Consider the following 288,358-nt stretch of genomic DNA (forward strand, 5'->3'; position numbering starts at 1 on the left):
CCAAATTTTTTCATTAGCAAATATTTGAAAATTTGTGAGCTAATTCAGTTAGCAGACAGGGATGAGGCAAGATGAATAAATTTGATGTAATCTGGGTTATTTACAAGGTTTACATACAAGGGCAAATGCCTTGCAGCAGAAAAGAAAATGGAGGTGACGGTCCACTTGTAGTCAGATGTTTTTGCAGTCAATATCTCCTTCTGATCAGCTCTCTGTCATGTCAAATTTGTCCCCAGGTGATTAAATGCCAGCACATCTATGCAGATCTATTTTCTGGTACATCAATGTCCTGTCTGCTGTGGTTTGTTGCTGAGACCCCTGTAGTCCCACCAGCATGTGTTTTTGATGTTTGCTTCTTCAGATTCAGGCATTCATAGTTGTACCAGAGCACTCTGCATTTTCTTTCTGATCAGAGGACTCCTATTCATTAGCCGGCCTTCAGCAAAAAGCTAGGAAAGTCTTTTTTCTCCTATGCTATTTGGGAATTCATTTTCTCCTAACTTTTCCATCCTTACATTTTAGATCTGTATTTCAGATGCTGGAGGCATCCTGGCTAAACACCTATGCCCAATAGTTGTGAAGACTGTTAGGAGAGTAACTTTGACTTTGCTTGGAAACTCAGGGTATATCATGTATCACATTCTTCTTTAAAACATTATTCACATCTGACTTTTAGTGCCTGCCAAAGGCAGCCTGCTACCAGTTCACTGCAGCCAGAGAGCTGGGCCTTGCTGTCACCACAGGCCAGAAGCTGCCTGCAGAGCCAACTTCTCTGCACACTTCCCAGGCATTCCCCACACAGGGCTGCCTTCAGCACAGCCCGCTCAGCCCCTTTGGCTTCCAGGGGCTCCAGCATGTCGCATCCATGGTGCAATGCCATTGGCAGCACACACGCTTTTACAAGTTGTTCTTCAGAGAGACTCAGTGTCCTCTCTGAACGTCTTCTCTAGATTGTAGGCTAGTCAGTAACATCAGCTGCATCGCATTGAATTTCGAGCCACTTTGCAGGTTTTCTTGATAGCTTGGCAGCCTACAGTGGTGCAGGTGCTGTGGGTGTTCTGAAGCAGTGCCTACTTCACTGTTCTGGGCAGCACAAGGTGCCCCTGCTCCCGCAGCCATGCAGAGCTGTGGCTGTCACTGTGACCCTGAGCAGAGGAGTACCAGCACTTAAGGCAATGGCTGTGTGTGGACACTGGGTTTCCTTCGCCTGTGCTCAGCTTACTCTCATCAGTATGTTCCGTGTGCCTGCATCCTTCTGCCCCCAGGGGCTGCTGTAGGAACTCTTCTGCTCATAGATGCTTGTCATAGCTGCAGTCTCCAGTCACTGAGCTGTGACCTGCAGCCCCCATGTTTCTCCAGAGATCTGGCAGGGATGGAGATCACTCACTGCTCTTCTAGGTCTGCTCTGAACAATAAATGGCTCTGAACTTGCTTCTGTTCCTAATGCCTTTTTCATGTGACTGTTCAGAACTTCCCAGGTGAACCTGTGTTTATGTACGAGGTGAAAGGACATTTCTCCTTCTCTGCCTGCCTCTATCTGTGAGTGGGCATTCTTTATTTTCCTTTCCAGTGCTCAGTTCAGCAAGCAGGTGAAGCACCAGCTGCCTGGTGCTGAAGATATTGGACTCAGTGATCTGAAAAACTTCTTGAGCCATGTTCGCTGCACCTAGGGATGCAGAAGTCAGTACAGAGACCTTCCTGTGGGCTGGGGATTGCAGCTGCTGCAGTGGGAAGTCATGGAGTGCATACTGGAGGTGCGAAGCAGGGCAGCCTCACATAACGCTGTGATCTGCTTCTGCTCTAGGGCATTTCCTTCTTCATCTTGCACCCAGAGCCAGGGCCCCACATCTGCTTTAACCTTTCTGCTTCAGAAATTGCCTGGAAGAGAAGGGCAGATGAGGCCCCTACTGAAGGCATCTCCTCACCTTACTTTGTGTGGCTGTGCAGGAGATCAACTCGCTGAGTGCAGCAAGAGGGCTGACTCTGTGTGGGCGAGCTGCTGGGTGTTCAGGCCTCACAGTGTTAGCGAACACAAATGCAGTGTGCCACACACCCACACTGGCACTGCCAGAACTAAATGCTACCGGAGGCACGGGTGCCAGAGCCCCTCTGTGACCTTAGAGCGGCCTGGCTGTAAGTGCTGCACTGCACGAGAGTGATGCTGGGTATTTTGCTCACTGGCCATCTGCTCAGTTTAGCACTGGCGCCTGAACTGTACTTGGCGTGTGGATGCTGGCTTTCCAGGCATAGCTACTCTCATGTGTATTGAGTACTGTTCCCTCCTGCTAACTTATTTTCCTGTAACCTATGGTGCTATGGATTCTGCAATGATTCATTGCTGTAAGCACTTTCATGCTCAGCCAGTGCAGGAAAGCAGCTGGTGCTGATTTTCCTATCTCCTGGACACCACCGTGTGATGCATGGTGGGCTGTGCAGCCCATTCTCCCTCTGGCACCTGGCCCAGGCTTCATCCCCTGGCTCTACTTTGTGCCTTATTCTGCTGCCAGGACTGACATTTGGAAGGAATTGCACAATTTTTCTTGCAAAGTGCTGCACCTCCACATGTAATTTCCTGCAGGTTTGTCTTAGTATCAGCTGGGATGGAATTGTTTTCTTCAAATGCCTGGTTGATGCTGTGTTTTTGGCTCTAGGAGAAAACCAATCCTGGTAACACACCAAAGTTTACAGCTGTTGCTGAGCAGTGCTGCACAGAGCCAAGGCCATTTGCAGCAAAGAGCCCAAGGAGCTGGGAGGGAACAGGGTGAGGACAGCCGACTTCCACTGGCCAAAGGGATATTCCATGCCATATGACATCGTGTGGAAGGGATTTTGAAGGGAGTGCGAGTTCATTTATCTTCTGTTGCTCAAAGGCTAGCTGGGCATCAGATGGGGGGTGGTGAGCAATTGCTTATGCATCACTTGTTACATATATTCATATCTATTTATTGTCATAACTATTTTCCTTTTCTCTGTCTTAGTTGATAGTTTCATCTCAACTCTCAAGTTCTACTGTTCTTTCTTCTGATTCTCTCCCCCATCCCACTGGAAAGGGGCAGTGAGCAAATAGCTGCATGGTGCTCAGCCACCTGCCAGCTTAAATCACAGCAGTCATGTCTTGATGCACAGTGTGGGACTAAATGGGTTGTTCAGCAGATCTGACCAGACTGTTAACTAACACAGGATATTGTGCTAGTTTGATACTTGCTGGTCACATTGTCAGTTTCTTTCCCTATTTGTGGAACTCTCTGAGATTTTTCTCATAGGTCCCTATTGTGTAGCACCTTGTTTGGAATTTATTTTCCCTGCTGCGGCTTTTGTCATCTCCGGGGATTGGATTAAGGTTTTATTTTGCTCTGCTGTGTGGCCTTGTATTATAATCACGATAAAACCAGCAGCTGAGAAACTGCTGTTGTATGTGTATTCAGCTTTGCAGTCATCTTTGGGCTATGGAAGCCATATTTTTGGCAAAAATAATAATGGCACTCTTTGCTTTCTCTCCTTGGGGAGAGAAATAAAGGAATGAAGGAAATAAAGCTATGAAGGAAATAAAAGAGGACACTTTCAGCTATTCCTCAGCCTCCCTCTCACTTTTTTTCTTTATAAATTGTATTTATTTTTCAATTCAAGCTTCCAAAGAATACACTGGCCTTATCTGAAATCTGTCACTTGTATGAATAATTTGTACAGATAAAAAAATGATGTTAACTCATCCTTGGTTTCCAGATTGCCTCACTTGTTGCAATGGAAACTGAACAAAAAGTAGTTAGGGGAAAACTGGTAGGGCTTTCAGTCGGGGTTGTTAGTTGTAGGAATGCATAAACTCAGAATTCCACTGAGGAGCAGCACTTTGTCACTGAAAATGTAGTTGTGTGCAGGTGATAACCCTGAGTGCCGGGTAGAAGGAAGATGGCTGAAGCCTGGTGGTAATTAATGAAATGAGTTGTTCTTGGGCTAAATTGCAGCCAAATCATAAAACACATGAAATTGAGTCTATACTTCAACCTCCCATGGAATTTGCAAAAGGAGAACTTGTGTTGACGTTTTTTTCTGACATTGTTTGAAAAACTGCAAAAGATTCAGTTAAAATTGTGATTCCCAGTGGGTTCCAATCTCAGTGCTCTTCACTGATTTTTGTAAGCAGCTCCCAGTGCGCTGCTTTCTCCACTGGCAATAAAGGTAAGTGCCTCACACATAGGAAATAATTTATTTTCAAAGGTAAAACAGGCAGCAACCTCAAAGGCAATAGGAACCTTTATTTTGATTATTTCCAACATACTGGCAATGTACTTCTTATGAAAACTTAACTGTAAAACACTCTTGAGATACTGCATAGAAAATAAACATAGAAAAAACATATATACACTTCCATAAAAATAGAATACATCTTGGCAAAATTACCTGTGTACAGTGTATTGACATTATTGAAGCAAACTTACTATGTATTTTGGAAGAAAGCTTTGCAAAAACAAACAAACAAAAAAATTTAACTGATTTGGAAGTACTGAAATGGACATTTTGAGCTAAACAAATGGCTATACCAGAATGTCAGGTAAAAAAAAAAAAAAAAAAAAAAGAAAGAAAAAGAAAAGTTATAGAATACCTGCTTATAAAATAGAAGAAACCATGTCGTTTGTTTTTTCTTCCAAGCCACACTGACATCCCTAAAATTGCACAGAGAACAATTTACCTGTTCCAAATTCTATGGTAGATTCTTCAGCTGAAAAGAAACTACTATCGTGTTTCAGCACTGGCACCATGATAGTGGTATTTGTTTTTCTTCTGAGCACGTGACATATGTACAGTCCTAATTCTATCAGGTATTTGATACAAAAAAATCTAATACATCTAAAACAGTAACACATTTAGCAACTTTTAAGATACACAGAACACTCGAAACTAGTATTTCTTCTAGTTAGCATTTCTTCAGTTGCTTTTAACTGAGGCTGAAAATTGCTTTTGACTATACTTTCATCAGCTCATACTTTACTTTGTTCGGCTGTGGAAAATGACTGCTCTGGTGTAATAAATACAGGAAGTAGTAGCAGATCCTCAAAGCCACAGATTTTCCTCTAGAATTGGAATAATAGAACTGTATGAGTAGCCCCAGGGAAGGAAAAAAAAAAAACATAGCACCATTTTCAAGATACATGGTTCACAACCATAGGCAGACAGTAGGATCTGTCTGAAGTGGTAAAACCCATCAACATGTATGAATGTGGTTAAAATACTGCGATTACTCTGAAGTAGCTTGTGTGTTTAATAAGGATAGGCTGACACTGCTATATAAACAATGAAAGTTGTCTGATACTCGATGTTTCCATCAACACCATAGGATAGGGCTCTGATTCTCACACGGTAAGTCTTCGGCTCTTGCAGTGGTCTGGTAGTAAACACAACTCCTTTCAAGTTCTCATCTCGCAGGGCAAATGGGATTGTTGGCTCCTCATCTGCCATTAAGAAAGTTGTCCTTGGATGCATGACTTGATCTTGTGTAAAGGCAACCAGCCGGATTAAGTCCTGACCAGAAGCTATGCCAAAAGGGAGGGAGACAAATTTGTATTCCAAGGCATAGGTACTCAGGGCACACTCCAAATCATTGGCTGGGCAGTTTTTGAGACAGAACCTGGGAAAAAACAGAGCACGTCAAGTTGTGTTTCCATACTTGCTGAAGTTGTTCCCTATTTATCATGCTGCAGTACGCAAATTTGGGCTTCTCAAAAGAGCTAATCCAGTGCAGTCTTTATTGATCCTTTACAGAAGTAAACTGGAGAACAGATGTAAAATTAGTCCCCACAGCTTAGAAAGGAATTATGCTGAATCAACAGAAAGGATCAAAGCCTGCTGGGGCTCATTCAAAAGAAGCCATTCTGGAGCTATTTCCATTTGAATTAATAAAAAGATTCCACCCAGACCCACCAGACCCGCCTGTTTTGTTTCGTTAGGAAGCACAAAATATGACTGCTCTCTGTAAACCAATTATAATCATCCATTTTAATGCTTTACTTTTTTTGCAAGAATAAGTGTAACTGATATCACTTAGACTTAGATAAAGTTCCTTGTTATGATGCTAAGCATGTGAGCTTGGGGTGTGCGGGAAAACAAGACCAAAAGGGCTGAAAAATCAGCATACCCAGAAAGAGGCTCCTGCTGGTAGTTTGGTGGGCAAGGTGTCTCTATGCACTGGTAGCTCCCTCTCGTGTTGAAGCACATCTGGCTTGCTCCACAGTCAGTGTCCTGTTCGAGGCACTCATCAATGTCTGGGGGAAAGAAAACAGGTACATGATCAGTAGCTGGCTCTGGGTGGAATTTAAGAAAGATAAGAAGTGGCTGGATCAGCAAAATGAGTAGATGGCAGAGGGAGTGCGGGTACCTCTACACACAGATGAGAACAGAACCCTTCAGAGCCCTGCCTGACTCCTGGAGGCAATGAAGCTACTAGTTGCAATGACTTGCATTTATTGGCTTGGGTAATTCATTTCTGTGTAGGACAGTGTATTGTGCTAGCTGCCCTATAACCACTACACAACATCAAATACAGTTGTCTTTCCAACAGAGGAAAATTAGTAGATGTTTTTGGTACATCAAAAGTCTAACTTTATCTATCTATCTATCTATCTATCTATCTATCTATCTATCTATCTATCTATCTATCTATTTGTTTGTTTATTTATTTATTTACCAGAACAGATAGAGTTGGTTTTGACTACAGAGCTGTTGTGTGCTTATATGGAGTTAAAGGTGCTTGTGAGGAAACATCAGAGAATAATAAGTTGCAGTTGTCTAATTTGTTGATGTTTTATTAAGTGTTGAAGTGTAAGATATAAAAACATGACATATTGAACACTGTAACTTAGAAAAGAAGTTCAGCAAGTGCTTAATACAAACACCAAACATGATTTCTAACTCGTTTGCTTACAAATACATTTGTGCACTCTCAAAGAGATTTCTGTACCTTGGCAAGTTTTGCCGTTGGGCATAAGATGATAACCAGAAGGACAAGCACACTGGTAACTTCCCAGGGTGTTCCTGCACTCGTGCTGGCAAGTATCTCTGGCATCACATTCATCAATGTCTGTCAGAAAGAAACACGAAAACATAAACGGGATTGCTGATGTTCTATCTCTGTACAAAAGCATGTGAGAAGAGGCGGTGCAACTCATGGGAATCTTTTTTTTTTGCTTTTGGTAATGATCACCTAATAAATGTTGTCCAGGTGGACAGATACACTTGAAGCTGCCGGGGGTGTTGGTGCACCAAAATGCACAGGGCTTAGGCACTTGTTCACATTCATTAATGTCTGCTCACGTGCCATGATCCAGAGCAACAAACCATGTGGGAAGGAAAAAAACAAGATAAAACAACACATGACAATATGTGTGTGTATATACATACATACATATATATATATATATATATACATATACATATATACATATATACATATACATATATATATATATACATACATAATATCTCAGTCTGTGGAGCAAAAGTGAGATCCTGAAGGCAGTAAAATACAAAAGAACACAAATGCCAAGTAGGCAAGTTTTCTATCTTGTCCATGAACACAACTTCATTCTTCCTATACTGCTATCTGTGACATAAAACAGGTCACACAGGACATAAAAATCCAATGAGGGCCTTGCCTTATGTGCTCTGAAGGTAACATGTGACTGCAGGGAAAGGAGCCAGATCAGTTCCCTTGCTACTGCAGCAGCAGAGCTGTGTGACATCCTGACTGCTGCTGACTGCAGAGAGAAATACCCATTGGGTACCAGAGATGTACTCTAAGAAGCAAGTGACCCCTTGGTCCCAAGCTGCTCAGTGTTTAAATATTAAGGGTTTGCAACTACTACAGAACTACTTTTGTTCTTAGGCTGAGTGGGAGAAGCTCCTTATTCAAAGGAGGACACTTAACACAAGGCCGTCCTGAGAAGCACAAACTCCCAGGTCATTCAGACTGGGATTGAGAAGCTCCAGATGCACTGCTGGGGTTGTGGTCCTGCTCGGGAAAAGCACGGCCTGGAGGGCACACTGCAGGGCTGCCTAGGGAGCAGCTGGCTGCATGCTAACTGCCACGCTGCTGCTGCTCCTTCCAGCTGTGAGTCTGGAGAATTAGAATGTATTAAGGTACTTACAAATTTCATACCATTCAAAAAACAGAGTTATTTCTCTTTCTCTTGGGAATCATTTATCCCTGTTCAGTTCAGTTTCATGCTGTAACCCAAAATAAGGTGACCACCCTGAGCAGTAAATCTCCAAAACCAAAGCAGGAACATGCAACTCCACAGTGATCAGAAATAATCCGATATGAGGATACATGTCTATTAATTAGCATGTATTTTTTTTAACTAGAATTTAAAGCTTATTTTAACAGTCACTCAGTAACAGTTCAACTATCTCATATTACTGGAAATTGCCTACGTCTAAATTATTGCTGCAGAAACATCATTAAACTAGCATTATCATTTCATATGCTCTCTGAGCATATTTTGAGCACTGCTTGTAAACCACGTGCTAACAGTATTTTAAAAGTAATGCTGTTTAGAAACATAGGAGAATATTAGAATGCATTTTTATTAAGTGTTTATATATTTAATTTTTTTTTAATATTAACAACTAATAACTTTGAGAATCAGAAATTCGGCGTAACCACTGCAGAGCATTGCAGTATTACCCAACGTCATTAACTCATAACTGGAACATTATATATCTGTTACATTGTCAGTGGTATAATAGTCAAGTAAAGAAAAAAGCTTCATTTTTAATAAGACAACAACTAATAGGTAAAAAAAACCCAACTAGAGCAATTTATTTTGTAGGAGCAACCTATGCAATATCAACAAAACTGAATGCAGCCAGCCATCTGAATTCACTGCACCACCATCCTTGTGAAAAGAGATCGCTTACGGACTGGTAAGCCAAAGCTTCCTGGGACAGGATCCCTCTGATCGTGCATCATAAATACCAGATATTTACAAGAACAAGTGAAATATGGTTTTGAAACTAACAGCTAAATTCTCTAGCTTTCTTTATGAGTATTATTTGATTTTCAATTCTGGATAGTCCTGCATGTCCTGTATGCATAACAGCTTTTGATGATGTCCTTCCATCTACAATACAGGTACAATACAGTTCACAGAACTGTTACAGTGTGGATAATTGGGCGCATTCTGCATCTCTGTGTGTGTTTTCCCCATTCAACTGTGATCAGTTGCACAAATGACTCTATGTACAGCAGAAATGGAACAGGAAGGAGTCACGTGCAAATCACCTGTTTCAATCTGGGACTTTCCAGCTCCTCTGTGTGTTCTGTGTGCTGGAAGCATTACAATAAAACCTGCTTTTCATTAACACGTGAACTAATATTTTCACATACATATTTCAAACATACTTTAAACAGATAAAGAAATAAATCAAAGGAGCATAAACATATTTAATTTAATTTAAGAGAGAGCTTTCAGTGGTTGCTGCTTAGAAGAAGGCTTTAGGACAGCTGTTGGAGTTTTGTGAAAACCTGTAACCTAAACCTTATGCAACTTATTACTGTAAGAAATTTAAATACTTTTAATATACATTAAAGAGTTTGGGATTGATTTTTATTTTAGTAGAGACAACTGTCTGGTCTGCAGCCAAACAGTTTCCGTCTGCAATTTAATCTTTAAAAAAAGCCTGGCTTTTGGTGGTCCAAAATCTTAGGCACTTAAAAAGAAAAAAAAATCCCAGCTTCCAGACCAGCTGTTTATCACTTATGAAAACTAATCCCAAAGAAGTCATTACAAAGGAACGTTTCTCTGATATGATATGGGAGACCAACGGAACTGACTCCACCAAGCATCACATATCTCATTTATAAATCATTACAGTCAGACAGGATCAGCTATTGAATTTTAAATATTCTGAAACATATATTATAAATTGAAATGCTCTTAAGAGTTGTGCTAGGGTTTGTGAAATGCCAGAGGAAGTGTTTTGCGCACTTGCACTGACATCACAGGTCAGACTCTCCTGCTGTTCACATTAGATTTATGGCAGTATCTGTGAAACTGTGTTTGTGTGGGTGCACATTTTAATGCCAGGGTTCTACACAGATAGTGTAGGGGAGTAGTGACATGGTCAGCATTCCTGTGCCTGTGGGGATCCCTCCTTCTCTTGGGAGATCCACCCAAGTCAGACAGGGAGTGTGATGAGAGATAAATGAGTATCAGCCTCCTCTGCTCTGTCCATACGGGAAAATCTAATTCCTGGAGTCAGACAGGGTATTGTGATGGCTATTTGCAGAGGGAAGCTCTGGGTATGTCATGCGTCTTGCAACAGACTTCCTCTGAGTGTTCTCCACATCGTCCCCTGCTCAACTGGCTCCAGGTGTGAATCAATGCAGTCAGTGTACAGCCAACCACATTTCTCTGATCAACTAACAAACCTGCTCTGATTTTTATAAATTAAGCCTACTATAGAGCACTGGCTTGCCAGATCCATCCATCTGTCAGTGCCTTTGAGACCCACAGCCCTTGTACACTTTGTTTTGAAAGCACGGATATGTGGCAATCTCAGTTTGGAATCACCTAGTTTTGACTATTTAATGGGGACACTTCATTTTAGATAGCAAGTTCAAAGTCCAAAGCACAATTATCTTTGTAGCAGTCTTCAAGTGGCATAGTACTGTTGGATGCTACAGCCAAAAGTATCAGCAACAAACAGGTGACGACAACATGGCTGAGCAGCTTACCCATGCAAGGCCTTCCAGCTCCCTGTGACCGATACCCTCTTGGACATACACAGCGGTAACTCCCTCGCATGTTCTCACAGATCTGGTTGTAGTGGCACTGATGGATTCCGTCACGGCACTCATTGATGTCTGCAAGCAACAGTGCAGCAGATATTTTCTTGACAGTTCCTACAGCTTTAAATTCCTTAATGTGTAATGAATGCAGCTAAACCACAGGCAGTTTGGCTCTCTAGATAGATCTGGCCTCTGAACAGCCTTTTCTCACTTGGTACCATGATCAGCAATTACTCTGTAACAGCACGCTACAGATCTGTGAAACAATCTGCATTCCACAATTGAAAGCAGATTTTGAGCAAATGTGCAAATTTTTCAACTGTATAGTGTTTACTTTTTCCATTAATTTTCAAAACTTTTAATTTAGTTTTCCAATTCTTGTAGCTGTTCTGTCCAAATAAATATAATCTAGAAAGTTTGGAAGTGGTAAGGATATGTCTATTTCTCTAGTCATCAGTTAATATAAAGAAAATTTAAATGCCTATGTCCCCACAAATCAAAAGGTCAGTGCCTTAACATGTGCAAATTCTAGTAATTGGCAATGGACTACAAAGACTTCTTTCAGAAACCATCCGTTGTTGTCCCTGTGCTTACCAACACCATACAGTACACTAGGTTTCTACTCACCGATACAAGTTCCGTTTTCTGCTTTGGTCATTCCATTTGGACACAGCTCAATGCACTTATAGCCACCACGGGTGTTTTTGCAAAGCTGATGAGGCCTGCATACATTCTGCCTGCATTCATTTATATCTTATTTAAAAAATAAAAGTGAAGAAAGCAGGAATGGAAATAAACTCCTTATGCTCAATTCCTAAAGAACAGCATAATCTAGTTGTGATCATACTACAGCCATGCATTTGGAAGCATTTCATGCACATTTATCAGTCAGCTCAGTTCCCTCTTCCTCTAGATTTCAGTGCTGCTTTACTAATTCAAGAATACATACTAAAAATGTCATTCTGAGTTTGAGTTACATTTACAAAGGGTTTGGATAAAGTTGCATATAGGAACAAGTAAGTGTTTAACTATTTCCATTGAGAAGAGGGAAAGAAATTTCAAAACTGATTCATACCTATGCATTTTCTGCCCTTTAGCTGGTATCCTGGATCACAACCACAGTGGAAACTTCCTATGGTATTGAAGCAATGCTGATGACAGGAGTTGGACTCTTGACACTCATTAATATCTGTTGGAAAGACATACTATTAATGTCATCATTGTGAGTCTCCTTATCATCATTTAGATAAACTGGGTTTTGGTTCAGCTTTCAGCTTAGTTACTATGCTACATTCAGAAGTGAATTCTTGTGTCGTGTCATCATAGAAGGTGCACATTGGACACACAAGCAAGATCTTAATTTATTCCTAAAATACGTTGCTAATACTGAAGATTTACTGAAGACGCCTCAGTGGGAGATCTGTCTTTCAAAAAGTTACTTTTAGTTACATGAAAGATTCAGTTCACTTCAGCTGACAAAAAAGTCAAGGCTCTGCCATACCCTGGCAGCTGAGCCCATCCACTGCCCTCCGGAAGCCGGTCTTGCAGCGCAGCACGCAGCGGTATGAGCCAGCGCTGTTCTCACAGTCCTGGTTGGTGTGGCAGCTGTGCCTACCCAGGGCACACTCATCAACATCTGCAGGTAAAGAAAAGCTGTAAACCTCACTGTAGCACAATGACACACAGACGGTGCAACGTTTTGAACTTGAGCGACTGGGAAATATGTGACTGCAAATCTATTCATAAGTCAAATAATCAGAACACCAATCATACAATGACCAAATGGTCCAGCCTGAAGAAAACATCTCTCCATGCTTGACATGCTGTGAGGCTTTTTGTATCCTGCCTGCCCATGGCAGCTCCCCTTACCCTGGCACATTCTTCCATCTGCAGCAATGGTGAGGCCTTTTGGACAGGAGCAGTGGTAGGATCCCATGGCGTTGTGGCAGGTGTGGGAACAGGGATTTCGCACAGCACATTCATCTTCATCTGCAGGAAGGAAACATTTGAAAAAATGTTTACAAGAACAAGACATAACACCAGTCACATTCAGAGGAGCTGTCTCTATGTCTGTGTGTCCCAGGCTAGAGCTAGCACTTAGGTAGCTTCACAAACAGCTCAGCATCATATTCTCCTCTATACTAGGCTGTCCTCAGCACCTTGCCACTACCACTCTGTTCCTGCACTGTGAGAGCAACATGGGAATGCTTTTGCAGCATGCCCACATTACAGCTTACGAACATCCTTTGCTTGCATGGCCAGAGTTCCAGTAGTCAGCAGAGCTACACTATTTAGCTGCCGGCACACACATCAGGAAACCATGCTGTCATCCCTGGGCACTTTGAGAAAGTGAGCAAGGTCTGAACCTGGGAATAAGAGTATGAAAGTGCTATGATAGAATTTCCACTTATAATCACAACAACCAACCCCTTGAAGCCTCCATTATTACATCTCACTACTATACATTAGAGGGACTAGAATTCACACACAGTAGAGCCTTCATATCTAATTTAAGATTTTGCTTCTTGCTTTTATCACATGGCACACAATAGGCTTCTCGGGATCCTGCTTGCAGTCGATCTGCAGGATGGGTCACTGCTGTGGTAATGAAGGTTTGACACAGTTTCTTTCATACAATCTCTTTGCAACAGAACAGATGGAACTCAGTGCTCGATTTAGACTTCTTTAACAGACTTGCCAAGATTGTTACATTTTCTGTATTACAAGTTTTGAACACATACTTTTTTACTGAAAATATTGAAATTCCAAAATAGTTTAGCAGCTGTATTTTCAGCTTTCCTGATTTTAAAATTTCCATCAGGAAATTTTCCTTATTAATTCCATTAATTTTTAAACTTTTGAGGGGCAATGAATTAAGTCCGCAAAACCGTATCAAATACTGCTCCCTGAAGCAAACATGACCAGTCACCAGTCACCAACAGGAGATGGCTAAAAAGCTCATAACTTTCTTTTCACATTTGCTACCCAAGCAACAGCTGGTTTTCAGTGGGCTGCTCTCTAGGCTGTCAGCACTCATCCCTCTCCTCACAGAGTGCTCCATTGCACAGCTGCTCAGCAGTCCCACTTTGCATCACAATGCCGATGGAAGGCTGCCTGGGAACTGCTTCTGAGCTCTGGGCCCACACCTGTCTGTTGGTGGCAGCTTCCACTTCCTGGAATGTGCACTGAACGCACAGGAGCTCTAAATAAAAGGAAAGAAGATGCTGCTGCCTGATTACATATTAAACTTGTCACATCATTACCTGTACAGTGAGGCCCAGATGAGTCCAACTCAAATCCAGCAGGACACTGGTTGCTATGATCTCCTATATGGTAAAAGAAGCACATGTTACTTGTGGATGAAAATAAAGCTGTATTATGAAGAAAATCCTTTAATATTAGGAATTGCAGCCCAGCTGTTACGAATAAAGGATCCTCAGACCTTCAGGATAGCTTGTTCTTCTTGGACATTAAAATTCACTGTGAAGGAACACAAGTACATACTCTTATCAACAGGAAAAATCTTACCAATGGAAAATTCTCATAGAGCCTGCTGGAAATCCACACGTGTTTTACTCTACACTTGTACCTTGAAAAAATGATCCAATAAAGATGACATTCTTTAAAATGCAGCATATTAATTGTTGGAGAAAATAAATACAATGTCAGTTTCTAAAAGCATGACCAGATTTAGACATAGACATAACTTGCTTTGGAGACCTCCTTTTATCAGGCCTATTTGTTTTTAATGGAAAAGAAAATCTCATTTGACTTTCAAACTCCTCAGTGAATTCATAGCCAGGCAACAGGGAAAAAACCTTATTTTACTGTGTTTGAAAGACTGAAACAGGCAGTCCCACTGCCTTGTTTACTTTCAAACAAGGCAGTTATTTCATTTGAAAAATACTGGGCTGAAATAAAAAACATGCTTAAGTACTGTACAAGAAGAACATGGGTCACTCTACTGACTAATGACTTCTCTAAGGAAGACTCACCCACATGAATATGCTCTGTTCCTTCAAATCTTGTAGGTAAAAGGCCAGCGGAAGCCAGCAGCTAATGGTGGGCAGCAACAAGGCTTAGTGCCTCAAGCCAAGGAGCCACGAGTTCACTACCTCTCAGGCAGCAGCAGGGTTAGTAAATTATGTAAGCAGTGTCCACCCAGCACTGCATAACCGCACACCAGGCACAGTATCTCATCCACCTTTAAGAACTTTCACAGAGTATCAAGAAAATTTTCAAGCTGAGCTCAGCATCGTGTTTTCTGTATGTTTTAAATACTTCTCTAGAAGAACAATCTTCAGACTTGCAAAACTCCACACTAAAGGGGTTAAAATATCCCATGTTCTTCTGCCTCTGTAGCCTTGTTACCAAATTACATCCGTGTGGGCTTTGGAGCAAGAAGAAAATCCTCTGGAACAACTATGCAAAGTAAAACCCTATCAACACCATCCTCTACTCAAAAGGGAAATGAGAGGGACATTCTGGGGAAGGAAAGGTACACACATGGAAACAGAGAATATTGGAGGCTGCCTGTTTGAAGCTACTGCTCATGCCAGGAGTTAACATCAGCAATGGCAAACTGAGATCATCCATGGGAACTGCAGAGGAACAGAAAGTGCAAAATGCAGGAGCTTTTACATGTTAATCTATAGGCTTATTAATGAGACATACAGGTCCCAGAATCTACAGTAAAGTTAACTGAGTGAGCAGTTCCTCTTTCAAAGCCATAACCAGCTTTGAGAATAAAGGCACGGAATGCTAGTAAATCAGTATGTTATTGCTGTTTTTTTGTAACAGACTTGAACAATACCTTTTGAAATGGAAGCGTGGATTTTAAAAGCCAAAGTTTCTTCCAGTGGATTGTACTCTGTTGTGATAGAGGAAGCCTGGAGCGTTTCCACCAAAAAAGGCATTTTTCCTTTAGTATGATCATAGGTAATAGTGTGGTTCCATGTGTAGGGAACACTAACTCCATCCACAGCAAAGAGGCGAGTGGAATGGGCATACAGCTGCCCGGGGCCGATCTGAATGTAGTCTTCTGTGTAATCCTGAAACAGCCAATATCAGCCACTGAGTGCAGCTAACAACATTGTGCTCTTCATATTTTGAAGGAGTATATGATACATTCCGAAAATTGTTTTTCTCTTAACAGCTGAAAAAATGTATTGCACAGAACATGTCTTTTTTTTTTTTTTTAACCCTTAATTTGCCTGCTGAATCTTACCAGCACCTGTTATTTTTCCTTTGATAAGAGACAGGCTGATGACCCTGATGATGGAAGTTACAGTAGAGAACATACTACAAAAAACTAAATAGATCAGTCAAAGAATCTTTTGAAGTCTAAATATTTTTGTATTCTAAATCAGATTATGAAAACATGCTAAATAAACAGCTCCTTACAGCAATGTATGAAAATATGGAAAACTTGATATATATTTTTTGCACTGTGGGATATGTTACCTACCAACAAAGTACCAATTATATAAAAACAACTTTAAAGAATAATCTTTCTTTCCCAGTAAAATCAGTTATCAAGCCCTTGATTCTAATTCAAAATTTTCATAGCATGCATAATAGCAAGCAAAATGTTCTTTATGCCTTATACTGAATGAACAAGGTAGAAAACCAATCCCTTTGTATTAGGAGTACAGGTCAGTGACAGAAGCTTTCTTACTATTAGAAATACCTTACTATTAGAATACCTTTTAGAAATGAGAGGTAGAACAACTCAGGAGTGAGACTGTCATGCAAACCATCCTCTCCCATCATTCCTGAGGAAGTTTGAGGATGTTCCTTTTTTAAAGCCAATTTTGAATATTCTGCCTCTTTCAGAGGAATTGTGTGAGAGTATTGTTTTGCATAAAATAGATCAGCACAAGATAAAGTTTTGATGCTATGGCAGAGAGGAGAGCATGTTGTTACCAACCAGCACCACAACAGCACGCAAGATAAGGGTACACAAAATGCCCTATGATGTAATTTTATCAGCCACAGAAGCATTCTGACAGACTATGTACAACTGCAACTGCAAACAAATAACACTCTGAAGCTTTTGCAGGGTGCCATGGCATAAAAGAGCTGATGTCATCATCCAGAAAAGCCATAAAATCAGGCAGGCATTAGACGCACACCTCTATTAAAAAACACACTCTCTTAGCTCTACTAAAAGCCTCACTCAACATGCCTAGCTGTGGTATGTGGCCCCAAAGACAGTTCCATGCCTCCCCTTCTAACACCTAAAAATCTTGAGTGACCATTCCTACTTTTGTGATGGCATCTTTTAGCTTCTGAGGGCAATGTTAGCACCTGTCAACTAAACTAGGTATTAAGTAAGTTATGCAGTAGAGCAGTTGTCAGAACTTAATGCCTACCTCTTTAATACAGATGAGAGAGGAAGTGTGCAACAATGAAAGAGAAAAGGCTGGTATCTGAGAGTGGCTTTACCTTCATGTTAACATTAGCTAGTGGCTGCAGCTGCAGAACATGGCCATTCACTACAACATCCAGCAGTAAGGCTCCGTCTGAATCCAAACCCCGGGCAATGTGAGTTATTCGCAGAACCTCTCCTGTGAATTTTAAAAGCATGCAGATTTATAAAGCATCCTAACTAGGGACTCCTGTAAGCCAAGGACTATCTGAATTGGATCGCTTGACCACTTATCTCATGCTAATATTTTTATAAAGCATACCATGCCTGTAACATAAGCATTATGTGCTCTCAATTAAAACTCTGTACTGCTGTATTTAAAACTCTGAAAGCCACAGGCATTCAGAAAATAGCAGCATAAGCATTTAGAATCAAAATTCAGCACTAGTGATGAGATTCTTTTAAAGGGATGCCGTATCTATCACGTTTGCTGGAAAGAGATAGTGCATCACAGGTAACAACCTGTTGCAAATTCCACTTGGGTTTCTCTCTTGAATATCGCACCAGTGAGCGTAAATCCATTCATTGCTTCTCCAATTTCTTTTGCAGTTGTCCAATAGACTGGGCTCAGAATAGAAACAAGCTTTCTTAGTGCTGGACCTGAAAGAAATCCAATGTAATATCTGAGGGCTTTTTCCCAAGGCTAAGTGTCCCCCCCATCAGCAAGAGCTGACTATGAAGCCAAAATAAGAATATAATCTAAAATGTGAGTAACTCATAAAATTAAAACTATGAAAAATTCAGAGGATGTACAGATATTCTTAGAATATTAATATTAATAAGTACTGAAGATTCCTTTTTCCTCTCTTGGTCTGAAAAGTTAGATCAGTTTCTCCAGTGACCCCTGATAAAATGAAGTAGTGAAAACTAGCACTGCACAGAATTCAACCTGGTTCTAGAAAAAATGAAAGTGATAAAAAGTAGTAAAAAGCCTACCAAGACTCCGAGGGATGCTTGTAATCTTTGCTTGTATTACTCTAGATTCAGAGTTCAGGCTGTCTGTTACTGTGGCATTCATGAAAGCAATTCCAAACTCAATATTGTTAATGTTTCCAATGATGCTGCCTTGGGCACGTGAAGGCCCACCTGTGCAGGAGAGGAAAGGAATGAAGGAAAAAAAAAGCACCATGGCTGATATTATGGGAGAGAGAAAAGCCAGAAACATTGCCCATGTGGGTGTTTCTGCTTATACATTAATTGCAACAGTCAAGCTTGCAACCTGCAGGTAACATTGTGGTGTTCATATATGATCTGAGATACATGCACAGTAATATAGGAACTGCCTTATATCCACATCTTTGAAAAGCAGCAATTATTTAAGAGCATACACCAGTGCTGCAAAACAGGTTGCAACAACAACAAATTTATTCAGTGGCAGTTGCAGAGGAGACGTAAGTCAAGAAAATGAGCCAGTTTAATTAGGAGTGCAGCAGTCTTTCACAGCACTCCCATTACACATAGGCAGAAAATGAACTCACCAGGACATGCTTGACTATTACACCTGGATATCTGGGAGGAGTCTCCAGGACAAGGATGGCCATGATATAGAGGGGCAGGATTCCTGCACAGGCGTGTTCGGGTCTGCTCTCCTCCGCCACAAGAAGCAGAGCACTGGCTCCATGTCTGCCATGGCCCCCAGTTTCCATTCACTAAAGAAAGAGAAAATGAGGAAAGTTCACTTAAAATATTTTAGGCTGCATCAGTAATGCTTTTGTGACAAAGAAAAGAAATAGTATTATACAAAGGGACATATAATCACCCACTTCCCAACTTCTGCCAGCTGCCCTCTGCAAGAGTTTCTGTAAAGGATTCCTTTTGCCAGCCTCTCTGTATCTGCCCCTGAGAATATCAGGCTACACAGAACTGGTGGTGAATGAAGTGAAATCCAGCTAGCAACTGGTCACAAGTGGTGTTCCCTGGGGGTCTGTACTGGGGCCTGTCCTGTTTAATATCTTTATTGGTGATCTGGATGGGGGGATTGAGTGCACCCTCAGTAAGTTTGCAGATGACACCAAGCTGGGACAAAGTGTTGATCTGCCTGAGGGTAGGAAGGCCATACAGAGTGATCTGGACAAGCTGGATAGCTGGGCTGAGGCCAATGGGATGAAGTTCAACAAGACCAAGTGCCAGGTCCTGCACATTGGCCACAATAACCCCAGGCATCACTACAGGCTTAAGGCAGAGTGGCTGCAGGACTGTGTGTAGGAAATTGATCTTAGAGTGTTGGTCAGCACTCAGCTGAACATGAGCCAGCAGTGTTTCCAGGTGGCCACAAAGGCCAATGGCAACCTGGCTGGTATCAGCAAAGCGCAGCCAGCAGAAGCAGGCAAGTGACCGTCCCTATGTAGTGAGGTCACACCTTCGAGTGCTGCATTCAGTTTTGGGCCCCTCGCTACAAGAATGACTTTGACAGTGTGGAGCATGTGCAGAGAAGGGCAATTAAGCTGGTGAGAAGTCTGGAGCACAAGTCTTACATGGAGCGGCTGAGGGAACTGGGATTATTTAGGCTGGAGAACAAGAGGGTCAGGGGAGACCTCATTGCTCTCTACAACTGCCTGAAAGGAGGTTGTGGCGAAGTGGGGGTCAGGCTCTTCTCCCATATAACTAGTAATAGGAACAGAGGAACGGCCTCAAGTTGTGCCAGGGGAGGTTCAGGTTGAATGTAAAGAAAAATCTGTTCTCCGAAAGAGCAGTCAGGTGCTGAAGTTGGCTGCTCAGGTAGGCTGTGGAGTCATTGTCCCTGGAGGTGTTTAAGAAACACTTAAATGTTGTACTAAAGGACATGGTTTTGTAGAGAAATACTGTAGGTGGATGTAACCATCCACTGGATGATCTTGGAGGTCTTTACCACCCTTGGCGATTCTATGATTTCAAGATTAAGAAGCACAGTCAAATGTATGCAGATCCATCAAAAACCAGTTCACACAGAAGAGCTGTCAATATTCAGATTCCCCTATTGTCCTTTCTGCTTGTCTCGCTAGAGGAACAACCCAACTGCTCAGAGCTTTGGGAGCACCATTCTTTAAAAAGAATTATCTGAAACTGCCTGGGTATAAAACTGATGGAAGATTAGAACAAACCAAACAAACCACAAATCTCAAAAATAAAGAAAACATGTTCTGTTAATCCAAGCGCTCACAAGAGATCAGTTAGATTTGGCCATATTACATAGGGAGGGAAGAAGCCTTCAAAGCACAGCCTCAATAACAATGGCTGACATGCTGAGAATGTGACCGTACACATCATGAACAGAACATCTGGAGATGGAGATCTGGACTTATCAGTTGGTGCTGACAGTTGCTCAGAACTGACAAGGAGAAGGTAACAATGAACAGTTTCACATAATTGTCAGCCAAATTAAATATTAACCAGGGAAATACCAGGAAACTTTTGAGTAAAGTGGAATCAGTTTGAAAAGTAGTATTGGATTTACATGGAAAGGTTTTGGTAGCAGGGGAGGCTGCCCTATATCAGAGCAGAGCCAGCTCCAGCTGTAGAGCAGGTCGTCCCCTGCAACCCATGGAAGAGCCCACGGTGCAGCAAGCGGATGTGGCCTGAAGGAGGAGCCCCAGGCCGGAGTTGCAGCCGTGGAGAGAGCTGGGCGAGCAGCGGTGGGACAGAAGGGCTGGGCGAGCTGCCGCCTGTGCGGCTGTGCTGGAGCAGCGCCCGAAGGGTGGGCCCAGTGTACAGACATGATCTGGAACAGTTTGGGAAGGACTACATCCCAAGGTACGGACCCAAGCTGGAGCAGTGCTTGAAGAGCCGCAGCCTGTGGGAAGCCCATGGGATCAGTACGGAAAGAATGGCATCCATGAGTGGGACCCCATGTGCAGCAGAGGCAGACCACAGAGGAGCAGCAGAGATGGAGAATTACAGACTGACTGTAGAACCCCATTCCCTGCTCCTCTGTGCTATCTGGAGGGAGGAGGTAGAAGGTGGATGGAGCTAAGATGTTTTTAGCTGGATTTAGTTTTCAATGCTCTAGTTTGCTATTACATAATTGGCAACCAACTATATTGATCTCTCTATGCCAAGTCTGTTTGCCCACGACAGTAATTGGTGCGTGATCTTCCTACTCTTACCTCAACCCACAGGACCCACAAGATTTTTTTTCCATCTTATTTTGTCCCTGTCTCCTTCTGAGGTGGGACAGCGTGATGGTGAGTGCTGAGCTCCTACTGGTCCTAAGTCACCAGAGAAGTAAAAATACGCATGAAGATCTGTGGCTGTGGAGAAACCCAGGTAAGATGAGGATAAACAGCCAAAGCAGACTAAGCTCGGTGCTGTCAGAAGTTGTCCCACTGGTCTCATCACCTCCCGGTGGAGTGTTATTCCCCTGCACACTGTGAGTAGCATGCAGCAAGCCAGAAGAGTGACTGCAGGATGCAGCAAGCCCCCGCACACCACAACCTGGGGGTGAAGTGTGGCCTGGTCAGGGGCTTTCTTACCGCAGTGGCAGTCAGCACGGTGTTGAAGTGGCACACCTACACACAAAGCTACTGCATTACCTCCATGATGAAGGTATGGGGGTATGCACAGAGGAGGGATTTAATGATTTATTATATTAAAAATATTAGTAATTTAATTAAAACCCTTTTCTAGGGTGAATTATGGAAGGAAGCTTAGACATTTGTGGGTGTTTAGTAAGTATCTAGCATAATGGTTTATATCCTATATTGCCAGCACTGATCCTGAATGTGTAAGGTCACTGATTCTTGTGTTAATAAATCAGTTAACTGCTTTGATCATAATTTGATTTAAACCACGTGGACTTAGCATCCTTCCCTGCTCCTGGAATAAATTATGGAAGTTTGCTGGGAGCCTCAAAAACTGTATTTACCATAAAGCAAAAGCAAGATTATTAGGTTTACGAGAGATTTTCATATACTTTTTCCTGTTAAGGATTATTCTAACTCATTTTGGTAAAATCTAGCATGTGAAAGAGGAAATCATGGTAAGTGATGGTCATTTAAAAAAATGAGAGTGGATTTCTACATTGTATGAAATTGCAAATAACGAAAGGAATGTTCCCCATTCCTCTTACAGCGCAACCATCCCACATCCATCCTGTGTGACGTGTAGCACTATGGAGGCACTCACCAGGGCACAAGTCAGTGCCACACCGCTGGATCTGCATGTCAGCCCCTGCGCAGGCCCTGCCACCACTGCTGGGGCGAGGGCTGTCACAGCCCCGGTACCGCCTTGCCTGCCCGCCGTTGCACGAGCGGCTGCACGCTCCCCAGCTGCCCCAAGGGCCCCAGCTGCCATGAACTGTGAAAATAAACGTCAGATTTTATGCAACTTTCCCTTAACAGTACATAATAAAAACAGACATTCAAGGTAGGAAAATATTCCTATATTCCTATAACCTATTTTCTTTTCGTAAACAAAAAGCAAAAGCCAGACTTAAGATCAAGTTATCTTGTCCAGCATTCGGTGATTTCTTGGTGTGTAATAACCAACTCCAGAACACTACAGCTCATTAGGTGACTAATGCAGAAAACATGCAGTACATCTCACTAACAGAGCAAGTCACCAGATCATGGTGGTGAGTTGCAGAGTTCAGATTTGTAGTACTTTGTGCCTGAACAGCTGTGACTTTACAGAAGTGCACAACCAGGCCAGCTTGATGACTGATGACCTTCCAGGCCTTTTCCAGACTATGTGATTCTGAGTTTCTGAGACCTCTGACAGTCTTGCAGGAGCTTATACACCAGCTGCTGCTGGTTTGTGTTCCCAAGAAGTGTTTAAAATGCCTCAGTCTTACTTAGAGATGGAGAGATTATCTTGCCATCTGTCTCTTCCCTGATTTTTCTGCATATATTGGGAGTACAAATGTGATTTGTGGAGGTCTTCCTTCCTCTCATCCATCCCTACAAATCCATCAAGTGGACAAGCAGCTTAACTGAAAGCACTCACCAGGACAAGGATCACTGTTACAAAAATCAACTTGTATGTCATTTCCTTCACATCTGTGACCTCCAAACTGTGGGGCTGGGTCTGAGCATTGGCGTGTTCTCTGACTGCTGCCTCCACCACAGGACACAGTGCAGGCGCTCCAGCTGCCCCACGGGGCCCACTTTCCGTCCACTGATGAGAAAGGCACAGCAAGGAACAGTTACAGCCTCTGATGTTGGAGATAAAGTGAGTCAGATTTACATCAGGGTGCCACTGATTGCTGTACATTACTGACCCTCCCTGTAGAACATATCAGATACACAGGGGTTTCTACATATGGATTTTCAGGAGTGAAAGCTGGAGAACAGCACGATCTGTAGATAAGTTGTGGTCCTGCTACATACATGGTCAGGGATCACTGAGTCCTCATGCTCAGCCATTCCGTTATCTATAGATATTCATGCATAAAGTAGACCCTGAAATCACCGCATTGGGCAGACTGTAATGTAACAGCCAAGGATTCAGGATGCTGCGTAATGGAGGAGATGCAAGGACTGGAGAAGAAATCCCACGTGTTAGGTCTACAAAGGAATGCTGAAGATTGGGAGGGACCTCTGAAAATAGAAGGCTTGAATGGAATTTTTTCAGGGATTACAGTTTTAGAACTGAAAAGCATTAGATATAACTTAAGCAGAATTTGGAAACTGCCATTTCGCCTCTTTCTATCTGACATATCTTACCTGGGCAGTGCCTCTTGCTGCAGACCTGCCTTTGCACATCAGGCCCGTGACAGTGGGACCCACCATGTGAGGGAGGGGTGCTGCTGCAGAACCGCAGCCGCGTCTGGGTGCCTTTCCCACAGCTCTCACTGCATGGGCCCCATGGAAGCCAGGAGCTCCACTCACCATCAACTGCAAAGTCAGCACAGCCACACTACTGTTTAAACCATACAGCTGCTTTAACTTGACATTACAGCTACACAGCCGACGACAAAATAAATAAAAACAAACAAAAGCAAAACAAAAAATCCACTACCTTTTAAAATATCAATAAATAAAGTACTCTGCATAAACCCTTAAAAAACCTTTGCTTCAAGCAACAGCTGAACCAGATGAGAAGTTTCCAAAAGAGAGATCCTTTCCATTTCCTGAATGTATCTCCTCACTTGATTAGAACCCTTGAACAGCAGAACAGAATAATTTGATCACATCTGGTGTTAAATGGATGTGATTGCCCTGTGTTAGGCCAAAGGTCTCAGCCTGGGAAGGGCATGCTAGCAAAAGCCTGGCACACTGCCTTTGGTGGGTACCAGCAAGCAGAGGTCAGAATGACTCTGTTACCAAGATCTACAGAAATGAATCTCAGGCTGTGGATGGACGCTTAACTTCGTGGTGGCAGCAAAGCCAGGAGAATGGGAAAAATCCATATAATGAAAACTCTGCAGAAGGAAACATGCCAGCAGTGACAGGCTATGAATAAACTATATCCTGTCAAATGCAGTAAGTAGTACCAAGACAGGAAAGAAACCATAACATGCAGCTAGCTAGGAGAAACACATGTGACTGAAAATTTTAAAAGCAGAAGTACCACTAATTTCTTAAATTCTAATTAGTGTGCTTTATGTGTCCTTTATTTTTTCCATTTTAATAGGTTTTGTGGGGTAGATTTAGAGTAGCAAATACTACTCTGTGAGCAGATGGGCCACATCAAAAAACAAAACCAGCATTTTTATTGAGTGGGGAAAAGAAAGAAATTGTTGAAAAAAAGCCCCTTACACAGCCCATTCTACAATAACGTTCTCTTACCTGGACAAGGCCCAACTTTGCACATGATGAAATCCACAGCACTGCCATTGCATGGCTTCCCGCCGTGCTGGGCTGGTGGGTTACTGCAGGTTCTGGTTCTGGTCCTGTTCCCTTCTCCACAGCTCTTTGAACACTCCTCCCAAAGCCCCCATTCGGACCAGTTGCCATCAACTAAGAAACAGAAATTTTCAGCTTTAATTAAAATACTTTAAAACAAACAAACAAACAGAAAACTGTGTGTGCATACATTTCCTTTCTACAAAAGGGGCCTGTCCTCTTCAATATCTTTATTGATGACCTCGATGAGGGCATCGAGTGCACCCTCAGTAAATTCGCAGATGACACCAAATTGGCTGGAAGTGTGGATCTGCCTGGGGGTAGTGAGGCCCTACAGAGGGATCTGGACAGGCTGGAGAGCTGGGCTGAAGCCAATGGGATGAGTTTCAACAAGACCAAATGCCGGGTCCTGCACTTCAGCCACAACAACCCCAGGCGACGCTACAGGCTTGGGGCGGTGTGGCTGGAGGACTGCGTAGAGGAAATGGACCTGGGGGTATTGATTGATGCTCGGCTGAACATGAGCCAACAGTGTGCCCAGGTGGCCAAGAAGGCCAATGGCATCCTGGCTTGCATCAGAAACAGTGTTGCAAGCAGGAGCAGAGAGGTGATTGTTCCCCTATATTCAGCACTAGTGAGGCCGCACCTCGAGTACTGTGTCCAGTTTTGGGCCCCTCACTGCAAGAAAGATATTGAGGCCCTGGAACGTGTTCAAAGGAGGGCAACAAAGCTGGTGAGGGGTCTGGAACACAGGCCATATGAGGAGAGGCTGAAGGAGCTGGGAATGTTCAGCCTGGAGAAGAGGAGGCTCAGGGGAAACCTCATTGCTCTCTATAACTTCCTGAAGGGAGGTTGTAGTGAGCTGGGGGTCGGCCTCTTCTCTCGTGTCATTAGAGATAGGACCAGGGGGAATGGTTTCAAGCTACGGCAGGGGAGATTCAGGCTGGACATCAGGAAGTATTACTTTTCAGAAAGGGTGGTCAGGCACTGGAATGGACTGCCCAGGGAGGTAGTGGAATCACCGACCCTGGGGGTGTTCAAGGAAAGACTGGATGTTGTGTTGAGGGACATGGTTTAGTAGGAGCTATTGGGAATAGGTGAATGGTTGGACTGGGTGATCTTTTAGGTCTTTTCCAACCTTGGTGATTCTATGATTCTATTCTATGATTCTAAAACTCAAGATGAATTTCAACCTGTCAGAAAAATCCATCTGTCATGAAGGTCCATGGTGAAAATGGTATATTACTGAGATACCTGACATAAGGCAAATTAAAAATATCAGTCTATTAAATACCTGGACATGGCTTGTTGTGGCAGCTGCGCACATCTGTGTCAGGCCCCTCACATGGTCTCCCATCATTTGCTGGGAGGGGGTTGTTGCATCTACGAGCGCGCTCCTGCACACCCTGACCACATGTTACACTGCAAGGTTGCCATTCAAGCCAATCCGAAAATCCACCGTGCACTGCAGTGGGAAAAATGTGCTCTGTTGGGAACATGTACTTATGATGACAGCTCTTAGACTGAGAGAGGAAAGAACAAAATGTACATCAGAGGCCATGCTTGGAAATCCAACCTGCTTCATGCCTTCACTACTGCAGAAATTTATTAATTCAGAGATCACCCCAGATGCTCTGAAATAGTTTATGTTCCTAAATGCTTTTCTTCAGAGACATGATTATATACATTCTGAGGATGGCATCAAGTTCAGGATCTTTCATTATTATTTATGTACAGCTAGATGAGTGCAATCAGAGGAACACAACAACATGAAGCACAAACCCACTAAGACATTTCAGAACAGGTCTAACATACACCTAATTCATACATGGAAGGGATAAGTCTTGTTGTTACTGTCAATTAATGCTGGAATCTACTAGTTTGAAAGTTATTGCCCTGTATTTTGTGCACCTACCCTGGACAGTCAGTGGAACTCTAACAAGCACAGATCCCATTAGATTCCTCGCTACACATTCATATTCAGATGTATCTTCCTTCTGTGCTGCAGTGATATGCAGGGAGCCATTAGGCAAGACGGTCACCCTGTCATCGCTCACAAGTGGATGACCTTGGCGGGACCATCTGATGGCTGGAGGGGGTTCTCCACTGGCCTGGCAGTTCAGCATTGCTGTACCACCAGCTTCAACAGTGGTCCATGCAGGCTCAATGGTGATGACTGGAGGACCTGAAAGAGAAAGGCTTTAGGCAACAGCACATGGGTACGTTCTTCCATTATAGTATTAGAAGTCTGGTCAGAAAGGGCAAAACAACCTAGTCTCTTTATTTTGACAGATTATTATCATTGATCTTCTACTGTCAAATGATAGAACACACAAGTTAAAACAACACTGATAAGACTGTTTTTAATGTGTAGCAAACTGAGGGCCAAAGTTGGGACTGGGACAGAGTCTTCCTATACTACATTTTAAAAAATCTGCTGAAAGATGTTACTAACCATGGCCTGAAGGCAACTGAGATATAATGCACACATCCAGGTTGCTTGAGTCTACTACCTCAACCATCAGAGAAAAAATTCTATAACCAGTAGAAAAAAAAAATCCAAAATATTATTTCTGTAAAACATAAAATATTGGCATTATTCTCATGTAACTTTTTCAGTTTAAAGGCCCGGTCTAGTTTAATCCAGTTGTACATACAACTGAGAGAAATGGACCGTTTTCAGAAGGTGATTCATCCCCAGCTCATCCCCATGAATAAGCTACATCATCGTCCATGTGCTTTCCTTCCTTGATCTCAGTTGTCAGCTTCATTACTAACAGTGAAAGATGAGATTAATCAACCTAAAGAATAGTGAGGTGCTCAACCTTCAAAACCAATGGGAGCTGCAAATACTGCAGATTATTGCAGTAAGGGAGATTACTGCTCTGATTTAATGGCATGAAGCTTATCAGTTAGCGCCTTACTCTGAAGGGTGAGTGTTAGACTGCGTTCCACCACACCAGCATCATTGGTTGCCACACACTTGTAGTCACCAGCATCTTCGTTCTAAAGAACAAAAGGCAATTAGGCATGTACCCACATGGATATAACAAGGGTTTCAGTTTACCTCATGCAAGTGAATCTGCAGTACAACATGCACACACTGAATTCAAAGAGGCACACTGTTAGATTCTACAGTATGCAAGCATATTGCCTTTATTAATAGATGATACTGTAAATTATCTTTACTGCAATTATTCCATTTTTTTTCTTTAATTCAGACCAGATCTCTTTTTTTTCCTAAATAGCTCCAAAGAAGCTATTGTTTCTAACTCTACTCTAAAATACAGACATGGATTTACAGCCATGGGGCATGGGGAAAGGGTCTTGTCATTTCTATTAGGAATTCGGATGTTACAAGGCTTTGTGAGAATCCTTCTTTGTTTTTTGGCTCAAAGCTTGCTTCCTGAGGTATTTCTTGTGATAAGACTCTGATTGATTTGTTGAGGAGGCAACTAATGGGTGCTAACTGTGTGACAATGGATATCGCTTTGGGAACATTTGAAAGCCCCTTCCTCCAGAGCTGCTTGCTCTGTAGAAGAGCAGATGAGAGTGCTCAGGAGTGTTTATTGCTTACTAGCGCAAGATCGGGCCTGTGACTAAACAGCTCCAGCTAGTTGTGGGAAAACTGGGGAATGATACCATCGTGTTCTGTGAGAAACGAGGCAGATGGGCATCCCTGCACCCTCTTATCTGCTGGCAAGGCCCGGAAGATGGGAACAAAGGAGTGTCTGCTGAGATCCCAGAGCCAGAAGCTGCCACTCAAAGGAGAGCTGACTCAACCACTTTGGATTTGAGCTGTCACTCCAAAGACAGCTGACTCGACCACTCTGAAACTATTGAAAAGGAGCCATCATCACCATGGTCGTCTCTCGTCGTGCTTCTCGTCATCGTTGTCAACAGAACAACTCTGCCTGATGACCCACCACTACTGAAGATCAAAGACTGAACTACGAACCATGCTGGATCCATGGTGGTGACTATGTCCCTCCTGCTTCCTATAAAGACTCCTTGCCTCTTCTTTCCTATCCTTTCTATTGCCCTCCTTCCCTTTCCCATTACCCTAATTCATAATAGTGTCCGTCCTCCCCTTCCCCATTTCCCTAATTAAGATTTGTAATAAACTGGTCGGACCAACATTTGAACCGTTGCTTCTTAATCTCACGTCGGGTATACAGATAATAAAAGAACCTCCTCTCCCTCCTATAAATTGGAGCGAGACAGGCTTGCAATTGCTTTTCAGCTGATCTGAATGGGCAGAACCCAAGGTCTTTTAAAGGTTCAAAACAAAATTTCCTTTTAATTGGGTATCATCAAGATCTCATACACCAAATAATGGTATGTAGAAACAGTCTTTCTAACAATTAAAGGAAATGACAGTATCCTTATTTTTGTTTTTGTTACAGTAATTTGAGTATGATTCTAGAGGGAATTATATGAATATTTGTTAAAGGTAAAGCAAACTGGATTAAATATCCAGTCTCACTCTTTCAAAACAGTATGATCTGGAATCATTAACTGCAATACAAAAACACATCACAACAGACCAGTGACTCACAACAGTGCCGTAGATAGCAAGAGAACCATTGTTAAGCTGTCGGATCCTCTTGCTAATTTGAATGCCCACTCCTTCTTTGCTCCACTGGATGGTTGGAGGTGGATCCCCTCTGACTTCACAGTTCAGCACAGCATTACCACCCAAGGGCTCAATTCGGCTAGGGTAGTAATCCCCTCCGAAGACCGGAGGCTCTAAAAAAACAGTTGGTAGCATACAAATAGTAGAGTCAAAATAAAATACCCTGAATGGAATGGTTCAAAGGAATTGTTTGTCCCTAACTTTAAGACAAAACGTGAATTTCAATCCGTTTCTATTTTGTTCCCATTCATCCAATAACCAGGTACCAAATAGTATGTGACAAATGCACAGACTGAGAGAAGAAGAGCACCCATGTGGAAAAAGAGTTTGGCATTCTGGTGGACAAATAGCTTGATGCAAATGAGCAGTGTGTGCTTGCAGCCCACAGTTGTATTTCAAAATTCTTTACTGAGAGGGTAGTGAGGCACTGCCACAAGCTGCCTAGAGAAGTTATGGATGCCCCATCCCAGGAGGTGCTGAAGGCCAGACTGGATGGGCCTCTGCACAGTCTAATCTGCTGGGTGGCAACAAACCCATGGCAGGGGGTTGGAATTACATAATCTTTGTGGTCCCTCTCAACCCAAATCAAATTCTATGATTCTGTGATTCTCTGTTAATATGAACACGGCTGCAGGAAACTCTGACAGTGATCACAACTGCTATTATTCATACATACCTTTGACATAAACAAAACCAATAGCTCTGATGGAGCCAACTTCATTTTCTGCTGTGCATGCATAGGTACCAGAGTCATCTTTAGATACTCTTCCAATAACAAGTTCACTGTGTCCACTTACATCATCATACTGTGCTGAAGGGAGAACACACAGTAAAGGATTACTTTGATGATTTTAAACATATGCATTTCAATAGCTAATATCTCTTAAGCTGATATTTCTTAAGACTGTTTGAACTAGTGAGGGGTCTGGAGCACAAGAATTATGAGGAGCAGATGAGGGAGCTGGGATTGTTCAGTCTGGAGGAGAGAAGGCTCAGAGGAGACCTCATTGCTCTCTACAACTTCCTGCAAGGAGGTTGTGATGAGGAGGGGTTTGGCCTCTTCTCTCAGGCAATGAACAGGACCCAAGGAAATGGCAAGTTGTACCAGAGGAGGTTTAGGTTGGACATAAGGAAGAACTTTTTCTCTCAGAGAGTGGTCAGGCAGTGGAATGGCTGCCCAGGGAGGTGGTGGAGTTGCTGTCCCTGGCAGTGTTCAAGAGACATTCGGATGAGGAGCTGTGTGATGTGGTTTAGTGCTTGTGGTAGCAGTGGTGATGGGAGGATGGTTGGACTCACTGATCTTGCAGGTTGTTTCTAACCTTGCAATTCTATGATTCTATAATTCTATGAATTAAAGTGCTATTCAGCAGAAATGGCATCGTGCCATTTCATTTCTAAGACTCAGAATTGCACAGAAAAGTCACAGTTATAATTTCCCCTTGTGCACATATTCACAAAAGTTGTCCTTCAATTTCAAGCTTCGTGCATCTGTATTCTTTGCACTGCTGAGACTTTCTTCATACTTGAGAGAAATAGTTTTAGTTGTTGGATGTTGAGTAAATGTAATCAAATACTGTGTTTTTTAATGTGTTACATTATTGGCTATAGAATAGGGACAATTTCTTAATTATCCTTCTTGCAGCTGTGTCTCAGGAGCAGTTTAATTACACTATTGCATAATACTTAAGATATTTATTCCACTCTCAATCACCGCCTAACAAGTTTATTAGCTCTAAGTTTTTTCTTTTCTTTATGCTAAATCAATTGCAGTGCTGCGAAAGGAAAAATCTAGAGCAGAATGACCAATAACTGTTTCCCACCTGGAATGATGTTATTATTAAAAGTCCAAGTTATTTTGGGCACAGGTATCCCAGTTGCTTTGCAAGTTAATCTAAGTTGTTCTCCTTTAGTCAAAGTTACATCTCCAGGCAGTTCAGTAAAAGCTGGGAGTACATGAACAGCCAGTGTGACAGAATGTGTGTCTTCTCCAGCAGCATTCTTGGCAGTACAGGTATAAGTGCCAGAATCTTCAGGCTGAAAGAAAAAGTGTTGGGGAAATTTCAGTTGTGCTGTATCTTACACAATCTTACAGCCTGTAATGGCAGTGGAAAACATTATCAACATTATATAAAAACATTTGGAAACAGCATTTGGTAGAAAAGTTCATCTCAACTCTTGCTTCCTCTGTTTTTGAAAGATGACCTTACACTTTTTTTTGTCCATTCTGAGAAATTATGACTACAAGTTTTTCGCAGATATTTTACTAAACAATGGAAAATGAAACATTTACAAAGACTTTAAAATATTAACAAGAAAACAAAATAAGAGACTAACCCATAAACTGGTGAAAATGAAGAGAAGTAGTGTTGCATCACATCCAAGCTAGTCAAGTCACATCTTAAATTTAGTGAACTTACAACAACATTGTCCAAAATGAGGTCTCCACCTGGCACAGTCTTGTATTTTCCCACTATCTCTGTTAACAGTGCATTGTCCTTCTTCCAGTTTATTACTGGTGTTGGAATTCCATCTGCCACACAGGCCAGAACAGCACGGGAATCCTCCATGACCGTGTAATGTGCTTCCCTATTGTGAATCTTGGGTGGAGCTGTAAAAAGAATACGTATGCATTTCAATAAACCTTTTAAAGTTCCTTCTTCTGTAAAAACATACCATACTGGATTGAAGAAATCTGGATCTTCTGTATTGTTTCTTGTATCTACCAATGACTATCTATTAAGCATGCCACAGTGTGTGAAATACATGCAATAAAAAAGAAACTGACTTAAAGGAATGTAATGCTCATCCTGAGTTTGAGAAACTGGCTGAATACTACAAAACAATAAAATTCACAGATCAAATAGCACCATTTTCCTGAACCTCTCCCTTCCATCCCAGCTCCTCACCCTCCATAGGTCCATGCTGTTATAGTACACCTTGTTTCCACACAGCCACACTCACTCTGCACAACAAGTTCCATGCTGGAACTGCTGGACCCTGCCACATTTGCAGCTATGCATGTGTAACGGCCCGTGTCACCAGGCTGCACAAGCACAATCTGCAGCGCCCCAGTGCTAAGGATTCTTCTTCTCATGGATTCCGTTACTTGCTGGCCATCTTTATGCCAACTGATCTCTGGCCCAGGGTTGCCTTCAGACTCGCACTGTAGAGTGACAGATTGATCAACAGGAACAACATACTCCTTTGGCTGGGACTTGATGACAGGAGGGACTGAAAAAGGATTATGAAAATTTAGAAAAGATTGAGATGATGTAAGAAACATGGAATTCTCAGTGAAAACAAGCCTAAAAGCATACGTTGATTCTGAAGCAGACAACCAGAAGGGAATAAGAGTAGAGCCTCCTGGGCTCTACTTCATGTCACATCCCATAGGAAAGCATTAGGACCTGTTGTGTTGCTTCTATTTAGTTTTTGCAAACAGAAAACATGCATGAATTTCTTGTCTATAAATCACTACAAGAGCTTAGAATTTTATTTACCATGAACTTTCAGTTTGATTTTCCCCAAAGCAGTGCCAGCTGGATTTTGAGCAACACATGTATAAGTGCCAGCATCTTCAACAGTTGATTCTGTAATCTGTAAGCTGCCATTGGGAAGAACCATATAACTGTTTCCTGAAACAAATGTAAGCAAAGTATGGTAGTTTCTTTTTTCTTTTTAAAAAGAATGAATTTGGACATTCACAAAACAGAGAGAAAGTTTCTGAATTCCAGCAAATAGAGTTGAATTACAGATTGTAAGAGGATACCTGTTGTCATTATATTGATACCCTCCTTTTGCCATGTTATTACGGGTTGAGGTGTTCCCATTGCTTTGCATGGTAACAGAATGGGATTGTTCACAATGACATCCAGCATCCCTGGCTGAATTTGGATGATGGGTGGTTCTGTAGAACAAAATGAAAGGCAAAATGCCAACTGGTAAACTTTCAAGGCTAGAAAATACAGAAGACATTTAAATTACGTAACTGAAAGCCTAAGAAGGCTGAATTAACAACAGCTAGCTGGATTCTGTCATCTTTATGAAGAGCTCAGTGGAAGTGCTCTTCTATTGACAGTCCAATCTGTGCTCATCTTTACCCTGTGGCACAGCCATGTATTATGCAGGCAACGTTTTCTGACATAATATGTTTTCTTTTCACACCTTACCATGAACATGAAGAGTGGCATGCCTATGAGCAGAGCCAGCCGTGTTCCGGGCCACACAGGTGTACCGACCTGCATGTGCCAACTGAACAGCAGGAATTTCAACAGCACCTACAGGAGAGAGAGAGCGCATTACAGCACCCAGCAGTACCCGGCATCCACAGAGCAGCACTCTTCCTAAGAGGTCTATATTTTTATTCTAAATAAAGTATTTCCTTCTTTTAAGGAGTTGTTTGTATCTAATTAATTACTTCTAGATGTGCATAATCAGTCCCCTTCGCTACTGTTTTCTGTATCTGGACTCCAGCCATGCACAGTACCTGAAGGGAGAATTCTGTAGCCATCTCCTCTGGAAAGCAACTTTACGCCATTTTTGGTCCAATGAACCGAGGGAACAGGAACCCCCGAGACAGTGCAGGAAATTACTACTGGAGACAGCTTTGTTACCAAGAGATCTGTGGCTTCATCTGCTATGGATGGGGGCACTAAAAACAAATACCAGTGTTGTTAGTCCATTTTCATTTGTTATGAATTCTAGAAAGATACTTTCTTAGCAATACCAAAGACTTAAGGATATCATAAAATAAACAAAAGTCTCATCCTAGCATTGGTATATCCCAAAGAAGTTCTAGGTGCCATACACCTGTAAAGTGATATCCCCTTTACCTTGAACAGTGAGCTCAACTGCTCTTTGATCTTCTCCTGCATCATTTGACACAGAGCACTCATAGACAGCAGTATCATCCACAGTGGGGGAAATGATTACTAAGGAACCTGAAGACAGAAGTCTGAACAAAGAAAAGAGAAGAAAGTAAAAGCCAGTAAAATACTTCCTTTTCTTCTCAAGTAATCAGACAACAAATTTTGTTGGCTATATAAAATTACATTTATGTATGGATAGTTTTTAAAGTGCCAAGGTAATCCTCATAAATTTTAAACCCACAGAAAAGAAAACATCCCTCACCTGTAAGTATTCTGGTTCTGGTCAAGAGTAAGCAGATGCCTATTCTTCTTCCAGCTAACTGCTGGCCTGGGAATTCCAGTGGCTTCGCAGGGCAATGTGGTTTGCACATTTACAGTAACTGTAATATTGGTACGTCCAGAAGCTATAGTTGGAGGCACTAAAAACAAACAAAGCCTAATTACTCAAAATAATTGCACGCATGCACACATACCTATATACAGAGCTGCGCTGCCTGAACACATTTACTTACTTATTATAAATAATTTGGTGGTAATTAACCTACTAAACATGAAGCATTGGATGTGTCCAGTCTTTCTATTTCCAGGTGTTGTGCACACGACAGGTAACAAGGAAAAAAAATGTTTTCTTTTTGTAAACTTTTGGGTTGTAAATTCCCATTTAAAAACAAAACAAAACAAAACAAAACAGAGTAACTGAAAAAGAGCATAACTTCCAAGTGTATCAATCTGAACAGGAAAAATGATACAAGCGTACTTTAGACTTGTGAAAACATGTATGATTATCTAAAACCAAAACTTTTACCAAGGACTTGCAGATCAATTTGTTTGCGCTCTGTGCCGGCTGCATTAGTTGCCATACAGACGTATCTTCCTGTGTCAGCAACACGTGCTGAGTGGATTTGTAGAGATCCATCCTCTAATATGGAATATCTGAAACAAAGCCACATAGTTCTTCCCCCACCACCCAATCAACAGAACCATTAGCTATCCTGACAAGGCAGAAGACACAGATGACATAGGCTGCACAACAGTAGTCTCAAGACACGGTGTCTAACTTGGGCACCTAGAGTTTTCTCATTTATTACACTTATCATGGCTACTGTCTCCCAGCACATCCATTTTTCACAGAAGTTATAAAATCAAATTGACACCGTGCTTCTACATACATGATGACAGATTTGCAGATGTCCAGAACATTTTATTTATATACATTCATTTAATAAAAAAAAAGTATGTAATTGTATATTTTATTTTTGCTTTGAAATATTATTGAATTCTTAAGCATTTGCTCAGTTCTAGAAAATGTCTAGCTACTTTCCCCCCAAAATAGTCAGAAGACAGAAACCATTTACTATAATAAATGTTGATGTTAGACCATATGTATAAAGTTTTACCCATATCAGAAATTAGAAAGAATATTCAAGGAGCTTTTGGTCTGCATGACATTGCTTAGCTTCATCATAAAAACTTCAATATAAAAAAATGTATTGTTCGAAATCTTTTTTTTTTTTTTTGTCCTTTTTAATTTTTTACAATAAAAGGTTGAAATCCTCTGTACTGCTACTTTTGTATACAACAGCTTCTCCAAACCACTATTTCTACCACTGCATTTTTCATATTTGGGTCTATTTGAAATGAAAGTATGAACAGCAATTCTGAGCTGTGAAACCAAAATTCATTTAAGTCCTGGATGTCTAAGCTTTATGTACCTGGTGTATTCTTAAAAAACTGGGAAGAATACTTATTTTGACTATGGGACAATACCTTGTATTGTTTCCATTAAAAACAGCCCCATCTTTCCTCCATGTGATTCTGGGGGTTGGTATTCCTTCTGCACTACACTCCAGAACAGCAGATGCGTTTAAATGGACAACAGCAGTCTGAGAGCTACTTCGAATTGTTGGAGCCACTGTTAAGGGAAAATCCCAGATGGTATCAGAAAAAGAACTCTTAGGCTGCACTACTTGAAACTGGACACACGTAAACAGATGTAACAGTGGGAATGATTGTAACAACAGCAATAAATTTCTCTAAATAAGTTACACTGTGTGTAGTACAAGCTATTTGCTGTGATTCAGTATGGAAAAAAAACAAAGTCTGTCTTCAAAGCACTTTAAACATCATTTTAGGTAGTTACTGCAAGGATTATCATATAGCTAAATTGCAGAAGAGCTTATGACATTTAATTCAACAGAATAAGACTGAAATTATATCCCAGTTGTAATTAAATTAAGGAGAAACAAAGAATTTTAAATGTACAGTAAATCACAGCCCTGGAGGGACTCTGTGTAATGGAAGCATATATGACTGAGTTGTTAACAGAACAGATATAGGGAAAAAGTTTCTTATCTTTAGTGTGAGAATAGAATTGCTTCTCATCAGTCTACAGTTGAGAAAACAGATAGGTTTACAATGAAATTCAAGAAGTACCAACAGGCTTATTTCAATACAGGTCAGGCATTGGGATGCACAGGGCCCTCCAAACCCTGCACTCCTACCATCGCCCACCTGTAGCTTTAGAGAAGCCGCAGTTTTCAAGTAACTTGAAAAACTGGTGATGAAACCAGCAAGTCCCCCAGGATACCAGTGAAATGCTTTAACAATTTGTCTAAATTTGTCAAGGAGCACCTCTCAGTCTTGGATCTGCATTTTTAGCCTGAACATATCCTGCCTCTCAACCAGGATCACAGAATCACAGAATTGCAGGGCTTGGAAGGGACCTCAAGAGATCATTGAGCCCAACGCTCCTGCTAAAACAGGATGAAGGCAGGACATGTAGCAGGAACATAGCTAGCCAGAGAAGGAGCTGTGAAGGGTCCCCAGCTGCTCCCCCAGTGAGGGGGACATCTGTGGATTGGGATGAGGTTACACATGAGGTAACACACCTGGTCCCTTAGTTCAGATACAGCCTAAGTGGCCAGTGCTTGGTTAAAAAAGACTTCTAATGCTTTCTTCCTGTTTGAACCCCAGCAGAAATATCATGCAAAGAGCAGAACACACAAGAATGGATCCATGACTTTACCATGTACTGCTAGCATGAACTCCCTGGTCATTTTTCCTGCAACATTACTTGCCACACATGTATAGTTTGCTGTATCACCGAGGTCAGCATTATTGATTTGCATATATCGCCCACTGGATAGGATTCGAATTCGAGGAGTTCCCTAAAGAGAAAGAGAGATGGATTTAATTTTACCATTGTTCTTTTTCTAAAGATTGAGCATTTTTTTTGGTGCAGAGTAAGAACAGCTATGAAAGAAGACTGAGGTTAATTCAGGGGACTGCTAGCTTAACTGCTTCAGAGGACTGCATGGCTGGTTCACTGCCATGAAGATAATAGGATAAAACAAATTCTAAGAAGTTATCATTGCTTAGTGGTTATAACTTGAAAACCTTACTGGGATTTGTGCCTCAATAAGATGTCTTTTAGGGTTACTATGCTAAAGGGCTTGGAGGCTTTTATAGAAAAGGGGCAATGAATAGCACATGATTCTTATTTTTTCCTCAAAATCTATGCACAGTACAAGCAGAAAAAATACCAGTTTCTCTACACTGTTCTTCAAATTTTTCAGCCTTGACTAGACAGGATACAGCATAAAGTTTGCCTTCTAAGTTTACTAGACAGGATTTGTAGATTGGAGAGCATGACACTTTTGAGTGCTACAATGACTCTAGAGCAGCTGCTCAGCAGCCCTTCGAAGTCAAAGCCTTTTTTTTAAATATAACTAGAGTGGATTGGAATGGAATGAACAACTGACAGCATTACCAAATACAAGTGCTCCAAAACCTGACTGAATAAAAAAAAAAAGTTTAAAAAAGAAAATGAAGAAAGAAACAAAGAACAAACACGAACTTTGGATAACATTCAAAGCTGACATTCCCATCTGCTCTTTTGACTAGGAGATCTGTAGACAGAAACCACCGCATACAAGTAAAATATCTCCAGTTCTGCACTGCTTTGCACTACCATCCAAGTGCTCTGGTCTCACACCAGGCATCAGCACAGATGTAGCGTAACCAGCAGTGTTGGCCTCTCAAAGGTGAAATGATACAAATACAAATTCAGCAATTCTTGTAGTGTCCAGATAAAGATAGATTAGGTCAAGACACTCCTACCTACTTATTTTGATAACACTCTGCGTATGTTTCCAAATCAATGAAGAGTACAAGGACTGTGACCACCAAAGCTGTCCCAAACTAAACCTTTCTAGAGTTCTGTTAGAGCAGGTGGTGGTGCTGCACAATTACTTTATTGAACACAGCAAGATCTAGTGTTGACTTCAAACACAGTGGAAGACCAGAAAAACAAACAAACAAACCAACAAAAAGAAAACAAAAACAAAAACAAAAACAAAAACAAAAAACAGAAGGAAAGACACCCATTAAGGGCTGTTTCAAAAAGCAGAGATAGCTTAAATTGAGGAAACACTGCAGTCTGGAATCTTGACCTCCAGTCACCTTTTGTCACTGTGAAACCTCAGTGTTTCCAAGGTGAGGGGAATCAAATGCCGTATAAGCATCCACAGAGCACCTGTCTTTTCATAGCCAGAGAGAATTCTTTCCCAGACGCTCACAAATAGTAGCTTATTATACTTTTTTGAGGTTGAGAAAACAGTCAGGCATTTAGGAGGACACTAATGCTTTCCTGATATTTGGAGCACACATATATATAAGCTGAGCTGAAGGATGGAATGGATGGTAGTGAACAAAATAAAACTACATCTGCTTCGTAAAGTACAACTGATAAATTAGGAGGCCCACATCTGGACAAAATTTATAACAGCATTATTTTCAAGATTACTGTCAGAGAAGAGCTCAGTGTACAGAATGTCCTTACACTGTTATAAAACAAAAGGGGGGAAATTAGTCAAACTGCATAACCAAGATGCTTCAGTCCTCAAGAACAAACACAAATCTCTGAAGCAAAAAATCTAATATTACATAAGTCAAACCTGAGGTGTTCAGCTGAGTATCTAGGCCCATAATAGTGTTGCTCCACTGCTTCATTTCTGTTAAGTATTTCTAAAAGTGGCTTCTTTTCATGGTTTAAATTAGTGAAGATGTAGAATTAAAAAAAAATAAAATTCAAGTACTGCTTAAAACCCTAGCTTTTTAAGAAAGACTGAGGTAGAAGTATTCATGTATAACTTCCAGACCTTGCTCCAACTTACATTCATAAAAAAAAAGTCTGCACCCGGAAATCAAGGGAAGAGCACTTCTCTTACATTTCTTTCTGTCTAGTTTTTGTATGATATGCAAGGTAGTATTATTCCCCAGCAGCACTTAGTAATATATGATTGCTCACCTAATTCTTGCCACTTCCACATATATTTTATTCTTCTAAGTTTACAGCAGTGGAAGAGACTGAGCAATGGGCTCTCACAGGTACTGCACAGTAGCAGGCCTTTGAATGAAGACAACTGATAGACTACAACTATGGGAGACATATGAGTTATGTTTTATGAATTAAGAAGAATTTGTTTTCTCTTTATTAATAAATTAAGATCAATAGAGGGAAAATTAAGTTGAATTAATAACTGAATTTAAATTGATCTGTCAGAAAGAATCTGATTTCTAAGTGATCCTAAGAAAGATGATAAATTAAAAAAAAGAAACAAAAAAAACCACCACCATTCTACTAAAGCTGTCCTAATCTTGCTAGTTTTCTTTCAGCCACCAGGGACTCTATACCCTATACAACACTACTTGGAACTATCAGTGAAAGGGATGCATTTGATACAAAACTGTGTTGGTTAGCAACACATTTTGTTTTTTTTGTTGTTTGTTTGTTTTCCTTTTTTTTTTTTTTTTCCCCAACATAAAAAATTGTAATTCCTTCCTAAATGCGACTAGAGTACGAGGATGCATAATATACCCAAAGGAAGCATACAGTGTAGTCTTTTCTCAGCTACCTTTCCTGGGAAGCCATTCAGGAAGTATACCAAAGGCTTCTAGGATTGTTCAGAGGATCCAGGAGGAGCAAGGGATCCCCCTAAAGGAAAAAAGAACAAATAACAGCGGGATGGCCACTTCACATGCTTACTAGCTTCAGGTACTCATGGAGGACTAACTGTATTAGTACTGGGGCAACTCAGCTTGAATTTGAGGCACTGTAACTTGACTGCAGTGGAGGGGAAAGTGAGCAGAGTAAGAAAAGTCCAGCACTGTGTAAAAAATAAAAGGTCCAACAGACTAACACGAATAATGTATTTGCTAATACCTCTACAAGTTCTCCATTTTTAAACCACGAGATTGTAGGAGGTGGTACAGCATCTGACTTGCATTCCAATATAACTTGTTTGTTCTGCAACACAGTGAGGTCCTGCAGACCACTGGTACCAGCAATATTAGGAGGAACTGTTACAAAAATTTAGAAAAATAAACAACACAGTTATGAACTACCATTAAAACCATACTTTAAAAAAAGCATTTTACTTCTTGATATTTAAGACAAAGGCAAAACTACAGTGCCACAATTTAGTACTACTTTACAATATCTGTGTTAAATACACCATGTGAAACTGTTTTCTAAGTCACATACTGGAAACTACTGCGACAGAAATTAAATTAAATTCAATTCTCAGCAAGGGCACTAGCATCAAAGCCAGACAGAGCAGAGACCACAGAAGTTCAATAAACTCTTCATCATGAAACATGACAGTTACAACCCTCAAGAAGAAACCTGAAGCACACTGTAGAACTGCAGAAATTCTATTTATACTGCCTTTACTGACATTACATTCAATGTATCCTAAATATATATATACATGTACTTTTCTAATGAAAAACTAAGATCTTAGGTATCAGTATACTTTATACTTTTTTGTAAGTAGAATAAATTCAGTTCAGCTGAACAAAGATGCAGAATACAAATATCTATAGCCTATTTATAACAGAAGGCATGAATTGTATCAGATGAAACTTTCCCTCTTTAATGCATGTCAAAGGAGTTAACCTTACTGAGAAATGTTAATTATCATAAAGCATAATATCATTTTCTCAAAACACATATTTCTTTTTTAATAATAAGTAACCTGTTACATGTTGTACACACCTTCATAGTTTACAGCTTAATTTAGGAAAGAAATATTCCTCAAACCTACCATGAACTCTTACAAAATATTCCTTATCATCATCCCCTGCTGGGCTAAATGCCAAACACGTGTATCTTCCTGCATCCTCCACCTGGAAACACATGGGCAACTTCAGTAAAAGTTGCAGCATATGGGAACAATTCAGAAAAGCACTAAAATATAAACATTGACAGCAACAGTTAAAGACAACAGATAAGGAAAGCCTGAGAATAAATGAAAAAAGTTCTTAGAATCACAAAACCGATACTCCGGGTTTGGTTTGGTAGGGACCTTAAAGGCCATTCAGTTCCAACCCCCTGCTGTGGGCTAGAGCCTTTCTTCTCTAGTCCTGGGAAACTTGCATCTCTTATGACCATGGTATTACGCAGGCGTAACTTAGGAATGGAAAGATTATAATCTCTGAGGATAATGCACTTCCAGCCAGTACATCTTTTCTTCGTGATACCTTCTGCAACAGGCAATCCTGAACATGGAAGCTGCTATCCATCTATGCAAATTCTGGGCAGATAAAGAAGCCTTTTTATGCACACATTCATAGTCTGAATGTTATAACATAATGTTATGCCTTCTCTTTTCTGTAAGTTTCTCATTATAGAGACAAGAAGTGTTTACTTGGCAAACAAAGCCAGCAGCAGTTTGTCCGTCTTCCTGAGCCACGTCCCCCTCATGTTTGGTGACATCCAGTCTGGCTGACTATAGCAGTTCTGTACATGTTATTTTTCCATGAACTCTTTTACTGTCTGAATTAATCCAAAAGCTTTTGTATTGTCTTTAGTTATTTTTAACTTTCACACAGATTACACCAAAGGCAGTTTTTTTCTCTTCAATCTATGGCCAATGCATGTGAGAAGCAAATGGGTATCAGGCAAATCTGAGGTAGCAGAAAGAGGAGAAACGCTGAGTAGGAACTATAAAATAACAACAGAAAAGCAAGTGATAGTAACAAGGGTCAGGTAGACAGGAAATTAACATAAACAGGGTATAGATGCAGATTATAATACATATGTAACTAGATTTCTACAGATATGTAAAATATAATTATATAACAGATAATATATTACGTAATCTTATAACAGCTTATAGATAAAACCACAAATGAACACAAAAAAGGCACAAGTCCCTAGCCTTGATTGTTCAACTTTCTATGAAGAAGGATGAACAAATAAAGAAGGTTTAGAACTCTAAGATGAACCTGAATAATGCTCAGAAGATGCAGAAATGCTAGGTCACTCTTAAACCATAATACTACAATTTTTTCTGAATAAAAAATCAAGGCAAGGCTTAAAAAGCACATCCTCCAACTGCACGTGCAGGAGGAGAACTTTATATAGAGTTTTAGGACCTGTCAGGTTGGTCCTAACAGCAGGCAATTCTCTATGCTTCTCCAGAGTTTCCAATTTGAGACAACTTTGAAACAGTTGTTTCACCTGAGTACTGGTTATTCGAAGCCCTTCTCTTACAACATGAACATTGTCATTTTGCAGAAGCGGGCGCCCATCCTTCATCCATGAGATTTTGGGGATTGGAATGCCAGTAGAGATGCAAAGAAGTTCAAGGGGGTTGTTGACAATCACAGAGAGCTCTTCTGGTTGACCTGAACCGTTGATTTGAGGTGGTTCTATGGAAAGAAAAACACTCCCACTGTGTATTGAATCAGTATATAAAATCTAACCCATAGACTTGTAGTTGGTTTGTAGAATTAGTCTGTACTAGTGCTATTTCTGGCTGTACAACTGGGTATCTCATGGGATTTCCATCTGTCTCTTTCTAGTAATCTGCATATTTTTTGAAATTAAATTAGAAGTTAGAAATTACTTTAATAATCTCAGGTAAAAAACTTAATTACATAGTATCAGTGAGGATTTTTATTAGCTCTTTAGCTGTTACACATTCAGTTACACCTTTAGCTGTGCTATGAACCTGTAAAGTAGAATTTCTACCAGCCAAAGTGTATTTCAGTATTCATGAAATCTTAGGTAAAAATACATATTATTTTACATGCACATCTTTAGTTATCTTCCATTTCCTTACTTGACTTATTTCACACAAAAAATGTTTCTTGAAAATACTTTTTTATCCCTAGAGATTTTTAAATTATTCCCCACATCTGCTACCCAGCACTTGAACCAACTGGTAAACACTTACCCAACACTTTTAGGGAAAAGTGCTTGCTGACATTTCCTGCTTTATTAGATGCTACACAAGTGTATTTGCCTACGTCACCAATTTCTGCTTTTACAAAATGAAGAACCATTCCTTGGTCACTTAAAGTCTGGTGAGCTCCAAGGCTTAATGGGTGTCCATTTTTAAACCAAGACATAGCAGGGACAGGAGTGCCATCAGTAAAACACTTCAGTGAAGCTGAACTGCCTCTTGTTACAATCACTTCCTCTGTTCCTCTTGCATTATCCAGACTTGGTGGTACTGCAGAGAAACAAAGATCTGATTTACACAGAGTACACGCAGAACAGTACACACACAGAAGTTAGTTCTGAATATAAAATAACCAGTATGCAGCTACCCTTCTGCATCTCATCACACCCCATAAGCTTATGTTAAGTAACTAAGTTAAAATTCACTTCAAGATTATACATAATCAGTCATTCAAAAAAAACCACCAAAAACATATAATGCATGGCAATTCAAATAAGGACTCTTCCAGGGTTAAAACAATTTCAATTAAAAACATGCATATACATTAAAAAGTAAATGTTTTTCTATTTGAGTCTGATACACTTTCGTGGATGTCTACAACTTTGTGTTAGTGTGAAAGAAAACTGAAGACTAAGTTTAAGAAATGAATTGAAGAATAGATCTTTACATTGAGCATTTCAGAGAAACTCACCAAAAATTTGAAGGTTATAATGCTTGTTGTCTACTCCAGCTCTGCTAGATGCTACACAAGTGTACACACCAGCATCAGATATTTGCACTCTGACAAGTCTAAGGAGAAAATCAATTTAATTCAGCTGTAAATAGAATACACTATTACACTGTTATTACAGCATGGCTTGAATCAAATTGCACTCTTGCTTCCAACAGTGCCCAGCAGGACTGTGCTGATACAGCAAAAGACCCAGGAAGCTTAGTTAAAATAAATGAAAACCAACCTGAGAATTTGCCCCGCGGACAGTAACCTGATCCGGGAGGAGACAGACAGAGGAAGGCCATTCTTCAGCCAGTTTATCTGTGGAGACGGCATTCCAGTAGCAGTACATCCAATATTTATGGAGGTGTCCAAAAGGGCAGTGAGTTCTTCTGGTTCACTTTTACTGTTGGTTATTGTTGGAGGAACTACAGTTTGTAAATGTTGAAAAGGAGGGTGTTAAGACCGGCTTTTAAACTCATTCCACATATGTATTCTTGCTATACTTGAAAGTCTAGGAAATGCTGCACTTAATATCCCATAGGCATTCCAATCAGAAGAGGCTGTCTTATCTTTTTATACAATAAAACCTCTAACAATAATAATAAGCACTAATAAATAGTAATTTACATAATTAAAACCAGATGCATAATAGAATGATAATAGCACTCCCTCTTATTTATTTGTTCAGGCTATAGCAAAGGAGAGCTTTGGTTTCAGAACCCAAAGCTCAAGAGGAAAGAAAGAAATGTTAGGAGGTAGCAAGTGGTCAAGCATTAGAGAGAATCCCCATCTCTTAAGAGCCAGATGCAAGTTTACAGTTTGCTGCTTAAGATATTTACTTCAATAAACCTTTAATACAGTGAAAGATAGAATTGTGTAGGAAGAAAGATAACTTATTAACTTAAGGGTATATAGGATGATAGTTTTCAAATACAGAAAGCTTTAAAGTGACTGGCTAAATAGTCTAGAAGATAATTCTAACATAATACCAGTTTTGGCTGTTTCTTTGCTTGGTTTTGTGGTGTGAAAGCCTTTTGGTCTTGGGAGCAAGAAGGGACTCACTATACAAAGGCTTAGGCATATGAAGCTCCATGTTCTGGCTATCTTAGGTCCCACCATACACCATAACAGTTATAAAGACGGAAGACAACTTCAGCTAACTATTGCTTGAGCCTCAGCCAATATCCACACAACCCAAGGGTAAAGAATAACTGTGTTGTTGTCTGTATATCTTTTTGTGTATGAAGAATTTAATCCCAAACTACATCATATTTCTTTAAAACTCTAAATAAGTAATTTCTCAGGATAGAGGAGAGCTTAAGCAATTCATTTCCTGCCATATTACTCATGTTTTACTAATGTACTTTGACAAGAATTATATATAATATATATAATGTAGTATAATATATAATACTGCAGATTAACTAAAAAACAAAAAAGCAGTATGAGGATAAATCAGTCCCGAGTGTGTCTCTACAAGAAAAAAATCACTGTAAGCAGAATTCCTCTATTATGAAATACACCAAAGGAACCAATTTCTGTTAGTCTCAAAACACATTTAACAGTAATATCAATCATTTCATCATTTACATAATATCCTGCGTAATATACTGTGCTATCTACAGTACATGAAATTGGAAACATACGCCTGTAGTATTACAGTGAAGATAGGCATTCATTTCTTGGCCATTTCTTGTGAGTGCTTACAAAGATTATGTACCAAATTTCAGTTTCGTATCTGTGAAAACTCACCATATACACTCAAGCTGAAAATTTGGTCCTCTTCTCCTGCCGGATTAGTAGCCACACAAGTGTATTTTCCTCTATCAGAAGTGAGAGCTTTGAAGATTTTTAATGTGCTGCCATCTGGAGCTACTCTACAAGGAAGGTAATACAGCACCATGAGTTTGTTTATGTATTACTGTGACTTGGCAAATAAGCAGTCAAGTTCATACATTTAAGTCAAATCTCTTGATCTTGTGAATTTCACTAGAAAACCACTATTTTCTGCAAATTATTATTATTAGAGATAGGTAAGAAGTTTATCTTAGATACATCCTATTCAACCATCCAAAATATAATTCCAAATGGGCTTTTGAAGAACCTGTAATGAAAAACATCAAGGTCTTTCCCCTCTAAAGGAACTTAATGAAACTTACAGATCTTTACAAAAATTTATTAATCTGATGAACTTATGGGAACTTAGTAACTGAAAAAGATATAGCTATTGTATATTTCTTAGTACCAAAAGAATTTTAAAAAGTAGTAACAAAGTATACTAGAATGACAAACTAAACAGGGAGATAATGTTCTTAATATGGCTAACTCGTGACTTAAGCTCTCTTCACACTTTCTTTTTAGAATGTAAAATGAGTAATATATTAGTAAAAAAACCTAAAACTCTTTCACACTTCCTTTACAGTCTTCAAGTTTTAAATTATACAAAAAGAGAATTCAGTGCCGACTGATTTTTTTACTTGCCTTATTCTTTGTAGGTTGTCACTAGCAACTGTTTTTCCATCTTTAAGCCATTGTACAACAGGTGCTGGCACTCCTGTGGCATTGCATACCAGCTGGATGCCTTCTCCCAAGAGGACACCGACCTCACTAGACATTTCAGAGCCGACAATACTAGGAGGAACTAGGAATGGAAGAGAAGGGTCATCAGCAAGAGACATAATCTAAGCCACAAAAAGTTGCGCTGCAGTAGCTTGGGAGTACTAGAATTTATTGTTTTTCTAACACAAACTATAATATTTTCTAGAGAAGGTTTTGCAAAAATAAATTTAAAGCCACTTTCATAATTCCTGAAAGTCACTGATTTACAATATTAAAAAAAAACAAGTATAATTGTCATTATATTTAATATCTAGCTACCTGCTCAATGATAGCTAACGTGCAATAATGTAAGGACAAAATTCCAGTTCACTACATATCACAATGCCTCTAGCAATTAAATGCCTATTTAACACTTGAGCATATGCTTAGTACACAGTCAAATGCTCTACTGCATGAGGAATGCTTCACTGCCCTTAACAGCCACATACTTACTCCATCCTAAACAGCAAAACTAAAAACCATTTTAGTCAGTTCTCCTACAGAACAAGACAGGCAGTCATGTTATCCATCAAGTCAAGACTAGTCCCACTAGTAAGTTTTGAGCATTAAAATCAACTTAAGTTAAATTTGATCAAACAAGCAACTTAATATTCCTGGAGACAAATGGGCAAGCAAGCCAGGACACACAAAAACCAACATCCCCAGATAATGACTGCATCGCTGATTTACTTCTGTTTGGCCTGCTGATGGTGAGCAGTCTTATTTGCACCTGCTGGCAAACTCAGCTCATGGTTCCTGCTCTGCTTCCTCAAACAGCGACTGCTAGCAAGGGAAGGGACCATGGCAGAAAGCTGCAGATGCTGTACAAGAAGTGTCTTACTGAACACTGGGAAGCTAGTCAAATGAGTGGGAAGAAAGCAAAGGTGGTTGCAGTGTAAGAGTGAAGCGCAGGGAGTCAAGAAATAGAGAATTTAGGGTTTCTTATTTGATTGGGAAAATAATCATCTAAATAAGAAAATTCTGTCAAGATTTCTTTCCTATCTCCTACCAGTGATGGAGGAAAAGAGGCAACAGGATTACTGCTTCTGAAACCATAGCATAGTTTCAGCACTCAGCAGGTGGAAGGATTTGATCAGCAGCTAACACACACAGCCTTCCCAACGGTTTTCAAGTTCTTCTACTATAAGAGGTAAAGAGTATTTTTTTTCATGCATGTTTCTGATTAACAATATAATCTTCTAACAATTTTTCCCACTGCTTGCAAACAACAGAAATATTGATACAGACTTTCCAATTCTCATTTACAGGGTCACACTCAGAAATTACTTGATAATTCTCATTGCACTCATATGTCTTACCTTGAATGGAAAGCACAAAACTTTTCTGAGCTTTTCCCTCGACATTTGAGGCAATACACGTATAGTTCCCACTGTCTAGAAGCTGAGAGCGAGCAATCTGAAGCTTACTTCCACCAGATAAAATATGAACTTCAAGAGAATTGGAGTTCTCTGAAAATATACAAACAAGTAGTCATTCCAAAGAGGCCACAGAGAGTAAATACTTCCTGAGAATTTTTTTCATCAGAATTTCAAAACAAAGAAAAAAAATCCAATCAGTTAACATAAGAGTCTGTCTCGAGACAGATGAGAAGAAACAAGAAAATAGACTGCAAACAGCACAGCAGTACCCCAAAAGTGAGGAAGGGGGGCAAAAGAGCAGAAAAGAGCATGACAGAATGTTACCCAGTGGTTTTCCATTCTTAAGCCAGACCAGTGTTGGTGGAGGAATTCCAGTAGCATCACACATGAAGGCAACAGGATTACTGACTGTTTCACTGATCAACTCTTCTTCAGGGCCTTCTATATTTGGTGGCACTAGAAGTTGAATGGAAGCAGTAAGAGTAGTTTGCTTAGGAAATATTTTTGTGAACTGATTTTGAATTTTGTACTCTACAATGTCTATGACATTACAATACATAAATGCTGCAGAAAACGTGGAGTGTGCTCACCATAAACGTTAAGATGGAAATTTTTATCATCTCGCCCAGCAATATTTATGGCTTTGCACACATATTGGCCAGTGTCAGAAACCTAGAATAAAAATAATTAAAAATATATATATCTTACTATGTAGATCTTATTTTAATGCTATAATATAGAGATATTAACAGCTTTTGCCAAATCAAAATTCTTTTCAAAGAATGAAAGGCCTCCAACAAATATATCTCCTACAGTCAATTAGTAGGATACACCCATAAAGAACAAAATATTCACCTGACAGTAGTGGCAGAAGCAGCATTCCACAAGCCTACCTACCTCAGCACCCTTGATTTGCAGTGTTTGCCCATCTGCTAAGATCTCCATATTTGCAGACTCTGAAATTATACGCCTGTTCTTGTACCAGGTGATGACTGGTGGTGGGATAGCACTGGCTTCACACTCTAACATCACTGGGGTGCCAACTCTCACGTTCAACACTGTCATTGAGGTTCCACTCTGGTCTTTGATGCTTGGGGGAACTGTAAAAAAAAAAAAAAAAACAGTTATTTCTGCCTTAGTTCTGTGAAGGCAAAAAAAAATTGCCTAAAAAAGCCCCAAATACTGCATTTATCTTAGGAAAACAATTAAAACAAAAGAAAAACATACAAACCAAGGACAGTTAGGAAGCTCTTTTTCCGACTTTCTCCAGCTTGGTTTCTTGCAATACAAGTATATTCACCATCATCTGAAAGTTTGGCTTGGGGAATCTGCAGAGTCCGAGCACCTGAAGTAAAAGCAGAAGTTCTGAGATTTATTCTGTGGGTATGGTATCAGTTTCAAATGTTTTCTTAGAATTGTGTCCCCAACAGATTGAGGACAGGCATTACATTCTAACTTTGGATTTAAAAACACACCACATTGTCATTGCTTTTTGGGATTCATAAATCCACTAAAAAAGTCAAAGAATAAAATTTTAGGACAGATTTCACTGATGTTTTTATATCTGATGCTCCTTTTATATCTGTTTATTTTGTAGCTGCTAAACCTTCTTTGCTAACTTAACTACGCTCCTTTTTTCTACTTCTGTTACTCCCCCAGCCTTTGTCCCCTAGCCTTTACTGCCTCAACTCACGAAGCTACTGTCTGTGCCTACATTACTAATTTGCAGTGTCTCTACTGCCATTAAGCAGATTTCACACCTGCACTTCATACGCTATAATTTATGCTATAATGCAGACCCCCAGCCACATAACAGCTGCAGTACAGGACTGAGCACCCCAACAAGTGATATGCATGAGATATCCTGGGCAGAAGATATCCAGCAGGAGCAAAAATGACACAGATACCATGAAATCTCACTGTGTGAGCAGCTTTGAATGGGTAAGGAGGTCTCAGAATGCAAGGATTTCCTCTTGAGAGTTCAGTTAACCCCATTTCCCACAGAAGTCAATGAGAGAGTTGCTAAGTCTTTCTCAGCTAGGCCAGCAGAATTCATCCTAGCCTGCATCACTACTTCTGACTGTTTCTCTGAAAGGTGAGTCAGTGACTCAACTTCAATCAGTATCTCAGAGAACTTGTGTTATATGACTTGCCTGCTAGTCTTTTTCAGTGCTTTCAGTCTGAGCCGCTTTTCTTTAGAAGTGTGCCCATCCAACAGCCAAGGCATCAGTAAATGCTTTAAAAACACAGCAGGTCAAGTGTCTTGTCTGCTCAGTGGAGCAATATTAAAAATATACTGGCTATATAAATGGCTGTCACCCATATCAACACAAAACAGACTGAGTTGAGTCTAAAGGCTATAGAAATAGTTGAAATTCCTCACCAGGCACAATAAACGTGTTACTATTCAAGCTGATAGATTTTCCATTCTTGAGCCAGCTGAGATCAGGAGGCGGAAAGCCAGTGACCTCACAAGTCAGAGAGATGAAATTATTCACCACGACAGTCAAATTCTCAGGATTAGCACCAACAACACTTGGAGGAACTGTGGAGAGAAATGCATTACTTGTATTTATCACTGGATCAGCAAACTATTCTCTAATTTCTTCAATTACCAATATAAAGCTGAATTGCTGAGCTTTGACAATGGGCCATATTGCAAAAAATCTTACACAACCCACAAATGGATCCTCTACTTCTTAAATGAATCTGGAAACCATTTCATCTGTAAACCTCTGCTTGGGATTTACAAAGGCTAAGTGACCAGTAAGAGACTGTACAATTTCTCATTGAAGTATTATCAATTTTGAAAGTCTTCTCTCACAATACATTTGCTTCATAGGGCAGGACAGATTAAATTTTATCTTGCCAAGATATACAGAAGGACTAACTACCATTTCTTGTTGAGACTGTATTGTTACTATTCTTTCTGAAATACTCTAATTTCACATTATAATAGAGATCCAAAAATGCTTCCTTCTGATATAGTCCAGAGTTCTTTTGTTAACAAGAAAAACCTGTTGTGCAATAGTGAGCTAAACAGTTTAAAATTTTTGCACATACACATTGTTCAAATGGGTGCATTTTTAAGCTTCCAAGTCCCAATACTTTTAAAGACAAGAATACTTTGACATCTGACCTTTCTACAAGAACTATTTAAAAGTAAATAATTGTCAATCTCATCCTTTTAATAAGTCCCAGGTTTTAGTTTCCATGTTTTTGCAGTATGCATAATATAAAACACTTAAGAGCAAAGCAAAAGCATGTTCTGGGCTCTATTGGGTGGAAAAATCATTCCAAAGAACAGATGGAATCCTCTTCTTCAAAGACAGATATTTTAATGCATTTTGGACCATATTCACCAGAGATATTCCAGATGCTCTCTGGCACTGGAATGAAACAAAGCAGTCATTAAGCCAAGTTTATGGCTCCTCTGTGACACAACAGAAACAAGAGGAGTCAATGTAAAGAATTCAGTCCACATTTTTCAGCTTGGACTAACGGAGGGCTATTTCTCTGATCATCGGTATGAAATGTTTCACTGGAATAAATACTGAATTCTGATCTGATGACATTTGATAGATATTTATATTTATTTACTTGTAAAGATACTTTCCCACAGATGTGATTATTGGCAGTGTGATTATATATACATATACACAGGGCCAAATGCAAACTAACTTTTCATTAACTTTGCTTAAACTATGGAAGTGGTACTTTTCAAATCCTGCAAGCTTCTGCCACATGTGCAGAGCACTCACAAAAGTGTCCCAGGTAGTCAGCATACATAGACCTATTTGTATGTGCACAAACAATAGGCTCAGTACACAGGAAAAGCTATCTATTATCCTATATTAGAGACAGACTTTACAACCAGATGCTTATTTTCAGTGTTTTGGAAGGCTTTATTTTAGTTTTATTTATTTAGCCTTTAAGAAAATAAACAAATTTATCAACTTATTAAGGAACATTCTTAATACTTCACTTAATTTTATAAAAGTAGTTATATTTGAAATATACAGAAGTGCTTCACCTTGGGTGGTCCTTTCCTGACAGTATTAATCTGATTTTTCAACTGAAACTCCATTCAAAAATTAATAGTCCTAAGTAAGTAATATTGCTGAGCTGAAATCTGAAGCATCATACAAATATTTATTTTAAAATAACACCATTAGGCTATCACAATTACAAACAAATGAAAACAAGTTTGAATTCAAATACGAATGTCAAGAAAATATTTTAGTTTAAAAGCAAAGGTCAAACATCAGGAAATTCAGGAAATTAATGAAAGCAAAGAACCTCTCAGAAATGACTTAAGGGCAAATTCTTTCCATGACACTATTTTTTGGCTAAACGTATCACTGTGTAGAGAAAAGCATTGTACATTTGTTTCATTGCCTTCTTATGAAATATTTATTTCTTCTGTATATGATAACCTAAATAATCAAATTCCTTGGACTTTGCGACCACATTCAAATGTGAGAAAGAAGACAGCACTTATCTTCTGTCTAGTATGTAATCAGGAGATGAATTAGCTAGCAAGGATGTGAAAAATTATCCAAGGATAACATGTAGAAGACTCTAGGGGACAGACTAGACAATCTTCAACCCAGATCATTCCATGACTTAATGTCTATGAAAACAGATAAAAACTTAGCTGCCAGTTTTCCTTGGTAGGTTTTAAAATGTAACTGTGCTGATGATTCTGTGGGAGTAGTGCTTATGTGATTTTCAGTTCAGAATGGAAAGTTAAAAGTGGTGTGAAGAATTAGAATGAACCTTGATAGAGAGTCTTTTTTTACAAATATGGAAAATGTTTAAATTTCTTGACTGTATTTGTTTTAGACTTACGGCACCAAATGCTAAAATTTATCTTAACCATGCCTAAGAGCAACATCATCAACAACAAAAGAACAGATGGGAACTTTAGAAAAGGAAACAAAATGCAAGTTTTTACAATGGCCATATCTTTGTGTAATATTTCTAACTGTAATTTTCTCTCTCTCTTTTTTTTTTCCATAAAGAAATCAAAACAGGCTGTAATCCAAACTGGTTATCATTCATGATTACAATGCTTAGCAACCTACACAGGGTACACGCACTATAATATCTACCTATATGCAGTACACATAAAGAGCTGAAGATGCCATGGTACATCAAACTTGTATTTGATTTCTAGTACAGGAGAATTTCCCGTATGCTCAATAAGTTGACTTGTACTCTGCTAAAATTCACACATTAAAACTGAAATAACATTTTAAAAAACAAAAAAAAACAAACACAAAAACCAAAAAAACTCAATCAGCAAGTTACAGGCTATTATACTTACCATGAACATTTAGGTTAAAATACTTCTTGGCCCTTCCAGCTATGTTTTCCACAACACAGACATACCTGCCAGTATCTGTTATTTGGGAATTCAAAATCTAAGAAAAAGAAACAAGACTACTCTTGAGAAAATATGTATAAGACAACTTATTGTGAACACATAAAATTGTAGGAACTCTCCGGAGACCCCCTTGACGCATTTGGGGCTTACAAGGTTTACTTCATCTGTTTTTTTTTAATTTTAAGTTTTTTGTTTGTTTTGTTTCGTTCTCCTAAGACCCTTGCAGTATTTAGAAGTCTATCTGAGAACTGATGCAACTTCCACTGATACTACTGCTTTCAGGATCTCTTCTCTAAGTCTGTGCATCTCAAACCTCCAAAAAAGACAATGTTCTATCTTTCACATGAAGTACACTGAAAATTAATAACAAAACTACTATTTATGAGATATTTGAAATAAAAATATATATTCTATATTGTTTTTATTTTTTCTTGTATATTATAGCCCTATGTCATGCTATGAAAACAGAGAGAATTTTGTTCTTTTTTTTTGTCCTTATCGGTGATTTTCATTTGTAATGCTAAACATCACTTGTAGATTCACTTAGAGATACCTGCAATCTTCTTCCATTGGACAAAAAGCTATGTTTGTCATCTTGTGCTAGGAGATGGCCATCCTTCTGCCAGGTGATGCTTGGAGATGGAGTGCCACTCGTGACACAGTCCATCACCGCGACCTTGTTCACAAACACATTCACTTCTTCAGGCAGATCACCATCTGCTCCACTGATGAATGGTGGCACTACAAAAGAGCAACACACTGTAAGAATGCTGTGACTCAGCATATCCCTGTGGAATTCTTTCTAAGATATCAGAGCCTGTGTTTGCAGAAGGAAATAGTAAAACTCTCAGTGAATATACTGAAAGATATTAAAATCCCAAGAATAATTCAACTAGAATGAGCCAAGAGACCGCAGGAGAAGTATGTTTATTCACAGCAGTCATAAAGAAGAGGGGAAAACTTATCTTCCAGCCGGTCAGTCAAGTTTTTTGAGCCCAGAATAAAGGAGTATTTACAAGGAGAATCCTCCTAACAGTAACTCAGTGCTCTCAGTGACTGCTATAGAAAAAAAGGTAAAGAAACAAGCATTTCTTAAGGCAAAAACCTCAATTATATCAACAGACAGTGCAAGCAACTTAAAAAAGCTTTCTGTGCAATATTTCTAAATAGAGCAAAATAGATCATACAGAGAAGACTTTGCGGACATTCAGTTTATCAGAATCATCAACTCCCTTCTGACTGAGTTCTGACTGAGAGTTTTGCAGATATTTTAGAAAATCATGATGAAAATCAGGGAAAAGTCTAGTATAAGTCAGATTTTTTAACTTGAAACTGGGTAGGGAACAAAAGAAATCAAGATAAAAACAGGGCCTTGATATACACTTCTCTTCACAGTCAAGTGTGATAGTACTATTGCAATTCAGTTCTTACCACAATAACCCAGAAACATACAAAAATAGCAACATTACCACCATTTTCATGTCACTCTATTTCTACAAAATTAATATCTTACATAAATACATCAGAATAAGAAAAGCAGGAAAGCTCACAGAGCACGTGGACATCGTAATGAAAGGAATCCTCTCCAGCTTCATTTACTGCCACACACATGTATCTCCCAGCATCTTCAGCCTGTGCCCGTGGAATCTGTAACACGCGACCTCCTGGAAGGACAATGCATTCAAGATTTACATTTAAAATCATGCAGTTTCCATCATTTCTATAAGATGTTACTAGCAACCTGAGCAAGCAAATTTATGAATGGTCAGCATTTGTCGTGAAATAGAAGTAGTTAAGGACTTTTACAGTTTGCTTAAGACTGAGCACTGAAAAGAAGATTCTCCAATCAATAAAGTCTAAAAGAACATTAACACAATGTGATGAATGGAAAAAGTTATTACCATGTAATTGCTAGTACTAACACCATTTCTTGAGGTTTTGGTGTGACATACTTAAATACTCACCTGGCAATATCAGTATTTTATCGCTAGAGCTCAGAGGATAGCCATCTTTATACCATGTAAGAACTGGAGGAGGAACAGCATCAGTCTCACAGTACAGTGAAAGGGAATTGTTGACAATCACATCTTTATTTTCTCCACCTCTTCCTGTATCTAACACATTACCAGCTTCCCATCCTCTGTAAGGCTTTTGGAAACTAGGAGGAACTTTGATCAAGGATGGAAAAAGTCAGAATTTTACAGCAGAAATTACTAGTTAGGAATTCAAGAGATGAAAAACAGTCAGTTGTTAAATAGCAGTAATAAAAATTAATTGTATTAGATTAACCTCCCCCATCTGGATATCCCAAGAAATTTATAGTTCTTTTCATCAGAATGAAAAATTGAGCAATCCACTGAAATCTTTCTGAAGGCTAATAAATAACAATGTAAAAGGATCTGATAACAATAAACAGAGGGTATTAATCAACATTAGTTAACTATTATTTAGTAAACTATTTGGTTTCAACTTAGTTCTAATTTTGTCTGAATTTTGAGAAAGGACTAATGATTGTCTTCTTGTATTTACATGCTGTGTAAGTACATGGGATGCTTATGTCTTGGACCTGTAAGTACTCAATACAGGTAATAAAATATGACATCTTATTGTAAGCTAGTCTTTTTTATGTAATTGAGAGGAAGATCAGTTACGATGTCATTCCACTAATTTCGGAGGAACTGTATATGTCACAACTCCTGAAAGAATCAAATCTCCCATTTCTTATAGCTGAACAAAATGTATGTGTAAAAAAATCACACAGAACACAAGGATTGAATCAGACAAGGAAGGTCTAAATACAAAATTATAAATAATTTCAGTATCCTAGGACAGTAAAAAAAAAATTCTCAGACTACCAAAAAAAAAAAAAAAAAAAAGCATTTTATTAGCTAAACTCTGTTTACCTTGTATATGTATATCAAATTCTACTTCATCCTCTCCAACAATATTGGATGCCAGGCAAATGTACCGTCCTGTATCTGAAACCTGAGTCTCTGTAATCTGCAGAGTATGGCCATTGGCTCGGATAATGACATGACCATCTGGTTTAAGAGGCTGTAATGTAATTTTACACATATATTATTACCGTGCAAATTATAAATTAGAAGTAGTCATACTTGTGGAAATAGTATGACATTACCTCTCTTGGTCAAATTCAGATTGTTTCAAAATCCTTCCTAAGGCATTATGCTGGCAGTAAGAACATCATTTTTGTTATTCCCTCTGCTTTGGCAACACCAAAATCAGAACATCTTTCAATTCCTTAATGCTGCCAGCAAGGTCCACTTTCAATAAGTACAAAGGAAGAAGCTGCTTAGGACATCACTTAGGGCATGGTCTCAAGCCAGATGTTCTTGGGATGACATCCTTGGCCACAGATAGTGCATGGCAAGGAATGCTTTCCTCTGCCTGACAGCAGCAAACCCAGTTTTTCTCTCATCTGTCCCTCCTACATCATGACAGAAAACAGGTTTCTGCAAGCTGTACAGCCTGACCTAGCTTGTCCTACAATGATGTGACTACAAAGGCCTGCTGCCTAGGGAGGACATGGCACGAACATAAAACTCAAAGATATGCACAGGATTAGTGGTCCTGTCCCTACAAGTTCCATCCCACATGACAGCAGGGATGACAGCACACAGTCTGCATCTCTCAGCAATGAAAATGGAATGTGCTAGGGAGTCAGCTCACAATACGTTCCCTGCCAGGACAATTCAGACCACGGATGTGAATGAAAGCCCTTTCCCAGGGTGGCCGTAGAAAGAAGCTGCTGGAGGATCCATTGCTTTGGCGGCAGCAGCAAGCTGCTTAAGGCCTCTGTCCTTTTTGAGGCCTGCACAGTTATCATTGGCAACAGAAATAGCACACCCAGAGGAACTGAGAATTCCAGCAGATGATCAGACTAGGCAGAGTACAGAAGTAGCCTCCCCTGTGACACCAGGTTGTTTCTTCTGCACACTCAATAAATTCAGAGAGCTGTTCCCACTGCAGAGATGCATCTGTCTGCCACACAAGGGCCTGCCAAAAGTCAAGGAAGAGCTGCTCTGTTCTCTTTTCTTGGCACTGTTTTTGTGGCACTGTTTTTGTGGCACTGTTTTTGTTAATTACAGCCAATTTATAGCATGTCCTAAAACTGCTTGTTCAGGGTGAGATTGCTGAGAAGGCTGTGTGTGGCAGGAGCTTAAGGAGCCCTGCCAACACCCAGTGGGAGGCTGTCTGCAAACTTGTGCAAGGGCAGCACTGTGAGGAACCAAATGCAGGGCTGCTCTGCAACAAGGCTTTGGGGAACCCAAGCAAGAGCAAAGCCACATGTGGAAACACTACGGGGTGCTGCTTTTGGGCAGGGTGCTCTCTCCTCAATACACAGGCGACAGTGGGCCCTAGAAAAGCCAGCTCTGCTGTTTTCATTGCGCTATCAAGCACCCCAAAACAGAAATGACCATTTGGCACTGTTGGCAGAGATCCGGCCAACAGCAAACGAGATGTGAGGTGTGATTCCACCAGCAGGAGCAGAGCAGAGATGAATTCCCGCTGACTACAGTAGTGAAGGTAAGCCTTATTTTAAAGGCTCACTAAAGGTGATAATAAAACTGTGGTTTTTCTGAAGGAAAGCCACCCACTAGAAGTAAATAAGGTTGTGACTTGCCCGTCCATCCTTGTACCAGCTGATGGCAGCAGCAGGAACGGCATGTGCTTCACACTCCAGAGTAAGACTGTGGTTGATTTTGATCTTCATCTCCTTAGGGGAGAAACCCATCCCTGGGACACTCCTTCTGTTAATGGTGGGTGGAACTGTATAGAACAGGGTGGGGAGAGAGACTTTCTTAAGGGACTGTCTTATGCAGCACTTCAAAATTAACTGGGCAAAGGGAAAATCCAGACAATAACTTGAGGAAAGCAAGTGCATACCCCTTGTAATCTGCCTCTTCCCCACGGTTGAGCAAAGGCAATTCAGCTGCCTTCAACATTTTCCAACATGGAAAGTTACCAGAGCCTTACCTAGCCATAGTACTTTGTTACATGTTTGGCTTGAGTTCTACAAAGCTCAGTGTGCTGCAGGCATTATAAAGCACTTCAGTGGAAACTAATGTTCTCAGAAACATATGTTTAAACTACAGTCCATGCTTAGGTGGTTAAAACTCAACATTTCCATTCCACTGGAACCTCAATGCTGCAAAATCTTGTTTCTTTCTGAATCAGAATGAACACAGAGCATTTCAAAATTTTTAACCAATCCCATACCCTGGTCTCAGAATATCTTTTAATTTACTATAAATGTTGTCAAAGCATTTTCCATTCTTTTTTTCAGTGGGAAATTTTAAATTCTCCCTAACGCAGACAGTACTGTAATAACTGACAGTTGGAATGGCATTGGTAGGGAGCTGGGTGAGGATGTTATATTGCTATATTGTTGGATTTCAATTATGAACTCTCTTCTCATTATTCCAAGTCCAGGGGGGCCTTATTAAGAACTTCATGTAATTAAAATAACAGTAGAGTTGGTGTAAGGGCGCAAATCAAGCTCCAACTCAAACTGTAGAGTTAGCAAATTCAAAGAGAGAGAGAGATGAGAAGCCATGCTTGACTGAGTCTATAATGAAAAGCTTGAACATTAAAACATAATATTAAGCACAGATGCCCAGATTACAGAGTGCTGTCAGGAAGGCTTGAATGGGAGAACTTTTGTGCATATACTAAAATCTCCTGCTTTACTTTACTCAAGGAAGTTTTCCATTAGAATCTAGGGGTCCCCTCTCCATCTGTTTTTCTAAAACACTTTCAGCTTTCAGAATCTCTGCTCAGTCTCTGCTCAAATGTGCTGCATTTGTCTGATTAACCATGACCCCAATCATAACCAAAAACATTTCAACAGAAACTGAAGTGCATCATTTCTTAAATGTCTTCCCCTGGATGGTACACAGATTTTTGGCCCAAGAACAGCACTTGTAAAGGATACAACAGCTACATTTTTTAGTGCCTGTCCTACAGCAGTATCACGAGCAAATGCAGTTGCTTCCTAAAATAACTAAGATAAATCCTTTTGTACACCAGGACAGGTAACACAGTGAAAAGAATGCAAAAAGCAATTAACACTGAAAGCATTTCCTTACGGTAGACTTTCACTTCATAGTGTTTCAAAGTTTCTCCAGCCTCGTTTGTGGCTATGCAGGTATATCTCGCAGCACTGTCCTTCTGAGCACTTAGAATCTGCAGGGTTCGACCACCTGCCAAAAAAGATCACTCCTTAATGGCACCTAAGTTACATTTGTGCTGGCCTATTATTTAAATGATTTTGCAGCATATTTCCAATCCCCTGGATTAATCCCCTGCAATAAATTATGAGTGCATAATCTCCAGGAGAATTTTGGATCAAAAATCCTGTTGCTCACAGGCTTTTGGAAAAGCTGTTAAAATTGATTTTTCAAAAAAAAAACTTCTTGAAGATGTTTAGACAGAAAGGAGTGACTTAGGATTCTGCACTTCATTCACAGGAAAAGGAAAGCTGGCATTAGCACTGAGACAAAAAAGGGCAGACTGTTCAACAGAAAGTGTCTCTGAACTGCATTTCTGTTTGTAGCCACGCATTCTGGTGTAGCATTTCATACAACAGAGATCCATAACTTCCTCCAGAGAATAGACAAAAGCAACAGCTGCAATGCAACAGAGTGTTAAAATGAACAATCAGTCAGATATAAGACTTCAGGTGACTTCTACAACACTGACACCATCATCTGCCTTTCCATAGATTTTGTCTGTTTATGATTTAGATTGCCTGAATTCTCAGTGATGAATCACTATTTAATTTTGCTGCAGCTCTTTTCACACTGCAATCCTAGTAATTGTCGCCCCTTTTCTCACTATCAATACCAGCACCACTCCTTCCCTGAATGGCTGCAGTTAATAATGCTGAAGTACTTGTTCATCTACATTACTTCCATATTTCAAGTCAAGATCTTTCCTTTCCTCCACATCCTAGGTGCACGAGGTAACAATTACTCCACAAATTAGAAATGGCAAACTGCTAACTACATGGAAAAAAATGCCACTTCATTATTTTTCACTAGCTTAGTTGTTTTACTCTCACTCCATCTAGTTTATTTCCATTATTTACATTCATTACTAACTGCAATTAACTTATTTGCCATCATTTATCTCCACAGAACAACAGGATGAATACCTGAATTAAAACAAAATACAAGTAATGAGTCAGTTAATTGTGAAGCACTTAAAGAATGGAGTTGGAAGTGTAAAAACACTAAAACATTGCACATTATAGAAATACAGCCTTTGATTTATCAAAAAAAGTTATGTGACAGTCAGTAAGCAATAGAATTATGTTATTTATCAACAAAAACAAACAATAATTACCTGGCAAAATGTGGATATTTCTGTTTGATTCTAAAAGATTACCATCTTTCATCCAGGTTATTGTAGCTGGAGGATACGAATAAGCCTCACAAACAAGAGATGTTGGACTGCTGAGGATAACAGTGACCTCTTCTGCACTTCCACGGCTATCTGCACCCACAATGGTAGGAGGCGCTAGGAGCAACAAAATCATTAACCAGAGGAAGGATCCTCTCAAAAGCCATTTTTCTGTTCAGTCTAGAGATCTGGTTTCTGCCTCAGGTAGCTGGGAGGCATTTCTAGCAGGTGCAGTGAGACCCACGACCAGGCAACATTCATCCGGTCTCACATTTTGTCCTAAAGTCAATGGTCAGTCCATGTCAGTGAAATTCATACACCCCTAGCTCTTGTCAAACACAAGTCACCAGGAAGCCAGCCACTTCTTGTACAGTAGCTGGCAGTCACTGCCTGATGATCCTCTGAACAGCAGAACTGGGAGGTATGTGCTCAGGAAATGAGGATAAGGAAAACAAACTCGCTATTGTTTGCATTTGGTTATGCAAGAATCATCATGAAAGAAAGCAAACTGCAGATGGTTGGAGTTTTTACAAAAAGAAAACAATTGAGAAGTACTCTTCATATACTCCTTCCTTGAATCACAATAAGCCCACGAACAGTCCTGTTCATTCCACACAGATCACATCCTTTTACAGCTCTGCATGTTCAAGCTCTATACTGGTTAAAGAACAGAATGCTGTTTCTACTGACCTATCACAATTTATCACTTATTCAGACAACTACTTTAATTAAAAGACTAAACAATCCCAAGGTGATTATTTTTTGAAATTTTTTTTTCCTGAAAATAATATTCTGCAAGATCCTGTCTATCTGTCTTACCAAGTACATTAAGACTGTAACTTCTGCTCTTCTCTCCAGCTGTATTGGATGCAACACAAGTATATCTCCCTGTGTCTGAAACTTGAGCAGTGGTGATTTGCAGTAAACGTCCATTGGACAGAAACTTGTGATCTTTGTCCTCCATTAAAGGCTGCCCATTCTTTATCCAGGTGATCTGTGGTACAGGATTCCCTGAAGTAAAAAAAAAAAAAAAAATTGCAAATATTAGCTGCTGCATAGCTCCAAGGATATTCCAAGGTTTCTTAAAAAGAGAAATATACAGCTTTGAATGTGTTTTTAAAATATATTCTTCAGGGAGATGTTCTGGAATACATATTGTACAGTCCTTGAACCTCCTGAAGAAATATATATCTCCTCTTAAATTCTACAGGCCTTTAGAGAAGAAATGTACATCATCTCTTGTTTTCATTTGTTGCAACCTTCACAACAAGATGTACCTATTCCTGCCACACACAGGAAGGCTGAACCTGAAATTTAGACATTCCACTCAAGTGAAAATTGTACTCAGAACAGATTTCACTTGTGAAAACTGAGACCACAGGATGAGTGAAAGTAAGTAATATTGTATACTTTTACCTATCACTTCACATGTTAATGTAACATTGTTCTTCTCTTTCACTTTCACATCTTCCAGCTTATTTTCATCCACAATCCCTGGAGGCACTGGAATCAGATAAGGAGACAACACCAGCAAGTATTATTTACAAACAATTTAAACACAGCAAAGGTTTATTCATGCTCTATGTGTCAGCATATACTTCTGTTAAGGACATAAACCAGCAAATGGCCCATATCTACCAGAAACAAGACCAGATGCGAGACAGAATAGAGTTGGCCTGCTAGGACAACAACTATACTATATAACAACTATATATATCTCTGTTCTGCACCCCTTAACATACTGGTCCATCAGTAGGACAAGAGAGGACTACAGACCTTGAATGGACTCACTTAACCACCTCCTGCCTTGAGAGCTAGAGAGAGATTCAGGGTGCCATTCATGTGTTTCTGAGTATGGTCAGTAGGGCAGTGGTGATAAACATTTGTATGTGAGGCTAGGTTTAATTTTATGCTGGTAAACTGGTAGGTTTCATATGTTTGTAAGCAAATTCTTTCACTCACATTAAGCAGCAAGTGATTCATTTGCTCAAAACAATGTGCTTAAGTTTAAGAGTTGTTGGTTTCCCAATATTAATTGAAAGCATTCATCTAGAACTCTAGGGAAATAATTGACTAAAAAAAATTTGGACAGAAAAAGTTTGTCTGCTCACACACAACGTATTTTTTACTTACCAACACACTCAAAGCAATACAACAGATTACCAACAAGTGGATGAATAAAGGCATAAATGTTTGAATCAAATACAGCTGCCATACAGTCAGCTGAACACACTACATGATTCTAAAGGCATTCTGCTGCAGTATAAATCACGTGTCTCTGAGAAAATAAAAGATAAAACCACATAATGAAAATACTTTTCCACATCCCAAACAGCTGTGTAAAAGAAACCTCTTATTGTGTGACTGACCACTTGGTGACATGCTTCCAAAGAATCCTGGTCACTAGGACTATGTGGACTAACGGTTACTGGACAACAGGGGCCAGATTGTCAGTGTGCTGGCAAGGAGTCTCTCAGACATACAAACCTTCAGATCAATCATTTATTTCAAAGTAGAGGCATTTGTAGATTCAAGACAAAGTAAGATGGCAACAAAAATGAAGTAGACATGAAGTGCTATGCAATGAAAAGGAGGTCTGTAATTCTAAGAAAGCAACCCAATCTCCAAGAGATTTTGGAAATCTTTATAACAAACCTGCTGGACTACACATACAGACAGTACTCCTAAATAACCCTAGAAAAAGCAAACTTTTAGCCTAGATAGAAGGCCCATTAAGAGAGGAAGTAAAATGCATTCAATGCATCATGACCTACCAGTAGCCTGGAAGTAAAGGTTTTGATAAACAAGAATCACTATAACATGCAAATTCATTCTCGATAGTGAAAACTAAAATGCTACATTCGAATCTTCCACTCAAATACAAGCCAGAGTGAAGAAGAAAAAATAAGAGATGCTTAGAATTTCACTTGATGATTGGGATGGCAAAGGTGCTACTTCAGATGGGTTGGTGAGAGCAGCAGTAGCAGAACATTGCATGCAGGAAGATGTGGCCAGTACTGGCACTCTTATCAACTTCTGATGCAGTTCTGACCAAATTCCCTGCTGTGACAACATAAGCAATGCAATACAGACTTGGATAAATATTCTAGTGCTCAAACACAACAAGACAAAGATACATCAATGGGTGGTGGAATTAGATGGGAGAAAAAGATAATCTAAGATCATAAAGGTCAGGATATATGTCTGTCGAGAAGTTATTGATCATAAATAAACAGAGCAACTCATCACTTCAGCCCCACAATAATGCAGGAGGTTGTCAGCATATTAATTTCAGATTAAGACAAGGTCACAGCAAATGTACTGCAAATACAGAAGTACTAGGATAATTAGAGCATGCTCGCCTGAAAACTGTCTTGTCTGTTGCACTTCCTACCCTAATTCAGACAACATTGTGATATCTCTATATGGCTCTTATTTACAAGGAGCTGGTGAATATTCTGTGTCACCATCAGGCCACATTCCTGTAACTTTCCTCTAGAAAGACAAATAAATTTTGGGGGGAGAGAGGGAGGGGAGAGGGGAGGAGATTGAACAATGGAATTTTTCACTTAGCCCACTTGAAATCACATTCACATAGCATTTTTCTTCAAGGCAAACAAGGCCTATACAAAATCCATGTAAGAGAAATTCCTAGAACCCTCATGAACACCCTGCTACTAAAACACTCCAAAGAAAACAGTACAACAATGAATGCTTTTCAGTGTTTATCCATTTCTTCCATGCTACCAGACTTACATTTCCATAAGCTCATCCAATAAAGATGAATTAACATGAATGTAAATTATCATATACAGAAGGCAAGAGAAACTGGTAACACTCAGCACCTTTCAGACAAAAAACAACTTTAGGCAAATTATGTATGATAACGCTGCAAGACTCTTTCTGTCAGTCCTGGCACTTATTGATAGAAATAATAAATTGCTACTAAACCAAAGAGCAGTCTTTTCTGTGGGGGAAAAAAAAATAAAAAAAATAAATAATGTGATGCAATTAGACATTAAAGGTTCTGAACAGCCATGTAAAAAGCCCACTGAGCTTCCATAACAGGTGAGGATCAGATATCACACTTATGTGCTTTACAATACCAATCAGAGATCTGTTTTCCAAGATTCCAGCTCTAGCATTTAATTTCTATGTAAGTCTTGGATTTTCCTTCAAATCTTTGTTGCAACAGATTACTGCCATCACACAACTCAGCTGCACACTTTATACCCAGTGCTGCGTAATAGCGCTGGTCTTAATTCATGAGTATTATCACATGTGGTTGCATCCTTCTGCTTTCAAGCATGAGGTACAGGAAATTCACAGATTTAGTTCAATGTGGCTATCTTGGGCTTTTGACTTTAAACCTGTTTAAGGTTTAGATTGGATGTAAGGGGAAAGTTCTTTACTATGAGAGTGGTGAGGTGCTGGAACAGCTGCCCAGGGAGGCTGTGGATGCCATCCCAGGAGGTGTTCAAAGTCAGGTTGGATGGGGTCCTGGGCAACCTAATCTAGTACCAAATCTGGAGGTTGATTACCCTGCCTGTGGGGAGGTTGGAGCTTGATGATCCTTGGGGTCCCTCCCAACCTAAGCCATTCTGTGTCTCTATGATTCATGTCATGTCCTTTCAGTAGAGGGGTGAACCAGCAGGGAACTGACCTGGCTGAGAACAAACCTGGCCAGGAAGAAAAACAGAAAACTCACTTTTCCTATAATGCAATTCACTTTGTTTATTCCATCCAAGGGATAGTGAAGCTACGAGCAACAAGAACTTGAAGAGAAGGTGGAAATCTGGCTGCCAGTATCCCCCAAACTTTGATGAGACTGAAATAGCAACCTAACTGAAGCCAGAGATACACTAACGTAGCACCTGAAGAAGCAACAAACCACCAAAACATACACAGTTCCAGTCATTCTTAGATATGTCTGAAGAATCCTAAATTGTAAGAACTTCTTAAAATTTTTAAAAATACAGCAAATCCACACATGGAAGCATCTTAACTTTATAACCACATTTTCTAATCATGTTATTAGATGCACTTCTTTCCCCCTAAGGGTATATGTTTTGGCATACACATTTTTAAAACACCAGCAAAGTATACAGGACATTTCTTTACTTTTTCTTCTTCTACTGTAGCAAAACTATCACATTCTTACCTAGAACAGAAAGGTAAAAATCCTTCCTCACTTCTCCTGCAGTGTTGGTCACCACACACATATAGTGCCCTCCATCTGATACAGTCGTATGTACGAAACGAAGTGTTCTACCCCCTGAGGCCAAAAATGCACAATTATTAGAGCCCTGAAATACACTTCCCAATACATTCTCCAACTGCATGTACTAGTTCTAATTCTGTATGTTTCGTTAAAATTTACAGGCATATTCTCTTCTTCGTTAATGTGCTTAGTCTTGTTGAACAAACAGTAAAAGAAACTGACAGACCTTACTCCTGCTCCTTTCATTTTTGTCTCTCTGCTTCAATCCTTAGTACTTATAGATTTGTATTTAACATTCATAACACTATTTTTTCTATTCAGTAACTTCCAAATTACCTTGACGTATCCCTTCCTTTTTTTCCTTTTTTTTTTTAATGTGCAAGTGAACTTTGATGCATTCACACATCTGTCAAGAATTTATGCAGGAAGAAGTCAGTTAGAAGTTAGAAGTTAGAAGACCAACTTGAAATCGCTGAAAACCTTGAGATCCATTTACAGAGAGCATGCAGAGAAAATCCAACCTGCTATAGACAGGTCCCTCAAACTGCACATAAATTTGTCAGGGGTATACATAAAACTCTTCAGATTGGTGCACACGCTTTGGATACAGAAGGGAGGATTTGTGCTCATACTTCTATATAGAAAGCTGTCACAAAATCCAGTGTCTAAGTAAGCAGGACTTTCACTTATGTGAATATTTTACTGTACTGAGAATCCAGGTGACTACAGAGAAAAAATAATTAAGAGGGTAAGCACAAAAATAAAGCTATTTTATAAACAAATGCATATAATTTTTAAGTATGCTTGATCAGAGGACCAAAAACATTTGAGTCTTTGATTCTTTTTTAGCAGAGGAACAGCAAAACAAGCATCAATGAGCATTTAAGTGTAAAAGCAAATGTGGCCAACCTTCAGCTTTTTCCAGTCTCTCATCAGCTGTTCTCATATTAGCAATCATTACCACACAGGACATCACATCTGAACTGTGCATCTCCCATCTGCAGACTTCTACAGGATCTCATAATCAGGATGTATCCCAGAAATTTACATTCCTGGCCTTGTGCTTTGAAGGAAAAAACTGCTTAACCTGGTTGGTGGATGTGCCTCCACTCAAGAAATCACACCTGCTGGAGGGAGTACTGTGCAACCGAGGAATGATTTCTCTTGCACTCTCATTTCACACTGATCCCTTTTCCCATGCACACCCTAACCAAAGCCATGTAAGATGCAAAACAAAGAAGAAAAAAGCTACCTGCTTTTTCATACACTTGCACACCCAGAGCTCCAGTGCCGAGGCAGGATACGATTCTCCACATTTGGCTACAATTTAATAAAAGTGTCTCTCCTTCCTAAAGCTAGCTCTGCAAGAATTGCAGATGTGGTGGCATAGTTAAACTTTTTCTTTTTTTTCCACAAGGGACTACATGAAGCATCTTCAAAAGCAAACACCAGCATAGTATCTCAATTATCAGACTAACAGTTGACAGCAGTGTGTCCACACATTCAAATCATCTGCAACGCCAAGTATTTTTTCAATCAACAGAAATGAAATCTTACTTTGGCAGAGTAATGCTTTACCTCTCAGCATTAGTCAAAGAGGGTTTTTTGTTTTTCTTTACAGGCACAAACAAAGTCTCAAATGCCATGTTGGTCCCAGATCACTACCACAAGGTGTAGTTTTCTGAAGAACTATACAAAAGCACAAAGTTTGCAGGAAAACAAAGCACCAAGTTCTGGTCTGTTTCCCGGTGTAGCTAACATTCAGAGGCAATAACATTTTTTTGTGTCTCATTCTTCCTGACTCTGGAGTGGTGGTTGATACTAGTGTGGATGTAGAAAACAACAGGCAGAACAGGGACATTGAAGCCCAGAAGACATGATTTTTGTTGATGGCAACTGTGCACCAAAAGGAATGAGTACCAACTCAAATGGCCAGGATTGTACAAACATTACCCACCCCTTTCTCCACAATTAAAAAAGTAGGAAATAAGACTACTTGCCATGTCAAAAGCTACAGTGATGGAAAAAATGCTGACAAATTCCAGCTTGAAATTCAATCTTAGTTGAGCTTCAATGTACCTTTTAGTTTCTTTATCTTTCTGACAGTTTTCTCATATTCTATATAGGATAGTTTGGTAGCTACAGTGGAGTATTGGAATATGAGATTTCTAGCTGTGAATGGTACATCCAAAATCAAAGAATCATTTCAGTTGTCCATACATCTCAGTTGTAGACAAATACTTAATTACTTCTATAGAGTCCATAAGGCTGAGCCCCAGACATAAGATGTCAGTGTAAAATGTATTGCCTGCTTGGTACACATCTTCCATTTTGTAATCTCAAGTGCTGCTAACTCCATTTCCTACGTGTAAAGATAAAGCTCTAACAAAACTGCAGCTGCCAGTCAAGTACTCTCATTTCCTTACAGTACTGCCAGAAATGATGGTTAACAGGAACAGGTACTGAGCCCTTCCTGTTTCAGATATTTCTTGTCAAATGCTACTTGTCATAAAAGACATCCATACTAGTTCTCAGTAGGTGAAGCTGGCTTAAAAAACTAGGTCCCTATAAATCGTATCTGTTTTCCCCATCGCAAATGAAAAGATGTCATTATCTGATGCATTCCTGGATATACATAATGGACTGACATACAGTAACAGCCAGAAATATGGCTTAATTCCATGCCACAGACCGAACAGTTACCACACTTCCAACTCACACATGTAGCATTTGGTAACAACTTTCCCAGTGTACATGAGCTATTTACCAGGTGCTGCAACCAATTTGGGTTACTAAGTCAAACTTTTTGTGTGTGTGCAATGCTCGCACTGTGGAAGGGCCTTCGCTGCACTCCCTTTTTAAAAAAATAGCTACAGCTTTAAATGTGTGCTGTACCTGAGAGGATTCGCACCGAGGTGTTTGAAGTGACAGGCCATCCATTCTTGAGCCACATTATTGATGGCAAGGGAATTCCTGAGGCTTCACAAACTAGAGAGATGGGATTCTTCTCCACAGTACTGATGTTCTCAGGCAATTGAAGGTCACCAGCAATACTTGGGGGAACTATGGAAAAAGAAGAAAGAAAAGTCACACTGCAAAACAAATGAAAGTTAATTTTCAATTATACAAATTTCAATTTCAAGCTCTCAAAATATTTTGTCAACCAGGTAAAGATAAGCTTGGCAAGTGAGGAGTTACAAAACTGCCCTGAAAAAAACTGAAAAAAAATTCTTAAATTGATAAGTATTTTTTTCTGTGCAACAATGTGGAAAAAAAAAATTAATTCTATGAGTACTGCTACATTCATTTATGGCTTAAAATCCCTAGCAAATACCAGTTTGTAGTAGTTCTATCCATTACACATTAAGTACAATTTCCAGTATTGAATGAAACACTAGGGAAAATGTTAAGAATGACAGAATTCTTTTGCTAATGGAAAGAACAGTTTCTCTACTAAAATAACTACCTCGAATCTATTTTTAGATTTTCTTTACTAGGAGTAAAAGTAATTTCAATTCTGTAGATCATTCTTTAAAACAACAACCAAAAAAAACCCCTAGGCTTAAGAATTGAACATCTTCCAGACTAAGCAGCCTGAGATCTAAAGTTTCTTTTTACTATCCAGAACTTTGTCAATACAGTACAGCAAACAAAGTAAAATTATTTGGTAATTCATTTTGGCTTCTCATTGTCACTAATGACAATTCATATATTTACTTTAATCCTACACTGTGTTTTTTTCTCTCCCAAACCATTCCTGATTGCTGTACAAGTTTTCCCACTTCAGTGCAAGATGTAAGGCATAAAAGACATACTTTACAGAGACAACTGGAAGTCTCTGTGAGACAGTGGGATTTGCAGAAAAAATCGCAGCTAAATTCCTGTAAATTGCTGTCCTAGTTTAGTGGCACAGTAACTCCTGAATGCCTCTTTCTCTCTGGGCTTTACCCTTTGAATATTTACAAATATTCAATGTTCAATGAAGCACTAAAAATCATATTCAAATGAAGTGCCATTCTGACTTAGAATGGCTCTAATGTAGCGTGATGTTCTAATCAATCCCATTAAGTCAAATTACCAAAACGAATTATAGTTGGAGGTACCATCTTAAATTCTTCTGATAGCACAAAATAAGAAAATCTGATGATCAGAAACTTGAGATATGGGCTATGCTCACGTAACTGTCCTCTGGCAGGGGTCACGGGTGTGGTGTTCTTGGTTAAACCTTAAACTCTGCCTCCTACAACAGAATCCCAAAGAACACTTCCTTATCACGGAACTGGACCTAACATCACACAAAACTGTACTACATACTGATTTTCTGTTCTTGGGAGAGAGCAGCTGGGGGGATGGATTGGTATTAACAGACACAGATAGAATTTAAAAATGTTCAGGAACAACAAAATTGGATATGAACTTTTGCGATACATTTGCAGATGAAAAGGTGCTATGTATAAAGCTTGCAGTAAATTTGGTCACCATGTCTAAATACACAAGTACTTATTGGATATCCTTGAGTGAACTTTGTTTCTCGGCCTGCTTTGTTTCTGTTATACATGCCCCATTTTTTGCACACTCACCATGAACATTTAAATCATATTTTCTGTCAGACAGCCCTGCCACATTGGCAGCAACACAGACATAGCGACCCGTGTCCAACACCTGGATATTTCTCAGTTGAAGAAAGTGCCCATCATGAAGTATTGCTACGTCCTTTCCACTGACCAGCGGACTGCCATCCTTCATCCATGTTACTGCTGGCTCTGGAATACCCTGAGCCTTGCACTCTAGGGAAACTTCACTTCCCTGGGTGACAACAACTTCTGATGGGTGGCCACTACTGTCCAGTATTGTTGGGCGAACTACAAAAGGAAAAGAAACACACTTCAGGATCTTCACCTGCTTCCCAACAGAAAAATAATCAAGCCTGCTAGATCAGTGTTTTACTTGAGACAGTTATTGTGGGTCACTGATGGCAACTCCATTAAGAACACTCTGCAAATACGTAACAATTTCCCCAGGGCCGAGAAAACAGAGCCAACTTTCCCTTTCCCCACCCACAAAGAAAATATGTTTTTAAAAATGTAACTTACAGGCAATTTTAAAAATACAATCAAATGTATTTTGATCAAATGTTCAAAATTCTGTCAACTCGTACAGATTTTTGAAGATTTTCTTTTTCATGGGATTTGAAAGGTTTAAAAATAGTTCACTTTAATCCTGAACAAAATACTGAATTAGCAGTAAAACTGGAAAATTTCAACTTATTCAAATTAATTGTCATCACTACTACAGCTCAGTGACAGGAAACACTGCATTACCCAGTGTGCTGTATCCTGTAGTTAACCCGTGGCCAGATGCCCTTTCAAGACATACAGGCAGTTTCTTGGTAAGTCCAAACTGACAAAATTGCAATCACAAATATCCTCCAAGTACCCTGGAATCATCCTGGATTAGACATTCTGCATCTTAACCCCATATGCAGACAACGCTTACATAATACGCTCATTCAGAACACAATACTTCATGGTAACTTACTGTACACTTGCAAGCTGTATTCTTTCTTTGCACTTCCTGCTACATTTGAAGCAATACAAATATAAAACGCGGCATCAGACATTTCAGCAATTGAAATCTGCAGCTGTCTGCCTCCAGATAATATCCGTACCCTTCCTGACCGGTCGACTACAAGTGGTGAGCCTGAAAGAGACATTCTTTCAGATAAAAACACAGAGAATGGCAACAAGCTCGCTCAGTGGTGTGAATTCCAATGGCTTATTTAACGGCCACTGAGCTGCACAATTTCCATTTTAAAATTGTTATATCAGAGTTTTCCCAGACTTTGTGCAAGCAGATTCTGAGGACTTCTCATACTACTTGCTGACTTAATGTAGAACAATTTTAGCTACAACAAAGCAATTCTCTTCATGCTCACATACATCCAAAACATGTTGGAAATTTCCACAAATTCATTATTTTCAATAAAACCTGACTTCCTGCACATATACCATGCATGATCATCTCAGCCAGGCCATTCAATATACTACACGTATACCTGCATACCTGGCCATCTGCATTCTGTGTGTCACGTGGCATGCATGCACATACTTCTGCTCAGGAAATGCTGAGCAGAAGTGGAATGGTTACAGTTCAGCAAAATTATGAGACTTTCTCTGAGCAGACTTTTAAATCTTTGAGAACTCAGGCTTGGTAACTATTATCATCTTTGTAAACTGCAGGGAAATTTTTGTGACAGAAAGAGTACATCTCCCACGATTACTCATAAAAACTGAATTTTCATTTCCTACTATTTCCCTATGAAAATGTGCAAAGGTCTGATTCCTGAGTAATATCCAAAATTGCACTACATTCTAGACTTTCAAACAGGTTCAAATTTGCTTTCAACCATTTAAGAGTACATCCTTCAGCACTGCAGCACATTGTTCAATCATTTCATAGTGTGCTTCACAGGCTGCCAAGAGGCAGGGTGAGGCAAGGTACAGAAGAGGCTGATGCATCTCATTTTCTCCGAAAAACTTCGGCAGAAAAAAAATTAAAATCTGCTCTTTCTACAAGATGTGATTAATAAAGGAGAGTGCACACAACACTAAACTATGTCTTCAGACAGATAGGTAAAGCTGATAAATAACAAAAAAAATTACCATGCTGGAAGAATTCAACACCTTATTTTATCTAATACTCTGTCTCCAGTAGTGTCCATGCTTAAAAAAAGGTGCCAAAAATGCCTATTATTGTCTACTGCTTCGTAAAAACACTTTGCCAATGATTTGTTCTAACCCTACAGCAAAAAGGTGTGCAAACTACTCTTAGATATTAAGATGAGATGAGAGAAAGGTTCAGTAAACCCTCAAAGCAACTACCACACTGACTGCATTTTCATCACTTGGCAGTGTGCCACAGCTGCAAATTTCAAGAGAGATTTTGAGGATAAGTTTACGTTACACAGCAAATCACAAGTTCAGCTCTACCCCTCAGTACTGCACTGTGACGCACAGCCAGGTCTGCTGGGATACATAAGTCAGACTTGATGCTTTCTCATTGCACTATACAGTACCTGGGTGTACTGAGAGAGTGCTTCATCAGTGCATATGAACTGTCCAGTTTTAAGTCAGCCAAGACATCTTTGCACTGCGCCCTCCTTGCACAACTTTAGGAATAATGACACCTAAGCCAAGCTGAGGTGATTAGAGAGCATGGCAGAGTCTACCGCAGTAGTTTTCTACTCAATACCAGAGTAAAAAATGAAAATATTTACAGGATAAAGAAGAACTGGCAAATCAAAATTATTATATTTTCTTTATTACAAAAGACAGCAGATGGTCACTCACCACTCTTTGTCCAGGTAAGACTAGGTGGTGGAATGCCTGTAGACTCACATGTCAAGCTTATCGGGTTCCCTTCGATTACTATCAGCTGAGAGATGTCATCTGGACCATAAATACTTGGTGGAACTAAAAAGAAATGCCAAATATCATTTGAAACCAAATGGTATCAGCCAACAGTATAACCAAACTGATCTTCACACAAACGTGTCCCATTATACTCTGGAGGAATTACAAGGGTTGCTTTCTCTGGTTTGCAATGCAAACCAGACCCCGGCCAGGGAATAATATATTTAACAATAACTACAACAATTATTCCTTCTCAAGCTCTAGTGAAGAAACAGGATCTATTTCTGGCTAGCTTTAAATAACTTTCAAAATTTAGACATAGTTTTTCCCTCACATTTCTCCTGCAGCAACATGAAGGACCCACTACAGCAGAGGGCCAACTTTGTTAACAGCTCTGTGCCTGTAAGCCAACTGCAGACAAAATGGACTACTGTTCTCAAGGTGATTCTCAGAGTTTTAAAGAACCTTGGAGCAATCAGTAGGGAAGGGATAGCTGCCTTCTTGAAATGGGGAAATTATTTTCTTTAGATGAAAATAACGTAGGTAATACTTGAAAAGAGACCAAAAAAAGCAGATGAGAATGTAGGCTGAAAATGGAGTGAGTAACTAATCCAGCATATTTAAAATGCACACAATAACAGGCAGCTTCTCTTTCTGACACTTCAGACATGTTTAGCAGCAAGCAGATATATTGGCTTCAGAATGAATGGCTGCAAGGAGCCTTACTGGACTGGACTGGCTTCAATCTTTCATTTGTTCTGCTTCCAGTCAGAAGTTTAGTGCCACTCTCTTAGGTGTCACAGCTTACACTTTATAGAATCATAGAATCCTTAGAGTTGGAAGAGACCTTTAAAAGTCATTCAGTCCAAATCCCCTGCAACACACAGGGACATCTACAGCTCAATCAGGTGCTCAGAGCCTAGTCCAGCCTGGCCTTGAAAGTCTTCAGGCACTGAGCTTCCACCACATCTCTGGGCAACCTGTGCCAGTGCCTCACCATTCTTACTAAAAAAGACTTTTCCCTTATATCAAACCTAAATCTCTTCTCTTCTAGTTTGAAACCATTTCCCCTTGTCCTTTCACCACAGACCCTGCTAAAGATTCTGTTCCCTTCTTTCGTTACTATCCCTTTTATGTACTGAAATTTAACATGTGGGCTGATTCTTCTAGTTTCTGAAACCAGAGTTAGACCTCAGGATCTCACCAGTCCTCAGATGGACACATTTCCTTGATCTAAAACTGAAAAATATGGCAGGCAAGACTTTCAGTCTCTGAGTGTAAACAAAGACTACAATTCTAAACAGTTACCCACAGACAACTTTCACGGGCAACTTTTGCTTTCTATTAAGCTTAGTCCATCAAAGCTGTTAACAAGCAAGTAGTTATCCCTTCTCTCCAAACTCTCCTGAAATGGTCTCACTGAACAAAAGAACAATCCTTATTCCTCCTGCATCAAAGGTCTTTTGCAACAGTGCAAATCCTAGAAATCTGGGAAAGGAAGAGATCACAGATGATGATGACATGCATGGTGAAGGGACATATATGCTGCATTCAACAAGACCTGGTCAGGCAGGAAAGCTGGGCAGAAAGTAACCTGATAAGGTTCAGCAAGTGCAAGTGCAGGGTCCTGCACCCGGAGAGTAATAACAGCATGTATCAGTACAGGCTGGGGGCTGTCCCACTGGAGAGGAGCTCTGAAGAGAAGGACCTGGGAGTCCTGCTGGACAACAGGTTGGCCAGGAACCAGCAGTGTGCTCTGGTGGCCAAGTAGGCCAGTGCTACAGTGCATTAAGAAAAGTGTGGCTAGCAGGTTGAGAGAGGTGATCCTCCCCCTCTGCTCTCCTCTGGTGAGACTACATTTAGACTACTGTGTTCAGTTCTGGGCTCCCCAGCTCAAGAAAGATAGGGATCACCAATGAGTCCAGTGGAGGGCCACAAAGATGATTAGGAATCTGATGCATCTCCTTCATGAGAAAAGGCTGAGAGACCTGGGACTCTTCAGTCTGGAGAAGAAAAGGCTGAGAGGGGTTCTCATCAGTGTTTATAAACATCTAAAGTGCAAGAGTCAAGTCAATGGGAGCAGACTCTTTTCAGTGGAAAGCAACAGTAGAACAACTGACAACGAGCAGAAACTGGAACACAGGGATTCCATAGTAATGCAATGAAGAATTTCTTCACTGTCAGAGTGACAGAGCACTGCCCAGTGAAGGTGTGAAGTCTTTTTCTATGGAGATATTCAAGAACTGTCTGGGCGCCTAACTGTGCAACCTACAGCATGGAAACTGCTTTTGCCGGGGTTGGACTCGATCTCTAGAGGTCCCTTTTAACCCCTACAATTCTGCAATTGTATTTTTTTTGTGTGTGCTTAACGTGGGAATAGCTCATGGTCTCATATGATATGGAAATATCCATTCCCAAATTTAAACATCAATGTTTCTTTTAAATACATAATAACATTATTCTGTAATAAACATTATTGTTTAATCATTAACCCTTTTATCTAATTGTAGTTTTGTGAATTCAAAGCATTTCAATTGGTATATAGGGAGAAAGCAATATGGCAGGAAAAGCTATCCAAAAATCAACGTCTCAAAGAAACACTGCGCCACATGTATCATCTAACCATAGAAACATTTTACTAATGCTATTACTACAATTTAGTGCCGGTAACTTTGTAGAGCACACAAAGCTAGGAAAAACAGGTTGGTTTTTTTTTAACCTGAATTTCCATGCTTCAGTATTTCAGTATTTTAAAATTTAAACAAAAAACTTTAAGAAAGTTACTCTAAATGACATTAGAGTGCATAAATAGGAGCCAGACACAAAGCCAGTTAGTTAGAGCTCTGAACTACTATCATGCATGGAAACCCAAACTGAAAAAAGCCTACAAAGTATCTGGTATTAATTTAGAACCAAATCAAAGAAATTTGGAGAACATGTACACCTTCTTGAAATTGTTGAACTCAAGAATATAAGAAAAAGTCACCCTGCTTGAACCTCAGGATTTATGAGTTTTTGAACCACAGAGGATTTCAGTGTCTCACATCATAACTTCACTCTGAACTCCATTCCCATTCCTGAAATAAGCTTAACAAACCTTACCCCAGATATTGACGTTATAGTTCTTTTTAGTTTTCCCAGCAACATTTGTTGCTTCGCAAGTGTAACGGCCAGTGTCCTGTACTTGAGCTTCTTCAATCTAGGAAGAAAAGGAAAACCTGGATTTTTTCTTACACTGTTATATAGGAAGGTTACAGGGTGAAGCTGCTCAGGTTTTAATTTTTATGCTTATACCTGTCTCCCTAATATTAGTAACAGTACAACTCCTGCAAAATCTGTAAGTAAACATTTAAATGCCTGTTGTCTCACAGTCTTCATGCAATGCTATTCAGGTTCCAAGGCACACCCAGCACCCTCCTGATGGGTACACTCCCAAGGAAGTTCCTGATGCATCCTGACCCAGCTTACCTTCAGCACACTTCCATCTTCAGAAATGCTAAGACCTGGTTTCTTCAGCAAGGGTCGCCCATCTTTGAGCCACGTAAGCATAGGCAGGGGAACAGCATTGCTCTGACAGAGCAGCTCCATTGCCTGGCTGATGAGCACAGAGACATTTTGTTCCTCTCCCATGATGTTTGGTGGAACTACAGCAATATATCAGAAAAAGAGGCCTTTGGGTATTGCAGACTTCCCATAGCAAGACATACTGTAGAGTTAACAAGTCTTTGTTTAACAAAAATAATATGGCAGTTACTACCTTTTTGACATCCAATTTATGTCTCCTTTAGATCTCAATAAGCACCAGAAATTGTGTTGTCTACAGAATATTCTCTACACAACATAAATAGTAGTAGAAGATCAGTCACAGAGAAGTTGCATAGATAAGCCAGGGCTAGGAGAAAAATACTCAAAATACATTTAGAAGGGAAATTCACTATTACTAAAGATTGGAGAAATATATGTCCCTGATAAAAGGACAGAAGAGTTAATGAGTGTAAAGATTCACAAGACAATCAAGCTTGGCCTAAAATGTCATAAACTGTTTCAGACAGTGCCAGCATGTATACTTGGCTTTAAGAACTCTGACTTTAAGAAGAATTTTGTCCAGACATTGCCAAATATAAAAGATAGAACGAGAATTTAGATGGTTCCAGCCAAGTAAATAGGTTAATGAATGAATCACAGTAAGACGTGATTTGCCATCACATTATTGTCCATTCTGTGGTGTTTCTAGCTAATTACTGCCATTGTTGGCACTGAGCATTCTATTTAAGTTTGCACAACAGCTGCAGCAAGAGCCTCATTATCACACATTTCCAAATTGCAGGAGAGAAAAATCAGGTTTTGGAGGAGAAAAAGTCTATGTAGAAGACAAAAATGCTTCTGGGCACATTTAAATTGCAGCCTATTAGCTGTTCTTGATTGGTATTCAAAAAAAATAATAAAATCAATGCATACTTTTTCCCTATTTTTAACTTCAGCCGTTTTTCTGAAAACAAAGCAATTGAGAAACAATTGAGTACTAAACTTTGAAAATCAGCAAGTGAGCAATTTTTTATTGGGAAAGTGTTCGCAGCTGACGTTGAAAAGAACTCCCCAAATTAAGGAGGAAACATTACACTGAGAAGATGACATTAAAAGATTAATGACTGAGAACTTCTTGTTGTCCATGACTTTATATCGTTATTCACAGCTGAGCTCAGTGTCTTTTAGTAAGAGCAGGCTGGATCACAGTCAGATGAGATTTTCAGACTGCCGAAGCAGCTTTGAGTTGTTAATAAAACAGTGACACTTCATGAGTTTTGAAGTTATTTCAGCCAAGACACAAACAGCCTTGGAAAATAGTGAGATTTGTGTAGCATGCCATCACACTGCACCGCTGCAGCTTACCATCAGTTCTCTACTGGAAATTCCCTTTTGAAACAGAACTCGGGAACCCTCATCATAAACTTAGTTTATCTCATTTAGTCAACAACAGCAAACTAGAGAGCAAAAATACTTTTACTGGGGTGCTCAAGCATGATCCAGAGGGCAACTCTTGTTAGTACTCCTAATGTTCTTAAATCCTTAAAGCATTTGATAGGGATTCACCTTCGTTTCTTTCAATTTAAAACCAGAAGGCATACTCACTGCAAACTTAACATCAAGGCAACTTTAGGTCTGCAATTAAATACATGCAAAATCAAAACTCTTGTAGCAAGAAATTACTTCATCTTGTAACATATATTCAGTGAGCTTTTTAATACTTTTTGAGTACCAAGACTGTTCACTCAATAAAATGTTGACCAAGGCCAAATAGAAAAGCTTTTATTGCTGCATTTCCCTCTTTTTCTAGCTTAGAAGTCTATTAGTTCAGAAAATGCATGTCTGGTTGCCCAAAACATATGAGTAAGAAAGGAAGCAGTAGGACAATTCATGAGAAATACTCTTGGCTTCACTTGGAACAAAAAGATATTGAATTAATTATCACAAAGGAGATTACAGAAAATCCCAAAGTTGTACTCAGCAGACCATCAATACAGTTCTCAAGATGTCCTGAAAAATAACACTAACAGTAAAGCTTTGTTTTTCTTGCACAGGAAGTATTCATCAAAGTAGCTGATTTCACAGTTTGGAAATAATTTAGGGAAAATTCTGATCTCTGTGGATAAGATATAAAGTAACTGAAAACAAACCTGTTTATCTTTCTTTGTAGAACTCACAAAAGCCCAGATTCTTTATGAGTATTATGGAACTGAACACTGGAATCTGATCCACTACTGCAGAAGGTAAATCTATTTCCAAAACTTTTCCACCAACTACATTTTCCCCCAGCTAAATGAACTGAAATGCATGTAAAAGAAAACTGAGTTCATGAAACGTGGAAAGACAGACACTAGATCATTTGTTTCTGAAGAAATAAGATTTAAAATTAATCTAATTATGCTCATGGTAACTACATGCTCATGGTAAATATATGCTCATGGTAAATATATTTTAAGCCAGGTTGTTTCAACTCTTAGACTAGCTTAGTGCATTTTATATTTCCAACCACCTCAGATCCAACTGCATTCCAAATTATTTTCCTCCTGGGACTTCTTAGACTATTCATACCAGGGTAAGTCCTAACAGAGAAATTACTTTCTGTAACAACTTCACTCAAGATTGCCCTGCAGAAGCTCAATAACAGTAAAATTACAACAGTAACATTACATACACAACTTTTAACTGTTTCTTTTCATTTCTTCTAGCTAAAAGGGACAGAAATTCCCAAACCAAAGGAACAGTAAGTAGATCCATACTATTTTTGCACTTATTTGTACAATTACAGTTGTCCTCAAACTCCAAAAGGTACCTTGATATTCCTTGTTGTAGATACAAAATGTTATATCCCAATTTAAACCTGAGTTTGCTGTGCCAGAATCCCAACTTTCTCAACTGCCTCTTGCAGATGCAAAAAGTAGCCACGACTCAAGTCACAAGTGAGTATCCTAACCACAGTGCCTTTACAAGATTAATCTGAAAGCCAAACATGAAAGCAAATAACCTAAACAACTGCCTCTATTAGCCTAAGAAAACATGCAATCTTCTAACTTGTAACATTTCCAGAGTTCTGCTTACAGTTGTCATACACTTAGAGATTGGTAGAGCAAAAACATTTTTCTCCCAACTAATCTGAAAGCAAAAACAAAACATCAAGGGTTCTTCGATTCCAAAACCTTCTCTCCACATGAAGTACTGTAAGATTTCTAAAATAGTAGATCACTGTTCACCCTCATTTCACTGGTGTACAGAACATTCAACTGTCCAGGGAAACTTTAAACTTGCTACAGCTAAACTCCACGGCTTTCCTCCTGACAGCATATTTATGCTCTTTGGTATCTGTACATCACTAGTGATCTGTAAGAACAAAATATAAAAAACCATCTTATACAAGCTGCTAGAAATCAGGAGGAAGCCAAACAAGCTACAAAAAATAAGGAAGACAGATAAATTTACATGTTAAAAAGAATATAGAATTAACTGCTTGACACAATTCCAAAAACTGGCAAAACAATATACAATAGCTAAAGTGATATCCTGCTTCTCAGAAGAGACAAAGTTGTCTCACTGGGCTCAGTATAGTGTCACAATTAGCACTAAAAAAGACACCGCAATTTTGGCAAATGGTGACTTCCAAGCAAGGGCTTGAAAATGGAAAGGTTTCAGAGAGATGTGGCAAATTCACATTAACTCATTAATGTTCATTAAAGACCACTGAGCTCTCACCCCCATAACAGCTTTTGTAAAAGGGATCAATGTGTAACTCACGCAAAGACAAATACATATTTTCTCCTACCATTTATGAACGAGCCTTTGCGTACACAACTTACAAATTCGTTGTTGCAGCTACATTTCTTCAACGATAAACAGAGCATATGTACTTCAATACGTCTGTGTGCATATATATATTATTATCTTAGTTTTTTACTTACATACATGTACACACAAACACACATCCTGATCTCTTTGGCTTTCATTATGGCTTGGAACAGCTTTGCTTCAATGCTACTAAACATCCGGACCACTAAAGCCCCATGAACAGTTTTCCTCATTCATTGTCAGAAAATCTGTTAGAAAATCTCACCATAAACTCTGAGATCTGTATCTCTTTGGCTCTCTCCTGCAGCACTCACTGCAACACAGGTATATTTTCCCGTGTCACTTAACTGAGCACTAGTCAACACCAGGACTCGGCCCCCAGACAGAACCTGCAAAAGAAACACAACATATTCAGTACACATGCTTTGATGTAAAGCAGAAACATGAGAATGATTAGATTTTCTTCCAAAACAAAATGCTTGTTTTGCCACTGATTTCCACCATCTATATTTTACCTACACTCTTTCCTGCACTCCATTGTTCTTCATCAAGACTTGAAAAAGCGAAAGTCTGGCTTTACACAAATCATAGGAAATTCTGGAACTTAGAAGTCTCTGATAGATAAGGACATTCCCCTCTCACTAGTTTCAAACATTGTCACATTTTCTGTCTGCGCCCAAAGTAATCCACATACTTACATAAATTTCACCTCTCATCTGTCACATCATAAGCAACAATGTCGTATTATTTTGATTCATAACCTTCTCCTTACAGCAGGGACTTGTTTTTCCCCAAGCTGTTATTTTTTGTAATGAGATATTATGCAATCTTAAACTCCAAGAATCTCTTCAGTGTAGAGAAGTTTAGTCTTCTTGCCAGTCAGTGAGAAACTTGCTTATGGAAACTTTTACTCAGTATGACATCAGTTGAAAAGACCAACTTATTTCAATATACCTATAATGAGCACATTTTGCACAATAATTACTGTAAGCTTGCAACAATATCCCGGAGCAAAAAGCCTTATACTCTTACACCAAAACCTCCAATTTTTTCTGTATCATTAAATTGCACAGGCTTTAAAGGCTCATGCGAAAGCAGGAAATTACACAGATGGCAGGATATGAACCCAATACCTGAAGACCATTGCTAAAGCTGGAAACAGGACTGCCATCTTTTAGCCATGTCAGGATGGGTGCAGGGATGCCTCTGGCTTCACACTCCAGTCGCACCAGATTATTGACCACTGCTGTCACCATGTCACTGCTGTCAGAGATTGATGGTGGGACTGAAAAAAGAAAATAAAGCTGGAGCAGCTATGTAAGAGTTCGGATATATCACAGTGAAATTAAATGGGATGCTTAGTTTTTTTGCTTCTCTTCCTGCAAGGCACTATACTTAGAAGATTTCTAATGCTAACACTACTGCCATTTGTTTGCTCTGTGCCAAATGCTTCTCTTACTTACATAAGCAGTCTGATAACTTCAATGAAACTACTGTGAGCAAGGTAAGTAGGATTGAGTCTCAGCCCAGAGAACAGCTGTGACACCCACAACCAGAACATCATACCTGAAAATATTCCCTCAGACTTTTATAACATTCCATTTAGACCTTATGAAAGGCATTAACAGTGGTGGAGATTAATTAGAGATGTTTACATGATAAACTGAATAAACTTGCAGAACATACACTTACCAGTTCAGTATGTACAATATCTGCCTGTCTGATGAAAAAAATAATCTTAATGGGATATATAAAAACAATTACTTTCAGTGTAAGGCCTAGTACATTTTGTAGAGCTATGTTTAAAAGGGAGACAGGAACATACGTTGGCTCTAAATATTTCCTGTGAATTCATCACTGGGTGAGGTTAATTACCCTTGACCATGCCTTGAGCCCTCATTTTCTCCCATGATAGTCATTAATCTAACAGAAATGTATGGCCCAACTCCACATTTGTTAATTAACATTAATAGGAACTACTGACTAAGCATGCATATCAGTCAGGAACACTGTGCCACATTTGGGCTGCAGTTCTGCATTGAAAACTCCCTCTGAAAACCAGTTACATGCATATGCATGCATCAGATACAGGAGTTTGGATTAGGATCCAAAATCCACTTGAAATGAGTGGAAGAGTTCCAATTTGGCTTTTGATCAGGTGTCTCATTTCTGCAAACACCTACACTTCAACTTCACCTCTTTAAATACAGTACATTTTTCTTTAAGATTCTTGCATTATGGAAGAACATTTGACTTGTGTTCTTTCTTTATCTGTTGCAGACTTTGAAGTCATCTACAGTGAAACAGAGCTATTTCAAGTCTTTCTGAATCGTTTAAATGATAATATAAATATCTTTTCTACAAATCTGGTGTCTCTGCTCATTCTCCCTAAAAATCAAATTCCCTTATGATATCTTCCTAATACTAAAAACATGTATCCTAATATCACTAAGGGAAAAAAACAACAAACAACTACAAAAAGTGAATGTGCTCCCTTGAGCCCTACAATATCTCTTCCAAGATGACGAATGACAGAAAGACTTCTAAGCAGATTTAAAAGAGCAAATGTGCAGGTAGCAGTTTCTCACAAGTTTTTAATACTTACCATGAACCTGAAGACTGTAGGACAACTCGGCTGTGCCTGCAGTGTTGACAGCCACACACTTGTAAACACCAGTGTCAGAGATCTGAGCACCCTCAATCTCCAGAACCTGACCCTTATTCAGAAAAGTGACACTTGCAGCACTGGTGAGTGGACGACTGTCTTTGTACCAGGTGAGAGCTGTAAAATTAAATGGAAAAATTGCCAGAAGTATTCACCCTGATAAACAGGTCCAAATATACTTCAGATTTTCCCTGTGAATTGTGAGAGACATAAAACCAACATTTAAAAAACAATATGTATTCATTAGAATTAATAACAGTAGAATGTAGCCAGGAAATGAGAAAATCAGTAACATCTGTGCAAAATAGTGACTATGCCTACAGGATTAAATAGCGAATTTGAAGCTACTGTACATGCACACCACGTGCTTATGAAATAATGTTCTGCAGTTAAGAAAGTGTAACATAAAGTATCTGTTTTGATGATGTCTAGTCATCTAATACCAAGGTTGAAAAATACTCAAATACACAATAGAAATCATTTTTCACCTTTTACCCTGAAGTATTGCTATGTTAAACTTAAAGACCTGAGAAGTTCAGACACAAAATGCAAGCAGACTTCATCTCAAAGGCTGAAAAATGGGAAATGAAAACTGGAAAACTGATATTATTCCAAAACAAAATGACTTCTTTTTTTTTTTTTTTTTTTTTTTAACAGAACAAAAAAAAAATCAACAAAAATGAGGACAGTTTTGCATCTCCAAAAGATTATCAAAAGATGGTACTCTTCTTCAAGAGAGCACTGGTGCAAATTAACGCTTTACTGGTATCACTTCACTCTTTAGCTTGATGAGAACAAACAGATGCAAGCAGCTTGGTTTTCAAACTTTAGAATATCATGAGAACCCAGAAAATCATTAGTATAATCTCTGTTATTCGGGAAAGCCACAGAAGCCACGGTACACACAGAGAAAACATTTGCATTTACACATGCCAGCGGCCTGAATCAAATAGGGAGAATCCTATGGTTTTCAAGAGACTTTAGGCAAGGTCCTAGATATGTCCCCATTTGATGGGCACACTCAATACTGAAGGTATTGTTCAAGTCTGCCCTATCCCATAAAATATTGACCTGATGGGGAAAAGATGTGTTTAAAGCTGGTTTACAGCTGATTTCATAAAACTCTAACAGTATCATTGCCTACGGACAAGACATTGCTGTATGCATAGGGGTATAGATTATCCATGTGTTTTTCATTTGTTTAATTAGAAACAGAAGAAATCACTGAATTTCCAATTCTTATTTCACATCACTCAATATACTGACACTCTCTATCATAAATAATGTTTAATAGTTTATAGCTAGTTTAAATACCACAAAATTAACTTCATGCTAATAAATATCCATTATTTTCAAAAGGTGTAGAAAAGTCACAGCCCATTACCAGACATTCTTCAAATCCTGAAAGATGCATGTGAATACCTGGCACAGGGTTCCCCGATGCTCTGCATTCAAGATGGATTGGATTATTCACAACCACTGTTTCATTTAGCATTCTTCCTGCATCCTCCAGGCTGGGTGGTTCTTTTAAAGGCAAAAGCATCGGTTTTCATTATTTCAGCTGCTCAGTTGGAAAAAATTCCAATCACAAAGCATTTTGCTCTCTGAGAAACTTAGGGCAATGAATTGCCAAAGCTTTCACTAACTACTGGATAACGGAGAAATTTCTCTAGGAACTTCATCTGTGGAGTCAGACTACACTGGCAAAATCCCGGGAAAGGCAGATGTGTTTCTGCACTGCTTTCTGCAGTGGGACAAAGAACGAAAACTGAAAGATGGATGTGCAGAGGTAAAAAAAATGCCAACAAGCTCAAAAGAGAAAGGGACACAGATATAAAAAAAAGCTGCCTTAAAATCACTATTTTCAGCTTCTAACTAGAGGCAGAAATATCATTACCGTGCACATGAAGCTGAATATGCTGTTGGACTTCTCCTGCAGCATTTGTTGCCACACAAGTATATCTGCCAGCATCTTCGAGCATGGCCTCAACAACTTGCAGAACATGGCCTGAAGACTCCAGCTGTACCGAAACAGAGAGTGGGGAACCACATTAGACAGCAATTCCAGATAGAGTCGCTAAGCATAAAGGCACACTAGAAATGTACAATGAATACAGCTGGTCTCATCTTTCCTCTCATCCAGGGCCAAAAGTCATGCAACAGGTGTCATGGTTGTTCGAAGATATCAGTACTGCCAGGATATCTGGATTGCTAGCCTTACAGCTGTGAGGAGACCTAGATGGCAGAGGGACAGACAAGCCCTCTGGTGAAGGGAGGGCTGCAAGCTCTAGCAAGATGTCAAAAACTGCTCCATCTCGAATCAAAGTCACCACAGATGCTTGATCCCATAGGGCATGCAAGCACTGGGAAGGGCTGTTCACTGAAAGTCAGAATCTCACAATGGAAGGGAATGTACAGGCAGCTGCTTCACTGGCAGTGCTTATAGAAAAACTCAACTAATCCTGCCTCACAATGACAAGTGGGCAACACTACCTCCCAGCTGACAAATGGCCATACCTTGAACGGTATAACACAAATGAAAGGAGCCAGATGCTGAATCTACAGTCACGGACTCATACCTCCTCTGGTATGGAGGTATCTAATGAGATTCAGTCTGCTGAACATTATTACTCAATATGATGTACAATCTATTCAGGTAAAAAGCCCATTGTTTTCCAGGATAAATCTTTAACATCTTTGTATCACAGCATGAGGGAAGCAAAAGGAAAAAAAAAAAATGCATTAACACATTTAACTTATAGTAACTATGTTTCACACTTTGGATTCCACAGAAGAGTATTGCTTACTCTAGTATTTCCCCTGGCTGTGTTTACTGGTTGACCATCTTTCAGCCAAGTTATGGAAGGGCTAGGAATGCCATTGGCTATGCACTGAAGTGTCACAGCTTTGTATAGCACAACAGCTCTCTCAGAAGTGGCAGCTGATTTAATAGTTGGAGGAACTGCAAGAAACAAAAATGAAATATCATTTGAACATATATATTTACATATATAGAAGGACTATGACACCAGTAAGAATAGCTCTACTTCTATTTCATCTACTCTTCTCTCTTATTTTTCAATTCACTAATGCTAAAAATATTTACTTAAAATTTCAGTATCTTCTTGCCAGCAATCCACAATAAAGCCAGTCCCCTTTTTCCCCTTGAGTAACTTACCATGCACAGTAACAACAAATTCCCTTTCATGTTCTCCTGCCATATTCACAGCCACGCATTTATAATGGCCTGTATCTGATACTTGAACTTGAGAGATGAGAAATTTTTGTCCATTTAACAAGATCTTACGTCCGGTTCCCTCTTCAATTGGCTGGCCATCTTTTAACCACCTACCAAAAAGAAAGCATAATCTCAGATCTCTATTGGAGTAAGATAAACAACAGTCCTAATACACACACATTTATATTACACAGAACATGTCAGAAACTCTGTTTTCTCTATGGAGATCTGGAGATGTCAGGTAGCATTTTGCTTCTGAATGCCTATGGACTATAATAGTTCACTGGGAGAAGGGAACATATGTGAACAGGCACTAAAGAAGTCATCAGAAAAGGTGAAAGCTAGTGTAAATAGTAAACATCATCAAAAGAGGCAGACAGAAGTCTCCAAAGCAAAGGCAATAATGGCAGATGACAAATACAGAGCTGCATTAGCAAGGGAAGAAGGATTTGGTCAGCGCTTGTTATCCATCCGAATTCCCAGAATTCTTCTGGCACATATCTTCTGGCACAATCTACTGAACAAAACAAATTGCAGTGAAATCATAACACTGTGCCATGTGGGTACCTGCCACTTTACTGGAGACAAGAGTCTGTTCTCCAGACAATAGCTATCACTAAATTAACATGGACTACTTTCAAGATCCTCCAATCAAATGGCAGATTTTTTGTTTTATTGCCATACCAATCCCCTTACGTGATTGTTGGTGAAGGTGTCCCTGTTGCTGAACAATCCAACTCCAATGGGCTATGGAGAACCACAGTGTAGTCCAAGAACTCATCCCCACCTTCCACAAATGGTGGGACTGCAGGAGAGATGAAGCCATCAGCAAAAATATTTAAGCATCAGTAATGTAACAAAAGTCTATTAGAAGTAGCAGTGTTAAAAAAAAAAAAAATTATATCCATCTCACCAAGAGACACAGATAGATTTGGAATTCATTAGGAATCATTGTTCCTTTTTGAAACAAAACAGGTAGACAATGACGTTTTCTGAGTTCAAATGCTTCTTATCTCTCTCTTTTTAAAATTATCCTTTTTTTTCTTCCCCAGATTCAGTCTGAGATCCCTTGTGAAAGGCTGTGTTGGAGTGGGGAACCTTTCAAGACCCTCTGTAGCAAACAGAGAAAGCAAAGGCCCCTCTCCACACTCTCTGTAGGAGTGAGTGAGCAGGGGAGGAAGCACTGCCACATGTCTTCTCCTGGCTCCTTTACTGGCCAGAAAGATCAGTAAGACAGACATGAGAATGGACACTCTACATGTGCATTCAAAAGCATGGCAGCATTCCTCCAGAAGGTGCTGCAAAGCCTAATAGTGTTTTGAGAGGAAAAAAATCAAGCCTTTCTGAAGGCTCCATTTATCTAGAGAGTCAGAGGGGACTGCTGCAATTCAGATCATGGTAATGGGTTGAAGCTATTTTGTAATTCTGGAAAGAAAAACGCGGTGCCCAGCTTTAACAAATAAACAGCTTGACTAACTGATCTTTTATATAATTCTACCAACAAAGACAAAAGCATTCGCTTTATTGCAAATCTGATATAGCAGTAGTTGTTTTGCTCACATACCTAGGATTTCAACTCCATACTTGATTTCTTGTTCTCCAGCTATACTTGTGGCCACACACAAATACTGGCCCCGATCAGCCTCAACAGCACTGAGGATCTCCAGCTTCTTCCCACCAGACACAATGCGGAGGTTGTCATTTGCTTTCACAGGCACACCATCCTTTAACCAGGTAAGGAGTGGAGAAGGGTTGCCAGCAGCTTTACAATCTAAAGTCAGTGAATTGCCAGCAACCACCTGCCTGCTCTGTGCTGTTTCGGCATCACCCTCTATTACTGGAGGAACTGTAGAAAGGAAAAAATGTATTGCAAGTGATTAATTCTGCAGCCAGAAAATGTATTAAGAGCAAATGGGCTAGTTCCTCTCCACCCACTTTTGTGGTACACAACATTATGTCACATACACACATGTGAGAATTTACTGCCAGGGCAAGCCAAGCCCTGTAGTTCAATAAAAACCATTTGTACAAAAGAGGATATGCAAGGTTTCAAGATGGAAAAACCAAATTTGAAAGTCTCAAAAAAGTACATTTGGGATCCTGACCACAGTGGTTATTTCACCTAAACACTGTTCAGCATGCACATATGAGAAAGGATGCCTAGAGAAGAAATATCTGTCACACTTCACTAAAACAAGGTGTCAATGTCTCTGAAGTTGAGAGGTTTTTAGGAGTTACCTAATGCATAGGGTGTAAAGCTTCTTCTACACAGTCATGCTGACACAGGCCAGCCTTTAAATGTAATCACTGATTGCTGTTCAACCTTGACAGGTTTGCAAAGGTTGATCACACTAGGAGAGCAGAAGGCTTTCAGTATGCACATCCTGTAACATGGCAAATAATCAAGTTTGATTATTTTCACTTACCATAGACATCCACCTCATATATTTTTTCAGCAGCTCCAGCAGCATTGGACACGTGGCAAGTGTACTTTGCAGAATCTGACACTTGGGCATGAGGTATTTGCAGGAACTGCCCTTTGTCCACATATAGAGCTTGAGGGCTGGAAATAATAGGGCGTCCTTCTTTGTACCAGGTAATGGTAGGAACAGGGATTCCCTTGGTTTCACAATCCAAATTTATAAGATTGTTAAGAAGTGCTGATATCTCTGTGGTAATATTGCCTCCTTTAATACTAGGAGGAACTATTTCAAAAGAAAAAACAACAGCATAAAAGCCTTAGTATACAAGCCTGTGCAGTTCTAAATTATTTTAACATTAAAATGCTCTAAAATTAAACGATTTTAGGTAAATTAGACTTCCAATCTTTCCTGATGCTTTTGAGATGTTTTTTTCCATGTCTGAAGAATTCTCTGTAGCATCCTGAGCTGGAAGGATGAAAAGAGCACAACACAAACACCAATGGAATCTAATGTCAAAGAACACCTTATACTTACTTAATCAACAAGCAACACACCAAAGGACAATGGAAAGCACTGCTGCCTCACTAGAACAATTAATGTTCAAGGCTCCAATATAGGCCAAGTTAAGTCAGCTGCTCCTCCATGCCTCCAGCAAAGCATTTAGGCACAGTGCTGACTATTCCCTCTCTCTGAGTAAAGGGCAAACCTTGGATGTCTTGGGAGCTGCATCCTCCCAGTGAGGAACAACAACCTGCTATTTAAAATACTAAAGATATCCAAGAACCTCTATGACTGGAATGGGAAATGCTTGATACTCAGAATTTCTAAAGATTAAGTCACTTACTTTGAGACTAAATATGAGCTTAACAGCTCAGCTTTATGCTTGAAGTTTTTGGCTCACAGTCATTTCCCTCATTCACTAGGCAGCAGTACTCAGTTTTTTTCTAGCTGACTTCCACAGTGATCATTCAAAATGCCAGCACAGAAATGTAAAGAAATGTGTCAGTGAACCTATGTGTCAGACCTACACTTATGAGACGGATCTTGCTGGTCATCAAACCATGATGAAATACTTTCCTTATTCTGTGCGCAAACATATGCAAATCTATAACATACGCTGAAACATATTCCGTTCAAAGACAAATGCATTTCTTCATAAAAAATGCTTTCATCCACAGAGATAAAACTAGAACTAAAGAGGTAAAGCAAAGTACGAACTAGTGGGAAACAGCATCTAGGCTCCTCACTTTGTAGGCTTCTGTTTGTCTGGCCAAGATTAATTCACCTCTCTTCTCTGAAGAATCTGAAGTAAGGTCTACTCATCTAGGCGGATCTGAGTGTTTTTTATTCCCCTTATCTTATGACATCAATGACCCTGATAACCAGAGAGTTCTCACACCATTTTCTTTGTTCCCAGAAGACTCCACTGTGACTGGTATACAGGAACATTTCTGTGCATGTCATTTCTCCATGCTTCGAAAATGTCCCAAATGAGAAAAATAATGTATCACAAGTTCACTGTGGTCAGAACAGAAGACACAAATCCTTCAGAATCGAAACTATAGCAAATGAGGACTCATTAGCTTTAGTGCTCATGGATGCAAAATTCACACTCTGGGCCCAGCAGTTTCATCCTATATATAGATTTCAGCATGTTTCCCCCATCATTTCTGCTAGCACCAGGACTGGTTGGGGTGTCACATGTTCTTTTTCTTTCAAATGAAAAACTCCTTCTCTTGTCTCTTTTAAAGTCTTATTTCAAAAGCACATTCCTGTTTCCATGAATCTTTCCCTTCCTTTTTTTCCCAACTCTTCTTTTTTATCTCCTCTAATACTAACCACAGGAATTAATTGCATGGATTTTTTTCCCAGGTATTTTGCTCAGACTGAACTGCTTGTAAAAACACAAAAATTATACTCTATACTACATAAAATGAGAATGTTAACATAGTTATATCATGCTAGTGCTTCTTCTCTCCTTTTAAATGACCACAGACTACACCAACTTGAGAGAGACGACGTACCACTCTACCTGAAGATCTTCTGGAATGCTACTTGTACCTGATTCTTTTTACACTCTACTTTGTATTTTTGCATTCAATTTAATTTATTCCTAAGTAATTTATGTTTCCCTGAGCATCTCAGGCTCATTTAAAAATCCTGTGCACAAAACCGAAGGATTTTCTTGGATCATCACTGTATAAACTTACCATGGATGATCAGCTTGACCTCCTTAATTTGTTTGCCAGCAGTGTTAGTGGCACTGCACTGGTAATGACCTTTGTCAACCCTTCGAGCAGACTTTATATGGAGAACTTGACCTTTTTCCAGAAGCTCAAAATTGGGATCACCCAAGAAAAGGGGCCTGAAATAGAGATTATTTCACCACACAGCACTCTGACCCCATCCTTTTGGCATTAATTTAAACTGACAATTACAACAAGGGTTCATTTAATGGCAGCAATTGCATTAAAGAGTATCGTTTAAACCAGAGAAACAGCATCCATCCAAAGAATCACAATAAAGCAACAAACTATTATAACTATATTGATTCCTGGTTTTCAGAAGAAACCAAACACAAAGGTACTTTGCGCAGGTCGTCCAGAATGCCAGCAGCAGGGCCTGAGTCCTACTCCTGATCTCAGTTCCCTTTTCTAATTACTAGGTCATGATAATCCTTTGCTGATAACAAAAAATCTGTATATACTAGACAAAAGTATAAACATATTAACTTCGTGTCATATTGGAACATCTGTGAGTTCAATATAGACACTAGCTAAACCATTAAATACCAATGCTGTTTAAAACTATTTATTGCTAATATTTAAGCTGCCAAGAATTATATTTTTTGCATGCTTTCCAGGAAGATGAGATGAAGAATTGCAACATGCAGGCTACAACTGTTCTTAAACCTTTAGGGTGTGTGTACATTTATATATATACGTATACATATTTATATATATATATGTATATATATATGCAGAACTATACAATGCAATTCACCACCTAGAAAAGAGGGTTAATACTAATTTAAAAATCATGCCAACCAAACACCCATATTACAACAAAACCTGTATTTCGAGATAAAGCCCAAAGAAAGGATTGCATCTGTCGTGGCTCATATATTGCCTAGCTTCAAATATTGTAAATATACCCTGCAAGCGCCAGTGTCAGAAATGGGACAGTTTACAAAAAGAAGCAGGATGCTGACTTTTGATTAAAGGACTTGCCATGTCATGCTACCACAAATTTTATCCAGTGACAATAATTTGACATTATATAATTAAAAGCAGAGCTTGTTGCTACTGTGCACCTTTGTCCTCTACGTTCTAAGGGAGGAATAACCTAGACATAGGTGGAAAAAATGACAGTATACTTACTTGCTGTCTTTGAACCAGTGAATGCCAGGAAAAGGAAAGCCTTTGGCTCTGCATTCCAGACTCATTTCCTGGTTGAGAATGACTGCAATTTCACTGGTGGTATCAGCACCTACTATACTTGGAGGAACTTTAAAAAGACAAATGTTACAGGAAGAGGTGGTATTTAAACAGGGAAGCTAAACTTGGAGACTGGAAGAAATGCTGCAGTGGATACTACTGTTCCCTTGAAACAACTTAGGTTTTCACTGCAAGACTACTCCTGCTCATTCACAACATCACTTGTATTGTGACAAGCACACTCATGTTGCTGAACTGCCCAACAGTAAACTCCTTTATCTTAGAGCACTGTACCTTGAAAATACAAAATAAAGTATCAAAGACCAAAATCCACAATGAAAAACTGCATTTTGTCTGTGTCACTATGAGAATGACAAATTTTAAGTATTCATAATTCATAATTAAGAGTGCTTTAGCAGCCAATATTTAATGGGAAATCAGAGGAAGAACTCATTGAGTAATGGGTTCTCAATGGGTAATAACCCATTGAACAAGTTGAAATTTTTCTTAAATACCAACTATTTTTCATATTGCTGTTTAACAAACAAGTAAACAAACAAAAATAGAACTAACCCAGTATATCTAGGTTAAAGAGCTTCTCAGAACTTCCTGCTACATTTATGGCTTTGCATGAGTATTGCCCAGCATCATCAACAGTAGCTTTAAGGAGCTTCAGTATCTTTCCGTTGTGCAAAATCTGGAGAGTATTGCTTTCCACAACCTTAAAAGAACCAAGACATGAGCCTTATGTAATCCAAATTACATTAGCCAGATATTACAGATGGATCTTTATAAGAAAGTGGTAGTTTCTGTTTAAAAATAATACATTTCCCTTTTCAATTACAGCATGTCTCAACTTCTGCAATCTATCCAATATGACAATACTGTATGTACAACATACAGTACAGGGTGAGAAAACCAAATAAACTCTTTGTTCATTAATAGCAGTTAGATATAAAGGTGCAAAAAGAGATCTCATATAAACTATCACTTATCAGCTAGAAGTAGAAGCATAGGACCCAAAGATAATCCTTAGGAATTCAAATCAGTTCCAAGAATTCTCATTTCTCCATCTACAAAATGAAGAAAATACCATTACCCTCCGCAAGTATTCTGGCATCCACATTACTGTGAGACTTCTAAGGCTAATTCCTAGGGAGATCTAGAAAAAGTTTGCTTGTGAACAGACAAATTAATGGATTAGTCATACTTCTCTGGATTTCTCTGTGGGTGTTCTTGGTACAGTTTAAATATATGTAAGGTATATACACATGTATTTACTTTTAATGAAATCTCATATCAAGCACTCAAAAGAAAAATCAACACAAAATATTCTGGAACTGAAAAGGCTACAGTTAGAGCAATTAAATTAATTGTGCATACCTGGATATCTTCTTTATACCAGGAGATGACTGGGAATGGATTTCCAAATACTTCACAGAAGAGACTTACAGGATGATAAACAACTACAGATGTATTTGCCACCTTTTCTTGATCTCTAATTTCAGGAGGAACTACAAGAAAGTTTAAAGACATGTATATTAAGTCTTCTCACTCAGTAATTTCCCACTTCATCTTTTCCCCAAGTCAAGAACCTCTATCATCTACATTTTTCAGACATTTTTCATTTCATTTATCCCGGATGTTTCCATTTCCCCTTTGACTCTGGACCAATCTTGCAATGCTCTTTCTTCTCTTGTCGAAGAACAAGACTCTTCTCTTGCTCTATAGCAGAATTTCAAGGAATCCACTGAAACACAATCTCCATCACCATTTTAAGAGACTAATCTGTAAAATGCCATGTTATTTGCTTAGCATATAAAGGAAGTAAATTCCAGAGAATAATCCTTTCTCTTCACTGCTCTCATCATCCCCAAGAATACCTGCCTGTCACTTGCAAACCCATAAGAGTAAAGAGAAAGGTCCAGTGTGATGGATTAGAAAAACTCAAATCCTGCCAATGAGCCTTGCTGGCATGTGATGGAGCTCCTGCATTTCTAAGGGTAAATACCTAATCCTGTTTGGGCATCAAAACTCTGAGAAGTGAATAGGAATAAAAGTACTTTCTAAGAAGTAAAATGTACCATATTAAAACATATCTCACAGTCATCTGTAGATGCAATTTTGCAATTAGGATTAGGGAAGAGTGTCTTCTATTTATGCTCATTCTGACAAACAACTTTTCTCATACTTACCATTTGAAATGCAAAACTTTAACATCTACACTACAAGTCTTCACCTGTTACCTGTGGTAAAGTTGTCAACAGTTATTAGAACTCTCTACTAATGTGATAAACCTAGCTCTTCAAGTTAAACAAAGACTGTTTATTTATAAAATTACAGTGAACAGAAATAATAAAAAATATATAAAGAGCAACAGAATTATAGAAACCCAGTTTAGTTTTCATGGTTCAACTGCCCATGGAAAGATTTGGGACATGCAATTTCCAATAATGAAACAGAATAAACTCTTTCAAAATACGTCTCCAGTAGTTGTGCTTATTATTTACCATAAACTTTCAGGTTATACTTTCTTTCTGTACTTCCAGCTTCATTGGTTGCCACACAGATATATTCTCCATTATCAGATGGTGTAACAGAAGCTATGATCAGCAGCATGCCATCCTCCAGAACTGAAATTCCTGGTTCTCTGCCTGTCAATTCTCTTCCATTATGTAGCCATTTGATGACAGGCTTTGGAATACCTAACAAGAATAATGCAAAACTTCAAGAATCAGTTCAAATAGCCCAGAATAAGAAGGATTTGAATAATCACCATTGCTTGCTGACAAGAACAATCCAGAGGGAGTCCCAAGCCTTCAAATTTACAGTTACAAGATTATCACTAAAAATCTCTTAATATCCTTGTCAGCTAATAACGACTTTTTAATGTACCTCATCTATTTGTTTAAACTGTGATTTAGTTTGAATTTTCCACATAAAGTACATATGGAAAACACTGTTCATATTTTACATTTTTACATTAATAAGAAGTACAATTATCAGTAGTCAACAGAAAAATATACTTTTGTCACTGAAAGAAGTAATACTGATACATACCTTTTACTGGACATGGGAATGCAACACGTTGATTTGCCACTCTTTCTTGAAGAGGATTATTGTATGGAGGATCAAGATCACCTATAGTAGGAGGCTCTGAAAGAAAATTAGACAGCTCAAAATTTTTTTTTCCCTTGCTTCCAAATATAAGAATGCAGTCTGGCAATTCATAATTTTTAAATCTCTCTTATTCACCCCATCACCATTCACACCCCCTACAATGATGAAGTGTACAACACAGGCTTGACTTCAAGAGGAATATTTAGGAAGAAAGCAATACAAATAAACTTTTGACTGAAATTGGGAAAAAAACCCAATGACACTATATTTGTTCTGAAGGCAGAGACATTGTTATTGCACATTCTGAAAAAAATAAGATAAAGCTAAAAAAAAACTAGTATTTTTTTTCTCATACCATATCCTAGTACTCCTTCCATTCTTTGTTCTTGCATCTCATTTGAAACTTGTGTGTGGACTGAGACCATACAAAGAATATGGCAGTTCTTTGTTATTCACAGCTCTCAGCATCTCTAATCCAAAGGCATCAGAACACTGCCTTTAGACTATTATGAAAAAGAAATACTTGCTACTTAGTCAGTCATGCTGCACTGCCAAATGTCAGCTGATCATGTGAGAAGTTATACTATACGTTTAAATTGGCACATGAATCACTGCTGCTTCATCACCATATATACTGAATAATGAAGCTTAAGCAAAATTCCAATTCCATTTGAAGCTGTGCCACCGGGCTCTAATGTTCAGAAACAGTCTATGAAAATGAGAGGTGAACGAACACACAGAGAATATTTGAAAAGGAGGTTTCCCACAATGGGATCTGGTTTTAATTACATCCAGCAAAAGCAATAGAAAAATATCTTAAAAGATTTAGAAGAAAAAAAAATCAAGCTTCTTATTTCTGCTAACTCTCCACAGAATGTTTGCATGCTCCCATTTTTTCTTAATTAACATCAGACCATAACATCTAAAACAGACATGGACTTTACATGCTGTAACTCTCAACAGCAAGGGGCATCAACCTCCAAAATATAAACCTGACTGCATTGCATAAAATTATACTTAGAGCGGGAGGCAAGGTTACAGTCCTACAGCAATACCTTGGACTTGAACTGTTATCTCGGAGGTGTCAGTGCCTGCCGCATTGGTGGCGATGCACCTGTAGATCCCAGCATGGGAAAGCTGGATGTTGCTGATGCTCAGAGCCCCATCCAGACTGTGAGTGGGCTGCCTGCTGTCTACTGGCACGGCACTAGTGCCCCTGAACCAGGTGATTGCTGGAGGAGGGCTCCCCTGGGCACTGCAGGGTATGTCAACCCTGTGGCCAGCCTGGACTTTCACAATTTGATGACCACGATGTATCTTAGGAGGAACTAAGCAAGAAGACAAGTTAAGTCAATAGTAATGTGAAGGCAGTGATATACAAGATCATTTTTGAAGGCAGTTCTTTTTGTTATTTTAGAAAACATCCTTCCTTACTCAATGAAACAGAATTCTCTCACATGCAGAACTGCATGTTCTTTACAAATAGGATGTATAAAAGCCTACCACTAACTTGTCTGGAGAAGCTACATTTCAAATTCTATTGCACTACTTCCATGTGAGTATTAATATTATGCCATGCACATTTCAAAAGTTAAGCATACTGGCTTTTCATAACAAAAAAATCAAAAGCTTCTATGAAAAAGTTAATTACATTTCACCTTTGACATTTTAATTTCCTTCCCCTAATTCCTAATCTTTGTATGCTTCCAAATACAAGTTCAGAGAAAAAGATAAAATATTACTGGAAAAGATCTTGCTGATCCCAAAAAATAATTCAAATCTGACTTAACTCTTCTGCCACAATGGTTTTCTTTCTAAGGATCACTGACGATAAAGTCTAACAAATATCTCAAGCAGTAACAAGTGCCTTTTCTTCTGTTAATGTACAATCACAGACAAATAAAGCTGCACTCTCTACAAAAAACTACACAGTCATCTGCTATAGTCATTATAACTGCATTCATGAAGTTGAAGTGTTCAGAGCTGCCAGGCAGGAGTTCCATGTTGGCATGCTTGTGGCATGTGAGGCACTTTCAAACTCTGCATGAGCCAGAGCAGAACTACATACACACCACACTTACACCAATCAGCACCATCCGGGCTGTGCCAGGACACAGCTCCTGCTCTCACTCTCCTCTGTGCATCAGCAACAGCAATAGAGATGCATGCCACAAGCTGTGCTTCTATCTGATACAGATGAGGAGAAACAAAAGGGAGAGTGTGGAGCTAATGATACATGACATTGCATAAGTTGTCAAGAGACTGTGATTGGAGCCCCATCACAGTAAGAGTTGGAGAGAGGCAAGGGGGCAAGAATTTGATGATTTATGGTAAGAAGGAGAGGGGACGTCTCTCAGCAAGAGGCTAGTCACCTTCACTGAGGGAGAGGAAGGTGGACACAAGGACAGAGTGCTGGTTTGAATAGAGAAATAAAACAGCTCAGGCTGAGAACAGGTATGTTCAGCCTGGAAAAGAGAAGGCTCCAGGAAGACCTGATAGCGGCCTGTTATACCTAGTGGAAGCTATGGGAAAGCTGGATTCTTATCAGGGATTGTAGCGACAGGGAACCATTAAGACTGATGGGAACTCAGCATCTACATGCCTCAGACAACTTTGCTATTTTCAGCCATAGTTTTCAAACCTAATCCTGAGAAGTTTGCTGCACACTGAACATCTAAGAGTATTAGAACAAGAGTTTTCAACTCTTAAAACTCTTCTGGCTAACCTAAGAGCCAAATATACTATACAGCTGTAGTTCTTCCATGAATCTAAGTGACATAAAAGGAAGGTGTACATTGTATGTGTACAAATATATACATTTAGGTAATGTGTACATCCATACATTATTTCTTTTCCACATAATCAATAAAAACAATTTGCATATGAAGATAATATGAGCGGAAAGAATACAGGTCAGTAGCATTTAATGTATGAAAGAAAAAATATAATTATACATTAAAATTATATTTAATGTATATAAACAAGGATTTAGCATCTTTAGGATGCCAAATTCAATATTGAAACACGCTGATGATTTTCCTTTAAGTTAAAACTTACCATGTATGCTTAATTTCACTGATTGAGTCACATTCCCAGCAATATTGGTGGCTACACAGAAATACATTCCACTGTCTGAAACTTGTGTCTCACTGATTTTCATTGACCCTGAGGGTAGGAAAGTATGTCTGCAAAATTAAGAACCAGATATGCTATATAAACATATACAGAAGAGTGAATAATCTCTACTTAAACACTACTGATCACTACCTACTAAATTACCAGCATTCTACATGGCACACGGAGCTGTGCCATATTACTAAATATGACTTACTCATTTTTTCCAACTCTTTACTGAGCCACATGGAGAATAGTAGAGCTAGTACCTAAAATATAAGATCCAAATTGTAATGCTTGGTTCCACCTACTTACAGGAGACACTGAAACCTGCCTGATTTCTAGAAATGGAAAAATCATCTGATAAAGATTCCTATCATGGTAGATCCTCCCATCACAGATTTATGCTCATCCCAGGTCAGCAGAATCAGAAAGTTTGTGTTAAACAGCTTGTGATTCTACTTCAATATGGTTAAAATATTTCATGATGGTTCAGAATGAAGGTGAGGAAGGATCTGAAGAGTACTGTGATTCAAAACCACTAGTTCTGGAACTTAGAGAATTTATCATTATTTCTGACTACATAATTAATGATGTAACACTGAATTTCATTATAGCTCTGGTCTAAGGCTTCAAGATGCAGGTGTACAAGGATACAGTCTTGACCAACTAAGCCAAACTCTTCTTCCGTAGCAGTTAAAAAGGAAAAAGAAAATAGGAGGAAAGGAAAAAAAACAGCTAGAAGTTGACAAGAAGCAAACAGATCTCAAAGTTATATACAGAGTTAAGGAAAAGTTGGTGGGAATTGGTGGTATCACTCCTTATCTTTTCTCTGGCACTGGTGAATCTGGAGAATACAACAGGCTGAAGGGATGAGTGGAAGAAAGTGAAGTGCATTTCCTTCAGGCCATTGATATTCGTCTGACATCACAATTACTCCTCTTTCACCCCTATCTTTCCAATGCTTGTTTTTTTAAATAACTCCAAAATATATATGGTTGCTGGGATAACTCATCTCCCATTACTTTGCCCATTTATTACAAATGCTTTCTGAGAGAGGTTTCTTCACTTCTGCTTTCATTCTTCTTTTGCTTACTGGTCCCATTTCTAACATCTCTTTCGGTGGTCTCAAATGATTTTGTTTGGACTCACTCTAACTGTTGCTGACATCTGTAAACAATTTTATGGAATGCGCTGAGTTGGATCACTGCTACTCTGGAAAGCTTGGATGGCTCCACAGTGAGCAAGTAGCCTAATTTATCTGTCTCTTGAGGTAAAATGAGGACAAGCAATGGACCAAGAATGCAATTCATTAATGCATGCAATGTGTTCACAGTACAAAGCAGAAAATTCCACACAAAGTACTAATTCCAAATTAACCCTCTATACATAAGCCTTTCCTTACAGACTACTCAGCCAGCACCTACCAGCTGATAAGTCTGTTGCAGACTCAGTGGGAGAGATGGATCCGAGGCCAAGATTTGGGCACAAAAGAAACAGGTGCACTTTCAGGTCTGTACAACTGCTTAACTTGGATCACGGAGACATGCTAGACAATGGCTACAGCAACTGCTACAGCATGCACCTGTCAGCATCATCCTTTCCTGATTTACAAATGTAGCTGCAGCCTTTGCTCCTTTTGAGGTGGCTGGAAGACCAGGAAGCAGTAGCATACCCTGTAACATTGCCCAGCACTGCAACTGAGCACACACAGACAACTGCCCTTTCTCCTCTCTTTTCTATCACACTGAAACAGTATGAAAGAACTCTAACTTCGCAGCCCACCTCCACAGTCTCTCAGACTGTCAATTCTGTGTTTTTTACAAACATTTTACTATGCTGTCCCATTTTCAAGAGTATCAGAAGAGTTCTGGATCCAAAGCATAGCAAACACTGAGCCCCTATAAGCATTCACAAACATTTATTGTCATCTCTATTTTGCTGGGTTTCTAGACAAGCTGAATAACAGACAGTGCTTTCCTGAGCATAAATATGAAGTACTTTAAAAAAGTAAAGCGTATTTATAAAGATTTTAAATTAGACACAGTTTACATGGATCTCTGGGCACCACTACAGTATACATACGACGGGATCCTTTCTTGCCCTGACCTCCCGAGCTTGCATATTTCAGAGCAAATACTGAAGTTCTGTCACTGTGTACAAACATACACTGCAGTACATCAATGTGCAGACTTTGCATCCTTCAGAGAAGTATATGCATTCAGTCTGGAAAGTTTTTTAAACCTATGGTCCTCTTGAAGGACAATTTCATATCTTCCAATTGATCATTAAAATCTTAAAATCTTAGGCACAACTTTGTTTTTCTTTTGTTTTCATCAAACAATTACAATCTGTTGTTACCTTAGAGAGAATGGAGATATGAGCTGTGTCTCTTTAGCCCAGGTAATTATGGGAGGTGGCAAGCTCTTTACTTCACATGAAAGTGTGACATCTTCTCCGCTAATTACTGAGATCTCTATAGGCCCATGCCCTTGCTGGTCTCCAGGCCTGGATACTCTAGGTTTCACTGCAACATGGAACATGTTAAGAAGCTGAAGTGAATATGTATACTTGTACAAATGTAATACCTATAGTTCAGATCAACATCTCTTTGTGTGTGTGTGTCAGGTATATAACATTACAGCCCTGTTTTTAAAGACATGCCTGCAATAGATTTGCTGCCATAAATCACTGTAATGCCAACATTCTACACCCAGTTAACTCAGACATTGATTGATGCCTACTTGCAACACTACAAATACCAACAAGACTGCACTGTCTGCCTAAAAAGCATGACAGCAATTAATATACACAGTTCATGCATACACTGAGGTCTGTATTGTAGAGGTAGTTCACAACCAGTACTTAACTATACATTATATTATGGCACCAATAACTGGAAGTCATAAAAGCCTTGCAAAGCACATTAATCATCTTATCATCAAAATAATACTATATTTTAGTTCATATATACCATATACAGTCAGTTGGACTTTCCGTGTAGCGTAACCAGCAGCATTTGTTGCAGTACACAGATATTCCCCAGTCTCTTCACCCTCTGGCGAAACTACATAGAGACTTCCATCAGAACCCGTGGAAAATTTCCCATTGCTGGGAAAAATTATTTCTCCCTTCTGTAGAAAGAAAGAAAAAAAAAATTCCACAGTCCTTGGATTTCCAAAAATACAGTAAATTGCAAATATTTAATTCAACAATAGCTAAATTTTGTAAAAAGAAAATCTAATGAAAACATTTAAACTGTTAAAGGAATATTAAAGTTATTAGTGAATGCAGCAGCCTACCCCATTGTTGCAGCCCATTGTATGAAGACTGCTGTATTTTTAACATAGCATTCAGTTAGATTTTTCACAGATCTGAAGATGTTGCAAAGTGCAGGAAGCCTGACTAAACCAAGTAATATTTTAATCCACATTACAGTACTGCTTCTATCGTTTTATGGACTCTAATGTTTATGGCTGAGATCACCAAAAAAAAATTTTGAATTAACTAAGAAGTTTGGCCCTGAAATTCTATCCGTAGAAATTAACCAACTTCAGCTAACTTTTCATACTCATTTAGTATCTAAGCAGTAAAAATAGGAGAAGCAAGGGATTCTCATGCAGAAAAAATGTTATTTTGTTATATATTCATATGAAAAAACATTTTCTAGAACCTAATTCTTAAAAAAAAAAGGATCAGTTTAGATAATGTTGATATTGGTTTCTGTCCATATTGAAAATTATATGCAGTAATAAAGGAAAAAATCTTCTACTGCACCTCATTCCTCCTGTGTTTCATTCCCTACTAAACCAATAGTTATCTGTCCTACTGCTTCTTTTAAACAAAGCTGTTCATAACGTCTCAATCAATTACACCAGCACAACTTCAGAAGCAACACTGCCTTCACAGCATACCTTAAATAACTACTATTACCAGAAATTATGCTAAAAAAAAAAAAAAATTAACCATCTCAGCCTGATTTTCAGACGTTCTCAAAAAAGTTGAGGATCTCCTCAGTGAACCTGTTGTCAAGGACATGACTGAAAAGTCAGACAGCTAACCCCTAAATGCCATTATTACACACATTCTCCTCCATGAAAAAAAAAAAAAAAAAAAAAAAAAAAGTCATTTTAAAGCAATCCTAAACAAAAATGAACTTTCAGTCTGTGGCAAGTTGTCTAATCCAAAATTACCAACTCATAACAAGAATACTAAGAATTTCTGAAGTATTGAAAAGTATATAGTTACAGGGATAAGCAAAGAAGCCTTTTCACAGAAGAGAAATTTGATGTATGGCTAGACCAAAGCCAGAAACAAAAGCAGACAAATAAGCAGAGATCTCCAGATTCCTCACAGCAGAGATGTTTGGTTGAACCTCTTGCCTAGTTTTAGGACATCTAAAAGACATCTTCAATTCATCTTCCACCATGAACAGCTCAAAGATGAGACATTACCTTAGACCAAGTAATAGTTGGCTTAGGAACTCCACTTGCTTTACATGGCAATGTTACTGGAATTCCTTCAGTGGTGCTGAATATCTGCTGCCCATGCTGAATAATGGGCAGAACTGAAAATAAATGCAAATATTACAATCATGTAAAAGACAAATTTCAAACCCTAGTACAACTCATGCAATAAAACTCTCATAGTCAATTACTGCTTCATGCAGATTGCAAAAGTTGGCAATTTTCAGCCTGTTCTCTCAACTCCCAAATCAGCATTGACCTGTCAGCTTCTCCTCCAGTTTTTTTGACAAAATAAATACCTGTTCATAACGAAGCATGTCAACCAAAGGTTGATCATTAGATCAGGCACATATAGTTTTAAACTAAATGTAGGCAATTAGGCTGATTTCAGTGATTTCAGGAAGGATTTGTCACACTACTCGCTGGAGACGTTTTAGGCTAAGTTCCTGAATCAATACTGTACACAGTCCATCTTATACTGCATCTTTCATGAGGACAGGCTCAGGATTTTTGATGCTGAATCAACTTTTAGCAAGAGACAACATCCTTTAAACAGTGAAGGTTTGAAAGCAAAGAACCAATTCCTCCCCAAGCACATTTAATTTTTGTAATAAATGCTACAAAGTTGAGCTAAGTGCACTGATGGTGTCTGAAGGGATTGGGCTGTTAGATGAACTTGAATAAAACCAATAGATCGCTACACAAAATCAAGAGTAGGAGGTGACAAGAAACCCCAGTTCCCCTCCTTCACTGAACTGGAATTCATATCACAACAGAAAGAAGGCCATATTTAAGATAAGGTCAGCTTGTAATAACAAGAACTAGATTTTCAGAAAAGCATAAAAATATATTCCTTTTTGTTCTCAAGTTCTGAAAAATTTCAGAAACTAATGTTCACATGGAAGACCTTTATCAGACACTGAATGTTTCTCTGCATTAACAAACAACAGGTATTGTTAACATGAAACACCGTTCCAGCATCTTCAATTCAGCTTAAATTAAATCTCCCATGATTAATTCAACACACAAGAAACTTTCAGGCTGCTAACCATGAAGTAGCTGGGACTCCACACACAGTTAAAACAAGTATCCACAGCTGAAATACAGATGGGTTACCACAGGCCTAACTCTTAGTTTCTGATATGGTTAAGGAAAAGAAAAAAAAAGTTTTGCCAAGCTCATAGTTTATTTTAATTGCAATTCTCTCACAAGTTGCTCTCCTTTGTATCAGTTTCTAAATGCCTCCAACACTGCTTTTCATCGTTTTCTTGCAAATTCCCACTTGCATCTTTTGTTAAAAAAACCTCAAGTCTGCACAGTCAGATCTTTGCAGATTATTCAAAATGAGGGTTTTTTTTATGACCACAAAGTGATGTAATTTTTTGTTTTATTTTAAAAACATTCTCAATTCTTCAGTTCTGTCCTGTTAAGTTGGCCTATTTCCCACAATATTACTTTACAAAGTAACATCAATATAAAAAGGAAATTTAAGAAGTTAATACAACTATCATGAGAAAGCTCCAGAGAGATCTCCTGTTAGTAAGACACACACATTCGTCCTGCAGCCAGAACAGAGTACCAAGACCGTGCTCCTTACCATGCACATTAACAGTAGTGGTTTTGTTATTTGTCCCAGCAACATTACTGGCCATGCAGGTATAATCACCCCCATCTTGCAGCCGAACTCTTTCAAGATGCAGGCTCCCATCACTTCGAACATTAATGTAGAGATTGGGAACCAACTGCCAAAAGAGTAATGTAACATTTTACTAAGTAAATACACACTCGATAGTATTTACTTTGGTATGCATTACAGCTTTATTCTTTTTACTCTTTCACATTAAAAAAAAAAATTCTACGTTCCTGGAGAATTTTACTAAAGCTTTTTCTACTTTCCACCTTTTATAAAAAGTTAACTTCAAATAATAGTTTTGGTAGCACCTCATATATAGTGCTGGAGTGAAATTAATGGCTACAATGGCTACAGCACATATACAACCACCAGGGTAGTTTATAATGCACTAAAGCAAGAGCAAACCTAGCTGAATTATTCTACTGCACTTTGTATTTGTAATTCCAATAACCCCATGTCATGACAGATCAACTCTCCTGATTGCAACTACTTGTTTCTCTCCCACAAATAGATTACTTTCACTGTTGTGGTCAGAAACTTCTAGAAACTCTTGGTATAACCATCATAAAAGAGATCAACTCTGAACCATACGTTCACCCTTTAGGGACACTGTTTATACTTGTATTTTTCTTTAATTTACTGGCAGCAGAAACACTTAAAATTATCCACTGCAAAAGATAACATAAAGTTGTACCTTACAGCAAAAAAACAGTTTGTTTCTTTTAAAACTGTACACCCTTTAGCAATATTAAAAATTCACAGTGATCTTTACCAACAGTTAGAAGAGCTCAGCAACAAAGACTAGCCCTACAGAAACACTGTCATACGAGAAGTGGCTGAGCGAGCTGGCATGGTTTAATCCGGAGAAAAGGAGGCTCAGGGAAGACAGACCTTACACACTATAACTACTTGAAAGGAAGCTGTGGTGAAGTAGGGGTCAGCCCCTTTTCCTATGTAACTAGCAATAGGATGAGAGGGAATGGCTTCAATTTGCACTACAGGAGGTTCAGTTTGGCTATTAGGAAGAATTTATTCTCCAAGAGTGGTGAGGCACTGACACAGGCTGCCAAGGGAGATAGTTGAATCACCGTCCCTGGATGTGCTCAAGAAATGTTTAGATGTGGTACTAAGGGACGTGGTTTAGCAAGGAGATATTGATGGTAGGTTTGTGGTTGGACTGAATGAGCTTGGAGGTCTTTTCCAACATTTGTGATTCTCTGATTCAAACACTAATAAACTATCATTTCTCAAGGGGATTGGCTGTACTGTGAATGACATCGCCAGGAGACATTCAGAAGCAGCTTCTGTCTTGCAGATACAGCCACCTGGTTTCTCCTTGGCGGGCAGCAGCTCTTTCATTGAGCAGTGCTGGTCAGTTGTAGTCACTGCAATGCCACTGGATCCTTGTTTTCAGTGAGCCAATCCAATTTCATGACAGACCTTTATTTGTAAGCATAAAATCTATCACTACATCTACGTCTACAGAAAATTAATCTCTGAAAATTAAATAAGTGTGTTACTATGGCTTAAAACATCTGCTGTTGATTTTCTGTATCAACAAATCTTGTAAGAAAGTGAACAGTCTTACCACCATACTGTTCTTAATCCACTTCCGGTCTGGAATGGGGTTTCCAGCAAGCAGAACACATGGCAAAGTGAGCTGCTGCCCCTCAATTACATTGGCTGTGGCTGGGCTTATTCCAATCAGAGGTGCAACTTGAGAAGAAAAAAAAAAAAAAAGAAAAAACAAGAAAGGAAAAGAAACAAAAAAGAATTAGAATTTTTAAAATACATATTTTATATATGTTTAAATATATATGTATCTATGTAAGGTACTGGATGCGAATTTTTATTATTAGCCCTGCCAAGTACTTTTACTTGCAGCAGTATCAGACAAAAGTCTGCTTATGCAAGGCACTATGCAAATAGAGAGCAGGAAACATTTTCTACAATGAAAACCATACGATTTACAGAGGAAGAAAAAAAAAGGAAAAAAAAAAACCGTAGCAGTCAACAGAAAGCAGTGCCAATATACTTATCTAAGGATAAAACATACCAGATGAGGCTCTGGTATCTGAAAAGTCAGTGACACAGAAAGAAAAAAAATTCCAGAGGATTGAGTAGCATAGGAAGGAAAAGTAAGTTGGAGTAACACATGTACAATAATTCTAAGGTTAAGGAGCGGCAGCAAAGAAAAGACATTGTCTGGCTGAAGATGATCCAGTCCAGCACTTCCCTGAAAGCTCACATTCCCATGGACACAGAGCTGAGATGTTATATTTCCTTACTTGTGGGAAAATACTGAAGAGGCTTTTAAATAGGTAAAAACTTCTTCTTTACCAAACATTATCAGCATTACAGATTTCACCACATGTTTTAAGTTAATCAATGTTTTCCTTGATGGTAGACAGAACCATTCTTATCCTCCCACAATTTCATACACTCCATAGCATTATTTTTCCTTTTATTGCCAATTGCCCAAGATAATAAACAACTCCTTGAAAGCACAGTTATCGTCAAAGTAGGATGTTTAGTGTCCTCTTGGATCACTAAGATTTCTTCCCAGTTGTAGCCATGCGTTGCCATAAGCAAGTTCACTGCTACTTTGTTTTTTTAATTACATGATAAAAAATCATTAGCATTCATCATGGTGGTGATTTTTCATTCTTTAATCAATTTGCTAAGCAATAAGAAACAGAACACAGAATACGTCATTTTTAAGGTCCATGGTACAAAGTGTAGATGGAACTACTGTAAGCTGATAAAAAGACAACGTTGTAATGTGAAAATTTTAGTGAATTCAATTACAATAATTGATGCAAACACCTTCTGATCTATTTTATGTGGCTGACTACATTTGTGTAAGAATTGCTACAAACACAGGTATATCCCTGTGTAGGTATGTAACACATTAACATCCTATTCATCATAAAAAAAGTTACCAATTCCAGTATATTTGATGTATGGAAATGCTGCCAGTCTTCCCTTTCCCTTGTATCACTGACATTAACCAGACTTACCCAGTCCAGTTACTGTGATTGTGGCTGGCTGTGACTGAATCCTCCCAAACTGGTTTTCAGCTTCACAGACATAAGTTCCTTCATCACTAACCCACAAATCTTCAGAAGGAGAAAAAAAAAAGAGAGATCAGATTGCAGCAGCTGAAATTACACTATATTCTTTTTTTTTCAGATCATTCCTTTTCCTCTCTCAGGAAGGATGGAAATAATGACTACGAGTACTTGATTGAAAAGATATGATATATATGATACTTTTCAGCACTTTATATATTGCATATATTTTAATACAAATACACTACTGTGTACAAATGATACCTAGTATTTACATGTCCACACATGCATATACTGTTGCACAGCGCATTTTCCGTGGAATACTGCTTACACTACATAAAGTATTGTCTCTGCATGTTTATAGGCATGTAACACATACGTTATTCTGCTTTACATACTCTATACAGAAATTACTTCACTTATTCTGTTAAGTTCTAGAAAGGCATAAAAACTAAGAAAACAGAATAATATCATTTAGTGTCTGGGTGACCAAAATCCTCCAGAGAATTGAAATTGCAAAGACGCTTGCAGAATTCCTAGCTATTACCCAAATTAGGACTTACTTAAAGCAGTAAATTTAAAAACACTTTTTTAAAAAAAAAAAAAAAAAGAGAGAGAGAGAAAAAAAGAGTTAAAAAAAGAGAGAGAAAAAGAATAAAATAAAATTCACAACTCCTCGGTATTAACAGAGACCACAAAGCACATTTATTTAAACAAAAGTGTAATTATTCCAATGAAGTGAAAACCAGAGTGAAGCCAGAGACCAATCACAAGTGAATTCACAAACTCACAGGAACACAATGCACATCAACAGCAACAAAATCAGTATCAGAAACATAATCTCTAATAAAATCTATTTTTTTTTCAAAGTTAACTGTTCTACACAGTAGTATAATAATTTAAATCCATTGCATATGTTGTATTTCCCTCTAGCATATTTTCTTTAAAAATTTAGTCTGCTTACTGTTAATTGACAGAGCTCCTGTTCTGAGCTGACTGATGGAACTAACAGCAAGTGGTCTTGAGAAAAGGGAAGCGCCACTCAGCCGCTTCCATTTAATCTTTGGCTCTGGGTAACCCTGAACATAGCATGGCAGTGTGATATTTGAGCCAATATCCACAGATTCATCACTCGGTTCTTGTGTAAAAATTGGGGGAGCTGGAAAAAATACAGAAAAAAATACATAAAGTGAATATGGAGTTTCATCATGACAGAGTAGTGTTCTGCTTACAATACTGCAACCTTCATTTACATCCTAATACACATTATTGTTTTCCTAACAACAGATTCCCAATTCAAGCAACATTATGCAAACACAACCTAGTATGCTCCTCATGAATAACGAGGTGTTCAGAAATGGGCTAAATATCACAACAACAACAACAACAAAAAAAAAAAAAAAAAAAAAAAAAAAAAAGATATAGCCACCCTTTCCAAAAGAATGTGAGCGTTCAGGTGTGTAGGATTCTCCTTTCCTTCAAACAGCTTTGTCCATTGCTTCAGAAAGCGTACATGTCTAACAAAAATATGCATTTTAAAGGCCAGAAGCAGAAAGAAACAGGAAAAGAATAGGGAGGACTAAGTTTCAGTAAATTTACACTGTAACACAAATGAAATACATTCTCTACATGAGAACTATGTTAGGTTGAGGTTTGAACTCTTTCCTCCTTCTCTGGCTCTCTCTTCCTCTTTGTAAATTCAGTGCTTTGCAAAAGCAGAAAGAATGAAGGAATGTTGGAAATGCAAGTATCATAAGGAAATTTAGCTCAGTGAACTCTATCAAAAAGGTGTTCTCAGCACATACAATTTTCAAAGACTTGCATAACTGTATTTGTGAGAAGAGTTCAGATAAATAAGGCACTGTTGATCACATAAGGAAACACTGAAATAGAGCACTTATTGTGTAGTTGCAAACTACTTGCTACTTACAGCCAACATCTAGGGTTATCTTTCCAGAAGCTCTCCCTGCATCATTGGTAGCCACACAGGTGTAATCACCAGCGTCCAGCTCTTGTGTTTCTTGGATCTTCAAAAGACCCCGATGAGTATCAATAATGAGAAACACTGATGCCCTCAACTCTAAGTCACCTAAGTTTAGACAGAAAAAAAGTTAACTGAAATATAAAGAGGGTATTTATCAAAATTACTCTAACAAAATTGTGTCCAAGTCTGAGATTAGTTCACAACATAACTGTATTCATTCAGCAGATAAGTATAGTCAGATAATCATTCAACTCAGTGGGAAAAATCATTACTGCACTAGATACAATCAAATTTTATTTATATTTATTTTACAAGAGAAATGCAAAGTTAAGTAGGTTTGGATAGGCATCAGTATAAGGACAGTATAAGGACAGCCAAGTTGTATTTCTCCTTCTCACATTAGAAGCTACTTATGGAAGTCACTTGTCTGCCAGCTCCACGCCATCCTACAAAACCAGGAAAACAACTCTGCTACCTCTCAAGCAGGAGCCAGGATACTCCTGAGTAATGTTCAGAATGTGTCCATGTGCAGAAAGACATTTTGCAGTTTTTGTAGCATATAGCTAAACATTTTATGACAAAGCATGAAACAAGCTGAGTCAAGAGATGTGCAGTTTTTTTCTTTTTAATTACTGTAAGTTCATTCACTGTATTTAAACAGAAGTGAGATCTCACATCCTCAATATTAAGTGCCCTATTTTCTAAATTAGAGAATTTCACATCAGTCACTGTTTGAATAACACATAAAACTTTTGAGAAAAATAAAGTCACTTCAACATGCTCTAAGACAAAGTAAATCAAACACAAAGAAGTATACCTTTAAACCATTTAACTTGAGGATGTGGGATTCCAGTTGTTTTACATTCCATAATAGTTGTGTCTCCAAGGGCAACCAGAATTTCACTTTGAACTATGGTCACTGTTGGGCCCTCTAAAAAGAAACAAGGAACAAATTAATTCCTCATCCAAAATGTCTATCATTTTTAAGATGCAAATGATAAAAGATTAATCTTCTGCTGTTATGTAAGATATATGTGCCTTAAAAGTCAAGCAGGCTTAAAAATCATGTAAGGTGATAGAAAAATAATATAAGAAAAGTAGAGTTTGGAATATCAGAATACCTGAACCATGTATAGAATATGCAGGCATGTAAGGAAAGAACTGGAAGAGTCTGACCATTTAAAAAGTGAAAAGAAACTTTCTCTCCCTCTCCAATTGAAGACTGGTCATTAAGAATTTTGGCACTTTGCTGTTAATACACAGCATAGTGTTTAGAGGGCACGGTTTGGACTAGGACTCCATGGCTAAGAACACAACAGGAAGGTAGAAGAAAATTATTCCTTCTCTAAAGACCTACTCAGTTTCGCAAGTCTACTCTACCATGTTTTGTTTTTCTGGAGTTTCAGAAAATTTCTACAAATATGTTCTGCACAGTTCTACAGATTACCACTCTGAAGCTGTAATAGTTTGCTTTTTAATTTCATTTCATTACTTCTTTTGCTTACCGATGTATGTAAGAATAGATGTCTGTTTCTCTGTCCCAGCTGAGTTACTTGCCAAGCAACCATAAACACCTGCATCTTTTGGAATTGCCTGTCTTATGATCAAGGTGCCTTCTGGGGTCAATCTATACCTGAGAATACACAGGGAACCAACCAAAATGGTTAGTTAAAGAAAACAGAAAAACTATTCCACACACGCTCCAAAAGTATCACCAGATAATTTACAAATAGATACTGTTGTCTCTATCTTATTACTAGTTGTAGTAGTATTTCTGCCAGAGGATACCAACGCATGTTGTAAAGAACACTGAGTTTAATCCTGTAGAAAACTTCTAAAGAAAGTAATCATAGTATTTCTATTTTATTGATAATTGAAATCACAGAGTTATAAGGACGAAGGTCAAAGTACTTTTTTTTCCAAAGCTCACACGCTCCTGTGAAAGAAAGAGAATATTTTGGCATTCTTCAAAACTTCTTACTCACACAGGAGGCACAAATAAAAAAAGGAAAAGGAGAAAGCAAAGCTATAGTCCTTACCTGTTTGAACCAATTATAAACATTTCATTGTGTGTCCATACTACTGTTGGCTTTGGATAACCTGTAGTAGAACACCTGATAGACACTTCAGAGCCTTCTGTAAAAGTCTGATCCTTAGGTGAAATGACAATCTTCGGTGGTTCTATTAAAAGAAATGAAAAATAGAAATTAAAATGATGCGGTTTGTAAGCACTTACACATTATAACCACCACTTTATCTCTGATGAAGGTGATCATCATTGTTCTCCTATAGCTGCCTCCACTAAACTCAAATAATGAGCATCCGACATACATGAATTATATCAGAAGGCCAATTACTGCATTAAAACATGATCAATCTGGTAACAACACTTTTGTTGAAGTCTCTTCTACTTACAGCACTATTCAAAGAGTTTCCATTTCTTGAATTAGCAATCGTATTTCAGAACTTATTTTCTTCTTTTTCTCTACCACAGCATACCAGCTCTTCCACATAAAACATACAAGCCTTTATAAGATAGTTCAGGATTCGGGCTACGGGGGTCACATGAATTCTCATGCTGCCAGTTTTCTTTGCTCTGAGATGCATACACTGGATCTCCCAGATGTGAGCATGAACCCACCCAGAACTAAACAGAGTCATCAACATCAATGTCAGAAAGAAGTAAGAATGGATTTCAGCTGCATTTTCACAAAAAGAGAGACTCATGAGCATCACATAATTCATCCACTTATATCCTTGGACTGATTTTTTTCAAGTGGTCAAGGACAACTAAAACAGTTTCCTGTGACAACTGACATTTTCTTCTACAGTATTTACCATTTTGCCTACTTATAGTGACAAGAAAAAGTTCCACACCACCCAATATATGAAAAACTAGCAATTCATAGCAGCAACTGCTGCTCCACTGCCTGACAGCAACAGGGCTTGAGGGAATGGCATGGAGCTGCATCAGGGGAAGGTCAGGCTGTGGGTTAAGAAGAGTTTCTGCCCCAGAGGGTGGTGGGCATAGAACAGGCTCTCCAGCGCAATGGGCACAGCCCAGAAATGCCAGAGCTCAAGCAGCTACCAATTTTTTTTACCTGGAGCAATTAATAGTATGCCCCTTTGGGTTATCGTTGCTGGAAGGAAGATTTTTCTCCAAGTTTATGGTGGAACGCAGTTGCTAAAAAAGGTGCCAACATAAACATACTGTTGGGACCCCACGGGGAGGCAGGGCCTATCTACTGCTTCCCCCAGCTGCAGAGTGGAATGCTGTGCCCAGGGGTGACAGGAAGCAGATTCTGAGTGCTGTGTGCTTCAGCAACTTATAAGGACGTGGTATTGCAACAGAGATTGGAAAACCATCTTCCTCTCCTCAGCCTCAGCGCTCTTACTGAGAGGGGATTAGTGCCTTTCACTGATGGAAGAACTGAGATAATGAGAAAGTAAATGATTTTCAAATGCTCAAACGTCAAATCCAGAGTAAAAAAGAGTAGAAGATCTCATCACTTTGTACATGTAAGGGGTTACGTGCAAAGTAGTACTTTACATATAAAGTTGTACACGGTTGGGAAGCAGAGACAGGCAAGCCTAAGGATATTATATCACCCACTGCAACACACTGCTGACCTTAAGACCCTTGTGTTTTTGTAGGTCAAATAAGTAACACACAGTAATTGACTTGCACTGTAACTGCAACTTAATAGCACTGTCCTCCATGATCACAGCACAGACTGAGTGGTCCTGCAATGCATCTCAGTGAATCTGAAAGCAAGTCTCCCAAGGAACAAAAAAGTAGTTTTAAAGCATGAGAGGTAACGTTAGCATACAAGTCATGTCCGTGTTTTTATTCAACCATTTTAGTACATTTTTATTTGAATTATTTGCAGTATGTTTTCTGCTTTGAACTTCATGAATATTATCTCAGGAAAATTCATTCACAAGGTTAAGCACACAGACCCTCCCCTTTCAAGAGAATGTTGCTGCTGTTCTGAGGAAGTGTTTTGTTGCACTGTGTCACCTAGTAGCCTGGGGGAAGCAGGATTCAAATGCCAGGACTCCTGAATATGGTTTCAGTCATTAATAGAATGTGCAAGTGTGCAGAAGGTCCTGCAGCCTTTGTAAAAACACATGTAAAACCACACAGTTACACTGCCAAAGAAGAGAATGTTAAATAATAAACAGCAAATAATTTACACACAGAGTTGTAAAACAAAACACAGATGCAGTTATATTGTCCCTTTCTTATATTCATAGCCAGCAACCTACAGTTTTATTTTTGTTAGAGGGAGGGGACCCTGCAGGAATGGCACCAGAGGAGGACAGAGCCACAGTTTCCTAGGTGCTGGGATTACATCCAGACATGAAGGGCAGGTAAAGGCAAAAAGTGCGTGCAACTTAGAGGACTGTCTTCAAGTAATTGATTATGTGTACAGAGTTCTCAGCTATTTTTGATTCACTGTAAATCCTACCATGGGACAACATGCTCTAGTTTTAGGGAAGGTCTGTGCTTATGCTGATACTAGGAAACTGCTTCAAATGGTCAAATCATCCACTGTGCTTTGACAATAAATCACTGTCAATGCAGTATTGTTGTGGGACAAGAACTATCAGAAACTGAAAGAAGGTGGAAGTAACATTTATCAAAGACAGTGGATGACACTTCTGAAGAGAACAAAGGTCAGCGAGGAGACTTCAGTATCTGAAGCATTCATGTTGGTAAACTTCCTTGGCCTTAATGTTCATTTAGATCACTATAAGCAGTTAAACTTAAGATAAAAAAGGACAGCAAATACTTTTTTTTTTTTTTTTTGATTCAGTATAAGTAGCTGAGTTGTTGGATTTGTTTGTTTTTAAATGCTTTTTTAATGCTTTCATTAGCAAAAATTCCAGTTGTTCACTGGGCACATAATGTAACAATACTGAATAAGAGCAACTATTTAAATGTACCTAGATGAATCATCATGCAAGAATGCAATCACCCTAGAAGCCTGCATACACTTGCTACAAGTTCCCCTCCCTACCTCCTCACCTCCCCCCCAAAAAAAGTTTGATTTCATCCTCAGAGTTTTATGAAACCAGATTCTGGCTAAGAACAGATGGAGTAACTTCCATGGGTCCAAGCTGTTCCCTAGTGGTTCCTGTCAGTTTCAACCCATTCTCACTCATGTTGAACTGATCTCCGTGCACTTCCAACTATCAAGATACTCAGGGAGCCAATGTTTATCACAAAGCTCTATTTCTAGTTATACAGGAACTGTAGTTTTGGTGAGAAAAGTTAAATTTCCTCAGATTCTGGAGTTCTGTATGACCACAGTTATGTCAACAAGTTCTTGTGCAACTCCAAGTTTTATAGACATACCTTAGTTTTTCCAGGTGGGGCTGTGTAAACCTCAAACTTTCTATATTTTGTTACTTAAGAGTACTGGCAAGGCAGAGGGGGATACAAAAACTACCATAAAGTCCTTTTTGGCAAGGCCATGCTCTGTCTTTTCATCCCCCAGTTTGCATTGGTAGTGAAGGTTGCCTCAAGCTAGGTGCAAAACCTTGCATTCAGCTTTGTTGAACATCATGAGGTTCACCTGGGCCCACTGCTCAAATGTCCAAATGTACACAGCTTCATAAGCACAGACATGCTGAAGTTCTCTTGTGCTCGTTCAGTTCTGCTTTCTGCTCCTGGTCTGAGATGCACCTGAGAATTACCAGGGCATTGGCTGGGCCAAGTCACATATGCATATAATGATTATTTTTTTAATCTTGCTCTAAAGGCTATTAGTCGGCTTACAAGTGCATCTGTCTGTTCCTTTAAGTACACAACACTCCTATGCTTTGTGAGATTTGATGAGCATACCACTTGATGGATAAGAAATCAGTTGAAAGGCCACAGACAGAAGGTGGTCATCAATGGCTCTGTGTCCAGGTGAAGCCAGTAATGAGCAGCATCCTCTGGGTGTCTGTCTTGGGACCGGTGCTCTTTAACATCTTTATCAATGACATCAATGACAGAATCGAGTGCACCCTCAGCGATTGCTGACGACACCAAGCTGAGTGGTGCGGTTGACACGGTGGAAGGAAGGGATGCCATTCAGAGGGACCTCGACAGACTTGGAAGGTGGGCCCAGATGAACCTAATGATGTTCAACATGGCAAAGTGCAAGGTTTTGCACTTGGTCTGGAGGAATGCCAGGCATCCATACAGACTGAAAGGAGTGGTCCTTGAGAGCAGCCCTGTGGAGAAGGACCTGGGGGTCCTGATGGATGAAAAGCTTAACATGAGCTGGCAGTGTGCCCTTGCGGTTAGGAAGGACAATGGTATCCTGTGCTCCATCAGAAGAGGAGTGGCCACCAGGGACAGGGAGGTGATTGTCCCCCTCCACTCTGCTCTTGTGAGGCCCCACCTGCAATACTGTGTCCAGGTCTGGAGCCCCCAAAACAGGAAGGACAAAGAGCTGTTGGAGAGGGTCCAGAGGAGAGCCACAAAAATGATCAGGGGACTGGAGCACCTCCCCTACAAAGACAGGCTCAGGGAGCTGGACTTGTTCAGCCTGGAGAAAAGGCGGCTGTGGGAAATTCAAATGTGCAGCAGCTAGCACTGCAGTGTCTCAAAGGCACCCCATAAGACTGATGCTCAAAGATGCTTCACTTTTGTTCAACGTGCCACCACAAACAAACTTCTCCCCAACAGTAGCATGGCCAAAAGCCTTACAAGTTTCCGTACATAACTGTTGTAAAAGCAAAAGATATCTGCAACTGTCTACTCTTACTCTTTCACACCAGAAAACATGCAAAATCAAAACTGCCAATAGAATGGCATTTATCACTTGTATTTCAGGGATCTGAGTTTTAATCACATATTTGAAATTACTCACAAAATCAATCTCCTCGTTATTCAGGCTTTTTCTATTGTAAAAGCTTACATTCCTCAAAATCAAAGATGATGTAAGTAAAAACATCAAGAATTAAACATCAAGCTATCAAAACAAAACAGTGTATTAATTCAATCCTACAAGTATGCATACAGGAAACAAATATTTCATCTATAAACTGGAAAGAGAAAGGTTACATGGACATGAAACATTCCTCATCACTGAGGAATACATCCCCAGAACGTATCACTGGAAAGATAATGTGATGATTAAAGTTTCACACTCCTGGTCAAGCTACAGCCTCACATGGCTGCAGCATACTCCTGATAAACCATTTTCAGCTTGCAAGAGCAGAGAATGCCCTTACAAATTCTTTTATATTCCCATATAAATCAAGTTGTTCAGAGGACTTGAACAATTTGCACTATGCTGCCACCACAAAACGTCCAAAATTCAAAGTTAGGCAGAACACTGACTCAGCATCAGTGCAGTCCTAACAAGCTCAGACTACGCTCTAAAACAGCAACCAGTGATTTTTCAGCTTGCTCTGAGCAGCAGGCTGCCATTCAACAAAAAAGCACAACTTTTTAACACAGTCTTCACTTTGTTGTGCTTGGTGTTAGTGAAGAACAATTAATGGGTAATGTTGGACAGGTAATTGGGGAAAAAAAGGCAAGTTTAATTAAAGTTTTGGTCTGTCTTTGTACAGCAGCACAACTAAAAGGTAAATAAAAATAGATCAGATTAATATTCCCTTTCAGGAGCATTATCAGACTAGAAACCTTCAAAACAAACATTTACTACAACCCATGTGAGTACATAGAGAAAACACTGGGTTATTTTTAGAGCTAAATTTGTTCTCTGCCTTAACTCCCATTCCAGAAAGAAAAAGGAGGGTGAAAGCAACATTTATTCCCTTTTAATCCAAAATTCAGAGATCTGTGCTGGATCTGTCCCAGCAACAAATGGATTCACTATAAATTTAATGACATTCAGAATTACTTGTAATTACATCAAGTATGAATCTATCTCAATTGATTAATAAGACTGTACTTTTCATTCTTAAGAAGGAAGAAATTGCAACCTTTAAGGCTTCTTTTTCTTATGTTAAGCCACTCTTTACTCTTCTGCTGCCAAATATAGATCATTACTGTGAACATTGCTCCAGATCCTAACAAGCAGGGAGAGTTATTCATGACACAGTTAATTGCACATCAGAATAGCTCCAAGAATTTGAAGGAAATAATTTGGTTCAAGCAAAATAAAGTAACAATAGCACATACAATCATCCTGACACCATCCACCTTCTGCATGCAGCCATTTAAGAGACATTTAGTCATTTATCAAGACAGCCAAAAGCTAAAAATACAGGGCAGGGTGGTTTTCTAAAACATTCTGCAGTTCTCTTTTTTTCGTATGCAGTGAGTAGATGCTAATATGCAAAGATGCAGACTTCCACACAACCAAGGCAATAATGAACAAATCTGGAGTACTTCCAATTTCTATAATTGTTGCCTCCAAGGAAATTACTGTATTTTTGTGTCATTTTTTAGAATTTTTTTCCTGATGAAAAGCAACAGCGTGGACCCACAGCTTGCTTGGTGTCTCAACCCATGCCATCTTTTTCAGTCCTGTCAAATTTTCGGAGCTCTTACAAAACCAACCTCCTTGTAAAGTTCTGATTAGTTCTAAGCTTGTACAGAATTACCTGAGACAGATAAAACAATACAAAAAAGACACTTAGAAGTATTATTCCATTATAAAGAGATATAAATACTAGAGAAGAACACAAACTCTTAGCAGTTTAACTACCTGTGTGTGTACACAAACAAGAACAAGATCTGTGTGCAACTCTCCCTCCATACTTTAGGAGACACTAACAACAGAGATATCTCAGGATCCAGTCAGATCTACAGCAAACTTGGGTCAGGAACCACTGAAGTACCAAACCATGTTTCACCAAGGCACATACCACAAGACAGTCTCCCAAAGAACACTAGTGCTCGTTGGTGGCTCACACCAGTATTTTAAATCAAGGAAGAGCTACATTACTTTCTACTAGTCTCTAAGTGGTTTCATAAACAAACATAAAATGCAGAAGTTACTACAAGAGAAACTCAGAATAAAGATAAAGTAAGTTAAAAACATGTCAGAATGTACTTAACATACAGTTACCTTGTACTATAAGGAAGACAGACGCCATGGCAGAGCCATCCTTGTTAGAAGCTATGCAGTTGTACTTCCCAGCATCTGTGAACTGTACTGCTTTCACTTCTAAAGATAGATTGCTCATCACCCTCATCCGTAGGGGCTCCTGGAGCCTCACATCCCTGCCATTTCTCTGCCAGGTAAGATTGTAACGCATGGTGCTTACAACCAGGCAGGTCAGGATGGCTCCTTCCCTAAGGATAGCTGTGACATTGTTAGGAACCTGAATCACAGGTGGAGGCTCTGCATAAAAAGAACAGAATAAAGGACAAAATAAAGAGATTTAGAAACTTCTGAATCATTTGTGTAACTTCAAGCATACCACAGCATACAAAAATTATAATACTGTTTTAATATTGAGTTTCATATTGTATTACTGAAGCCATAAAACAGAGAACCCAGGTCAGTTTACTCATTCCCCAGTGCTAAGTTATCTGATAGATGACAAGAACACACATGACTCACATGGAATAACTATGATATAGAATTATAGAATCATTCAGGTTGGAAAGATCACTAATATCATCTACTCCAACCATCAACCCTTGCGTATGATGACCATTCTAGATCACATCACCCAGAGCAACATCTACCTGCTTCTTTAAAACCTCCAGGGATGGTGACTCCACCACTTCCCTGGGCAGCCAAAATCTCACCACTCTTTCTGAGTGTTTTTTTAATATCCAACATGAGTTTCCCTTGGCACAACTTAAAGCCATTCCCTCTAATCCTATCACTGACTATCTAACAAAAGAGGCCAATCCCCACCTCACCACAACCTCCTTTCAGGTACTTGTAGAATGTCTTCTGCAAGCTCCCCTTTCTCTAGACTTCACAATCTCAGTTCTCTGAGTCGCTCTCCATAAGACTTGTGCTCCAGACCCCTCACCAGCATTGCTGCCTTTCTCTAGACACACTCTAGGGCCTCAGCATCTTTCTTGTAGCGGGGGGCCCAAAAGTGAGCACAGTACTTGAAGTGCAACCTCACCAGTGCAAATTGCAGGAGTACAGTACTTCTCTAGTCCTGCTGACTATGCTATTTCTGATAAAAGCCAGAATGCCACTGGCCTTCTTGGCCACCAGGGCATACTACTGGCTATGTTCAGCCAGCTACCAACTAACATCCCCAGATTCTTTTCCTCTGCACAATCTTTCAGTCACTCTGCCCCAAGGCCATAGCAATGCACAGGGATTTTGTAATTGAAATGCAGGACTTGACACCTGGTCTTGTTGAAGCTCATCCCCACTGGCCTCAGCCCAGTGATCCAGTCTGTCCAGATCCCTCCATAGGGCCTTCCTACCCTCAGACAGATCAACACTTCATCCCAGCTCCATGTCGTCTGCAAACTTAATGAGGATGCATTCAATTCCCTCTTCCAAAACATCAGTAAGGATATTAAACAGGATGAGCCCCAATATTGACCCATATGGAACATCAGTAGTGACTGGTCAACAGCTGGATCTAACTCCATTCACCGCCTCTCTCTGGACCAGAATCAAATATCACATATATGAGAGAGGATATAGTTCTGCTCTTTGACCTAATATTGCACCAGGATAAGCCAACATGAGATTGCAGCCCCACAGCAGATGACAGCAGCAGGTCTCTAAGTCTGATCTATGACTGGAGCATGACCACAAAAGATAGAATCCAGGTTACACTTTAGTTTTTTTTATTTTTTAAACAGGTGTGCATATTAGAGAGGGAAAATAAATAAAAATGTTGTTAGCATGGTCTTCTAATGGAGACAACGAATTCAAGTAATCAGCTGCTGCAAGAAATCACCATTATGTTCCTCACCTGATGGTTTCTAGGGAGTGCATGAAGGGAGCACATTTTTTTGCCTTCAAGTCCATCTGATTGAAGACTGTATCAAATAAGATAAAGAGAAGGAGAGGCAGGGCAGTAAGCACAGTGCAGACACAGCTCTGAGAGATGAGCAATATCAGGCAGTAATAAACAGGCATGCTAACTGATGGGCTATTAAGAGGCCAGGGGCATCATTTCAAAGAGGAAGCAACCTGGACTTGGCAACTAAAACCAAGGCAAACCAGGGTTGAAGGGTGGGAAGAGGTGGGGAAAGAGTGCAACAGCAGTGTATAAAATGGTGAAGGAATGTGCAGCAGAAGTGAGTCTGGAAAAAATGCAGTAGACAAAAAGATACAGAAGGGGTCTGTCACATATGGAGTATCAGTAGCCAGCATGCTTGCCTTATGCATCCCTGCACACGATCATTGAGCTTGCCCTATCTTCTCACCAAATCTTCATTCTGTGGCCTCACTCTCTCTCCTACACAGGTGTTGCAAGGGCTCACTGTTGCTGGAGCAAGTGCAAACAGGCTGGGTGCCAGCTCCAGGAGTCTGAGTAGGGTACAGGCATCCTCAGCCTGTGACACCAGCTGCTGGGGAGACTGGGCAAACCATGCCAACTGCTCGAGCAGGTAAGGGTCCCAGCTACAAGCTGCTGGAGCAGGAACTGTGCATGTCCCAAAAGCCTGCTACTGGCAGGGCCCAGAGCAAGCAGAGGGCTCATTACCAGTGGCTGCAGCAGAGCTGCAGGTCATGGGTACATGCCCACCACCAGGCACAGGGAGGTCAGAGCAGGGGTAGAGCCAGCATCTTCCCCAAGTCAGGTGTGCAACAGGCAGGTTTGCTAGCCAGCTTCAGGGAAGGGGCATGGGGTGGACAGAGAAGCAGTGGTAGTACTTCAGAGATATTTAAGTGTCACATACCTGTGACCAGAGAGCGCTATGTACTCTCACTAATGAGCTCCAGCCCCTACCAGCAGAGGGAGCAACACGGCTGCTATGCGTGACACAAGGCCCACACAGTAGCTCTGCTGCAGTGCCTTGTGGCCATGCTAAGGGTCTCTGAGCACCTGCAATATGCACACAGCAGGCTAGGCCCTGCAGCTGGCACAACATTGCTCAGCACTTTCCAGGCACTTTTTCTTCCAATCTGTAATACATATATTATGTTTTAATTTCCACTATTTGTTATTGTTTGCTTTCTGCTTTACTGATCTGTATATTTTTAGTCATGGAAGGATGCAGCTGCAATAACTTTATACTGGAATTTGGTTTTGAAACCATAAATGCTAAAAATAGGAGCTCTTGTTTTGATCTTGTTTTGATCCTGCTTGAGATATAGCTGATAAAGGAGAAAAGAAAAATCTCAATGCTATAGAATGCATACATTCCACATATATTTATGGAATGCACGAAGGGTTACACTGTAAAAATTAGATATATTATATATATATAAATTCTATTTTTTTTCTTTTTCTTCCCAAACTAGTTCTTGCAAAGAAAAATCTGCAATGAATAATGTTCTGACCGAGGTGCTTACTGAAATAAATAGCTATAAGAGCAAGACCAAGCCTTTATCAATGCACAGCAAAAAATGATTTATCCTAAGTAAAGCAAGCCTAAGAGAAAAGAAAACATCTGTATTTTCTAAGGGTGAAAGACTCACCTCAACTCAGAGCCAACAATAACTTTTCCTCACTAAAGTCTCTTGTAGGGTCTCAAGCAAGGCTCACAAGCCTTCAGCTAGCTCATGGCACGCTAATGAACCCCTCATACACTGCACTCTTGTGTGCAGCTCTGCTTCCGAACACATACAGTCCCTAGCAGCCACACTCTTATTACCAATACAGCGTATGTTAACAAATGCAGAGGAGAACTGCTTGAGATTTGCTTATTGAAACTGGAGTTTCACTCTTGCACTTTAGGGGCTTGAGGGGGTTTTGGGGAAGAAAAGACAAATCTTAAGTGTTTCACACAGGAACATCCACAAGTACGCTACTGAAAGAAACTCAGAAAAATAAGAGAAAAACAGATTAAAAACCCTATCTTTTGGCTGTCAGTCCATATCTTTTAACACACAACAGCCTCTTACAACAAAATTGTGCGCTGCAATCCCCTGGTCGAGCTCTTAAGCCAGGTGCTCTGACTATAGGGAATTTAGTTTATGTGTCTGCAGAAGCTAACAAGCCATTTGACATTAAGATTTAACACTGGTGAGAAAGACAAACTTGAGTGTTTGCTTTTCCTGAAAACAGAAAGTACTGACACAGTTCCAGTACCTTTCACCCAGCAGCTGGCAAAACTGATAATCCGTGATGTGCTGTCTGTCATCTGGGCAAACTAAGGAAACTTGAGAAGGTTGTCTGCATAAAGAAGTTTCAGATAGTTTTATTTAAAATATTTGCGTACAAGGCTTTCAAAAGTATCTCCCTCACGTTACTCCTCTGACACTCAAGAGAGCTAATTGCTTGTGTTTGCAGTGTGTCACCTGCAAATGGATCTCACAGTGCTTTGTAAATGAGATGACGCCCCAGTCATTCCCCCTTGATTCTCAATGCTACCAGCGTTACAAGAGAAGAGATAGGATTCTCTTTCATTCATTTCCCTCTGTTAGAGAATGGCTGAAACTTCCTGACCAACAGTTCTTATGCACACAACTTCTGAACCAGAATATAACAGCTGCCTGTACTCTAAAATATGGGTTGAAACAAGAAAATGACAATATCCTGTTCACTAGAAGAATTTCATTAGATAAATAATGAACTAGTGCTCAGCTAGGACTCAAATAAGTACTGATGTTACTGTTCTATTCTACTTGAGTACTTTGTGTGATTAAAAGGATGTTTCTCTTCTCAGATCTAGATATAAGAGAGCTGTTTCTCTACAAACTTTCCCTTGCACGGAATCAATGATGTCAGGCTGAGTTTTTTTCCCCCCCCCCATGTTCTCATTCTGCATTTCTGGAAAAAAAAAAAAGGTGAAGGGAAATACAGGTCACTACTTTCAGCTACTGAAAGGGTTGTTTTAGAGAAAACAATCTGAGTCTTCTTGGAACACAGAAGATAAGAGTCCACGGTTGTAATATTCAGCATGGGAAGCTACAACTAGACTGTTAAGCATTTTTCAAGTGAGGGCAATTAACTACTGAAAAGCTGCCCAAAGAGCTTGACTAGTGGCCTTGGCGACATCCCCTGCTTGACTAGACAAGTCCCTTGGGAATGTGATCAAGCTTGGAAGCCAACTCTGCTATGAGCTGAGAGTAAAGTAGTTAATGTGCAAAGGTCTCTCCAACCTAAATGGTTTTGTGGTTCCACAACTCTGGATAGCTAACCTCAATTAGTTAATGCAGGAGAAAAAAGAAAGACACTCCACATTTCAAACGCTCACAGAAAAGCTTAGGGGTGAATTCAAGCTGTCATTACAAGCTTTAACTAGCCTCATTGCCACTTGGGCTCTGTTCCAGTGTCTTCTCTATTCAAGGGCAATAATTTACCCTTCCACATAGAATCACGAAATTGTTTCAGCTGGGAGAGATCTCTAAAGGACATATAGTACAACTCCCCTGAAATGAACATGGACATCTACAGCTAGATCAGGTTGCACAGAGCCTGGTCCAGGCCTCTCCACGGACAAGGCATTCACCACCTCTATGGGCAACATCAGTCTCACTGTGAAAGACTTTTTCCTTATACCCAAATTAAATCTCCCCTCTTCACGTTTGAAACCATTTCACCTTGTACTGTTCACAACATATCCTGCTGAAGAGCCTGTCCCCTTCCTTCTCATAGCTTACCTTCTCATAGCTTCACCTAGATACTGAAGAGCTGCTCTCAGGTTCTTCTCTTCTCCAGGCTGAAAAGCACCAGCTCTCTCAGCCTGTCCTCACAGGGATGGTGTTTCATCCCTTGGGTCATTCTTGTCCTTCCTCTGGACACACTCAAACGGGTCCACGTCTCTCCTATACTGAGGACTCCAAATCTGGACGCAGTATCCCAGGTGAGGTCTCACTAGCATGGGGTAGAGGGGCAGAATTATCTCCACCACGTGCTGGCCGTGCTTCTTTTGATGTGGCCAGGATACAGTTGGTTTTCTGGGCTGTGAGAGCTGCTGGCTCATGCCTAAGTTCCTATCCACTGATAGCCCCAGTTCTTATTTGGCAGGGCTATGCTCCATCCTTACATCTCCCAGCCTGTACTGAGAGTGGGAGTTGTCACGACCTAAGTCCAAGACCTTGCACTTGGATTTTTCAAATCTCCTGGCTCAATCCTAAGTCTCTCTGGATGACATCCTGTCCCTCAGGCATCCCTTACTGTCATTTGCAAACTTGCTGAGCATGCACTTGATCTCACTGTCAATGTCATTGATGAAGATATTAAAGATCATCTGCTCCAATACTAACCCCTGAGAGACACCACTGGTCACTGATCTCCATCTGGACATCGAGCCATTGACTGGCACTCTCTGGATACAACCTCTCAACCAGTTTCTTGTCCATCCAACAGACCACTGATCAAATCCACATCTTTCTAATTTGGAAAGAAGGATATTGTGGGGGACCCCTGTCAAAGGCCTTACTGAAGCCTGGATAAGTAACATCAGCGGCCCTTTCTTCACCCATTAACTTAATTATGCCATCATAAAAGACTGAACAAGCAAGAACAGTTGCTACAAAGCAAATCCCATGTTAATACTCAAAATTAGTTTCTGCTTAAAATTCAACAAACTTATGTCCATGAGCAGGAAAAGAACACGCTTCCACTTTGAAGTATTTTAAATAATATCTTTTTATTGTCACCAAGTGCTATTTCTCACCGTTAAATATTTCAGCACAATGAATTAAATCATATTTAAATACAGAATGAACTAGTGCCCACCTGATACATCCAGTAAAGTCTGTGCACGACCAATTCCTGCAGCACTGGTTGCAATACATTCATAGAAACCTTCATCAGACAAGGAGACTTGGTTGATATCCCAGCTCATGCTTGATGATTCTCTAGAGAGAGAAAAAGGTATATTCATTAAACTTCTGAGGGAATCGAGAACATGGTTTCCTGACTGCAGGCATAGGTTTTCACATTAAGAGGAAAAACAGATCCTCTACTGAATTAAACTAGATCTAGCTTTATGGATTTTATTTAAAGATGAATATTAGCATCATACACTTTTTAGAAGTATTGAGAAGGGCAAGCTTTTGCTGTAGATGTTTAAATGAATTCTAAGAAGCCCTTATGTCAACAGTTGCCACAGTAAGGCACTATTTGCAGTCATACCTTATTGCTGCATTCTCTACTCAAGACGCCTATCTTTCCCTAATACCCATCAGCTTCTACGTAGAACTAGTATGCAGTACCACACTTATGGCTCTTACTAGCCAGACTTTTAGGTACAGATATGAGCTACACAAAAAGAGCACTGTCCTTTAACAGATAAAAATTAACCCTCTCCTCTCTTTATGCAAACACACTCTTAGGTTCATAGAACAGAGAGGGTAGCATCTAGCACATTAATCACTAGCACATTCATCACTTGCACAATCCCTTAGCCAAGCTCTAAGAACCAAATCACATGCTAGTTATCAGTTCCTGTGAAAACACTGACAGGGGTCACAGCACTAATCATGTTGTAACTAACCTCAGCTCCTGCCCATCAGAAGCCATCCCACACTATCCAACATCTCCTACCCAGGAAGGAAGGAGCAGCAGCAAGTGAGGGCTTGCACATATGAGCTACAGCTGAAGAAGCCTTTTCTGCTCCTGTCAAACTACTAATACACATCGCTAGGCAGAATACATTTCATCTGGCTTATCAAACCAAACTTCAGCCTTGACTAATGACCACAACAACTAGCAGACTCAGAGTGATTTTTACCTTTCTTGTCAGTTTCGCTTATTAGTTTTGCTCCCCTTGTGGAGACACTGGTGTCATTTATATCACAGGATGGATTGTGAAGACATTAGCACTTGTTTCTCACTGACTTACCACTTTTTGTCCTTGAGAACCAAAAGTTGGATGCAAGCCAGCAGTGTGTGCTTGCAGCCAGAAAGGCCAGCTTATCCTGGACTGCATCAGCAAGGCAGGGAGGGGATTGTCCCCTTCTGCTCTGCCCTGGTGAGGCTCTATCTGGAGTACTGTGAACAGGCCTGGGGCACCAGCATAAGAAGGATGCAGAGCTGTTGAGCGGGTCCAGGGGAGGGCCACAAAGATGGTCAGAGGGCTGGAGCACCTCTGTTACGAAGAAAAGTTGAGGGAACTGGGCTTGTTCAGCTTGGAGAAGAGAAGGCTGCGGGGAGACCAAATTGTGGCTTTCCGGTATTTGAAGGGAGCAGAGAAACAGGAGGGGGACCAACTTTTTACACAGTCTGGTATTGACAGAACAAGGGAGAAATGGTTTTAAACTAAAAACGAAAAAATTAGGTTAGATTTTATGAAGAAATTATTTACATAGAGGGTGGTGAGGCACTGTCACAGGCTTCCCAGAGAAGCTGGGGACACTTCATCCCTGGAGGCATGAAAAGGCAGATTGGATGGGGCCCTGGGTAGCCTGGTCTGGTCAGAGGCAACCAGTTCATGATGGGGGTAGATGGAAGTCAATTTGTAAGATCCCTTCCAACCCAAGCCTGTGATTCAGTGAATAAGGTGCCAATTACTGGATTCAGTCTCCTAAATCAGACTGGTCAGAAGTTCCTACAGATGTTAATCAAAATCCTAATTTCCTTACTAGACTGCCTTAGGACATAGAAAACTAAGAAAAGCAAAGCTTTTAAAATTTTAGAGAAATTTCACTTTTTTTCCAAGATATTACTCATTCAAAATTAGTATCTGCAATTTGTAATTTGAAGCAGACAGCAGTTCTGGAATCAATATTTTAAAAAGTCTGTTAATTTCAAAAAAACTCTTAACCTACATTCATTCCGATGGTACTTTCACCCAGACAACTGTCATAGTATAACTACAATATTCAACTTATCAGATATTTACTTTTTGAAATATGCAGAAGAATATTTTAGCAAAAAACGACACCTTGTCACCAAAACAAACAAACCTCAATGGAGAGCAATACTACAACTCTAGTAAACTAGACAGAGGCCATTCAGAACCTCACTACCAGTAAAATGCAGACAAGCAAAACTGAACGCTGTATCTGTGATCAGTAACATTTGGCTTGAGATATATTTTGTTAAATTAACTTGTATGACCTTTAACTTGTATGCTCCTTCACCCATTCTGTAATAAGAGAATGAAAAACACATTCTGCTTACTAGGGTGCTGGATATGTGAAAAGCAGGGAGTAGAAGTGTATAGTTTGACAACTAAGAATTCAAAGAAGTTACACAGCTACTAAAGTATGCTGCATGGCTCACTGATCATAAACGGTACATGATAACAAAAACCGCAATAACAGTAACAATAGTAATAATAATAATCTGTAACATCTTATGCTGCTGACAATGTGCAGGAAAGCTTCACCATTTATCTCCTGTGGCTTCAATCCACAGAATTCAGCATCCCTAATGAATATTATAGAAATAATAGGATATCAATTGTATCAATTGTAAATAGAAATCATGGAATACAAATAGAAAGTAAAATAGGATAGGGAAAAAAGTCACTACTTACTTGAATAGCTGATCCACTCCTAATTTTACTCCATTTTTAGTAAAGTGTTGAGTAAAAGGTATAAGACTTTCTACATGGCAAGGAACAGACCCTGGCTCTGAGTAATATCCTGGAGTCTTGTTTGGCATTGTAACTTTTGGAGCATCTGAAGAAAGCAAACGTTTCCAAAACGATTATTAACAATTATTAACATGCCCAACCTTCTTATTAAAAGAAAATTCAACTTCTGATTAAGCTATATTTAATAACCAATAAATTTAACTTCACAACTCAGATAAGACATAATTACATTCAATTCAAATTAACATCTCTTACCAGGAGTAATACTAGAAAATGAAACACTTGAAATTCTCTGGAAAAGATAACCATCCTTGTCATAGCCTGTTATTTTAAGAAAAAAAGCTTCATCTGGTGGAATAAAGTCAGAAATGTTCCATAGTCCATACGGCTTTCTGTCAGGATAGTATTTCACAGGCAAGGTCTTAAGAGGTTCCCCTGAAATACTCAGAAGCTCAAGACAGTCTACTCTGGCTGGAAGAAGGATCCCTGTGGTATTTAGCAGCACAAAGGTAGGAATCCCTAGAAAAACAAAAATATGCTATTTCAAGTGTTTAAAAGAAACAACAAATTCCAATAAATTCAATGTGTATTGCTCACCACCCCATGAATGTGCCATTCAGTTTCAACCTTTACTTACAAAGTAGCAGGAAAATAAGCTGCTCTAGACTGTCATCTGCTTGTTAGCACTGATTAGAGCTTAAATTACTGTTTTCCAACAGGTGTTCCTGAAATAGCAGCCCCTGCATTAACTGCTCTCCATGGCCCAAAATATTCTCTTAGGCTCCAAAACTACCAAAAGCAAAGTTGCAATTTCAAGGCATTTCACAACTAAAAACCACAGAATTTGTGTGACAATTAAAAAAAACAAACAAACAAACAAACAAAAAAGCTAACAAAAATACACGTCAATTTGGTAAGAACATTGGCTGCATATTCAAGGCCCTAAGAACAAGATCGTATTAGCCCCAATTTATCAAAGTTCACTAGAAAGATCATCCTACTTTATTTCTGGTGCCTCATACTCCCAGAAGCTGTTACTGCTTAGCATAGAATAAAATTAATACAAACCTTGCACTGGTCTGCTGGATGTTTTCTTGAAGTCTAACGTTGGCTTCTTGGAAAACCCAGCTCGAAATTCAATAGTGCTGAGACCCGTGATCCGAACAGAGTGCCTTCCACTGCTCGATGTCTGAAAAGGCAACAGTTGAAGTTCACAAGCCAAATCAGTATTTCAGGATTTGCAGGTTTCTGAACCATCCACTGAGGTCAGTGCGAAGAATTCATAAGAGGTTTACATCAAGAATTATATGAAAAAAGCATTTAATAATTCTCTACTTTTAGACACTGCCACCAATAGCTATAGTGACTGCAAAAGGAGTCAGCTGATTTTGTCCCACAACACAAACACACAAGACCAACAATTACTTTAACATGCCAGTGACAGTAACTAGAGAACATTTCTAGAAATTTGGATTATTATTACTTTTGTTAAGCGTATTACAAAACGGGAAATGAAATGTCATTGGAAAAAATCAGCATACATTTTCTGCTGGTCATTAATATAAATAACTTACTTCCAGTGCTAGAATAATATATTTTACCTTTTTATTTATTATTAAGCTCAATTTTTGGAATACATGTATCATTTTATCTGTGAGGTATATGGAGACATCAATTCCAAAGCAAGTGGCACATACAGAGCAGCCTCAACCAATGCGGCATGTTAGAAGCACTCCTCTTTCACAGCCAGGGTCTTAGTCACAGAGCCAAGAATGCAGAAGTAGCTCTTTCTGCAAGCTTTATTGCTTGAGGGTACAGTACCTGCTATGCAAAGCAAATCAAAATAATTGTAGGACTGAGGACTTTTTAGAGTTATTTTTTATCATTGCATGCTGAGAAATAAAAGGAATATGAAGCTTTTGTCCTCACCTACTTTCACACTGCCCAGCTGTTAGAAAAACTGCTGTGCTGGGCATAGCATTAGATGTTACATATGCTTAACTGACAAAGCCATGGATAATATTACCCGGAGCAGCAGGAAAAAACTTAAATGACTTCAATGGCTATGAAGAGTCTACAATGCCAAGATCTAATCTGAGTTTAGTAGAATCTACTCTGATTTTTTGTTCTGAGACAATGCAACCTATGAGACACACAACATAAAGAAAACCTGTATTAAAGTAACATTATCAGGATTTTTCTACCGTGAGAACAGTAAATAGTAGAACCTTAAAATACAGAATTCCTTCAGTCAGTAAGCCTCTCCAACACAGCTGCATGTGAGTATTAAATTAAGCACTCATTTCTCATAACTAACTGCCAGGGCAGAGCTGTTTAGACACTGACAAATCACTGTCTATCTGCTTAAAACCACCTGTTTGCTCCTATTTGTTTAGCCTTTCACCTCAGAAAATCACTAATAAAGCCTTTTATATAAAGCAGCTGTTAAGAATATAAAAAAATACTTCAGTGTGTCAAACAACTTGTATTATCCAGTGTTAAAATTCCATTAGATAAATGCAGTGACAAAATTATTTTCACTTATGCATCCACATTAGGAATTTACAGCACAATTAAATTTCTCATGAGGTTTTTTCCTAAATTTTTAACCATGTTCTTACAAAAAAAAAAAAAAGCCAGTGACTAAAGCTAAAGCTTTGTGCCTTGAAGCTCTCATGCTATGCAAATACCTAAAGATAAAATTCATCCCAAAGGATTGCTTTCCAGTGACTACTTTTCTAATCTCTTTTCAGAATTATCAAGGATCACTGGAATTGTACATTATTGTTTCACCTCCCAGACCAGATGACTGAAATAAGATCAAACAGATAGCACAGTGCAGAAAGCAAACATTTATGTCAAATGCATCAGAAAAAAAAAGAAAAAAAAAGCTTTACTGCCTTGCAAACAGCAGAACATAAAATTCATCCAAAGTAAATGTATCAAGAAACAAAAGCTGGAAAAGAGCACTGGTTAAAGACAAGCAAACTTAAAAAAAAAAAGAAAAAAAAAAAAGAAAAAAAACCTCTTATTTTAAAGCAGCTCACAGTAGAAGGAAAAACAAGCTACAATAACAAATAGATTTTTAACTGCAATGTTGTATTTATATACTTACATTTACAATGACAGAGACATGCAGCTGAACTGAACTCTAAGTTACATCCCCTTATCCCCAGTGAGCAGAAATTACTCGCTGGTTTGACATTATGCTCCTTTGAATCAGCTGCTAGAAGACTATCTTAATCACAGGCTTTTTCGGCTGATCTTCCTACCCTCATCACCTTTCCCTCCTTTTCTCAACTGCATAAATGATAATTTAATATTATAAGATTCACGTATTGGTGCAGAACTTCCTATGCTCCAGTTTGTGGCCAGTTCCCCTTGTCCTGTCCTCACAGGCCACTGAAAAGAGGTTGGCCATGTCCCTTTCACTCCCGCACTTCAGATATTTATAAACATTAATTAAACCTACTTTATACATAGGTGTATCTATAAAAGGTAAATATATAAAAGGTCTATATATTATTGATCTATAAAAAGTAAATACTTCAGCTACAAGAGTTCAGTTCACAGAGAGGCTCCACTCTGTGTAGCAACACATCTTAAGTGCTCTTGGAGGTTGGTTATTTTATTTGCACATCTTACATTTATACAACCATGATATGGAACTCACGGGAACATGAGGCTAACAAGCACTGTCACCCAGAGAAAACCGCACAAAAGCATAGTCTGACATAGGGTAGCCTGGGCAAGGAGGCCCACCAAGTTACTACAGGCAGTTCTAAGATGATCATTTCAGACATCTTAATGGTCATTTCATTCTTGGGATTTACTGCTAATAATGTTGTTCTTACCTTTCTAACATTTTCAATAATTCGGGATCCATTCTGCAACTTTATGTGCCACTCATATATATACATATCACTTTATATACTTTATATACCACTCGTGGACAAACTGATTTCTGCACTGTAGGACTTGAGTAATTTACTGATAAAGAATTTGTTGGACTTGAGTAATTTACTGATAAGAATTAGAATTAAATATTGATTTGTTGACTTCATGGACCTGATAACAAAATCTTTAGCCTATGAAACGTAAATCATCTCCCTCTCCAAGTCCTCTAGACTTGCTGTACATAGCAAAACCTCTCTGCCTGGGTTCCCTACAGTCTCTGCTCACTAGACTGCAAAAAATTCAGTGCTCACTTCATCTTTTTTCCATCCAAAGAAAAAAGGATTTGATCTCAGGCAGTAACATCTACCGCCCATCTACCTCTGGGCAGCCTGGTCTGGTGGTTGGTGACCCTGCTGGAAGCAGAATGATACATGATTATTCTGGTCCTTTTCAACCCATAGACCATTCTATGATTGTCTGCTTCTATAACCTAAATACATTAACATCTTGCTACGAACTTGATGCTGAATTCAGAATGTCACATAGAGCTCAAAAAAGACATTTAGTATAAAACCTTATGTGTGAATATTTCTGATAAATAATGTAGAAGATCATTAAACAACCCCAGATAAGTCATGCATTATTTCTGCAATAACTATACCTTTATTGTCCATGTTCCAGGCTCTGGATCTTTGACATTTACTACTTTTGCAGAGTTGTGGATATTCAGCAATTCGTTCAGTCCCAAACCTTTACTGATATGTTTACCTAAATAAATAAATAAACTAATTAACAACAGCCAGAGAGTACTGCTTAAAAAAAAAAGAGACTAAGTACAGTATTTTCCTTCATATCTGATGCACATTTGACACTTGGCTTACTATTTAGCAGAGTCAATGGCTTTTACAACGGTCAAAATTCCTTGCAATTCCTTCCCAGAATACCAAAAATGATCATTTATTTTCACTCTCTTCGTTCACTTGGGAGTCCTAATACAGCCTTCAGCACTACAGCACTTCAGCACTTCAGCACTACTGAGTTGCCTACAGCTCTGTAAGTAAAGCAAGTTTTCTTCACAGCGAATAACCAGCACTCAGTAAAAGGAAGCAGCACAGAATCACACTTGCTTAAAGGGGATCCTTGAAGAAACTCACCTTAACTAACATGGCAGCTGCCAGCCCACTCACTTTTCTGTCAAGTAGATCTGTTTCAAGTTGGATTAGATCCATAAAAATATTGACAAGCCACATTTTCCAGGCATACAAGCATTAGCGTGTGACTAATGGTGACTAAATCCCTCACAGGGAATTTAGCCTGTAAGACTTTACAGACCTTGATAAAGTACTAGAAATTTCCATACTGCACCATACCACACTTTGTATGTACGCTTACACATACAAATATACGGATGGTTGTATGCAAGAACTGGATCCCTATAGAAGCATTTTGCTCCATTAATGGTGACATGTGCCTTCATCACTAAAAACAGCTCTAGCTGTTTCAGAGCACTGAAAAGAAATTTTAAAGTTAGGAACAGAGTGTCTCAGTATCAGTTTTCAAGAGTTTCTCAGATTCGCCTGCACCAACTTCAGTTAAAATAGAATGGCTGTACATGCATGGAGCTGCCTTAGAAGAAAGGAAAACATACAAATGGGATTAAAGCTTCATCTGAGCCTGAGCTGTGATAAAGATTGGTGTTACTATGCTCTCTGAGCAGTTTTTAACAAATCAGAACGCCTCAATGGAGGACAGACCAGATCATATCATGGAAACAATACTGTGCATAGAACATTTCCAAGATAATAAAACTTCTGCAATATTTTCAGCCAAAAACCATTCAGAAAATACAAGGTAGGCATCAGCTTAACAATAACCAGCAGATCTGTTTGAACTATAAACTACAGATTAGCATACAAATCTTCATATACAGTTTACAGATAGAGATTAACACATGAGAGGGTTTGATTCTGAATTCTTTCTTGGTTTACAGAATGGGTGTCCAACCTTTTGGCTTGCTTCTATCACACTGAATGAACAGGAATGGTCTTGGGCTGCATATACATAGGCTGCTCTGAATGTAATGAGTCCTATTTATTTCCATGGAAACTACAACAGACACAAAGAGAACAACAGCACTGTTTGATAGAGCAAATTCTCAGCTACAGAGTGCTGTTTTTCAACAGTCACCAACACTAGCTGTGCACTTCCTCCACAGATGAACAAGAGTCTGCATGCCACACTAGTAAAAACCTGCACTAGCAGAGGTGACCCAGGGTTGCTGTTGTCATTATTGAGACTTGCCAGCCAGCCCTCAGTGTGCTCACATCCACTGTTTGGTCTCCAGTAATGGTTCAGCAAACACTGACAAATGTCAATGGGTGCCATTTTTTTCTGCATGGAGGAATTCAGTGACATACTTCTGTTTCATACACACCACTATGTCAGATACTATTCTGTCACACTGCCCCTCTGCTTCCACCTTGCATAGTAAGAAAATGCAATGCAATACTGGCAGGAAGGTTCAGCTCTACAGCTGTACCACCAACATCCATCTCTAATATCATGGGCCAACATAATAAAACAGGAGGCATTACTTTTGGAGCAGCTTTCGTGGATTAAAAAAGCATCTGTTAAAAGAGGTCTTACAAAAGTCTAGTAAAGAGACACGATCAAATTTTCATTTAAGTTGAATATCTGATTGCAACTCTATACGTTCCATTTGAAAATGTGCTAGCAATTCATGTTGACTGAAAATAGAATCTCACCTACACAAAAAAAATTAATTTTTTTGCAATCTTGAAACCTATTCCCAATTTGTTTTTATCAAAATGACAAGTAAGGTTGCATACTTTTTCACTGTTGACAGGATCGCATTTGTCCAATGTATCAAAATGCATGAAATTATTAGCCATAACTTGAATTAGCCTGGTGCTGCACCCTCCCCATGTCTTGGTTTCAGCCCAGGCAGCAGATTTTTGGCTGTTGCTGAGTGATAGGTGCATGCCTGGGGCCAGTCTGCTCGCTGAGGAAGAGCTGCTGCCACGATGGCTTAGGGCTGGGCCAGGCACATGCAGCCTGTAGATTGGACATGCACAGTTTAAAGAATACTGGTTTAGCTCTCACCACATGAGTGAAAAACCATCATATGTAGCTCCTAAACGATGGTTCAGTGACTATATAAATATAAAATATGAAAAGCAGAAGTATCCAGAAATTTGAATGCATGGAAACAAAGAAAATGGAAGAAGATGAGAGGAACTGGTGAGAAGAGACAGGATTTCTGGAATCATGATATTGCTTTTCAAAATAAGAGGACACCAGTCATTCACATAAATATGGCCTTCCCTGTTGAAGACAGAAGAGATAATTTGCCTTTTTTTTTCTTTTTTTTTTTTTTTTTTAAACCATAGTAGAAGGATGCATAAGTTACTTTACCTAATGGATCATGAATTTCAATTGCTGGTGAAGGACCACTCAAGGACACTGTAACCTCTTTCAGGCTTGGATCAAAGGGGATCTGCCAAGTATTTACAGCCATGGTCAAATGGTCTGTAGACAAGAGATGTACTTTGGATGCTTGAACTGCTTCTTCAACCCATTTTAACACCTAGAACAGAAAATAACACATTACTTTGCTGAAATACTGTCAAATAGTATTTATTATTGAAATATTTTCTGTTGTCTCTACTGTCTGTAGATGGTTAACATGGAATCTCTACCAGACCACTTCTTTCAGCAGTCATTTTATCATCTGATACTCCATAGTTACCACAGTCCCCTGAGAGGGTAGAGGACTTAACTAATACAAAGACTCACTGCATTAACTTCAGTGAACTATCCTAAAGACAGCACAAACATATTTTCCACTCATATCAGCAATATGCAATAGCACAAGAACATAGAAAGAAGTAATAGCATGGCACTGAACTCAAAAAACAAAGCTCTTCCACAGTGGCAAAGGCATTCTCCAACTTCTATTGTTCGAATCAACAATCCATATACATAATGTGACAAAACAGATCTGAAATAGATGGCCTGGAAACACAACAAGCACCAAAACTGTATTGTCTTGTCTCTGCTGTTATAAATTCTGAAGTGAATATGCTTTTTCAGGCAAATATATTTAAAAAAATATTAATACTTAAGAAAATATTACCGAAGCCAAGATCAACAGGGTGTTGGAAGGAAACAGACCTGGATATGCCTCTGGAGACACATTTACACTGTAGAATTAAAGAGTAATTTCAAATGGGAATTAACAATATATGTATATGCATATTTCTGGCCACACATTATTACCCGAAGCAAGAAGGAAAATTTCCTTATCCAGGTGTATTGAGCATTTGTCATCTACAAGCTTTGTATTTCTCCTCTAAAGCATCTGATATAAAGTGTCACTTGACAGAGAATTCAGGACAGAACAGAGAATAATGCTTTAGAAAATTAATTCTTGTAACTAAATCTGAATCTGGCCTTACAAAAAACCCTTGACTTTAAACATCATCAAGCAACAAATATCACATGTAATAATAAAAAAAAAAAGCACTGAAAAGAGATCTATTCAAATAGTAATAATAATAACTAAATAAAATAACTAAATAATAACTAAATAAAAGAACATAGATAGAACCTTAGGCCTCATCAGACTCTGTTACAAAAATTCTCCACTAGAGTGCCGTCAGATGACTTAGTACCATAAGAACCCAGGTCCTGCAGCAATCCTGAGATGGCAGACTGAAGAAGGGCAAAATGTGGGCTACCAGGGTAAGAAAGAGCCTTGTAGCACCGGGGTGAAAAAAAAAAAATAACAATGATACTCAACATCTCTGCAATAACGTTACTCAAGAGAGAAACATCTTTCCTGTAATAGCTAGTTGCTATTCAGTAACTGTTTAGATGAGCTTTGAAATGCTGGAACAGGAACCACAAGGTTTCATGAAGATTTTACATTTTACTTTTAGAAATTAGACATTTAGGTCCAAAAATGCTTCTCAAAGTAGCTTCTGTCTGTTCTACTAATATTATTCTACCACGGCCATGCCTCTTTTTTTGTGTGTTAGGCATATGGGAAGGTTTCTAGCTAATTCCAGGGTCTTATGTCCATAGTGATGTTTTTAAACAAACTGCAATATTTAATGACCCATCTGAATTTTCAGAAGAAAGGAATATTCCTATCTGGATTAAGTTTAAACTTGTTTTGAATTAAGCAAAATACATCAAGTCGCAAGGTAAAACATCCTTGCAGATGCTTGGATAGTATGTAAATCATACTGGTATTTATACATAAAATTATTTCTTAAACTCAGAAGTGCTAATACTACATTCTTAAAAATTTTGTCAAATGAGACTGTAACGTACAAACAATGAGTCAAAAAAAAAAAAAAAAAAAAAAAAAAAAAAAAAAAAAAAAAGCCTACATAACAATTTAAGTTCCCAAAATACACTTTTTGGAGGCTCCTCCTCATGATCTTTGCCTCTTCCCAAGTCCTCACCGGCCTTCCCCTGAGCAGGAAGCACAGCAGTGGACATGGTACAGATGGCAGCCCACCCATCCAGTGCTCCGGGACCAGTTCTGTGCTTAACACTTTCATTTATAAAGAGTTAGAAGGTCAGACCTAAGTGAGCAGCTTAGCTCACTCTCATACACTAGCTTGCGAGAAAAGCTTCTCTATAACTAATTGAGCTTACTATTAAAATCATCACAATAAAATTAACTAGAATTCCATTTCTTCCTAGTGCAGCTTTCCTACAGGATCACTTTGCAACATGATTCTGCTTGCTGGAATTAACCCCAAACTGCCTTTTGCCAGCAGTTCTCCCCTCTTCCCGCTCATGCCCCCCTTCCAAAAAACTTACCAATCATTTTGTATGAATTAATTTGTTTTTCCTGTTACAAACATAGCTACCCGTATTAGCAAACAGATGAAAAAACCTCAAACAATTACATGTAAGTCAATCTGAAAGCACTACAAAAGCTGAAGAACATCTATCCACATTACAAACCGACACAAGATACCTAGCCAAGTTTGCTCCAAATCTTTTCTGCAATTAATAAGAAGTGATTTAATTTTGTTGGAATTACAGTGATAAAACTACTAATGGAGAACATGCGTGATCCCAGTGATCCCAAAGCACCTTGTGGAATCTTGACTTACCTATCACTGGGGTCATGCTGCAAGCCAGATCATTAAAGGATCTGGATTTTAAAAAATTTCAAAGAGGGAGAAGATGTCTTAAAAGTAAACAAAACTCAATAGCACATAGCTTCAGTAAAATAATTTAAGAGAAGTCAGGTCTTTCCAGTTTTGAAAGAAAAAGGCTGTGGGTTCTCCCTCTAACTCTTAGTCCTACATGATATTAATTCTCTGTAGAGCAAATTTTGCTTTCATACAGCATATATAACATCAAGCTACCACAGTACCATGTTACAGCTTAAAAAAATGGGAGGAAAGTGGGAAGTCCCTCCAGTTGGAAATTCATCATCAGCATGCAACTGTTTATTTCAAAAACAAAATCCCAGTCTAAACTAATACTTTTATGAACTCCAGATATCCTTTTTGGCAAAGAGTAGTGCTCAACTATGGAAATGGTTCCAAAAGTTTGCTTTATTTCAAAGGTAAATTAAATGAAGCCTTGTAGTCCATCACTGGAGACATGAATAACAATTATTATTTAATGATACCCAGCAGTTTAGCGTACTTTAAGAGAACAAAGAACTAGAAAATGTGTTTTTAATAAAGTGAAGTGATTCCATTCCTTTTCTACTCCCTTTTACTATCTGACCCCAATAAACAGTTTCAGTTAACCATCAAGTCAATTCAGGCAACATTATGCCACAAAATTCCATCAGCAATTCAAGCAGCACTGCGAAAAGTGAAGCCTGCCCATCAGCTCAGTTCTGCACTGGTCCATTGCAGAAAAAAAATGGTATATTTGCAAGTGTGATGATAGCCTGGTTATTTTAAGGAAAGTTGCTGTCTTTGAACAGAAGAAACATGTCTGGCATGCTTCCATTCCAGCCTCTTCTGAGCCATCTTTCTTCACACGACAGCCTGCCAGCACCTTCTGTGCATGTTCTTCAAGAGACCAACCACCAATTATTTTGGGGTTTGGAATGGAACCAACTTTTCAGCTCTTGGCTTTCCCATTGAGACAATCCAACACAGTGCCCACTGCATAAAGCAGGCTGGTTTTGGCAAGGCAATCCTGTCTCTTACCAGAAATGGAAGCTAAGCCTCCCTGATAAATTCCATTAAACAGTTCACTAATACACAATCAAATTGGATAAAAAGTCTAACCTAGAGAGCCCATAACTGTCTGTTTTACTGAGTAACACAAAAACACAGGGCCAGGAGACAGCTTCTGCATTACTCTGTCAAAGTTCGTTTGATTGAACTACTACTACACGATGCCAGATGTCTGCATAGAAACAAAAATAAGTTTATATGTATTCACAAGACAACACATTTCAGAAGTTGTAAATCATAGGGTTGTATTCTGAATGTGATAGCTTACAGCATTCCCAGTATATCTGGGAAAGTTTTATCATAAATTCACTTTAACAAAGTAAGAGAGATATGACACACCTGAGAGAAAACATGTTGAACATACCACCATCATTGCACAATAAAAAAATTGCATTCATATGATAGAAGACCACTAAAATTCATATGACCAGATTCCTTAAGGAAGTCTCAATATAGAGAATCCACTATGTTTTCTGACAGAGAAAGGGAATCATCCATGGATTGAACTCTATCCAGGTTATCACTAATGAGAGCTTGGTCTTTCTTCCTCTAAAACAGCAACATAGTCAGATAAGGACGTGAATACATAGCACTATCAGAGTTTTGAAAGTACCTCCTACTTCTGTAGCTCTTACCACATGTTACATTCAAAAACAAACAAACAAACAAAAAACTACCTTAAAGTTCGCATGTTCTTCCACCTAAAAAGTCTAAGAAACAACAATAAGTAGGATCCTCAGCAAAATCTGACAAACAGCAAATGTTAGGACAAAGTCTCAGACACACATGCCAACTATGTCTAAAATTAGGCAAATAGAAATGTATTTTCTCATATAAAAATAGGTACATATATTTACATACAAAGTATTATTTTCAGATCTCCTAATTCCTTTATCTAATTTTAGATTGATTAAGCTAACAAGGGTTCTGTCCTCATGCCTTTGTTTTTAGTTTGTGCACTGGCTTCGTGTAACTGCAAAACCGTCACTGCCTTAATCCCTTTATACTTTTTTACCAAGACATGAACAACAACACTTTCCTGTCTCACAGAACTGTTATGGGAAAAGATACAGCAATGTTTATGAAGTCTTTGGATGCTACGGTAAACCTTAGCTACAAGTCCAGTTTATGAATTCTATGTAGGCTGGCTGATGACTACAAGGCTACTCAAGAGTTCCCTTAGAGTGGAATTTGCCCTTAAGTAACTTTTGCCCCAGGACAATACAGTTTATGTTGTGCAACTGCCATTTCAGAAAGAAAAGAGTGCACAAAGACTTCTGCTTCTAATTCAAATACATATCAGAATATGAAACTACAGAGAGTAGCTAAAATTCAGAGCAGAACCTAACCTCAATTTTTAAACGAATGTTTTGAGACCTTTCAATTCCAAAAGTGAAAGTGGAAGCCAAGAGAATGACTCAGCTGTCTTCACTCCTGCAGTAACTTGCTTGTGTAGTTCATTTTCTTCCTCCAAAGCTCAATAAGCAATTCTGGGAGATCCATTTCCCAGCTCTCTCATTCCAGTAAGGCTTGAAACACTGTTGCAACACTGGTTTTAAAGTAGATTTTTTCCTTTGGGACCATTACAGAAAGCCCCCAAAATTGCAACTTTTGTTGCTCTTCCAAAATCTTGATGAATATTAACAAAGGGGAAAGGACAAATAGAAAAATAATTTTTAACACTTCTCCAGAGAATTTGCTCTTGCAACTTGCCCTGCTGTCAAATCACTTCTTGGAATGCACACAGAAACCTGGAAAATATATGGAACATGGTCTCTATTCCCATTTGTTTATTCTTTGTCTCAAGAATATTTCTCTGACAGTCAAAGTTACAAGATTTGAAGTTAACTGTTTCATTGCTTAACTATGTGTATCTTCATATTTCCATCCAAAGTATTCCAATGCTTTTAAATGCATGTGGAAAAACATGACACAGACACTGCAGACACTCAAAATTATACAGTGAAAATAAATCTACACATTATACATGTAGGCTGCTCTGAATGTAATGAGTCCTATTTATTTCCATGGAAACTACAACAGACACAAAGAGAACAACAGCACTGTTTGATAGAGCAAATTCTCAGCTACAGAGTGCTGTTTTTCAACAGTCACCAACACTAGCTGTGCACTTCCTCCACAGATGAACAAGAGTCTGCATGCCACACTAGTAAAAACCTGCACTAGCAGAGGTGACCCAGGGTTGCTGTTGTCATTATTGAGACTTGCCAGCCAGCCCTCAGTGTGCTCACATCCACTGTTTGATCAGCAAACACTGACAAATGTCAATGGGTGCCATTTTTTTCTGCATGGAGGAATTCAGTGACATACTTCTGTTTCATACACACCACTATGTCAGACACTATTCTGTCACACTGCCCCTCTGCTTCCACCTTGCATAGTAAGAAAATGCAATGCAATACTGGCAGGAAGACTCAACCTCTACTGCTACCCTGCAGCATCTGATGCACAGACTCAGATGTTAATGATCCAAATCATTTATTACAAGTTCTCACATCACTTATATTCCTTCACAAGTTTTCTTTCTCTAGCTTTCCCATCCGTACCTACAACTTTCCCATCCACTTTTCCATGCCAGCAGAGCATTCTACAAACACTCCTTAGCCACTCATGTGGGCACTTATCCAATCAGAGCCATCAGACATTCTTTCTTCTTCCGGAGGTCTCCTTGGTTCTCATGCTGTTTGTCTTGCTACACAGCTGTTGCTCTGAGCAGTTTTTCTTGTATTCCACATACTGCTATCCCACTAATATTCACCTATGTTGTTATGAATCAGCATGATAACAGAAGAGGCATTACTGTTGGAGCAGCCTTCGTGGATTAAAAAAAACAAAAAAACAAAAAAACAAAAAAAAAATTTAATAAAAAAATAGTTTATAAAATAATTTTAAAAAATAATAAATAATTTAACTGAATCTCAAGCACTTCAAAGTTAGGAAATGTGGGTATTAAGTCTGTTTTCAATTGTCATTAAAACATCCTATTTGCAATTGCAAGGGCAGTGACAGCTCGAATTTACATGCTCATGCTATTTTTTCCATAGAACCCAAGTTCTATGTAGTACAGAGAAAAAACAGCTGTAACCAGTTTTTCTTCCCTTGCTTAGCACTTACTGTGCAGCCTGTATTTCCAAAGTAGAACCATACTCTCCCAGGTAGCAATGACCTGCCTCTGCCATAAAACCATTCCTTCTTTTTCTACAGTAAGGCATTCTGACTGCCTGGGGGGAAGGAGAAGGCTGCAAGCAACACCAGCAACCTTAACTGCACACAGTAGTTTTGAGCTTTTCACCTTTGCATTACTCTTTTCAAGCAATAGAGGGGCCTTTTGCTGTTTTAACAAAGTGAAACAAAACACTGTTTCCACATGTAGCATTATTTAAAGTTCCATGGTTCAGATCCACTAACCTGAACTACACATGTTTAACTTCTAGTTCTCCATCCTCGGTGAGGACTAATAGTGAAAAGAAATAACATGCTTTCCAGTGGGCTTTAGAGACTTCTATTCACAGCAAAGAACTCAGTGTGAAGAATACTGGGTTCCAGGCCAGATCGATGTGAACCTACAGGCAGGAATCTTCTGTGCCTTCCCTGCAAAAATGACTCCTTTTTTAACGCGTTCTGTTACTGGCCTGATCCCAACTCCATCTTCTGTTCCCTTCTTACCTCATTTTATTCACATCATCATTTATACTAACTCACTCAAATTCCAAATTTCTTCTTTACGTTTATTTTTAATGTAGTCTCATTCCCCTTGCAGGTCACTCAGTAACATCCTCTTTTATGTCAGTGTCAACACAGTGCCTGCAGTCGTCTTCAGTCATGTTCAGGTCTCCCAGTATTCCAAAACTGTATGGACAACACACTTTTACTTTTAAAAACTGTTAAGAAATCTGTATTTTTAAGAAGCCGAGGAAAAATATTTTGAGTGATGAGAAGGTGGGCTAACATTTAGAAGTTAGGTTAGAGTGAGAAAAATCAAGCAAATGATGTACTGAAAGAAACAAGGAACTCTTTCAGCTCACCCTCTTGTGAACGCCTGGTTCTAGTCATACTGTTCACTCATATTCATCAGACACAGTAATGACTGATTTTTATCTCAAACAAATCGAGGTGACCTGAAGGCATGATTGGAATAACTGTGGACTAATTCTTCTCCTCTGTTTTTAAACTGTAACAAATTTATATTCTGCTGATCATCACCATTCATTTGAATACCAGTTCTGGCATTGCTACAAACCCTGGGGCATCAGAATTATTTCCAGGAATTTCCTTACTTAACACCCTCATAATAGAACTCTGCATGGTGTAACATAACTTCAGTTCAAAACTAGTGTTGGCTGGAAATAAACTAATAAAACTGGATGCGAGTATTAAAATGTAGAATCTGTTCTTAATGACAGAGTTTAACTCAAGTTTAATGAGGATACTTAACACATTTTAATTTGGAGTGTTTTGTACTCCTCAACCTTAATTTGCAGTCATGGAACATCACTGCAGACAAAGAAATGTCAGCCTAATGAAAGCCCAATCCCTTTCAAGATTGGGATTGGAATGCTTTGATAAAAGAGCATAATAATCTTCCTAAGACAGAGGAAAAATGAGAATGCTGCTGTTCTTTTAGGTGGAAGGACTTTTCCAACACAAGAGGATAAATATCTGAAAACCAGGGGCCACTTTGCAAACTTTAAAACTGACGTGTACTTAATTAATTTGTAGTAAAATACAGTAGTATTCACAAATTTTTAATAAAAGTAGAACTAAGAATTTTAATATTAAATCTTTCCCTTTTAGGAACGTGAAGCACTTCTCCTCCTGTACTGATCTTGAATCATGTTACCAAATTTTATCACATACGATAACATTTACTTGGAATCATACTATTAGAAACTTACAACTCTGTGCTCAAAAACAATAAACATTACATCTGGAGATGATGGTACATCTGATATTCCATATTAAGGAAAAATCTAGAAGAATTTTAGATAACAAAACCACAGCTTGTATTTCAGACCTTGAGAGTATTCAAATTAATCTAATGCACAGAGGTTATGCCACATTTTTCAAAATATGAACCTCCTATCATGGTGTGAGAAGACCCTAATCCAGCAAATAATAGCGCTCCTAAGGGAGCTACCCAATATCTTACACTGGACTGAAGTCAACACAACTATGTCAGCTGACCATAATTATTACCAAGTTAACTGTAGTTAACTGTAGTTAACTGTTCAAACTAGTGTTTGAAATCATAAAATCCTTTTTCAGAAATGGAAAAAGAAAGAAAATAAAAGGCAGAGTGATTTCTTAGTCTTCTCAATAACGCAAGCACTGGATAAGTATCAAGCATTGTTCTGTTGTGTTTCCTTGTAGCTAGTTAGTAATATTGCCTCATTCTGCACACCAAGGGCAAGGATGGGAGCAATAGTCTGTAACTATACACCAAAAATAGCTTTGTTTGTTTTTTTTAGGGGGAGTAGAATGATCCAAAAATGATTTTGTCTAACAAAACATGACACTGGCTTGGCAGGGCATTCAGTCAGTGATTTGTAGCTCTCCCTAATCTACACTTTAGCATTAGCTGTTTCCACGCCCAAAACAGTGACTACATTTTACATTTATGAACTTCATTTTTCCCACATCACTGACTCCTCAGATAAAAAGGACAGCAAGTTCAGTGTCTGTTGAATCTTGCCTGAGGCAAGAGATGTGCTATAAACAGCTGATGCAGATAACTTATATTTCCTGCTCCTTTGCATCTGCATACTGAGGAATATGTTCCTTGAAAAGTAATATTGCTGATGCAAAATCTGCAGCTAAGGCTTTATCTGGGATGTCAGACTTTTGGTAAGCTCATTTTCTCCATCCCTTATCACAGGGACTTTTTAGTATATATTTTACTTTAAATAATGTAATGCAATTTGTTCAGCAGTTATGGTGGAGAAGTTTTGGAAGCATTGTAAAGTTTTAACAAAGGGATCACTATGAGCACTGAAAGAAGATGCAATTATATAGTGCAGTACAATCTTCCACCCTTGTACCCACCCCAGGAAACAAAAACCCTGCAAGAATATCACCTACTGATATCATCACTCACTGATAGCAACCTCTTACGCACAGCTCAAGATGAGAAGTCCCATTCTGTACAAAGTGATTTTAGGGAGTCTTCTGAGAGAAGTTTTATCCTCCTTACACAAAAATTGCAAAATGCAGCTCAGAAACTGTACTGTCCCTACAGCCAATTTCTTTTCCTCAAACTTTTCCCCTAATTTTGGAAGGATTAATCATTGGAGAAGGTCGTCCTTTTGATCGCTTCCACATCATTGCCTGTACCTTATTACATTCCCAATAAGAACTTCAGTCTTCCTAAGCAACAACAGCAAAAAACTGCAATTCATCTCCAATGTTTGTCACTGTCAAATTTTTTACAAATGAAGGGAATTTTTTTTTTTTTTTAATTTAAAGACCTCATCCAGTTATTGCAAATGCTGTTTACAATGTAGAAAAAATTCTACCTCCCTAAATAACTAAAATATGTTTTTGTCTCTCTCCAAATTATTTTCTCATGGATTATTGTAATTTCAATTCTAAGAATCACTGTAATTATCAAAGAAAACATTCATTCAACACTGTGGGTCAGCAATTACAGGGAAGCATTTCACCATGACTCAAAATTATCATTTGTCAGCAGAACTGTCAAGATTATCCAAAAAATAATGTTGATTAAAACGTGATTATGGTTAAGTGTGAGCACCAGAAGCTTACTAGTTTATCCATTCACAACTGAGCCTTATGTGAAGAACTTTTACATCCTGGCTTCCTAGCAATCCTTTATTTGCTAACAAAGTATTCATTTGAAGCTGATATTGCATTCTCACACAGAATGGGAAAGCCTCTGGGCTGACTACTCACATGACACAAACCAGCTCCCTGTATTAAAGCCTCTCTTCCTGGAAGCCTTCCAACACATGCAGAGGGAACCTGGTGAAGGTCTGTTTAAATATGACAGTTTACACTTCCCCAACATAAACAGAAGTCACAGAGTGAACCCTGATATTGCAGAAGCAAAAAGAGATAAATACTGAACAAAGCTCATGTATCAAAAAGAGAACATCTAGAATTTCCCCTTAACTACTCTAGACCACAATGGGATCATTTAAAGATCTGAACCTCTACCCTGTTCTATACTGCAGAATTTGGAAAATTTACCTCATTAACTTGCTTTTTGTCTAAGTGAAAAACTTGACCAGAGCTTGTTGAGGCAATTTCTTCATAGACTTTGTAACCAATATGATCCCTGTCATCACAGTCTCCAGTTAGCACAAATACTACCTGTATTAAAAAGAAAAAAACAAACAAAAAAACATCCAAGTCATTTGGGACGCAGTGCAAACTTTCACTTGAAAACATTTTAAAGCTAGCACAAAGACCTGATAGCAGAAGTGCATACTTGGCATGGGCTCTTATTACTTTGCAATGAAGTAAGGAACAAACAAGAATCGCTTTATAAGTGATACTCATTTATAAGCGATTGGACATCTCAGAAAACCTGTCTCAAAACAACATAAGAACATCCACGTAACTGACACACTGACCAAGCATATATACAAGCTTCATTTGAACTATTTAATCCACAGCATTAAAAATAAATGTTCCTTCAAGTTTTTATTAATCAAACATCTCTACTTAAAAAAAATAAAGTTCCTAGAATGACATTATTTTTACTGTAGAAATGGATTTCACTGATCCTCACATAGTGGAATTTTACCCTTCAGTACAGAGAAAACATGGCATTAAAGATGTAAATCAACTTAGGATGTAAATCTCTCATATACCTGTGACTGCTTCTGTTGAATGAGCTGAAGTACTTCATGGGTGAGTCTATAGTCTTTGGATCGTGCATCAGTAAATACATAGATGAAAGAACCAGGAAGAGAGATTTCTAGAGCAATCTTAATTGCTCCAATGCTCATCTCTGGACAGTCTCCACCACCCTGTTTTCAAATAGAAGAAGGAAAAAAACAAACTTTCAAAGGAAAAGAACGTACCAATTAAAGTATTTTCTCTTGAGAAAGTGTCTCTTTTGAACGTTTCATCTTCTATTCTTTTATTTACTCCTCTCCCCCCCACCTGTATGTTTTCTGCAAAGTGTCACAAACTCACACTTGAGCAACATCTAGAAAAATTACTCAGGGAAAGTGAAGTCAGAGGAGAAAATTGCTCTTGGACCTGAAAATGGCCCGTGTCATGGTCACTCTTGTCTCTCCTGGGAGAGATGTGTCAGTCAGTTCCAGCTCCTGCACCAGCCCCATTTCTTTACTCACACGTTCCTTTCCTGTCTGACAATGCAATGGCTCCAGCAGCACACAGCAGTCACAAGACGTCACAGTCACAGAGGGAAGTAACCTCAGCCATGCAGGACTGCTCTCCAGGAGGGTATTTGGCTGCCAGGATGGCAAGGACTTGCCCTGAACTTCCCACAGTGGGGCAGGCAGTATGAGGGGCTCAACAGAGGACACAGGTGATGTGCTTCCCAGTCACCCATGCTGACACACAGACAGCTGCACAGCTGCCAATTTTTCAGACCATTCATTTAGGGCTTCCAAGAATGACTTTATTTAACGTTACAGAAACTGACAGAATTATTCTTTTTCATTTACATAAAAATCAATTTCACATATTGAAGACAGAACTTTCCAAATAGCTGAACACAAACTGTAAAACCCAGCCCTGTGAACAGCAACGGATCTCTGCATTTTCAAGATTACTATTAAAAGAAGTAACTTTTATATTTAATCAACATGCCTGCTAATCAGCATACCTTCACACATACTCCACAGGCTGGGAAGGAAGAAGAAAAAAAATAATGCAATTGTTGCATCTAATTTTTAGTACTTCAGGGCAATCAGAAACTGTTTTGAGGATAAACATCAGGGAAAAAAAGGCCGTGCCTCCCACAGTTCCTCAGTCCTCCAGAACTTCAGTTGACCACAACCAAATATTTTAAATCAGTAACAACTTTTCAACTCTCTGTAATTTTGACCCAATTTCATAACAAGAGTATCTTAAACTTCTAATCTATGTAAAAGAGAGTTACTTGCCTACTTCTGTATGTAGTCTTACTTTAATGGAAAAAATAAGTAGTAGACTCTGGAGTGCATGAAACTCCATGAAAAGATAATTTTCCAAAATTCATGTCTGAACTTCATCCTAGCAACGTCTGTAAGGGACAAAACAATATACACTAAATGATACTGTACTCAGCGCTGGTGAGGCTGCACCCAGACTGCTGTGTTCAGTTTTGGACCCCTCACTACAAGAAAGACATTGAGGCCCTGTAGCACGTCCAGAGAAGGGCAAAGAAACTGGTGGGTGTCTGGAGCACAGGCCTTATGAGGAACAGCTAAGGGAATGGAGGCTGTTTAGTTTGGAGACTAGGAGGCTCAGAGAGACTTTACTGCTCTACAACTGCCTGAAAGGAGGTTGTGGCAATTTGGAGGCCAGTCTCTTCTAGCAATAGTAGGAATGGCCTCAAGTTGTGCCAGGTTCAGGTTGGACACTAGGAAGAATTTCTTCTCTGAAAGAGAAAGTCGGGCACTTGAATGGGCTGCCCAGTGAGGTGGTGGAGTCACAGCCCCTGGAGTGCTCAAGAAATGTTTAGATGTTGTACTAAAGGACATGGTTTAGTGTGGAAATATTGGTGGTATGCAGATGGTTGGACTGAATGATCTTGGAGGTCTTTTCCAACCCTGGTGATTCTACGGTTCTAAGATTTTTTAACTTCTGCAAAGCAAATGTTATCTTCAGCAAAAGAATCTCCCAATTAAACCCGGGAAAAACCTGGCAAAGTCAAGATAATAGCTTATTTCTGCAACTACCTTCTAAATATAATATCTCTATTCCCACCTCTAGTTGAGGAAAAGGAATATTTTCTTGACTAGTTTGAATATAAAAAGAACAGGACTTAGTTTCTCTAGAGAGATGCACACAGACTAGTCTTAAACTGTTGTCAAATACTAACCGAAAGACTCTGTCAAATGCTGTCCAAACATTCCAACTGTTCTGTACTCAGAATATTTTTGTTGCAAGGATCTGCATTTGTCCTGGTGCTCAAGAAGAAGTTTTGGAGTTTTGGCCTATTTCTATCTAAGATACGTAAGATTCCTTTAAATAATTTAAGTTCATCTTAATTTTAGTTTTGTTCATTAATGAGAATATTTGTTCTACAACTTTAACTGAGAACGATTTATCTCAAGACTTTCACTACTTTCATAATATTCAGTCATTGCCGTTCTAGGTGAATTATCCGTAATGAATATTACAGAAGTGTTCACATTCTCTGAAAGAACTGCTGCAAGATATCCTATCAGTCCTTATCTAACCACTTTAATTTCTTTATTTTGGCCCTTCACCATCTTAATCCATTATAGTAAATTGTTTTTAATTCAGCTGAACGAACACACCTTGAGAATAATTATGAAATTGCAGTCACTGATGATTAGAGAAAAATTCTTAAGTCAGATAGTGACCTTTAAACAACTTGTTAGCAAATTAAGAGTTTTAATTTCCTGAAAGCTTCATCTGGTTCATATCCTTTTTCAAAACAGTTAAAATTATTTTCCAGTAGCTAAAGATGGGACCAATTTTTAATCTTCCTATAAAAGAAACAGAAAAAGCACAATGGCTAGCATTTTCTCCCTCCTTGAAAATTTACTATTGTTTTCTCAGAATTTCAACCTTTCTTGCAATTTTTAAACTATTAATTCTACCCTAACTAGCACCATTGGCTTCTAAACAGCCTTAAACCGTTTATACCATTTGCCCATTTCTAAAACACTGTCCGTAAAGCCAGAAGCTTGTTCAGCAGTATTACCTCAGACAGTGCTTGACTGAAGAATTGGATTTTCAGTAAAGCTAACTCCACTCCAATACTTCTCTTTCCTTCCAGCACCTGATCCAGATATCATTTGCAACTCATTCTCACAGAAAAAATCATGGGAGACATATTATGGTGGTTCAAAATCCATCACTTATCTCCTTATACCAGGTTACGTGAGTCAGCCTGCTACCTTTGAATCATTAGATGCTTGTTAACACAGGACAGTGAAGGAAGTGTCTATGTCGCACCTGACAGGTCTTAAAAGAGTCCTTTTGTACATTAATTAGTTAATTAGATCTACAGAAATAACTTACAGGAAATAATAAAACAGCTCATAAAAGTATCTGTGAACAAGTGGCAAAACTAATAGGATTCAAAATAAGTATTATCATTGACTAACTAGTCTTTCTTGTGTTATTGATCAATGAGCAAAGTATCCATAAAATGATGTAAACTAAGACAAAGTAATTAACTATAATCATGAATGCAGAGAACAAGAAGATGATAGTTTTTGCACCTATATCTACATGAAGCATTACAGCAGAAGCACTAACAAGAGACAAATGATCATAGGGAAGAAATAAGGCGTATTGCTAGAACTATAGAGGATGAACAAGTCACTCACCTGAACATAAAGCTCCCGGAGTTCAAACTGAAATTTCTTGGGATCTGTGGTTATCGTCACTGGACCAATTTCTGGGATGGAAAAAAAAAGGAAACATGTAGTATGAGGAAGACACAAAGCAATCAGGAGAATTTCATCTGAAGAGATCATGATTTTTCAGATTGATAAAATCTGAAAAGAAAAAAAAACAGCAGTATTAAAAACAGAAAGGAGGACTCAATAGAATATTCAGCACTGAGATCTATAGTTTCAAACATAGTGACTCCAACGTCATTCCAGCATTACCAGCTTCTGAGTGTCATAAGCATTTATAGGTACATAGCATGTTCTGTGTTGTTTCTTTCACACACATTTACTTATATCCATCACTACACTGCTCTCATTAATTAGAAGGGAACAAAAAATCCCAAAAAGTGGCTGCATCAGAAAATAATGAAATTTACCCACACAACTGTTTCTGGAAAATGTGAAGAAGTATCAAATGTGATACTAGCTGCTTTACCTGAGGCTGCTATTTCTTGACAGTTTATCTCAATCTAACTTGGCACTCAGGCACTTCATTCTTTACCCGTCCTTGGCACACACTGCAGCTGCTGCTACTGGCACAAGGACAGGGCATTCATTGACCTGGATTAAAGTGCTGAGCCAAGCATACACAAATAAGCAACACCCATCACTAAATCTACTACAATCACACATGGGTTTGCTTGGGGGTTGTAACTGTGAATGCCCTTGCTAAAGGTAGGCTTTTAATTTGCTTAAAAGTCACCAAAAAGATGACAAAAAAGCTTTCCTAGAGTATGAAAGTATCCTGATGGTTTCTTATAGGATTTTGATTTGATTTTGATTCTTGTGAATGTTATTTACTGACCAAGTAGAAATGCCTCACTGTCACCGGACGAGTCATTGTAAGGACTTCCCCACAGTGTTCACTCTGCCATTCCCCTTCTCAGCCTGGTAACATCCTTTGGGTGTTCCTTACAGCATATGCCTGTAACAAAGCTATCTCCAAAGTGTTCTGCTTAAAATCTATCCTGCCAGCCATTGTTCTAAGGCATAGAATAGAATGAGTTTTATACCTATAGTAAAACCACAAGCTCTATTACTCCGTCAATATAAGGATTACATTTTTCAATTCTAGGGCAGCAAATCCTTTGGAAAGGCTTTTTTTCCCCATAATATATAGATATGAAAAGTAACACTACTTCAGCCAAGCTAAAACAGCCCATCCAGCACAGATGGGTGAGCTGTGCCTTTCTCCCCAGGCAGCGGGGTGCAGATGCCAAGTGCAGACCCTGCCTGCAGGCCATGGGATCACACCCAGGCGCTGGCTGCCCTCTGCTGTGAGCTCAGCGACCAGCACAGCCTGGGAACGGCATTCAGCCACAGCTCAGGATGGGGTCTCAGAAGCACAAGGCTGCAAATGGAAGCCAGAACAAGTGGTGTCATGGAGAGCTGCCAGAACAGAGAGCCCAGCAGTGGGACAGTTGCTCCAACCAGCTCTGCGGCTGTGGGCAAACAAGGTCCCAGGAAGGGCTCCACCTCTTCAGGAGATCAGCTGAGATTCTCTAAGGGAAGAACAGCAGCGACACCAAGTAAGTCCCAGCACAAGAGAGCTGCCAATCCTCTCAGAGCCAGCTCTCTGATGGATGCCAGGAATACCCCTGACTTCAAGCAGACTGCTAGTGTTTTGGGCAAAACAACAGCTAGTCTGACACCACACAAACTGTTTACTATCTGTAGAAGGCATCTGGAAAGGCAGCACCACACACAACTCTGGGCTTCTGTCACCTCGCCTGGCCACCACACAGCTGGAGAAAGGCCATTCAGTACTCTTCACTCATACCCTATAGAGGGGTACCACTCAAGGTATGAACTGTAATTGGCTCTCACCATCCAAATGCCTGTAGCTTGAACCAAAAGCCCAGCATCAACTGTTTCTCATCCACAATCATGCTGCCATTGAGCCTGTGTGACCTGCATGCTTGCCAGAAGGACTCATCAGCCTTCAAGTTTTTTCCTCACTATGCTATACTCTGAGCATATACCATCAGAGACTGTCTCCTCAGCACAGGTGAAGACAGGCTTTAAAGCACTCAGAACAGGCAAGAGTGAGAAGACAGCTACAAGTGCTTTCATTTCACATGCCAGCCAGGAACCATCTCCAGAAAGGACTTTAAAAAAAAATGTAAGTGCTCTCATTTAGCACCATGAAAACTCTTAGAGAAGGTGAAACGAGGAACACAACAAAATTTCTGGCAACTGTAATGTTCAAATCAAGTTACAACTGTCAGTCCTGATGCAGGTGTGAAGAATGAATGAACAGATGCAACAAGACTGAGACATGACTGCTGAACTACACTGGTGTGAAAAAATGACAGACCACAGTAGAGAATTCTCCTAGCATCCAAAAGATGCTAGCCATACAGGACAAGCACGCAGGCAGAGTTGTTGAAGGAAGTTAAGGGGTTTAAAAGCAATCATCCCCCATGGTACAAATATATTCCCAAAAATACGGAAAAGCTTTGTGGAATTAAATTAAGACATGAAAGAAGCATAGTATTTTATGTTAACTTGCTCATAACTGCTACAGATATAAAAAGATTCATGTATTGGCATTCAGAACAGTTTCTAGTGTTTGCGTGAAAGCACATTTTTGTTCTGTGCATCATCCTGATGTTTGAGAATCCAGACATGAGCCAACAGTGTGTGCTCACAGCCCAGAAGGCCAACTATATTGTGGGCTGCATTAAAAAAGGGGTGGCCAGCAGGAAGATGGAGGTGATTGTCCCCCTCTACTCAGCACACGTGATGCTCCATGTGGAGTGAAGCACAAGAAAGATACATACCTCTTGGAACAGGTCCAGAGGACAGCCACTAAGATGATGAGAGGGCTGGAGTACCTCTCCTATGAAGAAAGGCTCAGGGAACTGGGCTTGTTTAGCTTGGAGAAGAGAAGGCTCCAAGGAGACCTCATTGGGGCCTTCCAGTACTTGAAAGGAGTATATAAAAAGAAGGGAGAATGACTGCTTACATGGGTTGATAGTAATAGGACAAGGGGGAGTGGTTTTAAACTGAGGCAGGGGAGGTTTAGGTTGGATATTAGGAGGAAGTAGATAGGAGGAAGTTTTTCACACAGACACTCTAGAGCAGGTTGCCCAAGGAGGTTGTGGATGCCCCATCCCTGGAGGCATTCAAGGCCAGGCTGGATGTGGCTCTGGGCAGCCTGGTCTGCTAGTTGGTGACCCTGCACATAGCAGGGGGTTGGAACTGGATGATCATTGAGGTCCTTTTCAACCCAGGCCATTCTATGAATAGCAAGCACCTTGGGAAAGCCAAAAACTACCTAGCGTGACACATATTCATAATAATTGCAAAGGCTGTTTGCAAATTTGGCATCTTATCTTGATCTTGATCATGTAAAACATCTGTACTAAATATCTGTTTTAAATGAATGTATTAGAACAATCTAGCAGAGGAATACAGGAGCCATTTACCTACTTCTATCAATTCAGAACACTGAATTTGTTTGTTCTGGAAGGAAAACAACAATGCTGATACCTAGTAGCAGAAGGAATTTCAGCAGATACGCCAAATTATGTGGAGTTCTTTCAGCCAAAAAAAGAAACCCTTCATCTAATTCAGAGCAAGAACGTCTCTCTCAAATATCCAGAATTAAAAATGACTAAACAAACACCGAAACCAAGCAAAGACAGAACCATACACCTTTGGATGCTTTCCAAAAAAGAAATAAACTTCAGATTTAGTACTCTATGAATTGGAGTGGGGGAGCACAACAGCAAAAACACCCTGATCTTTAATACCCAATGCAATTACAATTGCCATTTACTAGTTCTTGTTTAGCTACACAATTTGGTGTTACCCCCATTGTAACTCATTTGCTGGTGTAATGTCAGTCATACAGATCGTAAAATCTATCATCTTTGTACTGATGTGGAAGTGTAACCCTTTGTAGCCTAGAACTGTACAGGTCAAAGAGCAGTCTGAAGTACTGAACTCATTATAAATAGCTGACATGTAACTCAGATATTCAGCACTGCTGAGTTCACTCTAGGTCTACTCTCCTAGTCTGTGCCTTACAGTCATTCGTGCAAAAGCTCCAGGGTAAGATTTGACAACAAACAGCATGCAGTATGTAAAGAACAGAATATGAAAAAATGGGGATGGAGATCACACACAGGGTGTAGTTAACATTCATTCATCTCATGGGTAAGGCAGAACTTCATTACTTCCCATCCTGTTTCTCCATCCAAGTGACGCTTCTTAGTTACATCAATTTTGACAGTTTTTAGATCTGTAGGCTAATATACATTTCATATACGCACACATATATCCACCTCCCACACACCATTATTTTTGTATCAGATCCATCTCCCAGTCTTGTTTCCTGTACAGAATCTCAAACATTTGTCCCGCTAGTTTTAAACATGACACAGGATTGGGAATGATCAGCTAGGACATCTGTGATGCCTAAACAGAACTAATGCTCAAAAAAACTGAAGTGCAATTATTCCTTAAAAGCTATTTTCCAGCAGTGATGTGCATTAAGTTTTATCTGATGAAAGAATATGACTTGTTCCGTCAAACTTCCCTTTCTGTATCCAATCAATTTTAATGCTCCGCCTATAATTCTGAAAGCCTTTATGATTCACTGCTTGCCAAGGATAACAAAAATAATGATGAAGTTACTCTTCATAAGCCCCCAGCCAGCTGGCTGTCCTAGGAGCACATAAGCAGAAATCCTTAATTTCTGAAGAGCAAATTCGGTGCTACATGTCAGGACTTTACACAGCTGCAGTCCACTCACAAGCTTCCACCAGAGGTCACAAAATCACAGATTTATAGGAGTTCCAATTATGACCCCTGTGGCTCCATTTCTTTCAGCTTTCAGACTCTAACCTGGGTGTAATCATATTCATGTTTGAAATGTCCAAGAATTGCAGTGAACAACTTTTGCCAGATTCTTTACCAGGCAAAAAAGAAGCCAAACCAAACCAGCAACCTCACATTAGATGAGCAGCCTTAGTGCAGCCACCCTTCCTCCCCTTCCTTTTCTTTTTTTTAAATTAGTTTTTCAGCCTCTTGACTTATCACTATTAACTTTAACATGCAACTTCAACTTCAAAGGCTACTGACTGGAAGAAGACTGTTTGCACATGCAGCTTTTATGCTTCCCTTGGATAATCAAACAAAAGCCAGGCAGATAGTCCATGCATACTGTGAGTCACTGCCAAGCAGTCTGACACTGTGAAGCATTATTGCAGCTTCATCTTCACTTCACCAATGAAGACAGTATTCACCCTTGTACACCTCACTCTTCACCATCAATCTTGATGCAGCAGACAAAGTATGAATGAAATCTAGAGACCAAAGGTGCAGGAGAGGTTTTGCTAAAAAATGTGCCCTAAACGGCACATGTGCATTAGCATTTCCCATTCTTACAACATCTAAGAGCTTTGTGAGTGTTTTGCTCCTGATGGTTCTGGGGTGGCTTTTTGTTGTTGTTGTGCTTCTTTTGCGTTGTTTTGTTTTAGAGGAAATTATTGGTGGTTAAAAAAAAGACACTATATATGCTCTTGTTTCTTGGAAAAAGAAAGCTAGTTTGAAGAACTCCATTGGTTAAAATTTAATATTATCTTTTGTCTAACACAATCAGCACTAAATTCAGTTTATAGGCCTTCAGTGTAGTTTTTCAGAAGTTTTGGGTTTTTTTTAACCAAATGCCATTGCACGGAAAAATTAGGCTAATTTGCTAATTTGCCTAGCATAGTAACAATAAGAATACTGTTTACTTTCCTAAGAATTACAGTAATAGAACAGGATATGTAGAATAGCCTCATCTTCATGAGACTGTTAAAATTAATTTGGTTTATTACCAATTCTCTACTCAGAACAGTCCTGCAGTTCCTCAGGCTCCTAGCATGGGTGGCACTAGATCGCACTCGCAGTGGAACTACCAATGGAAAACCTATTCTCTCATGCTGAAAATAAAGAAAGCCAGAAGTAGCTCTCCAGGATGACTTTTGCTCCAAGGAAATAATCTACTTGTAAATTCCCCCTAGTGTAAGCAAAAGTTTGTCTGCTGCTAGCACACAGACACAGACCAAAAAAAAAAAAAAAAAAAAAAAAAAAACAAGGAAAACAGACTAGAACTCATTACATTATATGGTTAAAAATCAAAACAATGGCAGAGGCTCTCACGTGCCCAAACTGTAAAAAACCATGAGGCAAGTTTTCCATTCCTGAGGACAAAAGGGCATATAGAGCCCCGCCATCTGCTCCCCAGTTGCTTGAGCAGCTCTGGAGGTCTGCTCTCACCAGAGGCCTGCAGCCAGCACTTCTCAAATGCCTTTGGCCATCCCTAGCAAACTCTCAATGGATGACTGCCTAAATTACAGATTGCATTGACAGATGACAACTCAGCCAGCAGTCCCTGAGAGAAGCCAGTGGACGCTAAGAGCCATGGAGATTATCGAGCCCAGTGGTCCTCTGCACTCAGGTCCTGAGCCATCCCAGGGAACTAAGTCCACAGAGAACGGCTGCTCATGCTCTTCTCAAGCATCTCTTCTGTGTATGAAGGCTTTATGTCTGGGTCTTCTAAGTCTCATATTTCCAAGAGTACATTAGTTTGTGATATTTCTTCTCTTTTCTCATAACAAGAAGAAAAAAAAAAAGCAGCATTTATTGATTCTATACAGCATGCAAGCTCTGCAAGGACTTGCTTCCTTCAGCCCACACCGAAGGCCAAGCAACTGACAAGAGCTGCAACCACTGCTGCCTCACAGTTTGGCATAGGAGAGGCAGCACTTACTGACACTGGCCCACGCACAGTTCCCAGAGAACATCTGAAAAGATTGTCAGATTATTCTCTGGTTTTGTTTATTTCCCCTCGTTAACAACAATCTGAATCGAGTAAAACATTGTTCATAATGCTCTTTAAATTCTTTCTGCAGACTGAACTCCAGTACAATCCACGTCTATTTCTGTCTCATCTCTTGATCTGTGCATTTTGGCAAGACTCCATCAACATTTGCTACAGCACTAGATAAATAGCTTACACTGAAGAGTAAGGCAGGAATGAACATAACTACACATTTTATAGTGCTATTTTGTGATTAATAACATGAACGCATTGAAGTAAAAATCAAGCAGTCTTTAAAACTCAATTTTTAATTCTAGGTTTACACTTGGCATCATACTACACAATTAATTTCCTTGCTGCAACATCTCGGGAAGCTTTGTCCTGAGCAGCTGCAAGCACCAGCCAGGGCACTGCTGGCTGCTGCAAGTCTGCATCAGGACTCTTCCTCTGCTGCTTCCCACCACATCCTCTGATTGTATCTCAAGTAGCAGGGGTCCACAGGCTGACTGGCCAGTAGAGTCACGGTTTCTTTTTTTCTTCTGCAGTTTCAACTCAATTACAAGGTCTGATTGAAAGTGTATATTCACCGGCTGCTTCCTGCAAAGAGACTTGGAAGAAAACTGTCTACCTTTTATCATGAGACAGTGAAAACTGAAAAAGCAACACTGAAGCTATAGTCACACGGCTCCCATGAAGTGTACAGAAGAATTCATGCACTCAGCACTCATGTCCACATGAAAATAGACAGCATGAGCGAGTCAACAATAGCAGTTGAGTGTCCAGAGGGCAGCACAGCACAGTGCTGCCCCTCAACAATGGCAAATACTCCATGCTGCATGGCACACAGTGACAGGGCAAGCTGGGAGCAGTACTGAACATGTGTAATTATGGCCAGTTATTAATAAACTGAAAGCCCATTTTTTCTTGCAAGAGTCATCCTATGCGTATTGTGGAGATCTCAGAACTAACCAGTTGATGCTTTAAGATGCTGGAGATCCCAGAAACAAGGACTTCCCAGAGCATGTTACCATACAAGTACTACACTGTACTTTAACAGGCTTATGTTTTTCTAGTGTTTTCACATGGTTAAAAAAAAAGCAAAAAATATATGTAATATGGTGCCAGATTTAATCTGGTCCATAGGAGTGTCTCTGACAAGAATTAAACAACCTCAGACAAGGCAGAACTGCACAAGAGTGACCTAAAATACATTTGGATGCCAGTCACAATCCTCTAAAATCTATTTCAATAAGTTTTGCCTCCTTACATTCTGGCAACTGTCAACAAACACAATGAACCAATTAGCCCTAACGAGAGAGAAAAGATAGGACTGTAACCACAGACCTAGCTACCCCTATATAATTAAAACTCAACTAAGTTTTCCTCAATTTTCATACCAAGGAACTTGTTCCTCAAAAGATCACAGAGCAAAAGCCTTCCCTCAGAAAATTCCAGGAGAATGACAGTGAGGCTCTACAAGGCAATGTCCTGCATGAGCATACATCCGTGTGCATGTACACATGCATGAACACCAGCATTTCAGTACAATGGAATGTTTCATGATGAATCCAATTGCCATCTTTTGAGAATGGAGATTTCTAAACACAATCAAAAGAAAGTACTCTGAGATCTGCACCTCAGAAAAAACTAGTATCACATTTAGAACACATCTTTTATTCTGCGTGTAAGTTTACTTTTACCAAAATTTCTTTTTTTTTACTACAACAAATGTATCTGCATTCTTTTTAAGTCAATTACAAAGTTTTTATTGATTTCATTTAGAATCAGCCTAGGCTCAATGAATCTCATGCTACAAAATGAATTGCTAAAGGATAATCAATGTAAGACTATTAGATACCCAAACTGCTTCCTTTTAGTCATTACAACTGTAAATTCAAATTCTCATTCTAAATAAACCTCCACTTCACAAAACTAACCCATCTGTAGCTGGCAGAACGTCAAATGTTATGGCAAATACCACTGCCTGCACACACTGCTTATTTCTTCTGATAGCACTCATTTGCTAGCATTTTTCTAATCACAGCACAGTGCTGGGATATAGCTGGGAATAAAGCAGAAGTTCTCTTAAGTGAAAGCATCTACTTGAAGATTTTCAATATATGTCAGTTGTTGGTGTACCACATTAAAGTCAATCTTTTTATACTTTTAAACATATACTATCGAGAGGGAAGACTATGTAGATATCTTATTTTCTCCTTCAGACACTCATTATCCCCAGCGAGGCTGTTTTGCACAAGAAAGCAATGGGAAAAAACTGCAGAAAGCATGACTGCAAAACTGCTCATCTGACAGAGCCAACCCATGTGAAAAGAAAAAAAGAAAAAAAAAAAGAAAAAGGAAAAGAAAGGTTACTGGACTATTTTAAATCTATTTTTGAAAATATGTGGTTTGGATTGAAAAGAATTGAAAAGAAGGGTTTAGCAAGTGTTTGAAGGCCAGCTAAACCTCTCAAAATCTTTACCAGAGCACTGTTCATTTTTAGCAAATTTTGTCAAATCAGATGGAAGCAGCTCTCTCCTGTCCTTTAGCTTTCGCCTGTATTATGTGCAACTTTGTGATTTTCTAACAGACACCAACAATTTCAAGCAGCAGAAATCAATCAGGAAGGAATCCACTTATCCTAGAATTAGGTGGAGCAGAGCCTGAGTGGCTTGAACAGCCACCATAAACCCAGAGAAGGGATTTGAATGGTCAGGCTGAGGAGTTTAACATGTTAGCTGGGCAATAGGAAACCAGATGAAGTTTAAGAAAAGCAAGTGTGGAGTTTTGCATCTAGGGAGGAATAATTGCATGCACCAGTACAGGTTGGGGGATGACCTGCTGGAGAGGAGCTCTGCCAAGAGGGACCTGGGTGTCCCGGTGGATGACAGGTTGGCCATAAGCCAGCAGTGTGCCCCTATGGCCAAAAAGGCCAGTGTCATTCTGGGGTGCATTAGAAAGAGATCCAGCAGATCGAGGGAGGTGAGCCCCCCCCCTCTACTCTGCCCTGGTAAGGCCTCATCTGGAGTATTGTGTCCAGTTCTGGGTTCCCAAGCACAAAAAATACAGCGAACTCTGGGAAAGAGTTCAGCAGAGGGCCACAAAGATGGTGAAGGGCCTGGAGCATCTCCCTATGAAGAAAGGCTGAGTGAACTGGGTCTGTTTAGCCTTGAGAAAAGAAGACTGAGAGGGGACCTGACCCAGGTCTATAAATATCTAAGGTGGGGGGCAGAGCGGCAAGGCCAGACTGTTTCCAGCAGTGTGTGGAGACAGGACAAGGAGAAACAGCCGGAAACTGCAGCATAGGAAGTTCTGCACAAATGTGCACAAGAACTTCTTTAGGTGAGGTGACAGAGCACTGGAACAGTCTACCCAGGGAGGTGGTGGAGTCTCCTTCTCTGGAGATGTTCAAGACCCGCCTGGACGCCTACTCGTGCAACCTGGTGTAGGGAACCTGCTTTGTCAGGGGGTTGGACTAGATGATCTCTGGAGGTCCCTTCCAACCCCTACGATTCTGTGATTCTGTGATTCTGTGATTCTGTGATTCTGTTTCTCCACAGCTGCCTGCACAGCTTGGTGGTGACAATGGAGCCATATCTACTTCCTTCCCGCAGTACAAATCAGTGAACATGCCTTGTGATACAGCCTCCGATCCCTTCCAAAGCTCACACTGAACTTGTGGCACGCAAAAGCCTGGTGGCAGAGATGGAGCCTGCGCAGAGGCAGCCATCCACATCCTGGCACCTGCTGGGGGCCATTTCACAGCCATGTCAGTCATATAAGCAGCAAAATGGCCTTTGCCTAGCTCCACAGTACTGCCTTTGATTTCATCCTTTTTATCTGGGAAAAAAATTAAAGAAATGGAACTTGTCCCCACAACAGCCTGAGAATGTCTGTTAAACAGCCTTGTGGTGCAGAAGTCTCCAATCCCAAACATGCTGCCAATGGTTTGGCTGCAAGCCAGACACGTTTGCTGGTCATGTTGGAAAGAATATCTGCAAGTTTACTGACATTATGTATACTCCATGGTATCTGAGCAGTCTTCTACATCAAGTTCAATTACCATTTCAGCTGACAGTCATTTAGTGTACAGAAATGAGATATTTGACAGTAAGACACTACCATGTAACAACATAGTTTTAAAAAATCTAGTAAGACTAGAAGAGAACCAAACCTGGAATAGCCATTTGTTCAGAAAGCAATTTCCATTTGCTTCTCCAGCTGTGAAATACAGTTCTGGAATTTCATCACCCACATTAGCAATGCAAACCGTACTTGCAAGTAACCAGGGTGGTAGCTGCCCCCACTCTGGAGTTCCCATTCTACATCCCAATTACTTTCTTTCTCATCCCTCAGGCTCTACCTAAAATCTCTTGGCCATGAGCAGCTTTTCAAGTAAATGACACTGCTCTATGAAGCCAAAAAACACTGCTGGTCTCTCCACAAAGAAGATGCAAGCATGAGGATTTTGAAAATCACATGGGTTAAGCTTGTTTTAGGAATTCCACTATTAAGCAGGCAGTTTTCCCCTCTGAGCAGAAAGGAGCCCATGCTGCCCTTTCTGGAGGTGCCACACACAGCATGTTCAACCATGTGCATGCAGTGCCCAGCTCCATTTTGAGTTCATGAATTAGCTTACAAAAAATAACACAGATACAGCTGGATTACAGAGCCTGGCCCCACCTCCTGGCAAGCTGCTCCACCTACACGCCACCATGAGCCTACAAAGTGAAAACTGTTTCATTTTCACTAGTCGCTCACGCTTCCTATTTTGACAACTCTTCTAAGCAAGCAGTAACTTCAGGTGACTCATTATAGCCAAATTCATGAAGCTTAGCAGGGCATCTGCTAACCCATCCGACTTGCTCATGTTCATCTACACCATGCAGTTCAACAAAGCTGGCCACAACCAGCCACGATGGCAAGGTCAAGTTTGTGCTCCATGCAGATTCCCGCTGTCCCACTGCACAGGCTTGGTGCCTGGCACTGACATAGTATATCTGGCATGTCCCTTTTTCTTCTCAGAAGAAGAAAAAGGAAAAATCATGAGAATATGTTCTTGATGCAGGTTTGAGTGATCAATATTGTTTTTAGGAAGCTGGGGTAGAGAAGGAAACATTTTTTATACAATTTTTTATACAATTAAATGTTATCTGTGGATTATAAAACTCCGCTGAGTTTTATCACTTTAGCAATGCAAGCATACTCCTAAGGGAGGAGGAAGATATGAGAACGTTAACTTTCCTGCCCTAAGCAAAATAGGCTTTTTCCACTATGCACAAGGAATACTTCAATCAATAAAACATAAATACTTTACATAGAAACACTGTCCTTTGTTTGCTCATCTTTTAGAATTTGTTCTAAATAATTTCAGTATTTATGTTTAGACTGCTAACATCAGCTAAAGCACAGTATTAGCTTAGACTTCTCATCTGCCTCAATCCTTGCATTTTCCAGTTTCATCTTCTGTCCAGCCTTGACCAAATTCTATGACTGGGAAATGCTGAGCACCCTAATGGAAAAACATAGAACTCTGTCATGGAAGCAAAGTGATATACACAAAATCATTACCAAGATTATTCTTAGAGTTTTGTGTTTGTTTTTTTTTTAATGGAAGCATTTTCTATGATTATCGTTTGTAATAAACCACTTGGCTTGTTTAACTAATACAAAGCACAAGGCTCCTTTAAGCATTGGAAAGCTGGCTCCAATGAGGTCTCCCCAGAGACTACTTTTCACCAGGCTGAATGAGCTCAGCTTCCTCAGCCTGTCTTCATAGGGGAGGACCCTTCCAGCCCCCTTCCTGTGCTCGGGGCCACAGAGCTGAATACAGCACTGCAGGTGGGGAATCACAAGAGCAGAACAGAAAGGAATGGTCACCTCCGTGACCTGCTGGTCACACTACTTTTGGTGCAGTCCAGGATACAACTTACCTTCTCTCCAGCATGTCAGCCAATCCACACAGCTTTATGTCACCCACCAACTTGCTGAGGGTGCACTTGATCCCACTGCCCATGTCACTGATGGACATTTTGAATATTGCTTGTCCCCATCCAGGCCCCTAAGGAACACCACTCATCATCACTAGTTTCAGTATTTATTTTTACTATTTCCACAGGCTTCTTGTCTCTCAGATTCTTTTCCCAGACTAATGCAACACACCTAGGAGCAAGATGTTTATTAAAGAGCAGTGGCTGGTAGAGATGACACCATGCCCACATCCAGCCCCGAGCCTGTCATCACAGCGTCATGTCAGAGCTGGCAGCTGTGTCCTTCTGAGGTAATTCACGGCAAAGCAGAGCAGTTTTGCAAAGCACATGGAACAATTTTTAAAATTTTTTTAAATTTTTTAAATCATGAGAGCTTGGTAAGATTCCAGTGCTACTAGAAAATAAAACTCATCCCAAAGCTCGTTGAAACTACCCTTGACTGTCCTTGCTCCCAAGGGCCAGCTCCTGGCTCTGCCCTGGAGCTGCCTGCTTGGTGCCCTGCCACGGAGTCTCTGGCATACTCTCTAGCACCAGCCCCATGCCTGATGTCCTTTAGAGGCTGTAAGACTGAGGAACTCAGACGCCCAGTGCCTCTGTGCTAAGTCTCCACCTGCCCTCTACCTCTACTCATACACTTGCCCACAAACACCTTTCCAACACTTTCCCACAGATCTTTGCTCATCTGGTTACGCTATGTTGGCATAACCTAGCCATTTAGCAAGGAAGTACAGTTCTAGGAAAGGAATCTCATCAACAGAAACTTTCAAACAGCATAAACAGGCAAAGGCTGGAAAAAAGCACTCTACTGAATGCCCTTCTGCAATTGAACATCCTCTGAATTTGTCATTCCAGGCACAAGGCTTACACCAGATAGCCCAAGAAGCCAGGGCCGATGTCAAACCCACAGTGCCATCAGTGCTAAGCAGAAAGCACACATTTCTGATGAACTGTGCCGCCTCAAGCTTCTCAACATACCTCAGTTCTTGCATCCAGAAGATTCAGCACCACAACAGAAAATATGGAATCCTTACACATGCTACCAGGCTTAACCCTCCTGAGCACTGCCAACAAGGAAGAAAGCTGCAGGTGCTATCCTCACATCATGGCCTGCCTGCAAGACCTGCAAGACCTCCACCAGCCACCCACCAGTATGCTCACAGTGAAGACTGTGGCTACACAGCATTTAGGGGAGAGGTCCAGACAGAATCAACATGCATGTCTTTCTAGAAAGCTCTCCTTCAGGTTTCTGCAGTATGAAATAGCACTCAAACAATTAGAATTGTATCTTTCAGGCTTGATCACTAGTGCTGCCAAAATTTCCCTTTGTACGCTGAGGCAAATCCTTGGGGACCTGTTCAGAAAAGCACTTAATTATATGTGAAAATTGTTAAAAATCAACAGAATATATACAAAAACATTTTTACGTGTTTTGTTTAATCACAGGCCTTGCTCATTCATGCCCATGGCTTCTACACTGGGCAAGAGGCAGTGCATCTCTGACCCACTCTTCCTTCACCACTGCAGTAAGAGCAGGATATTTTTGAGGGGACTGTTTGTCATCAGATGAAAATAAATACATCAAAACAGTAGAAATCTAACTGTAAAGAGATGACTAAAGTGTTGTATATTCATTTTGGGTATGATTACATGGCCTAAGTCCCCAGCAGACCAGATAAACTACCTAAGCACTGAGAAAATCACCCCAATGCCTCACCTTAACCATAAATCCAATTGAACTAACAGAATAACCTCGATGTAATTCCAGATGTCTCTCACAGTTAAAATGCTGTCATGAAGTTCAGAGTACACAGCTACAAAGCAAATGTAATCTCAAGAAATATAAACAAGACCAGAAAAATTAATTCAGCTTGCTCTCTGAAGTCACATCTAGCATTTCCTAAGTTCTTCCAAAGCCATTATGTTACTGATTAATAGACATGCCTCAAGGCACAACCTTTTTCTGAACTTCAGAGTTAAGAATTTCTTTGAAATGTCATCAAGGCATACAATTTTTACTCAATGATAGCGCTCAAGAGCAGCCTATAATTTAAGACACCACATTTCTAATTGAAGAAATTAAATCAAGTAGGAAAAGCAGGAGGAATTCTGATCCTACTCAAGTACAATGAAACTTCAAACAGCGCTAAACAAATAAACAAAAACCAGCTGAGCTAATAAAAAGCAGGCCCTGCTTAAATATTCTTCTTAAACATTTCACCTACACTGTTACACTTGGCATTCAGGAAAGAAAGAGGAGCCAGCAAAGACTGAGAAGAGATTAGAAAGGCAATTTGAAAAATGTGTAATATTTATCAAGACAACCAAAGCCAGACTCCGATCTTAGTTAAATCAGTGTAAATCCAAACTAATAGCATTTACTGTAATGGAACTACTCCGGATTTAGACTACTTTAACTGAGATGAAATCCTGTTCAATTAAGCAGAGTATAAGAGCCAGTTTTTACACTTTGATGTCTAGGCAATGGGACATTTCATAGCCAGTAACTAAGAATCTGCTTTAAAGCTATGCAGCTACAATACAAAAGGTGAGATGAGCTTAAGACATCACAATTCTCCATAGCCAAAATTTCTGGAGTTTGAAATGATCTCACAAGATTTGCTTACGGACCCACGGTGGCTCAAAGGCAGAAATGGAAGTGAAATCTGAGCAGCTCTACCTCCCAGTCCCTCATATGAGAGATGCAGCCTTCTGGACTTGTATTTTTCTATGTCAAGGCTTGATGCAGCTGCCACACACTTCCCAGGGAATTTCCTCTTTCCACAATAAAATTGACTAATTCTTTAAAATGCAATACAGTCAGCATGTGTTATTGTTACCTTCAGTTACCATTTCTAGGGTGGGGAAAGGACTGAGTTTTACAGCAGAGGAGTGACCTCCCTTTTTACATCCTAAGCACAAGCAACAATGGGAATATTTAGAACACAGATTGATACATGAAAAAGCCACATTTTTCCACTACCAGTATCTATAGTTGCTGCTTAGACTTATACACAACTGTGCAACTCAATCATTACAGTTCAATTCAGCTCACCAGAGCAGGGGATACCCCTTCTCTTGCAGCTGCAGCTCTCCAAAACAGTCATAAAATCACCAGCTTTGGAAAAGACCTCCAAGATCATCCAGTCTAACCATCCGCCTACCACCAATATTTCCACACTAAACCATGTCCATTAGTACAACATCTAAACATTTCTTGAGCACCTCCAGGGACCATGACTCCACCACCTCACTGGGCAGCCAATTCAAGTGCCCGACTTCTCTTTCAGAGAAAAAATTCTTCCTAATTGTCCAACCTGAAACTCTCCTGGCACAGCTTGAAGTCCTATTGCTAGTTATGGGGGAGAAGAGGCCCACGCCCACCTCACCACAGTCACATTTCAGGAGTAGGAGAGCTTCAATAAGGTCTCCCCCTGAGCCTCTTCTCCAGACTCCCTCAGCCGCTCCTCATAAGACTTATGGTCCAGATCCCTCACCAGATTCATTGTCCTTCTCTGAAAACACTACAGAGCCTCGATGTCTTTCCTATAGTAAAGGGTTCAACACTTATCCTTCCAGCACAAGTCACCACTTTCTCCACTCTGCAGCTAAGCAGCTCATGTACACTCTCTCTAACTAAGCTGGACAGCCTAAGCAGTCCCTGCTAACCTGGACCCCGCTGGGATGAACCCGGAGTTACTGAGTAGCACTCACACTGATGCTTAGAAAGGGCCAGAAGCTCAAAGAGATACAGCAGAACACTGCAGCAGCAATTTCCACTTGTACAGCTAACATAAGAATAACACTGCACCTTCTGTGTTCAGTCCAAAGAAAGCACCATTTACCAGGCATGCTGGAAGTGAGGGAAAGATTTCTCCATCACCTCCTGAAAAACCCTAAAACCCATGGTTTCTGCAGGACTTCTTGTGGAGCACAAGCTTGTCACCTTTAGCTGTTGTGCATTTCATTGCCACAATCCGACCATAGATGCAACATATTTGCTGGGCAGGCAGGCAGCCTTGAGATAAAGGAGGGAGTGCTGAGAAGGGACAAATGCTCCCAGAAAAAAATTCAGAGGAAGTTCTGAGAAAAGGATGGGCTGGAGGCAGAGTAAAGGAGATTAAAAGATGCAGGAGGCTGAGCAAGTAGGAAAGAGTTACCATGTCAGCTACAAACAAGAGAAGTGTACACCTATGCTTAGTGCAGAGGACTATGACTCAGAAATAAGGCGCATGAATTCATCCTTGTGCTTCAATTCAATTTATGTAAAACTGTGAAGGAGAAGACTACAAAAAATAAAATAAAATAAAATAAAATAAAATAAAATAAAATAAAATAAAATAAAATAAAATAAAATAAAATAAACCTCTCATCTCAAATGCCCCAGGACATCAAGACATACTTTTTTTAAGCAGTGCATTGGAAGCATCCTTGCTTACATCCCATGCTCACCATGGGAGCACAAGCAGGATGCAGCCCCAACCAGTCTCCCTCAGTATGGCCACAGCTCGCCCCAGACCCACCAGGCCAAGCAACACTCTTACTGCTCCAGCAAAAGGCAGTAGCCAGCAGGAACGCTCCAGCATGAGATCTCTGCCACTGTAGTGGTGGTATGAAGGGGCTGAGTAATACAAACAGTGAAACGAAGAGCCAAAATGCAGCGAGATTTGCCTAATGGCTGGCAGAGTTCAGTCCCTGGCTGGCTGCTCCAGCCATTAGACGTGTACCAGAGCTCATGTGCGTGCCTAGCCATTTCATCTACTTACAGTCCAAAAAGCCAGCTCTGGCACCAGATTTGCAAAGTTGTGATCTCCTAGAAGTTTTGCTTAAAGGCTGAGTCAGCATAGGGACATAAAACAAATCAGTCTTCCTAGCTGTTCCAAAGCACTTCATTTTTTCCTTCACAACTCTCTTCCTCTTCTTCTGCTCCTCAATAAATTCCATGTGCAAAAGCATACCAGTTCAGTGAACTATACCAAGACGTGGCTAACTAAACAAAACGCTCCTTTGGAAAACAGACTTGGACATACCATTGTGTAGTTTAAGAGAACTCAGGAAGTGGTTCAGTGATATTCAGCAGCCCCAGAGACACTTAATCTCAGCTCGTGAAAATAAACCAGTGTCCACAGCATGAAAATTACAATGCTTCCCCCTCAGGCTATGAATGTAATTTAAACAAGATGGCAGGGATCCAGCAGTTACCTATGGGCACAGATTAGAGCTGCTGTCCTGAGTGAACAGAGCAGACGTTGAGCCAGGGCTGCAGCCACACAAGGGATTCCTTCATCTCCATTTAATTACACAAATCCACCCCCAATCACTGCACTTCAGCAGAGATTTTCCAGTCCAAAAACCTGAGGTCCCATTCTGCCTTCAGTTACATCCAGCTGTGTGCCAGTGTGGTGTCTGAAGAGCACTGCTGACTGCAATTTTTTTCAGACCTATAAAGCTGATATTAAGAGTTTGGTTCTACTTTACGCCAAGCTGCAAGAAATTGTCTTCTAAAGCCATCTTTGTATTTTATATTCCAGTGGCTGGAAAAACAGCAGAGCAAGGAAGCACCATGAAAATACAGAACTATCAAGATAATACAGAAATATCAAGATAAAGCTTACTCCCTCTGAATTTCAGCCCTACAGCAGGCATCATAAGGAGCCAGCTGTCTGCCCCAACAGCCAGCTCACACAGTCACTTACAAGGAGCAGCCTAAAAGCCTCCTTGCACAATGCTCACACCTCCAAACTTACTTTGGGAGACCTGTTCTATTATACACCTGCTCTGAACACATGCCTGTTTCCTTGCACTTAATATCACACCAACTTATATATTACTGAGAGCACACTGCTAGTGTTCTAAACTGAGCAGATGAGGCTGCTACAAGAGCTTAAAGGAATATGTTAGTGAAAATAAATTCAACGCTTTCAATTAACTTTCACTGTATGTGATGTATGCAGCTTGTTGTCTTGGTGTTTGGGAACATATCACTTTCAAATACATATATTTTACCAGTAATGCTTTGCAGACTGAAATCTGTGGTTGAGTACATTTTAGGAAAAGGGCTTCAATTTGAGCCACGCTGGAAAACAGCACACAGTGTCACTGCCAGAGGGATGCCAGAAGAAATCCACGGAAGTGGACATGGGACAAACAAAAAGCAGCTCCTCATAAGTACACATAGCCTGTTTACATTTGTCATACACGCTAACAACACACATTGCAACCCCCATCTGTGGCTCATCCCCACGGATCCTATTGGTCACAGACTGCCAGCACTACTCCCATTTGCACAAAAAGTTGCTGAGCCAGCACCCATGTGTGGAGCTGCTGACAGCCCAGGGCAGGGTGTGTGAGGCACTCCAACAAGCCATGCTGTGATGAGCCATACTTGCATTGCTCTGCAGAGCCATCTCACCAAGACCCTGGGTCCATGCTGGAGCTGCCTCAGCACCATGCAGTGTTAGCTCAAAGCACCTTACCACATGAGGCTCCTCAGCAAGCATGGTGGTTCTGCTTTTGTAAGAGTGGAACATACCTACCAGACAGTGAAAGCGGAGAAAAAAAATGGGGAAAAGTAATTTAAAAAATGGTCTCTGAGATGCTGGCAACACTTTCGTGCCCACCCACATCCATCTTCATGCCAATAATCACAATGGATAGCCCAAATCAGAACCAGCAAGGACACCACAGTGGGCCACAACCCATCCCCTACATGGGCTGGGCTCATCACATATGGCATCTGTGTGGAATGTGGCAGAAAGCAGAGAGCCCCCCACTTGAATTCATTCCTAATGCATAATTCCAGTCAGTGCTCCTGGAGCACAGGAACAAGTTGCCCAGAGAGGTGGTAGATGCCCCATCCCTGAAGATATTCAAGGTCGAGGCTCTGAGGAACCTAATCTAACTGTAGACCATAGAATCATTACAATTGGAAAAGGACACTAAGATAGTCTAGTCCAAAATTCAACCCACCACCACCACGCCCATTAAACCATGTCATTCATTGTCACATCCACCTTCTTGAAAACTGCCAGGAATGATGACTCCATCACTTCCCTGGGCAGCCTGCTCCAATATCTCACCACTCTTCCTGAGAAAAGTGCCATCTCCCACCTCATCTCAGCCTCCCTTCAGATTGTTGTAGAGAGCGATGAGGGCTACACTGAGCCTCCTCCAGACTAAACAATCCCATCTCCCTCCCAGCCACTCCACAGCAAGCCTTGTTCTCCAGACCCTTCAGCAGCTTTGTTGCCCTTCTCTGGACACACTCCAGGGCACGCATAGCACTCTTATAGCAACGGGCTCAAAAGTGAACACAGCACTCAAGGTGCAGCCTCACCAGAGTTGAGTACAGAGGTACAATCACCTGCGGATGACACTATTTCTGATAAAAGCCACAATGTAAAAAAAGCCTTCTTGGCCACCAGGGCAGACTGGTGGCTCTTGTTCAGCCAGTTATCAACTGATCTTTTCCACCACACAGCTTTCCAGACACTCTTCCCCAGGCCTGTAGCAATGCAAGTAGATGTTGTGACCAAAGTGCAGGACCCGGCACTTGATCTTGTTGAAGCTCATCCCATTGGCCTTAGCCTACTGATCCAGCCTGTCTAGATTCCCTGTAGGGCCTTACTACCTCAGGCAGATCAACGTTTCCTCCCAACTTTGTGTCATTTGCAGTCTTACTGAAAGTGCACTCAATACACTTGTTCAGAACATCACAGGCCCCGGTACCAATCCCTGGGGAATATCACTTGTGACTGGTTGCCAGCTGGATTCAACACCACTTCTGGGCCCAGCTCTCCAGCCAGTTCTTCACCCAGTAAAGAGTGTACCTATCCAAGCCATGGGTCGCAGCTTCTGCAGAACACTATGGGTGACAGTGTCAAAGGTTATACTAAAGTCTAGGCAGACTATGTAAATAACCTTTCCCTCATCCACTAGGCAAATCACCTGGTTATAGAAGGAGATCAGATGTTCCTGCTCACTGCAGCAGAGTCAGACTACAGACCTCTACAGGCCCTTTCCAATCGAACGATTCTACAGTTCTATGATACTTGGGGATTTCTACTGAACTTAGGGGCTTCAGCTGAACTCGCCAGTTCCCTCTGCAGTCAGTGAGAGCAGACAGTGCCTTTTTACCAAATGGCTCCACACATCTTGACGCAACATGGTCCCATGCCAGAGCATCAGGAACACCAAGGCACTGCGCTCCTCTTCTGGAAGGACAGCATCGGAAGCAATGTTCAGATAGGTTACCAAAGAACAGTTTGCACATGTTCTTGTATAAGCAACAAGAGAAGTTAAACAACCACCACAAAGGAATATGCTTGACCAAAACCCCTGATCTCAACTCCAAATAAAACATTGCAATTATCTCTACAGAGAAGTGTAAAAAGCAAAGTGTGGGCCTCAAGTCTGCCCAATAACAGTGGTATAACACAGACTTAAAAGAAGCAAACCTGAAAAATCTAATAGATTGGGTTTAAAAGCAGCAGACATAACAGAGACTCTAAACACTGGCTAGGTTACAAAAACTGAGTTATATTCAACAATGCAATAAAGGGGTAAAAGCTATTCATACTGGTAGTAGTAAAGAAAGCATATGTAGCAGTCAGCCCAAAGCACGTCATTAAATCCATCCTATTTCTTCTAACAAAACTGTTGGTTGTCAAGGCATGGTGAGACAACTAAGTAACACACCATCAGTCTCTTTCAACACAGATACTGTTTTGTCATTTCCGAACTGAAGTACATATGTTTCCAATATTTTTTTCTCTGATGCATGCATCTCCTTCAAAACCAATGTCCGCAGCATATGCCAGGAATCAAATCACTGACTGCAAAATACACACTAACTGGTATCTGCAGGCTTTCATCATTCCAAGGGTTCCTCCTGGCATTCTTCAGGCCACCTTAAAAACCCATTATCTAAATGAAGTTAATTCTGGAAAGTTCCTTTTCCATACTCATGAATCCAGCTTACCCAGATCCTCAAGATCTGAGTTGAATCTCCTCTTGTAAGGATTCAGAGCAGCCTCTGACACACACGCAGCACCAAGAATGGGTCAGAAAAGGACCACATGGCAGTGTCAGAACAGCTTCTGATGTTGAACATATTACTTTAGAATTGTTTCAGAATGGCATTTTGCTTAATTATGAACTAGGCTAGGAGGTGTAAAGCAAACAAAGGCAAAACAGACCTTATAGGGAGGGATGAGAAAAGGGGGGTTGACTAACCTCTCCTAGCAACAGCCTGGAGAAGGCAGGGAAGTGAGCTGAGGAATGCAGCCTTATCCCTCTCGCGCTGCTCCAGCATGCTCACTTATTGGTGTACACTGTGCCACTACAGCAAGGAACAAAACCTGCAAGTCACAGTAACACAGCAATCAGTGTGGAGAATATTATAACTTCTTGGAACCAATTGTAATATCCCCTCCTATTCTTGCATAAGTATAACTTGTCTCTATAAATATCATCAAACTGTCACCTTTTGGTGTGCAGCCTAGGAGGAGCTATTCCCTCGCAGCCAGCATGTGCACACAGTGCTGTAATAAAAATATATACCTGCATTATAACCACTTTGTGGCTATGGAGTTTGATTTTCCACAAGTCAATTTGGCGAGCCAGATAGGAGCATCCTTCATTGTTCTGCAGGACTGACCAGGATGGAGACTCTTTAGACATGCCCCAAGGATTGTCAGAGAGGCTCCACCACTCGTACCTGCCACCACAGAGCAAAGAAAGAACCCTGGATGCAAACAAGGTATACAGTAAGTACAGGGGAACAGAAGTCATAAGGAGACGTCCTATGTGGGGGGGAAGGAGCAAAGGTGCTCCCCCTCAGGGCGGACCTGCAGGCATAGGTTGGGAGATCACAATCGGGTGGGAGTATACCCCTCCCTCAGGAAGTGGGGACCCAATTAGGGAGGTATCTTAAGAATTCCAAGAACCTCTCAGGTAAAACCTCGCAAGGCATCCTGAGAGCAAGGTTATAATGCACTCAGGAATGTGAGCTTTGTAATACTTTGGAAAAATCATAGCTACAAAAGGCGTATAGGATCCATAGTTTAAAGTTGCAGTTTACCTGCCAGGAAGAGGCCTCATAGGATCTATGTAATGAGTAAATGTCTGAACTGGTTTTAATAAGAACTGTGTTTGTCACTGTTGTTATCTTTTTGATTGTTAAGTGTTTCTGTTATAAAATTATTGTTTGTGGAATTCCATTTATAACACAAGCGCTCTCATTGCTAGGGGACATTGATTATTGTTCTTGCCCAGGGAATTCGGTGTTTCCATGCCCTGGGGAAGTAAGCAGACTCCATTATCCAGCAATGGAGACATTATAAGCAACTGCTATATAGTGTGAATGCTAAATATTGGATCCAAGGTGTGAGAGGTGTGAATGTGAGAATTGACTATAACTGGATGTTTTTTTCAGCCCAAAAATAGTTGCAATCTCGTATTTGTTATCAGAGACTTGACCTGTAATACTGTCCAGAAATTACAGTGGAATAGAGGAAACTAGCATTTTGGTTGGGGATGTGGACTTGGGTTTAAAGAGGAATACGTATTTGGTCAAATTAATATACTAGCTATAAATTATGGACTTGGGGAACATTAAAGAATCAATTAAACTTAGTATGGGGAAGCATAAGGAAAGGAAGTTCCCAGGCAAACCTCACTTGAGATACTGCTGGAAAGCCTGGGGGCTCCATGAGCAAAGAAACTTTAATTAAACATAGTAATCAGTGGTGGTTGGAAGATGGTGAAAAACGGCCTTCAAATGGTACTCTTTTGTAGTTAATGTTTTTGCGAAACGAGACACTGGAAGTGAGAATAGACTTCATCTGCAGAGATATAACTCTGGTATCCCAGAGTTAGCACGGGAAGCCTTCGGAGAGGAATTGAGAGCATGGCTCTAGGACCCATATCTCCTCAGAAAGAGCTGGGTGGGGGCAGGAAGATTACGGGAGGGTTCTGCCCCCATTGAACAAGAAAGCAGTGCAAACAGAGGCAGTGGATTTGGCAATAACAGTTAAGAGTGGGGAAAATTAAGCTAGGGAAGGAATTGCAGCAAAGTGTGGAATTTTTGGTAGAGGCTGGAGCCTCTTTCTCTCTGAAGTGATGAATTTGTAACCTTAAGGGAAGCCATGGGCCCGAGTGAGAAGGCTTATAGGTAAACAGGTTGGGATACACAAATTTTTGTACATGCAAATTCACCAAAGCCTTTACTTGTGTACCATTTAGTAGAACAACTGAAAGCTGAAATAAACTTTAGGGAAGGAAAATTGGAACTTAAGGTAGAAGATGATCAGTTAATAGAGGTGCTTAGTTTAGCACTGATCACTACTCCTGCTGGGATCCTAGACAAAGTAAGCGATCACGTTAGGCCAGAAAATCACAGTGTTTGTATCTCACACAGTGTCCACAGTATTGGAAGCAAAAGGAGAGCACTGGCTCTCGCCACAAAGATTTCTCAAGTATCAAGCCATTCTGATAGAGCAACTAACATTATCAACCCAGCATCATTTCTTAGTGGAACTTTGGGAGAACTGGCAACTCATGACTGCTTGGAGATTATTAAGGCAGTATACTCTAGCAGACCAGATTTGAAGGAAGAGCCATTGGAGGATGCTGAGGACTCTTGATATACAGATGGTAGCAGTTACATTTGGCAAGGAATACACAAGGCCAGGTATGCTGTGACTACCACAGATAGGTGATAGAATCCAGAGTCCTTGCACCCAACACATTGGCACAAAAGGCAGAGATTATTGCATTAACCAGAGCATTAGAGCTAGCCAAAGGGAAGAGGATAAACATATGGATGGATTCAAAATATGCCTTTGGTGCTGTACATGCCCATAGAGCAATATGGAAGGAGACAGGACTATTATCTGCTCACGGAAAGCAAATTAAACATGCTCAAGAAATTTTGAGATTTCTAGAAGTGGTACAACTACGTGAGAAGATGGCTATCATGTATTGTAAAACCCACCAGAAGGGAGAAACAACCAAAAAGTGGGCAACACATTAGCTGACCGAGAAGCAAAAAGAGTGGCAGAAACGAAGGACATAGAAGTGCAGGCTTTGGTTGCAGATGGTAAAATTCAAATAGAAAGTAAACCAAGGTATTCAAGAGAAGATCAAAAATTGATAGAGGACTTAGGAGGGCAGGTGAGAGAAGGAGGGTGGATTAGGATACAGAATAAAATAATAGTTCCCACTTCCCTATATGGGCCATAATATGGTTGATCACAGGAAAACTTACTGGGGAACCAAGGCCCTGTATAAATACCTGAGCCAAGGGATCGTGGCTTGGAATTTATATACCACCATTGAACAGGTAACACAGCAATGTGAGATTTGTTTACAGAATAATCCTAGAACAGGCCCCAAGGTCCTGTTGGGACAAATAGGGAAGGGAAATTTTCCCAGACAGCAGTGGCAGGTTGATTTTTTGGAACTCCCAAGAAAAGGGCGTACCAATATATGCTAGTATTAACTGATATCTTTTCAGGGTGGCTGGAGGCATTCCCTTGCAAAACTAACAAAGCATTGGAAGTAACAAAAATGTTGATACAAGAAATCACCCCAAGATTGGAGTTCCTGCTACGATCTCCTTAGGCCAGGGACCTCATTTTGTTACTAGAGTAGTACAACGAATAAGTAACCTGTTGGGGATAGATTGGCAGTTACACACTCCTTATGGGCCACAATCTAGTGGCCAGGTAGAAAAGATGAATCATCTAATCAAGTTTCAAATCATTAAGCTAGGACAAGAGGCAAGTATACCATAGCCCCAGGCCTTACCCATATCTCTTCTAAGAATTAGAATGAAACCCAGAGTAAAAGAAGAGCTAAGCCCATTTGAAATATGGAAGACCTTATTCTCTACAGAAGGGGTTTTCAGACCAAGTAGGAGAGGAGATGTTAACACAGTATGTCATTAGCCTCCAGAGACAGTTTAGAGAGATCAAAAAGAGGGTCCTGAGAACTAGAGCCAGGGGCCTAGACAAACCTATACAAAATATTGCACCAGGAGATTACATATATGTTAAAACCCTCTCAGATTCATTACTGGAGCCCAAGTGGGAAGGACCATTCCTGGTTTTATTGACATCCCACACCACAGTGAAGATAAAAGAGCAAGCGTTGTGGATCCATTATACACAAGTTAAGAAGACATCTCAACTCTAGAGGACTATTAAGAAGACCAGACCACTAAAGCTAAGGATTAAGAGACAATATGTTTAGAATATTTTTATAGGTTGCATGTATTATATAAGACTTGCTTTAGCCTGTCATAAAAATACCTATTTAAACATCATTAAAGGAGTAGTGGCTAGCCTAAACATTACTGATTGTTGGATATGTACAGCCTTACCAAGAAATAATCCCCCACTGTGGGATTCCCTCCACCAATCGGACACTATTGGGTGGAGCAAGAAGTATGCATAGGTGTGCAAATAAAATCACAACAATAAGAAAAAGAACCTAAATTCAGTATGCAAGTATAGACAGGACGCAATGTAAGACACTTGTGAAGGAGGATACTTAGCACTTCAATAGAACAGCTCCTCCTGCAGGGATACTGAGAACCTCTTGGAAAAGGGTAAAAGGGAAATAACCTTTATGGACAGGCCTTCTAGGTTTCACAGTTTTATTAGACGGTTTATTCCTAGTCTAGGAGTAAGTAAACTAGAAAAGGCAATTATCAACATATCAGCTACATTAGAGAATATTGAGAACTCAACTATGGATGCTATACTCAGATTGCAGAAAAAGGTATCCTCTCTTAGTTAAGTAGTATTGCAGAATAGAATGGCTCCTGATCTTCTGACAGTCAAAGAAGGAGGGATGTGCACTATAATCAATCAAAGCTGCTGTGCATATGTTGACGAAACTCAAAGAATAGAAACAGATATGCATAAACTATGGGAACAAATAAAGGTGATCCATCAAGTTACTTTGGATGATACTTTATTTGGATTTATAGAACTGTAGAACAAATTAACCAGTTGGTTATTGAACTTTGTCTGGCTAAAGCAACTCTTCACAGCTTGTGTATCAAATGTGTATTAATGTGTGCTCTAATAAAAAGATATACCTGCTTTATAACTACTTTGTTGTTATGGAGTTTGATTTTCCGCAAGTCACTTCAAGGCTGCTACCATCAGGTATAGCAGGATGAGGAACGTCACAAGCATGTAACAAAGCCAGTCCAGTGCAAACCCACCCTTCAGCAGCCAGCTGGGTCCAGCCCCACCAACTCTGTCCCTCCAATTGCAGATGACACTGCTCCTGCTGCAGCACGGCTCCATGTCCCATCATGCAAGACAGGGTGTTCAGAAGCCATCAGGACATGTCCTGTGCCTGCTTCAAACTTAGCTTGTGCTGTCAGGTGATTAAGAACCACAAGGAGATGTACTGGGAATCACAGCCTCTCAGGTGACTTTTTTGGTCCTTCTCTTCTGAGAACTTCAATTCCTCTCTTTAGTGAAGGCTCCCTATGCCTCCTAGGCCTGCGTCATCATTAATCTGCACATATCACTGAAGATTCACCTTACAATGATTATGGCCTCAGTTACAGTAACACAGGTGTATATAATGCTTACACCTCCTTATTCATTTAGTTTCTGTGCATTCTCTGAAAATAACTGTTGTCTCTAGATGAGAAAGACAGGCTGTATCCAGCTTGAGCAGTGGTGCAGACACCTTTACTCATAATTTAAAAGCATGGAAGATCTACATCAAATCTCTTCTTCTTAAAAGTTATTAGAAATTTGATTTATGAGCATATAAACCAATTCAGCAACTGTTCATATCAGAAATTTCTGTTTGGGTTCCATACCATGCAGCTTCTACCAACACCCACAGTGTTGCCTGCTGCCAAAAAATCACTGGCATCAGCAAAATTAATCCAGCTTCTGTATATGACATAGTGTGGAAGTACCAATTGCTGTCGCTTTGAGATGAAGCCAGAGAAAGCAGAGGAAGCAGCAGAAAACAAGTCTGAAGGCTGTATATCAGCTCTCACTGATGGTCTCTGCCTTGCTTGCAGCAACCTCCAGCTGGGCATCCACCACTGCCCACTTCAGCAGCGCTCCCCCAGATGCCACAGGCTGCAGCACCTGCTCCTTCCAGGCGCCCTTCACAGGGCTCGCACCACCCAGTCTGAAGTGCTGCACCAGCTGCTCCTAGCTAGTTTTCTACCTCACAGTCTCGACTGCTTTCCAGCCTGTTTCAGGTCTGCACAATACTTCAAGATCAACCAGTAAATAGTTAGAAATAATGGGGCAGCAGCTATCAACAGGGACAGGGGCAGATCTTGCTGTGCAGAGCTTCATGTTATTCTATGTATTTAAGGTCTGTACAATGACATGTTATGTTGTTGCACACCTTGAATGTTGAATAATTGTTGAAAAATTGTTGTTGAATAATAATGGCACTTTATAGCTATGTCTTTCTGAGAAAGAACACAACACAGGACATCTTGCTTCTAGAGAAAGTATGTTCTATGTGAATTCCAGAAGCTACAGAGAACAGGCACACACTTCCAAACAGCAGGCCTCTATGTCTGGGATAATTTTTGGTACAAAATAACACTGGGATGTGTTACTAATGAGCTACAGAACTTTTCACTTACTGGCACCGCCTGGAGCTGGAAACAGCAAAGCAAAACAGAACAAGTCACTTCTATGCGAGTTCAGCATGCAGCTATTTCAGATGCAACATGAAAAATAATTCATAATGCAAAGCAGAAGATAATGAAATCTCCATTGCATCTTCCAGCAAAAACAGGGATAAAATTTATTGCCCTTGAGAGAAAGGATTCAAGATTTGGGAGGAATAGCTACCACTGTGCGTACCTGTAAGGCTGAACACAGAGTTGAGACCAAACAATTATTTCAAGTGATGTTCTAGTAAGTTTTTGGGTGTTGTCACCACATTACAGTATACTCAGATTTGGGAGCTTCTGGCACAGGCAGTAGTGTCTTCTGTTTCATCTACATGTAAACCACATGACCACACTTTTAGCAATAATTTCTTCCAAAAGATGAAGAAAATCTCCACTGCTAATTGATTTTAGCAACACCACAATGATTCTATCAGTGACAACAGTAGGTCTCAAAACACACATGCCCACTACAGTTATCATAGGATCTCAGAGATGGAAAAAATACTGGTAGGTGCTTTAGATATTATCCTCAATGACTCGGAGTTGTTCCTGACTGTATGATATTGAAAATTGTCAATCTGCTGATAAGAGCAACCATAAAACCTGGAAGCAGTAACAATAACAAAGAGATGGGATTAGAGCCTTAGGGGAAAAATTTTTCCCACTGAAACTGTCAGTGGTAAAATAAGCAGTAACAGTAACTCTTAAACAATTAGTGGAACTCAGTGATTCTTGCAGATCCCTTCCAAGTCAGGATATTCCATGATTCTATGATTTTGCCCAGTTCCGGTTATCACTGGTCTTCAGACATCCAAGACAGCACTGAACAATTGTACATTGACCTGTTAGCCAGTCCACTTCTTCACTTGCGATTCTGTGAATACAAAACCCATTTAACTGCCAAAGTAGAAAGAGCTTGAATATAGCAGAGAGAATCACTTTCTTTGCCCTGAACTTACTCTTATCAAAGAGAACAGAGGCAACATCTCTCTGTGTCCTATAAAAATTTTATCAAGCACCCAGCAAACATTCGCAAAACAATTGCCTGCAGGAACCTCATCAGCAAGCAGTTTATTCCTCCTTGCCAACCCATTAATAGTGCTAGTTCAGGTACTAGACAGCTTTCCAACAGTTTCACCTGCTGAAGAAGGCAAGGAGACCCAGCAAGCATCTCGAGGCAGAGCTGCTGCCTACAGACAAGCAGAGCCACAGCAAGCCCACCAGGCCCTCAGCTCCCAAGGTGAGAAGGGAATAAATGCCCCAGGAACTCTCAAACCCACCTGCTGCTGCCACACCCTGTCACAAGCCCCTCTCCCACAGTGCTGGAGAAACTCTGGGTATCAATGTTCAGTGCTGAAGTGGTGGTGATGCTGCCCACCTAGAAATGCACTAAAATGCCAGCTGGCACAGGGTCTCAGCCATGCAAGTTGAGGAGAAAAAGCAGTATTACAGCTGAGCAGAGCTAGAGGCTATGGTCAGAGGAGCTTGCTCATCACCACTCACATGTATCTGTTCCATGGCAGAAGTGTGCACATAAGAGAAAGCCTGTGCTCTGCTCCTCTATTTCCATACTTTTGTCTTCCTTTATCACCTACTTGGACTAACTGCAATATTTTCTGTATCAGAAATTTTAATTTTAGTTCTAACACAAAATTTCCTTGTGCCAGCTGTCCTTACATTGGGAGATACTTTTTCATTTTTTCCCATTAAATGGAAGAAATTTCTTTTCAAAACAGCCCTTTTCACTACCTACTAAACTTCTGTGATTGTGTTTGGGCATTGGAAAACCACAAAAGAAAAATTCTTGTTATCTGTTACCATTGGTGTGCCTGCTGGCACACAAAGGAGAATAAAAAATCAAAAGGCTTTTCCAAAAGGGAGCTTTCAGCATATCCCCAGGTTGCTCAAGGTGAAACCCATTGCAGATGGGCCACTGTTTTGCTCTGTGCCAAAAACTTCAGGTCAACAAAAAACAAAAACAAAAATTTGTCAATTATTGCTTTATCAAAACACCATCATTCAAGCCATACATCACTGCAGCATCATGACACTACATTTAAATCTGTTTCCAAAGACCACCACAGCGCATTCGCACATCACTACACAGCACCAATACACAGCGTTTGTGTAACATCACACTCCAGTAAGGTTCAGCTGGATTTCTGATCGAGATTTTTGAGAAAAGTTACTCCCCTGTAGGTCCATAAAAGATGTTGAAGCAGTGGTCACAACAGTACATCCTACAATTTCTACTGAAGAACCTAGATTTGGTCATCAGTGGATCAAAGATACCAGACTTCAGACTACAACACTCTGAACTGCCACAAGCATACAATCCAAGCTGCTAGGCCAGGCTTCCTGCTAAGAAAGATATACAGAAACAATTTTCAGAAAGTAAGACAGAAGTTTAAACACACTCCTTTCAAACAGCTTTAACACAAGGAGTACGTCCCTTTCAGTAGGGCATCCATGAAAAAAAAAAAAAAAAAAAAAATTACAACTGGAAAACAAAGATGATATCAAATGTTAAGATACATAAATGGACCTTTTTTGATACAACTTTTAAAAGACAGGAGAACCTACACAAACGTATGGATAACAAAACAAAGTCTGCAAAGACAAGTTTTCTTCAGTCTTCACACAGTTAGTTCAAAATGTATCTAACAATAGCAAACTATCAAGCAGAAGTGCCCACAGCGCAGGAAATGAGGGCATCGCTTCTCATCTGACGACATTCATGCACAGAACGCTCAGGAACTTCTGTCTGGAATGTCATATTATGAGAAACAGCACGGAAACTAGAACTAGAAAGGTTACTTTCAGGGGCCTTCTCATCCCCCTTTCTTTGATTCACTTTCTCAAGGAAGGAAAAAAAGGCGTTTGCCGAGCGCAGCACCAGGCCGGGCAAGCCGCTCCGCCTTCCTTCGCGTATCACCGTGCGTTCGGCACGGGACGGCTCGGCGGCCCAGGCAGGAACGGGAACGGCAGCGGGTGAGACGGGGCAGCGCCACAACCAGCCCTACAGCTCCCGCCTGCTGCCGGGCCGCTTCGGTGCGAGCTGCCGCGCGTAAACAAGGGCCGTGAGCACTGGGAGACAACGGCCGCCGCGGTGTTTCAGTTCACGGACGTACTTCCATAGAAAGGTACTCGGGAGCCCCACCGGCGCAGATGCTTGCCGCGAGGACTCGGTACCCTCGGCCGCTCCAGCCAGCACCGGGGCTTCTCGGCAAGCATTCCGCTCCGGGCGCGTACCTCGGAACCGCCCGCGGCCCCTCCAGCCTGGCGGAGCCGGAGCCCGACCCCTACCTGGGTCGTGGAAAGGCACCAGGGCGAAGTTGTAAAGCGGCCTCTTGGGTCGCTTCAGCGACGTCTCCAGAATCTTTGACGCCCCCTCGATGACTTGCACCAAGTCGTCGTACATGGAGCCGGTCACGTCGAACACGAAGGCCAGCGTGGAGGCTCCCTCCGGGACTGCCTCGGCACCTGGCTCCGGCGCGGCGCGCGAGCTCAGGGCGAGCAGCAGCAGCACGGCGCCCCGCACCGCGCCAGGAGCCATGATCCGCGGGAAGGGGCTCCGCTCAGCGGGGAACGCAGAAAGCGCCGCGGCTTTTGTCTGAGCGCCGCGGCAGCCCCGCTCCGCCTTTCTTTTATCGGGCAGGGCTGGGGCAGCACCGCCCCGAGGGAGAAGGCCGGGCCGCCGCTATGCCGCGGGGCGCGACATCGGAGCAGGGCGGCCGCCTCGGGAGCCCCGGCTGCGGCGGCACCCGGCCCCGCCTCCCTGCCCACCGCGGCCCCGACTCTCATCTCACCGCCCCTAGCGGGGCCGCCGTCAGTAGGCCGGAGATGCCGTGGTGAGGTGCTGGAACAGCTGCCCAGAGAAGCTGTGGATGCCCCGTCCATCCCTGGAGGTGTTCAAGGCCAGGTTGGATGGGGCCCTGGGCAACCTGGACCAGTATGAAATGTGGAGGTTCGTGGCCCTGCATGTGGCAGAGGGGTTGGAGATTCATCATCCTTGAGGTCCCTTCTCACCCTGGCCATTCTGTGATTCTGTGAGCTCCGGCAGGAGCAGGGCGGCCGGGGCAGCCCGCTGCCTTCCAGGCCTGGTCTGTGCCTACACCTGTGGGAGGGGCACGGGTGGCCAAGTTGCCGCGGCTGAGGCCCTAGGCCCTAGGGCAGAAGAGCACATAGATGATGTATGGATGCCTCAACGTGAGGCTGCAAGCTCTTCTCCACATGCTGTCATCTCTTGCTGCTGTCACGTCACTGATGCTGCCCGGCACCTGGACCTGCTGGTCCAGACTGCACCTTCCCCTGGTGTATGGAGGCTGTGTTGAAGTAATGAGTGAATAGGGCACAGACCCCAGGACACAGGTGCTTCAGGCATCCACTGGGCTGGACACGACGGAAAGCGAGCAAATAGCACAGTGCTTAACCCCACTCTGCATCTGGCCAGCAGCAAGGAGACTTAAGGCCAGTTTTTTCAGAGCTGCTTAGTTGTTTGAAGATGTGGCCTCATCCCAGTAGGCACATAACCTTCTTCTGAAAACCTGCTCCTCAGTGGCAGCCCAGCACCATGTGAACAGGTGCTGCGACCCGGCTCCCTTTGGCCACCCTAGCCAGGCAGGCTATGGGCAGCACAAAGAGCAGGAGAAACATCACATCTCTGGCCTTCATGGAACAAGGCAGGAGGCTTCCTACCATGTTTGGTGTGGTGGGGAATGTTAGGCAATGCAGTGGGATTTATCTCATTAGCTCCCTTCTACTCTATTCCATAAACTGCTGCTAAAACTGCACATTCAGACCATCATATTGTGACTGGAAAATTAATCATGTTGAAACATTGCTTATCCTAATTAAGTTATAAGCCTGGAATTGAATTATAAAAAACAGATGTTTACATTCTTTCTCCTCACTGATGTCATGAGAAGAAAGCACAGAACCAGAGCTGTGCAAAGCATTCATAATAAAACTCCAAACCATGGAAAGCTCGCCTCATCTACACTCTGCTAACAAAAAAACTCAGGCTATTTGTGAGAATATTCACAAATCTTGTGAGGAGAAATGCATCTGAGCCATAAAGTGGGAATATGTGTTTTGAACATTCCAAGGACCAGCAGCACTCACATGTAAAGATTTCACTCAGTCCTTCTTGAAGATGAATTTCTGTTCATTTTTCCTGATTAAGAAGGCTTTTGTGTTCTTCTGTCTTAAATTATTTTTCATTTTGATGTAAACAGCCTAGGACAAACTGATACAGCATCTCTATGAAAAAGTAACCCTTTGACACGTAGTGCTGTCTCCCTAAAAATATGCCATTTAGCATGAGTTTTAAAGTACAGCACAAAGAACAATAAACCTCACTTTTGTAATGGTGGAAATGATATTTATTTTAGTTGCCTAACACTTTCCACTATAAAGTATTCTTGAGGTTTGGAAGCTCTGACACCATTATTCACAGCAGGCTTTTAAAATTTGCAGGAAGAGAGCCCTGCAGTGAGAGAAATTATTCTCTTTCTTTCTTTCTTTCTTTCTCCAATGACATGATTTCCAGAGCTCGCCAAACAACCACCTGCAGAAGAAAATCACTGTGTCCTCCTCTGCCTGATGGCCCAGGTTTAGGCTGCATCATGGCAGTGCACTGTGATCAGAGTGCTTGGGCACAAGGGCTGGGTGCGGGCCCTAGGTGGGGGGTGACAGACAGACAGACAGACTCTGTGCCCCATGGTATGCCTCAGGGCCAGCAGCCTGGCTCTGCATGTCCCCTTCTGCGCTCTGCTGTCACGGACATCTGTGGTGTTTGGTTCTTAGCTTTGAGCATTTCCAGCGCACCCAACTTCAACAGTATTTTCATGCCTGATATGAGGCTGGAATTAGATATTTTGTTTACACAGTTTGGTAGTGCAGAAGAATGTAGCAGTGCAGAAGATCTGAACCCAATTTTCCAGTTCCTGCACTGACACACTGTCACTTTGTGAGCAAAGTGCTTGCACATAGTAAGAGATAAATAACTGTCCAGAGTAAGTGTACATAAGGTGAGGTGGAACAAAGTGCTCAGCAATTTGACTCCTTTCTCTCTAGCCTGTCTCAAGTATAAAAAGCCTAAAATTTGTTCACTGTGGAAAAATGTACAAGTTCAGAAGACTGGGAAGGAAATAAAGCACTTCTCACCTTTTGGGCCTTTGTTTCAATCTGCTCCATTTTACAATATACGGTTAACAAATGCCACTATCTAATAATGGTTACACAGAGGCAGTTGCTGGTTTCAGTCCAGTGCAGAGTAAACAAGCATGCATTTCAAAAACAGAAGTTTTTATCTGAAGAATATCAGAATACCAGCATTTTTAACACTGATGCTACTCTAATTACAGAGCAAGCTGCTTACACCAGGACAGATGCTGGGATCCTAAAGTCAACTCTCAGAAGCCTGCACTCACCCAAGCTCATTCTCACGACATCTCTCAGGACAGCAAGCTCTGCATGTATCCTAGATACTCCATGTTCTTTTATCACAAGTGTTTAACAAGATTTCCTCTGGATGTCCATACACATCAAAACCTTTTTTCCCCTCCTCCTCCAAGTCATATCACTCCACACATGCCTCTCCCCCCTTTTCTTTTTGCTTTGTTTGGACTTCATTAATTGCTGAGGAGGAGAGAATCTTTGTGGTTTGTTTTGGGTATATGGTGTTGGCACTCTCTGTGAGAAGTATACATACTGTATAGTAAGAGCTGTCCAGTTCACAGACAGTTTCCTTAGCCAGTCTTTAACCCTGGCTTTGTATTTTATGTATATTTACTCTAATCACAGGTATAATGCTGTATTTGTCAATGATACTCACTGCTCTAAAATTGTGTCCAGCTCTGCACTTTGAAAGAGTATGCAGGCAGAACTCAGGATGCCTTGGGAAGGGATGGAGTTAAAATGCCATCCCAGAAAAAGGAATGCTACTGAAGGAATTAGCAGGTATGCAAGAAACCAGGTAGCTGCTCCCTAGAGCTGCTTCTAATGCTAAAGATCATGTCTGTGGTTATACATGGCAAAATCTTCACATTTGCGCACAAAGACCATGAGAAGCCTAGCACTGCCTCCCAGGGGAGATTTTGTGATGTGAATGGCATTACATGATGAGGGTTCAGACTCCAAATGATAAGTAAACACTGACCTCTGCCAATCAGTGACCACTGCTTTGCAAGCCAGGCAACTGGTCTCAAACTGAGAGGGCATGGTCAGCACTGCTTTTGTCTTTCCTCTCTGCAACCAAGTCATTTTGTCCTGCCACATTACTGTTTTATCACAGTAGATTTACATATTCCTTTAAGATTGCTTTGCCAACAATATAAAACTTATGACAATATAAAAAGTGTAAATTTTGTTTGACTTCTGGCTTCTGGATCTTTAGAAGGGTCATGTATTGTAGGTTTTCTCCAAAATCCATGTCTAGAAACCACCTGCTTTTGTTAAGAAATCAAATCTTGGGATTCTAGTATGACCACCTACTTGTAGGGATAGATGCTTTTGAATGGAGTAGTGAATAATACAGAGTTTGAAGAACTGCAGGTTTCAGATCTCCACTTTTCCAAAAGATTTGTTTGAATGTGAAATCAAGCTAAAGGCTGTATTTATTCCTTACTCCTGCCCTTCAGGTATCGGCACAGACAGAAGCTGGATTCAGAACTGTTCGGATCTATGATTGAATTCTCATCATCCATTACCTTATGGTTACTGATTTCTTTTAAAACTCAGTCTGCTTCCAGAAATGTTGGAACTATTTATGTCTTGGATAATTAATGCTTTACAGCAGTATTGCAGCAGACAGGTAAGTGCTAGCAATCCTACATGTTCTGCAAGCATTTCTAGATGATGGACAGCTTCCAATTTAAAAACCAGAGATTTTTAAAGTACCCCATGTTCTATCTTGTAATGAAGCAAAAAATTGAATGGAGATAATTTCTTGCCATTTTCAACTTCCTTTCTCTTTTACAGAAGTTTAAATATTTGGTTCACAGCTCAACACCTTTCAGAATATCATGACGTAGAGCAAAAGATATCAATACAAGGAGCAAATAGCAATAGCAACTGGAACATTTTGTTTAATAAAATATCTGCCTCAGCCAAGAGACCATTTCACCCTGCTGCAGAACTGAATCATCTTTCATCCACAAGATAAAATTGTTTTGGTTTTGATTATAAAACATTTGCTTTATAAAACAGGCCATCTTGTGATTAGGACACAGAAGTAAATGTTGGGCTGAAAGTTTTGTTGATACAATATTGATAAAAGCTTTTATCAATAACGTATCAAGAGTAGGACCAAACTACAACATGCTGTGCAATTTCCTCATTCAAGTGGGAAAAAAAAAGAAGACAAAAAAAAAAAAAAGAGTAGACAACAAATGGAGGAACAGAATAAACAAAAGTATGGGGCCTGTTCCTAATGGGCAGGGCAGTCAATCTCCTTATCAATTGTACTTTTTGCATTAAAGCTTACATGTTTCTGAGCACAACATACAGTGCATATATCACCAGTGTGTCCTTAAAAAATCTGTAATTCTCAGCTCTCTAATTCCCAGCTTACAAATGAGGAATGAAAGCAGCTCCTCAACAAATCCTTTTCCTGAATTTAAATTTCTGCACTGAAGAAGTACATGCTAATTCTCTGCTATTCTGAATTATCTATCTATCTATCTATCTATCTATCTATCTATCTATCTATATCTCTCTATATATTATCTATAGCCATGTATTCATGCAAATTTACTTGTGTCTGCACATTAAAAATGGTGCATGAGGCAGCATAGGCTTCATCACACCATTTTAAATAAACATCTACACTGACCATAGGCAGCCACATCTAGCCCAAGTACCTGCAGCTCTTTTCCCAGACCATGGAGATCAGATCAATATACTGAACAGCAGCTCAGTTTGCTCCTAAGAAAGAGTTCTGAGTAAGAGTTCTGAGTTTTAATTTGGATTTTTTAGTTAGGATTTTAGAAAGGACTTCAGTATTGTTGTCTGAACGTCCTTTTTGAAAGTTTTCAAAGACCGGAAGAGCTAGGGTTGCATAAAGCACTGAAAGATTGTTTCACTGCTGTTCTGAGAGCAGCAGATCACATCACAGGTACACTATGCAGCACTTGATGAGGAGAACCTCCTCACAAGTCAGCCATTTGATTTCTCCAAGAAATGCACAATAATGTGCATTAAATCTTATAAACCTTCCACCAATTTATTTGAATAGAGGACTAACCAGACATAACCAGACAGAGTAGATGTTACAACACATCTACTGTTGTCACCATTTGAATAATATGACTGCTGAGCAGGGATTTTCACACAGTCATACAATCATAGAATCATAGAATGGCTTGGGTTGGAAGGGACCTCAAGGATCATCAAGATCCAACCCCCGGGCCACACGCAGGGTCACCAACTTCCACACTTCATACCACTCCAGGCTGCCCAGGGCCCCATCCAACCTGGCCTTGAACACCTCGAGGGATGGACGGGGCATCCACAGCCATTCTGGGCAGATGTTCCAGCACCACACCACTTCCCCCTGACATCCAACCTAAATCTTCCCTCCATCAACTTCAAACCATTTCCCCTTGTCCTGCTATTATCCACCCTTTCAAAGAGTTGACTCCCCTCCTGTTTGTAGGCTCCCTTTATGGAATGAAGGCTGCAATGAGGTCACCCCACAGCCTTCTTTTCTCCAGGCTGAACAAGCCCAGCTCCCTCAGTCTGTCTCCGTAGGGGAGGTGCTGCAGCCTCCTGATCATCTTTGTGGCTCTCCTCTGGACCCTCTCCAACAGCTCCCTGTCTTTCTTGTACTGGGGACTCCAGACATGGATGCAGTACTCCAGATGGGGCCTCACAAAGGCAAAACTCCTATACCATAATTATAAAGATATTCTAAAATTTGTATAGCTGAAAATTATACTATTTTCAATAATTTCAAGTCAAGATTTTCAAGAGATTTTGAACACGATTAGGCAACCGAGCTGTACTATGAAAATAACAGTAACAGGTTGAGGCTAGAAAGCAAGAACGCTACCTCCCTCTGCTGGCTAACCAGAATGGAATGTTTTGAAAATGCATTACAAATAACAATCTTATTTTTAGAAATTATTTTATATGTATATATGTGTATATATATATATATATATAATATTTTTTTACATAGTTAAGGTTGAAATAATTTTTAATTATAAGCAGAATTTCCCACAAACACACAGGGATAAAATGTCTATATTCAAATATTTAACAAAGAGATTCTGGTAATAAGAAAATTCAGAAAGTGTACTTTTCACTTTTCTAGGGAGGAGGAGGAAGATTTGTTTAGAGTGTGCTTTTCCAAAATTGTCCCAGAGCAAATAAAATCTAGCATTTGTTAGCAGATTTATGTTGTCTCAGGAATGTCCAGCCTTTTCTCTTGCCACATTGACTGAAGTGTCTTGAGCCACATTTAAAATGTATAACAGTTAAAGTATATAAGTAACAAATGTTAATTTTAATATATATTTTGATTAAAACATTTAAAAAGAGGCTAAGGAAAGCAGAAAAGTAGTGGATATCTGACCCAGTTTTTGTGAACCTAATCCATCAGCCTGGTTCAGTGGAAGTCCCTGTAATTCTCAGAGAGGTCTCAAGGTATTTGTCAGAGATTTGTGATGAAATTCTACTCTTCCTATGCTTTATCCCTTGAAACAGTTGTTCACAAATGTTCTTACTGCCAAAAAGCATTGACATGAAAAGAGTGTGGTTGAGAAGTGAAGGATATTTGAGTGATATTTTTCTCTGGTAAGATGGGTCTTACAAAAGATTAGGAAAGAGACACTATCCAATTTTTTATCTGAAAATGTGATTGCAACTCTGTACACGAAAATGTGTAATGCAGTTATGTTGACTGAAAATGGAGTCACAGATATACCAAAACCAGGACTTTTTCAGCAATCTTGAAACCTGTTCTCAAATTCCTTTATCACAATGGAAAGTGAGGCTGGAATTTTTTTGCTGTTCACAGGACTGTGTTTAGCCAACAAATCAAAATGCATACAGTTATTTGCCACAACTGGAGATAGCACTGCACCGCCCCCTGCCCATGCCCTGGTTTTAGCTGACACAGCGCTGACTGCTCACTGTTGTTTGGGTGCACACCTGGGGCACAACGGGAAGAGCCACTGCCATGATGGTGCGGCGCTGTGGACTGCAGGATGGGCAGGGTTGAGCTGCACACAGCCTTTGGAATGTGGATTGGGAGTGCCTGATTTAATATTTTTAAGTTATTTACAATAGACGTTGAAACTGAGAATCTACAAAACTTCCATTACGTTTTAGCCTATATCATGCAAATAACGGCTTTCAGTATGTAGCACTATTCCCAATTATCTTACTATTGTAAGCAATTTGTGGATCAGATATTCAGATTTTAGATCAGATATTTAATACACTTCTAACAGAATTAGTACAGCAATATCGCTCTGCAGTCTCTTATCTTGATGGCAAGCAGGAATATTTCCTGACTTACAACCAAAAGAAGTATCATCATCCTCTGCTACAAAGGGCAGCTGCACTGCCACTTCAGTCTGCAGACTGAAGCTTGTTTTGGAGTCACTGACAGAATCGTTAGAGGTGACATCAACAAGCATGCAATTCCTCTCACTCCAGAAGCTATCCTACGGGATGCAGTTTGCAGATTTGCATTCCATTAGTTTAAATACTGCATTTCACACCTTGGAATGAAATCTTCTGTTCCTAATTTGTTGGGAGAAGCTAATTATGGTACAGCATCCTATTCACATATCACAGCAGAAAGGCCTCTCAATGCACAGAGCTGCTGATGGGTGTATTCTAACAAATATGTTTTGAAAGAGATCTCATCTTCCTCAGTCATAAATGAGGAAATAGAAATAACAAAGTTCTTAGCAAATGGCATGAATTCCCAAGCTGTGTTATTGTTTAAGGGAGTATTTCTAATTGATTTTCAGATGTATGGAATGAAGGCTAACCTTAGGAACTGCAGATAAAAATAAGTGTTTAGTTCTCCAGAGTTATATGCTTTGCTCCATTTAAGCCAGTCAAGAATTCATTTTGTCTAGAAACAAATGCAAGTCCAAGTTCCCTGCATCTGTCTATACAGTCTACGATGAAAGCTACATGACGTTTCTCCCATTACCCATCTTCCTCCCCATGACAGTGTTACAAGAATTAGCTCACAGTTTTGATCTCAACTTATTATTTTTTTTTTATATAGATTTGGCTGATTTAAGTATTTCTCACATTATTAAATATCCCACTTTTAATTTTTTCACCAAGACAGCACTAAGTCAAGCACTAAGGCATGTGAAATGTGTTTTTCTGGCACTTGAAGAAACCAAGTTCACTCAGTTAATAAGTTCATCATTTTTTTACTGTTTTTTTTAGTCTGCAGTTTCTGTTTTCACATTTAAACCCATAAATATTGACAAATCGTTTAAAATCCTGCCAGGCTGTGAGTTGGCATCTCTCCAATAGTAACTAAGTCTGAGTTCCCAGATGCTCTGAGTGTCCAGAGAGCTAGATTTACTGCCAACAGGACTACATTCCCCACAGTCACACTTGGTTGGTGTAATGGAGATACTCTGAATATTCAGAGTGTAATTCACAGAACCTTTGTGCTTGTGGTCAGAGGGTTAGAGATGAGTTAAATAAGAGTGGGCCAGAGCTCGTGTAATAATAAAACTTTCGAAGAGAAGGGGTTAAAAAAGACTTCCCCTCATAAAATGCAAAACTAGCTGGGCTAATTCAGTATTTATCATTAAATTACTTGGCAGCTCAATCCTGTTTTCAGGTCTCCTGGTTTTGTTACGCTAATGGTCCAGTCCAAAATTTTCCATTAAAAATGGTCTGCTTTGAGCTTGATTTTGTTGTTGCTCAACCAAAACCTCTCTGGTGTTTCCAAGAGCACTCACTTCCCTAGTCTATGGTTTCTAGAGAAGACACGAACAGGCGTTCTGTGCAGAGCACTGGGCAGGTCTTCCAGTCTCTCTGACAACATCTGGGTCCTGCCACACAGAGTTTTGCTTGTTCAGGCACTGCAGAAAACAAGATAAACGTCTGATTGAACAGAAGAAGCTAGGTCATGCTCTCCGGCTATAAAAGCTGGAGACCACAAGCCACAGGTTTCCCTAGCGCATATGTGCAGATGCAGTTCACTTAGACTTCAGAAAGACTTTGGCACTGTCTCTGCACGTTATATTGGAGAAGCTAGAAGCCCATGGTCTGGACAGGTGCACTTTTCTCTGGGTAAAAAACTGACTCATGAGGGTGTTCCTAAGGAGTCAGTAGTGGGGCTGACCTTGTTTAATATCTCTATTAAGGATCAGGATGAGGGTATTGAGTGTGCCTTTAGTAAATTTGCAGATGACACCAAGCTGGGAGAAAGTGTTAATCTGCCTGAAGGTAGGAAGGCCCTATGGAGGGATCTGGACAGATTGGATCGCTGGGCTGAGGCCAAAGGGATGAGCTTCAACAAGACCAAGTACTGGATCCTACACTTTGGTCACAACAACTGCATGCATTGCTACAGGCTTGGGAAGAGTGGCTGGAAAAGAATCTAGGGATGTTAGTTGACAGCTGGCTGAACAAGAGCCAGCAGTCTGCCCTGATGGCCCAGAAGGCCATTGTCATCATGGCTTTTATCAGAACTAGTGTCATCCGCAGGACTGGGGAAGTGACTGTACCTCCGTACTGGTGAAACCACACCTTGAGTGCTGTGTTTAGTTTTGGGCCCTTCGCTACAAAGAAAGATATCAAGGCCCTGGAACATGTCCAGAGAAGGGCAACTAAGCTGCTGAGGAGCCTAGAGAACAAGCCTTGTTGCGGAATGGCTGAGGGAGATGGGATTGTTCAGCTTGGAGAAGAAGAGGCTCAAGGGGGACCTCATCGCTCTCTACATGACCTGAAAGGAGGTTGTAGTGAGGTTGGTCTGTTGAGGGGGTTGGTCTGTTCTCCCAAGTAACCAGCGATAAGAAAGGAGGTAATGGCCTCAAGTTGTGCCAGGGAGATTCAGGCTGGAGATTTGGGGAAATTTAGTCTCAGAAAGAGTGGTCAGGCATTGGAACAGGCTGCCCAGAGAAGTCGTGGAGTAACCATTCCTGGAGGTTTTCAAACAAAGGGTAGATATGGCACTTAGGGACATGGTTTAATGGGCATGCCTGTGATGGCATGGTTGGGCTAGATGATGATCAGAAGACTGGAGTACCTCTCCTACAAAGTAAGGAGTAAGCTGGAGGAAGTTGGACTTTTTTAGCTTGGAGGAGGGAAGGCTCTGGATAGACCAAATTGCAGCCTTCCAGTCCTTGAAGGGAGCGTACAAGCAGGAGGTAGACAGACTTTTTATGTGGTCTAATAAATAGGACAAGAGGGAATGGCTTTAAACTAAAAGAGGGGAAATTTAGGTTAGATGTTAGGAAGACACTTTTTACTTAGAGTGTAGTTAGGCACAGGAAAATGTTGCCCAGAGAAGATGTGGATGTCCCAATCCCTGCAGGCATTCAAAGCCAGGTGAATGAGGTCCTGGACAGCCTGATCTGGAGAGTGGTAAACCTGTATATGGAAAGGGGGTTGGAGCTAGATGATCCTTAAGGCCCTATGGAAGTAATTCTGGGGTAAGTTCTGACAGCAGCACTTCGCTCTCTGTTGTTCAGGCACTGCAGATACCAGGCAACACCCTTACTGGGGTGCCACAATGTATTCACACAACTGTCCAAGCTATCTCAATCTGCAAGAATCTTTTAGAGCAACTGTTCCAGCAAAAGTTGAATGAACTGCAGTAGAAGTAAAACCCATCTATTTCTTCTAGATAACCAATCAAATCTGCTTTAATTAGTTGAAATAAATATTCATTATGGATAACAGATTCAAACAAAAATATATGGGAATCTGTTTTAACATTCATAATCAATAATGCATTAAAGATCAGACTTTATTATTTAGTAGTCACTTAACAGTGTCCTACTCTGCTAAAAAACAAAACAAAACTTTATCACCCATATGAAACTGCTTTTTGTGCTTGTATTTTTTTGTTGGTGGTGTTTTGTTTTGTTTTGTTTTGTTTTGTTTTGTTTTGTTTTCCACAAAATAAAACTATTTGAAAGTAGGGAGAGAAAAGAAAGCATGGTTTCAGGTAGTGTTTTCAGTGACTAGATTTGTAAAGATGTAAAGCCCATTGGCATTAGAAAGAATAGGTTTGTTGTTTTGTTTTTTCTTTCTTTTTTGCCACTTCAGAGCTAAGAACACAGGAGTCTGTCCTGCTGTGGGTCTGGCAGTCCCCTGAAGAGCCTATGGCAAGGATTCAGGGATGAACAAGGTAGTATGTCCTACGTAAAGCCAAAAGCAGTGGATCTTATCCACCTCCCACTGAATGAGGGCTGCTTGGCTGGCAAAATACTCGGGCTCTTGTCTCAGGCACAGGGCCAGAAGATACACTCTGTGGGCTGCCAGGAGTGACCATCATTGCCCTTCCTCCACCTCCTTGCCCCTCCACATGCTTTGCAGGGCCCTGAGTCTGGTGAGAATCCAGCTACAGCCCCAGAGTCCTCAGAAAGCTCTGTCCATGCAACACTTCCCAACTAATAGAAGTTACCTGAGAAGTTATAAACTCACTTACATTGACAAGATTTGAGAAGGTTTCAAGCTGAGCCTGAGGCAGTGGAATCATATGCACTAATACCTACAGCTGCAGCCAGGCTTCTAGGTGGATGCTGCAGCCTTTGAGAGTTACTTTACAGAAAGCACACTGACACCATTGGCAACTTCATGGGCATGAATTGAGGCCCCTTGCAGCACCAAAATGCTGTCAAGTGCAGCACAGCAAACAGCTGTGGAGCTGCTATGTGACAGGATCCCCAGCTGCAATCAGAGCACAGCAATGCTGTCAGGTTTCAGGCCCTTGGGCTAAAGTGAAACTTGTCAGTGCCAGATCACAGGCCAAACTTCTCCTATGAAGAAGAACTTGCAAGAGAGAAATTTGGTGTAAGGCCATAACACAGTGGCACATGAGACAAGCAAGCTCACTCTCCCCTACTTGGTAGAACATCATGTGATGCTTTGGTTATTGCTTGTGGTTTGTCTCTGGTCCAGAAGAGATCACTGCATGTTCTCATTGCTCTGCGTAACATGATGACAATCTCCTTCTGAAGGAGATTGTCTTGCTCTTTATAACTTTACTTGCTCTTTATAACTTTACACCCTCAATCACTAATATCAGCTGGGCTGGGAGAATTAACTGTTCTGCAGTGACAGGTGCTGGCTTGTCATTGTCAAACACAAGGAAATGTTCTGAGTTCCCATAAGAAAAGCATCATGGTTGTATTTAGCAAGACATTTCTACAGGTATGCTCCATTCTCACTATCTGCTCAAGTAAGAGTTAACCACTGCCCTCAGGTTCCAGAGTTGAAGAATCTAGTAGCAAAAAGCAGACTGTTGTGCAGAAAGGAGCCAGAAATAAGCCACTAAATATAAACAGCAATTCACTTAAGTTCTGACTGAACTGAAGCTCCCTGAACAGACAGATCTCTTCCCTTCTATTCTCAGCAACCTTTGGATCATTTGCTTTTTATACAGGCAGCTTGACCATAGCCCAGAATAAATTGAGGCTCAGTATGAGACTGTTTAATCTACCCAACAACAATCAGCTACACTTCTTCACAGCCCCATGAAGGTTTTCTGGTGAGAATGTCATATATATTGCCATACATAATAATTTTGTTAACAGCCCTGTGCAGCTTAGTCCAGCCTCCATGTGTACCCACTGATGAATGCAATCATTTCCATGGTTTTTAGAATCCTGTCAGTAAAACATAGCCTCTCTTCTCTCCAGGACTTGAAAACTAGCAGAAATTGAGGGAAAACATTTTTTACTTGTTTGTCAGAAAAATTTTGTCTAAATTAAATGGAATTTATCAGTTACAGAAAACATTTTACTCTCTTAAGAAAACTTGCTTTTGCAGATAAACTTTCACTTATTCCTTTGTTGTTTTTTGTTTGTTTGTTTTTCTTAGTTGTGTTTTTCTTTTAATCTAGGGGCAATCATTTAATTGCAGCTTATGACACATTTCAGCTGTCTTTAAAACACATATTCTGTTTGCCCAGTCTTCTTGGACTGTTGTAAGAATTAAGATCTTCACACTGTAAAATATTCACACACTGAATTCCATGCGGTGGATTTTCCAGTTATATTTCTTGAATGCTGTGACAAAATTTATTCCTGCTTAATAACACTGATGGCAGTGACAGAGATTGTGATTTGTTTTGTGATCAGAGCTCCTCTGCCTTTTTGGGGGGTTCTTTCAGTCCTTCAAGTTACTCTTTCTTGCAGTTAAAATTTTTATTTTAGTATCTTTTGTTCTTGGTAAAGTGTTTCTAAATCTACTCATCAAAGCCACAATAAATACAAGATGGGAGAAATATCTAGGAATTGTCTTTGGTTGCCTGTGTGCTTTTCAGGAAGGAGCTCCTGCTGATGACTCAGGGAAGGATCCTGACTAAAGACAGGCACAAATTCACCCTGCAACTAGTGTTCCTTAGTCTGTCTTCAGTATGACTACACCACTTCAGCTTGAAGTTCAACTGTTAGTTCTTCGAAGACACTTCACTTTTTCATGTGCTGTTTTTATTACTGAAGATTTTTTAAAAGGAACACTAAAAATAGGTGAAGATTTAAAAATTTGTTGTAACCGAAACAAAAGCAAGCAAAATAGTGAAGGTCACGCATACATATAAACAGCAAAAGAGAATCTGATTGATTGCTCTGATGTAGCTAAAATTAGTTAAGGTCCAGTCTTTCAGAGGACAAAATACCTATGTGACGAAAGCATGTGAGAAGATTCCCAAGGACCAAAACTGGTCCTTTTGCTTTGCTTTGTTTATGAGCACAGCTCTCTTCAGCACGTATTCGAAGACGTTATGAAGGCTTTATGAATGTAAGCTGCTCCAGAGGATCAGGCCAGTCTGCATGGGACAGGATGCAAAGATTCAGTTATGCTCGCAGGATGCTCTCTCTATCACCTGAGGTGGCCATCATTTTGCTAAAAACACTGCTCCGAATCAGAGTTGTATGTGTTTTGTAAAGGTGTCTCGAGCCCTAGTTACATTTACAACTTGTCTTGATCTCACATATTACACTCTCCATTTTAAGCTCCTATAGAACCAAGACACACATCTGAGTCACAGAGAGACATGCTTATTGTGTCTAGAGACACCAAATGCCAAACTCTAGAAATATCACAGTCACATTTTTCATCAAGAAGTTCAGCCGAGTTTCCAGTCAGTTGCACACTGAGTGCTCTGACAATCCAGTGCTTAAAAACAGCCCTGTCTTGTCTATTAAAGAGCTATGGAGGGATTTTTTTCTGTTCTCAGATGTGCGACAGGCACCAAACTTGTAGCATATCATTTGGTACCAGAGAAAAGACTGATGTGAAATAAACTTTGGACTTACTACACAGGCCCTATAGGCAAATTAATATTAACTTATCCTCCCTGAGCAGCATAAAGTTGGAGTTAATTACATATGCTCTGTCTCTTTTTGGATTGAAGATAATTGATCAAAATCTATCAGAACAAAAAATTTCCCAACACAGGGAGATCTTGAACAACAACCAATCAGTACTAATAAGTTATTCCATATGGAATTCCATAAATGGAGATAAAAGCTTAGGTCTATCTAAAACTTTTGTTTTTTACAGCATCAACCATGAGCATTTTGTGGCAAATAAAAATCCAAGTGCTGTAAAAATGGCGTCTAAATCCCATTCACATTCGCTATGTACTCAGAGAAGATCAAAAGGAGGTTCCTTCATGGTGTACGGTATTTTTATTTTCTTACAAAGTGGATGATCTACCAACTCTACAGCAGCACGGCTTGCCATTCAGCCCTATCTCCTGATGTGATCTCCTTCCTGATCTCTAAAGAACAAGCATGTGACAGCAGACCAGGACACCAACAGCAGGCTGTTGTTAGGGCAACAAAGCTGGTGAGGGGCCTGGAACACAGGCCATATGAGGAGAGGCTGAAGGAGCTGCGAATGTTCAGCCTGGAGAAGAGGAGGCTCAGGGGAGACCTCATTGCTCTCTATAACTTCCTGAAGGGAGGTTGTAGTGAGCTGGGGGTCGGCCTCTTCTCTTGTGTCATAGCCAGAGGGAATGGTTTCAAGCTACGGCAGGGGAGATTCAGGCTGGATATCAGGAAGTATTACTTTTCTGAAAGGGTGGTCAGGCAGTGGAATGGACTACCCAGGGAGGTGGTGGAGTCACTGACCCTGGGGGTGTTCAAGGAAAGGCTGGATGTTGTGTTGCGGGACATGGTTTAGTGGGAGTTATTGGTAATAGGTGAACGGTTGGACTGGATGATCTTTTAGGTCTTTTCCAACCTTGGTGATTCTATGATTCTATGATTCTCTCTGGATGCAGCATTCTCCACGCACAGCTCCACGTACACCGTGTGGAAATAACTCATGGCAGCGTGAATCCAAGTGGCAGCACCCACCAGCAGCTGCCAGAGACACACTAGAATGGGATTAACTTGAAATAGGGTTAGCCCTGCTAGTGCCAGTTTCTGCATAGAAGGACTCTTCATTTATGTGTAATTTCTCACTCAGGATCCGCTCCAAAAAGTGACTTCCTCAGTAACTTTATAAACAGCTTCTGTATTGCTTCTCACTGGGTCCCAAATGTGCTTACACACAGCCTGCCTAACTACCAGCTCAAACTCAAGCTGGGTCTTTTCTTCTTGCTCGTCATCCTAGAGATAATGGCTTGCAGCTCTCATGGGACCACACTTACACTCTGCTGTTTTAGGGCGATCAGTGGGTGTGAAACTAATCGGCTTCTGCACTGCAGCACCAATTGAAAGTTTGGCTTTGGTGCTCAGAATGGTGGGGAACTTCAGAAAATCTTATCTCATTCCGTGAGGCCCCATATTTTGTTACTCAGGCGAATCTTGGGGCTGAGTCACAGCAGAGCCCAGAAGCGGACCCTCTTTAACATTTCTGTCTTTTTTCCAGAGTCTCAAAGAGTTAACTTTGTTAAGTTAGAAGGCAATCATAAAGCATGCAGCTTGGATTTTGAAGGCTTTTAATAGTAGGCTACTGTAGTCCGTACCAGTACAGGAAGAGGCACGCTAAGAACGATCAGCCACCAGGTGGAGGCCTTCACAACAGATTGGTCTTCAGTCATGGCTGCTGGCGCAGGGCGTACCGGTGATGGAGGTCAGCACCGGGAAGTGCTGCACCTGGTGCTGCTTCCTACGTACAAAATCACTCACAGGACACCAACGGCATGAGAACAGAGCTTCCCTGTCACAGACATCTCTGCTGCTGGAATCTAGTTACACTTTCATAAGGATGCTTAATCCGATGTTTGTGTCTTGGAGCTGAAAGACATGCTTTTGAAAATACCTATTACTATCCTACTGTGTAGGTTCTTATTCGTGTTATTCTCCTTTAATTAAAAATCATTTAAAAACAAAAACAAAAACAAAAAACCATGGAGGAGGATGCAAATTAATGTAAAACAGAACTGGTAGCCAGAAAACTCCTGCACCTGAAATAGATTCATTTGTGGCTTTGAAAAAATACACTTGTGTTTCTCCAGTGGTAAAGCAGACATTATGCTTTATTTTGCTACTTTCAGGTTATTTTAAAGAATTTTCATTTTTCTTTCAAAGATTAATAATTAATAACATTGCTATTTCCTTTACATAATCCTGATGGAAGCAATAGAACATACCACAAGATAGAACTTCTTTCTGCCCAAACTTCCTTTCTTTTGCCTCTCCATGAACTCTCTAAAATATGTTGGTTGTTCCAGAAATAATTCCTCCTATTTATTTTTACAGAAAATACAACAGATAAAAAAAGCACAATAAAACTCTCATACAGCAAATTCTGTGCTACAAAACACTATTTTTCAACACAATCACCACCACTACCTGTCTATTTTTGCCAGCAATGAATAAGAGCCCGCATGTCACACCTGTAAAAATCTGCATGGCTATTTGGAACATGGCTTGTCTTTCACATTGCCACTTCTGAAACACAACACTCACCCCTCACTGTGCTCACATCCACTGTTTGGCCTCCATAAATATTCAGCAAGTGTCAATAAATATCAACGTGCCATTTTTTACACATGGAGGAGTTCAGTGACATGCCGTTGCTCCACACACTCTTCCATGTCAGGCACCATTCTTCAGTGCCCCTCTGCTGCCATCTCTCACATGGCAGCAACATGTAATGGGATTTTGATGGGAACGTTCAGCCTCTGCTGCCATCCCACCAAAATCTGCCTCTAACATCATGAGTCAACATAATAACATAGGGGGACATTACTTTCAGAGCAGCCCTTGAACAATCCAGTTATGAATTTGACCAGCCCTGTTTATAGAGATTTAAAAGAAACATTACAAAATGTAGAAGCAATATTAGCAACACTGAATGGTAAAATATAAATTCGATGCTTATGGAAGACACTACACTGGCACACTCCTGTTCACCTTACAACAGACATTAGCACAGACCCCAACAAACACCAGCGGTTGGCTACTCAGCTCTTCCACCAAATCCAGGTGGTCAAATATTGCCAACTACACACAGGACTTTTTCATTCTGAGTTGTCCTCCTCCAAGATCTCAGCAGAATTTGAGACCCTATGCAGGTCTCTGCCTGGGATACTGACTGTAGAGATGCATCTGACTTTTGAAAACAGTAGCAGAATCATAGAATCATAGAATTGCTCAAGTTGCAAAAGACTTTAAAGACCACCAAGTCCAACCAAAACCTAACGATACTGCCCTAACTCTAAAAACTCTCCGCTAAATCATGTCCCTGAGCACCACATCCAGATGGTTGTTAAACACATTCGGGGATGGTAATTCAACCAGCTCGCTGGGGAGCCTGTTCCAGTGCTTAACAACACTTTCTGTAAAGTGTTTCCTGATATCCATTCTAAACTTACCCTGGTGCAACTTGAAGCCATTTCCCCTCATCCTGTCACCTGTCACCAGTTAGAGGAAAACCAGCCCTGCTCTCACAGTAAGCACCCCTCAGGTATTGGAAAAGAGCAATAATCTCCCGTCAGCCTCCTTTTCTGGGAGACTGAACAGCCTCAGGTCCTTCAGTAAATATAGGAAAGAAATCACAGAAAGTGATCCTGAGAGACTGTGCCAGAAAACTCCTTGGTCACTGCCTTGATAATCATCAAACACTGTAAGCCTGATGTCAGTTCATCTAATACTCAACCTCTTCATTCCAGTAAGTGCACATTTTCTCAATCACAGTGCCAAGTAACATCAAGTCAACGATTCCCACCATTCAGCCAAAAAGAGAAGCAGTGTTTTTTCAACAAAACCTACCTTCTGTGAAACCCTACTGACAGGCACCAACTATATTTTTAGCCTCTAATTCTTTGTTGATGGAGTCATAAGTTACTGTCCTATGACTTCTACCAGGCATGACAGCAAGCAAACAGTCCAGCAGCTTTCTGGGTCACCCTTTTACTATTTTTAAATATTAAAAGCACGCTGGCAAACCCCCAAACCATTAATAATCCTCCAGTTTTCTTCAGGTTTAGTTAAAAGTTAACACCAACAGCTCTGAGGAATTTGAGAAGGCAGCTTGTGAAATTAAAAGCTGCTAACTTCAACTTTGAATTGTTTCAATTTATCCCACTTTTTTGCCTACATTTTGAGTTGGTATTAGCAGAAGAACTTCATGAAGAGCAAAAAAGTGGATTTTATACACTTATACACTTGTGCTTAATTTTTTGCTTTGACATTGAAGCAACTGTAATTTCACTAAGAAGGACTACAAATAGACTATATATAGGAAGTAGCAGGACATGGTTCTAACTGTAAACTTTAATATTAAGTATATTAATACAATGAGTATTAATATTTATTATACTTAATGTTTTTCCCAGCATCTAGGAAAATGCACAGGGCTAAAGAACTTTGTAGGGCTAAAGATTAAGCACATGAAATTTTTAAAAATAATCTTTTTTATGCACCGGTCTACAAATCGAATTCCTAAATATGGATCTTAATAAGTGGACTGTAAGGGGCTATGAAATATATACTATGTGTAGCACACCAGGCATTATTATGCTACAGACTCTAGAAATGATGCTGCAGATTCTTCGGTGCCATCTATTGGCATTTCAGCCATCACAATCACAGGGACAATCTCCTGCCTATGACCCATTATTACGAGACCAACCCACTGTTCCCCATTATTCAATTTCACCATTGCCTGGTCCTATTTAACACACTTAGAAACTGTCCGAGCACACACAGTTACCAAATCTCATTGTATTTTAGAACCAGTCTTGGATTTCAGAGTTAGATGATTGCATAAGAATCAAAACTTTCATAAACAGAAAAGACAAAATTATAAAGATCACCTACCCCAAGAACATCTGTGTTGCTCTGAAAAAAACAGTTCTACAAAAACACCCTCCCTTATCCAGCTAAGAGAAAACGAAAAAAAGCAGTCACAGTTTTTACAAACAATTTTAATATCTGTATCTCTCACTCATTTCTTGAACAGTTAAAATTGATAAATCATGGGACATAAATGCAACTGCTCCCTCTCCAAGTCACAGTCCTCCATCTTTCCAGGTTATCTTCAAGGCACCTGCAGCAGAAAACTACAGAGAATGTTTATTTCTGCTCATTTTCTTGTATTTCCTTAGCAGAGGCTGCCATTTCTAATTTTAGTCAGGCCAAACATGCTTACAATCAGTAGCCACTAGGATCTAAACATTTCAACAGGGCCAAGTTTTGGAGTCCTGCATTTTGGTCACAACAACCCCAGGCAACCCTACAGGCTTGAGGAGGAGTGGCTGGAAAGCTGCCTGGTGGAATGGGACCTTGGTGTACTGATGGGCAGTGGGCTGAATATGAGCCAGCAGTGTGCCCAGGTGGCCAAGAAGGCCAATGGCATCCTGGCTTGTATCAAGAATGGAGTGGTGAGCGGGACTAGAGAAGTAATCCTGCTCTTGTATTTGGCACAGGTGAGGCCTCACCTTGAGTGCTGTGTTCAGTTTTGGGCACCTCAGTATAGAAAGGAGGTGCTGGAGCAGGTCCCAAGAAGGGCAACAAGGCTGGGTAAGGGCTTGGAGAATATGGCCTATGAGGAGAGACTGAAGGAACTGGGGCTGTTCGGTCTGAGGAAAGGGAGGCTGAGGAGAGACCTTACTGTTGTCTTCCAATATCTGAAAGGTGAGTGCAGTGAGAGTTCTTCTCACTGGTAGCAGGTGACAGGACGAGGGGAAATGGCCTTAAGTTGTGCCAAGGTAAGTTTAGGTTGGATATCAGGAAAAAAAATCTTTATAAAAAGAGTTGTTAAGCACTGGAATGGGCTGCCCAGGGAAGTGTTTGAGTCACCATGGATGGATATGTTTAACAACCATCTGGATGTGGTCCTTAGGCCATGATTTATCGGAGAGTTAGAGTTAGGGTGGTGTGGTCAGGTTGCAGTTGGACTTGATGATCTTTAAGGTCTTTTCCAACCTGAAGAATTCCATGATTTTATGATTCTGTGAACTTGCACTGGAACTATAATACACACTTAATTGACAGAACATCTCTTGTATTACTGAAAGTCACAAACACTTCCACAGTGCTGGATGTTACAATAAGAATAACTGCAAGAAAGTTACTCACCTCTTTAAGGAAGTAATTTTGGATTTATGTCATGTGTTCATTTAGCCAAAGTGATTATCAGCACAAAATATTCTTTCCTATAAACCAGCTAAGCATTCATTCATTGACCTCCAAATATGCATGCCTGCAGACCTTGAGAGTGATATGAAAATATTTTCACTTTAAAGAGAATGTGAAAACATGATATCCATTTGAAAAGCAATGCACAGCCAACACTTTTTACATAAACTTCTCTAATTTGTTTTTCTACATTCTGTGCCATTAGTAAAAAAATTGCACATGATCAAGTTCTTAACAGATGTTGCACTGAATCTATGTTCATAAACTCACAAATCCTTACTTGCTCTAGGGAAGCAAAGACTCTCATGTGACTGCTTTGCCAGCAAGCAGAAAATGAATCCATAAATTAATCTTAACCCCAGATGCATACATTCTGCATCAAAACCAACACTGTTGTACACAGTTTATGTTGAGGCATGGTCTTTGGAAAGCACTCAGTGACTGGCTGATCTGAAATATCTCAACTTTGTGGATGCCTCTACAGAATCAGCTTGAAAGACGTTAAAGATCTCTAAGAAAGAGCAAGCCAATGAGGAATCTGTTTGTGTGTGTATTGCCTTGACTGAGCACATCCCTCTGAGAAAGGGCTTCAGTTTCCAGTGCTGCCTTGTGACATTTTAGAGATTAAGACATGTTGATGCTGTGTCGTTTTTTGTTTCATGAGCTCTCTTGTGGGTTTTATACATCCACTCTCATGCACATCTTCTTACATAAATACCAAACAAATGAACAGGGAAACTGTTAATAAGGAAATAATGAGTGGCCATAGACAAAGCTGCCTGTGCAATTAGCTTTCTCAACATCTGCTTTCATACACATACCATGTATTGAAATCAGAAACTGGAAAAGTCAAGAGCTTTAGCACATACAAAGTTTAGGGTTTCTTAGGGACAAAAGACTAAATATTAGATGGAAGCATAAGAAAAAAGAAACAGGGATAGTAAGTATCTCAGAGGCCAGATGTATGGTACATGACAAATTGCTTAGCTGAGATGGAGTTGATCTTGCAAATAAAACGAAAATGAAAGGTTTAAAATTAAGTTTAAAAATAAAAATCCATAAAAATAAACACTCAAATACTGGTAGAAGAAATATAGATTATCTGTTCCATCACTGCTTCTTAACCTGTGGTCCACCAGTGGTCCCCAGGACATCAACAGTCTCAAAAAAACTACACAGGACAACAAACTCCCAAGCACATTCCCAAACTTGTAAGCAAACTAACAAGTGCAGTGGAGGTAAGCAGAAGAACAAACAGAATTCTTTATGTTAATCTTCAGCCATTAGTTAGTGCAGAAATGCTGCATGAAACGCATTGATGTTTGTTTACTCTTTTTTCCTGAAATAGCTAGGTACTTCTTTTTAGAAGGCTCAACATCTCTTTCTACTGCACAAGGGTGGAATTGAGGTAGATTTATGGTGATGTAGATAGATCCTCCAAAAGTAAATGAATATTTTTCCTCAGTTAGAAATAGAAGGTGATGACATAGATGGAGCAAAGATGTAGTAAATTTATAGCAATGAAGAGGTTCACAGTACTTCTGAAAAGAATTGTATAGTTTGAGATATCATAGCAGAAATGAAATTACATTTCAAAATACAGTCGTGTGTACTTGGGGATACTGAATGTATTAATCTGAAACAAGATGTTCATAAATTGATAGTGTGATCCAATGAAAAAAGAAAAACACAAACCCAAGCTTTGGCATGCTAGAAGCTTTCCATTAGAACCATGCAAGTATCAGTACCATTGTACCGATACTGTGAGAACTCGAGTGTAGTTTTTATCATCTAAACTCATAAAAAGTATCAAAATGAAAGGAAGCATGTAAGAAAAATTGTAAAAGAAGTCAACATACCAATGTTATCAGCATTATTTTTGTCCTAGAATCAAAATATAACATCACACCAGACACTCTGAAGAACAATTAAAACCCCAGCTGATACTAAAACTTTTACATTGGTAAAGTTACTAGGGAGCCAGCCAGCTGGTCCCACTTTGATATGAATGGGACTGGGCATTCATAGGACTTCTTAAGCTCTAGAGATAATCTCTGGCATAATTTTTTAAAAGTTCATGTTCCAATTTGTAACATATATTTGAATCTGAAAACTTGGACTAGGACTGGTAGTTAAGGCATGCAAACAAATCAAAACTCTAGACTCCAAGAATTTCAGCAGAAGAAGAATTTCTAAAGCATAGTTTTTGGCCAGTGTATCTGAGAGACCAGAAGGAGGAATCCTCTGTTCACTAATGTATCAGTATCAGGATACCTTGTTCAGATAGGAGAGTTTTCTTTGCACAGACACTGTGACATTTAAAGAAAGAAAGAAGAAAATACCAAACAGTTACTGTTTTTCCCATCATCTCTCCTTTGCTAGGTCTTGCCAGTTAGAATATTTCAGGTATTTACAACTTTAATGCAAGAAGCACGAACAATACTCAGTACACGTTTATCTGGTTAAACAAAACAAGCACAGAGCAAAACAGAATCCCCCTTTATGAAACTTTATTCTCAAAGACTTTTCTGTAGATAAAAATATGCCAGGAATTACCTGCAATTAAACACCCTGGCATAAGCAATGGCCTGACATAGGACTTAAGCATATTTCTAGGATTAGATATTAAGTATGAATAATTACAACCATACAACTGTCCTCTTTATTATCCAGATATCTCCCTTATGCAACACAAATCTAAATAAATTCGAAAAGTGTGACTCATACCCATCCACTGTGCACTAAACCCAATGGTATGCAACCCCATTGTTCAAACTTCAGTAATTCCATTCAGAGCTACCTTTTGTTCCTCTGCTTTGTCAGTCAACCCACTTTAATACCCACAGAGGCTGTTAAATCTATAAAGCTTCTGAATTTTTGCATTGCTCATCTTGTTTCAAAAGCTTATTATACAACATAGCAGTTCTTTTCATGGTACACACTGATTAAGAGTGGATCCACTGCTGCTTTGTCCAAGTGGGAGCATCACTGTGCTCCTATCAAAGGCCATGCCCAAATTAACAATTCACTGTCCCAGCTGCTACCTAGGCAGTCAGCCTCTGCGTGTCATGTACTTGTTCAACTCAGGTTGCTTAAGGAAGATTTCATATTAGTGGTATTATCTTCTCAATGTTCTCAAGTGACATAAACATCTTTTTGATAAGGACAAAAACTGATAAGGCTTAAAAACTGATCCAGCGCTTTTGAAACAAGTTGCCTTTTTTGTTAAAATAAAAGTTTATTTTGCAAAGCAGTTCCCAGGACAGGCTAAAGGCCAATGTCTGCAATTCTAGATTTCTGCATACTGCATACTATTCTCATCCCTGGACCTTTAGCAAGATTTTTAGCTCTTTCATGCCCCAGGTTCCTTGTCACTTTGCTGAGGATCATAAAAACAACTTGAAATTTTAATTAGCATTTTCATGCTATCTCATAAACCAAACTCACAGTCTTCTACCTCAATGAAAATGCCACTGAAGCATTTCAAGAATTAGTTTCCAGATGTCCTATTCCCCTGTACAGTCCCTGTGGTACAAAAGAGGTCGAAACTATTGAGTTTGTTCATCCCTGAGATGAGGAGTCTAATGGGAATTGTTTGCAGACACCTCAACAGAATGTGCAGGAGGAATGTGAGGGCATTGAGCCAGACCTGGAAGTGTAAAGTAAAACAGAAAGAGGCAATGGACACAAGCTGAAAGATGGGAAATTCTAGTTACACGCAAACAAAATGCTGCAGGTTTAGAGTGTGTGGAAGCCCCATTAGTGGAGATAATCAGCCCTAGGCTGGATAAGGCCTTGAGTAATGGGATGCAGCTGGAATTGGAGACGCTTCAAGCAGCAGGTTAGACCTAGATGGCCTCCAAAGTTCCCTTTCAGTCTAAATTATTCTATGAATCAATGAAAATGATTCCCTCATACTTAAATGAATATTCCAGTAACCAAAAGAGCAGAAAAAGGTAGCTTGTGCCAATACATCCTTCCTCTCTTGTTCCCTTTTCCCTCCCTCTTCCTTGTATTTTTGCCAAATCCCAAACTCATAACTTTCTCTAGAAACACCCTGAGGGTAACTTCAACATTTTTTCTTTAACTATGATAATCCTTTACCTTTTACATAGCATAGTTCACTTTCTCATTTCATTTCATCGGGTGGTACTCTAAATATAAAGTTAAGGAGAATCCAGAATTTTTTTTTTGCAAACAGCTGTAGGCCCAAAGATGCTCTGATGATACCCGAATACACTACAAAATGCTTTTGTTTGAGCCACTGTGTGTTTTTATCCGTATTTATGCTCATTTCTGTTAAGAAGTCCAACTCACACACATTATTGTTACATGCATCATAACTGTTCATTGACAGTAGAGACATTTTAATTACCTTTTGAACCTGGTTAAACAATAACACAAATAATTATCGCGACTCACTTCCTTAAATGTAAGAGAAGACAGATTTGTTTATTTGATTTTCTAACAGTTTCACTACTTTCAAACGATGCATTTACATTAAATTACATTTCATACTCTTTTTCAAGAACTTTTATCTATTATATAACTTGTTTTATTTAGAGATCTCAAAACAGTTTACCCACAAAGATAAAAGCAAAAAAATGAACAAAAATCAAAGAGCTTACCAGTGGCACAATCTACAGTTCACTGTTAAAACAGAACCTCGAACATCCAATTCCCTGCTGCTCAGCCCACAACTCTGACACAAATATGCAACTTAACAGTCAGGAAATACTTCTGGATGCTCTTGTCAACCATAGAATCATAGAATGACCTGGGTTGAAAAGGACCTCAGTGATCATCCAGTTCCAACCCCCTGCTATGTGCAGGGTCGCCAACCACCAGACCAGGCTGCCCAGAGCCACATCCAGCCTGGCCTTGACTGCCTCCAGGGATGGGGCATCCACGACCTCCTTGGGCAACCTGTTCCAGTGCCTCACCACCCTCTGAGTGAAAAACTTCCTCCTAATATCTAACCTAAAGCTCCCCTGTCTGAGACCATTCTCCCTTATCCTATCACCATCCACCCTCGCAAACAGCCATTCCCCTCCTCTTCATACACTCCCTTCAAGTACTGGAAGGCCACAATGAGGTCTCTCTGGAGCCTTCTCTTCTCCAAGCTAAGCAAGTCCAGTTCCCTCAACCTTTCCTCATAGGAGAGGTGCTCCAGCCCTCTGATCATCTTAGAGCCCTCCTCTGGACTCATTCCACTAGCTCTGCATCTTTCTTGTACTGGGGGCCTTAGGCCTGGACGCAGTACTGCAGATGTAGAAGGGGAGTTGAATATGAGCAAGTTCTCTCAATTTGCAAGGGGTCACGCAGCTTTTCAAATTGCACTCTCAGAAAATGTTATTCCTAGAGCAGAGCAGCTTTGCTCATGGGCATGCTCCTCAAAAATGTTTTACCATCCGTTCTTGTTTGCAGGTAGAATGTTTCCCACAGCTATCCCTGAGGAAGCATCCTTTCACAGCATGTCTATGCCACTCCAGTTGCTAAGGTCAACATTTGTTTTTTACAGTTCTAAAATGCACTACATGCTGAAAAATACAAAACATCTAGAAATACTGTAAACTAGTAGATAGTTCTCACCTATACAAACGGGAAAGAAACTCAGTGGAATTCAAATGATTGTGATAATCATCACCAGCAGCGAATGAAGACATTACCTGCACTGCTATTTTCAAAGCAGCGACACCAGTAATAGGGAAGAAAAAGAACTCAGAGTATTCCTAAAAGTTCACTAAATCTTTTTAATTCCAAAGCAAGATAAATTTCTCATGCATATTTACATCATGAGCCCTGCATACAGGACAGGCACAGCTCTGCTTTCCATGGTCGTCAATGTGCCTAGCAAATTTTTTTCTCCCCATTTGTGCCAGGTCATTGAAACGAGACAAAAAACATTGTAGGCAAACATCAGGGAATTTAACAGGGAGATTTCCTCTTCCCAGTTCCTGTGCTTCTTTGTTCTTGAAAGCTCAGTCTGCAGTCAGAGCTACTTTGCCTAAGGTTAGAGGATATTTGAATATTTTAGTTTTGTTTTATAGGAAGACGGGCTCTCAAGTCAGTGACACAATTTTACTACTTAAAAAAATATATATATATCACTTTTAATTACTCCAGAGCTCTATTTAATGTCCCAGTAGTTCCCAATTATAAAGCTGGCCCACTGATAAAGCAGATCAAGCTGAAACACACTGATGCTACATTACATCCACTCTAGAGGAATGAACCAACCTGTCCTACGTTTAGTGAAAAAGAATGAAGGAAAGAATGTAGAGAAGGAATGAAAGGAGAGAGGAAAAAAAGGAGGGGAGGCTGTGAATAGAACTGGCCTTCTTGAGCACCAAGATGTTTCCGCCATCTTTCTCCATTTGGCCACTTTTCCTGGAAGTCCCAGATGAATGGTCATGGTGCACACTTGAGGAAGACTGTTAAGCAAAACAGACCTGGCTGGCCTGAAAGGGTCAAACAGGGAACACGCGGCCCCTCCTGAAAGGGAAGGACTGCCATGTGGAACATGCAGCCCCTCCTGAAAGGGAAGGACTGCCATGTGAAACTGGCAAGCATAAGCTACAGCTTCTTCGTTCCGTGACCAAGAGCAGAACGTGTTCTGTGGAGAGAACACCTTTTGATCACTGTACTGACCATAATCCACAAAGAGCTAATTAAGTAATGATGTATTGCTGTCAGCTGCATGAATGTTATCTGATTTAAGTATTGTATACTCCTGTAGCTAAAAGATATAAAAACCCTGTAACAACAATAAACTTTGCTTCTTGCGCCACCAGAGCCTAAGCCCGTCTGTCCCAGGCGTCTTGAGCTGGTCTCCGTCATCTGGTGCCGAAACCCGGGATACTCGGACTCCAATGACAAAGGCGTCGCTTCCTCCCACGAGCCGCGGTTGGTAAGTTGAAATAGGGAGGTAAGGACTAGGGAATTGGACAGATTGTTAAATAAAATGGGACAAGCTGCAAGTACTGAACGAGGCATTTTTTCTGCAATGCTGAAATCATTATTAGTTGCCCGAGGAGTAAAAGTGACTCGGGGTCAGATTAGTCGTTTTTTAGATTTTATAGAGGAAGTATGCCCCTGGTTTCCCAGGGATGGAACTATTAATATTGAAACTTGGAACAAAGTAGGTGAAAGACTCCAGGGCTATTATGCTGTGCATGGTCCTGAGAAGGTACCTATTGATACCTTTACTCTTTGGACTCTAATAAAAGAATGTCTCAGAGGAGACACAGGAGATGAGAAGTGGCAGTGGACCACTCGCTCAACAGAAAAGTTATATCCTGCCTTGCCGCGATCAAAATCTCTTGATCATATCCCTTCGTCCATGCCATCGGCACCCCCATCCTCCCCTCCCCAATATGAGCAACCTTTGATTTGTAAATTAGCAAACGACTTGCCGCCTTGTAAACCTCCTGGCACTAACATGACAAAGGATATTTTACCCCCTGATGACTGGGGAGAATTAGAAAAAGAGGCTGCTGAATATCACCATAAGGACTTAGCGGCTGTATTCCCAGCGTTACAGGTTGCTAATGCTGCTGTGCAGACACAACAGATAGTCGATCAGGCTCGATCACATCCCCTTGCTGTTTTGCCTGCCTTTCGAGCAGGGCGAATGCCTCCCCCACCTGGAGTAGATGCTTTGCTTATGCAAAAATCTCCTATGCAATTGGCTTTGAAAGAAGCTAGGAAAGCTGAGGAAACAATAGATGAATTTTCTGGGCAACTTTTTTCGTCTCAAGTTTTCCCTGTCATACAGCATCAACTTGCAAACGGTGGCATTCTGAATGATTATGAGCCTATTCCTTTTAAACAACTGAAAGAGCTTAAAGCTGCTAATATTCTTCCCCCTTCTGACTGGAAAAGCTTGGCAAAGGCTGTGTTAAGTGAAGGTGAAAATTTGCTTTGGACTTCCGAATATGCGGAACGGTTCTTCTTGTGCCCCTTTATTACCAGTTCCTCATATTGGAGTGAACCCCTGAGGATTAATGCCTAATGATTTATGGCAGATGGATATCACACATGTACCTTCTTTTGGAAAATCTTCTTATGTCCATATAACAATTGACACTTTCTCTCACTTTGCAGTAGCCCTCAGCCTTGTCTGGTGAAAAACTCTCTCATGTATGCAACCATCTTTTGCATTGTTTTAGCGTTATGGGAACAATGAAATCATTAAAAACCGATAACGGGCCAGCTTATGTAAGTAACGGTTTTGCAACCTTTTGTCGACATTTTAAAATTTACCATAAAACTGGAATTCCATAATCCAGAAGGCCAAGGCATAGTAGAAAAATTTAATCATTTATTGAAAACTCAACTAAAGAAAATAAAAAGAGGGACATGAGGAAATAAAGATACTCCATCCTCTATGTTATCACATGCATTATTTTTTTTAAAATTTTTTGACACTGGATGATAATGGAAAATTGGCTGCGAATAGATATTGGAGTAATAAAACAAGAGATAAACCAATACAATATTGGAGAAATCCAATGGACGGTAAAATTTATAGTCCTGATCCTGTACTAATTTGGGGCAGAGGATATGCTTGTATCTTCCCTACAGATGAAACCTCACCATGGTGGATACAGGAGAGATATGTCCGACATGCCAAAAACAAAGATGGAAAACTGCGGAGGAAGATGCAGAGACTGACACTAACCCAGACGTGGGAAAGAAAGATGCAAGTGAGAATACGACTCGTGGCCCTAATCCTTAGTACCTTTTGGATCCTACATCATGGCTGTAAAGCAGAAACATATTGGGCATTTGTACCCAATCCTCCTATCATTCATCCAGTAACATGGGATGAACCCGTGGACATTCCGGTTTACAACAATCAAACAATGTTTATGGGGCAATATTCAGATGGACACATAATAGAGTTCTCTGCGCGTTTTAATTATTCTGGAAAGGTTGATGGTATGCCTATATGTTTTCAGATGAATCAAACACAATCCCTGTGTGAGAAAGTGGTAGTGCAAAATGATTGGGATACCAATGTTTCAACAGGAATTCATTGGGCTCTGAATTTTCTCTATATAGATTTAGCTAATGGGACAAGAGGTTCTGGAATGCCTCCCTTAAATTTTCCTTTATGTCAAAGCACAATCACTCCAAAAACAGAATTTGCACCTTTATGGAGAGCATGTCGAGCTAACGAAACGGTGTGCATTAATTCCATTATCTGAGATTGGAATATGATAGGAAATCAAGGGCAACCAATTAATTTGGTCTCAGGAATTTGGACAAAAAACAATCATACGTTCTATTCTAATTTATGGAAAGCAGTCGCAGCTATGGAAAAAATCAAAGCAAAACGATTAAACTTGACTTGGATTCAAATAAATAATAAATGGGCAATGACTGCAGAGAGTTATACAACTGAATTTTATATGCGAGCTTGTGTTCCAGAACCTTATGCCTTTTTAAGCGGACCACTAAATATTGTGAATAGCATAGTGAGTTGTACCGATTGTATAATCTCTAATTGTCTTAATAGTAGCAGTAGTTCCTTCTTGTTAGTAAAGCAACCCGATTATGTCTATCTTCCTGTAAATTTGACACATTATTGGTATGCTGATAAGGGAATGGAAATTCTCCAAGAAACTTCTTTGCAATTAATAGAGAGATCTAAGCGAATGGTCGGATTAATAATAGCCGGAATAGCTGCGCTCATTGCTGCCATAGCAGTAACTACAGTAGCTTCTATTTCTTTAACAACTAGTATTCAGACAGCAGCTTATGTTAATGAATTATCAATTAATGTATCTAAAGCATTACAAAATCAAGCTACATGGGATGAAAAGATTGAACTGCGTCTCAATTCCTTAAAGGATACAGTAGACATCCTGGGAAGATAGTTACAAATTATAGCTACTCGTGAATCTCTCTTATGTCATGCAGAATACCGAGCTATCTGTGTGACTCCTGTTGAATACAATAATACTAAATTCTCTTGGAACAAAATACAAGATCATCTTCAAGGCATATGGAATAATGCGAACACGTCATTAGATCTTAGGGAATTGAGACAGCACATTCACGATATGATACAATCACACTATATAGATCTTTCAGTAGCAACTCAAACTACTACATTTATAAGCGCTCTAAAATCTGCATTTCCGTCCTTCAAATCATTTAGAAAAGGAATTTATGGGTTGACAGTCATTGCAATAATAATAATCATAGGAATTCTTGCTTGTCCATGCTTGATGAAAATGATAACAAATAGATTCCAAAATTTGAGTATAAATCTTAAAAAATTGGAGATGGAAAACACAAAAAATAAACCACCACCACCTCTGGTCTAATAAAATAAAAAAGGGTGGAATGAGGAAGACTGTTAAGCAAAACAGACCTGGCTGGCCTGAAAGGGTCAAACAGGGAACACGCGGCCCCTCCTGAAAGGGAAGGACTGCCATGTGGAACATGCAGCCCCTCCTGAAAGGGAAGGACTGCCACGTGAAACTGGCAAGCATAAGCTACAGCTTCTTCGTTCCGTGACCAAGAGCAGAACGTGTTCTGTGGAGAGAACACCTTTTGATCACTGTACTGACCATAATCCACAAAGAGCTAATTAAGTAATGATGTATTGCTGTCAGCTGCATGAATGTTATCTGATTTAAGTATTGTATACTCCTGTAGCTAAAAGATATAAAAACCCTGTAACAACAATAAACTTTGCTTCTTGCGCCACCAGAGCCTAAGCCCGTCTGTCCCAGGCGTCTTGAGCTGGTCTCCGTCACACACTCACAGCAGCTGTCCAGAAAAAACGCAGCAACCCTGGTTTGTACAGGAAACATCCATCCTAATCAGAAATCCCCAAAGAGGAGAACTTGAGACATACCACAGCAGAAAGCAGATCTTTCAATTACATATGACAGCCTCTAGCTCTCCCCACTTAGAGTGGGTCTGCATCTACCTCCCAAGCCACAAAAGTGGAAGGGTTAACGTTGAAAAACCTCACATAGACAACATGCTATGAATATTAACATAGATGCCAAACTGTCAGCTGATAGGGCAGAACCAGTGCAAGCGACCTCTCCACGGTGCTGCTGGTCCCCAGGCATAGCTTCCTGAGACAAGTTTAACACAACAGTGGAAGCATTCTTTTAACAACTTGCCTGCCTACCTCTCGGGAGGGACCTCCTCTCACTGCCTTCATACATTTAACTAAACTAGTTGCTCCTTCAAAGTCCTCAACATTTATTTTCTACTGCATTTCTCAAATTCACACTCGCAGTGGTGCAGCAGCTAGGCAGAGTAGGCAGTAAAGCTGTTCTCACACACGAAGCACCTGTTGCTCACCAGCTGAACTGATCAAAGTGGGAATAAAAAATTTCCATCCTTTTCTGCCCTGTGCACATCTGAAAAAATTCTGCAAGCTTTTTTCTTTCTACAAACTTCTTTCTTCTTGAACACTGATTAGCTCAATATGTAAGAAACAGAGGACTAAACTCTGCTATGAGGGAGAGACAAAGCCTTTCACCTGCTTGCAGGAAAGTAACTCAGACACTGGGCCCATCTCTGAGGAGCTCAGGAAAAGTAACACATATGGGGCTACAAGAGGTTTTCTACTTGTAGGCAGACTTTAGGGTCTTACCCAAGCTTGTATTTTAATTTATTATTTTTCACATCTAGTGGTTATCTTCCGTCTGTGCAGAAGTGTGTGATGGGGGAAGCTCTCCGGGAAGGCAGCATGTTCCCATTCCCCAAGCTCCTTAGCATGGGCAAGTCTGTGGAAATTCTACAAAGGCGTTAGAGCTCTGCAAAACTAGTCTACATAGGTTTGAAAGAAACTTGTGCAGTTTGAAGAGAGGAGACAAGCATATCAGACCTAACAGAAGCTGACCATTTCACTTCATTTGAGAAACTTCTGCCTTTATGGGCTCAAAGATAGAACGACAATCAGTCATCAAAATCTAGAATTTAATTTCTGTATTAAAAAGAAGAACACTATCTTATAGAAAGCTGCACTTAAACCACTGAGAGGAAGGCAGAGGGAACTCTGGCTGCTGTCACTCCAGTCTTCCTCATATTGTTATTAGAAAAATCCTGGAAGAAAACTGCAACTCCAGTGTGGTGTTTGAAAGCCAGCATTCCTTTATTCTCACAATATGTACTGGGTGACTTAGAGTTCAGGTTCTACATTTAAACAGTTAAGACAGACATACGAAATACACTGGCATACATATTCATTCACTGTTTTCTAAGAAATCATCAATATATGCTAGTGTCCCTCTGGGAACGTGCAGCTGGGGACTATGATGGTCTACGACCACCTATTTCTGCTCCTTTATTTCATCTTCTTCTTCATCATGGTGCCAACTGTTCAACCCCCAGCTGTTCTTCCCCAGTTTGGAAAATTTCCATTGCTTGTATTGTGACTTCAGCGCCTCTGCAAAGCAGGATCATTCAGGAAAACAAGACTGTTACCATACCAAGGGAAAGCTAAACTGGAAAGTTTTAGAACTTAGCACACATAAATTCCTTCTAATATAATTGGTCCTTACACAAATATTTTGATCCCTACTGCTAAACCAGCCTGCATCAATATGAAAAAGTATTAACAGGAGGGAATGCTGCTGTCAAAACAGGGAAATAGATCAGCCTCCAATCCTATTAGAGTCTGTTTCTTTTAGGAGCCAGCACTAAAACAAGGAAAGTCTCACCGCTTTTCCCCAACAATCCCCACACTCAGAGATGAACTTAACCAATTAAACAAGTAAGAAATGTCTTCCTGACCCCCACAAAGGGATGAAATTTGAAGCAGAAGAATATACCATTCCTTGTTTTTTCCTAGCTAATTGCAAAGTGAGCTCAGCAACTGTTTCTTGCCATGCAGAAAACAGTACATTGGCAGCTACTATGCCTGTGTATTAGTGTGATGCATGAAGATCTATTGTTTTCCATGTCAGTCTGCTTGTGTACATAAATATCAATGAAATGAAGCCCAAACAGGAACTGAACTCTCTCTGGGAACATGCCTTCATGGCATACCCAGGGAAACAGGCAATTAAATATTTAACAACTGTGCAAAAACTTCTGAAAAACAAACCCCACTGTCTTCTTTTGTGGCTATCTTTTGCATAAACTCATGCAGGGAAACTAAATAAGGCTGTTTGTTTATGCTGTTCATGCAAGGGTTATGGTTGTTTTTGTTTTAAACTAGCTTGGTCTAAATAATAAGAACAAGCCAAACAGTTCTTGTCATTGAAGAATTTGCAATGGAAATTTGTCTTTGAATACCCAGGAAATTCTATGGTACAATTTACACTCCTTTAGCAAGTATTTGGGAAACATACCAAACAACAGCATATTGTATTACATATAGTTGAAGAAACCTAATCTATAACAACAGGCAGTATGTACTGGGGAAAACCATATTTGTTCTGCTGTACAAACAGACATTAAAATGTCATTTTAAAGACAGGTTATTTTTTTGTAATTTGCATTGGATATTAGTTGGCACCCCAAAATGACCAGATTTTACACACTCTGCAGACCAGCTAAGCCAAAGTCCCCCACTCTGCTGGCAAATCTGTGCTTCAAATAGAGGTACAACTGTGGCACACATGGACACACCTGACCTAGTTTTAGGCAGTTGCTTGTGCTAACATTACCCAGGTCTGTCCAGTACACTAGGTCTCTTTTCAAATATGAATTTGCTGTATTATATTCATAGGTTATGATACTTTAGAAGAAATACCGCTTCCTATACATCAAACAGAAAAGGGAAAGAAAAAAAAAAAGAGCTTTCTAGCAATTCAAAGCTATTTATCAAAAGGGGAAATGGTTTTTGTGGTGGTTGTTTATTTCTGAAAGGATTATCAAAATGATTAAGTGTCAAGGCAACAGCTGTACAGAACGGCGACTTGCTGGATGCAAGGCCCTCCCAGAATACCTGGGAGAAGCCACTCCTCAAAAATCTTCTTCAACTCTTGCTGTGACTGAAAATTTTCTACAACAGCAGAGTGCCATCTGCATAACAGGATCCTGTTGCAGTATCCATCTGATAGGACAGAGAAAAGGATAACTTCACCAATCTTATATTTTAAAATTCATGCAAGTGGGAATGGTGTTCACACCATGGCTGAAATGAAGGGTACAAGTGAGTGGAGGGGCTGGCTGCTTCCTCACTGAAGTGACTAACACACACCTATAGACAGTTACAAAGCTGGTCATTGCCTTACATCTCCCTCCTGCCCAAAGCCATCTGCTCCTTCTGGAGCTGAGGTTTCACCTAATCATACAAGACAGCTGTCAAAGGAAAGCATATGAACCACAAAAACCTGAGTGAGGCTTTGCCGTTTTTTCTGTTCTCATTTATTGCTTGAAAGTTCAGAGTAATGCTTATAAAAAAAAATTAATCAATTTTACAAGTGGATGAAAATGCCCAGAACAAGGTATTTATAATGCTTTGAAAAGAAAGCCAAGATGATGAGAAAGAGAAGCAGAGAATGGAGCAGCCAAGCAGTTATAAGGGGCAATTCTGTGACCTTTTCTATCACTTCTGCAGAGTTAAGATTAATGTTCAGATTTCTTAAAGAAAAAGGAGACGGGATTGAAGGAAAAACATGGAGAAGATACAAAATAAAATTCAGGAAGAACAAAGGAAGGACAGGGGGTCCCTGCAAAACAAGAAAAAGAAAAAGCGGAGAAGAGTTTTATTTACAAGGATCTGGTTAAACAAACTTCTCTTGCAGGTATATAGCAGGAGATGCCAGCTTAGCAGCTGCCTGTAAATATTGCTTGCTGGGCAGAACAAAAAGTGATAGAATTTACAGGATACAAAGATCTAGTTGAGCAAAACAACAAACTTTAAACCCAGATTACAAAGTGTATATAAACAAAGGAAATGAAGGGGAGAGGGCGGGGTGACTGATAGGCAAATTGAGAAGAACATGAACCCCAAGTACCTCAGCAATAGGGAAAAGGGGAAGGGCTCACTAATGTTCAGGACATAGGGACAAAACTGGGGCTGTGTCCTCCAGAACTTTGACAGGCTCACTGGACTCTTTTTATTCAAGCAAAGAAAGCTGAAGTTTCTCCACTGCCTTTTTTGGCAGAAAGATGACTGACAAAGCTTACAGGAGCAGAAATTTTCCCAGCAGGATCTATCCAAGCAGCAGTAAGGATTACACCTGTCCCATATTTGACTACAGTTCATGTCTAGCAGGAGAGCAAAACAGCAAAGATCCTTAGGCAAAAAAAGACAAGTGAATCAAGAGGGAAAAAGAAAAGAGTTCAGAAAATATCACAGACTGGGGAGAGCACTCAAGTCACCCGAGGTGAGTCACCTGCTGAGACTTCACACATACCAGGACCGGCAGGCAGCACTGCCTGGGGACACAGTCGTGAGATGGGTCAACCAGTCCAAAGACAAAGCAGAGTCCATCTGGAAGGTTTAATGATTTTTCCAGCCAACTGCTTCAAGGCTCTCAGTCCAAACTTACCTGAAAACTGAAGCATAAAGGCTCTTCAGAATTTAACAGCTGATTCTGTCTCAAGTGTGTAGGCTGACAAAGCAATTTCTACTAGCTGAGCTACTTTGAGTTGCAAATAAAAAATGCAGGGTTCTCAAAATTTCATTGTAGAAGGAATCCTGTCAGCTTTGTGGGATAAAGCATTTGTAGTTGTATATAAAAATAATGCAGCGGTGCCACAATGTTGATTTCTCTGGTTTACTCTTTGAAAAGCAAAGAAACATTGCCCTCTATTTAGGACAATAGGAAGAGTACACCTCCTCTCTTTCTTCCAGCATTATACCACAAGCATTTTACATACTTGGTCACACCCTAGTCATTCAGTGAAATGGAAACATTTGTCTATTTTATTTAAACTTACTTTCTGATTAAGAAATCTGTCAAAAAACATGTCATGCACCCTGCTGTCCATATGAAAGGTGAAAGGGTGTATTTACATCAGTGGCATGAGAAGGAAGGCTGTGGAGCCATATGTTCATTTACTGTTTTTTGGTTTTTTTAAAATATTCTTGTTCCCTTTCACCAGAAAAGCGCTGGGGGAGTAAAAGAATTTTGTTTAACTGGGTTAATGTAAGATTGTATTGATGTATCTCATTGGGTCAGTGTGGTGTTGTGTGTAGATGCTTGGTGAACATCCTTGATCTTATAGCACAACATATAGCAAGAATTACAAAACTATTTTATACAGCCTAAATGTAGTTATCTATTTTGATCTGTATTTCCATGCAATCTTCTTCCTTCAGAATGCTTTTAATGAGCTACTGGTCAGAATATGCTGAGGTTTTACAGCTCAGCTGGACTGTGCCATACATCTCATGAATATAAGCCTTATTTATGAGCACTAAAAGCATGAAGTGACAATGCTCAGTTTTCTGTTGAGGATGGATGAGACCAGGCTCTTCTTGGTAGTGTGTAACAAATATGACAATGGCCTAAAACCTGTACGTAGGAAGTTCCATACTAACATGTGAAAGAACTTCATGGTAAGGGTGACAGAGCACTGGAACAGGTTGCCCAGATTGATTATGGGGTCTCCTTCTATGGAAATACTCAAGTCTCGTCTGGACACCGAACCTGTGCGACCTACTGTAGGGTACTTACTTTAGCAGGGGGTTTGGACTCGATCTCTTGACATCCCTTCCAAACCCTGTGATTCTGTGATTCTGTGAAATAAGAGAAGTGGAGCCTTTCCCATTCCTGCCCTTGAGAAATTTGCTTCAGCATTAGAAGGAGATAAACTCTGTTTATATTCCTGGAAAGATTATGAGATTATTAAGATGATGTCTGGACAGTGCTTTGAACATTTAGAAATGCTGCATTATGCTAAGCATTGGAATGAATAATGTTCCCTTCCTTTTTAATACCCTCATTTCCAAATACATACAGGCAGCCAAAACACAGAGTTGAGTATGCCAGAAATTCTGGTGTAAATCCCTGGCATCACACCAGTGTGTTCTTTCATGTGAAATTAAAACCTCCTATTTGAGTATTAGTTGAAACAAAAGATGGGCACTTGAATAGTCAAAGGGAAAACAAAAAGGGAAGAGAGGTGAATGGAACAAATTGGACTGAGCTAACCTGTCTGTTCAACTCTAACCAAAGGGCAGCTGAAGAAAAACACTTTTTTTGCTCAGCTGCTATTGATGTTAGTCATAAAATATCACATGAGACTTGCCAGGAGGTCCTGACCAGTTGCACACTCATTTAGATGCCCATAATTCAACTCATGCAATTTGCTACATAATGTCTTCCTCTTAAAAGTCCAGTGTTAAGGGTTCAGTCTTGACTCAATATAGCTCTTTTGGTGGGACGTTGGAGAAATCCATGTTTTCTGCACCCCATATACATAAACCCAGATATTATAATTAATAATTTAACTTAAACCCTAATTTAATAATAATTAAAATGAGTTTTGCTAAGCTTAAGTCTGTTTTTTTATGGCGAAGCAGCTTAGAATTTCACACTAAAAGCTATTATAAGACATTATGTCCATATTCACTTAAAATTTAATAGCACTTAAAAAGAGAGAATATCCACTCAATAACAACATTATTTCTTAAACAGCAATATTAAAACAGAATACATATTCCCACAAGTCCCAGGAAAGCACTAAAGGGCAGCTCAGTTTGTCAGAATGGGAAGAACCACAAAGCCTCAGAAGCCCTGGAGAGCAAACCAGACAAAAGCAGGAAAGGCACAATGATTGAGATGTGCTGCATGGGTACAGGAGACCTGCTGGTGCCACAAAGGACACAGGACCCGAGCACAGTTCACCTGGCCCCGGTCTGCTCTTATAACATTGAATCTGCTTGAATACCTCAAGGACTTTTCTTCCTTTTCTATGAAGGTTGTGCAAGACAAAGAAATTCCAATTGCTGCTGCCCGTGCTTGGGAAGGGGAATCTTCTGGGCAAACGGTGGATGGTGTTGGCAGGCCTTCACCAAAGCTGTGATGGATTGCTGTGCTTGTCTGCGACACCAGCTGGGTTCTCAGAATGAGAATGACATGTCCTAGCCACATCTTGGTATCCTTCTGCCAGCTCAGCTTCTTGTGACTAAAGGTAGAAAAGATGTGAATGCAGCCAGGACAAAGAGCAGTGTGGCTGTGTGCTGGGGAGGGCGTGAGAAGGTTATTTTCCACGTTTGAAGAAAATAATCCAAGGGGATTTAAAATTTTTCATTACTTTTCTTCTCTTCACAAAGTCCATAATAAAAACAAACCATATTAAGCATAAATGAGCCTACCAGAACTCATGAATAACTTGCATTCTTCCACTGGAGCTTGGCCAGTTACCCTTGGAAAGAATTCCTGTTTACTTTGCAGTGAATGTGAGAGACGCACGATCTTCCAGAGGCTGTTACGACAGTAAAAACACAGCCAGAGGCAGTCACAGATCACAGAGAAAGTTAATTTGTTAATTTCAAGGACAAAGATTAAAATAATACATATTCTTTAAAAAGTTATTTTCTTTATCTCATAGAAGATGAGTTTACATGAAAGCTGCTCTGCAGATACTTCAGCCATTAGCTTGTTTTTCAAAGCCAATTAGATTTACAAAGAAAACTAGTTCCTCTACCAAAAGCGGTGTTCTCTGTTGGACTGAGATGACTGTCTCATTGCACCTACATCTTTCTGCCAAAAAGCCTCAGTCAGGCTGCACAGGGAATTCAGATGCCAAAGTCCTTGCTCAAGGCATTCCCAAAATCTGCAAAATTTGGAGGATGATCAGACGTGCTTCCCGTTCCTGCTGTTTAGCAGTTCAGTCCTAGAATTACTGCTACATAAGTTACATCCTGAACTGGTAGGCCCCCTAATGCTAGAAATTACAGAAAACACATATTTTCAGTACCCATGAGCCTGCATTTTGAGGCTTGATTAAGGAAACTAGCTTATGTGAGAGGAAAGTAAGTGTGATATACAGCCCTTACAGTGCACATATTTGTATTTTTATTACTTCCTGATGGCTTTGTATACCATATTTGTATTCCCCCTTTCTTAGTAAAGCTGAATGTAAACCAAGACTCAAAGAGAAATGCACTCTCATTTTCATTTGCACTTTTACCTTTTCGTGCAACTTGTCTTTTCCCACAAACTAACCAAGGGCTTATGATCCGCAGATGTTTGCTGTCTCAAATCAGTCACATGCACACCAGCTGTCACAACTTTTCTGTCTGATATTTTTTCCTATGTCTACCTCATTTCTTTAAAGCATGTTCTCCAGTCCTTGTTGTTTTGCTTTATACTCAAGGCCAGGAACATGTCTAAGGCCTTTCCTGAACCAGAATCCAAAAACTGGTGACCTGATAACCCCCTAACAGTAGTAAAAACAGCAGAAAAATACCGCTTCAAAGAGACACGTGAGTGTGTCCAGCCTCATCAGAAAACAGAGATACCAAGAGTCATATGTAAAAGGTTGCTGACCCAAAATTGCAGACCCAAGGGACCCAAATTGTTTAAACAAGGTTCAAATAAACATCCAGACCTTCTGATGATTATCCAGACCTCTCTGAGAATCCACAAGTGTTGAGGTTCACTCTCCAGCACTCCCTTGAGTACATCCTGGAAGCAGCTTGAAGAGAGCAGCGATAAGGCATAGCCTTCCCAAAGCCAAATACAAAAGGACATTCAAGAAGTTAACTTTTAAAGCAGAGTAAATAAACATCTCTAAAGACTAGAAGTCTGGTAACTTTAGCTTTGGAAATGAATATCAAATTAAGGCCTCTTTAATTCTGAGTATGACTAATCACCCAGAAGATTGTTTGACTAATCCACATTACATTCATGTTTTAGGTAATTCAGATTACTGCTTAAGTGTTCTTGCAAAAGTGAGTCATAAATCTCATTAATATTAATTGGCCAAAGGAAGGGTGGCCTTTCATTTCACTCATTTTTCTCCATTTCTCCTATCTTAGCCCTGAAGACTGTTCAAATTTAATGTGTTAAAGCTCAAATTAACATTTTCAGGCTATAATGGGCAAAATGCTGTAGTTCTTTGTAAAGTTAAAAAGAATACAAAGGGAAGGTATTTTCAGACCTAGTTACCACTCGCATCTTATTGAAGGACCTCTGTAGAAAGCCTGAACATACATGAGTTAAGGATACAGACAAGTGGATCAATTCTGATCTGTAATGAGAGGGTGAAGGAAAATTCCTCATTTTCTGCTTCTTCCACAGCTTATTACTAAAAAAAGTCTGAATTTCCATTCAGTCTCAACCACTGAGAGCAGTTTTTTTTGTTTGTACATTTGTCTGTTTTTCACCTTTTCCAGGGCAAATGTCTAGATACTCACACAAACACAAGTCTTCCACTTGAGTCTTCCTCATGTTAGCTATCTTAGCAAGGGATTCCTATACTGTCTCCCTTCTCTTCCAGCCTTCACTTCCAGCTTACAAGCAGTAGCGCACATAAACCTCAAGTATAGTACTGTCAAACTGTAGATACATGAGATATACACATCCACTTATTTCCCAATTATTTCATGCACCTCAGATAAAGCTTTTTGCAGGGTCTGATGCATAGACTCAGATGCTATTGTTTATCCAAATTGTTTACTACAAGTTCTCACATCACTTACATATATTCACAAGTTTTCTTTCTTAAAATTTTTTTTCATTTTTTTTTAGCTTTCCATCCACCCTTTCAACTTTCCCACCCACCTTTCCATGCCAGCCGACTATTCTACAAACACTTCTTAACCGTTCATGCAGGCACTTATCCAGTCAGAGCCATGAGCCATTCCCTCTTCTTCCAGGGGTGTCCTTGGTTCTCATGCTGTTTATCTTGCTCCGCAACCTCTGCTCTGAACAGTTGGGATTTTTTTTGTATTCCCACAGCTTTTTGCATTTGCCAGGTAGTGTTTAGAGGCCCAGACTGTCAAACCTGGACTAAAATTGTTCAACTCTGGAGCACCTCTTGATAGCTAACACTTAATGATCTAAAGGCAATCTGCAGCTCTGTCTTATCAAAACCTCAAGGACAGCGTGTCTCACCAAACCTTTTTCTATTTTTCCCAAATTGCAGTAATTAGTGTCCTAGGAAATATTGACTCTACCTTCACACCTTGCTTGTTTGTCCTTGCAGGTGCGACAGCACTGTGGCTAAATCGTGAACACAGTCAGCTTGCAGCGAAAAGGCTCACAGTCCTGCTGTGCTTCCTCTCCCATGCTGGATTCTCATAGTGTCATTCAAAACATGCAAACTATCCATCACAAAGCATTACCTCTCATATCTCCCAGATCAGTGACCACCCTTAAGCAATTCTAATTACTAATTATGCCCCTTCTAGCATCTCTTTAAAAAAAAAAACCTCAGCATTTATACTTCTTATAAGTCAGGATTTTATCTACCAATACTTCTGGATTGCACATTGCTCTCAAAGGTGACTGAGAGAAACAGCATGCTATTTATAGAAAAAAACTTACAGGGTTGTAACAGGCTCTCATGCAAAGCCATTGCTTTACTTTCTTGTTTGCTATCCCTATGGAACTATCAAGCCCTGCTTTAAATTATTAACTCACATCTATTCATATGCAGCAATGACTTTCAAGACACCACAGGCTGGCTGCTAGCAGCAAAATGCTTTAAGGATGGACATTTACTACCATTTGAAATATTTTTACTTCAAAGGAAAGGATTAATGAAGATTATGGAAATGATCCCCATATTGCATTTCCACAGATCTGTTTTTCCCCTAGATACTACATAGTGAGTTCTTAAATTGCAGTACGTTAGCCTTACTGCAGAAAAGACTTTTTTTAGAGCAATGCAGAGTGGACAATACCATCTTTCAGATCTACATACTGCTTCCAACATAAAATCTTCCTTGAAGTGCCAATCCAACAGCCTCGGCATTCAGACCTACTGACCTGGACTTCTGCAGCACCACTTGAGGTAATACAAGTCCCCCCAGTCTTTCCCCATACTCAACAAAAGTATATCAATTCCAAACATGATGTTCATCTACTGGGACTTCATTTGCACTAGCTGAAGAGAATATTTCCTTACAATGACTGTACTCACTTCTGTCCTCCCTCTTGAGCTGAAGATCTAGCACAGATCCATCCACTTCATCTAACCACAGAGATGGTAGAAAATAAACACAGAGAAAATAAAATCAGTATACTATGATAATTCATCTAAATACATAAAAGAAAGACAATTTGTCTTGTCAGCAACAAAAACCTCAACAACATGCAAATGTCTCTTATTTGAGTCCCTAAGAGTATCTCAAAGTTTCATACCATGCCCTCTGCGTTGATTCTACCTACTTTATCTAAATAAAGTAACTTCACTTTTTCTATATTGAAAAACTTTTGTTTAGAGACATGAAGAAGGCATCAAATCGCAATTTTTCCAGAGTCTTGACATGCTTGAATAACAGAATCATAGAACGGCTTGGGTTGGAAGGGACCTCAAGGATCATCAAGATCCAACCCCCGTGCTACACGCAGGGCCACCAACCTCCATACTTCATACCACTCCAGGCTGCCCAAGGCCCCATCCAACCTGGCCTTGAACACCTCCAAGGATGGACGGGGCATCCACAGCCTTTTTGGGCAGCTGTTCCAGCACCTCACCACTCTCTCTTTAAAGAACTTCCCCCTGACATCCAACCTAAATCTTCCCTCCCTCAACTTCAAACCATTTCCCCTTGTCCTGCTGTTATCCACCCTTTCAAAGAGTTGACTCCCCTCCTGTTTGTAGGCTCCCTTTATGGAATGAAGGCTGCAATGAGGTCACCCCACAGCCTTCTTTTCTCCAGGCTGAACAAGCCCAGCTCCCTCAGCCTGTCTCCGTAGGGGAGGTGCTGCAGCCCCCTGATCATCCTTGTTGCTCCTCTGGACCCTCTCCAACAGCTCCCTGTCTTTCTTGTACTGGGGGCTCCAGACCTGGACACAGTACTGCAGGTGGGGCCTTACAAGAGCAGAACAGAGAGGCACAATCACCTCCTTGTGCCTGCTGGCCACCCCTCTTCTGATGGAGCCCAGGATATCATTTGCTTTCCGAGCTGCAAGAGCACACTGCTGGCTCATGTTAACTTTTCATCCCTCAGGACCCCCAGGTCCTTCTCCACAGGGCTGCTCTCAAGGACTGCTCCTTCTAGTCTGTATGGATGCCTGGGATTCCTCTGGCCCAAGTGCAAAACCTTGCACTTTGCTGTGTTGAACCTCATTAGATTCTCCGAGGCCCACCTTTCAAATCTGTTGAGAGTAGTCTAATAATGACACAAGTTACCTGGAAAGGTTGCAGAGTCTCCATACTTGAAGATATTCAAAAACTGTCTGAGCCTTCTCTAAGCTGGCCTTGCTTTGACCAGATGACTTCCAGCTGTCATAGGATATTTCAGATTGGAAAGGATCTCAGAGTACCTCTGCTTTCAAGCCTCTATTCAAAGCAGGATCAGCTCTGAAATCAGACCAGGCTGGTATATATGGTTAAGTCTTGGAAATGTCGAACAGTGGAGACTGCACAGTCTCTCAGGTTTGATTGTCCTAATGGTCAAAAAGTTACTTCTCATATCCAGTCTGAAGTTCTTATATTTTAACTTACATCCTTCTCACCCTTCATTACAGGAAAGAGCTCCATCTTCTCCATATTCTCAATAATGTCTGCATAAGTACACTGAGGTTGCTGTGACGTCCTCCAAAAGCTGTAGCTTCAACAGGCTGAAAAATGTCCATTTCCTAAGCCTCTCCTCATTCAGCAAGTGCACCAGCCCTGAGTCTTTCACTGAAATCACTTCAGTATTTAGGCTTCATTTTAACAGGATCCCAAAACTGGACACAGTACTTGGATGTGATCTAAAAAGTGCTAAGCAGAAGCGGATAATCTGTAGTTTAATTTCCTGGCCCTTGCCCTGTTCATGTTGCCCAGGATGCTGCTGTCAGGGCACAGTGGGCTCACTTCCACTCATATCCCTGGCAAGGGACTTTCCTGGAGGGCTGCCCCTCAGCCACGTAGGCCCAGTCAGGGCCACAGCAGTGGCCTTCCCAGGGGCAGGGCTTCAATTCCCTAAGCTCCATTTCTTCCCACCCTTCCACCTATTTAAGTCACTCTGAATGGCAGACCTGCTCTCAGGATGTCACCTGATTCTGCTAGTTTGATCTCACTTGAAAACCTGCTTTCTTCTCAGCATCGATCTTGAAATTATAGAATCAAAGAATCTTCGGAGTTCAAAGGAACCATTAAGTGTCATCCAGTCCAACTCCTCTGCAATGAGCAGGGACATTCACAGCTTGATCAGGTGCTCAGAGCCTGGTCCAATCTGGTCTTGAAAGTCTCCAAAGACAGAGACTCCAGCATCCACTCTGGGCAACCCGTTTAAGTTCTTGACCACCCTCACCATGAAAGACTTTTTCCTTCTATCCAACCTCAATATCCCATCCTTTAGTCTGAAACCATTTCTCCTTGTCCTGTCACAACAGACTCTGCTGAAGAATCTGTCCCCTTCTTATAGTTCCGCATTAGATACTGAAAGGCCACTAGGATAAAGATGGCCCAAGTACAGACACCTGCAGAGCTCCACCGGGTAGGTGGAATCTCTAAGTAGAGAACCAACTTCTGACCATGTCACTCTGAGCCTGATCCTCCAGCTAGTTTCTTTAAATGGATGGAGAGCCAAATGGATACTGAATCCTCCTCTGTGTTCCAAAGAGCAATTCATTTTCCCATGAAAAACTGCAGGACAAAATCTCAGAAGACGGTGCCTTTTGACCTTTAAATTAGTATTTGGTGGATTAACCTATAATATTTGTATATTGCTGGATCACTCTAAAAGCATGTTAAACATTAGGTTAGAAAACAACCGTGTGAATACCTAATCAAACAACATCTGGAGCTATACCTTGATTTGTAGGAACAAAAACAACAGAGATTCAAAGAAAACTCCTACACCCACAGATGATCCCTCTCTTTTCTAGAAGAACCACGTGGAGTATGCAAAAAATGTGCACACAAACAATTTACACATGCAAATTCAGCCCCATCGAAGAGCTAGCTTACTTTTCAGTAGCAGAGCTCTTGTTCAATACATGACTGGATCACTTCGAGGCTTGGAGCCACACTTAACAGATTTGCATCCATTCCTGCTGGAGTTCTTTGTACTTTAGGCCCTTTACCCAGCTGGAACCCTTTCTCTTTCCACCCCTGTTCACACTCATCAAGCATAAATAACAGATTTAATTACTTAAAGGAAAAAAAAAAAAGTAGGATAAAAATATAGACAAAAAACATACTCTCACAATGTCAGGATGCAGGAGATCTGCTAAAGTAATACAAGGAACATTTCTTTAATGGTGGAAAGTTTTCCCATGCCACATTAAATTGGGCTGTTTGGCAATGCTAATGCTTACTTTCCACATCACGCTCATCATTCTTTCCTTTCTGTGGGAGACAAAATCTTGTTTTTGCATAACTAACAGAATGAAATGCTGTTTTTGCATAAGTAATAAAATCTTGTAGCAAAGGGACATACTTCAGAACTCATGATACAAGATAACTTTTTGTCTATGGCTAAAGAATAGGGATAGCACTAGGCTGTGAAAGAATGTTCTATTCAGAGCTTCTGGGAGAGTCTGGCTGCACTTACGAACTCTCCTCCCTTGGAGAGATTGACAGGGGAGCGAGCAGCAAAACGTAACGTCTTTAAGACATGCATATTCACTCAGAACTGCACAAGAAAAACTTATCCAGCAGATATACAGCAGGAGATGCTGGAGTGGCAAATATTTTGTGGATTCTGCTTACTTGGAGAGACAGACTTTTGTTAACTACCTGCTTACCTGACAAAGAGATGTGTGAATGGTATGTGAATTGGAAGAAAGTGAACCTGAGCACTAGTGAGAACCAGGGGAGGGGCTCGGTGTCAGGAACTAGGAAATACAAGATCCAGTTTTCCTTGCAGCATGTGCTTATGCTTGCAGAACACCCACCATTGCAATCATGAAATAAAATACTGGTCAGTGAGGCCCTTGCCTGAGCCTAAGTTATCAGCTTGCAAGTGTTTCTCATATTTTGGTTAATTTTTTTTCATACTGTGCCTCTTGCAAGGGCCAGTTTTATTCCCAAGAGCCAGATCGTACTTTACCCAGACACGTCCTCCCTTGACAGCCCAGCAACAATCGTGTAAAGTAACAAGTGAGAACACAGCAAACACGCTGCTTAGTCAGCTGCTGCTTTACGTGACGAAATGCTCTGCCTGTGCCTAAAGATTCAGAGGGAAACCTGGATGGAATTTTTCCAATCAGAGTGAAGCTACTGAGGCTCATAATACTCACCTGAATTCAAAGATTTCCGTTATTAACATCAGAGGGAAAAAGATAACTTTGTGAAAGCAGATATTTAGTTATTAAACATCAAGGACTTTTCCACATAAACTGCATTTTACATTTTTATATTATACAACAGAAGTGATACTGTTGTCAAAATGGCTAATCTTGTCTTTTAGGAGCATTTTGAAAACTACCATATCTATCTAGCCTGCTAGAAGGGAGATTGGCCCTATCCTTAGCTAAGCAAGCATGTGTGACTGGGAGAGGTGGGGTCATGACAAGACATGGGGACAAGACAACTGTAGACCTCTCTCCAAACGCACAGACATGGTTTACACAAATGTAGATAAACAACGTACCTTTTTTCCATTGACTTTGGTGGAAATATCCCCCATGTATCCAGTGTTGTAATAAAAAGTAATGCCTGCTTCTTAATACTATATTGGTGTTAAGGAGTTTTATTTGGGCTGAAGTTTGTCTGGCAACAATATGGCATTCTGTGGGTGAGCAAAATCTGCACACTTCTTAGGTCTGCATTTTCACTTGTTCCTTGTTTTGACACTTCCTTCAGCATACAGCAGGGTGGCATCCAATTCAAAACCCAATTCAAAGTCCTCCATGCCTTCTTCAGCATACCACTGGTCACTACATACTGTAGGAAATAGACATCATCAATTTCCTTCCACCCACACTAAGAGAAAAATAGTTTTAAAGAGCACTTCTCCAATGCTTTTTAACTCTATTCCTTTCCAATGAGCTCTCAGTACATCAGTCAACATTTCTTGGGCCTCTATTTAACCAAATCTGTTAAAGCAGAACAAAGGTTCATGGCTGATTGTTAGATGTAACATGTAGACTTACAGGAAAAGTTGCTGTGGTCTGTAGCACGTGAAAGTCAGACACTTCTACTACTCAAGAGTGCATTTGCTGTCCTGCAGCCTTCAGAACAGAAGGAAAGAAGAAAAATACTAGGTCAGGTCAGAAAGAGAAGAACAAAGGCAATGAATGCAAGAGGAAAAGACAACAAAGTTATATAGAGAATATACGTCTAAAACTAGATCTCTCTGCCTCCAGCAGGGGCTTTTGTAAATCACATCAAGACCTTTTTTTGTCTTAGCTGAATTTACAGGATCCAAGAGTGAAGTGTTTGGGGATAAGGCAACACTGCCCATAAGTAACTGAGTAAAAAAACAAAACAAAACAGATTTCAAGGCTTTGCTTATTCAACAAGTAATGAAATCTCTCTTCTTCACTATTCCAACACAACTGAAATAAAACTTGTGGAAAATATCTTTAAGAGCTAACATTAAAGATATTAGAGAAACTAGGTGTCTTGCTCTGATTTATAGGAGGGAGAGGAGGTTCTTTGATACATGTATACCCAACGTGAGATTAAGAAACAATGGTTCAAATGTTGGTCTGATCAGTTTATTACAAATCTTAGTTGTTCAGGGAGATGGGGAAGAGAAGAAGGGCGATAGAAAAGATAGGAAATAGAAGCAAGGAGTCTTTGTATGAAGCAAGTGGGAGATAGTCACCACCATGGGTCCAGCGTGGATCGCAGTTCAGTCATTGATCTTCAGTAGTGGTGGGCCATTGGGTGTTGTTGTTCCATTGACAATGATGTCTTTTCAATGACAGTACAAACTTATTTATAAGTCCAAAGCAGCTGAGTCAGCTCTCCTTGGAGCAGCAGCTCCTGGCTCTGGGATCTCAGCAGAAACTCCTTTGTTCCCATCTTCCCGACCTTGCTAGCAGATAAGTGGGAGCAGGGATGTCCATTTGCATCCTGTTTTTCACAGGAAACGATGGTATCATTCCCCAGTTTTCCCATACCAAACTGGAGCTATTTAGTAACAGGCCAGATCTTCCACCAGTAAACACTCCTGAGCACTCTTTTCAGGAGGCAAGCAGCTTTGAAGGAAGGTGCTTTCAAATGTCCACAGTGATGTCAATTGTCACACAGTAGCACCCATCACTTACCTCCTCAATATATCAATTGGAGTCTTATCACAAGAAATACGTCAGGAAGCAGGCTTTGAGCCAGAAAACAAAGCAGGGTTCTCACACTAGTTTATGTTGATCTAGCTCTCACTTAGTATTTTAGAAATGATGGAATAGGAATGTGCAAACTTGCAAGTTGGAAAGCCGGCATCTGGAACCTTGCATTCCTTACATTCACGACTACTAAGTGCTCTCTGGTTCAACCAGACTTCTGGCTCTTTTTATTTATTATTTGAGAATATGCAAGTAAACTGGCTGGTGTTATTACCACATTCTTCAGGAATGGCCTTTCTTCAGTGAGGTGTTGGCAAATGTCCATTTCAGTTTTAGAACATCAGTGGTTCGGGACTGGACTGAAACATTTCAAAGCCAATATAAACATTTATTTTCTTTCATATTATATTTAGGGAAAATAAAAACTCAGCTTTTGCACAGCTTTAAGAGTTACAGATTTACTTCTGCTTTCATTTTCATCCATGACTTATACTAATGATAATCACACTGTACCTCAAAATGACAGGAGATCGTTTTCTAGCTCAAAGACGAAAGAGAGGCCCTGTTTCAGAGCATAGACAGGCAATAGAGAGGACAGTTAGTGTTGTAGGAATAGTCTTAGGAGCCTGCAGATTAATTTTAAGGAGTACAGTAATGCTTTGTAGTGCTCTAGGTCATTGACTTTTTATACAATGACATATTATGTTCTAATTGCACAGTGCATGACACATAACCAACACCAGGAACACAGTGCTAATGCAAGACAAAAGAGGGTGAACAGTTTTAAGCTCTCCTAAAACTAAGTGATAAGCATTATTATTAAAAGATCTTCTAAATATGCCTACTAGGTACCTAGAAGGTGCCTGGACCCACTGAAAACACTTATCCAGGCATGTGTATATTGCATCTTAAAAAATGATAGCCTAAAACATGAAAAATTGGACTAATAGGCAGAAAACACACACATCTGTTAACACTGTACATAGTAACCCCAAAAGAAAATGAGTTCTGTGATCCTTGTGCAGTTCTGATTTAGGTAAACTCCTTCCATTTCTGTTAAAATGCTTTACTGTCAGCATATACTTTGAACACTGTGCTAATATAGTCTTTTTGAATTATCTCAGAAAATATTCTAACTTGATGTTGGTCACAAAAAGGAGAGAAATAGACTACTGAGGCATCACTTACTTTAAATGACATCCAAGCAAATAGCTCAGAGGCAAATTACTTCATAGATGGGTGGAGATTAGCTTTAGGTCATCAGAGAGTCAATGGCAAAGAGAGAAGTGATAGCTATTCTGAGACCTTTTCAGACCTCCATCCGGCACTCCTCCCCACCGATGTCACGCCAGTGAGTGGGGGTTCAAAGCCATTCTCTAAGCCATTATTGCTCAGCCTCTGGCTCACAAAACATCAGAAAGTTGTGGCGGAATTTCTCAAGACAAGTACTGAGAAAGGTAAAAAGAACCAAGTACATCCCCTGGTGTTTCACACCTGCAGTGCAATTACAAAAGATTAAAAGAGGCAGCCTTTTGCCGCTCTGACAAGGCTGCTGAGAAGTGCTAGGTACACTATTTACCCAGCCTGCTGCTTTTGTTTGCAGTCAAACCGAGTCTCTCTTTCTTCTGCTCCTGTGTCATCATATCCTCTTCCTCACACACTACAGTGTTACAAACCTCTGTGTTATTATACATTCCAGCTACTGAAAATTTCCCTCTTTTCTGCTCCCAGAGTTTGGAACAACACAGAATCTCAATTTTCATTGAACAAAAGTAGATGTAGCCTCACTGCTCAAGATGCAACATGGAAAATAACAATATGAAAAGATAAAAGAATCACCTTATCACTGACTTGACAGCCCAAACTTGCTAACTTTTCAGCAGAAGTTCTCTTCCATGTAGGGGATAAACTTGTCTGAAGCAATCTGTGCTTGCAAGCAGACAATTTCCTATGGTCCTCCTTTTCTTTTAAAAAGGGAACCTTAGGACTGAGAAGAGGCGTATTTTAAAAAATGGATTAAATGAACTTAAATTCTGTGCTACAGAAAAGCATGCGCTCACTTTTCCCAATTCCTGACCTCTGATCTGGGTCGTCAGTAGATCCATTTGATAATTAAGAGGGAAAAATGTATACAAGTTGTTTTGGAGATAGATCAACTCACTCATCTGGCTGGCAATGAACCCATATAGTTATTTGTGCTGCTGACACAAGGGGCACAACTAGTATTTTTAGAGAAAGCAAGCTTCAGTCCTTAGGACAATTGCAGAAATGTAACTTCAGTGTGTGTCAGAAGATAGAAGTGAATATTTTGCTTGTTTTGTTTGAAGAGTCCAGACAGAAACCCTGAATCTCCCTACTGTTGGAAAAATCCAAGTAATTTTGTCAGGACAGTATCTCTGATAAAAGCAGAATTTATTCGCGATTGCAATGGCGGGCGTCCCGCAAGTAGGAGCGTGCCTATGGACACAATATGATAGCCTTTATACCCTGTTTTCTCCCCCTTGCCTTCCCCCTCCCCTGGATTCCCCAGTGGCTGGGTACTCCAGGTTCACAATCTTATCAGAAGGTTTACATTTGCTATTTACTTGTTAATTTATTTGTTATCTGGTGCCAGTCAGTAGTAATCCTGTTGTTTCCAAGATGTCTTCTCAGTGCTCTCCTTGTCGTATTGATATGGTGATTTTCTTTAAAGTCATCATCGTTAAACAAATTGCACTGGGGGATGATGCCAGGCCTTCCAATGTCTCTTCAGGCGCTTCCTCGGGCATGCCATGGCTTGTTCTCTGGTTTGCTCTCGTGCAGGATATTCTTGCAGTGTGTATGACAAAATATACATATATACACCTATATACAGTGTGCGCGTTCCTAGGAAGGTTCGTCTATACGATAAGTGATGTAAACTTATCAAAGATCTTCCCCAAGTTAAGTAGGACTCCTTGTCAGTAGCAGTTACTGCATGTCCTGCCTTACAGTTTCCTTGTCTTCACAAAACTGCTTCCGCCGATGAATCCAGGACTCCTCAGCCATGTCCCACGGTTCCTCCTGTAGGTCTGACCAACTTGCACAGTCTCTATGCAGTCGCACACTGCTGGCTTGGAGGCAGCTCTGCGTTGGTGTTCTGAGCGTTCAGCAAGTTGCTTCCTTCTCTTTGATCAGTTGTGCTTTCTGTTGAGAAACTTGATAGCCATTTAAATCAAGAAATTCAGCAAGCTCACAGTCCATTGCACACATTCCTTTGTCACTGTAGCATCCACGTACTCCAGTAAAGTTCCACTGTGAGATGGTGAACCCAAATCTCAGGCTCACGAGTTGGCCAGTTCTCAAAAATCACTGGGCTGTTCTCACAACCCTGGGTATCACTGTGCAGGTTAACTGAATTATTATTATTATTACTTTTAATTATTTTTTTTTCTTCTCTCCATATTTGAGTTTTCCTATTCAAAGGCAAATAATTATAGACTTTCTTTGGCAAAACCAGGCTGAAAAAGGTGTACTTCAAGTCCAGAATGGCAAACCCCACCTGCTTATTCCTTAACTTGATTAATAAAGATATACACCATGAGTTGTATATATTCAACTTTTCTATTAATTGCCCTCAGATCTTGTACCAAACTATAGCTCTTGCCATCCAATTTTTCATTTGCAAGATTTGGTGTGTTTGGATTTCTATCCAATTTCTATCCAAAAAAGTAATCCAAAATCCAAAAAGTTGTTTTTATTTCTTTTATCCTCCTACAATCTTGTATCCTCAAAGGGCATTGCTTTACCGTGGTTGGGCTGGCTCCCATCTTTAACTTAACTTTCATTGGGCTGCATTTTAGATTCTGCCAGGCATCCCTGATGCCTTCAATCCTGTGTATACCCAATTTAGGATTTACGTAACTTCTGGAAGTACAACATTGCTTTTCCCAGTTTGTGTTAAAGCTAGACTTAAAATTTGCAGTCCATTGGTCTTGCTTGACAAGTAGCTCCAATTGTCTCTACTGAATTTGATCTCTACATTCAACTATTTTAACACGTCATGCCCAAATAATCATTTTGGAGATCCTGGCATGTACAAGAATTTATATATTCCTACTTGTTCTCCTAGCCTGTATTTAATTGGTCCAAAAAAAAGTAAACTTCTCTTGCCAGTAGCTGCTACAACTATTACGAAAATCATCTATGGGTAACAGTTCTTGATGTAGCACAGATAAGAGGCACCCAGAGGTACCAGAAGATAAACGTCTTCACCCTTCAGGAATAGATACTTCTGTCACTGGATGGTTGGAGTCCTGGTTTGGTGAATGGAAAGGGGTGACTGTATCCACATTTACTTCTTTGATAGTAGCAGCAGGAGCCTTGATGGCCACTGATTGCTGTGTTATCCCCTTTGTGAGGGGACTAGTAGAGTGATTGACAGAGAGAACACTATTGAAGCAAACACTAATGGAACCATTACATTTGGATAAAAAGATGGTATAAGAGGAGATGGGAGATAAAGTGAAGACGAGGGAGATATCTGTAAAAGTGAACCTTAAAAAAGAATTGCAGAAATCAATAATGTATAAAAAAAGAAAAAGGGGGGAATTGTGGGAATCAAATGTTGTTTCTGCATTAGAATTGTATAATATTATTTTTGTTTTCTGATCTCCGCTATCATAGTTCTTTTTGGGAGTCCTTCTACTTAACTTGGGGAAGATCTCTGATAAGTTTACATCACTTATCCTCTAGACGATCCTTCCCAGGAATGCACACTCTGTATATAGGTGTATATATGTATATTTTGTCATACACACTGCAAGAATATCCTGCACGAGAGCAAACCAGAAAACAAGCCATGGCATGCCCAGGAAGCGCCTGAAGAAACATTGGGAAGGCCTGACATCCTCCTTGCTCCTGCTTGAGGGACGCCCGCCATTGCAATCGTGAATAAGTTCTGCTTTTATCAGAGATACCGTCCTGACAAAATTACTTGGATATTTCCAACAGTAGCAATCTCCAAGACCTTTCAGAAAGGTTTTATATTCTTTCCTGCAGTTTCTTACCAAATTACTGGTTTGTCTCAGCAGAAAATGGAACAGACTCCATAGGCAGAGCCGATCAGAGGAAGTCAAGAACCTTTGGGGTAAGGGAGTGTGGATGGATAAGAAAGGGTAGAAGATTTAAAAAAATATAGGATTTCAAGTGACAAAATAGGGAGAAAGGAGTCCACTGTTAATTGTGCACCTGTGATCACATGATGTGTGATTTGTAGCATACATACTACATGAAACTAACAGGAGCTGTGGTTATTCTTCTATTTTGTTACCCCTGCACGCACTAAATCCAGATCAGGTGTTGGAAATATCCAAGTATTTTGGAAATATCCAAGTAATTTTTGTAAGTAACAGTTTGATTTCATCAGTGTAACCCTTCCCAAACAATTGAAAACTGAAATCAGATGGACTCAGCTAGGTCAGATACACAACTACAGGAGCATGCCTCCATGCCCCAGTTAAAAGCAAGTTCATAAGATAGATGTACTGCTCATTCTTTTCAGCATGTTTTCAAGACCTTATAGACCAATATTTTGAATTTCACATCAGAATAATGGGAGACTGAGTTTGCCAACAGCAACTGATAATTCACAGAAATTCCCCTTTAGGCAGGGCACACTGCATTGTCTAAACACAGTGATAAAAGAGGCAAATGGGATTTTAGACCCCCATCCCTTTCATTTCTAACCTAGAGTTGTTTATGCATCAAAAGGAAGAACACACAACATGCATTCAACCAGACAGAGCTGTCAAAATACAAAAATACAAAATACAAAAGGCTGGATGTGTAATTTCTCTTTTATTTATTTATTTATTTTGTGTGTGTGTGTGTGTGTGTGTGTGTAGTAAGATCATTCTGCCATATATACTGGAAGCATAGGCATGGTCTGAGCTTCTGAAAACCTAAAGCAAAGCTTTACTTTATTCCTGCAAATCTCACTGGCTTCAAATTGATGCATTCTCTTCTATCAGCAGCACAATGATTAGCAAAGAAATTCCAGGGCCCAAATAGGGCTTTTATGCCTTAATTATAATTAAAATTATTTGCCTTAATTTGCCTAAATATGCCTTAATTATAATTAAAATAATTAGATAGTTCTTAATAATTTCTGTTATTTTGAGGAGTAAGATATAAGAGCCTTAATATATTCACACCCCATAAGGGATCTGGGAAGCAAGGAACAGAAGACACCACGTTTTCTTCAGACTGACAATTTCAAGAGGACTCAGAGCTCAGAAGGTAAAAGTGCTGGGGCAGTGGGTATGAAATACCTGAATGCAGAAGAAAGTGGTTTGGATATTCCCCACCCCTAAAGTATTAATTAAGCAATCTTTATCAGAGTGCTCCAGGTGAAAGCCATGAGGAGTTAGTCTTTTGCTTAGTGGGGGAGCAGCACAAAGGCTGCATGTAGAATACTGTACAGCACCTCCTCATCAAAGGGAATAGTCAAGATCAAAAGACATGAAAGTGATGGATAAACATTTCTCATGTGGGTTTTCATTTTTCCACCTGACAGTCTAACCAAGTATGTTTATGGCTCATAATAATGCCATAGATCAGTTCACCTCAAATTTGTGTATGTTTTCATCACAAGATAACCAGAAATGCAAGCTTTGTTTTACAGAAAGGGAAATACTGGAATTAAAAAAAAAAAAAAGGAAATAAAAAGGAAGAAAAAAGAGAACGGACAAGGCACCCAGATCGGCATGGTGGAGGTAGGAAAGGGTCACACTCCTCCCTCTATTAGATGCCATAACTGCAAGATTGCTTTCCTGAAAATGAAAATCATGTTTTCACAGTCAGAAGTTGTGTCAGAACACTAGTTCTGACAGCACCTACTACAGCTGGGTGAGGAACTTGTCAGGACATATTGTCAAGAGACACAAGCCCTCCAGACAGGTGGTGAGGACCTATGTGATTGTAACTGGGCTATAAGACCTCTGAGACCCATTTCCAACAGGCACAGAGAAGGTTCCACTAGCACAAAACAACAAAACTATCCAGATAGAGGGAGTGCACAGCATATGTACATGTGAATCAGCATGTTGCGATGTGGTCCTTGTACACAGCAGAGATCTGCACCACGCTTCTCTGCTGCATGCTTCTTGGATGTGCTTAAACATAGTAATATACAGAGAGATTCATTTTTGCTTTCTGATAAGCTTGTTTTAGCTACTGACTTACTAGTCAAAATTTATTTATCACTAACAATTTAAGTAAGTTTGGTTACAAGTTTTTTATGATTGCTCTGCTCTCTGATAGAAGTAACTCACTAAACATGCTGTGGAACACACATTCAGAGTTAATTACTTAAGAGTTGCTCAAGATGAAGGTTTGTTCAAAAAAAAAAAAAAAAAAAAAAAAAAGGAGACCAAAATGTTCCCTTGGCAGTGTTGTAGGTACCTTTGACAATTAGAAATGCAACCAATAGCAAGAACAAAGCCACAGGCAGGCAACCAGCATGTACGGTAGCTAACCAGTTAGATCTGGAGGATGGAAAGGAAGCAAGGAATGGGCATGCATATTAAAACAAGCTCTAAAGAAAACAATTCTGATCACGTTTTCACATTTTTCTTAATTTCTATGTGGACACATTTTTCTTAATTTCCTGTTCCTTTGCCCCAGTGCATGCTGTTCAATATACTGCACAATGATGTTCTCCTTATATTGAACTAAAACTGACTTTTTTTTCATTTTGATTATCTTTGTCATCCCTAGTTAAAAAGTAAAAAAACAAAACAAAACAAAACCTCACAAAGCTTCATTTTTAAAAAGACTGAAAGGCAATATTAACTTTGTTTAGCTCCCAGTAGTAATATAAATGGTAACAGGCGTCCTTCAGTGATTTTTAGCTGTTTTTATGTACCTTGCTTACTTAACCTTTTTTTTTTTTTTTTTTTTAATGACTTACAGTGATTATCAAGAGCTGATATCTTGTTGACTTTTGTTACTCTTTTAAAAATGAAGTTCAAGGTCATTGTAGCTCTAACAAATAAATTCAGTTATTATGGTTATGAAAACAAATTCCAATGTAGTTCAGTGAATCAGATTTAAAAAAAAAAAAAACAAAAAAACAAATGGGGTTCCTGCCAGTGCTGGACTTGAACAATTTTAACTAAAAAGGTTAGAAAGAAAGCCAGGGCTGTAACTTAGTGTATCAGTACAATATATGCTTTGTCTTGCTCGACTTGCATTCTTTTTCTACAGAAAACCAAGATGACACATTCAGGAACAACTCTTGCTTATCTTCAGCAAGAAAAATAACTAAGGAAGCTATAAACAACAGTTTGCTATTTATGAACAGCTTTGTTATAAAGCAGAAAAGTTATGGCCCAAGGTTCACCTGAACTCTGCTTGCACAGCAGAGCAGAGCACTAGAGTTGGCTCCTGCTGGTCTTGGGGAGCTGGAGGTAACCAATAGAGCTGTTCTCATTGCACAAATTTCTTCTTTAGGAGACAGAGTAGGGGCCAAGTGCTTTCTCCTCCCCCTGATGGCAGCCCTGCAGGCAGTGGCTAGCTGTGCATGCAGACAGGGCACACTGCAATTCCTGGCCAAGTGTCAGGTGGCAAGTGTTCCTTGCACTGAGAATGGACTTTTGACTCTCAGAGCCTGTGCAGGCAATAGGCACACCCAGCACACTCTGTGCCAGGGAGAGTTGAGCCCTAAGGACAAGGCAAAAGACACTGCAGCAGTGACTAAACAACTGCTGGCACAGGCAAGAACTGGTAGAACAGCTAAGAATGTGGGGAAAGCAGCTGTAATCCCTCTCTGAATTTTTTCTTCCCCTTCTAATAGGCCTAAGTCAGCAAGGGGCTCTTCAGGACAAAGAGAGCTGTCAATTTTATTTCCTGATGCAAAGTCATTGTGAAGGCTTTCCATGAAAGTCCAGAAGTTTCCTCAACATAGAATCATAGAATCATTTGAGTTAGAAGGTACACTTAAAAGTCATCTAGCCCAAATCTTCCTGCAGTGAACAGAGACATCCACAGCTAGATCAGGTGTTCAGAGCCTGATGAGCCTGGCCTTGAATGTCTCCAAGAACAAGGCTTCCACCACAGAATCACACACACAATCACAGAATAGCCAGGTTTGGAAGGGATCTCAAGGATGATGAATCTCCAACTCCCCTGCCACATGCAGGGCCGCCAACCTCCACACTTCATACCTACCCAGGCTGCCCAGGACCCCATCCAACCTGGCCTTGAACACCTCCAAGGATGGACAGGGCATCCACAGCCATTCTGGGCAGATGTTCCAGCACCTCACCACTCTCTCTGTAAAGAACTTCCCATTCCCATGTCCCCTTGTCCTGCTCTTATCTACCCTTTCAAAGAGTTGACTCCCCTCCTGTTTGTAGGCTGCCTTGAGGTACTGAAGGCTGCAATGAGGTCACCCCACAGCCTTCTTTTCTTCAGGCTGAACAAGCCCGGCTCCCTCAGCCTGTCTCCGTAGGGGAGATGCTCCAGTCCCCTGATCATTTTTGTTGCCCCTCTGAACCCTCTCCAACAGCTCCCTGTCTTTCTTGTACTGGGGGCTCCAGACCTGGATGCAGTACTCCAATGGGGCCTTCAGGTAATCTGTTCCAGTGCCTCATCACCCTTATCATAAAAGATTTTTCTTATATCCTGTCCAAATCTACCCTGTTTTAGTTTGAAATCATTTCTGTTTGTTCTATCACAACAGATCCTGTTGAAAAGTATGTCACCCATTAGATATTGAAAGGTCGCTCTTAGGTCTTCTTGGAGCCTTCTCCTTTCCAGGCTGGAAAGCACCAGCTCTCTCAGCCTGTCCTCATAGGGATGGTGTTTCATCCCTCGGATCATTTTTGTGGCCCTCCTCTGGACACGTTTCAGCAGGTTCACGTCTCTCCTATAGAGGAGTCCACACCTGGACACAGTACACCAGGGTGAGGGTTTACTTGCACATGGAAGTGAGGGGCAGGATTGCCTCCTTTGGCCTGCTGTCCATGGATAGGAAGGACAGGGCATGCACAGCAACATGCAACACAATGCTTGGCAAAGACATCAGCTTTTGTTACACAGCAACCTAAGGACTAACAAATCACATAACAATCTACATTCAAACATGAAGTCAGCTACCACAGCATTTAGCTTATCAGTTCTTTCAGCGGAGTCCACCCTTTGATGCAGTTGCCATGAGTGAGATGGGACTTCAAAGGCTTTTTGCTAACAAAGTCCAAAGTAAACCAACCTCACTCCTATGTATTAATTATTCAAACGCAATAAGGTGGTAGATTACACCTGTTGATTAACTAGTTTCAATAAGAACAGTAATGGAAACTGTAAAACGACAACAGAACCAGAATCCTGTGGCACAGAGAGCTGAGAGCTTTTGTGGAGCAACAAATTACTCTCACATAACTTTCATTTCATCAAAAGATAAGAGCGTGTTATTTCTTGTACAACATGCAACAAGGAGTAATTCACTGATTTGCTAGAAGATAAGTTGGTTTTCAAAAAGAAACAGTTGTTATTTCATTTTACTTTAATAGCTGAGCTAAGACTCAACCCTGAACAGAAAATCTACACCATAGTAAAAGCCAGAGCAAGCTTTTCTACAGCAGTTTCCCTTGAGGAGAAAAATCATAGAATCAGAATACTCGGGGTTGGAAGGGACCCATAAGGACCACTGAGTCCCAAAGCCAGGACCACAGGGTCCCAAAGCTGTGAGAGCACAAGGAAGGCACCATGGTGAAACCACCTTTGTCTACACAAAATCAGAACATTTCCACAGGCTACAAATTAGGTCATGTGCCCCTTTCGTTACTGCAAACAGCTCTGAATAAGACTGGTGTACCTTCAGGACAGGCAGAAGTACTGCCACAGCTAGTTGTAAAGCATGGAAAAGAGACCTTCTGCTCTGTTGGTTCTTCCAGACTTCACCCTGCATGGCCACAGAGGCGGAGAAGGCAGCAGAGAATGGCCTTTAGGGGGCTTTTTTGTTTTAATCTTGATGCAAAGAGAAGAAAATGAGAAAAGCATGTTTTAACTGACAAGTCACATTCTGATCTCTTTATTCCCATGGCCACACAAAAATCCATTGTTCCGAATAGAAACAACTCAGCTTTCCAGATTAGCACTGACTACAATTTGAGCTCGCAACAGAGAAACTCAGATGAAAGTGAAAAAGATACGAACCCCAGATATGCAATTAGAAATAATCTTGGTTTACTATATTTAACGTTCGTCTTAGACTTAACAGGTGTGCAGACACTGCACTGCAGGATAATTCCACTGTTCTGGAAGTATTACACTGAAGAGGACTCTGATTTCAGATTTTTGAACTCTTCATTCTGAATGATCTACACATGTATTCAGCATACTGCAGCATAATGAAAAGCTGAAAAGTTTCAGGGAAACATCAATTATCTATGCTCAACAGCATAGACCATTTAGCATTTTTTTCTATACTGTGCCAAATAACACCACACTTAATGAGATAACAGAACTCCTTACAGCTAACCCTAACCAAAGACAGAGATTTTACCTTGGGACAGCTCAAGAAAATAGAAATAGAACCGTCACTGTAAAACTGGAAACAAGCTCTCATGCTGAGATCCTGGTTTTCATTTTAAAAGTCACTTGCTAAACAGATAAGACTTTAGATCAGAGTTTCATGTACTGACAAGCTACACCTTTCAGACTGCTGAACAGAAAGTCATAGGGTTTGATATTAAAGCTAAAATCAAGGTGTGTGTGTCAGAGTAGAGAACATGGGACCAAAAAATACCAGGTTTTTAATGGATTTAGAGAAGAAAAAAGTCATAGAATGCATCATAAGACCTCGTGCAGTTACAGGATGCAGAACTCCTGCAAAACAAGTATCTCTGCTGAGGCTCAGATTTGTTGCTTCTGAAAACAGTAAAGCAGTACTACCACCATCTTAGAATCATAAGTTGCTCAGGCTTGATGGGATATTAAAAATCATCTAGTTTCAACTCCCTTGCCATGGACAGGTTTGCCGCACAAACACATTAAATCAAGCTGCCCTGTCCAAATCCCTCCAGAGATGGGGCACAGACAGATCTCTGGGCAACCTGTACCAGGGCCTTACCACTCTCAGAGTAAAGAACTTCCTCCCAACATTTAACCTAAATCATACCTCTTTTAGGTGCTCCTGATCTCAGAGCATTGCTGTGGCCTTCCTCTAGACCTGCTCCAAAATCTCCACATCGTCCTTGATCAGGCCTGGACACAGTACTCCACATGAGGATCCCAAGAACAGGGCTGAGGGAGGGTCGCTTCTCTCTCCCTTCTGGCCACCCCACGTTCATGCAGCCCAGGGTACATTGACCTGCTGGTTCACGTCCAGCTTTTCATCTTCTGGGACCCCAAGTCCTTCTCCACAGGGCTGCTCAGTGGAGTTCTCCCAGTCTGTACTCCTATCTAACTTCTTGCACTTGGCCTTACTGTACCTCATTAGGTTCTCATGAGTCCACTTCTCAAGCCTGTCCAGGTCCCTCCAGATGGCATCCATTCCTTCTTAATGTAGTGTCTGCACCACTTGGTGTCATCAACAAACTTGCTGAAGGTACGTTTGATGCCACGGTTATACACTATTGAACTAATGATAAAACACTGATGTTCCCCTGGAACTTTTCAGCTTTTCATTACAGAGAAGAAGAATGAATGTAAGAGCTGGAGTCCTTCTAGTAAAGTATCCCAGCTGTGCCTATTTGTTAGGAAACACACATTTAGTTTTTCTCTTGGAGAAAACAGATTCTCCCAGCTCTTGGGCCAAAGGTGGAGGTGCAGAGAAGGAGGAAAATGAGCAATTTCTGTTTGTTCCATGTGGTCCACAGGTGGATTTTTGTAATAAGATGGTAAGCCGTGACTTACACTTAAACAAACCTGTAAACCCCAAAAGTCCCCCAGCCCTTTAAGCAGTTTGATTAGCTCCACAGAATATGACAGCAAAAGTTATCAGTACTCTTAAGTTTACTTCCTCATCTGCTGAAGGTTCAATTTTACTTTTGGTGATTTTTTTTTAATTGTTAAAAATGTATATTTGTCTCCAAGTGACAATACCTTTGAATGAAAAATGAAAAAAAAAAAAAAAAAAAAAAACCACCAGAAAGTAAATATGGAAAAATATTTAATAGCATAAGTTGTAAAGTACCTTCTTTTCCACCAGGATACAGGTTAATGATCAACTAAGAGGTTTAAAACAATACCTTTGGTGTTAGCTGTGGGACTCGAGAAACAGCACAGCGGGTACACTTTTCATTTAGGGACACCTATATGCACAACAGTGCTAAATGAGCAGTTGGCCAAATGTTTGAAGCAACATGTTGCATTTCTGCATGAATCACTTGTTTACTGTCAGATGAATTGATGAACCTTGTATATCAAAGTCACAAACGTTGATTTGTTTTGGTTTTCAATATTTTAAACTTAAAGCATCCATTCTTGTTACAAGATAATATTGCAAAAACATTCACACTGCAATCCACGATGAAATAAATTATCAACAGCAAAATAGAGACCTTACCAGGGCAAATCATTAAGACTCAATGATTGCCCAATCACTGAGAACAAAATGCAATCTTTAAACATTAAATTATTTCTAATTCAAGTTGCTTTTATTTCTGCTTAGGAAAATGCAACCTAGAATGAAAAGGTTCCCTAGAAAAATATGATCTTTCCAAGCCTGAATTTCTCTGAAAATTGCAAATAGCCTCACTGTAGGAAGGGAAACAGCAGGACAATAAATCTCCTGACATCTGTGACACTTAGAATTACGGAATTTGATTTGGATGGTACTCCTACAGGTCATCTCATCCAACTCCCCTGCAATGAACAGGGACATCAATCAGGTGCTCAGAGCCTGGTCTAGCCTGGCCTCGAAAGTCTTCAGGGACAACATATCCATCATATCTCTGAGCAACTTGTTCCAGTGCCTCACCACCCTTTATTGTAAAATACTTTTTCTTTATATCCTGTTTAAATCCACCCTCTTTCAGTTTGAAACCATTTGGTCCCAAACACAGCATGGCTTATCAGCAGAGCAAGCCTTTGAGAAATTTCAGTGCACAATTCTAAAAGAAAGCATCAGACACTGAAAATATTTGCCTTCTGAGAACAACAGACTCATTTATATCCCTATAATAAGTGATTGCTGTGAGAAAAAGCCTTCACTATATTATGAATATAATTAATAAAGGCCGTATATTTATAATTCTAGCTTCATTTAGGCCACTAAAATCAATCCATAAACATTTAATTTGCCTTATCTCTAAGTATTTGCTCTTTCTCTGGGAACACAAACACCACCAAAAGCTAAAACTCCTGCACATACCTCTTTCTGTTTACCCATTACAAACAGGAAAAGGCCCTGAGTTACCAACTGGAGAGTGAGATCTCAGCTGCCCCTAAGACCAGAAGTGCCCAGTTCTCAGTGTTGGCCTTCCTCCCATTATCAAGCTCTTAAGTGACAGACAATTCCTAAGGAGGCAAAGCTCCAAATATGATTCAAGTCAGTAGTAATTTTGATACTGATTTCAGATCTACAGCTGCATCCCTTTCACCCTTTGAAAGTAAATGCAGGATTTTCAATGAGATTTTCATGTGTCTCTGCAGAAAGTATATGCACAAATGCCATGAAATAGTCCCATTTAAGGAGTCCAACTGCCAGCCTCAGACTTAATGTTCAGTGTCAAGGAATGCAGCCAGAGTGGGCTTTGTAACACTTCACTCCTGTTTTTATAAGAAACATACTTCCAGCAGAGCCTCTTCCACCTTGAGAAGTCAGTCTGTAGAGAAGCCAGTTTGGGATTAGCAGGGATGTGGCACAAACTGAATTCCTGATGGTTGGAGGATGCCTTTCAGAAGTTGGTGTTAACATTTTTTGGCTCTCTGATAATTTGCATAACAGATAAAAAGCAGTATGCTAGACGTTCAATTTGCAAATTAAAAAACTTCCTCTATAACCCTCAGATGGCTGTAGATTTGTACTTAGGTAGTAAAAAGAATATCACCTTATATTTTGCAGCTTTTCACTTCTGCTTATGAAACCAACAACAAAACCTACAAATACTGGTATATTTCCTGGGACTGAAAGCCCCGTGTGTTTTCTTTTTGTGCCTTACCTGGCTTGTACATGTGATGTATATAATGTGTTCGGCCTTTTCTAAAAGTAAATTTTTAATCAACTTCAGCCTCAGTGACCTCCTCTGGAGCATTCAAGGTACAATCCAGACTTGGATTACACATTGACAGGTCACTCCTGAACAAGATCAGTCAGCCATAGAAGTGTTTCATGTGAAACTTGGACAACAGCTGATTATACTGAAGGTCATCTTGAGCACTCATGCTAATTAACTTCTAACTGAACCTGGCTCAGTCTCCCTTTAGACAGTCATCACATTATTGCAAGGAGATTTAGCTGAGTCTTGCATCATTTCATTGGATCCAGGCTAAGTCCAGTCACTGTTTCCCCTCAGAGGTATTTCAGGCATGCCTGCACACAGATTTCCTGTCCTACAGCTTTCTGTAGACACGCTTATCTGTGGTCATCTTCACTTTCCAAAACATGGGGAAATCAGTGAAATCCTCCCAAACCCAAATGCTGCATAACTCCTTAGGCATCTGGCAGCAGACAGTCTCTTTACTACAAGTGGGATCTACTGTGCAGTGACACAGCAGGCAACCAACCTATGTAGGCCGCATAGGTAGATCTGTTAGCAGATCCCTCCTCAGTTCCTGCATCTTGAGATGTAGGAAAGCCAAGGAATGGCCATGGGCATAGCTCTGAAGGAAAGGCAGAGGGGTATGCCAGGCAGCAGGGATATGCAGTATCATCACCAGGCCAGGAGGAGGAGTTTTCCACAGCACTTGGAATTTTCTCCCTTTGGCAGCCTTAGAGCTAGAACCAACTGGTCCTAAGGACACCTCATGCACCTTGCAGGAAAACATCTGTCTGGTCTGTCCTTTGGTGGTTGTGCTCTGGTGGGGAAAGGGAGAAGCAGCTAGGCATACAGACTGTTAATCAAAGCACCCACATATTATAGAAAGAAGTGTTGTTAACATGAGTAATACAGAGAGATCTACACAAACGCAAGGAAGAATGCAAACATAGGCTCCCTCAAAATAAATCAAGCTTGCTTGTTGTGCAGCTATCATAGATTATCCTGCAGCTTTACCTGGACATTGTTGTAAAGTTTCTGTCTCAAACACAGACTGAACAGAAATACGTCTTACTGTGTTTACTGGAGACAACTCCCCAGTGCACTAGCAGGTCTTTTGGTTTATTGAAGGTTATACAACGCTACAGCTAACTAGCAAGACGGATACAAACCTACATTTCTATGTTTTTAGCCAGTCTCCCATGAGCTACTTCTAAAGTGTCCTGAACATGGCAAAAATCTGGAATAGTACATAACATTGGACCTACTTCAATGCCAGTTGACCTGTGCTACCTACCACCACTTGCTTTGTATACAGTAAACAAACAGCACAAACAGTTTTGTGTAGTCACTATGGGAACAGTTGAGTCATCTACATTTCCTCTCTCAAGGCTGCCCAGAGTGTTCCCTGGGCTTCACACTTAACCTACTCCTTGTGCTAACATTTTGTTAATGATTTTAATCAACTGAAATATATTTGTTTTAATGACCCATATCCTGATGTCAACCTGGCCACAAAAATAATTACAATCATAAAACTACCAGGAAACAGAAGAAGGCATTTCTGCTTTTCCTAGCATGAGGTTGTGCTGGCCAGCTTCCAGGAAGCAGTGGCTGCATATTGCTCACACAAAGCTGGGCAGACACATTTCAACCACACATATTTGAAAGCCTTCTATCAGGTGGGCTACCTGCCTGGGGAAATGGGCAAGGCAGGCCAGAGACCTCAAGGTCCTTTCTCCCACAGTCAGGAGGAGAGCTGAAATAACATCCCCTCCATGTGCGTTGTTTTCAATTCTGAATCAAGACTGCACTCTTGAAAGTGTCAGTTCCACTCTCCAAACTTTTAATGACTCACAACCTCTTTTGAATATTTGCAGCAGAACAGAAAGCAGCACAAGTTTTGGTCACTTTACCCCAGAAGTGTATATGATTACTGTACAGCTACAACACACGTGCAGTCATGGACTCACCTCACACTGCTCTGTGCAGTGTTTTCTACAAAGGTCTGGGCTTACAAAGATCACTAGATTGGGCCTCTCCAGTAAAACACAGTATGTGCTGTGTCCTTGCAGAGATGTGGGCTGTTTACCTAAGCTGCTAAAACAGGATTTGCCCTGCTGCATATTGAACAAATATACCACTGTCTTAAAGGTGAAAGGAGAATTTCAGCAGTGCACAGTCAGCCAACCTTTAATCCCTTGCAAAGTCATGCACAAACAAACGTGAAAAAAAACAAAGGCTCATTAAAGCAAGGCAACTAGTTATGCAGGCATACCTCCTTCTCCTGAGGCAAGTGGTCTAGAAGCAAACAATTTCTAACTTCTTGAGTTAGAAAGGGACATTTTCACTGGGCATTGTCAGGGTGAGCCATCACTCAGCACATGCCTATGGAACCATGGGTATGCAAGATGCTGAAAAAATTCCTCTCCACTTGTAGCCATCAATGGGAGATTTTAAACAGATCTGGGGTGGAGAATTGCAAGTGGACCATATCAGCCTTTGGGTGAATCTAGAATTCATATATTAATGCTGTAACTTGGATGAGAATAGAGAAAGTTTGATTACAACACTTGCAAAGCAATTGCAGATGCTTTGGAAGATGGGATAAGAACTCAAAGTTGGCATGACAAGTTGAAAAGCACATCCAAAAGAAGAGAGACAGGCCCCATAAGAGATTATCTACCCGCTAACCCACAGAATGAGATCTGCCAATTCAACTCCTTCAAATTTTTTTTGGTCATATTTATTCTATAATTCCTCTACTAGAGAAAGGTTCCATGTGTTCCATATTTATTTTTGACACACTTACTGCTAGAAGAGCTTTCCAAAAACCAACCCAACTCTCCCCTACTTTAATCAGAGGACTTCTTTGTTTTTGTCTTGTCTACTGTAGATACAGAGAGAATGCTGGTTTTCTTTCTTTCACCATCTGCCTTTCAAGAGTTTACAGACTTTTGTGTCCTTCTTGCAGTTATGCCCCACACTCCTTCCTGAAGGAAATGGGTTTGTTTCAATCATTCCCCCAAAATTTTATCTTTTATCTCCAATCATACTGCTCTCCTCCAGCACATGCCTCTCCTGAAACATAGTTTCTGCTGCTGGACTCAATTTCCTAATGCTGAACAGAGTAGATACCTTAATACACCTCATGAAATGACACTCATCTCACACTCTCATATAATATTTACCTTCTCCATAAGAGTAGAGCGCTGCTGAATAGTGATCTGATCACTGCTGAATTTGTGATCTGATTTGTGATTCCCTCTGCTGGCCTCCATTTCTTTGCTACAGTACCTTCTCAGTACGTGTCATCAAACTAGAAGTTAAGTCAGAAACCTATATTTCCACAAGTGGTTATGAATTTGGCTGGTGATATAGTTGTGACAATTTAGTAGAAGGGCAAATACTAATACTTTTTGGGTACAAGAAAGTGGGAATAGCTGGCTGTTTTGCCCAAGGGGACTCATCATTGCAACGTGGGCTTAGTTTGCCAAAGGGAAGACTGCACCCAGTACACTCATAGCATCTTCTGTGAATGCTTTTGAAATGTGACCATACGCACAGGATTCTGATCTTATCTTTATCTTTATTCAAGGCCTTTGACATAGTCCCCCACCACATCCTTATCTCCACATTGAAGGGATGTGGATTTGATGGGTGGACCACTCAATGGATAAGAAACGGGTTGAAAGGCCACAGACAGAGGGTGATCATCAATGGCTCTGTGTCCAGGTGGAGGCTGGTAATGAGCAGTGTCCTCTGGGTGTCTGTCTTGGGACCGGTGCTCTTTAACATCTTTATCAATGACATTGATGACAGAATCGAGTAGACTCTCAGCAAGTTTGGTGATGACACCAAGCTGAGTGGTGCGGTTGACACAGTGGAAGGAAGGGATGCCATTCAGAGGGACCTCGACAGGCTGGAAAGGTGGGCAGGGTGAACCTGATGAGGTTCAACATGGCAAAGTGCAGAGCTTTGCACTTGGGCTAGGGGAATGCCAGGCATCTATACAGATTGGAAGGAGCGGTCCTTGAGAACAGCCCTGCGGAGAAGGACCTGGGGGTCTTGAGAGATGAAAAGCTTAACATGAGCCAGCAGTGTGCTCTTGTGGCTTGGATAGCAAATGATATCCTTGGCTCCATTAAAATAGGGGTGGCCAGCAGGGACAGGGAGGTGATTGTCCCCCTCCACTCTGCTCTTGTGAGGCCCCACCTGCAGTACTGCGTCCAGGTCTGGAGCCCCCAGTACAAAAACAACAGGGAGCTGTTGGAGAGGGTCCAGAGGAGCAACAAGGATGATCAGGGGGCTGCAGCACCTCCCCTACGGAGACAGGCTGAGGGAGCTGGGCTTGTTCAGCCTGGAGAAAAGAAGGCTGCGGGGTGACCTCATTGCAGCCTTTCAGCACCTAAAGGGAGCCTACAGAGGGGAGGGGAATCAACTCTTTGAAAGAGCTGATAACTGCAGAATGAGGGGAAATGGTTTGAAGTTGAGGGAGGGGAGATTTAGGTTGGATGTCAGGGGGAAGTTCTTTAAAGAGAGAGTGGTGAGGTGCTGGACCAGCTGACTAGAGAGGTCGTGGATGCTCCATCCCTGGAGGTGTTCAAGGCCAGATTGGATGGGGTCTTGGGCAGCCTGGTCTTGCATTAAATGTGGAGATTGGTGGCCCTGTGTGTGGCAGGGGGGTTGGATCTTGATGATCCTTGAGGTCCCTTCCAAGCCTGGCCATTCTGTGATTATCTATAGAAATGTGTTGTATATGACCATTAGCATTTCCACATTACCTTGTTGTGATAGTTCAACCTTTCACAAGTAAAGTGCAATTCGGGTTCTGTCACCTAGAGGAGACTAATAATTTGTTATTGAGAGGACAAAGTTGAATGCTAATAGAACAGGAGATGAAAGGTTGGAGCAAGGGCAACTTTCTAGTAAGTCACTGTTGAGCTCCACTAGCCTGATATCTCTAAGCCTCTACTTAGCAGATGGAAAGCCAGCCATATCCCCCAAAAAACTGTGGACAACACATCCATGGAGATGCTCCAGATCAGGATGGATGTGGCTTTGAGCAACCAGCTCTGGTGGGAGGTGTTCCTGTCCATAGCAAGGGTTTGGAACAGGGTGGATTTAAGGTCCCTTCCAGCCCAAAACTTTCTGTGATTCTGTGACTTTGAGTTTTATCCAGTTGTCAAAGCAGAGGAAAAAAAAAAAGTAGTATAAATAACAGAAAGAGCTTCTGAAGGTTATTCAGCTGAAAGCTTTCCAACAGAAAGCAGATTCTAGGTTTTTCAAAACACACTAAGCTTTGCATTGAGCAAAAACTGAAAGATATTCAGACTTGTATTTAATTTTTTTTTTTTTTCCCCCCAATAGGAACCCTTCATTCATACTTCAGCAAAAGAAAACTGATTTTTCAGAGACCAGTAACCACAAGCTACACTGTCCAGGAAAAGACTATATAGATAAATACTGTTTTGTTTGTGCATCTTACTCAATCAGACACAAGAAGAATTCCCTCTTTTTTCCTTCTGAGCTTCCAAATCATGCATCACTGCTATTGCCAGCATTCTGTTACACAACCTTAAAGCAATAGGAAGCCAGTAGAACCACTATTAGCTATCCTTATCTTTCAGTTATAATAAACCAAGTAATAAAAATAGCCCACAACAATTGATCCAGGAGAGCAATAAAAAAGCTTCACTTGAAGAAAGTTAAGGATGTTGGCTCAGATCATATCTGTTGAAGAAAACTTCTGGAAAACAAGAAGAGTAGCCTAGAAACACAAAACAACTTAAATTCTATAACAAACCCCTTTTGAAATTTTTCACTTCTACTTAAAACTTTCAGAATTGGATCCTACATACACCTATTTTATGATACAAACCTTTGGAATAGAATAAAGATCAGAAGCTTATCTTTGTCTAGAAACACACAACAGCAAAAATAAAACAACCCTAGGAAGGTCAAAAACAAACAACAGCAACAAACCAACAAAAATCCCAAAACCATGAGTTCATCTTAAAAACCAGATCAGCAAGACCTTCCCAGTGGGATTTTAAGTGGTAATCTGCTGCTAGCAGCACTGCTGCAGAAGTGGTAACAGTTACAGCTTGTGGTATTTTCACTAACAAAGCAAGTGAACTGGTGTTAGCAACAGTGCAGCTTTTCTTAAATACTCTCTTATGCATTATGAAAGTCAATTTGCTAACTAGAATTTGTGAATATTACTAATATTACACAAAATAAGTAATCTAAGCAAGACCCCTATTTTGAGATGAACACTAAGCTACAACAAAAAGATTTTTGAAATTGTATTTCTCACTTGGATTTTAAGGTACTGTAAACCTGTAAGAAGATGAACAATGTTTTTGTAGACATTATTATTTTTTCAGAATATACTCAAGCAACAAATTTTATATGCTGGTAAGCACACCTCAGTTTCCATGGGGACACAGTCCTTGTTCAGGTAAATACAAAACGCTTTCCTCTGTACTAAAAGCAAACTAATTCACACGTGATTAAGAGTGTAGACATGGTAAATGGCTTGCTTCCGAATAACATATCCACATCAGCAAGTGCTGAGTTTCACTATGCTTACTTTTCTCTACGTAGGTGATTTCACTTGGTTTTATAAAAGGCAACTGATATCTCTCTTGATTTTGCTAGAGCACTTTTCCCCTTGAACATGATGAACATTCTTTCTAAGCACAGCAGCTACTACTTCACTGGTCTGCATTGTCTTGGAAACTCAGGCAAAGCTTATTTTTTTTTAACCAGGTCATTTCTTCCCACTCCCTTATATACTTATAGTATGCTACAAGCTTGCTTACCACGTATCTTACTACAGAAGAGTTATGCTCTAATGAAACTGCAAGCTTTTTTTACTACCTTCAGAATTGTTGGTATCAGTAGGGGGAACTGATACAATTCTTTAATTCTTATGCTTCATCCATGCTTAAAACAGTATCACAAAAAAAAAAAGATAAATGTGAACATCGAAATTTTCAGAAATTAGTTTTGGGAAAGTAGACAGTTGGCAATTTTCACCTGCTGGATGCAGCAAGCACTTTTTGATATTTTGTACTGTATTTGTCTTCTGTGCTGCCCCTTGCTTCCTTTTAATGTATGAATGTAGGTGGTACCTTATGAATGTAGGTGGTGAGAAAGCCCCATATTTAGTCTTGTACAGCAGCTCCATAAATTTTCACACTGGTTTGATGCTGAATTGGACACTGTATCTGACACAGTACATGGAAGTAATTTGTGGATGACAGTATTTCAATTTGCAGCAGTACGACTGAAAAACCTGAAATATGTCAACATTTCTAGTTTCCTAAGTGGTTGCGAATAACAGTGTTTTCTGTGTTAGTAGATATGACTGAACAACAGTCTAAGTCTCCTTCCAAAACACCATGGTCCGTACTGTTTATCTTTTGTCATAGAATCAGAATTGTTTGATTTGGAAGGGACCTAAATGTCACCTAGTTCAACTTCCCTGCAATGAACAGGGACATCCACAGCTCAGAGCCCCATCCAGCCTGACCTCAGATGTCTTCAACGATGGAACATCCACCACGTCTGGGCAATCTGTGCCAGTGCTTCACTGCCCTTATTATAAAAATGTACACTCCTCAGTACACCCCAGTGCCCTATTATGGGTGCATTGGGGCGTGATCCCACTGTCAATGTCACTGATGAAAATACATGTTATAGAGCACTGGGCCCAGTACTGACTCCTGAAGACACCACTCATCACTGATCTCCATTGAGACACTGCAACATTGACCTTTACCCTCTGAGAAATATATTTGTCTTCAAGTACATAGCATTCTCTTAATGCATTTTATATTTTTACATTTCATTACACTTCTCTAGCTCCCACGTGGTTTATTTCCAAGCAGGGTAGCAAATGAACCTATTTTCAAGAAAGGTTGCAGAATCTCCAGAGTCTAAAATCAAAGTCCTGAAAATGCTATTTTTAAATGAATGAATCAAAGCTGATGCTGTCACACACTCCCATTACCCTATGAGGCTTAATTCATCACTCCTTTCAAAAATTTGAAAGCTGAGGGTTAAGAGGCGTTATTAGTGCAGAATAATGATTAACTTGTGTTTCATATTAAAAGCAGAAAGAGTAGATATGTGTGCAGAGAATCTCCTATAATTCTAAAATCTTTCAATAAACCTGAAAATATGATTTGGGTTTTAGTACCCAAAGAATAAGACTATTGTAGCTTTGCTTCAGACATTACTGCTTCAAATAACCTCTGTTTTTTCCCAAGATTTTAGCCAGATTCACTTAAAAATTATCCTGTTGCCTTTCCATTTGGGAGTAACTAATGAAAATTCCCTTTTAAAGTGCTTTCAGGGAGACAGGAATGTTCTTTTATTTCATGATTACCTAAAGCCCTTATTTTAACCCCAAAAGCTACAACTTCAGGTCTGCTACACTCTGCTACAGAACAGCATTCATGCACTGAACAGGGCACACTTTTTGTATGGTTCCCCAGTACACTTTCTGGCATGACAATCAGCAAGCCCTGCAGTGCCCCAGGAAACACAGAAAATACTAGTGCATTTTCATTGATTTATAGATAGCTGTGACAAACATTGATGATGAGAGATGGATGTGATCTATATCTATCAGTACAGACATAGAAAAAAAGGAGAAGTGGGGCACTTCTCAAGCAAGATAGAACAAAAAAAAAGTCTATCTTAATTAGCTTTTATCAATCCTGTTGCATGAACTGACCAAATATCAGCACCACAGTGAAGCCTTTGCTGCATTTTTTCTTTGTTAGCTTTCCAAAATTCCAAAGGGAATAGAGGTGCCAAGAAAATTACACCCTACCTACATGTGCTGCATACCACAGAGCCAGCCTTAACACACTAAGAAAGCGAACCAAGCCTAGAGAGCATCTGATTAATTGTCTGGGCACAGGGATAAGAAACTTCTGAGGAAAAATAATCACCAAAACATACTGAGGAATTAATCTCAGGAGAAGAGCTTTTATCAGCTTCTACCATACTTTCAAATGTAAAGCCTATTTTTTCCCTGTCATCCCTTAGTAAGCTTACCAAAACAAGAGTGCATCACTGATTCTGTTCACAAGAAAATGGCATTTCTAAGCAGTGTGGCATAATTCCTCAACAAGAAATTAATAAAAAAGCTCTAGATGAATACTGAATTTACAAATGAATATTTGTTTAAGACAAGGACAACAAAATTAAAAAAATCATAATAGGAGGTAGTGTAATCATGGTTTAATATACTAAACTCACTACCAGTTTTCTATAGTATCCAATTTTATGACTAGTACACAGAGAACACAAACTCATTTTTGTCTACCAAAAGAATACTTATTGATTGATTAAAGCAGTCATATAACTATGTGAGCAAACTAATTTACACCTATTGTGAGCACATGGCCAGGCAGCACCAGCAGGGAGTGAGAAGCAGAGGCTGGGCTTTGCTCTTATAGAGAGGTAACAGAGGTTTTAACCTCAGCAGAAATTCAAAATGCAACTGGCTCACCGAACATGATATATAAGTTTTGCAGATGTATATATGCTGTCTTCATTTGTTAAAGATGCAAAGGGCTCAGATGAAAAAACGCTGTTCTGCGTCTGGACCTGGATCCAGCCTTATTGAGGAGCCCTTTGAAGAGGCTGAATATCGCCTTTTCTTTAAGCATTCTTCTCATGACATTCTCACACTGCCCAGAGTTTCAGCCTTTCTGGCAGAAGTGCATTTCTACTGATGTCCCACTGATTCACCCATCAGCGAGTCTCACAGCACCGACTTATGGTGGGATTGATTGGTTGTGAACTATAGCCATCAGCCTTGAAGATACAGCAAGAAACTACTCATTTCCTCTGCAGGTATTTAAGGGCAGCACTGCTGTCAGTTTTGCAGACTTTCAAAGAACACTACCCTGTTTCCATGCAGGCTTTTAAAGCAAACATTGCAAGACAGACTTTAACTATGGAAAATAAACAGCATATTGAACTTTTCTTTAACCTCACTGCAATGATCTCAGAAGGAAATAGCTATAGAAACAATCTGTTGCTTGACTTGGTAAAATAAACAGCATCTTATAGCTGAGAAATGAAGTTGTTTTCATGCTACAATTCATTTTTTTATTCCAATTATTTTCCTCAGGCTGGAAGTGCCGTTTCTTTCCTTTGCTGCTTTGAGTTGTGCTAAACATGCCATCTTGCATTTCTTTGTAGCAGCTACATCTGCAGCCACTGTCAGAAACTTTGCCTTAAACTGAAGTTGGCAAATTTTATTTTTGTGGTCATCTTACTGAGATATTTTAAGCATAAAACACTGATTTCTGATTTCTTTGAACTTTAAGGAAATGCCAGTAATAATAATTTGGAAATCAAATGAAGAATCACTATATAGAAAGCAATCCTGGAGCCCGATTCTGATACCACACTTCAGTTTTTTAATGATACTGACTAGAGAAGAACTGTAAGTATCTTAGGCAAAGCACAAGATCAGAATTAGACAATATTGGATTATTGGACAATAATCCAATATCTTGACCAGTTGTGGAAATCATTCAGGTGCTCTGGGTTGATGTAGTCAGCCACTGCCAAGGTCACGTCTGCCACCTTCTGAGAATGACTATCCATGACATTAAGGATCATGCTGTCTTCCACTGCAATGGCTTTCAGCAGCAGTTCCTGGGCATCGTCTATGGACTTGTAGCGCAGTGTATACACCTCCTTGTTGGCTTCCCAGCCAACCCAGAATATCACTTCTATGCAACAGGTAGGCAACCTTTTGACTCTGAAGCATGCAACATACCCGATAAACAGTGCACTCAATAATCCTGTAGAGAGTATGGAGCATTACTGACCACGTGTTACAGATGTGCAAAACAAATGTAAAATTAAAAACTAATGCTTACGTACGCTGAAGCATCAGAAATAAGCCATGGTTATGTCTGGGGCTTTACAAACCATTTTAACTTTGACCTCAGCCGATATGATAGAAGTTTAGGTTGCCAGTAGATCAAAACCCACCAAAAGTCTAGTTTCTGGTTCTATTCTCAGGTCACTAAACTATCCAATTAGTGCCACTGAGTCTCTGGTGGTGATTTTTGCATAGAAAGGAAATTTTAAAAAAAGCAAAAATGAAAAGGGAAAAAGGGAGTATAGTGTTTGGTATGTGACCACTTAATAATTTTTGAAACAAGGCAATTTTGGAAACAGAAAAGATTCCAAAATGCAATGGAAGATTAGAAGAACTTCCTATCTGCAGTGCAACCAGTTTTCGAAACAACTCTCTGACAGACCAAAGTCAGTTAACTGTCACCCATGCTGACAGGAGCGAGCTCTTTGCATGCAAACGACCAACTGGCAGCATGAGATTCTTTGCTTGCTAAACCCCTTATTATTTTCCCTCAACAAAGTAGGGTAAAAAGACTATCAGCCTTCAAACACAATCAGGATTGTGCCTGGCCCACCAGCCTGGCACTAAGCTCCCCTTTCTGTGCTGCTGCACCTTTCAGGATGTAACATAGATCTGTTCCTGCCCCCATCCCTGCTGAAATCTCCAGGAAAAGGGCCATTCCTCCACCTAGCAACTTCCCTTGCACTATCAACCACTGCCAACCTTCCCCTCAGAACATTTTTTCCTTATGGTTCCATCTGCTTGGTTCAGTATGTTCCAAAGTTATAACTCCTCCATAGGCTTCAGCTACTGCTCACTGACCCCCTTTTAGGAACCATTTCCAAATTTTGAAGGCTTCCCTGCTGGTATTACACATAAGGATCTACTATTGTTCTGATGTCTTTCAAAATGTCCATTGTCCTTCTCTTGCTTTTGTTGAGTCATGAGACCAGAATTGCAACTTCAATCAGTAAAGAATTAATCTCATCATTTCCACAGCTGCACCAAAATACTTGCCTGTCAAACAGGATTTTTGTATTTTGCTTCTGCTTCTGGAAGAGGAAAGGCTGCTGGAGAAACAACCTCAGGTACATGCACAGTAGTAGTATTTAGTATATAATTCAGGTGGTAACATAAGCCAACATCAAACAGCTTCTGTCTGTTTTTCCTGTCATTATTCTCTTTTTTGAAGTCCCACAAAATGTTACAGGGTGCTGGATTAAGTATAAGCCAACTTCTGTGGACTTGAAGAAAGTGTAGAGAAAGTTGTCTAAGAAACAAAAAATGTGGTTATAAATATAAATATTAAAAAGTATTAGTTTACTTATAGTGACTTTTTTTTTTTTCAAATTTAGGCTGTATGGCATTACTGTGCATCCTTAGTTTTTGGAATGCATTTCTGGCTATACCACCTGCACAAATTTCAGAAAAACCACACTTCAACAACTGATAGAGTAGCTGAATTGTGTAAGAAATTCTTAGAGCTTACATAATTCTTATTTTTCTTTCTTCAGTACACATTTTGAAGTCTTTGCATTGTTGCAGCTTAATAAACATTGATACTGCCATAGGCTTCTGCGTATCTACTGTAAAACTAGAGGGCTTCATTAATGTGCTCATTTAAAAGCACATCACTTTCCATTAAACTTCAGTGCTTTGATTATCACAGAAGTTACAACTGTTTCATCTTTATTAAATTCTTGAGAACTTTTTCATGGGCATATTTTAACAGAGGCTAACAAACTGTAAAGATTTCATAGATTTTCTAAGAATTAGATTATTTACATGTTTAAGAATCACAGAATGGTCAGGGTTGGAAGGGACCTCAAGGATGATGAATCTCCAACCCCCTGCCACATGCAGGGCCACCAACCTCCACATTTCATACCAGCCCAGGCTGCCCAGGGCCCCATCCAAGCTAACCTTGAATACCTCCAGGGACAGGGCATCTATGGCCCCTCTGGGCAGCTGTTCCAGTCCTCTAGACAGTAAATTGATTTGAGCTGGTTTGCCCTATTTTTTTTTTTTTTTTTCCAGCTTCAAGATATTTTGCTACTAGGTTTAACAGAAACAAAATCAGGCTGGTAAAGAACAAAGTATGCCCAGATTTGTAGAACAATCTGTAATTGCATAGATGATAAAAGTGCAGGGAATTGTATTTGTTTGAAATAAAGGAATTGTGCTGCAAGAAAAAAAGCAAGACACAACTGCCAGTAGTGTCCAAACCAAACAGTAAATCTATATCTTAAATATATCATTAATCTTTTTCTGTAAGAATGTCATTGCAAACTATTATTTGACTATTTTATCAACTACAGGTAGTACTGGGAAGAATCTCTGCAAGGATATTTTCATACTCGAGATAGGTTCAACACACATACTGTTTGACATGGGAAGTCTGCAGAAGCATGCTATAATATCAAATACATTTTAAAACTCTCTCTCTCTCTACAAAGAGTGTACCATAGCTCTTTTAGAGCCAGAGATTCACCTACAGGGAAAGGAATGCAGCAGGAACTGGGTTTAACACAAAGAATTTTGTAAAAATCATCAACTCAGTGCTTGGTAATTGTTGAAAAGGATAACCAAACGTCACAAATATTCACAGTCTTTTCACACCACATGCTCTGTGAGCCTTTGGTCAAATGCAAAAAGTATGAAATGAAAGAGGTCTCTAAGAGAGGGCAATGAAGATGTTCAGATGTATAAAATAACTCCCATATAATGAACGATTGAGTCAAAACTCTACAGCACAGAAACAACTTGACTTAAAGGTTGATTTTAAAGGTAACCGGGAGGTGTAAGTGCTCTTGAATAGCCCGAAGGATATAACCAAGAATCAATCATTCACCATATGCACAAGTCCTCACAATGAGGAAGAAAGTGAATCTTGTAAGAGTCAAACATCCAACCAAACATCCTTCCAGGATGGCACTCAGGCCTCAATTAAGGTCTAAGAGAGGTGCAGCCAGGCTCCACCCCTTTCTGTCACACGCTGAATTGCCTTCACCTCTGCTCCCAGGACTGAGCAGGTCCTTTCTCCATATGCTCAATCAGTGGTTCAGGCCATGACTCCACAGTTACCAGGCACCCAGTAAAATCACAAGGCAGCAGGACAAATGTTTAGAAAGAGCTGCAGCTGTCATTACAGAACTGACAAATCAGACTCAGGAACACTTTTACATGAAAATGGCTGGGGATGGGAAAGCACAAGGAGATATGTAGGAAGAACGGAGGAAGAGGGAAAAGGGTCACATATATTTACCCTATTTTTACTCTTCCCATAGTAGCCACCCACTTTTGCTCACTGTTGGAGTCAAGGCAGTGAACCACATGAATCCTCAGTTTGAACCAGCACGTACTCTTTTCTGATGGCTATAATCCTGTTGATGTTAAAAACATTTTGCATGTACTTTTACTCAAATAACTATATAGCATTTACTGTTCTGTCTTGGGCTGATATGCTTGGAGCACTGTACTTAGAAGTAAGAATAACTAATAACAATTGATAAAAATAAAAGGATAGTGTTGGGAATCTTGCTGTACAGTTTATGATTTATGAAGATGCTTTGTCAAGGTACTTTTTCACAACTTAGTTTCCCAGGATAATTTTTCCCTCAGGACTGCCATGAGTTTACCCTGATAGCTCATTCCTGTTACTTGTTCTTCATGAAAAGGCTACAGCTGTTTTGTGAGAACAATTGACAATACTGATGAATTATCTTCAAAGTCAAAACAAACCAGGATCCACAGCTTCAAACTCTCACACAATTTTCATGTTACTATATAAATGGGCTATAAATTGATCTAGAAGACACAAAGAAAATTACTCCAGATTTTGAGGCATGACACATGGAAGTTGCTAAGAAAGATCTTATTCCCTATTTTTGATAAGGCAAAGGCCAGAAATGTATGATTCTGTTTTGCAAAATAGCTGACAAGCACACACAATTGCCTTCTGCTCGATACTGCCATGGATTGAAAGAGCCCATTGCATCTAGTATCAGCATTTGCCTGACACTGACAAACAACTCTTACCTATGCTGTTACTTTGATTCCCTTGATCTTATTTCAAATCTGCATCCCAAAACTCCTGATTTATCTTCATTTTAGGCTACTCCAGTGAGCAAATACAATCTTTTGAAGTCCTTGAAACATCTGAACTGTGGTGATACAATATATTCTGCATGTAATTTTTGAAACCCATCAACAGCATTCAAACGGCAAGGCTGGGCTCAAAAACAGGATTGCAACTGTCCGTGATGGAATTTTTTTAGAAAATATGTCTCCCTGTTATAGCAACATAGGTTCAAAGCATATTGATTTCCTCTAGCCCTGCACAGAACAAGTTCATTGCAGATGCAAGGCAGCCTCACAAACCTCAGATCTTCACTGTTCAGATTTACTCTGCCATTTACAAACTGAGAATTCCTGTATTCAAAAGTGGACTAATATTCAATGTTTTTTTATTGGATATCAAACTCTTTTGCTCAGATCTTCTATTTGCAAAGTCATTCACTAAATTAGCGTACATGCAATTCTGTTGCATTTAAAAATTATTTCAGATAGCAATATTTGGAGAGCGTTATGAAGAAGATTTTTTCCAAGAACAGACAAGCTATGAGTAACCAAAAAGACAGTAAAACCTTCCTGTGGAAGAACAACATAAACTGCATAAGTATTTTTGCATTTGAAGACTGATAAGCAAACAACAGAAATTCTAGATTTAAAAAGGGAAAAATAAACAGATAAAATAGGATGAAAAATGTATTTCCTGAATGCACTTTGGAAGCTTCCTTCATGTGCGACTACGTGCTGAGTCACTACCAATAAGTTGCTGTAAGCAAATTACTGTTACGTACAATTCAGTGGTAGCAGCTCACACCTCATAAAGCAGAGACTGTAAATTTAATTCTTACAAGATTCCATGGGTTTCTTTCTTTTACAAATAGATGAGTGAGACAAGTGAAGCAAACTTAAACCCATCAGAAGCAAGACCTTATTCTTTCAGAATAAGACTTAAATAGTATAAACATCAATTAAGTGACATTGCACAGGGGAGACTTCTCCATTGATGCAATTTACATTGTCTGATCTTCTCCAGAGACACTCTTAATTCCAGGAGAGATAACCTGAAAGCAGTTTATGAGGCTGTCTTAGTAGGCCAAACCATCTTTACTAGCCCCAGGTGATCCTGCACTCACCTGTAAAATTGGGTCACTTGTATTTTGTCTTTGTGATTGCACATTCTTCATTTGCTTCATGGAAAAGCAAAGTGTGTGTGGAGACCAGCACCTCTCTCCAAGGAAGAAGGCAGGAAGCAGCTGCTGAGAACAACACAGGAGAAAAGAGATTTACCTGAAAAAATCATTAAAAAATGTCTTCAGTAATGAAGGGATATAATAATGCATTTTGACCACAGAAAAATTATCAGCAAAACAGATTGTGGGATATATTATTTTCATAGAACGTATGATTTTTCATGCAGCCTCTCTATACAAGTGTTGTTTATCATTATATTAAATTTAAAAACATAACTTCAAGTGATTTCTTTTTTTTTTTTTCTTTTTTTTTTTTCTTTTCTTTTCTGAGATAGAAGCACAATATTTATCTAAATTGCAGCAATCAAATCTGTCCCTTGCTGTAGTCAGATGCTTTGGAGAGACAGCAGTTCCCAAAAGTCTGTGGAGAGGTATATTTTTCCTTTATCTACTCAGACATCATTTCCTCTTAGCCCTGTCATAGTGCTCTTCCCACCAGATGGTTTGCTAGTTCCTATCCTAGCTAAGAAGGATTTAACCAGATTGAATTAATCCTTACAGCTGTCATCAGCTAAGTGCTCATGCACTGACACTGATCTAATCTGGCAGCATTGCTCTCCCTCCAGGTCCCGACCTGCCTTTTGGAAAGGAAGGATGGAGAAATGCATGGTGTGAAGCTGAGAGAACAAAGGAACCCTGTGCTCCATTTCAACAAGGCTACTGATAGCCAGCAGGCCGTGGTGGTAACGACACCAGGTACAACCAGACCGTTGGGAGATGCCAATGGCTGGGAAGGGGCTTTTCCTGTCATAGGAAAACTCAACAGTTAAACTGATTATATGTGAAGCAGAGGCTAATACACATGTAAAAATTTGGCTTGTCATTTCTTAATGTACTCAGGCTATTTCGTGGTATCTGCTGTCTCAGCTTTAAAAATTTTATTTATCTGACTTAATATATCCCCTTTTCAACTTTTAAAACTATAATCTTCTTTGAGCAGCCTCAGTCAGTTCCTTTCCTACTAGAGACTGCGTGCCCCACCGTACTGCTGGGATGATACACCTGCATATGCCCTCTGTGTGCATTAAGAACAGCTCCTGGAATCTAGGTCATCTCTGGAAACTAACTATGAAGCACACGTTCAATTTCCCACTGACTGTTCCACTACAGGACAGAATCCGGCTAATAACTGACACTTTTTCAGCTTCCACTGTCCTTTGGGAAGACAGGATTGGCAGGTTCTTTCAGTAAATACAACTGGTGGGCTTTCAAATGCTGTAGGAGATGGTAATGTTTATTGTTTCTTTATCAACAAAAGCTAATATTTGTGAGGGTAAAAGGAAGGGCCACCAAAACAAGCATCTTTGCTACTGATGCAGCTCCTCTGTGCTAAACTTTGCCTCCAAAAATCATTCACTAGTGAGAACTTAGTATCTATAAATGCCTGCAGGATGAACTGTTAAAATAAACATTTCCAGATATTGAATGAGTAATTTCAAAAGAAAATACAAGCATTCTGTGGTTATGGCTAGAGTCCTGTATAATCATTCACATTTCCAATGTTAACTTTTCTGCCCATTTTTTTATGTTGGTGGTGGCTCATTTGGTCTTCATTTCTTTCTTTCTTTATTTCCATCAGAGCTTTAAGGACTGTGGTCAAAAGGTTTTTACAATACAAGTGTATATTTATTCTATTTTCCTGCAATGGTTAAAAAAAGTAGCAAAGGGATTTTACTTCAGTTTTTCCAAAATACTGATCTTCAAGAAGCAACCTCATGCAAGGCTGCTGCCCAGAAGTGAAACACATGAAAACATGCTATAACAGAAACTCCAAAAAGCTTGCAGTTGGTATGACCAAGTTCCAGTATTAAGCTTTAGCCTATATTTATATTTCTAGATGTATATGTTTCCCAGAGGCCTTTCCTATCACTCTGCATGTTTGTACACATTACATACATATTCCCTGTTCATTTAATGCTGTATTTCAGCAGGCTTGCTTTCCCTCTCTTTTGGAATGCCTTAGCTTTCACCCCTCACTAGTTTTACCAAGGAGAAAAGAAACAAACACTTTTTAATCAAACTGTGTGTGTTATGCTTCCTGAATTCATATAGTAGAATTAATTTTAAGTTTACTCTTGAATATTGATACTAGAACATAAAAAGGTAATGCAATTACAAGTAGGGTTGCTACGCTAGAACAGCCTCTATTATCCATTTTTCCACCACAAAGAAGTGTGTTGTATACTTTTAGTCCAGACTAGCATTTCTTCCTCCTGCTGCTTTGTTCTAAATAACTCTTGATGAGACTGAAAATGTTAAGGCAGAAAACTTTTAGGTCCAAAATTCTTTCTCTCTCACAAGTATAACATTTGCTTGGAGTTAGGAATTGGCTCTGCCATCTCACTTATTCTTTCAAGAGCCTTTTGTTAGTGATCATACTGTGTTTTCAAGGGTCCCAGTTCAGCAGAACTTAGCAGTGGAACTGGTTTCTGATGTAGGTCTCCCAGAAGCAAAATGATCATTCACATAGTTATGGTAAATCTCTGGTGTCAGCCTGAGAGATGCAAACTCATGAATCACAAACACTGTGATTCTCTTTATATTTCCAATCCCTTTCCTCTAAAAATTGAAGGTGTATAACTAAAAATTAAAAGTAATCTAGAGGTTTCTTTATGCTCTTCAATTTTTTAAGCACCTTGCCCCAGCAATGGAGACAAAAATGGCAGTTGCAGCACTGTTTCTTCTCACCTGAAAACTTGTAGTTTGGCTCAAGGTTAAACATAATAAAAGCACAACGATGATGAATTTACCCTAAGTTTGGCAAGAGGCTGTTCTTGGGTGGAGGGACTACCAGAAATCCTAGTTCCAGTGACACTGCTTAGCACTGCAGCCCTCATTGAGCAGTTAAACCCAATTCTGGCCCCATTGCCAGTTTTTGCTTTCTGATCTGTCCAGGATCAACCAAACAGCAGATTTTCCCCAAAATTGCTTTTCCTTGTCTGCTTTGGCATGCAGCCACCTCTTTGCTCCCTCCGTCCCTGAATGTTTGCTCCTGCATTGACTGGTAACAAGCATATGGGAGATGTTAGCTTTCTGACAAAATGGTGCCCACCAGGCCATCCCTTGAGGTGGAGAGAGGCTGGGGCTGAGCGCAGTATGGATGCCACAAAGGCAGATTAGCAGGGACAACACAATGCTGCAGCCAGACCAAGGGGCCAAGTAGATTTGTGACTTAGTTTCAGCTGGGATGGAACTGTCTTCTTCAGAGTGCCAGGTATGACGCTATATGTTGGTTCTAGGAGAAAAAGCTGTGGTAGAAGTGATGTGTAGTATTAACTTGAGCAATAATACCAAATCCCAAGACCTAGATGACAAGGTTTGTGCACAACTGACATGGTGGAGAGTTGTACAGAATGTACTACCACAGTATACCAGCACCCTGGCTAGAATGAGCTGGAAAAATAACCAAAGATGGATGAAGTGGCGAGCCTACTTTGACAACATGAAGATAGGCTCTATTCCTCCACATGGGCTTGTGTCTTGGCTGAGGAGGAACTGTTCCAGGAAGTCCAGCAGTTCAAAGATGATATGTCTTACTTCCCACCTGTACAAGCCTACTAGCCATAAGCATCTGCTCAAGAAAGAGAGTATAGTGGGTACATATCAAGAGCAATACATTCTGGGATGTTCAAACATTGGGGCACACGTTTAGCAAAAGCCACCTGGTTAATTGACACTCAGGGATTTACCAGATGAGTTGGTCCTGTCCAATCAAACCTCCTACATACCGTAGAAGAGAACAAAGCCCTAATGAATGCCTTCAAAGGGATACAGACAGTGCAGAGCAGTAACAGGTAATAAAGAAGGAAAATTGTCTCATCCCTTCCAATAACTGGTGATAGCAGAATAGGAGGGCAACCTCTATCCAGAGAAATACTATTCCCTCGGCTGCTAACACTTAAATGAGAGTGAGAAGGAGCAGAGCCTGGATCCACCCCTTCTGGTCAGTTGGGTATATTGCTTGCACCTGAGCTTCCTGGGTTAGCTATGCTTTTTCACCTGGTGCTCAACTATTGCTTCAGATTGTAACCTGGTAATTCTACTGTACTGGGAAGGAGAGTCTGGGTCATTTCCACCCTACGCAAAAGCAAGCCTGTTCAGTGGTATTGATTTTGCTCAGGGACCTGAGTACAGCCAGGCAGTATGGTAGGCAATGTAGAAGGATGGATGCTTATTGTGTACCTCAAAATAATTTGATGCTAAGTGGCAATAGCCAATAATTTAAATTGTGTTTGTTAAATTGCTACGTAATATTGTGCGTAGTCACTATTAAGGTTTTTGTATGCCTTGTTAACAGCGTTACAGTAAGAACCACCCAGGTTAAAGAACAAACTCATGGAACTAGAACTAGCCTCTGCACGCAGTAACCTAGCACTGTGAATCATCCTTCCTCCACTGAAGGACTGTTAGGAGAGATGGAGCTTAAAGTTATGAACTGCATGAATACCATGGATAATTTAAAAGGATGGTCCACAGACAATGGAAATAATGTGTGTAAATACATATTAAAAAAAGAAAAAAAGTTAGGTGGTGGTAATTAGTTAGGATGTATAGAAACTGTGGGACCTGAACACGATGTAAATGATATAGAATAAGGAGTCAATACTGTCTTAGTATTAGCTGAGATGGAATTGTTTTCTTTGAGTGCCTGGTATGATGCTGTGTTTTGGTTTTAGGAGAAAACCAGTGCTGGTAACACACCAATGTTTATAGCTGCTTGCTGAGGCCATTTGCAGCAAAGAGCCCAAGGAGCTGGGAGGGAACAGAGTGAGGACAGCTGATTTACACTGGCCAAAGGGATATTCCATGCCATATGACATCTTGTGGAAGGGAGTTTGAAGGGGGTGGGAGTGCATCTCACTCTCTTCCACTGCTCAGGGACAAGCTGGGCATTGGCTAGGGGTGGTGAGCAATTGCTTGTGCATCACTTGTTATATATGTTCATTTTCCTTTTTTCTATCTTAGTAAATAGTTTATAGGAGTCAGTGAATGTCTATGTGCTGCTAGCCACCTGCAGGGTCAAACCACAACACTTTGCCATTATGCAGACACTGAGGAGAGATGGATGAGGAAAGCAATATCCTAAGCTAGAAAGGTCTGGAGCAATCATTACTGAAAGGCCATTCTGTATGCCGTGTGTGGAAACTGGAGACTGTGACCTCAAGGGAAATAGAGTAGTTTCACATTTTACGACAGTGTCTTTCAAATTTCCTTTTCAAATTCTTCCAATCTGAGGAGAAAAGGCTTCTTTTATTTTCTCTACTAGCACCACGAAGGCACCCATCATCACCCCCTCACCTCAGCAGGCCCAGTCCAGGAGCTATGGCATTGCAGGGCTCAATCCTGGCATCAGGCAGTGGAGAACAAGCTTTCTCTGGAGAAAGAAAATGCATTCCTGGTATGAAGGCAGCTATGCAATGGATTTATCAGTCTTAATTAATGATGCCTTCCCTTTCTATTTCTGAATGAGGTGTTGATTGCATGCCAATGCACAGCCACCACAAAGACAAAGCAAGATGACTGATGGCTCTTCTGGTGCCCTCAGTTTTCATGCTTTGTACTCCAACTCTTTCATCAAATGCTTGTCTTTTCATGGGGACTGGTGGGTGCTAGTTTGAACCTGACCAAAAAGGAGTGCATTTTTCACTTTATTCAAATGAATGTTGGACCAGAAAATGAGACTTGCTCGGCATCAACAGCAGGGACAGCTGTACCTAATCTATGATTTAATAATATTTCCATATCTTAAGTTGTTCAACAGATAATAGTTACCTATTTCCTCTCATTTAATTATCCATAAGGTGAATCACTGTCAACTTGTTACTCCTGTAAAAATGCTTATGCAGACATAGTACTTTAAGCCTATGAATAGAGAGTGATCAGTAGCAAATAATCATAGTTCAGATCATCACAAGAATTTGTCTTCCGTCAAAGATGTTTCGTATCGTGCTGCAGAAAGTCTGGGTCAAACACTGTATGTGTTAGTGGCAACAGCTTTATATCATAAATGGTGTACTGATGCATGGTGATCTAACATTTGTGATTTCCCTGAGGTGCTGATGGAAATAGCACTCGACTTCAGGAAGATTCTGTTTTTATGGTAATGCTCTGTGTCTTTTTATTGAATCTCTAACATTTTTCTCTGCTGTGCTTCAGAGGTTTAGATTTGCTTTGGTTACAAATAGTTCACTTACTTGCAAAAGCGAGTTATAATCATGGTTATTATCCCCTAAGACTATTAATTAAAAAATAAATCTATTCATTAACATTGCAGCATTATTTTGCATTATGTCAATGATTATCTCTGCTGTTACTCAGGACAACATCTTGTATAAACCTGCATCCTACAGTTAACAGGATGGTGAGAGGGTCAACAATTATTTTACTCATATTTTTTCCTGAAGTTAAGCCCTGGCATGTGAACATGCTCATGTTAGATACCTGTATGGTTACAGGTATTATTAAAGGTAAGCATAGATATATTATTATATGTTAAACACAGAGATCTGTCTAGAGCATATAATGACTAATATCCTTGGTCTTGTTGTAACCTGTAATGATCACCATACTTTCCAACAGTCTGGTTTAATGTTTGCTTTTATGAACAGTTAAAAAGATTCAAAATAGAGAGTGAAGGAGTTCACCTACAATAGTGGGTTTATGTTACCCAACACATTTTGTCATCTTCTGTGAGGAGGGGGACAGAGGAGCATGCCCAGCATGTTGTACAGAAAAGAGATCTTAAAATGAGTAAGATGTCCCTTTGTGCTGCTGCCTCCTCACTCAAGCAGCCTCTGGCAGAGAGCAGAAGAACTTCGCAGAGCAATTTGCTTCCCTGCAGGGGAAATAAAGATAAAACAACAAGAATTTGAGGTACTTGTGCACTCAAAAGTCCGTCAAAGCCTGTTCTCTCAATAGTTCCTCATAGGAGGAAGATCTGGGAAAGATAAGAGGCAGTAGATATCTTCTCCATTAAAACTACCTAATTGGTCCTTCCATATTGATTTAATGACACCAGTGGAGAGGAAGCAGAAATTCTGCAGTCTACTGGAGTGCATCTTTACCCTCTTTGTCTGAAAAATCCCTGTGCCTCGAGGAATTGGAAGAGCTCCAGAGTGCCATGTGCTTCTCTGCTGAAAACAGTCAGGAACTCAAGAAACCTTCTTTGATTTAGACGGTTTACCAGAGCTCTGTCCTTCCCCTCTGCATACTGTTGAAACTGTCACACAATGACAGTGCTTGTTGGGGGGATGGGGGGGCTTTTTCCACCTGGAAAGGTAAAGTAAGTCCCAACAGCTCCGCACTAACAGCTTGCACAAAGGACTGGAGCTACCTGAAGATCTTTTTAGAAACCCCTGGCCAAAAATAATCAGTGATTTAAAATGCTCAGTGTATATCCTGCTGCAGGTAGTAGCAGAAAAACTGCAGATTTATTCTAGTGAAATGTGCTATAACTTAACCAAGTCAGATACTTTGTTTTGTCAAGTTAACAAGAGGCTTTTATGTTCCTGGTTTTATTACAAAAATCTAGAGCTTTGCTTTCAAAGGAAATAGCTTTAGGCTGCATCACATGTTATTCCTCCATATGGTGATAGTTATAAAACCCTTCCCTTAGACATATCCAGGAAAACTCAAAGTTGCTGTCAAAGCTGCTGTCAACAGCCTGCTTTAACTACTTAACACATGAACGGACTAAAATAGCCTTTTTCTCACTGAATGCTAACGTGGTTCTTCTACATAAAAGATGTGGATTTACTGCAAATCTACTGATAAAACTAGCACTACAATAGCTTCTACGGCTACTTAGTGACTTTTCTTCCCCTGTGGAAAATTCAAATATACTTGGAGTACTTCTCATTCTAAATCTTTTTAAGAGTTTATTTAGGAAAACAAAGTATTTTCAGCGCACTCCAACATTTCCGTATTTGACAAATATCTCCAAAAACAGACAAACTCAAGAATGCTAATTCACACATTTGAACTGAATTCATCAGCTACAGAAGTGAAGTTAGCATTCTGTGTAGGCATAAATGTCCAACTAGTAGTATCTTGCCCAAACCAATTGCCAATTTTGTTGGCAGCAGCAATTTCTGGCTGGGATTTAAACTGGTGGCCAGTTTTCAGAAGACTGTACATCACTGCCAGCCACAGGAGCTGTGCCAGCTCCCACAGACTTTCCTCTCCTTTATAGTTTGGTCACATAATCTGCATGCATCCTATCGATAGGCTGTGGTTTGGTTTGTCAGCGTCATTCTCCTCGCCCGTTTCCAGTTCTCCAAACAAATTTTTACGCATGTAAGTTTTCAGTTAGCTGGGGAGAGGAAGAAAAAAAGAAGGTCACTTATTGTAAGCTTTAAGCTCTATTCCTTCCAGATTCTTCTTCCAAATGTCTTCTTTCTGTCTTCCTGTCTTTCTTTCTATCTTTCTGCCTATGCTACTGGCAGGCTCTCGCTGCTTTCTCACTGCGTGCGTGCAAGCTGGAGATCTGATGTAATTATGACAATAGACTGCACCTTTTAATGGAAAGTTTCTAAGGTGTGGTAACAATTACAGCCTGTGCTGCTCGGAGGGATTAGTAGATAGGTACAATGCAGATGGATCTCAAAGCACTGTTGAGCAGTGCACTCAACTTAGCTGTGGTTGCCAGTAATGCGATAATTTTTTGTCTTCTTCAACATCTCCTGGATAAACTTTTTTTTTTTTTCTTTTTTTTTTTTCCCTATTCCATGTTAAAACAACACAGGCTTTAAGTGTGAGAACCTGCTATTAATGCTGCTGTTCAGTTAACATGCTCAATTTCCTGGTTATTAGCAAGTGCTGGCCTAGATATGTCAGAGCTAGAGCAGAACAAGGCTCTAGCAGGATCCAGCAGCCTTGGATAAAGCTGAAGTAGGGGCATACTGTGTCTTGCCTTCAATCTTGACAATTTCTTTATGCGTCTCTTTCTTTTTGATGTTGCAGTGGAGGTTTTGGATTTTTTTTTAAGTATTTTATTTTCTGTAAATACAGCAAATCACATAAACATACTGAGTTTGTAGACAGTTGCTCTGGCCATTGCTTCTACATACTGGCACCAGATGTAAATTTGCACAGAAAGGCCGTGGCTAGTCAGATGTCTGAAGCACATCTGAAATTCAGAAGGAAGAGAGGTGGACATTTCTGTGTCTGTTGCCTTTGCTTCGGCAACCTCTGATTAATGTCCCGTCGTGAAGTGCTCAGACAGCCCCGGCCAAATCACACGCTTTTATGACACCAATGTGGTGAGCGGCAAATGGCACTTATTGCAAGCAACACACTCTTCTTATAGTTGTCTCTTATATCACAGTGCTACCAATCACCCTTGCTATGGTTATGTATGCCCAATAGACGTGTGGCATGTCTTGTCTTGCCATGTCTCATCATGGTTTTCTTATGAGTCAAGGAGCCCCGCAAGAGGCTGATGACTGGTACAGCCCCCCTTTCATGTATTCCCTATCCACGCAAGGGGCCCACACAGATAACGCCTGGTTACGCCTGATGACCTTGACAGCCCCCGCTTTATGCATTTCGTTGACTACATGTGTCTGCTTGGGTATGATGCTTGAATTCTCCTTTGTTAATTATGCACTGACTACTAAAAATCACTTTTACATCAAATAATTATATTACTGCTCAACTCTGATATTTTGCTTTTAATACTCCTGTGTCTTGCTCACTTCTGTTTAATGGGATGGTATTGGTTTCTGGGAAAGGCTGTTTAAAGACTGTCACAGAAAGTGAAATTCATCCAGCCAGGAAAGTACGGGATGTTCCTTTCTTTAAAAAAGTCAAATAGAATAAAAATGAAGAACAGATCTTGCAGCACAGTTCATATTTTCCACTGCTATTTGCACTTCCTGCACATTGGAGGTGTCAAGAGAAAATAATTCTGCTCTGAAATCTCTTTTCATTGATCCCAAGTAGCCTTTTTCATCTGTACATCCAAGTTTCTCATGATTCAAACAGATGTTCCTGTTGCTTTCATCTTCTTTCTTTGTTCATCCACGAAGGCATGTTTGTGTTGATTTCTCCTTTATCATGCAAATAGGTGTCATGATTTGTGCTTTGTTTTCTCAGAAAACCTTACACATCAGACACATTCATCTTCCACACACAGTCTCCAATGCACTTGTATTTTTCATAGGCATCAGATTAGGTACCATTCACGTTGTCACTTCTCTGACCTCTGAAGAGAGGCAGGCTGGCTGGAACTGAGCATTACCTAGTCTAGGAGGTCTGCCAGCCACAGTCTGGATGTAATGGTCTTCAAATCTCTTCAATCCTCATCTTTTTTACTGAACTTTTGGTAACAGAAATGCTCATCCCTCTGAAGTAGAACAAATGTCACATTTCTAGCTGGTAGTTTTTGCCCATGCTAACCTCGGCATGGTAACTGTATAGATGAAAGTAATAAAAGCCCATCCTTCAAAACAGTGTCGCTATGGGACATTACACTTTCAATTACTTAGTGCTATATCATCAATTTTTTGCACAAAGAAAAGAAACACTTGGCACCTACTACTGAAACAGAACAGGGTAAATAGCAGGACCAACACAGTGCACTTCACAATGTGATCTATTTCACAAATACAAGGAAAGTATTTATATTACAAATTAATTATGCACTGAGTAAAAGTATTCTGAAAACTTTATCAATGGGTAAATATCTTAAGCTAATTGGTAACACTAAATGCTAGAATATAAATTCTCAACTTCTTTGTGCAGTTATATAATTCAGTATGTTTTTCTTTTAAGCACATTTTTAATTGATTTTGCTTTGCTTCATTGTTCTTAACCAATTACTAGAGGAAGTTCACAGGATAGGTATTTACCATGACTTTCCAATAAAAAGATGACTCTCTTAAACCATGCAATCCTAACAATCATAAGGTCTCCTAGCCCTATGTGTAAGAAAAAAAAAAGTACCTATAAGCTCACAAGATTATGAATGTTTAAGTTTACAAAGATGCAAAGCTAATTGTATGCTACCTTAATTCAAATACCCCATATGGCTTGTCTCAAAAAGCATTAGCTCTGCCACCATCAGTGCAGAGATGTAGGAGGGAAGCTGATGGGAACTGCTGAATCACAGCCTGAACCACCGACTGATCCCCTGAGCCAAGGCCTGGGTCAGCCATAGGAGCGCAGGTGAAGGCAATTCAGCTGTGTTACCAGAAGGGCTGCAGCCTGGCTGCATTCCTCCTACATCCTATCGAAGGGCTGACTGGCCCTGAGGAAGGATCTCTCTCTGGAGATTGCTCCTTTTTGGAGGTTTCCACTGTGAGCCCAGATCCTCAGATATGAGTTATATTTCCTCTTTTTCACCGCAATAATCTTTCTAACTAAACATCCGTAAAGTACCATCCTAACTGTGCTACTCTTCCAACTGTATAGAAGCAAATATTAAGATTTTATTTCCCTACTTTTTTTCTTCAGACAGAACCATGTGTCCATCTTTTTTTTTATAAAGTGGAGAAGCCTCCACCTTTCTCTGGTTCTTCCATATACAGAGGCTGTTTTGTAACATAACCTTGTCAAAACCTAACATGTTCTAAGCACGAAAAAAAAAGATTGTAATAATAAGGCAGAAAATTTATTTTAGTAGAAAGATCAGGCAGGTTTGTGTTACTTCAGTACGAGGTAGCTTCTGCTCAACTAAAACTGGGGCTATTTCTTCTGCATCTCAAACTGTGCTCACAATTCCTGTTTGTCCTCAAATCTCACCCTTTGGTCTATCGCAGTTCCCTTTTTTCACCACAGAATGCTACTGGTATTTACATACCCTTGTTCAAGCATAAGTGCTGAATGGTATGTACCACATAAGTGTGCTTGCTCCAGAATTCCCTAAGTTCCCCGCTGCTCTCTTAGTTATCACTGCCATTAAAAAAAAACAATACGTATTTCAAAACAGGTCATTTTCAGACCAGTGCATCCTGAAAACAACGCTTGCTCAGTATAGACGATGTTTCCTACTGATTTTACCAACAGCTAATGTTTCTTATGTCTTGAACTACAGTCTTTAAAATATTTGCTGTTTGTTTTTGTCTTCCCTTTTTTCTCCTTCTCCCATGGTGTTGTATGAGATCTGACTGTGTACTGTTAACTGTCTGAAATGTTCTGGATGTAATTAAATTTCATAATAATGTGAAATTATTTTAATCCATTTTAAATGAAAAGTTCTAACTCCACCTATTAAGTATGGTTATGTTGGCTTCACCTTTCAAGCTACCTCAATGCATGAAATCTCATAAAAATTTAACATGCACATACTGTGAAGTGATACCTAATTTAGATTATGCTATGATATTGTGGTCCAATTCCCATAGAAATAAGTGGAAAGGACTGTGTTGATTTAATGAAAATTGACCTTGACCCTAAAAGAGCAGAGCCCTGCTACCCTATGTGATATTTCTCTTGATGATTTAAGTAAGTATGAAAATTCAGGAATCTCTTCCCAGAGAGGAGAGAGATAGAGGCATAATAGCAGTGAAGTCAGCAGAGATAAACTGATATAAATGATTTCAACTGAATTGTTCTGTTGTAACAAATGAAGCAAAGCCACAATAGCTGTTACAGCCCCAGGTAAAAATCAAGACAAAACAAAAATGACTTGCATGATAGAGATTCAGCTGCATTTATATTCAGCTCATGTTTCCATCTTTTTTCACTTCATGCTTGTATTTATGATCTCATCTAGACTTCCTGCCCTTGATTTCTTAGCAGTTAAAACCTGCCATGCTCTTTGCTTAGGGATTTTCTGGAGAGTGTATAGTTCAATCCCCGAGGAGTACTGCCCCAGCATTATAAGCTAGCTTCTTGTGTAAATTGCGTGGTATAGCTTCCATATTTGCAAACTGTATTTCATGTAGGGATAAAGAATTCCTTGAAAAAAACCTTGGCCATCTCAGTAGAGATCCAGATGTCCTCCTGTGCTCTGCATACAATGTGCTGAAGAAAGCAGCCCTCCTAAGGGTTATGGTACTCTGCTCCCGCTTCCTTGAATCTTCCAGAAGGAAGTATACTGACTAAAAAAAAAAAAAGCTATCCTGTGCTTTAAGATTTGGCATTTGTAGCTACCTGTGATTAGATGTGATAGGTCATACTGAAGCTGTTTCTACTCTAAATAGAGTAGGTCATACTGAAGCTGTTTCTACTCAGTGGGTGTGGAACATGGTGGCACTCACTTATTTTCTCCTTCTCTAAAACTCTCTCCAGCATTACCCTCTGATAAGACAATTACTGTGTATCTAGAATCATCCTGTATTACATATAGTCTTTAAATGTAAATAATCATCATCAATTACATAACAAAGCATTATCTGTTAAAGCTTCAAATATTTTTATACTTACATAAAAGAAAGCAAAAATTTACCCAACTCTGGATTTTTGGAAAATCATATTTAAAAGAGAAGAATCAAGAGCCACTGTTAGAGAAAATTACATTGCATGGGCTAGAATCAAGTATAGACTTTTTAGCAACCAGGTTTTATCTGTTTCTACAAGTGAAGTAGTGTATGAGATGTTAGGTCCAGCCACTCTTCTGTGTGACAGTTCCTTTAGCTATAAAGAAAAAATAAAATCACACGTTCTTTGTAATGCCGAGGTTCTTCGTTAAAAGAGGTACACATTAAGCATGGAGTGTAAATAATATTTACAGAAAGAAAGAGAATACTCTTAGTAAAGACAGTGAAAAGATAGCTGAGATGCATTTGGTTAATACACTGTGAATCACAAAATAACCCAGGTAATGTTAAACTTCTAAGTGTTAAGTAACCTCAATTAGATTCTACTTCTCTAACACAAACATATATGCTTACTGCAGCTATGTTGAAAAATAAATTGTATTCATATCCTTCATAGTACCAGCAGTCAGTTTTAAAAAGCAAAATAAAGTAATAGTTTGTGTTTAGGGTCTGTTTTATAGCCCTTACAGTCAAATGCAGTCTCCCGCTGAATCCCCAGTATTAAAGTGAACCTCATCAATTTGAAATGTTTCATACTGCATAGTATAATAGCTCTCAGATCTGTCTGCCATTCACTGAAGCACTGTATTTACCACTCTTCTGCAGGTGAGAAACTGAGTACCAGAATCATGACTCAAGCTCTCTACCGGGTTTCAGAGCTCTGTACTGCAAGGGAGTTTTGGAGAGCAACTGTGACCAGGAAAGATTTGGTACTGCTTGATCTTCAGCAGCTCAAACTCAGCACAACTTGAGGCAAACGCAGACTGCACTCAGTTCTTCCACTTGTGCCCAGCCTGTCACAAATCAGTGAATGTTGTGTGCAGTGGAGCCCTGGGCCCCGCTGGTTCTTCCCAGATGTGCTGTGCTCTCTCCTGTTTCAAGACATGAGGCATGGCCAGCCTGATGCTATTCAGTTGCAAGCATTTGCCATTGCTCTTTAGCATTTGCACACTGCCAGTTGACTGAAGACTCAACCCCCAAAATGAACTGTTAAAGTACAGAGAAGCCCAAGGTAAGAGCTAACATGAAGCATTTGAAACCATGTTCTTCTATTTGTGAATTCAGCCCTTTTCACATTTCTCTGGATGAAGATGATGAAGGGAAATAGATAGGAACTGTTCATAAAACTTGTAGTGTGTTGTTACTGTGAAATAAGAGCAAGCCCTAAAAATGTAAAATTATCTGAAGTGTGTGAGAGGGGGCTGAAGTCCACAATGCTGACACTTAGAATGGTAAATATTGGAATGAAGCAAGAAGTGAATAATGCCTTTCCACAAAACACTGCACGTAACAATCAGCCTTTTTCCAGTTCCAACCTTATGCCTTGCTGTGAAATACTATTGCCATGTAAAAATATATATTTCGAATGTTATAGAAATAAGTCTTGCTACCTTGAGGAAAGATTTTAATGTCAAGTGCAATGAAGTCATCAGCAAAACAACAACTTATCTTCTGTTATGGACACTGAAAGGTGCAGGAAAACATTTGTACAGAAGTTAATATGTTTGAAGCGGATTGAAGAGGATTAGAGCATCACTGGAAAAATTTGCATGTATTACAAATATACAAATACCTGAGTTCCTTTTTGCATGAGGTTATGTTTATCATGCATACGCATGAAGTAGATATAATTGCTGTTGGTATGAGGAAATATACAGGGAAGGATAGTGAGGAGGGAGATGGAGAAGGGAAGGAGGGTCACCTTCCATATCCTTCTACCTACCTCTGCCATCCCTCCAACTTGGTTCTCCTGCAGAAGCACAGTCTGGTAGCTGTATATAGGTGAAGGAGATCTTCTGAGAGAAATCTTCCCATTTTCTGTTTTCAGGTTTTTGTCTGCAGAGTGTGAACACAACATTCTGCAGTCCAGCATTCAAAGCAGTGAGAAAACATAAAATCCATAAATCCCTGGATAGCTCTGCCAGACCTCGCGGCCCTGTGGCTCTTCACAGGGAGCAGGGGGGTCTGGTGGGGGTTAGGAAAAGAATCTGCTCCAGAGGGCAGTGAGCACAGCCCCGAGCTGCTGCAGCTCAGGGAGTCTTGGGACAGTGCTCTCAGCTGTAGGGTTTGGATGTTGGAAGTTCCTATGTGGAGCTAGGAGTTGGACCCAACAGTGCTTGTGGGTCCCTTCCAACTTGGGCTATCCTATCCTACACTACACAATTTACACTATAAACGCCATGCTCCAGGTACAACAGAATAATTGTATTGAGCCCATCCACTGCTATGCATTCAGTTTTCATCACTGAATATCTGAGGTTTATTAACAAAAAGTACTTTTAATATTTATTTTGCTCATTTATGTGCTATAACTAAAGTCAATTTTGTACTTCAAAGGGAATTTATTGTATTTATGTATTTATGTATTTATCCCTTCTTTTAAGGAGCTTATTTTTCAGCTGGAGACAGTTTTCCTGTTTTGCAGCTTTAATATTTAAAGCTAATGTCATCTTATGTTAAGGAAGTTACCTAATGATTTAAACAGGGATCTAGCTTAACTGGTCAGATTACTTCATCTCTCTTCATTATGCCTGCTTTCATAGAATCGTAGATTCGTGGAAAGGCTTGGGTTGGAAGGGATCATCTAGTTCCAACTCCCCTGCTGCAGATAGGATTGCCTACCACTAAACCAGGCATCAGGTCAGGCTGCTCTGGGCCCCATCCAATGTTGCATTGAACACATCCGGGGATGGGGCATCCATAACCTTTCTGGCTAACCCATACCAGTGCTTCACCCCCGTCTCTGTGAAAAATTTCTCCCTTAAATCTAATCTAAATCTCCCCTCTTTTAGTTTAAAACCATTTCCCTTGTCCTACCACTATCTACCCATGTAAACTGTTGATTTTTCCTCTTGTTTATATGCTCCCTTCAATTATTGGAAGGCCACAATGAGGTCTCCCTGGAGCTTTCTCTTCTCCAGGCTGAACAAATCTGAGCTCCCTCAGCCATTCATCACAGGAGAAGTGCTCCAACCCTCTGAGCATCTTAGTGGCCCTCTTCTGGACCCACACCAACAGCTCTGCATCCTTCTCATGCTGGGGCCCCAGGCCTGGATGCAGCAGAGGGGCCTCACTGGGGCAGCGTAGAGAGGGACAATTCCCCCTCCTCCCTGCTGCCACCCCTCCATTGATGCAGCCCAGGATTCCATTTGTCTTCCAGGCTGCGAGGCCGTACTGCTGACTCATGTCCAGCTTTTCTTCTGGAAGAAGACCCCAAGTCCTCCTCCACAGAACTGCTCATGAGATGAGATTGGTGACACCTGCCTCCCTCGTGCCAAGTTGGTATAAGGTTTATTAGTTCTTTGTAACATTTTTTCAGTAATGGAAGTGAGGGAGGTTTTGCTCCTTATTGTACACTCTCCTCCTGAACCACTGACCAGCTTAAGACTCATGTTTTGCATTCTGAAGCTGGAGTTGTTGGGCTTTAGTAACCCACTTGGACCCTAAGGTGATGTGAGTAGCATGTAGCTGAGCACTTGAAGATGAAAGCCTCTTTTGTAGCAGGAAAACTGATGTCAGATTAAGTAGCTCTCACGAATTTTAGCTTCTGCACTGAAAAGCACACAATACGTATGAGGCAGACCAGTCCTCTCCTGAGTTTAGCTGTTTGGGCAACATTTCTCAGTGTCACAGCTCTGAATGTGAAGGCTCTGCTAGTGTGATGTTTTTATGGCTTTCAACATTTTTTCATTATCATATTGATTCCCAGGAGGTATTCACTTTGTGTGAAGAAGGTGTGTCTATTCTCAGGTTGTTTCTGACTCATGGTCCTTTCCCAGTTTAACTTTTATAGCCAAATTACAATCCCAGTTTTCAAGCTTAAGCAGGATGAGCTAATTGCTATGAGACTTCATGCACATGTTTCTTAATTGCTGAGAATATAATAACACACATGAAGGCTGACAGAGATTGAATTTTGTTATCTGGCTGCAATTAACTCACGTGGGCTGGGGCTGTAAACTTTATTTCCCATCATATGATTTCTTTCTCTATTCCTTGGTAGACAGCCTTCAAAGACGCCAGTTATAATCTACAAGTACTCTTAAATATTCATAAATGTACTTTTGTAATGCTTAACCTTATTAATGATGGTATTAAGTACATGGAATGCTTTCTTAAGAAATGCCTGCAGCTTTCATGTTATTTCCTTGCTCAAAGCCCTCCAAGGATTGGTGACAGTGTCAACATGAGTTTGTACAAAAGCAGCCTCCGGGGCCAAAATGAGACTTACTAAAGTTTCAACTTATACTGATCAATGTATCACTTTATTTTTAGTATAAGTTAAAAAACATCAGCATTAAGAATTTGCAAATGTTCTCAATTCTCTTATGTTTTAAGGGAAAGCTGTCACCATTCTACTGAAGATTCCCAAGTCTTATCAAAATCCTCCCTGCAAAAATTTCTGATTTTGTTTCCTTCCGCTTGCCAGGCAATTCTCCTCTCTTCTTCTTTGCTGCAGTCGCAGGAAACAAGTTGGCTGCCTTTGGCTTCCATGAACAAGACCATGCAGACATAAATCAGATAAAATGACCTAGCAAGGGAATGAACAGAATCAAAGAACACCAAGAAAATCTGTGCGTCGAGTCCCCTCTGCTCTCTGCTGTCAACTCTCTAACCAGTGCAAGGCCAAATCTGCTGAGTTCTTCCTGTATTAGGAACCCAGTACCTGGGCGTCTTGCAACACTGGGCCCAATTCTTATGGGTCACCTGTGATCACATCACCAGATAAATAATCACTGAGGCATTTTTGAGGAATAAAATGATAGCTTTCTTGTTAGTGGAAGTGTATAGCAAAACAATCTGTTCCCTGCTGGTTGGACTTTCAAATTAAGGCCACAATTTTAGCATCTAAGGTTGGTTTTCCTTAACAATAAATCCTTTATATCAGTTGTTTGGAAGCATTTGAAATGAAAAATTTCAGATACTTTTGAAAATATAATCAGGCCTCTGTATTTTTCACATGCTAAGCAGCAACCTTTTCTGCTGGAAGAGACACAGGGATTCTCTTTGCCCCAGTATCTTTTGATGAGAAGATACAGAAAACAGTAGGACTTTTCTGCCTTGTTGAACTTTTGGGCAGAATTTATGTTTACTCAGACAGGTATTGGGCCATGACTGTGTGCTGTGGTTGGAAAAACAGTGAGAGGAACAGAGAGACACATACACAGAGACCAGGTCACACAGATGTATTCCACAGCCTGCCTGGGACGCGTAATGTGAGGTGGGAGCATTTGTACTATGAGTGAAACTTTTTTTTTCCTTCCACTTTACAAAACAGACAGAAAAGGACATAGCAGTGCATGTTCACAGTTGAGCAGATGTAAATCAGGGATTTTCTGCATTCACTGGATGACAGGCCAGCTGAGAAGGTGAATGAATGTGGTAGAACAGCAATCTGTGTAATGGGGAGTCAGCCTGTACCAGGCTGGGGTGTGCAGGCCTCACACTGAGAAAAGGTGCTTCAGATCTGTTCCCTGCAGGCTCTCCATCTTACTGTTTCCAGATCGCAAAGCAAGAAGCTTGGCCACTTTCCTGTAGCCAGTCATGATCAAAGACTCACATTACTTGTAAATCATGTGAAGAAATTACCTGGTTATCTACCTTGCAGCTCTCTCCAGTTTGAGCTGAAAGATTTTTGTTTGAAAATGTCTAGGTGACAGCTGCATTTCTGGGGATACAAAGATCTTTGTAAATCTGACCATTAAAAACTTGCTAGTGAGCACCCTGCTATCAGCAAGCAAACTCCAGAGCAGCAGCTCTGCAGCCTGGTGACAGTGGCTCTCTTTTCAAAGACTTGAGCATTAATGAAATTTCACTGCATGAGTGTGTCTGACTGATATGAATAAAAACAACTAAATAAATGCATCAGAAGCAATTTCACATCCACTCTATTCCACACTGAGGTTTTTTTGGGGGGAAAAGAGACATATATTTGTAATTACTCCAGTAGGGAAAATATAAAAATATTTTAAAGCCATTTTAGATTTTGAATATAAAAGTTCAAATTTGTTATCCCCTACAGTGGCTGAAAACTCCCAGTGCATCATATTTCTTTCTTTTCTTTCTTTTGAAACTCCTCCTTGAGAGTTCCAAGCCCCATCCTGATTTTGTTTGATAGGAAATGTTACCATAGGAAAAAAAAATAAATGAAGCAGGCTGTTAGGCAAAGGACACCCACTTTATTTCACTTGGCCTTTGCACAGACCTGCGTATTTGTTTATGATTTGTGAGGTTTCTGCTTTCATCCAGGCAGAAAATGGTTGCTAAGCAGTAGCACTGCTTTTTGAAATGCTGACCCAGGGCCTGATCCTGCACCAACTCGAACGTGTGGTTATATAGCACGGTGCCAAGGAATGGGAAGAAGTCAGCTTATGTGTACCTCCCACCTACACACTAATTTATCTCTCAGCAAAACTCACATAGGTGTGTACATGTGAATATTTATGTGCCCAGAGTGAGAAGAAGAAATGCTGTTTGTCTTATATGTAATTCTGGGTGCGCTGGGATAATTTGACCTAAAATCTAGTATTGTCCTATGGAATGGATTGCTGTGGAATTAAGCAGATTCACTGATTTTTAACTTCAAACTATCCACCACAAAATCTCTGCATGAGCAGTTTTTTTGTTTGTTTGTTTTTCTGCAGGCTTCTTGCCAGACTTTAAACAAAAAACCTTTAAAGCAAACTGGAAATGTTCATAATGTATATGACAACTATCCAGCAGTGCATCAGCCATTCTTGTATTGTCACATCACTGCCATTTATTTTTACTAAAATTTATGTATTTGTTGAAGTTTATGCAAGTGTGTGAGATGCACAGCTCTAACAGCACCTGCACATTTCACACAAAAATTATTTACTGGATTTTTGCTTTTAATCTTGAACATGGCAGCCAGGAAGGTTCATGCTGTGCCTTCAGCACATAAAACAGACCAAAAGCTTTAGAGAAGATGAGTGCAAATATATGGACTAATTCCGGATGCTCAAGATGTGGCTTTAGCAAATGCAATCTAAATTGCTGGAAAGGCACTGTTCCCCTATAGTACTGACAACCTTGCTGCCTTGCATGCTTCAGCTAATTCTCAGCAGCGCTATTGAGAAGTGAGTGGAGTATCTGAGTGCTTGTGTAGGACCTGCGAAACCTAAGAACCACAGTGGCTTTTTAGAATGTTGTTGGATTCAGCAGAAGTGTCATAAATTCCTTACTTACAAACTTTGTTGTAAACAGGCCAGTCTGCAACTAACTCATCTCTCAGCCCTGGAACAGGCTGCCAGCTGACTTAGAGTGAACCACACATCTTTTTTTCTTTGCATTTGTAATGCACTGCTCTGGCTCAGCTTTGCTCTGGCTCTCCCATGAGGGGAGAGTGTGCCAGCAAGCTGGGCTGCACACACGTGCCGGGCAGCTCTGAGTCAGTACAGGACTCAATGGATGCACACATAACTCTGGTTCTAGATCACTGTGCTCTCTTCCCTCCAATGTCTGCATTTTTATGGCAAATCTTGCAGTCAATAGTATTAAATGACAGGGATCTGAATGTTTTATGTTTTAATGTTTTGGCCAAATCTTCTGTTGGAAGAACTTATTGCTGCTTCATTGTTGAAAAGCAAAACTGATTTAAGTATATTTTTTAAAAGCCAATGGACAAATAAAAAGATAAGCCATGCTCACGACTCATGGTTTTGGGAACATCTGCACTGCTTTTGGTGACAAAGGGCCGTTTTTATGTCTTACATAACTAGCAAAATCAATACGTAGCAAATACACTGAGCCAGAAAGGAATTTGACCCCAAATCTTAAAAATAACATAAGCTGTCCCATCTTATTTCTTTAGAAGAGACTTTTGTGTCTCTCCAAAGATCTTACTTTCTGTCATTTCCAAGGAAAAGAAGTTGTGTGTTTGCAGCAGGGTCACTGGGGAACACACGGAGGAGTGTGACATTCAGAATTTATCGCTGCTACATTGCGAGAATTTAAGAAAATAAGGCGGTCAATTAAAAATGGCAGAACACCAAGCTGCACCTAGTCTAAACGCAGGCATCTTCATGAGAGATAAAAAAGGATTATATGGCAACAGCAGTCAAATGCATTTGTACAGCAGCTACCTTTCTCTGGACACTCTGCACAGGACTCTCAAAGCCCCTCACTTCCACACCTCCCAAATATTATGGGTACCAGAGCAGGAATGCTGGTGGACTCATTTAGGCACAAATTCTGTCTGATACCAGAAACGAAAGAGTAAGATTTCTTCCACATGTATTTCAAATGGTTACATTTCTGCCTGGCTATATTTTGTTGCCCAAAATTGCAACAATTTTAATCTTTATTTTCTTTTTCTTTTTTTTCTTTTTTTTTTTATTTTTAACTATAGTATTCTGTTCAGATGCTCTTGAGCACAGTGCTGCTCAAAACTATGCTAGTTTTGATTTGAATGCTAGATTTACTCACCTAGTGGGTATAAGGAATGTCATCAGACCTCTTACACAGTCAATAGGAAATGCAAATTCATTCATCAGTTTGTCTAATTCCATTTTAGATTTGCAGATATCATTTACCTGGAAGATCTCTTGTGGATACAAATGTCAGATATTCAGTCCACTACTTCTAGAAAAGTACTTTCTTAAGTCTGAGTTTTAACACTGCTTACTAGTTTCAACACCTGGACCTTCCCATTGAAAGATTTAGTGAATAGCAGTTCTGCATTCATACTCTTCCTCTATTATTCTGTACTTATTTTGCAACACTATTAACAAAAAAAAAAAAAAAAAAAAAACCAACTAGCCACTTTATGCTATGGCACTCTCTCTGCCTTTTACTGATCTTCTCACATATCAAGTTAGTGACATATTGGGCTTCACTGCATGCTGTACAACTGTTCTGACACCATATACCCTCATGCATCATCTGTAGTGATAAAAGTGCAAGAAGTGTCAGCCAGCTGTTCATTCCCTGCAAACTCCAAAAGAACTCAGATAAAAAAAAAAACTCCCTAGAAGTTGTACCTCAGCCTGTGTGTTCTCTGTTACAGCATGCCCCAGCAAATAATTGCCTTCGTGCAACAGAGAGATAAAAAACAATGGGGTTGCTCTTTCCAACCATTCATTTCTTCAGCTGGATTTGTAGAACTACAGCAATGTTGGTAACATTAAGAAAGTTTATCGTATTCCTGTTTTCTGTTAGAAGCAGGTCTAGATCCTCATAAATAACCTCTTTTTGTCATTATGAATATAATCACAGAGGATTGTAGAATATGTTCATTTTTATCCCTTTTTAACCCTAATTTGCAGGACTTCTTCAGTCTGCATCAAACAGATGTACATCCTGACGTGTTTGTCTTGTTATATCTCTCAGAACTGTTTATTTGTTGCAGGTTTTGGATCCGCTCCTGGAGAGTGCTGCAAGAAATGTATCCCTTCTTGTGACAAATGGTACTCTCATCCTCTAACATTCTCCTGAACAGAAAAGACTACAGCTGCAGCTCATCTCTCTTCATCTGTAGGTCATTTTCTGTATATCATCCATACTGTACATCTACCGCCAAAACTATAATCCTGATAGTGAAGTATCTACCAAAAATCACATGGCAGCACTGTGCATAACATCACAAAACGTGGAGACAAGTGGGGTGCAGGGGATCCTACAAGTCTGTTTCCTGTCTTTACCTCGTGCCTACAAACTGCTGTCAGAAGCACATTGGAGTTGCTGTAGTTCTTGAAATGCACAATGCACGTGCTTCTCACACAGCGGTGCCAGTACCACAGCAGAGAGACGGCAGAAGCTAAGCATTGCTTCGCAGAGCTGACTTTCTTCTGCCATACAAACTATGGACATTTCTTCCATATCTACAAGGGATAGTTTTTTGGCTGCCAAGTATGTTCCTCTAGCCATGGCAGCAGCTGCATGCATAGCATATGAGTGATCTGAGATAGGATAGCAAGCATCTGCCTGTGGGTTTGAGGAAGAATCTCACTTCACCAACTGCTTCTCTGACCTAAATTCTGAGTAAGGGGGAGAGCAGTGAGCTTGGGAGCAAACAGGCAGAGAGTTCAGAGCTGAGAGGTGATGAAAGGCTTAGTAATTAATGAAAGGTTTTCAGGCAGCAAACCTACAAGTGTGCCTGGAAATGTGAAGAGAGAATAGATAAAATGATAAAGATGAGCTAAGCAAATCCCAAGTCAAGGAGGAGTCAGGGTTGGTGAAGTCAAATTCATTAAGAGAATCTTCATTACAAGAATTTTAAGATGAAAATGAATTGAGCCTGTAGGTTGAAAACAGTAAAGGGAAGTGCTGTATGGGCTACACCTGAAAA

General features: G+C 40.1%; 1 protein-coding gene and 3 long non-coding RNA genes across 4 annotated transcripts; 1 reads left to right on the plus strand and 3 right to left on the minus strand.

Annotated features, from left to right (window-relative positions):
• Positions 1-4,233: 4,233 nt before the first annotated feature.
• Positions 4,234-183,858, minus strand: HMCN1 (hemicentin 1). The gene is made up of 107 exons (XM_052666768.1): positions 183,443-183,858; positions 151,588-151,658; positions 147,919-148,077; positions 147,293-147,415; positions 136,254-136,425; positions 133,480-133,586; positions 129,990-130,110; positions 129,177-129,440; positions 128,862-129,006; positions 126,116-126,237; positions 119,401-119,676; positions 112,399-112,540; positions 111,865-111,992; positions 111,177-111,290; positions 110,306-110,464; positions 109,340-109,534; positions 108,325-108,423; positions 106,893-107,020; positions 105,269-105,413; positions 103,660-103,772; positions 102,180-102,339; positions 101,567-101,732; positions 99,149-99,276; positions 97,147-97,419; positions 96,032-96,127; positions 95,482-95,676; positions 94,355-94,485; positions 93,545-93,692; positions 92,915-93,041; positions 91,745-91,899; positions 89,538-89,816; positions 88,676-88,957; positions 87,808-87,916; positions 87,052-87,221; positions 86,681-86,835; positions 85,771-85,894; positions 85,296-85,397; positions 83,814-83,990; positions 82,342-82,493; positions 81,474-81,597; positions 77,336-77,511; positions 76,970-77,066; positions 73,805-73,927; positions 71,994-72,155; positions 71,036-71,317; positions 69,351-69,518; positions 66,396-66,509; positions 62,651-62,737; positions 62,054-62,245; positions 61,178-61,351; positions 59,920-60,033; positions 58,455-58,600; positions 56,713-56,863; positions 55,774-55,977; positions 55,360-55,473; positions 54,363-54,550; positions 53,750-53,846; positions 50,804-50,965; positions 49,652-49,765; positions 49,318-49,520; positions 49,011-49,092; positions 48,745-48,876; positions 48,361-48,510; positions 46,925-47,084; positions 46,196-46,320; positions 44,685-44,868; positions 44,420-44,517; positions 43,720-43,998; positions 43,002-43,192; positions 41,584-41,665; positions 40,701-40,837; positions 37,503-37,644; positions 36,245-36,389; positions 35,283-35,410; positions 34,740-34,896; positions 34,442-34,563; positions 34,096-34,260; positions 33,779-33,886; positions 33,379-33,516; positions 33,110-33,244; positions 32,571-32,840; positions 32,027-32,217; positions 31,430-31,643; positions 30,286-30,420; positions 29,532-29,722; positions 27,898-27,979; positions 26,889-27,158; positions 26,268-26,438; positions 24,917-25,087; positions 23,852-24,022; positions 23,133-23,303; positions 22,314-22,484; positions 18,692-18,862; positions 18,150-18,299; positions 17,676-17,813; positions 17,231-17,352; positions 15,597-15,834; positions 14,047-14,109; positions 12,653-12,772; positions 12,285-12,419; positions 11,859-11,972; positions 11,411-11,536; positions 10,730-10,858; positions 7,196-7,297; positions 6,953-7,072; positions 6,131-6,257; positions 4,234-5,623 (listed from the first exon to the last, which is right to left on the minus strand). Exons 1-107 carry the CDS (start codon positions 183,690-183,692, stop codon positions 5,257-5,259), a joined length of 16,644 nt encoding a protein of 5,547 aa, XP_052522728.1. The 5' UTR covers positions 183,693-183,858; the 3' UTR covers positions 4,234-5,256.
• Positions 183,859-211,729: 27,871 nt separating this feature from the next.
• LOC128072188 (uncharacterized) lies at positions 211,730-213,304 on the plus strand. Its single transcript, XR_008202154.1, has 2 exons — positions 211,730-211,810; positions 213,007-213,304. It is a non-coding gene; the product is annotated as an uncharacterized LOC128072188 (long non-coding RNA).
• Positions 213,305-217,016: 3,712 nt separating this feature from the next.
• Positions 217,017-224,526, minus strand: LOC128072191 (uncharacterized). The gene is made up of 3 exons (XR_008202161.1): positions 221,514-224,526; positions 220,248-220,389; positions 217,017-217,324 (listed from the first exon to the last, which is right to left on the minus strand). It is a non-coding gene; the product is annotated as an uncharacterized LOC128072191 (long non-coding RNA).
• Positions 224,527-231,477: 6,951 nt separating this feature from the next.
• LOC128072195 (uncharacterized) lies at positions 231,478-233,020 on the minus strand. Its single transcript, XR_008202165.1, has 3 exons — positions 232,721-233,020; positions 232,044-232,121; positions 231,478-231,834 (listed from the first exon to the last, which is right to left on the minus strand). It is a non-coding gene; the product is annotated as an uncharacterized LOC128072195 (long non-coding RNA).
• Positions 233,021-288,358: the final 55,338 nt, after the last annotated feature.

This window comes from Tympanuchus pallidicinctus, unplaced genomic scaffold, assembly GCF_026119805.1.
Source record: "Tympanuchus pallidicinctus isolate F22 unplaced genomic scaffold, pur_lepc_1.0 scaffold7, whole genome shotgun sequence".
Taxonomy (NCBI): domain Eukaryota; kingdom Metazoa; phylum Chordata; class Aves; order Galliformes; family Phasianidae; genus Tympanuchus; species Tympanuchus pallidicinctus.

Bases quoted from the DNA above. Each gene is read 5' to 3' on its own strand.
- HMCN1 (XM_052666768.1), bottom strand. From the start codon at position 183,692: ATGGCTCCTGGCGCGGTGCGGGGCGCCGTGCTGCTGCTGCTCGCCCTG. The intron at 17,814-18,149 runs GTAGGCTTTTTA...GATTTCTTTCAG, and splicing joins AAGCATCCCTCGGAGTCTTG to GTCCAGCACTAAGAAAGCTT. The intron at 11,537-11,858 runs GTATGAATCAGT...TTTTTAAATAAG, and splicing joins AAAGGGCAGAAAATGCATAG to ATATAAATGAATGCAGGCAG.